Source organism: Sander vitreus, chromosome 16 (genome assembly GCF_031162955.1).
Source record: "Sander vitreus isolate 19-12246 chromosome 16, sanVit1, whole genome shotgun sequence".
NCBI classification, from domain to species: domain Eukaryota; kingdom Metazoa; phylum Chordata; class Actinopteri; order Perciformes; family Percidae; genus Sander; species Sander vitreus.
The window spans coordinates 11298951-11580730 of record NC_135870.1 but is presented as its reverse complement, the minus strand read 5'-3'; the positions used below and the strand labels follow the sequence as shown (position 1 = coordinate 11580730).

Below are 281780 nucleotides of genomic sequence, written 5' to 3'. Positions count from 1 at the left end.
TATCTATGTATAATATAGACATTCATGGTGCCCAGATGATGAATCCTAATGACTTTAGTGGTCTCCTGACATGTCCTGTAGTGCAAACATGAGGTTCACATTTGTGATTTAAAGTGAGATGTCTTTTTTTGGTAATTTGGTAGACATTCATTTTTACCTCCTACCATAGTAATAACTTGATCCCTCTACTTTTATTCAATTAAATGTTATTGTCATTGACACAATGTGCAGGCACATATGTAATGAAATGTAGGTCATAGTCTCCATACTCCAACAAACAGTGCCCATGCACAGTAGATTAAAAGACACGTTATTAACATCAACATTATTTACAGGCTCAGAATTATGAGTTATATTGTAGATGTTGGTACTTGTACAAATAGCTTAGTATATATTATGACCAAATACCAGACACTCCAAACTAAGATGGTGAACTGGTGGTTAACATTAAACATCAACATACTATGACTTTTTTCAACATCTTATACTATGACTTTTTTTATCACTTTTTTCAACATGCTAAACTGACTTTTTTCGACATACTATATCAGTTTTTTATTACTTTTTCCAACATACTACATTACGACTTTTTATCACTTTTTCAAAATACTATACTATGACTATTGTTTAAATACTATACTAAGACTTTTTATCACTTTTTTTGACATGCTATACTTGGACTTTTTTCGACATGCTATTCGACATGAAAAAACTTGTATTTATATAACATACTAGTATAGTATAACATACTATACTATGACTTTTTTATCGCTTTTTCAACATACCAAATTCTGACTATTTTTTCGTCATACAATACCGTGACTATTTATCCGTTTTTCGACATACATTATTTTTTATCAGTTTTTGCCACATAATATACCATGACTTTATCACTTTTTTTCAACGGTATACTAGACATTTTTATCACCTTTTTTGACATAGTATACTATGACTTTTCTATCACTTTTTTGACGTATAATACTATGACTTTCTCATCACTTTTTTCGACACACTATACTATGACTTCTTTATCACTTTTTTCGACTTACTATATTATGACTTTTTATCACTTTTTTCGACTTACTATATTATGACTTTTTTATCACTTTTTTTTAAACATACTATCTATAACTATCACTTTTTTGACTATACCATGAGTTTTTAATCACTTTTTTGTCGTACTATATTATGACTTTCGACATACTGTAGTATGACTTTATTTTATCACTATTTTCAATATACTACACTATTACTTTTATACATTTTTTTGACATACAATACCATGACTTTTTTATCACTTTGTCAACATACTATACAACTTTTTTAAAATCTTTTTTTACATACTAAACTATCACTTTTTAATCACTTTTTGACATTTTACTGTGACTTTTCTAATCACTTTTTTTGACATACTATACTATGACTTTTTTATGACTTTTTTTCGACTATACTATACTATGACTTTTTTCGACATACTATACTATGACTTTTTTTTATCACTTTTTTCGACATACTATACTATGACTTTATTTCGACATCTTTACTATCACTTTTTTCAACATACTATACTATGACTTTTTATCACTTTTTTAGACATACTATACCATGACTTTTTTTCACTTTTTTCAACATACTATACTTTGACTTTTTTTGGCATACTATACTATGACTTTTTTTCGACATACTATACTATGACTTTTTTTTATCACTTTCTTTTCGACATACTATACTATGACTTTTTTTTCGACATACTATACTATGACTTTTTTTTTATCACTTTTTTTTCGACATACTATACTATGACTTTTTTCGACATACTATACTATGACTTTTTTATCACTTTTTTTCGACATACTATACTATGACTTTTTTATACTTTTTTCAACATACTATACTATGACTTTTTATCACTTTTTTAGACATACTATACCATGACTTTTTTTCACTTTTTTCAACATACTATACTATGACTTTTTTATCACTTTTTTTGACATACTATACTATGACTTTTTTATCACTTTTTTTTCGACATACTATACTATGACTTTTTTTCATCACTTTTTTTGACATACTATACTATGACTTTTTTATCACTTTTTTTGACATACTATACTATGCACTTTTTTTTCAACATACTATACTATGACTTTTTTATCACTTTTTTTCAACATACTATACTATGACTTTTTTTTCGACATACTATACTATGACTTTTTTTATCACTTTTTTTCGACATACTATACTATGACTTTTTTTCGACATACTATACTATGACTTTTTTATCACTTTTTTTCGACATACTATACTATGACTTTTTTATCACTTTTTTTCGACATACTATACTATGACTTTTTTTTTATCACTTTTTTTGACATACTATACTATGACTTTTTTTCGACATACTATGACTTTTTTTTCGACATACTATACTATGACTTTTTTATCACTTTTTTTCGACATACTATACTATGACTTTTTTTTATGTACATACTATACTATGACTTCATCACTTTTTTTTCGACATACTATACTATGACTTTTTTTTCGACATACTATACTATGACTTTTTTATCACTTTTTTTCGACATACTATACTATGACTTTTTTTATCACTTTTTTTGACATACTATACTATGACTTTTTTTCGACATACTATACTATGACTTTTTTTATCACTTTTTTTTCAACATACTATACTATGACTTTTTTTTGACATACTATACTATGACTTTTTTTATCACTTTTTTTCGACATACTATACTATGACTTTTTCTATCACTTTTTTTCGACATACTATACTATGACTTTTTTATCACTTTTTTTCGACATACTATACTATGACTTTTTTATCACTTTTTTCGACATACTATACTATGACTTTTTTATCACTTTTTTTCGACATACTATACTATGACTTTTTTTATCACTTTTTTTCGACATACTATACTATGACTTTTTTTATGACTTTTTTCGACATACTATACTATGACTTTTTTTTTCACATACTATACTATGACTTTTTTTCGACATACTATACTATGACTTTTTTATCACTTTTTTCGACATACTATACTATGACTTTTTTTATCACTTTTTTTTCGACATACTATACTATGACTTTTTTTATCACTTTTTTTTCGACATACTATACTATGACTTTTTATGACTTTTTTCGACATACTATACTATGACTTTTTTATGACTTTTTTTCGACATACTATACTATGACTTTTTTATCACTTTTTTCGACATACTATACTATGACTTTTTTATCACTTTTTTCGACATACTATACTATGACTTTTTTTTACGACATACTATACTATGACTTTTTTATCACTTTTTTTTCGACATACTATACTATGACTTTTTTATACTTTTTTCGACATACTATACTATGACTTTTTTATCACTTTTTTCGACATACTATACTATGACTTTTTTATGACTTTTTTCGACATACTATACTATGACTTTTTTATGACTTTTTTCGACATACTATACTATGACTTTTTTATCACTTTTTTCGACATACTATACTATGACTTTTTTTCTGACATACTATACTATGACTTTTTTTATCACTTTTTTTCGACATACTATACTATGACTTTTTTATCACTTTTTTTCGACATACTATACTATGACTTTTTTCATGACTTTTTTATGACTATACTATGACTTTTTTTATGACTTTTTTTTCGACATACTATACTATGACTTTTATTTTTTTTCGACATACTATACTATGACATTTTAAGTATTTTCAACATACTATACTATGACTTTTTTATGATTTTTTCGACATACTATACTATGACTTTTTTATGACTTTTTTTCGACATACTATACTATGACTTTTTTATGACTTTTTTTTCGACATACTATACTATGACTTTTTTATGACTTTTTTTCGACATACTATACTATGACTTTTTTATGACTTTTTTCGACATACTATACTATGACTTTTTTATGACTTTTTTTCGACATACTATACTATGACTTTTTATGACTTTTTCGACATATTATAATATGACATTTTAAGTTTTTTCGACATACTATACTATGACTTTTTATGACTTTTTCGACATACTATACTATGACTTTAATTTTTTTCGACATACTATACTATGACTTTTTCAGTTTTTTCAACATACTATACTATGATTTTTATGACTTTTTCGACATACTATACTATGACTTTTTATCACTTTTTCACATACTATATTATGACTTTTTAACTTTTTTCGACATACTATACTATGACATTTTAAGTTTTTTCAACATACTATACTATGACTTTTTAAGTTTCAACATACTATACTATGACTTTTTAAGTTTTTTCGACATACTATACTATGACTTTTTTATGACTTTTTTCGACATACTATACTATGACTTTTTTATGACTTTTTTTCGACATACTATACTATGACTTTTTTTTCGACATACTATACTATGACTTTTTTTCGACATACTATACTATGACTTTTTTATGACTTTTTTTCGACATACTATACTATGACTTTTTTATGACTTTTTTTTCGACATACTATACTATGACTTTTTTAAGTTTTTTTCGACATACTATACTATGACTTTTTTATGACTTTTTTTTCGACATACTATACTATGACTTTTTTATGACTTTTTTTCGACATACTATACTATGACTTTTTTATGACTTTTTTCGACATACTATACTATGACTTTTTTATGACTTTTTTCGACATACTATACTATGACTTTTTTATGACTTTTTTTCGACATACTATACTATGACTTTTTTATGACTTTTTTTCGACATACTATACTATGACTTTTTTATGACTTTTTTTCGACATACTATACTATGACTTTTTTATCGACTTTTTTTCGACATACTATACTATGACTTTTTTATTTTTTTTCGACATACTATACTATGACTTTTTTTTTCTTTTTTCGACATACTATACTATGACTTTTTTATGACTTTTTTCGACATACTATACTATGACTTTTTTATGACTTTTTTTCGACATACTATACTATGACTTTTTTATCACTTTTTTTTCAACATACTATACTATGACTTTTTTATCGACATACTATACTATGACTTTTTTATGACTTTTTTCGACATACTATACTATGACTTTTTTATCACTTTTTTTCGACATACTATACTATGACTTTTTTATGACTTTTTTTCGACATACTATACTATGACTTTTTTTCGACATACTATACTATGACTTTTTTATGACTTTTTTTCGACATACTATACTATGACTTTTTATGACTTTTTTTCGACATACTATACTATGACTTTTTTTCGACATACTATACTATGACTTTTTTTATCACTTTTTTTCGACATACTATACTATGACTTTTTTTTCGACATACTATACTATGACTTTTTTATGACTTTTTTTCGACATACTATACTATGACTTTTTTATCACATTTTTGTCGACATATCATATGACTTTATGACTTTTTTTCGACATACTATACTATGACTTTTTTATGACTTTTTTCGACATACTATACTATGACTTTTTTATCACTTTTTTTCGACATACTATACTATGACTTTTTTTTCGACATACTATACTATGACTTTTTTTTAAATTTTTTCGACATACTATACTATGACTTTTTTTTCGACATACTATACTATGACTTTTTTTTCGACATACTATACTATGACTTTTTTTATCACTTTTTTTCGACATACTATACTATGACTTTTTTTCGACATACTATACTATGACTTTTTTTATCAAACTTTTTTCGACATACTATACTATGACTTTTTATGACTTTTTTTTCGACATACTATACTATGACTTTTTTATTTTCGACATACTATACTATGACCTTTTTATCACTTTTTTTCGACATACTATACTATGACTTTTTTTTATCAAATTTTTGACATACTATATTATGACTTTTTTTTGACATACTATACTATGACTTTTTTTCAAATTCGTCGACATATCATATGACTTATGACTTTTTTCGACATACTATACTATGACATTTTTCGACATACTATACTATGACTTCTGTTAAAAATTTTCGACATACTATACTATGACTTTTTTTTCAAATTTTTTCGACATACTATACTATGACTTATGACTTTTTTTCGACATACTATACTATGACTTTTTATTTTTTTCAACATACTATACTATGACTTTTTTTTTACATTTTTTCGACATACTATACTATGACTTTTTTTTTCACAATTTTTTCGACATACTATACTATGACTTTTTTTTCGACATACTATACTATGACTTTTTTATCACATTTTTCGACATACTATATGACTATGACTTTTTTTCGACATACTATACTATGACTTTTTTTTATCAAATTTTTTCGACATACTATACTATGACTTTTTTTCGACATACTATACTATGACTTTTTTTTCGACATACTATACTATGACTTTTTTATCACTTTTTTCGACATACTATACTATGACTTTTTTTTCAAATTTTTTTCGACATACTATACTATGACTTTTTTCTGACATACTATACTATGACTTTTTTTTATCACTTTTTTTCGACATACTATACTATGACTTTTTTATGACTTTTTTTTCGACATACTATACTATGACTTTTTTTCACTTTTTTTGACATACTATACTATGACTTTTTTTATCACTTTTTTTCGACATACTATACTATGACTTTTTTATTCGACATACTATACTATGACTTTTTTTAAACTTTTTTTTCGACATACTATACTATGACTTTTTTTTGACTTTTTTCGACATACTATACTATGACTTTTTTAGTCATACTATACTATGACTTCATCATTTTTTTCAACATACTATACTATGAGTTTTTTCGACATACTATACTATGACTTTTTATCACTTTTTCGACATTCTATACTATTACTTTTTTATCACATTTTTCGACATACTATACTATGACTTTTTTATCAAATTTTTTTGACATACTATACTATGACTTTTTTTTTATCAAACTTTTTTCGACATACTATACTGTGATTTTTTTATTTTTTTTCGACATACTGTACTATTACTGTTTTATAACTTTTTTGACATAGTATACCGTGACATTTTTATCACTTTTTTCAACATACTAAACTTTAACTTTTTTATCACTTTTTATGACAAACTATGACTTTTTTTATCACTTTTTTCGACATACTTTACTAAGACTTTTCGACATACTATACCATGACTTTTTTTTAACCTTTTTTCGACATACTATACTATGACTTTTTTATCACTTTTTTTGACATACTATACTATGACTTTTTTTATCACTTTTTTCGACATACTTTACTAAGACTTTTCGACATACTATACCATGACTTTTTTTTAACCTTTTTTCGACATACTATACTATGACTTTTTTTTATCACTTTTTTGTACATACTATTCTATGACTTTTTATACTTTTTTCGACATACTATACCATGACTTTTTATCACTTTTTTGATATACTATGACTTTTTTATCATTTTTTTCAACATACTATACTACGACTTTTTTCGACATATTATATACTACTTCTTTATGACATACTACACTATGACTTTTTTTTATCACTTTTTTCAACATACTTTACTAAGACTTTTTTCGACATACTATACCATGACTTTTTTTGACATACTATACTATGACTTTTTTTTTATCACTTTTTTGTACATACTATTCTATGACTTTTCGACATACTATTCAGATTAAAGCACTCTCATTCGATGAGGATGGAATTCGAACCCACGTGAGAAGAGTACAATGGATTAGCAGCCCATCACCTTAATCACTTGGCCACCTCATCTGCAGTGATGTTCCATACTATGACTTTATTATCTTTTTTTTAATGTACTATACTATGACCTTTTTCAGCATATATTATAACTTTGTTCGACATGCTATACTGACTTTTTTAGGCATACTATACTATGACTTTTTTGACTTTTTTCGACATACTATATTATGACTTTTATCACTTTTTTTGGCATACTATACCATGACTTTTTTCACTTTTTTCAACAACTTTTTTTGACGTACTATGCTATGACTTTTTTCGACATACTATACTATGACTTTTTCTCGACATGCTATAGTATTACTTTTTATCACTTTTTTTTACATACAATACGATGACTTTTTATCACCTTTTTTGACATACTTTACTAAGACTTTTTTTGACACGCTATACCATGACTTTTTTTTAACCTTTTTTCGACATACTATACTATGACTATTTTTATCATTTGTTTCGACATACTATCCATAACTGTTTTTGACATATTATACTATATCTTTTTATCACTTTTTTCGACATACTATATTATGATTTTTTCTGACATACTTTACTCTGACTTTTTTCGACTTACTATACTATCACTTTTTTATCACTTTTTTCGACATACTATACTATGACTTTTTATCACTTTTTTCGACATACTATACCATGACTGTTTTTGACATATTATACTATATATTTTTTAAACTTTTGTCGACATACTATACCATGACTTTTTTATCACTTTTTTGACATACAATACTATTACTTTTGTATCACTTTTTTTTATATATTATACTATGAATCTTTTTCGACATACTATACTATGACATTTTTATCACTATTTTCGACATACTATACTATGACTCTTTGGACATATTATACTATGACTTTTTTAATAACTTTTTTCGGCATACTATACTATGACTTTTTTATCCCTTTTTTGACATACTATATTTCGACTCTTTATAACTTTTTTTGACATACTATGCTATGACTTGTTTCAACCTACTATACTTTGTTTTTTTTACATGCTATCCTGCCTTTATTTAGACTTACCATACTATGACTTTTTTGGACATACTGTCCGAGGTTTCTCCCTAAAAGGAAGTTTTTCCTCCTTGCTCTTGGGGGAATTACTGGAATTGTTGGGTCTTTGTAAATTATAGAGTGTGGTCTTAGACCTACTCTATCGTAAAGTGTCTTGAGATAACTCTTGTTATGATTTGATACTATGAATAAAATTGAATTGAAATTGAATTGAACTATACTATGACTTTTTATCACTTTTTTGACATACTATACTATTAATTTTTTATCACTTTTTTAACATACAATATACTATGACTTTTTTATCACTTTTTTAACATACAATATACTATGACTTTTTTATCACTTTTTTCAACGTTCTATACCATGACTACTAAACCATGACTTTATTTTATCACTTTTTAAAAATAAACTATACTAGGACTTTTTTATCACTTTTTTTCAACATACTATACTATGATTTCTTTCAACCTACTATAGTAAAAAAAAAAATGCATCATGAGCATTTCTCTGGTGCAAACTGATAAGATTTCCCAAAGAGAATTGTTTGATGCAGGCAGTTATATTGTTGACAAAGAAAGGTTACAGGATAACACACTCTAGTTCGATGAGGATGGGATTCAAACACACTCTTGCAGAGCACAATAGATTAGCAGTCCATTGCCTTAACCACTCAGCCACCTCAACTGCAGTGTTGTACTCTATGACTTTTTTATCACTTCTTTCAACGTACTATACTATGACTTTTTTATCACATTTTTTGACATACTATACTAAGACTTTTTTCGACATATTATGCTATGACTTTTTTATCACTTTTTTGTCGACATACTATACCATGACTGTTTTTTTCGACATATTATACTACGACTTTTTAATAACTTTTTTCGGCAAACTATACTATGACTTTTTTATCCCTTTTTTGACATACTATATTTCGACTCTTTATAACTTTTTTTGACATACTATGCTATGACTTATTTCAACCTACTATACTTTGATTTTTTTCGACATACTGTCCGAGGTTTCTCCCTAAAAGGAAGTTTTCCTTACCAACCGAGGTTTCTCCCAAAAAGGGAGTTTTTCCTCCTTGCTCTTGGGGGAATTACTGGAATTGTTGGGTCTTTGTAAATTATAGAGTGTGGTCTAGACCTACTCTATCTGTAAAGTGTCTTGAGATAACTCTTGACTTTTTTGACATACTATACTATTACTTTTTTATCACTTTTTTAACATACAATATACTATGACTTTTTTATCACTTTTTTCAACATATTATACTATGACTTTTTTCAACATACTATACTATGACTTTTTTGGATGTACTATACTATAAACTTTTTATCACTTTTTTTCGACATACTATACTATGATTTCTTTCAACCTACTATAGTAAAAAAATTATAACATGAGCATTTCTCTGGTGCAAACTGATAAGATTTCCCAAAGAGAACTGTTTGATGGAGGCAGTTATATTGTTGACAAGTAAAGGTTACAGAATAACACACTCCAGTTCGATGAGGATGGGATTTGAACCCATGTGTGCAGAGCACAATGGATTAGCAGTCCATCACCTTAACCACTCGGCCACCTCATCTGCAGTGATGTGCTAAACATCTGACTTTATTTTCTTATTTCTTTAGACATACTATACTATTAATTTTTCATGACTTTTTTTGACCTACTACTACTTTGACTTTGTTTTTTTTTAACTTTTTTTTACTTTTTTATCACTTTTTTCGCTATACTTTACTAAGACTTTTTTCGACATACTATACCATGACTTTTTTTTAACCTTTTTTCGACATACTATACTGTGACTTTTTTAATCACTTTTTTCGACCTACTGCAATGACTTTTTTTTAAACTTTTTTTTACATATACTGTGACTTTTTTCGACATGCTATACTGACTTTTTTAGACATACCTTACTATGACTTTTTCATGACTTTTTTTGGACATACTATACTAGGACTTTTTTTGGACATACTATACTAGGACTTTTCTATCACTTTTTTGGACATACTATAGAACTTTTTTTCCCGTTTTTTTCGACATATAACTTTTTTTTAACATACTATACTATGACTTTTTTGTGACTTTTTCCGAAATACTATACTATGACTTTTTCATCACTTAAAATATTTTTTGTGTAATACATTATTGGTACTATTCAAAATTTCAATGAAATGTGTATTTAAAAACATTCCCACTTTTCCTACTTCTCCTTCTTCTTACGCAATTATGCCGGCAATCCAATTTAGCTTTAGCAATTTAGCTTTTCAGCATTCACAAGCATTTTCTGCTGGAAATGCATTTTCTAATAACAATGCCGTTGCTCACACATTTAATTACCCCTCCTCCAAAGTTAATCATATGCTTTTTGAAATATCTTCATCAAGTCTAGCTTTTGTGCAACATGTTTTCCATTTTCAGTGACATATAGGATTTCCTCTGTAGCACAGAGCCCTTGGAACAAGCAATAACAGTCCCGGCAACTTGTCCACAGGAAATAGCTTCGGACTGAGAAGGCATCTTAGTGGCCTTCACTCTGTGTTACACCCTTCCACCCCTCTGTTTCTTTCTCTCTATTCTACTCCACTCCACACCCAGCAAGAGCTCTGCTGACCAAAACCGCAAACCATGCAGTAAGTGAGTGAGTTGTGAGTGTGTGCTGTGAACGTCTTTGTGTGTCTGTGAAATGTGCATGCATGAAATGCTGCGGCTCTTGCGCCCTAAATACCACAAGCCATTGAGATCGGCAAGCTTTATACTTCACTGTTGGTCCTTTTATTTTCTCAACATCTCCCCATATCACTAAAAAACAGCACTTGGAGGAGTCTTTATATTGAAAGTCTCAATTTCACACATGCCATCTACATTTCCTATCCTGCCTATTTTAGAAGAGGCCAAGTCTTTATTTCACATGTCTAACATCATCGCTTAAAAATATCTCCAAGTCACAAGGGATTAGACTATAATCTCTGTGGCTTGCAACTTCAGAAGGGGCCCGATGGCAGACTGACGACCCCTGGAGACAGGAGCAAGAGGCACAGCCACTGTGGGGAGAGGGGAACGGAGGACACTGCTGCTGAGTGGAGCAGCATAAGGAATGCCTAATGAATGTGTGCTTGGGCCAAGGCAGGCAAGGACACTGCTTCTGTCGTAATAACTGATGACAAGAAAGAGGGGGGGGGGGGGGGGCAGGGGTGCAGCACAAAATTTTGGGCCCTGTAGAAAGGCATCCACAGCTATTCATTCTAGCATCTTTTTGGGCCCTCCTCACATGAGGGCCCTGGGGGGGGGGGGAGTTAAGTCAAGCGATAGAAGGGAAAGTCAGGATAGAAGAAGATAAGAGCAGCAGAAGAACAGGGAGAGACAGTTGAGAGGAGTGGGAGATAAACAGATTCCCACTTACAGCAATAGAAAGTGAGGGGGAGTGATATGAGAATAAGGGAGAAGTGGCCTGGGGAAGAGACCCCATTGAGCTCCAGCATATTATCTTCCGCACTTAATAGTCCTCTCAGAGTCAGAGCTGTGCAGCATGTGAGACAGAAGTCAATAAAGCCTCTGAATACTGAGTGCTGGATGGATAATATTGAAATTCCTCCATGCTTGAAGGACCTGGGATTGTTGAAACTTGTGATAACAGCATTACATGCTAAATTAATTTCAGTAAGGGAAGCAAGTTTATGTCAGTCTTTAGAGATAGCCTACATGATGAAGAAGCACCAAAAATATATTTATCTAAAGGAAAAATGAAAGAAATGTTTTTATCAGATGTAATTAAAATGTTAGCAATGTATTTGATTGAGGGTGAGTTGTTGCTCTGACTGCTTCTTCTACTGTACAGTAAGAGTGGGGTTGGGATCACATTACAAATATAGCCTGCATGAATAAAGGCTATATTTGGGGTAGGGTAAAGTAACATTATTGTTCACTATTATGTTTCTCTACTCATATTATAACTTAACCCTGTTTTGCAATGCAGTATTGTGATTAGAATAAGTGACAATAAAATGCTTTTTAGGAATTCAATTCATAAGGGGTTCTTTAGGGTGGACAGGGCTAAAGGAAACAATATATATTTCATGTTTTCATGTTATAATACTTAAATACTAAGAATTTGTAGTGTTGGAGTTATTTGTCATATTTTTTAAAGTGGAAGTGATGCAAAGAAATTATACTGCGTCTCAATCAAGCAATCAATAAACTTTCCAGTTCCAGCACTTAGTCAAATTGACTCTTGTCAAGTTAAGAGATTTAATTAATTATGTGAAATCAAAGCAATGGTGGAACGTAATTAAATACATCCATTTGAGTATTTTTTTTAAATTTTTTCTTCTTCACACCTCTAACACACTCCATGTCAGAGGCAGGTATTGCACTCTACTACATTTACAAATAAATAACATATGATCAGCTTATAAGATATTGTCAGTTGACAGGGTCCTATTAAACCACCCAGCAGTAGCCTATATACCGCAGTTCCACTGCAGTGTCAACGCTGATCAGTAGGAGCGCTGTAGCTTAAGTATCTTACATAGAAGAAGAAAGGCGAAAAGTCATGGCGGCTGACAGTTTGTAATGAGCCAACAAAAACAGACAAGATTCTTGCAAGTTGGATCTACAACGTTTAAACTAGGCCCGGTAATAAAAACTCTGACGACAAAATGCAGATAACTTTGAAAACCTTACAACAGCAGACGTTCAAAATCGACATCGATGAAGAGGAGACGGTGAGAGTTGAAACCATGCATTTGTGAAGGGGGTGGAGTGGGAGTTGGGTATGTTCTGGAACGGAGGACTTTAGTTTTTTTTACCATTTCAAATTAGACGATCGATAGATGGGTCTGCGGAGATACGACCGATATATTTTAGAAGGACTAACAATTCGGGTTAATATAGCCGCTATTTGACGCCGGGCATGAGACCAATTAGCGTCATTTTATTAAATAACGTTACTGGTCAGGAAAGTAGTTAGTATTGTCAGCATTTAGCCTTAGCCCACTTATCGTTCCAGATGGGGGGGATGACAAGGTAACGTCAGCGTTACTACCGTTGAAGTGTTTGTGAACCAATGAGTTATGATTAGCTAGCACAGTTCATTTTCTGGGGAACACATTCAAATTAGCTACACATTTGTGACCGTACGTTAGCAGTTAAGTTAATTAATAATAATAATTAAACATTTTGTTTTGGTTAGCGTTATTAATGTAATTACAGCATTAGCTACACATTATGGTACAAATCTTTTTTTATTTAATTTTTCAGTTCCTTTACACCAATGGGACACTGCAGTCAAGCCTCTCAAAATACAACAACACACACAAAAATGTCATGATTCTTTTCACAGGTGAAAACCTTAAAAGAGAGGATTGAACAGGAGAAAGGAAAGGAACATTTCTCAGTGGCTGGATTAAAGCTGATTTATGCTGGTATGTATGTTATGGCTGTATTTAACTCTTCACATAAAGCTTGTCACTGTCTTCTATTGTTTTCAGTTAATCACAATTAAAAAAAAAGTAACTGAAGTAAAAAAAACACATTCATATACCCGGTGTTTTTATTGTATGTATTTATTGTGTGCTGCAACCCATTACACTGTTTAGGGATGTCAGCAATACATTTGTGAGTCTGATAGTTTATCCAATGTTTTTGTTTTGAGAAGGATGTGTATTGTTACTTTCCAGCGTGTTCTCTTGGTGTTCACTTTGATGAGTGGATGTAGATTACACAAAGCTTTATTACAAAGCTGCCTTTGACAGTTTGTCTTCATGCTAGTGGTTTCTCCTGATTCATACTGGGATCAACGTTTATATTGACAGGATGTTGTATTCTGTGCAGTCACAGGGAGCCTAAATTTGTCATGAAAGCTAACACGGATCTTCCAAGCAAGTAGATTTGTATCACAGTGCTCTTAAAGTCTGAAGTGGGCCTACATTGAGTGCATCACAGTTTTCATTTTAAAGGTTTACTGTAATACATTGTAACATATCTTCTAGCGTTTCGTTATTTTGTATTTTTGTAATATTTTGTAAAATATCCTATACTGTTGTTTAGAAATGGGGAGGGTAGAGTCAATCTCTAACCAGTGGCAAAATAAGTTGTCAATGTTTGAAAGATTCTCTTTATAATCCAGCATGAAAGCAAATGCAATTTGTTCTATTTTTGTGTTTTAAAACAAAACGGATGTAGCCAAGCCTTAAACAGGATCGGAAAAACAAAATTAATATATTATCTATTGACTGTTGAATTTGTTTACTAGGATTAAGCCTTTAAATGGCTTTTATTAATACAGAAGTTGCCCAACTCTTTGCTTCCCTCTAAATCATGTGTCAAATTATGATAAGTTGGAATAGAACTGATGTAATTATAAGTAAGGATCTGTTTCCACATATGTTGTAGCTGGTGCATTATGTGAATGTCCACACACTAGATTGGTTCTACCTTTGCATTGAGAGGTCTAAATGTCCATGTCATTTTAGACCCTCAGTAATTATTGTACAGCTATAAAAATGCAGTGCTGTAGAGCTGGTTAACAGTGTATTTTCTGTTTAGAGGGTAAAGCAGATACATTAAGGCTACAGCAAGGGCTGTGTTTTTCAAATGGTTTTAATCTCCTGTTGCCATAGCGCAAAGCCTATAGCAAGAAACCTGCCAAAGAATGAAAATGTTAGCCAGATTACTGCAAAGGATGCAGATTGGTTAATGTGTTCCATGACATGCCCACCTTCATTTGTTTGAGCAAGCGTTGCAGTTATCTGTCTTTCAAAAGATAGATAGATAGATAGATAGATAGATAGATAAACCTTGGGGATGCTGAAAACCAGGTACTGAGTAATTAAGATTTTAGTCTGACTTAAAAATTCCACATTACACTACTGTACTTTGCGTTTTAAAACAATCAAACCTGACAAACCGCAAGGGAGGCTGAATACATTTCATAGGCACTGTGTATGTATTAGAGGATGGCTACCCAAACCGAGGCCGGGTTCGGACAGATATTTAGAAAGGATGTTCGGGTTCAGGTTGGGCTCGGTCACATCAGCGCGATAAGGCATTGAACATTTTAAATTTAAAAAAGCTTATTATGTAGGTGCACGCCTGTGTTAACGTGCGCTTGTTGCCCCGTGTGCGCTGATGCGCTCATCTGTTGACATTTCCGAATGCCTTCCTACAGTTGCTTAATAGAAGCGGGCTTTCCACACAAACAAACTTGTATAACATGTGTCATTAGGATGAGAAAAAAACCTGAGATTTTAACTGTCAGGGTCGGGTTCGGACATAAATATCTTAATGCCTGTCGGGCTCGGGTCGGGTTCAGTTACTGCTCTGTCGGACACGGGCCGGGCTCGGACAGAAAAATGCGCCCCGATCCGCACTCTAGTACGTACGTATTGTAGCATTTTGGACAGGAGTTTTGTGTGACCTATTTAAAGAAGCTTCTCAGAAATATAACACAATCGAAAACAATATAACAAAAAGACCCAGATGTGGTGACAAAAGCAGGTGATGTATCCACTCAGCAACCTTCTATTCAGTGATAAAATATGATACCATCTATTGCTGCATCACTGCATGTTGTTTCAGAGTTCATGCCATAGAATTATGTTTTTTTTTTATTTTATTTTTTTATTTCTTCACAGGTAAAGTCCTCAGCGATGACACAGCCCTCAAAGAATACAAAATCGATGAAAAGAACTTTGTGGTCGTCATGGTGACAAAGGTTTGTGAATTAGAAGTTGTTTCAGGAAATGGCAGTTTTTTTGTAGAACAGCAAACCCTTGAATGCTATTAAAATGAGCTAACACTGAACATTGATTAGGTTTTGTAACCTTCTCTTTCCACTGCCAACCACTTGTGTTATGTCTGTCTGTGGGAGCTGTTGAACAGGCTCTTATGGTGCACTAGAACAAGTAGCTCACAATGTGATCACTTCTGCTGACGTGGAGTGGGGTCAGTGTTGTCGATGCCTGGCTCTGGTTTACTCCTATATATTTCTGTACATTGCAGTTAACTTGTTCCAAAGAAAGATAAGATTATCTTCCTAGAATGACATTGCTGTATTTCATATAAGAATTTGATTGGTATTTTTCTCATGCTGGAGAAAGAGAGAAGCTGTCTTGATCCTGTTCAAATCTACCTGCTGTAACACTAACGAAAAAATATATTGCAAAAATACTAGGACAGTGTAGAAAACAATGATTCGGATATATTTTCTTCATGCAGAGCTGTCCCCATTGAAATAGTTTCACCAATTTGAATACATTGGAAAAAATAAATTGAATGGGATCTTGTATCTGTTAATGCACATTATTAAAGTCATTATTGAGCGACCCTAATCAGAAACAAACAAGTTATGTCATAGGAGTGATGACCTTTATCAGTATCATTTAAGATCACCAAGACATCGCTTAAGCAATAACACTCCAAAGTAAAATACATATTGATGACAACTTATAAGACAATCACCCTTTGGGACTCAAGTAATATCGGATATGTAACATATTTTTATATCATACAAATGGTCTCGCAGGCTAAAACGGCATCCGCCGCCCCACAGCCTTCACCTGCCACTTCAGCTTCCAGCGCTGCAGCTCCCGCAGCGACTCCTGCCTCATCGTCCAGCTCTGAAAACACATCAGGGCCTACCTCTACAGACGACAAACCAGAGGAGAGACAGTCTCCCACTGCTGAACCAGCTTCCACCCCTGTCGGGTAAAGATGGGTAGATGTTTGTCTTTAACTATCTCTCTGGTTTCAGTGCGTCTTTTTTTGAGAAGTGACGTGCAGATCATGCCTCACCCAAGCTCTGTTTTCTCTTGCAGAAGCTCTGAGGTTTCAACAAACACTAACCTGATTAATGAGGCAGTTTCAAATCTAGGTAAGGCTGCATTTGTAAACTTAATTTGTATATGTAATTATGAATCTGCTATACGAGCTTTGTCACAAATGCCACACAATTTGTTAGACAAAAATTACTTTTTTGCCTCAATGCCTTTAAGCCATATCTTGTATGTAATAAATCTGTGGGCCCACTTATGAATCGTTTATTTTGATCCACCCTATTTCTCTGGATATCCATATCATGCTGACATAGATGCATCGTAATCAATTAGCAGCTGGACACTGCAGCACGGCCAAAACATAATCCCACAGTTCCCCATGACCAATATGCTCTCAGTTTTACAAATATTGCTGTGTTAAGAGCAAATCCTGTTGGTCTTAATTATTATGACTCCTGTAGCCATTGATGTGAATTTTCAAAATTTGAAGCAGATGTTCATTTTTATGGGACACCGTAGAGAAATGGATCTAGGAGTTTGCTAACTCCTAAAATGCTCTTGCCCGCTTTTGCATTAAAGTCAAAGCTCAACTGATGCATGCAGTGAGTTTTGTTTATAATGCTGTTATATTAAATACATTTTAGTTGCGTTTTCTGTGACCTTAAAAACATCTGACCAAGATGTCTTCTGTTTGACAGCATGCTGATATTTTATGTGTCATTAAATGAAGTGCCATGTCAAATGTTTAAAGATTAGTTCATTTTCTTCAAATTAAAACACATTTATGTCTACCTTTCCGGTGGCCTTGACTGTTTGACACCGATGTTATAAAATAAATGAAAAATGCATATGTTTACGCTCAATACTAAAAGAGAACTTGACATTAATTTGTTCTGAAATGGCTTTAAATGTGGCCAATCACAGTGCTGTTGACCGCCTATTAATGTGTGTGTGTGTGTCTGTCTGTCTGTCTGTCTGTGTCTGTGTCCAGTGACGGGCCCATCATATGACGCCATGGTGAACGAGATGATGCTCATGGGCTACGAGAGGGAGCAGGTGGTAGCAGCTCTGAGAGCAAGCTTCAACAACCCAGACAGAGCTGTGGAGTACCTGCTCACAGTAAGAACAGTCTTTAGTCTGTGGCCTGAGCAAATGTGTCTGAGAGTAAATTGCTGGATTGATACGTAACCCATGATAGGTTAAACCTCTGTATGGTTAGGTTAGTATCCCTGCTCAGGTCAGGATCTTGTACATGTATCATTTACAGTGCCTCTGGAATAGGGATGTAACGGTATGAAAATTTAACCTCATCATGGTTATAGTGACCAAAATTATCACTGTTTTCCGTATTATCGCGGTATTTTTAAAAGTGTGTTCAATATGTTCAGAAAGCACTGATAGGTCTACACAAGCTGAAATAGTTTCTAAAAGTGTAACAGTGTTTATTATATTACAAAAATATAGGCAATAGGCTTGCAAAAACTATTGAAAACTGGCTACTGAAACACCGGCCCGCTGCAGGGTGTCTGACTTTGAGATCCAGGAAGATTTATTTACAACTCCAATATGAAGTTAACTATGAAGTTGTATTTGACGTTACATGTGAAGTTGGATGTGGTTCTGAAATATAAACAAATAATAATGCACATTAATAAGCATCAGACTTACTATAAACATTATTTACCAAAAACTAAATGTTATAGCCACCAGCATATAACAAGAAAGTACTGAGAATTACATTCATTTCTCTGTAATAATTAACTAAATGTAACTCAGTAACACAAACACAAACTGAGAATAAGCCACATCTATTACAGCACACATATCCATAACGGAGCAAACAGTGTAATACACCTTTAAGAGCTAAGCACGTGGCTCACAGCGCTAGTCTGTTGACTGGCGATTGCACGTTGCTAGCAAATTGCCCTAACACAACCTGAATATCAACACATTACATGTTACACGTGGCTGCACAAGTAATATAAAACAATCTGCACATCTATCAGCTATGCAATACGAAACACAGCAACAGCAATATTATCAAGGCGATAATATATCTCTCTCTCTCTCTCTCCAAATAAATGTCACGTTGTAACACAGGCTAAACCACATCGTAGCAGAACACTTATTGAAATATGAATTAACGTAGCTTTAATGTTTACACAGATAACGAGGCAGTAAAACCCATGACAGTTTAACAAGCTACAGAATAGTTTAAACTTACGTTCTGGGCTAAACACACATCACTTCAACAAGTCTGAAAACGGGAAAGGAATGATGAAGAAAAAAGTCTGTTTACAGCTGCTGTTCTGTCCCCTTCTCCTGTCTGAGCGCGAGTAATTGGCAGGAGATTGACTGACTCTCGTCACATCTCGTCACATCATCTCAGGAGAGAGAGCAAGTGTTACTATGGCCTTTTTTACAAGGCTGATAAATGTCCTGAGCGCTGTCATGTCCTCACGCCATGATTCCTACTTCAAGAAACGCACTGTAGGCTACGCAGTGCGCCTGCGCGGCAACTTCAGGAGGCTCGGATGAAGCTGGGAACACGCGGTTTCCACACCGTGGCAATCCACCGCGATAATAATGATATTTTAAATGAAAACGGTAATTGTTATCAACATTTTTACCGTGGTTTACCGTTACACCGGTAATCGCTACATCCCTACTTTGGAATGTGTTAATATATAGGTGTTAGCTTACTTGCCAATGACCTTCATTACACGGTTGCTTCCTACAGTAAATAATCAAAATCCTAAAATGTGTACATGACATAATGTGACCCACACACTTTAAACTGAAGTGGACTACAAGTACAGTAATCCTGAGTCTCACAATCAAAGTGTGGCACCCATATACTATGTTGATTATGTGTTTTTTCAAATAACTTGTATTTCCTGACTTTTCTTTCAGGGTATTCCAGGCAGAGATCCAGGCCATGCATCAGGACCTGAAGCGGTGGTGTCTCCAGTGAGTGGAGTTTCTACTGCACCCATAGGTGGTATTAGCCTTCCTGCCAACACTGGCTCTTCAAGTGCTGGAGGAGGTAAGTGTCCTATACTATTCTGCATATTCCAGCAGTCTCAATGACAACAATGTTTGTTTCTGTTTTTATCCTTCTGTGTCTGGCTTCTTGCTGCTTAAACTGACATTTCATCCTTTCAGACAACCCCTTGAGTTTCCTAAGAAATCAGCCCCAGTTCCACGTGATGCGACAGCTGATCCAGCAGAATGCTGCCCTGCTTCCTGCCCTGCTGCAGGAGATCGGCAGGGAAAACCCTGAGCTGCTGCAGGTGGGTGGGGGTGCTTGACACAGTTCTAATTAAATCACTTAAAGAGGCACACATGAAGTTCAATGTACACGGCACAAGGAGTACTACTCAGCCTTTAAAAACAGTTGTATAATGTCCTCTGTGGCACTGGAGGGAGCCAACTTTAGAAACATTTTTTTATCTCAGTTTGGACTTGGGACTTAAACGTTTTAACAAGCCTGCATTACAAACTGGAGGTGTGGGATTTTTAAGGACAAGGATTTAGGAGGCAGGGCGTCTAGTGAAAGACAGTTCTGAGTTGCATTATGGGATTGTAGGTTCTATCGTTTTTGGAGTTTTACCCATAATAGAGACTAAAAATGAGGATTTTTCTTTTAAATGTCTCTTGTGAGTCTCTGATGTGTAGGAAAAACAAATTGTATAGTAGGCAATTCTTTTTTCTAATACATTTTTGCCTCACCTTAGAGTAATAAGTGCACAGGAACAGTGTATAGTTTCTATGCCTCCACAGTCCATGCCTAAACTTCTCATTTACCACTGTAGGAGATTAGCAGCCACCAAGAGCAGTTCATCCAGATGCTGAATGAACCCAACCCAGAGGCAGTGCCGGCTGGAGGTGGAGCAGGAGGAGCAGTGGGAGCCGGAGGGGTAGCAGGTGATGCACCCGGCGGGAGTCACATGAGCTACATCCAGGTCACGCCACTGGAGAAAGAGGCCATTGAGAGGGTGAGGAGGAGCCCAACGCTGTCACTAACCCTTTACTCTCAGTCCAAAGTTCAGTACTGCTTAACTAGGCGTGCTGGAATATGATGTGTCAACTCTAATGATGTTGCCAAAATCGTGACTTTTGAACATAGTAGAGACTATTAAACATGAAGCACACATTTTCATTTGCTTATTGTTTGGCTAATTTGCAACTCTTCTCTCTCTCATTCCAGCTAAAAGCTTTAGGATTTCCAGAGGGACTCGTTATACAAGCCTACTTTGCTTGTGAGAAGAACGAGAACTTGGCTGCCAACTTCCTTTTACAACAGAACTTTGATGATGATTAAATCGTCATTTTGACTTTTTTCTTATTTCTTCCTCTACTTTTTGATTGCTAACTCTGTGTGTACAACAAGCCTTTTACATTTAAAAAGATTTATTCAGCACTTTCACATTTCTTTATAACACTGGGTCATTATCAGCCTGTGGACAAGGACAGGCTGTTTGTGATCAGTTCAAAATGGAGGAACAATTAAAGTACAATAACTTTGCATCAGAAATCACCTGTGTGCTATTGATAAAAAAAAACACTTTAGTTAATCAATATAGTTTGCAGTATGCGTCACATTGAAAGTGAGGTTTGTTCAGGAGGATAGATCCGACCGTATTCATGCACTCTTATTGTTCTGTTTTTTTAAGTTGACAAGTAATGGAGATTTGAAAAATTAAAGCTGTGCACAATAAACAAGCAACATGTATGGCACTGGTTCTTTTTCTATTTAACATCCCTCATTTGCATGTAAATCAACAGGTGTGTGGACAGGAGCTGTGTAAAGAAGTCTGAACTGCAATGCATAATATGTGAAGGCATTTTAACACGTATACAGTTGACATACATGTGGTAGGGTTTAGTGGCAATGGCTGACATTTTTACAGAAAAATCCAATTCAAAATATATGAAAGCTGCCTATTCTGCTGTGTTTACATGGAGTGTGATTGTATAAATCTGACATGCTCAAGATTATGAATTGATCCATTTAATTGGTATGTTTTTGCCTTTTTTTTCAGAGAAAATTCAGAAATTCTGTCCACCAGACCACAACCCCCCAAAAATAAATCTATCATTGCCTGATACACCACACCCCCAAATTATAGGGCAAACAAAATGTTGCAATGAACCCTAAACTGTGACCAGGATCAATTTCATAATGTATTGAAATACATAATATACTTACACAAAGTGTTACTCTATAAAGGCTGTACAGAGCATAATTCATGTTCATGTGAGCTTTATCAGTGTCATCTAAACCACTTCTTGTATTTTGCAGGTTACCTCAGGCTTAATAGTGAACTGTAAAATGTAGAATTACTTTTAAAGGCCTTAAAGGGACTTTCTAAAATGCTCCACTTAAGAATAAAAGTTGAACGACAAGAGCCTTGAGTGTGCTTAAAACTGAATGAACCTATAGGGGGCAACATAGACCACAACATGTTTCAACACTGTCAACAGTAAGCCCAGTTTGCCAGCCTGAAGAAACCACAAAATGAGTGAATATCAAGGCATGCTTTTTTTTTTCTCCTTTTACTGTGTATTAATAAGCAGTTCAAGTACATTAGTGCAATAGTTTTCCCTTGTGTACCCGGTGACTTTAAACACACTTGAAATACATATTTTAAGACCTTGTGGCCTTTTTATAAATACAAATGTTACACATTAAACATAGGCTCTTATGTTTTTAAAAAGATGTGTCACTAATTATTTTTAATTTAATTTATATTAAATTTAATTCCTTGTTTTATTCGATTATTTGTACTATTTATACATTTCAAGACATGTTTTGTGGGGGTGTAACATTCTACAGTAGAATGGTATGGGCAAAAAAAAGGAAATTATCTAAATAAATACATAACTAGCATTTGGAAATTAAGCACATGAAGTTTTTAATCAATTATGAAACTTCTAAAGTATTACTTATCAAAAGTGCTATCATATTTTTACAAAATGATTTACTATATGTTTAATGAACTGCAATCATGACATATTTACTGTAAAGAATTCTGTGGGGAAAACATTTCCCACAGTTTCCTTTCCTTTCTTTTACATTACATTTTGCGTTAACATAAACTTTATATGGGGTTCCTTTCAGTGTTGTGTAAGTAACTCAGTTGTTGAGTGGATACTAAGCATATAGCAAGGTTTCAGGAATATAATTTCATTCATTCATGATTATTTGAAGAAATAAAAATGTATGTAGCTGGATACATTACATACATGATGCATAATCATATAGCAGAAACATCTTAAGGAACTATCTCACTATAGCACCTTTGTGTTTTTTTTTGTTTTTGTTTTTTTTATTCATATGGTGCACCCGAGAGCTTCAGCTCCGGCACAGAGAGGCAGTCAGATTTGGTGTCACCCTTGAATGTCAGCCAGTAACTCGGTTATCCTCCCCATTCTTCCCACTGACAGGTGGAAAGAGAACCCCATGGAAACAGGACATTGTAGCAGTGTGTTTTTTTGGAAATCTTTTTAAACGGCAACATTGTTTTAGTTTGCCTGCGGCGATAATCGGGGGGGATATTGTGTGTGAGCTGACTGTGAGATTTTGCTGCCTTTTAAATGTGCTTCTCCATTACACTGCCAGGGAAATCTATAATGTTTTCTTGTTTTGTTTTCAATAGGGTAATGATGTAGAAAGGGTAAAAGAGTACAAAGGTCATTGTTGTTTCCTTATTTCAAATACAGTTTTATTTTATTATGGTGTAAAATACAAAACAATAACAAAGCATTTTTATTTACAAATGTACAAAATTTAAGATTATATTACATATTTTGGCTATAAACAAAAAAATCTTTGTTCAGAGTTACTCATTCAGTACAAAAATACGAATGTCTCATAAATTATTGCACTTTGCAACTGCAGTGCATTGAAGATTGCCATCACCATTTAGAAGTGAAGTGTTCACCTGATTTAAGTCAGATTGTGGAAGAAAGGTTTCCAAGAAACACACAAACAACCATATGGCACTTTTTTCATAGTTTCACCCTTTTGTATATTTTCCTTAATCTTTGGTACCTTTTCTTTTTTTTAAATCAGAAAAAAACCTTCAGAGTCACTCAGCACCATTTTGTATAAGTTAAAATTGTACCTGAAATTAATGGAATTGCAGGTGAAATGTGTATATAAATATAGATGTATTTATTAATACAGTATTTTGAACAGTGTGTAGATGATAACCGAGCCTATATTGGCATGTTGCTGGTGTAAGGCCTCTGGAGATGTTTGTTGCTCCTGGTTTCCCTGACAAAAATACATTTCCAGTTAAAAGTTGTTGGCACCTGGTCCTCCAAGTTTTGTCGGTTAAATAAGACAAATTCCAGTTTGGTCCCTTTCATAAAAGTTTACAACCCTGACTGAGAGGTCTTTTCCAAGTCACCTGCACAGTGTGCGAAGACTGGATTGAGAGAAATTCTAGGCTCTTGAGGGAGTAATGCTGTTTTTGCCGTGAACACCACAGCTTGTCTTGTTGCTTGACAACGGGTTGAAGGCAAATTATGGTTCTAAAAAGTGTAGGTCACAAGTTTGTTCAGGGTTCTTGTTAACACACGTTTTCGTTTTTTTCCCCCTGGAGCCTTCATCCATCGCCAAGTCTCATAAGTGTCTCTTCATGTGGAGAGCAAGGTGGTCTGACCTCGAGAAGGCCCGGTCACATTTCTGACACTGAAATGGCCGGTGGCCGGTGTGTTTCCTGTAGTGGCGTGTGAGCTCGTCCGAACGTGCAAACTTCCAACCGCAGCCCTCCCAGTCGCAGTGGTAAGGCTTCTCCCCTTTTGATGGTAAAACAATACACATATGGAGCAGTTAGTGCTGGCCCCGAGGTTAAACTGGCCCAACCTTCTCCACCTTGAGGAGAAAAGAGGTCCGTCCTGTCCTACAGCTGGTGTATAAAGGCCAAGCTAATCAGCCCGGGGTTTGTATTTGAGCAGGGATCAGTATCAACCGGTTTTACTGCACCTGCCAAACAAGTTACCTTCCCCATCCCCCACCCACCTAACCCCCATTCATGACTCAATAATTCACTGTGACGTGCTTGTTGTGGATAATAATTAGCTCTGAACAATGAAAATAGTATGAAACAACTGCATTAAACAGTTAAACAAAAAAAATTTCTTGATGAGAATCCAGAAAGCTACCTGTATGTGACATCATTTAATTCAAACCAGATATAAATGGCTGACAAAAAAACCACTGGAAAAAAAACCACTGGAAAGAAAATCTAACATACAGTTGCATACCTGTGTGCGTGCGGTGATGTGCTTTGAGGTGGGAGCTCTTCGTGTACGTTTTCCCACAGCCAACATAGTCACACGTGTGTGTGGCAACTCTCTTCCTGGGCCAGGAGCGCCTACCACGTTTAGGCTTTGGTTCCTCCGGCAAGCAGTCCCCACTGGAGATCATGAGGGGCTCTGTGGGGTCAAAAGATCATGGTCATCATCATGGTGCCAAATGTTTAGAGAAAATAAAAGAGAGCACACTCTATATACAGTAGAAGTTGATAGTGAATTAAAATTAGTGAAGTAGAATTTTTTCATCAATTTCAAGATGCAAAAGATAGCATCAGCCTTCTTCAAAAATGTAAAAGGCTTTGGAACAAACACCAAATGTTGTAAACAACTTCAAATTACTATATTGTAAAAGTTAATGCAAAGGGGCACAACAATGGACAATTAACACTAATACTATGAAAACAACCAAATAACGGTATATTTTGTTAAACATCTGGTAATGTCATATAGTCTTTTGGCTGGTTTAAAGACCATTGGATGCAGTTTTCAATACTTTTGAACTGCTGTTTTGGGGGTATAATTAAAGCCCTACAGGTTGTATACTATGCATTTAAACAGACTCTATGGACTTTATAATCATGTTGTATAATCCGTTGTGTTAGTCTGTTTTGAGTTTTTCCCACATTTAAGTTACTGCACTCAATAGCCACAAGAGATTACAAGAGAATAATGAGAAAAAGAAATGTGCTCTAACCTTGGTACTGCAGAGAGGATGGCTGAGGGTAGGAAGTGTAGCCCTGCGGGGAGCTATGGTGGTATCCCTGGGTAGCTAGAGGGATCTGAGAATGGGGGTGTCCCAGAACCTGGTGCTCCCGGCTCAGAGGATGGTCTGGGGAGAGGGAAGAGGATGAGGATAACCTGCCGCCTGTCATGGATCTCCCTCCAACAGGGAAGCCATGTAGCTCTAACTGGCATGGGCGCTGCTGCTGGCTCCCTCGGCCCTGGGAGTTTACCCCAGCCAGGTGTAGGTCCATGGGCTGCGAGATGGTGCAGTTACTGGGGTTCTCCTGCTTTATCCTGTGGCATGCAAAGGACGGTGAGGCACGTGAAGGAGTTGGGTCTGACACAGCAGTAACGCAAGCCTTGCTTACGTTCACGCCTAGGCTGTATTCTCCCATGTCCATTGTTGTCTTTACCACAAACTTGCCGTGGAGGCTGGTGGGGTGGAGGTATGCCGGGTCCAACTCAGGTCTCATGAGCTCTGCCACAAAGCCTCCAGAGGGCGAGACGTCACTGATATCTGGGATGGTATAGAGGAGCTCACTGGCAGTGCCCTGAGGGGAGGGGAGAGGGTAAGATGAGGAGAAGGAGCTGGGGGAAGGAGACAGGGTCTGGCCAGAGATGCATGCCATGGCCTCCTCCTGCTGCTGCTGCTGCTGCTGCTGCTGCTGCTGCAGCTGCTGCTGCAGAATGGAATTAGACAGAATGAAGTCGTAGTCCAAGTCCAGGTCAGGCTCTGTGTCTTTCTTGGACATGCTGGGGCTTGTTGTGCTTGTTGCAGTGGGATGGTCTGGGTCAGAGCAGCTGCTTCCGGTTGGCACACTGGGTTTCTTAAGATGGGACAACTCCTCCTTCCATCTCTAGAGGAAAGTTACAGAGGCATTAATAGCTTTACTTGTATAAGCTGCTTATCCTACTTAAAAAACGAGTGCTTGTTTTGAATATATAAGGACATCAGATACAAGTATAAGTCAATGCTTCAAGGAGAAAAAAAAACAGGATCAGTAATGGAGTGATTATTTTGACAGCTCAGCTACGGAGCTCAGTCTGGTGCAGCAAGTGTCCTTGGCACAGAGCACTTCCTAGAATACAGATTATTCTCACTCACAAAGAAATTGCACTGGAAAGCACTAGTGGTGGCATGGGTAAGTAACACTTAAGCTCAGACAACCATCAGAGGATTCTTGCAATCAATATGTAAACAACCCATTCTTAATAAATATAATAATAATCATAGTGGGCATCAGGATGTTTTCTTAGGAGGGGTGCAGTATCCCATGGCGCTCGCTAGTAGCCTATGTAAACTGGTGCATGCCCCAGTAGAGCATGGTGTCAAGCCCTGACTGTGTCCATAATAACATGGGAGAGACACAAAACAACTACAATGTAAATAAGCTGCATATTTTCCCTAACAGATTCGTTGATGCCTATGGCTATTTGGCTTCCCTATGTAGTAATAAGAAGTGGCCACGTACTAACATTACTTACTAAATTGGCACTTCCTATGGATTTACTCTTGACAGTGGGTCCGCTGGCGAACGTGGATATGGATGGCAGAAGCGTCCCACCTAAAGCCATCTCGACGTCATTTGGAGGTTGCCTGAAATTGAACAGATAATATGGTAAATCCTTGTGGAGTGATCCTGGAACAGCGAGCGCAGTCTGTTATAGTCCACAAGTAGATGTGCATCAGACAACATGTTATCAAAAGTTGCTCAAGGTCCACACCTCATTTATGAGAATCGGTTTGCGGAGTCCTTTCGGCTGCTCTTCGGTGTGACTGCACTGGATTCAGTATCCCGGGGAAAGTTTCTGCTCCGCGTCGCGCGCTATACTATATTCCAGTACATGCTGCCACTGATGGGCGCGCCGGGTAGAAGCAGCCAGGCAGGTTTTAATTTTTAACGTTAAAGCAATTTTGAACGGGAAGACAGAGAGGCAACGTACGGGGGAACCCCTTGCGCCTGTAGCCATGTAGGTACCGGCAGCCTGAACTGAGAAAACCGCGTGAGAGGTATCCTTAAATCACTAGAGCTGGACACGCCTTCGTTGCTAAGCAACAAGCACGGAAAAACATTAGCGCGAGGGAGGGAGCACATGGGGAAGGCTGGGACGAGCGGTGAGAGAGAGAGAGAGAGAGAGAGAGAGAGAGAGAGAGAGAGAGAGAGAGAGAGAGAGAGAGAGAGAGAGAGAGAGAGAGAGAGAGAGAGAGAGAGAGAGAGAGAGAGAGAGAGAGGTTTGTTTGTATTCATAGCAACGGCACCTATCTTTTCTGCTGTGATCCCTGAGAAATGTGGGTGAAGAAGCGCATCTTTTCAGACCGGCTGATATGGGAATAACAGCGAGTATTATTTAATCGTGCCGGGAGGGTCGCCTGCAGGCATTGGCATCCACATGGATGGCCAAAAGGGTAGTCTATTGCATTAGCTGTTTTAAAACAATTTTAAAATTAAACTCATCCTAAACAATAACATTTCGTTATTCATCTGTCTTTGCTCCACTTGTTTGTCCACAAGTGATATTCTAAATGAGTGCAATGATTTTACCAGAGCTTATAGGTAATTATGCAAAGTAGGCCTATTGTGGGCACAGGTTGGGTTTACATTGCATCACTGGATTGCAATAGAAGTCAATCCCCATGCAATTCATGCACGCACCTGAAAACAGTGGTGGAATGTAACTAAGTACACCTCCTCAAGTACTGCACTTATATACATATTTGAGCTATTGTACTGAACTTGAGTCTTTTCTTTTCATGGCACTTTCTACTTCTACTCCACTCCATTTCGGATGGAAATATTGTACTTTTTCTCCACCACATTAATCTGACAGCTTTAGTTACTTTACAATTTTTTTTTGCATTCTAAACAGTTTAGTAGTTTATTTAACAGTTTAATTTTTTTTTTTATTATAAATTAAACTACCCAACAATATAGATATATATAGATACATATAGCCTACTTGTAAGCTATATATAGCCTACAAGTAGTCCTAGAGCTGAAATAATTAGCTGATTAAACAATTAGGTAATTGACAGAACAGTTTTGATTGTTTCCAGTTTCTAAAATGTGAGGATTTTTCTGCATTGAGTACCTTTACTTTTAATACTTTGCGGACATTTCCTGATGATACTTACTTTTACTTAAGTAACATTTTCAATGCAGGAGTATTACAGTGTGGTATTAGTACTTGTACTTAAGTAAAGGATCTGAATACTTCTTCCACTATTGCTTGCAAATATTAGGGATATCATTTAGCAGGCAGCACAAGTAGCATATATGTCTACAGGTAGATGTACTGTATACAAACTGTATATGCACATATACATAGCAGACATATCAATTATGCATAGCCAAAATTCTCAAAGATAATTAGTCTTTAACACATTGTTTTCTTGAAACAAATGTCAGACATTTATAGGATGTATAGATAGGCCTTGAGCTCCTGTGTTTCTACATTTTAGTGTAATGTTTCTTAAAACAGATGTTGGGGACAACAATATTATAGCAAGCGACCCTGCAAATTGCACTCTTGCCCATTATCAAAAGCCCCATAATAAATACTTAATTTAACACTACAGTATAGTTATGAAAACTCTGTATGGGAAAAATACTTACCGTACATGGGAACATTATAATGCTGAGAACTGTTCAGTGTTGAGTTTGAATTGGGTTCAGGCAGTGTTTGCTCAGAGCTAGCAAGCTAACACAAACCTCTCTCTTCAACATAATTAGACACATTGACTCAAGAGTTCAATGCAAGAGCAAACAAAGCGCTCGCCACTGATCCTGCTGCATCAGGATCTTGTCTGTTAGGCATGTCAACAAACATGCCGTCACTTCAACAGGACACAGTTACTGTCAGCGTATGTTGTGTCTTCATTCAAACATTTTAATTGCATGAATGCATGTTTCTTTAGAAGGGCAAACCAAAGCTGGTGGAAAAAAAAAAAGTGACTACAATGGAACTTTGTAAATGAAAAGTGTATCCTGTTGGGCAACTCATTATTAACTGTTTGATATATTAACAGTAACACTTAATCTAACGAGTATCCAAACAGTAATATGTGTACTGCCCTTTATCTCCAATTGCGTGGTTAGAAGTGATGGCTTTAAACCTACAATGTTTGAACTACATGTCTTGTTTTTGAAGATCAGGTAGGAACACAATGGCAGCTGTGTCATTATAGCCATATTCTTTATGGTGGGAGATAATGGTTTTGAAAACGATCCTGAAAACAAAGGCTTGACTTTGACAACTGAGGTGCTTTGCATTGCAATAATGACAGAGATGAGGAATAGAGAAAAGAGATAAAGGAAGAGACGATGACACCATTGTGTGCTTTTCCTGACACAATGAAGTCATGGTTATTTTAGTAACTCACACCAAACCCTTGTGTGGAATATGTTAATGCAACATTTACAGTATCAACTGGATGCAGTGCTGAGAATACCTTGCCCACACTAAATAGTTTCAAGTGTTACACAGTTCCAGATATTGACATTATGCTAACGCCATTGGTGACATGACTGCAAGAATCAGATGTGGACAAATTTAGGTAATGTTGTTGGGTAACTGTTGAGTACGAACTTGATACTTTAGAGGTCACATTTTCGTACAATTTGTGGTTATAGTAATATTCAAATCGAGATCAAACACAGTTGATAATCCAATCCCACAGTTGTCAACATTGATATTATGTAAATAGAGTGTAAGTAGTCAAATAACTCAGCACAACTCTTGAGTATTTTGGTGTGCATGTGACTGACACGGTTTCCACTGGTGTCTCTCAGTAAAGTTCCCCCTCCTGGATAGCACCCAAGTGAATATGAGTACCAGCGGATCATAACTCCAGATATTGAGGTTTTCAGTGCTCTCTTCCAGATGCTGTTCAGTAATTAAAACATAGCTTTCATTCTTTCCTTAATTCATGAAAGCTGAGTCAAGCTTTTTTGGATAATCCGTGCTGCACTTCCATCCACTCCACCTCACATTAGCTCTAACGTAATTATATATATATATATATATATATATTAAAGAATTTAAGAAAGAATTTAAAGACGGCTGTTTGCAATTAAACATGTAATTTCCCCTTATGTCCATTATCTAACTCCTCATTTTGCATTTATAATTAACACCAACATCTGTTCAAAGTTCATACACTAATATTAAGATATGTTCAAATTCATAATGAATAACATGCTGTTGATCAGGTTCTTAAATCAACACAAACTTTTAGGGCTGCAATTAATTATTATTGTTTATTATCAATTAATCATTTAGTTAAATGTCCATCACCATTCCCCAGAGCTCATGGCGACAACTTCGAAGTGCTTGTTTGGTCCGACCAACAATCCAAAACCAAAAAGATATGCAATCAAAACTGTGATATAAAACAGTGAAAATCTGAAAATCATCACATTTTAGAAACTGGAAAGCCATGAGTGCTTGGCATTTTTGCTTGAAAAATGACTTATGAATATCAAAATAGTTGCAGATTCATAAATGTTTCAGCCCTACAAACTACTACATGCTCTCTATTACATGAGTTTCATACTGTATCATGTTTTGTAACTGCTGTAGTGTAAAGCTATAACTAAAAGTTAGAAACATTCAGTATATGTACAACATTCACAATACAAATGATGTGGGTTGATTAAAACATTCAGTCATTACACTGACCAGGACTGCTTGACATTTTCATTTATAATAATCTAAAACGCTCTGTGATCTAAAAACACCTGATGGATCCAGGCCAAAGAGTTCACCACACTTGTTACTGTGGTCCAGACATCCACCAGCAAGCAGAGCTTTGTATATAAATCATCACCGTGAAATAAATTAGCTCTGGTCATTTTTATGACAAAATACAAAGGTAAAATATGCTAACAGACAGGTTGACAGTTCAGCTGTGTGATGGTATGCATATGGATGAGATCTGAGTCGGTAGGGGCTGTTTGTTTGGACAATCCCAGCCAAGCCTCTATAGCTGGACAGAGCTGGGGTCAGGCTGGGATGCAACCAACCAACCCTGGGCATTCATCACGTCATATAATTTAGTGGTGGGCTTCCACAGGTGTAGGGTAATGTGGTTGAGGTATGGGGTGGTGATGTTGCAGGGCCTAAAATGGGTTTAGAAGAGGAAGCAGAGAGAGAGAGAGAGAGAGAGAGAGAGAGAGAGAGAGAGAGAGAGAGAGAGAAGTTGGCGAGAAACAGACTGGGAGCGAGGAGAGAGCTCCTGCCGGGCGGCAGGCTGTCCAGCCTTTGCCTGCCCTGGGATTCCTCGGCAACCTTAAATATGCCAGTTATTTTTAACCAGCGACGTAACAGAGCCCAGCGCCGGCCCCCTCTGTTAACAATATTTCCTTTCTGTCAGGAGGGGAAATGGAGGGGAGCCACACTTCCTGGTCATGTGATGCAGCTCTAAGAGACCGGGGAAGTGGGGAAGAGCGATTGAGGGGAGTAGAGAGAGCTTGGTTGGCTGCCTCATACCCACACCAGCCCACATATTCACTCAGCACCGCCTTTCTCCAAAGCTTAACCCCCTCAGCTGGCCAGATGAGGCAGTCCGTTTAAATCAGATCCTCAGACGTCAGAAGCCAAAAGGACCAGAGCAGAGATTGGTGTTCGTGAGCTGCGGAGGAAATGAGAGTGTGGGTACGGCACGTCGGCAGACAGAGGGTGTGGAGGGGGGGGGGGGGCTGTGACGTCAGACCATGGACCTGCCAGGATTAGAAGCCTCTAAAAAGTAAAGGCCTGGGACTTGGGCTGCCAGAGCTGAAGAAAATGTGTTTCTCTGTCTGTCTGACATGGGAGAATCAGGGACTTCCCATGAGCTCACCTTGTTGACATACAGAGAACTTGGACTAGTTCACGTCTCAATCTGCACTAACCTCACTACCAGCTAAATGAGTAGTCATGTCATAGACTGTAATGTTTGACTGATTTATATTGCTTCACTACATCCATAGTGGACACATCAGTTAAATAGAAGAGCAAGTAGAATATGTCAGCCTTAATTTAGTTTAAATACACATAAAACCATTGGATGTTTGTCTAATAAATACACGTTGGTCAACATGTGGTATGAATACGAACTCTACACTAGCTCCTTTTAAACTTAAATGTCACAATTTGTTATTGGTTGTTTATTATTGTGTATTCTTTGCAGTTTTGTACAACTCAAGATACATTTGTGGCAGTTTTAAGGTAAAAACGGTAATATAAAAAAACATCACTAACACTGTTGTTTGGTTTTCCACCCATGGGTACTGGGTTAAGTTAACTCTGTTCTTTGAGCCCTACGATGAAAATAAAGTGCAAATAAAGGCAAGTCTTGAGGGAAATAACATTTCTTAATCCATGGGATGTCAAACTGAAATATAAATATATAATTTGTAAAACTCTTACTAATAACAAATGTATTTTTGAATAACTTCAAAGTTGTGTGTTTAGGGATTAGCAATGGAAAAATAATCAAAAGATTGTGAATTCTGGTTATCTTGGATTCATTAAAATGTATGAGCTGAGCATTAAGTTACTCAACCCCTCAACCTGATTGTGCATGCTTTATACTTACCGTTTTATTTAAAATGACTCACAGCCCAAATGGCTGAGGCGTCTGCATAAATAAGGCAGAGATACTGTGTGTACTATCTATACACAAGGTGTAGATAACATAATGTAAACATGGAAAAGAACTTAAGTCTTGCGGTACTTTAATCACATTTACAAACGCTGCATGGTAAATGGGTCATCTAAGGTTGACTACCAGTCAGCAGTATCTGTACAGACCTAGCTATAGAAGAGATCTGGCTGTTTGATATGAGTTTTTAAAGTTGTGACGCAATAGGAGACACTTAACTGAGCTCCAAGGAAGCCAAGCCATCTGTGTCTGAAGTGCAGGTGCAGAATAAAGAATTTGTAATAGGAAGAATTTCAGAACTCATGATAACATGTGGTAAACACAGACGAACTGCAACGGAAAACAAGCATCGCATTCACAAGCTGAAGCTGACCAATGGGGAACAGCACATTTACAGTTCAGCTAATCAGCAGCTTAATACGACCCAAATCTGAAGCCTTTTTAACAATATAGTGCTTTATCTTAAAATGGTTCCATTATTTTGTCCACCCCTTTATCTATGGCTTCTAAAAGTATATTCTACAGGAACTTGAGCTACAGAACAACCTAATTTAACACAAACTGTTACCATCACGCTTGTACCATAAAAGCTAAGTGTATAGGCTGTCAGTAAACCAAGAACACATCTTTACAATGTTAAGATAGGTTCCTATAGAAACATGAGTATAAAAGTTTTTTTTATTTCTCTGTATGAGTCTGTATCAGACCCTGGCTGCACAGCAATTACAGCAATCACCAGCATTCTTAAACCTTTAAGAGCGCTCTGGCATTGATTCAAAGGCAGCTAGTAGGTCGTCTATGCTCTCATTGCGCTGCTGTTAAACCGTGGCTGTCACATTTTCACAACACTTGATTAAATCTTTATGTTCAAGAGGCACACTGGAATTCGAGAAGCAATGTTGATAGAGGCTTGGCGGTTTAGTTATATCGACGTGTAGTGTAGTACGTACGTGTAGTAGTTTGTGATTTACAGAGCTTTAAGCCTGCGTATCATTGCACTCTGTTATGTGAAGTTTAAGCTCTCCAACAGATTTAGTTGAAGACTAAATACTATAAATGGATAGCTTTTACCGTTAAAACTACAAAATAGCCTACACATGATCATAATAATAAACGCCAGTGAGTGGAGGTCTGCAGAAAAATGTCATTATAATATGCCAAACTTCATGTGGTAATTGTTGTCAGATTTCAGGGTAGCTGGACTCTGCGTTCCTGAGAAGGTGTGGACTCTCCTGTTTTCCCACTGGGAGTGGTTGGGAATGTGTGACCTTTTCCATGGATCGCCGTTTTTCAGGCCCTGGATTGACTCTCTGAGAACATGCCTGCAATCAGAAAGTTAAAATGACAATAATAATTCTGGATATCAGCACGTAGGCGCTGCAGGATGATGCATGGTTTGTAGGAGAGAGGAGACAGTCTTGTTGGGAAACTCCCATCGCTAAAACCAGGGAACTCCTAATAAATTCGCAGTGCAATAAGAGAGGAGAAACATAAATGTCTCCACTGTTTCTCCAAACCTCCCTGTGTTATGAACTTTAATATTCAGGCATAAATCTGTAAATTAGATGGCAAAACATACATCAATGGAATAGTTGAATAAAAGGAATGTTGTGAAGGACTAAAAGGAGAGAAAATTCATTCAGATCAGTTCAAAGTTTAAACTTGCTTTTTTCTCACTCCATACCATTAGTTTTCCTATCTATCTATCTATCGTGTTCCAAATTATTATGCAAATTATATTTTACACAGATTTTCCTAAATAGTCGATGCAAATGACAGTCAGTATAATTCAAGTCACCAACCGTTAGGGTATAAGTCAAATTTCACTGAACAAACCACCCAATGAAAACAGTATTTTTTTCAAAAATAAAAAACTCAAAATGCACTGTTCCAAATTATTATGCACAACAGAGTTTCAAAACATTTTATAGGTTGTAAAGAACTGAAAATGGCCATTTTTGTTGAATTTGCAACATTAGGAGGTCATATTTACTGAAATCTAAAGCTTGCATCCATTGAACTTGTGAGTTTATGGAGAGTTTCTGCTTGAATTTCTTTGCAGGATGTCAGAATAGTCTCCCAGAGCTACTGTTTTTCTGTTCTTTTTTGTTTAGTGATGAGTGCCGTGCAACCCTGGATGGTCCAGATGGATGGAGTAGTGGATGGTTGGTGGATGGCCACCATGTCCCAATAAGGCTGCAACGTCAGCAAGGAGGTGGCGGAGTCATGTTTTGGGCTGGAATCATGAGGAGACAGCTGGTAGGCCCCTTTAGGGTACCTGAAGGTGTGGAAATGACCTCGGCAAAGTATGAAGACTTTCTGACTGACCACTTGAAGAACTAGAAGAACCGTGCCTTCCATAGCAAAATCATCTTCATGCATGACAATGCACCATCTCATTCGGCAAAGTGTCATTGGCTGTTATAGGCATAAAAAGAAGAGAAACTCATGGTGTGGCCCCCATCCTCCCCTGACCTCAACCCTATTGAGAACCTTTGGAGCATCCTCAAGCAAAAGATCTATGAGGGTGGGAGGCAGATCATCAAAACAGCAGCTCTGGGAGGCTATTCTGACATCCTGCAAAGAAATTCAAGCAGAAACTCTCCATTAACTCACAAGTTCAATGGATGCAAGAATTGTGAAGGTGATATCAAAAAAGGGCTCCTATGTTAACATGTAACTTGCCCTGTTAAGATGTGTTTGATTGAAATAGCTTTTGATTTTGGTAAATATGACCTCCTAATTCTGCAAATTCAGCAAATGACCATTTCACTTCTTTACAACCTATAAAATGTTTTGAAACTCTGTATTTTGAGTTTTTTATTTTTGAAAAAAATAACGGTTGGTGACTTGAAAATTATACTGACTATCATTTGCATCGACTATTTAGGAAAATCTATCTATCTATCTATCTATCTATCTATCTATCTATCTATCCATCCATCTCCCCAGTAAAAGGCAAACAACTTTTATGGCAACATTTTCAAGCCAAGCGCCCAAATCAAATCAGAAATGGCACATTGTGGTAACCTTAATCAAACTACAAATCATTTCAGACTGATCGCCCCCGCTGGAATGCTGAGGAAAGAACAATACTTGACAGGCCCAATTTAAGTGATAGCTTCTCCAGTCTGACGTTTTATTGACATCATGCTGAGTCTAATTGAGGAGGGGGGTTTCAGTAACTCAAAGCAGATGGGCCACCAGCTCATGAACTAACAGCCCCCCTCTCTCCACCCTTTAACTCTCTCTCTCTCTCTCTCTCTCTTACATTTACAGTTATTTTGGCTCAATGAAATACTTAACTATGAAATGTCATAAAACTAACCTATTTGGTCAAATTTATATTCATTGTACGAATCTGATACCATGCCATTTACCATAAAGACACTTAAAGCTGGCAGTGGAAAGTAAGTGGTGAAAGCATTATCTTTGCATGTCGAACTTAATAGACATTATATTGGATATTCTTTTTGGGATAGTCTAATGAATCCCCTTGAAGGAATAGTTTGACATTTTGGGAAATATGTGTATTCACTTTCATGTCAAGATTTAGATGAGAAGATTGATACCACCCTAAATCCTAGTATGCTAAATAATTTATGTAGCTGGAGCCAGCAGCCGGTAAGCTTAGCTTAGCTTCTAACCGGGTGGAAAAGACTGCAAACAGGGGGAACAGCTAGCCTGGCTCTCTAGGTAAACAAAATCCAAATCCATCTACCAGCACCTCTTAAGTTCACAATTAAACAAAGTAATATCTTGTTAATTAAAAACCAAGGATTGTTTACGTGGCGGACTATTTAATTGCCAGGAAAGAAAGCAGAACATCTAATTAGTGAGCTTTAGAGGTGCTGGTAGGCGGGTTTATTATCTTTGGACCGAGCCAGGCTATCCGTTTCTCCCTGTTTCCAGTCTTTATGCTAAGCTAAGCTAACCGGCTGCTGGCTCCAGCTACATATATTGTGTACAAACATAAAAGTGGTATCAGCAAATAAGCTTATTTCCTAAAATGTCAAGCTATTCCTTTGAGCCAAAGCAAAGTTCCAATACAGCATAAACACGACACACACGTGCACACACAGAGACTGAGAAGGAGAGAGCTACTACACGCAGTTCATTAGACACATGGATTTAAAGAGTCTGAAAAGAAAACTGGCTGTTAGAAGTGAACTAAATTAGTAGGTTCACATGGATTTCGTTAGAGCCAAAATGGGAAATGTGCCACATCAGCAAAGCACTCTTCATTTGCAAGCATTTTTGAAAAGACATCAGAGGCTTTCTGATTTCATACCAACTGCGATCAATAGTGCACTTTAAAGGCATTAAAGTAATTTCACCAACTGTTAATGACATTCATGACGCAGCTTGTAGGCTATGGTACTGTAATCAAATAGGCTAGAGGGGCAAAAAGAAAAAGAAAAAACACTGAGAAGTTCTTATAAAATTAAATTAGGATTCCCCTGGCAAAACATTCCACATAAATACCCATAAACATGACAAAAGCATGGTAATAGTTAAAGCTTGGCCATCAGTGGAAATACATGTACGTCTGTTTTAACACTCAAAATAGTGTGTTTCTTGCCCACAGATTTTATTTATTACATTCTTTGGTGGGAAACTGGGTAAATTGTGTAAAGATGGCCTAGAAAAGAAGTAGAAACAATTTCATTCTTCTTTAATGTATTGTAAACATTGGAAAAAGTGGGGTTAGGGGCTTAGGGTTAGTGATGCAACTTGATCATGGTCACATCAGTTTTTTTTTAGCTACTTCCATAGGAAGACTAATGAATGTGCATGGTACTGGTAGAAACAAAATCACAAATATTTAACAATATTAACAAGTTTCCCTCTAGAGATGGACAAATAAATTATTAAACCACAAACTGATTTGCTGTGACTAAAGCCCCTTTTATTTCCCTGTCTGCCTTTGAATTTGCATGCAATTTTGCATCCAAGCCCAATTTACTCATTGTGATTTGAGGTTAGAGCTGGGCAATATATCGATATTATATCAATATTGTGATATGAGACTAGATATTGTCTTAGATTTTGGATATCGTAATATCGTAATATGGCATGTGTTGTCTTTTCCTGTTTTTAAAGGCTGCATTACAGTAAAGTGATGTAATTTTCTGTTGCAAGTGTTCTATTATTTGCTTTTACCCACTTAGTCATTATATCCACATTACTGATGATTATTCATCAAAATTCTCATTGTGTAAATATTTTATGAAAGCACCAATAGTCAACACTACAATATCGTTGCGATATTGAGGTATTTGGTCAAAACGGCAGTTGTCGTAGCAGGTTTTAGAGTGCCTTTGTGCCTGTTTACAGACACAAAATGGAATTAAAATGTCTGTTCAACATGAACAGGGCCCTTACGTGACAAGATGCGTTTTCAACTCAGACATTGTTTTAATTCACCTAACCCTGTCTCGATTCTGCTGGTAGCTAGTTCGCCCTGTTAGCTGCTAGCTGTTAGCTGCTAGCTGCCATCCATGATAAGTGTGTTCAGCCAAAATATCACGCAGCAGTTCCATGTGTATTTGTACCTCATCCATTTTGTGTGTGATCGATCTGGTGTTGGTGAGTAGGAGGCTTGGCAGTGTCGATTTGTGTGGTAGTTTTAGCCATGCTAGCAAGCCCGACCAGCCGGCATCCTTGCTTCTGATTTCTCCCTGCCTTTGTCGCTTCCCGCTCCCGAAAACAATCCAGTTCTGGCTATGTCCTCCAGAGGACAGGTCATGCCTTCGCCACGAAAACTTTAAGTTTATTCCCCCTCAAAAATAGGTAACTGAGCACTGTAGTGGTTATGACCATATCAGTGACTATGTAACTACATGGAAACATTAGAGAAGGCTATCTGTAGTCTCGCGCTGAAGTCCCGGTGTAGCAGGAAAAGGGAGCTAAGGGAACTACTACACCAATCACACTGCCAAGCCTCCTACTCACCAACACCAGATTGATCACACACAAAATGGATGAGGTACAAATACACAAGGAACTGCTGCGTGATATTTTGGCTGAACACACTTATCATGGACGGCAGCTAGCAGCTAACAGCTAGCAGTTAACAGGGCGAGCTAGCTACCAGCAGACTCGAGACAGGGTAGGTGAATTAAAACAATGTCTGAGTTGAAAACGCATCTTGTTGTCACGTAAGGGCCCTGTTCATGTTGCACAGACATTTTAATTGCATTTTGTGTCTGTTAAGAGGCACAAAGGCACTCTAAAACCTGCCCGACAACTGCCGTTTTAGCTCAGTGGGAGCTTGTACACGTAGCTGCAGCTAGTCCGTGTTCCCTGCACCGATTCAGGTCGGGTTTTTTTTCAAACGAAAGTACACGCATATTTATAGCGATACGTAGAACGTATAAATTGGCCGGAATTCTCCTTTAAGCAGAGTAGAGTGGATCTCCTCAAATCCAAGCACTAAATAAGGAACTGATGCCAAAAACGTTCACGAAAAGACAGGTAATCAGACACCATTGTTGAATATGTCAGTTGAGGGTCCATGGTGAGATGGAGAATGAGACAGAGTAAAAAATGTTTTGCTGGTCATTGCCTCCACAAGCTGCAGTGTTGAAAGCATAACGTGCTGTAAAGTTGCCATTTTCCCTGTGTGAACACGCCAAATTGGAACCTGAGGAGGTGCCAGTTTCGTTGGAGAAATCACTTCTTCTACAATTGTCTTTCAATGAATGCTTTGATCAGTTGACAGATTCAAAATAATTTGGATACTTATCTGAAAAACATATCAAACTCGCTTTATTATAACATGATGGCTTTGTGTGCTTTTCCAACGATAGCTCAAGCCACCAGACCTTTTAAGAGAACCCGTGTGAGTCACGCAGCGGTTGTGTTTCTAACTATGTGACCTTGTTGCCCTGCGTTGGTTTACAGACCTTACAGCCAGAGTGGATGCTGTCCAGCTTGTTGACTGTATGAGACTGTGTATGGACTTATTCCACTACCCCACAATGCCAAGCTACAGTATGTATGCCTGCTCACATACATGGCAGACGTGAGCTAGCTACATCTGTCACAGGGAAAATGTGATGCAGGATACTGTGCTGTGGTGAAATGTCGACATATTATGGAACTTTACAAAAAGCCAGTGAGACATGGGCATGCACACAATGTAGGCATATGCGCACACACACACACGTGCGCACCTGCACTATGAATGCAGAGGGAAAAATACAACTTTTTGTTTGTCTTGGCTTCAGCACCAGTGTCACCACATTCACATACAGCAAGAAAAAGCCATTTAGCTATTTAAAGCACACCCGTGTTAACAATAAAGCCCTCATTCAGCCGGCCTTGTATTTGTGTTTCTTGTTAAATAAGTAAGGGGCTCCTTCCTGCGCAGAGCAAACAAGTGCATGACTCCATGGTGAAGAGAAGAACAATCAACAGTGTGTGTCTCTGTTGTGACTGAAGTTCCGTCAGGACTAAACGGTTGTGTTATTGAGCTCACACATACCCAGGAGCTATGAGTATCCTCATTTCCACATTCTACATGTGCTTGTGTGTGTCTGAAAGAGATGGATGAATAGAGGCGCAGTGTATTGTATACCTTAGAAAATTATAGTTTAGTGTGTTAGTTTCTCTCCTCTGTCACAGACCTGGGAACCACCACAGGGAAGACATAAAGCTATTTTTGGAGCAGCTCACCTCTGTTTCCCATCTGGGTTAAAGACGGCCCCAGAGGATTTTGAACATTAAACAAAATACTAATAATGTTTACTTAGGAGGATATTTTGCAAATGTTTGTGGTTATTCAAAGAGTTAAAAGACAATTACCACACACACACACACATTTGTTATTGTCTATTTGTCTTATTTTCCCAGCTTTGGCTAACTCTATGGGTAATATTAAGATTGTACTCACCTAATCATGCTAGCGGCTCTGTGAGGCCTCTGTGAGGCTGTTTTTAGACTAAATGCTAGGGGTGTGCAAAAAAATCGATTCACATTCGTATCGCAATTCAAGCTCTACCGATTCAAAATCGATTCATAGAATTCCAAAAATCTATTTTTTAATAAAAAAATTATAATAAATTGTATGTCTACTGCAATCGCATGTGAAAAGTAACTACATTTACATACTGTGAATCGGTTTAAAAAAAAAAAAAAAATCGAGAATCGTTTTTTAATCGAAAATCGATTTTGAATCGAATCTTGAGCCTAAAAATCGATATCGAATCGTGACATTTTCTGAATCGTGCACCCCTACTAAATGCTAAGATCAGCATGCTAACATACTCACAACAGCAATGTCAATATGCTGATGTTAAGCATATACAGTAATGTTTGCCTTGTTAACAATCTTAGCATGTTAGCATGTTAACATTTTCAACTTATACGGGTTAGGTTTAGTCAACTGAACTATTGTCCATTGTAAACATAACTACCATACTTACGACACATTACCAACATTTGAAGTGTGCTGTATGTTATGCCTCCAAATAAAGTGGTTTAGATCATTTGGCTTAACTGATGGCTTGTCCACAACCTGCCTGATCTCTCCAACTGTTTCTTGCCCCATCTGAACTCATTGTAGAAATGTCAAAGTGTTCCCAGATCTCAGTGATTACTTTGGTGGGTACAATGTGAAAATAAGTGATAGAAATGATCGTCACAACTATGAAAATAATACCCCTTTAATGTAAAAGAACAAAGCAAAACCTGAGGGTGGATTAGATTAAAATATCCTCTCTTCCAAACACCATATTGTTATTTCCCCCCCCTCTTCTTTCAACTTTCTCCTCAAATCCTGCCTGTTTAATTGTTCTTTATATATACAGTGCAGTAATGTGCATGCATTCCCCCTTATCAACACATCCACCACGATTAACCCTGCGTTCCATAATAAATAATCCAGATTGTGCAACTGTCTGTCAAACCAGTTTTTTTTTCTCCTCACTATTTTAATACCTCACCACAAAGTTGCAGAGGGAGGGAGGACCCTCCCCTCCCTGTGACTCATTCTGATGCGTGCGTAAGCAGCCGCTACAGACCTGAAAGTAGTATTCCATTACTCTTACCATTATTATTGTCTTCATCATCCTCAACATCACTGTTGCTGTACTGTTAGGTCCCTGTGCCAGGCTGGTGTAAATGAATACTAAAAAAACAGCGCGCAACTCACTGTGGCAGTCAGGCTGAGATCTGAATATCTCCATGGAAATATTTAGCTGTTTAGTTTCTTTCTCTCTTACAGTGTAGCACTTTGTTTTCACTGTAAGAAAGGAGGAAGGACCCGGAAACTGAAATGATAAGACAAATAAAATAGAAAACAAACAAGAAAGGGGAAAATACAGGCAGAGATAAGATTAAAAGAATAGAGGCAGCAGAAAAGCATGAAGAGAAAAGAGAAATGTGGAAAATGAGACCGATGGAAGTGGGAAGATAAAGTTGAAAAGTGTGAAAAAAGCGGCAGAATAGCAAGCAGCAGGTGTTGGGGACGTATAGTAACACAACTGTGGGTTAAAGACAGATCATTGTTGAGGGGGTTTTCCATTGAGCTGAGGGTCTCTGTAGTATTATGTCACTCTTACAGCCCCATTTAGCCATAATGAGGGTGTTACCTAAATGATAATGTCACAGTAGACACTGCCAGCAATACTATTACACTTGGCTCCACAAACTATCAATGCTGTCACTGTATCAGCTTGTCCATTTGACAATATACAACCTAGCTCCGGTTATGTTCTGAAAATTGAATTAAACTCAACAGGAATGTGAACATTTGACCGATCAAAGTGTCGGGACACATTCAGTGAGCATGGAGGCAGAGAAAGCATGTTACATGCCATTGTGAGAGAGAAGTCAGGGCACCAGGCCAGAGAGTAAATATTCACTTGACGATAATGTGCGTGCTGATCTGGTGTACACACCCTCTGCCCACAGATAGGAGCAGCCTTTTATCTTAAACCTGTTCACACACTGGCTCAGTAACAGTGGCAGGACAAGAAAATAGCAGCACTGACCAGTGAATGCTGATGGAGCATCTTCATCGAGTATCTAGAATATCAAGAATTAATGATATGGTAAAGCAATATGTGACTTACATGATTCAAGCTCAGACTCAAATTGTATAGGATATGCTGTGCCCACATTATCCAAGCCCACTAGAAAGTCTGTGTGGCTTCTCTCATTTCAGTTTAGGTGTTGGAAGTGATTTTAATTGTTTGCTCACACATTACTGAATTCTTTTTCTGAAGGTACTTCATTTTTAGGATCCCTATAAAAACTCATTTAGGAGTATAAAAATATGGCAAATGAACTGAGCCCAAAAGTTATGAAAACTCTCCACTCACACATTAAACTTGTATACCAAGATAGATGTTAAATGGTTTGACCACTTGTCATTCCTTACCTAAATGCTGTGATAGCTTTTTCTCTATTGCCTACTGACATAATGTTTCTTATTCAGCTCCATTTCAAGAGACGCCCTTTTTCTGGGGACCATGGCCTGAGCCACAAAATTTGAGAAACACAGACAGTTTTGTTGCTGATGGGAGCAATTTGATGCTTATCACCATTTCTGTGCGCCACTTGGTCTCCACTCTATGTCGTGACCATCTACAGTACAAAATGTTGTAGTTTTTGCAATAGGAAATGTTAAAGTGGTCGACAGAATGCTAGCTTTATCTCACAGTCTCACCGCAATGACAAAATGCACCTGAGGAGCTTCTCAAAGAGACCTTTTGAGACTTTGTCCCCCCCTCACTGTCTAAACAAAACTAATAACTGTGCTCAGAGCCAGGGTCCATTTCTTAAATACACACAAGCATGTAATTATTGGCAGCTAATTGGTTAGCGTTATGGTACAAGGGCAGCGTGGTCATTTAAAAAGCATTTCCTGTTTGAGTTCACTGATTCTTTGATTGATAAGCACAAAGACACCGTTTTATATTATTAGAGGTTGCAGGCAGAGAAGTTATATGATAAAGGGTGAGTTGTGGGAAAAGCCTACAGTCATAGCCTCCTCCTGGTGGCATTACACTGCCTCAAGGACCTATCTCCAGGAACTCTCTCTCTTGTGTGTTTTTGTTATCGCAATGAATCATACAAACATGGATAATGCCGCACACTTTTAAAAAGGCAGTCCTGAAAGGCACTCCTGGGGTTGCACTCCACTGCACGTACAAAAAGTGACGGAAGTAATTATAAAACAAAACTAAGAGTCTACAGCCATGCTGGCGATGGTTCATCGCAATACTTACTTCAAGCGATACTTCACTAAAATCCCAAAATGTCAAACTCCTGGTGGCACTAGAGGAAAAGTCAGTCTGACCCAAAGAGGTGGACAAACAGACAGACAGACAGAATGACTTGATACAACAACTGACACAACGACAAATGTGTGAAAAAAAGAGCTTGAGAGAGAAGTTCAGATCCTTCAACCTTTCTTATCTTTGCACTCCTGGACAAACTGCATAAAGTGGACGTGCTTGTCGGATTGTTGGTTTCAGAAAGATGCAAAAATCAAAGGCAACAAGCACTTTGGCTAAAACATTAATACTTGAGGTTACAAACAAGTGACTTAAAGGAAAGTTGACATATTTGTAACACCACAAATGCCCAGCAAACTCTCTCTCTGCTCTAATGCAACTCAATACAATAGCTCTGCAATAAATGCTAACATTGTGACACGTCTCATTTTTCTCTTTGTTGAGAAGGTGTCAGAAGGTAAATTGAATGATATATTTGTTGCGTTGAATTATGACATAACGGCCTCAATGTAATTGTTTCCAACCATGTATGTGCGCCAGCTGTAGCAGGACATAACCTCAGACTCAGACCTACTTTCACTAGCCTACATCACAAGATGCACTCAGGAAGGGAGGAGCAGGCTGGGGCTTGAGCCTGGCTGGAGAGGAGTAGGCAGGCATAACATCGGTCACAGGGAGATGACCTCATAACATCGTGCCTTCAGCCTATAGATAACGCAACAGCCCTAACGCCACGGTGTTACCGAGGCCGGAGAAGGAAGTGCTGAGGACAGACAGCCACCCTCTCGGGGGGCCGGGTGGAGAGACAGGCCAGAGCTCAGATCTGATTTCGCAGGAAGGAAAGGCATAGGGAGGGGAGAGTCGGATAAGAGCGCTGCCGCTGCGTTATTTGATCCGTTTTCCCTCTTAACTGGGAACCAGGCCTGTGTTATGAATGCCACAGAGGTGGAGTTATTACACACACAAAGCCGAGCCAGGTCTAATCTTGTTACTATTCTGTTCAGTAACAATACAGGGCTCTTTTTTACAGGGGCCAAAAGTCAGATAAGTGTAGTTAAAGAGAAACAAAATGAAGCAAAAGTTATGTAACGTCTTGAGCGGCTACTGCCACTTGCGTGAGTTTTTTTTCTGATTGGCCTCAGGGACCAATGACATTTTAACATTCCTAAATTCCCCTCAAAGCACTTATTCCTCTTTCACTTTCCTTTGCTATCATTTAGCAAACTTCTTCTTTACTGACCAGCAGGTGATTTTGAAATGCTTGTCTGTTTGTCTTCCCTGGGTCAAAGGGCGCCTCAGTCTGTGGCTATAAAAAGACAATTACTACAACCAGAAGCTCCTGTCAGCTAGAGGGATTCACAGAAGGGACCATCTATGATTAAGGAATGTGCACACACCCATGTGCCTGTGCACACAAATACAAGCACCTTCATACATGCTGGATATCTTTCCATCTGTGTACACCCATTGATGCTTACAAACATCTCAAATTATGTTTATGATGTCACTCTCCTATCCCCTCCTTCATTCATCTGCAATGACGGGGCACTTCATCACCAGACAACACACAATCTCCACCCACCAGAGGACGTGGAGCTCTGTGCCAGAGTTTTGACACAGTGCTGGCAAAGGAAGTGAACCCACACCCTGCTGGCTAGGGATCAACCACTGCAGACCTTACTACCTGTCAGCCGCGCCTGTCAGTGTAACAGTCAGACAGTCTTCTCCCAGCCCGGCAGCATGTGTGGGTTATATGTTAAAATCCCTTTAAAGGAAAAGTTCAACATTTTTGGAAGCTAAAGCTACATTTTATTTGCCCTCTTTTGAGAGTAAGATGAGAAGATCGATAACATGTCTGCCCATTGAATATGTGAGCTAGCAACAGCCAAGATACTGTTAGCTTAGCATAAAGACAGGAAACAGGTGGAAAAAGCTATCCTGGCTCTGTCCAAAGGTAGTCTCACTTTGCCAGACCCTCCTCCAAACCACGCTGAAGGAGGGTCTGGCTACTCCACATAGCATTCGGGGACGGGAGGAAAACATGCTCTCGTTTAATGGCATTTCTTTAAACCAATCAGAATCGTCATGGGCGGCGCTAAACTCCTCAAAGAGCCGCTGCAAAATAGTTGTGCGAGAGCAAACTCAGATTGGACAGATAGGCTAGCTAGCTGTCTGAATTTACCATGCAGAGATCTGAGGAGCAGTCAACAATAGTCTAGCCTGACAAGCCAAACCCACATCAAGATGTTGGGTCTAGGAACTCACCATTGAAGGAGCTCAATCCATGGGGCGGGTAAACGGTTGTCTTTCAAATTCCCTCTGCACGCAATAGGATAGTGCTACAACCAGGCAGCACAACGAAGAAGGTAGCGAAGCTAGTTGATAGATTAAACTTTTGCCGTATCCGGTCGGCAAAACTCCAAACATCTTCCTTTTTTAAGAATGATTTCAGTGCCGTTCTTTGACCTTTTCTCAAAGGAAAGCTTAACTCCAAGTCTTCCAGAAGACCGCTGTTCCCAGCAGCAGCAGCAGCCATAAGCCCGCCTACCGACTCTATACACGATGTGATTGGCCTGACCAGAGTTTGGTTTTTCCAGCTCGCAAGCCAACGGAAAGTGCCTAGACCCCCCCTAGCTTCAAAATAAATTTGCTGCCACTAGGGTGCGTCTAGATTTCTAGGCTAACAATAGTCCTCATTAATCCACCGAATTTAAAATTCCAACACAAAGAAAGTGGAAGGAAACAGAAAATACATTTCCTGCGGCACCAGAGCAATCCCGGAAGTAAAACGTCAAGGATATAGACTAGTCCAAAGGCAACCTGCCAGCACCTCTAAAGCTCAATAATGAACAAGTTATATCTCATTTGTTTGCCAAGTTAGCCGGCTGCTGGCGGTAGCTTCATATTTAGCATATAAACACGAGACTGGTATTTATCTTTTCATCTAATTCTCTGCAAGAAAGCGAATAAGCGGATTCCCAAAAATGTCAAACTTTCAGTATCACAGATACTGTGCTTGTTTTCCAATCAAACTTGTAATATACATTTGTGATTGCATTTTTAATATCAGTTGACCAAAATGTTGCAATTTCTAATGTCCAAAACTTTCAAACTATTGGGGTTTTGGTATAATGGGCATTTGTACCAATGGGCAGTCCCCATTATTTATCTGTATTAAGCATTCTACAATGAAACTACTAGTTAAATAATACAAAATATTAGTTACAAACAAATATTTCCTCATTGTAAAACAGTACAGTACATCTAACACTAGTGATATTGTTGCAGTCTGTAAGTATTTAGACAGTTTTATCTTGATCAGATTTGAAATGAAATAAACTGAGGGGGTTTACATCCACATCAGATAAACTATTTAAATTGTAGCCTTTCTTTAATACAATCCCCCCAATTGGGTGTGTGTAAATATTCTTACAATGTTCACAGAGTATGGATGTGAACACCCTAAACACCCTTAACACTGATATTTTGCACTTTAACCCGCCAGTCATTGTTTCCTTTTATATCCAAACTGCTGGAGTAGAGTCAAAACAATGAAAGTCATCTCACTGTCCAAATACTTACAAACTGCACTGTATTAGTAAATCTGTGTGCTTACCGTCAGGTATGCGTTTAGCTGATACTGTACATCTCATTTCAAGAATAAAAACAAACATTTTTAAACTGACACACATTGAACAGCTGTGTCCATATTTCCTCATATGATCTTTTATCGTTCTGCAGTGGAGCATTGCTCAAGTTGGCCATGCAAACATTGGCAGTTATTTTTCTTGCTTCATCTTTGACTCCCAACTACTAAAGCTGGGCTTACAAAAGTAAATTACATGTCTATAAACTAACCTCCTGGGTTTGTGGGGCCATATTTGAAGTTGCGTCATAGCAGCAAAACCCTAAATTATGTAACACACAGCCGTGGTACTCTCAGCTCAGCAGCTGTAGGTATTAAGATATAAAATATATTTCAAGAAATCTCACTTGCTGGTTAATGATTCTTTTTTCCTGCTTGTTTGACAAAAGCTCCACATTCTTCTAATATACTTATTTATTTATTTATTTTTTATTTAATTGTTTATTTAGATAGGGACAGTGCATATTAATGGACATCAGTACAAGTATACAATGTAAATACGTTAGCACCATAGCTAATTTTCATCTATTGTCCCTAGGCAGATACATAAAAAGTAAAACATAAAAACAAGCATGCAACACCCTCATAGTTTGAGAGGCAAAGGCAAACACTATCAACAACAGACAAGACAACAGAACATGTAAATGTCACACATAATGAAATGGGTGAGGCAGTTAAAAGAGAGTGCAGCTTCGGTTTTCTAAAAGCATGTATCTAAAAGATACATGTGTACAGACACACAAACATACACATATGAACGTCTATAATTAAACTATAAATCCATTGCTTCAGCCTTCATCTTTTTGGTAATTTCTATAATCTGTTTTTCAAATTTACAGGCTATTTTCAGTTCTAAAAATCTCTTTTACTACTTAAATAAAAATCTATTTAATAAAAAAGGATGTGTGTGTGTGTGTGTGTGTGTGTGTGTGTGTGTGTGTGTGTGTGTGTATATATATATATATATATATATATATACACACACACACACACACACACACACACACACACACACACACACGTCAAATTATCCAGTCATCCCTATGTCTATCAAAATGGTGAAATTCATACAGACACCAAACACAGTGGGTTAGCCTCGGCTTCATTACAGCCATCCTTACCAAACAACATAGTTCTGATACTTTAACTATATAGTTAATAACTAGATAACTTTAAAAATAGTGCATAGTTTGGTAGCTAGGTTCAGCTCTGCTATTGAAAACAGGGCTACCAGTGTTGTCTGTACATCAGGTCCCAGCAGACCATTGGTAAATAAATATCTCCTGGTCAACTTGCTCTTATCTTACATCTTCTGCATTGATATCTGATTTCTAACACACACACACACACACACACACACACACACACACACACACACACACACACACACACACACACGAATACCTGTGTCTCTCATTCTCAGACTGGCCTACTTTCATCCACACGTGACTCATCTTCGACTGATATCTGATAAAGACTCATTGTCCTTTCCTCTATTTTGAGGAAACAAGTTTGTCTACTGTTACTTTTTCTACAGATCCTACCTATTTTAATAATTATATATTTGACATATTGATATGATATATACATTTTTATATGCAGTCAGTACAATATAACTTTGTGTCTCTTTCACTATTGTGACAACAGCCACAACTGCTGATATGCTCCTATCGCTTGTGGACTGCGTGGGAGGTTTGTGATGCAATTTACTGCCACAAAGAGGCCAACCGAAGTCCAAGAAATGACACCGGACTTTCCTCTCAGGAGCGGAAAAACAAGCTTTAAGGAAAACCCACTCCTCAGGTGTCCCCAATGATAGACTACAGAAGATAAGATTAAATGTGCTATCACAGGTATGTGGTGCTCTGGATTCCCTTTGAGCTGAATCGCTGACTACAACTACATGTTTCCAGTGACCTGCATACCTGCAGAAAGACTCTCTCTCAGCAGTGTTTTATTTCTATTTCTGCTTTATTTATTTAATTTTTAACCATGCTAACGGCATGGCTAATGTTGGTCGATTGATCGATTAGTTGGTTGGTCAGTCTGAAATAAATGTAGCAGGACTGTAGACTCTTGTCTTGTTTCTTCTATTTCTCAGTCTCTTTTACACTTGCCACCTTAACATCACTATCCGAGTTTTCTATCCGTTTCCTTCCTGCTTTTATTCTTTCCTCTACTTTTCCTCCTGCTTCCACCTACTCCTCCTCCTTCTACGTCTCTTCCTCAATCTTTTCCTTCTCCAGTACAAACGCAATAGTGAGTGTCCATCCAAAACTCTAACTGACTGCAGAGAGCCCCAGAGGATACTGCATATTTTCACCCTGCCCTAACATGTGCGCGCGCACACACACACACACACACACACACACACACACACACACACACACACACACACACACACACACAACCCATCTCAGCTGCCTGTCCAATCACCACACCCGATTGCATGACATCAGCCTGTGATGTCATCATGGGACCAATGCTGGCATGCTGTCCAGTGCAACTTCATCATCAGCATCATCATCTCTTGGCAGTTGCGGACAAGCCTTGGATGGGAGGCAGCTGGATTGTAACAATTCCTTCACCCTTTGCACATGTCTGTGTGTGTGTGTGTGTGTGTGTGTGTGTGTGTGTGTGTGTGTGTGTGTGTGTGTGTGTGAGCACACGCGCAGAGGGGAGGCTAAAAGACGCAATTGCTTAAACTCAAACAATCTGAGCCAGATGGAGCTTGGCTTTCCTTGGCTAATTCGTCCTGTTTATAAAGGGCTTTCTGGGCAGATTCACATCGTGTTTGTCAATATTTCAACTGTGAGGTAAATATTACAGTGACAGCACTTATTAAAGAGGAAAAAGGAGAGAGGAATGCGAAGCAGGGGAGAGGCGGAGATCAGGGGAGAAGGGAGGAAAGAAAGACACATGAGAAGAGAGGCAATAATCTGAAGTAAGGAATGAGACGGCATTGGAAGGGATTGGACAGGACAGGATGAGGTGGGATGACAGGGAAAGGCGAGGTGTGACAGAACAGGATGGGATGGGACAGGATGGTATGGGCCAGTGGGAAGAGGTAAGGCGTCACATGGTGAGAAGAGACAGACAAGTGGTGCTTAAATATGATGACAGGTGCAAAAAGGGGATTGAATAGGTACATTTAGGAAAATAGGTTTGAGAGGAAAGGTAAAGTAAGACCAAAAGAGAGGACATAAAAGAAGAGAGGATTTGAGGATCTTTGGCATTTATCTTTTTTGATATTTTCTGTGATTTTTAGAGAAGAGAACAGTGCTTTATTACAATTACATACAGTAGATGCAGTACAATTGCCAAAAGGGAGGAACACAGAAAAAACACCATGGAGAAGACTATTGTCGATTGTCTATATTTTTGTTTTTCCGCTTCTTCTACACTCACCTAAAGGATTATTAGGAACACCATACTAATACTGTGTTTGACCCCCTTTTGCCTTCAGAACTGCCTTAATTCTTCATGGCACACAAGGTGCTGGAAGCATTCTTTAGAAATGTTGGCCCATATTGATAGGATAGCATCTTGCAGTTGATGGAGATTTGTGGGATGCACATCCAAGGCATGAAGCTTCCATTCCACCACATCCCAAAGATGTTCTATTGGGTTGAGATCTGGTGACTGTGGGGGCCATTTTAGTACAGTGAACTCATTGTCATGTTCAAGAAACCAATTTAAAATGATTCGAGCTTTGTGACATGGTGCATTATCCTGCAGGAAGTAGCCATCAGAGGATGGGTACATGGTGGTCATAAAGGGATGAACAATGGTCAGAAACAATGCTCAGGTAGGCTGTGGCATTTAAACGGTGCCCAATTGGTACTAAGGGGCCTAAAGTGTGCCAAGAAAACATCCCCCACACCATTACACCACCACCACCAGCCTGCTCAGTGGTAACAAGGCATGACGGATCCATGTTCTCATTAAATGCCAAATTCTGACTCTACCATCTGAATGTCTCAACAGAAATCAAGACTCATCAGACCAGGCAACATCTTTACAGTCTTCGACTGTCCAATTTTGGTGAGCTCGTGCAAATTGTAGCTTTATTTTCCTATTTTTAGTGGAGATGAGTGGTACCCGGTGGGGTCTTCTGCTGGTGTAGCCCATCCACCTCAAGGTTGTGCGTGTTGTGGCTTCACAAATGCTTTGCTGCATACCTCGGTTGTAACGAGTGGTTATTTGAGTCGAAGTTGATCTTCTATCCGCTTGAATCCGTCGGCCCATTCTCCTCTGACCTCTAGCATCACAAGGCATTTTCGCCCACAGGACTGCTGCATACTGGATGTTTTTCCTTTTTCAGACCAATCTTTGTAATCACTAGAAATGGTTGTGCGTGAAAATCCCAGTAACTGAGCCGATTGTGAAATACTGAGACCAGCCCGTCTGGCACCAACAACCATGCCATGCTTCAAGTTGCTTAGATCACCTCTCTTTCCCATTCTGACATTCAGTTTGGAGTTCAGGAGATTGTCTTGACCAGGACCACACCCATAAATGCATTGAAGCAGCTGCCATGTGATTGGTTGATTAGATAATTTCATTAACGTGAAATTTAGGTGTTCCTAATAATCCTTTAGGTGAGTGTATATGTGAGCAGCAGACACACAATCATACAAACATACACATATGAATGTCTATAATCAAACTTATAATCATATAAATCTATTGCTTCAGCCTTCATCTTTTGGATCATTTCTATAACCTGTTTTTAACATTTACACCTCGTTTTGTGACCACAAAATAAGGCTATTTTCAGTTCTAAATATCTTTAAATCTATTTTCTACTTAAATAAAGATAAATTCTATTCAATAAAAAACTGTGCTTAGAGGGAGATCACGTGACCGACGATCGCATGGCTGCTCGAGACTGAAGCTCCTCGCCCCATCTCCGCATTTTCATTCAAAATCAGGTCTATTCTTTTTTATTCAATCATTTCATTTGTTACCACGTGACTTAGTGGAATGCCTGCAGGAGCGAAAAGACAGGCCTCGCTGCCGTTTAACCGGGCACAGAACTCTGCCAACTCTGCTAACATGGCGACGGCTAGCAAGGATTCTGATGCTAACGCGGAGCTACGCATGGAAGAGGCTATGACCAGGGTCCTGGAAAAGCAACAAAGTGGGCTTCAATCAGCAGTCCGCATCGCAACGAAGAAAATGACACCTCGCTACAACCCATCAGGACAGAGCTTGAGAGGCAGGGAATTACAATAAGAGACCTAATCCAGCGACTAGACGAGGCGCAAAAAGACTGTATTGTAACAGACAGATGAGAAACACGGTGAAAGCCTGTATTGATGACCAGAAGAAATTTGAGTTGAAGTTGGCCGAACTGGAGGACAGATCGAGAAGAAATAATGTGCGCATCATTGGACTGAAAGAGGGCAGCGAAAAAGATGACCCAGTTGGATTTTTTCAAAATCAGTTGCCAAAATGGATCCCTTCCTTACGGAACAGGGCTACCATCGAAATTGACAGGGCACACAGGATCTACGGCAAGAGTGCAACGATGCGCACGCTGATTCTCAGGTGTCTGAGATACCAGGACCGTCAGGCAATTATCCAGGGGGCGAGACAAGTACAGCAGGGAGGCCCGATTCGTGATTCCAATGCAACACTGTGCTTTAAGCCTGACTACAGCGCTTTCACCGTCCAACGGCGCCAGGAATTTATAGGAGTGCAGCGTAAGCTGCATGCTAAAGGCATCCCAAACTTTCTTATTTATCCAGCAACTCTGAGAGTAAACCACGGAGGGAGAACGCTCACATTCACTGCACCCGAGGAAGCAGACAGGCTCTGTTGGGATCTGGATATGGAGGAGGGGGATGTGGCGCCCGGGTAGGGCGCTTCGCGACCGGAATGGGAGCTGCCATCGGGCCCGGAGGGCGGCGTGGGGACCACTTGTCCGGTGCGGGAGCCTGAGCTGGCGGACCTGGCGACTGTGGATTAGCGTATCTGGAACACTGGGCAAGTTTAACTCGAGGACACTGCATGTAAGTTTTGCGACCTGACTTTAAAGGAATGTTTGATAAGGCTGAAAACATGATGGACACGGACTGATCACTTTACATAGCGTACTTCAGAAACTGGTAACTGGTTGGAACGTGGTGTGTGAGTTTGAGAGTCAAGCTGTGGAGAAATATTTGATTAGACTGAAAGAACATCATAAACACTTATCTTATAATCTATATTTACTACTCTTACATGGTTTGTTTCCCACACAGCCTATTTCAGAGCGTAATAGCTGGTCGAAACATAATGTATGAGCTTGGGAGCCGAGTTATAAGGAGCATTTGATTAGACTGTATTTCATAATCTATGTCTACTAGTCCTACATGGCTGATTTGTTTTTCATAAAGTTTATTTCAGAACTTAATAGATGGTTGGGACTTAGTTTTAAGGTTTTTTGTAACATTGTTCATGTTTAATATAGGAAAGCACTAGACCTGTTTGGGACTGATATTGAGCTCTATTCCAAAGTCTTGGCACTACGCCTAGAACATTTTATTGAGAAGATAGAAGATAGTCCACCCCGACCAATCAGGGTTCATACCAAAGCATAACACTGCAGACAATATACGCAGATTATTCCATGTAATAGAAGAAGCCAAAAACCTTCCAACAACGGCAGCAGTTTTATCACTGGACGCGGAAAAGGCTTTTGACTGCCTAGAGTGGGACTACTTGTGGCAAGTAATGGAGAGGCTTGGTTTGGGAGCCAAATTCATTGACATGGTACATACTTTATATGCAAATCCCACGGCCATAGTCTCAATCCAGTGGCCTACACTTCACAGCCATTCCCCATCGCACGGGGCTCGGTGAGACAGGGATGCCTGCTTTCTCCCATGCTATTTGGCGATCTCTCTTGAACCGTTAGCCCAAGCTCATAAGACAACATCCATCCATCTTCCATCCATCTTCATCCGCTTATCCGGGCCGGTCGCAAGGCAACATAAAATATGTGGCCAGTCCAGATTAAATCCAATAACAACTCAATATCGTTATGTAGATGATATTTTGCTGTACATCTCTTGACCTTGAGGAGTCTGTTCCAAAAATTCTTAAGATCTTTAAATCGAATTTGACTCAATCTCCGGCTATAAAATCAATTGGAATAAATCTAGTCTTCTTCTGTTGAACAACAGACAGGTGACATCAGCTATTAGTGATACAATACCAACCCAAAGCAAATATATATTTGGGCATCACCATTCATGCATCGCTACAGCGAGTTGTCCAGGACAACTATGAAACTATACTAAGTAGTGTTCAAAGGGATCTGGCCAATTAGACTGCGCTGCCGGCATCGCTACGGTCCAGGATTGCTTTCGTTAAAATTAACATAGTTCCTTGTGTGAATTTCTTAAGTACAATGATCTCCTTACCCCCACCAATACATTTCTGGAAGAAACTTGATACCATAATTCGGCAGTATATTTGGAATAATAAACAATACCCTACCCTGCAACGTGCCACAAACACGGCAGGCCTAGCCCCCCCTAACCTACCACAGAGCCTTTCAGCTACGGGCCCTCAGAGTGTGGATGGACCCCTCATCTACAGTCCCATGGAGAGAAATAGAGCAAAACCTCACTGGAAGTCTAAGACTGCAAGACCTTGCTTTTGCAGGTGTGTGCCCAAAAAGTCGTATGCTAGCCTATGGCCCTATTATCACCAACACACTGACCAACTTTAAACAGGTGGAGGAGCACCTACGATACACCAATAAGTGGCGTTTGAATACCCCAATATGGCACAATGCACACCTAATGTCTGGTAACAAACCCTTTACTTGCAACCAGTGGAGTGACAGAGGTATTTATACCTTAGACCAGCTATTCAATGATGAAGGTATGTTAAGTTGTGAAGACCTGAGAGCTAGCTTTCTTGAGGTCCCTAGGGACATCCTTCTTCCTTTATCTTCCCTTAAAGCACCCATACTATGCTCATTACTCATACTGTATTTTGCGGTTGTACCAGAATGGTTTAATTTTCAAACACTCATATTTTTGTTGTACTGCACAGCTCTCTGTCACTGCTGCAGATCCTCTTTTCACCTGGTCTCTGTTTTAGCTACAGAGTGAGACCTCTTTTCTTTCTTCTTTTCTTCTTCTGTACTCATCTTTGATTGCACTCGCACATGCGCAGTAGCTCAGATGTAGATCATGTCAGCTAGCTAGCTCCATAGACAATAAAAGAAAGGCTGCCTCATTGGGACTGATATTGAGCTCTATTCCAAAGTCTTGGCACTACGCCTAGAACATTTTATTGAGAAGATAGAAGATAGTCCACCCCGACCAATCAGGGTTCATACCAAAGCATAACACTGCAGACAATATACGCAGATTATTCCATGTAATAGAAGAAGCCAAAAACCTTCCAACAACGGCAGCAGTTTTATCACTGGACGCGGAAAAGGCTTTTGACTGCCTAGAGTGGGACTACTTGTGGCAAGTAATGGAGAGGCTTGGTTTGGGAGCCAAATTCATTGACATGGTACATACTTTATATGCAAATCCCACGGCCATAGTCTCAACCAGTGGCCTACACTCACAGCCATTCCCCATCGCACGGGGCTCGAGACAGGGATGCCTGCTTTCTCCCATGCTATTTGCGATCTCTCTTGAACCGTTAGCCCAAGCCATAAGACAACATCCATCCATCTTCCATCCATCTTCATCCGCTTATCCGGGGTCGGGTCGCGTAAGGCAACATAAAATATGTAATGTCCAGATTAAATCCAATAACAACTCAATATCGTTATTTTGTAGATGATATTTTGCTGTACATCTCTGACCTTGAGGAGTCTGTTCCAAAAATTCTTAAGATCTTTAACGAATTTGACTCAATCTCCGGCTATAAAATCAATTGGAATAAATCTAGTCTTCTTCTGTTGAACAACAGACAGGTAACATCAGCTATTAGTGATACAATACCAACCCAAAGCAAAATTATATATTTGGGCATCACCATTCATGCATCGCTACAGCGAGTTGTCCAGGACAACTATGAAACTATACTAAGTAGTGTTCAAAGGGATCTGGCCAATTAGACTGCAAGACCTTGCTTTTGCAGGTGTGTGCCCAAAAAAGTGTATGCTAGCCTATGGCCCTATTATCACCAACACACTGACCAACTTTAAACAGGTGGAGGAGCACCTACGATACACCAATAAGTGGCGTTTGAATACCCCAATATGGCACAATGCACACCTAATGTCTGGTAACAAACCCTTTACTTGTAACCAGTGGAGTGACAGAGGTATTTATACCTTAGACCAGCTATTCAATGATGAAGGTATGTTAAGTTGTGAAGACCTGAGAGCTAGCTTTGAGGTCCCTAGGACATCCTTCTTCCTTTATCTTCCCTTAAGATCAGCCCTAAAATGTTATGGAGTGCCATGGGGGAACAGTCTTGATATGCACCCAATCATTAAATGGCTTGGTGATTCTCCTGTGAGAGAATTAGTATCAAAGATTTATGCTAAACTGCGGCAAGTATCCGTAGGAGAACTCCCAATAGTAAAGAAATGGGAGAATAAAACAACATCAATAATATCTGATGTGATAGGATGTCGACTTCCTACTGACCCGATTATTTTGTTACTTAATGACGACTCTAAATTACACCTGCTTGGGAGACAGAGGAAAATTTGGCTAGCCGGCTGAACCGCAACCAAAAAAATGATAGCTCAACGCTGGCTCCCCCCCACTTGCTTTGTATAAAACAGTGGTTGGCGTACTTCCTAGACATTATACTTGAGCTCTCTACAGCAAGGATTAATAAAGCTAAGTCATCGACTATAGACCTATGGAGAAACACAGCAGCACAGGTATTGGTCCTGGTGACCTCAACACCACAAGAATTAGAAGAGAGCGACTAGGCAAGGTGTGATTTTTGTTTTCTTATATTTTGGTTTGTTTTGTTTTCCTCAAGACCGCAGAGGGTGGGGGGTGGGTGAGGGTTTTGGTTCCTGTTCGATTGTATTTGTTTGTTCTGTATGTTGTGCGTTCAAAAATATAAAAATAATAAAAAATTTATCATAAAAAAAACTGTGCTTAAAGGATATGTATCTCATATTATCTAGTCATCCCTATGTCTGTGTTTGGTGGCTGTATGAATTTCACCATTTTGTCAGTGTGTTAGCCTCAGCCTTATCTCAGCCCTCCTTACCAAACAACATAGTTCTGATACTTTAACTTCAATCTTTTCCAAGTAAAAATAAAAATCAAAAGAAAAGGAGTGCACAGTTTGGTGGCTAGTTAGAAAAAAGACAATGGAGAAGACTGACCATAATCTATATTTTTGTTAATGTCAACAAATCCCTAAAAAGACCAAAACCAACAATATGCGTTGTCTCTCGATACTTTCCAACTTCCCTAACCCTGTCTGTTGCACTCAGTCCCGAGCCCATTTCTTCCTACTGAAGGCGTGGATCTTTAAGAACTGGTCACAAATATACAGCTGGGTACTGTGGTTTTCATAAAATGTCATTCAAACAGGAGTAAAGAGTGCATTTGTTGGGAAATATTGTATCCATGGACTTGTGAGTGCTCTAGTGAGTATTTATGGCAGCAGGAATAATAAACTACAATGCTGATGTTAATTGTAAAAAAGGAACATGTGAACCAGTGCAACAGTGTGGCTCATTGGTGCGTTTTAACAACAGTGGAGCTCTATGGCAGAAAGGAATAAGCTTTATCTTGGCTAAACAGGAAATACTCGTTAATCAAATCACGCAACTGTCATTTGGTGACCAGAATTTGAATAAAAAGAGTTACAGTTCAATCGTTCACTGGCTATTCCACACAGCTGGACTCAGTCAAACTGATGAGTGCGGCATGAGTCTGACAAGGTCAACCCAAAACTGCCCTAATGAAAGTTGACAAAGATTATGACTTTGTGTCACTGTAAGTGGCTCTGGCTCATCCAAACCAACTGTTCATGAAAACTTATCTTGAGGAACCACAGCACTCTGGCGCCTGTGCGGTGAATGTATACCATGGAAACAACCACACTGTTACAACACACCTGGAGCCCATCCCAGGGACAGAGAGAAACCGAATGAGAGACAGACAGAGAGACAGAGACGGATGGATGAGCATATGACAAGGTCCCAGCTCTCACTGAAGCTCTTTTCACTCTGTACATTAAGTCTACAGCTGGATTAATAGCTTCATTCAGAGCAGCCCGTGTTACTTTTAAGGGACCCTCTCTCCATCCCGCTGGCTGTCAGGCATTAGTGCTAACATAATGCTGCATAGATCACCTCCAGATGTTGTCACGTATAGTTTACATTCACTAAAGCAAAATACTCTTTAGCCAGGCTCATGATGTGAGACATAAACTGAATTTTATTATGTTTGTTTTAAACGGTTCTGCTGTTCTTTTGTAGTCTTTTTTGCCTAACAGAAATCTGAAACAGTTGTTACTTGTGACGATGTTGCATATCTTACTGTATAACTGAAGTAGTGGGCTCTTACCTACTTAATGGTGTAGAGGACAAACGTATGTAAATTTGATGCAAATCTGATCATCTCAAATATGCAGTTTCTGTGAGAGAACCCTGTGCCTGACAAAGTAAAAAGACTGCATATACTATTCAGTGTTCAGCTGAGTTGGACAGCAGAAATGATCAGTGATGACTGTTTTACATTAGGGTAATAAAGTGGACTGGAAGAATCCACATTGGATCAATAGAGCAGGGCAGCTTGCCAAACCTTGTCATTAACCACACATTAATTCTGGCAGCAGGCCAAGCCACATTCTGATCGGGGTGGTTTCTAGAGGAGTGTTTACCAAAACAAGACTTCCAGCTCTGCTTTAGCAGTTTCACAGGGCTCTCCAATGACGTAGGAAATCTCGACATATTACTGACTTTATGTACGCATGTAGAAATGTGAGGTCATGTCAGTCTTGTATGAGTACTTTCTCACTGTTGTGGACTGATTCCCAAAGAAAATTAAAGCCTGGTCCTGCAATGGACCAAAAGCACAATTGTTAAGATAACTTTGCTCCAAACAATAATAGTGTGGAAAAGTGTTGACTACAAAACTTGTGAATGTATTAAACACAAGTCAGGCTCTTTATTAAAAACTGCAATCAAAGAGGAGATATATTTTGGAATGTGAGGCACAAACTTAAATGCACCTCAGTACCTTATGGCCTCTCTAACACCAGCAGCGTATTGAATATCCACCATACAATCTCCACCTTCCTCTGCACTGCTGATATCTCATTCTTCTCACTCCAAATATAAGACATGTGTCAAAATGTTCCTCCCCTAATTGACCCCTAATCACATTTGTTGAACACACAGACGTCTGGGGGGTCTGTCTGACTTATCTCTCCTGAGGGTGTCATGTTTGCTCTGTCCTTTCCGTCTCACTAGTGCATCATCCTGTCCATATACATTTTCTGTGAGCCTCTATTTTTGACCTCTTCACAGAAATCCAGCAAAGAGCAAACTGTTGCTTTTAGCTTTGTAGCCGTATTAGCTTTGTGTATAAAGTGTTAATGTAGGTACTGTTGGGGAAAATACACAAGGAGAGAGCATCATAGTTAAAAGGATGCATTTGGGATTAGCTAGGTAAGGAAAACAAACTTAAGGCACAAGGATAGCGCAAATTAACTTCAATGGAAGACAATTTAATGAGAAAGACTTTTGAGATTCAATCCCTCCGTCTGGAGCAATAGGCAAAAGATGGAGGTGAGAGTTCATGCTGATACTTATTATTGGCTGATTAAGATGTATGATGACCCCTGACCTCTCCAAAATCTAAACCATGTGTGGCCAAAAGACGACTCTAATAGAACTATAATGAGCTTTCATACAACCCTGTGTTTGTACAAAGGCTAATCAGTTAAAGTTGTATGAAAACCCATTTTTTCCTCTTCCTTGTTGATGCTATGATCTTGCAGTATAAGTCACCAGGCTTATAGAAGCTTCCAGCTCAAGATCCTTCTTTTCTAGATGTGAAATAGCATTACAAACAAACCATATTTAAAATACAGTATTCAAATTGAAGGAACACATAAGTGTTGTAAGTCAAAATGTCTCATCATTGCGAGTCCACAATGTAAACCCAGTACATTACATGTCATTGTTTCAAGTTGATTGATTCCAGTTGGGCTTAAAGTCTTTAAATACTAAAAGGCTAAACGTTAATTGGATTTTTATTAAGTTTCTGTTCAAAACAATGAATCTAAATGTATGAGTAGCTATGTAGATTTACACTGACTTTTAATACTCCACACTAAGTACAGCAGATTATTGAAAACAAACCATATTGTCCCATTAACTTTTTCATAGTCTAACAGGCAAAGTGAATCAATGGCTTCAACTTTCACCCCCACTGCATCTCTGACATCAGCGCTCAGTTAACCATTGAGAAGAATTTTGCAAGTCATATCTGGCTCTAATTAGGATCTTTGTCAGTGCTGTTTGGAACAGAGAGACAGAGAAAAAAGAAAAGTTGGGAAAAGGTTTAATTCTGCAATCAGAGATAGTCTTAAAGGTAAAACGTGTTTACATGCTTTAATGTTAAAAAAAACACTCAGTCTGTTTGAATTTACCACAGACTGTATAAAATATGGACGTAACACTGTGACGCCACCCATAGGTTTCTGAAGAGCCAAAATTCAGCTCAAAATGGGCGGCTCCCGGTTGCTCCATTCGCCATCTTGGCAGTAGCTGAACTCGCCTCATCCAAAAATGGGCAAATAGGTGGAGAGTGGATGGATCAGAGGCGGGCTGAATGAAGCCTACAGTCTATACTCGCCTCCTTTGATGGCAGAACATCTGTCACTCAAAGCAGAACCCCCTAATTATGCCGTCATGTTTAATTCTGCTGTAAATCTGGCCATTTTAACATGGGGGTCTTGGGATTGACACCCTTATGGAGTCAGCCTCAAGTGGCCACTCGATGAACTGCAGTTTCAGGCACTTCCAGCCGTTGGCTTCATTTTTCAGCACCAAAGGTTGCTGCTTGGAATATACCTATATTCACCTTCTGTCTGAAACGCTACATTTTATCGCCTGTCTCTTTAAGCCCCACTCCTGAAAAAGCCAAGTCTGCTCTGATTGGTCAGCGTTTCCAGGTCTTCAGCATTTCACTTTCTACAATATGGGACCTTTAAGTCATGAAGTCCGTTTTCATCATCAATAAAACTCTTGATATGTCTCCCTGCATGTAGTTTCATATGAGCCACTCATATCCATTAACGCCCTCACAAAATGTTCATGAAAAGTTCTAAAATGCAAATATATTCATGTTCATGAAAAAAGACGGTATTTTCCCACCATGTGAGGATTATGTGAAGGAACCAGCCAGTGGTTTTCACATCAAATCCACTCACTGGTGGAAAGTGAGGGTGTTGTGGTCAGGTTGGTGTATGGGTGGATTTGGCCTTAAACTCTGGTGACCTGGGTTTAATTCCCAGCTCATACAGAGGAGTTTTCTACTGTGAGAGTGAGAGGTTCACTTTTTAGGAAACACATTTCTTACTTAACCATTATCAAAACAATATCCTAACTTTAGTTTCTCAATTTTAACCATAACCTAATCCAAATTGTTTTACATGCCAAACCATAATCCCTTTCTTGAACACTTTATCTGTTTTTTGATTTATGTCAACAACATGCAATCTGAATTTATGAGTTCATTTGAATGTTGGATCATGTGCACATCATTAGTGTATCCACTGGTTAGGATACAGCGAAAAGCCACCATCACTGAATGTTTCCTAAAAAATGTATGTCCCCAGGACAAAAGAGGTTTTATATTGTCAATTTTGTATTATGCAATACCACTGAAAAAAATATATCATTATGATTCATCTTTAATCCAAACAAACACAAGTAACACATTTAACTTAAAATGCAATCCAGCTCTATCACAGAAATGCCATAATAGCAGCATAGCTCTGTGCATGTTGGTTTGTTGGTTTGAATGCAGGTTTTTCAGTCAGCCCCCACTTTGGTCCAGACTAAAATATCTCATCAACTATTGGATGGATTGCCATGAAATTTTGCAATGACATTCGTGTTCCACAGAGGATGAAACCTTGTGACTTTGGTGATCCCTTGACTTTTCATCTCGTGCCACCAGCAGGTTGACATTTGTGGTTTTGAGTGAGTTGAGTCACAAAAACTGTTGGATGGATTGCCACGTAAATTGGTCCAGACTTTCATCTTCCCCTCAGGATAAATTGTAACAATTTGGTGATCCCTTTACTTTGCATCTAGCACCTCATTGTTGTGTTGACATTAAATGCTGCTGTAATTTATAATGTGTTTTCAACAAAAACCTCACACACACACACACACACACACACACACACACAATGTTAACCTCTAATATGGATATATTACTTTGTTATTACTTTGTTATTGCTGCGTTCTCCACTTTTCTGGGATCTTTTGTTGCTATCTATCATGAAAATGCAGCGACACAAACCCAGAATGGTATTGAGTTAAAGATGATTATATGGATTCAGGCCAGGGAAGAAAAGCAATTCATCGCTTGAGTAAACACATGTTTCAGGCTCTGATAGCAGCGGCTCACAATGAGATCAAACCATTTCATCAATCTAGCACAGTTAAATATAATATAGACTATAGGCAAACACAAGACACATATACTCACGCATAAACATGTACAAATGAAGATATTATAAAAAGTTGGGGTCATCATATCTCCATTTACTTGTGTAATTTACTTTTACATTCCATTGAGTAAAACTGAACCGCAGCAGTTAGCAATAGCTGTACTGCCAGATATAGCAGTCATTTTAATAGAATTAATAATAGCAGAACTTTGTAGATTGAGCAATACTGTAGTCAGCATTATCTCAAATTATGTTTAGGATTGCTATTGTAAACACTTTTTAGGATCACTGAGTTTACCCCCAAACTCTCTGCCTAAGTGAAGTTATGATTACTATAATGATATAATGCGCTAACCACCTCCAATTTTTCCCCCTTGACACAGAAAGATTGATGGTGGCCAGTCAGACCATTCCCTGAGGAATCCTTGGAAACCCTCCGTTGATGTTGATATAAGAAAGATTCATTATGACTTTTATAAAATAAGCTGTCCAATTAGATTGTGAAAATGATTAACTGCCTTTAGAGGGGAACATTCCTAATTCCTAATAAGCTGCAATAATTTCAGAGCAATCTGCTTCATCTAAACCAGTTATTGAACACTAATGTCTCTTACTTGCTAAATCAATTAGCATTTGCAAACAATAATTTTCTCTGGGGGCTTTAACCACAGGAATTTGACAAACTCCTGCTATTAATCCTGGTTAAATACCAAACTCCAGACATCCCAAAATAATTGTAAGCCAATATAAAGTCTCAGCTGGGTTTCGCAGTTGCATTGTTTTAATGAGCAGCGTCATTTATGTTTATATTGCTCAATCCTTCATTGTCTATGTGCTTTAAGAATTGAAGATTTTGAAGTCGCAGAGTATTCGTTGCGAGTCTTTGTTTCACTGGATTTCTCAGGAGTTGTGTCAGACCAACACCAGCATTTCAACAGGAAACTGAATTCCATAAGACATCACATCTCACACTGAATACAAGATTGTTTACAGTATGCAGCAAATGCGGTGGTTTAATCCAAAAAGCTGATTAAAAGCTGAAACTGCAACAGTCAATCATCAGAGGAATCAATCATCCTATGATCATCTGCCACTGTTGCCTGATCCAAGTGTTAATCTGACTCATCACAAGCTTTTAAATCAGCCCTCAGATCGGCTAATTATTCGCTTTTACGTTTGCTGTGGTTCACTGGCCTTAAAAATGGCTCGAGTCTCTCCTGCTGAGTGAAACATGGTTTCAATAACAACACTGTAACGATTTGACAATCATCATGGTCGCCATTCGCCACATCTGAAATCAGCACATTCTTTGCTCGATACGTCACCTTGAGGCAGTTCAGAGGAACCATTCCTCTTGTGAAATGAGTGCATGCTCCTCTTATGATATTTCTCGCCAAGTTCAGAGGTTAAAAAGTCTCATCTGACAAATAATTCTTGCACTGACCCGAGGCAAAGGCTTAAGATATTGTTTTGTTGCGAGTGAAAAGGAGCTTGATTTGTCATTTGGCCAATGAAATGAGCTCATCAGTACCACATGAGGCAACATCTGGGGTGTAATGAGCAACTGCAACAGTTCTGACTGAGAAAGTCCTTTCAACACACAAACGACAAAGTATTTCTCTCCAACATTATATATTAATGACTTAATGTGCAACATTTAACTTAAAATGTGGTATTATTTATTCAGTTTTTTACACTGATTTTAATTTCATATTTGCTCCATCCTGATTGGTGCACGGAAGTACGTGATATTGTATTTTTCCTACTGAGTCCCGCCCATTTTAAACCAGAGAGGAGAGCATAGTCAAATAAGCACAGGTAGAAATCTCTCAAGTGAAATAACAAAAACAACTGTCAGAAATCTGTGTGTTCATGTAGGACCCAATCACTCATTGCTGTTTGACAGGCTTCAGGTTTTCAGGGCCTAAAAGACTGAATCCAGATTATTCAGATCTTGATTTCTGACTTGCTTTTGTCCTATGGAGACAAAAACTACATTTCCATCATGCTGAAAGGGTATGAAAGACAGATCTAGTAATTAGCAACAATGTCAAGACCAAACTACTGGTCTTGACATTATCACGCAGTAATTATTCAAATGCCTGAAGAAGGTTTTGAATGTGGACACAGTTGTGACGGACCTCAGGTCATCAGGCAGCTTGTTCCAGAGAGCAGGACCACAGTAACTGAAGGCCCCCTCACCTGACCTGGATCTTATTCTGGGTACAGCTAGAAGACCTCTGCCTGATGATGACTGAGAGGCCTGATGGGGTTGTGATCAGTGAGCAAGTCAGAGATGTACTGAGGAACTAAACCATTAAGTGCTTTATAGATGATTAGCAGAAGTTTTGAAGGCGATTCTGTATTGTACCGGGAGCCAATGAAGTGAAGTTACCACAGAAACTTAAAACACAGCAAACCATCAGTAAGATGCAAACATGAACACTGGAAGTAAAATGCAGCATCATGCTGTGTGTGTGTGTGTGTGTGTGTGTGTGTGTGTGTGTGTGTGTGTGTGTGTGTGTGTGTGTGTGTAAATGTTTTCTCTGCCTAAAAGAAAAAAGAGATGGACAAAATGATATAAAGAGGAAGCAATAGATTTTTTTTTTTTTGTGCCACGAAACAAGAACAAAAAAAACATGTGCTTACAATATGCTTTTTATTACATCCTGGTGCTAAAAATATATATATATATATATATATATATATATATATATATATATATATATATATATATATATATATATATATATATATATATATATATCTCTCAATAGGGTTTTATTACCTGGCAGGGGAATACAAAGGTGTGTGTATGTATATATAGACATACACACACCTTTGTATTCCTCTGCCAGGTAATAAAACCCTATTGATTATATATATATATATATATATATATATATATATATATATAATCTATATATCTATATATCTATATAATCTATATATCTATATATATAATCTATATATATATGTGTATGTCTATATATACACATACACACACCTTTGTATTCCCCTGCCAGGTAATAAAACCCTACTATTGATTATTGTGATACAATAAACCTTAAACTGGAGTTTAAACTCCTGCAGAGTTTGCTAAGCAAACTCAGGTTGACTATGGGGGCAATACACTGTAGGATCATGCTCAGAGAATGACCTCACATCAAACATAACACAGTGGTTGACTTTTGTGTTGCCATTCTTTTATGACCATGGATATTTTATTAACCATAGCAGTGAGATATTTTGGATTAAGAGGAACATTAGATCAAACGTGTTTTCTGTCTATATATAAACAACAATTTTACGCCTGCAGGACCTACAGAGAGATACTGTACCTCCAGGATGTGTTTGCATAGCTATGCGCAAGGACTGGAAACAGTGAGATCCATTAAAAGTGAAAAGCAACATCTCCAGCTTTGTTATTGACTCATTATCTCATATTCTCTTGTTATATCTCATTTATTTATATGGCTGTGGAGGCAGTTACAAAGTTATTAGATAATCGTTTGTGAATCCACCCAGCACCTCTGCACAGTAAACCCTTTCTCCTAAAAAACGACATTCCCATATAACTAAACTGCATTCTTAATTACGTTTCAAGGAAAACGTATTTTGTCCCAGATTACACATCCACTTACCAGCGAACGGTGTTGTGAAACAAAACTACTTGGTTAGATTCAGGAAAAGATAATGGTTTGGGTTAATGTAAGTGCATTTGTTATGTAGCTTAACTTACGTACGCAATTGAAGTCTGTTACATAAGGCAATGTTGACTATTGGTTTCAAGCGGGACACGAACAGCGGCCTACTGGGTGAAAAAAGTCCCATGTTTGTTTGACCCATCCATTCACCCCCCGACCTCCACCCTATGCAGAACTTGAATGTGGACATGGTTTCCCTCGAAAGGTAACTGAGAATCCAGCTGCAGCAGGTGTTACAGTTGCATTTCCATTTTGTACGCAAGGTAAAACTTGAAGATGTTCTTTAACAGTTAGGAAGTTCTTTGCAGCATATGACAGCTAACTTGCACAGGCCCTGATTATACAGCACATTATATTCAAACCTCTGAGCCACACGTGTTGGGTGGACTGAAATTCTAAACTATCTAAATCTCTCAGTGAAGCAAAACTGTCACTGTAAACTAAATGTCAAATCCCCCAATCAAAGCACATGGTTTTATTAAACTGATAAGCCTCAGAGACTTCCTACAGTTCAACAGTGATTAGATTCGGGCCAGAAAAAGGTGCAAACTAAGTCAAGGATATCCTCACCGCACCCTGCCTCAGCAGGCGTGCTGCCTGCTGCCTCGTGAGCAATACTATGCTCGCTATTTTCCATTGTTCGGTCTCATTCCAGCTCTAATTTCAGAAAACACATTTATTTAAAACATGCGGTCCCTCTCACATCTCTCTCTTTTTTTACCACTTTTTTTTCTCCCTCTTTCTTTCTCCTTGCCTCCACCAACATTCTTACGTTTTCACTGTTTCCTACCCCCTTGCTTTCTCCGTTTGTCCTCTCTAGCGTGTGTCCTGTCCTGTGGTCTTTCTTTAGTGTCCATATGCTGTTAGAATTAAAAGAGGGGAATGGTGGGAGAGAGAAGGTGGGCAGCGCAACCCTCCTCCTGAGGGAGCATCTGCTTCTCTCTTTCCTCTTGTGCACAATCACCTCTCTCCCTCGCACTCTTTCTCTGCGGAGTAACAAGTTGGATAGATTACAGAGGAGCAACATTATATAAAACAAAACAAAATGTAGCCAAATGACAGATCAGGTTAGGGATGTGGCCGAACTCCAGTACATCGCATAGATTTGCAGATAATTGAAATAGCTCTTCCGCTCACTTTAATCTGACAAAAACACCTTTTTATACTCTGTTTATTCACATTTAGGAAAATAAGATGCTCTTCATAACACCCTACAAAATGTTTTGAGTTCAACTATGTTATTAAAGGTGCTCTAAGCGATGTCACGCATTTTTTAGGCTACAAAATTTTTTGTCACATACAGCAAACATCTCCTCACTATCCGTAAGCTGCCTGTCTCCTGAACACACTGTAAAAAATAACGCGGTCTCTGTAGACAGCCCAGGCTCCACAAACGGCAACAAAAACAAACTGCGCCAACCTGCACCACGAAACATAAACAGTGTTCCAGCCAATAACCGACAAGAAGGATTTGGGGGTGGGGGTTGGGGGGTTAGTGCACGGAAGGGAGGGGGAGGGAACGGAATGAGGAGGAGGGAGGGGCAAGCTAGCCTCCGTTTTGTTTAACAATACTTCAAACGTCAATAAGAAGTGACGTCACCCAACATCGCTTAGAGTACCTTTAATATTATACCGTTACAGCAGAATACATAAAGGTTTCTACAGGCACAATCAAATCAACTTCTGACAAATGATTTTTGTTAGATTGTAAATTGTTTAGCAAAATATGTTTTTCACCTTTATAATAACAAGATGTATAGCTATTCAGCTGGTGTGTTTCAATGCTTTTGTTGTTGGTGACACTTTAAGGCCCACTATTTAGCATTTAAAAGCAGCATACAAACACTTAATAAATGATTAAAAATGCACTACATTTAGTTGTACACAGATATAAGAGAGTTAGGCGAGATAATTGTAAGGGTATGGGAAGAAAGAGTATTTCATTTTTCTGATAATCTTATAGCCAGAGATTAATATATTTAATACAAGTACATACATACCTACAATTTAAATTACAAAAGTACAAATGTTTTTATGAGACGTTTCCGAAACATAAGATGAACATACTTTAATACTAACGTTTATGTCATTCTTTCTCAGTATTGCATTTGGGCCAATCTCACATTGTAAAATATGAAATTATGAATTTGAATCTATAGCTGCTGACACCTTGTTAAAGTATATCTTCATCTATTTATGTCCAAGATCATTTCAGATTTGAATGCTGCCCACATCTTTACCGATTGACTCGACAGTTTCCAGCCATCCGTCAAACACTGAGAGCAGCTGAAGTGTTATGCGCTCGATATGTCCATAAATTAGCCACGAACCCAATAACACACCCTGAGAAGTAATTTTCCATGAGCGTTTCCAGAATATGATATAAAATCCCCAACCGATGCTTTGAAACATCCCATGAAATACATCAGCCTCGTGTTGCTCATGAGAGGCCGACCAGAGTAACAACACTTGCATCTAAAACACAGGCGACATGTAATGTATGTGTCAGTGGGAGCAATAAAAACTGTAAAAAAAATTATGATAGTGTTAATGTTTCCAACCACCACGAAAGAAAAGAAGTGAAGCGAGGTCGAAGCACTTATGTCAGAGACAAGGTCTTATGTTATGAGACATATAAAATCCTTTTATATATATATATATATATATATATATATATATATATATATATATATATATATTATTTTTTTTTATTTATTTGTGATATTTAAACAGGAGTATTTAATCAAATTCATTTCTGTGGTGGGCTATGTCGCCATGCTTTATATCACTGATACATAAAAATGTCCTCCTTCTGCCAAAACTATGAAACTATGGATAGTATTTCATATCACTTAATGTCTTGATTGATTTTTACCTAAATAATAATAATCCTAATAGTAAGAGCGAATAGTAAATAATCTGAAAGTGATGATTTCATAGTTCTGCTTAGCATGACAAAGCAAAGCAGATTGTTTTAATTCTTAATAATATGGAAGACTGTTTGAGTCACTTATATTATATTGCAGTACAATAGAATTGAACCCCATGCTTTACTATGATTATGTTATTACCTCTTAAATACCTTTTTACTCCCTCTTACACACTATGTCATTAAAGTTGCCTAAGCTACAGCTCAGCTCTTGCGTTTCTTGTGTATGAAATTATATCTCCAACCCCCCTTCCATGTCTGCTCTGCCCCGCTCACACAAACATGGACTAAATCTGCAGGGCACCATCCCCACTCTGCTGACTCAGGCAAGATCAAGGCGTGGGGAGTCTTCTTTTTGGCATCAGGGCAGGAGTGAGGATCTGGAATTACTGGGCATCACTCCATGCAACAATGTCAAACCTTTTTTTTTTTTTTTCTTACGTGTAAACGCATAGCAGCGCGCTTTATATCAGTTAGATTACACAAAGGGCTGTTCTCACTGCGTAGGAAAAGGGTGTGTAAAGGCAGCTTGCTTCTGTATAACTGATGATTCATGTGAGCTTTCAAAGGTTTGACTTCTTTTTCAGGTTTGCATACAAACATGTCCACACTGGACCTCCACGTGCAAGCTCAAGGTGAAGGGTTTGGTCCATCTCATAAAACCGTAAAGCTACATTGAGCTGCAAAACCGATGCAATTGCATCATCGAGGAACAGATGTTTGTGACATTTTGCATCCAAACTCTCTCTCGCTCTTGCGCTTACCTCACTTCTACTTCTCCACGTAGCCTAAAGTATGTACTTTACCCTCATTTAAACTCTTTCTTCGATGTCAGTGCACCTTCTGGGACATTTACAAGGCTTTCCCTTGAGGTTCACTGAACGCATAGGGATGATGCATTTACTTAAGCAAGATTAGATGACACAAACAAAACAGCATATCACAGCAACCAGTGTTTCAGTCTGCCATAAAGTGAGGAAAAATCGAAGGAGGGGAAAACAAGGATAAGAAATTATGACAAACTCATGCTGTGCTTTTGGCAGCAAACAGCGAGCAACACTTCAGAGGGAATCCAGGGAAACTGAGTAAGCATATTTGCTTTTCTCTCTGGAGTGTCTTCAGCATGTATTGCTGTGGGCTGAAGATGAGGCTGCTATGCATTATCAAGGTGTAAGTTTAACCTTGTGTAAGCCAAGTCATCTGTCTGTTTTAAGCTTGACATGTTCCACGCCGCTTCTACTTCTTATACAGATACAAGGTACGGTTCATTAGCAGTGTGAGTAATGCGAGCAGATTTCTCACAGCGAATGAACCACCCTGTGTTTTGTAGTGAGGACTTTACCAGATTTCTACTAATTACAGGCTAGAGGGGGGTACAAGCTGAACCAAACAGCCTCACACACATCAGCGAAAAGAATGTTTCTGCCCTTCAAAGCCTCATGAACGTATGTATCCTCAAACCACAAGCTGCTAATATACTGTAAAGAGAGCTACATTCAGTGAAATATGAGCCAAATAATGACTGTCAGTCTACTTCTACAGCATACAGGCTTCCACATGTTTACGTTTTATCTGTGTTATGCTTTGTCTGTCTTACTACAGCTATACCTGAATACCTCTGTAATAGCTAAGGAAGAGCACTGTAAATACATGAAAGGGGTTTATATAATCCCTAGAAATACAGTTTCCTCCTTTTGTTTCCTCTTTAAGAGAAGTCAGAGCCCTCTCATATCTGTTTGTTAAATATCAAGCTACAGCCAGGAGACGGTCAACTTAGCTTAGCATAACACCCTCCTTATCAAGGGCTACAGTAGCCTCATACCATCTACTGGCAAGAAAATGAAATCGCGTACAGTGTATTTCCCAAACTGGCAAACTACTCCTTTGTAAGTGTACTCCAATAATTTAGCATTGCACTCCTTTAACATTGCCAGACTCATGGACAGGATCAAAATCAATGCAACAGAATCAGAGATATCTTCTTTAGCAAACCTGCCGCCTACATTCAAACCCCTTGTAATGGCTGGCTCACCAACAGGGCGCTGCTTGTTAAGGAGCTAACAACAACAACAACGGCAGATCCAGCATAACGACGTCTTTGGTTACCTTTCAGGAAGTTAACCTTAGTCAGTGGTGTAACACTTCTGCATGCTTCTCACCCCGTACCCATATCCTGCAACATTTACCTCCCCCCATTTTCTTTTTCTTCTCTCTCTCTCCCTCTCTCTCTCACACACATACAATGTCAATGCACGCACAGGTTGGAAATCTAAGCTATTGATGGTTACCTTGGGAAAAGCCAGAGTTTGGGCAGAATAGACTGAGCCATTTTTTTCCCACACCTGCTGCTTTGTGTCACTTTATCCCAGAACATCCTCTCTGGTCACTTTATCCTGGCCTTCCAAGAGACAAGTATAGGATGACTGGCAGGATGATCGCCAAGTGCTCCAAAAAAGCAGGCAACTCATAGAAAAATGGTAATAAAGTAATAAAGTTTTTAAGTTACAACATTTCAACTTTCTTAGTCTCTATGTGCTTGCAAAATAAATTCCATGACTCTCAACAGAGTTTTACGTTACAGGTTGCTATAAATTATCCATTTTATGGAGTCATGTAGATTTTACTGTAGTATCATAATAGTACGCAGCTTTCATCCACTAGGATACACAGGTAACGACATCGGACACCGCCAAGGAAAACTGACTCTTTTCTCCAAGCCACGGGAAACACAGGACGCAATCTAGGCCTCTCACAGTCCGCACGCTATCCAGCGACACAGGCCCAAAGCTTGGGTTACCGCCTTACGCTCTTCTCTTTGTTCATCTCCCCATTCAGCAGAAAGAAAGATAACTAGGGCTGTTTTAGGCCCTGAGGTGGGATTAACGGCTTTTAGGTTTTAGGTTGTTGGGACTCTATGAATTAAACAGGAAGGACTTTTAAAACCTTTGATGACCTAAACATTTTGAAAACCCTTTATAAAGTTAGCTGGCAGTTCATTCCCACGTGATTTCCTCTGTACTCACTTAAATCAGTTTGCATGCACAAACTGTACATGTGCAGTGAGGAAGGTTGTACATGGATGTTTTCTCGGGCCTGGGAAACAAATTTGAATGATCAACTTTCTCAGAACATAAATTTCTGACATAATTAAACACTTTGCAGAACATCACCAAAGAGGGGACTGATGGCAGGAGTGTGTTTCATCTGTCCCAACCGGAACTATAATGTTTGGCCAAATAAATAGAGGGTATCAGCTTTCCCGCAAGCCCAGTAATTAAATGAAGAGGCTTTTTATAGTGCCTAGCTGCTTTGAATCATATCGGTTAGATAAGGCTACATGTTAACTTGTATCGCCTAAAGAAAATGCAGAACTCAGGCAAAACAGTTTCAAATTAAAGAAAACAAGTAAGTCTGAAATGCATGGTCTTTGAATTTTAATCAGATTTGTTTCCAGTAAAAATATTTGCCTAATCAATGGTTTCCCTTAGAGAAAAAGACAAACAATCATCACACCATGGATCATTAGGCAAAATGGGCAAACGCCTCGATATGCCGGTGCCCAGCAATCCAGCTAAGTGAAGTATTGCCCACGGTATATCAACATTAGCAGCTTCAATGGCACATAAAATTTTTTTTCTGTTTACTACCGTGGATAGAAGCTCTCATTAACAGAACATAATAACTGTAGGCACCAGAATGCAGTCTGGGAGAGGGTGGCTTCCGGCCGAGTTTATACAAAACAGTGATTGGCTTCTGATTAAAATATTGGCAAAATAAAAAGGCGTCAGTATGTCACTAAAAGTCCAGTTTCCATCCAGTAATTACAGCACTTCATTGTTAACACCACTGTCAGTAAAAATAGCAGGACTGGGAAGAGGATTTTTATGCAGAGGAAATATGGTGGAGTGAAGGAGGGCAGAGCAGCAGTGGAATGAGGGTCAGGTAGCACCTGTTTAACATCAGCAACAAACAGCAGGAATATGAATCAAACCATCTGGGTACAGCTCTGCCCATCAGATTACTGCTTGGCAAGCAGCCGCATGGCTGTGTGTGCGTGCATGCGTGCGAAAGAGAAAAAAGTAGAGAAAGAGCAAAAAATGAAAGGCAGAAATCATTTCCAAGACTACTCTGCAAGTGCTCGACAAGATCAGGAATGTCTCTCTACCAAGGCTCTAACGGTTTAATATCTCCTCCTAGTAAGTAGATTTAGAAATATTTAGTCCATATTTAGATATTTTAAGTTCAGTTCTACTTTATTCATGTATTCATCAGTGACAACACATAGTAACTTACATCAATGTAATGTAAATTAATTTTGAAATTTATATGTCTGTTGGTACATCCATTTCTTATTCGTTTCAGGTTTTATTCAAACAGTACAGTTTCAGGTAATTTGCTATGAAACAGTAGGCCCATACTTGGGCTGGTACTATAGGGTTTTCCTCCAGTTTGTGGAGGTGATAAGGCGTGGCTGGGAAAATTCTTTTTGATTAAAGTGCCTATATTATGAAAAAAACACTTTTTCTGGGATTTGGGGTGTTCTTGTGTGTCTCTGGTGCTTCCACACACATACAAACTTTGAAAAAAATCCATCCATGCTGTTTTGAGTGAGATACGGTTTCTGAATGTGTCCTGCCTTCAGTCTCTGGGTGAGCCGTTCAAAATCAGCACGGCTTGTGACGTCACAAGCCGAAACGAGCTGGCTAACCGCAACCATTAGCTCGTAGCGTTAGCTAACGCTAGTATGCTACCTCGTTCTCAATAGCAAAGCACTGCTACAACACACACAAGTTCACCATAATCTACAAAAGAACTACTTACATGTGCGCCCTCGTTTAGAAGTCTCCCAGCTAATCCTGCCTTGTAACTGACTGAAGTTGTAGAAACAGCCTCTCTTTTACTGTCTATGGAGCTAGCTAGCTGACATGATCTACATCTGAGCTACTGCGCATGTGCGAGTGCAATCAAAGATAGTACAGAAGAAGAAGACGAAGAAGAAGAAGAAGAAGAAGAAGAAAAGAGGTCTCACTCTGTAGCTAAAACAGAGACCAGGTGAAAAGAGGATCTGCAGCAGTGAGAGAGCGCTGTGCAGTACAACAAAAATATGGTGTTTTTTGAAAATTAAACCATGTAAACCTATTCTGGTACAACCTTAAAATACAATTATGAACCTGAAAATGAGCATAATATGGGTGCTTTAAGACTAGGTAAACTAGGTACTTTCAAACTTCAAACTGTCCAGTCTCCCTGAGCAGGTTCTCCAAGTCTGCTTCAGAGCTCTATCTCCAAAGACAGCAGCTCTTGCTAAGACTATCGATCTATGACATAACAAGAAGACAGCGCATGCATGGACTTCATCTCCCAGAAGAAAAAAACAAGACAAATAAACGAATAGACAAGACATATAAAAAGTACACACAAGCAGCCTGTGTGTTTATGCCAGAGGGTCAGCTAGGCATTACAGCCATCCCAAACACCAAACAATGCTTCAAGTTTCCCAATCAACCCACCCAATCAACTGTATGCTATTTTAGCTAATCCCTTCTTAGATTATCGCCCCCAGCATCCCATACGTAACACCTGTTGTTTATGTCTTAGTCATTGGGACACAAACAGCCTCGATGAAACCTTTGAATCTCGAGGAAGCCCCTCCCCACGTCCAACTCTCTCCTTTGGGTGCCACCACTGACAGCTGTGGAGTGGAGTGTGAGTTGATGACGTCCTTAGGGGTAATTGCAGTGTAAATGTGAGGTCTGAGGGGGTAAATAAAGAGCTGTAGGCCAGGACCAAAGTCACCAGAGAAAGAGACAGAGAGAGGGGGGGGTAACCTGACACCAACAACCACCTCTATTAAAAGGAGCATCACCAGCACCACATCTGCCCTATATATAGCTTGTGGGCTGCTTTCAGTTTTTCCTCTATTTCTTTGTATACGTCTCACTCATATTTTCTCCACAGCTTCCACCCTCCTTCAGCCTCCCCCCCCCACCATTTGTCAATCACAGAGTGGTGTCATAATATGTAGACCTACATTCAAGTGAATGAGCTCATAAGTCAAGGTTTCAACGCACATTGGAAATCATTGAATACATTTCTGAGAGAAATTTAAAAAGATGGTCCTTTCTCACAGAATTTCGCTGCATTTTACTTTTTTCTTTGGAAATGCATTAGTAGGTAAATGTCAGTGCAGATTAGCAGAAAAGGGCCTTTCTGCTTTACTGTACTCTGTGTTAATGGTTCATATGTCATAGGAACTATTTCAGCTCAGGATTTTGGATACTTACACTGAGCAAACACAGCAAGCTCAATTCATTAAAAAACAAATTATTGTCTTTCATGCACTTTGCTGCTCAAGCAGAAATCTCCTCCATTTACTCATCTATCATTAGAGGGGAAGAACATTAGCTACAATAGAGAGGGAAGGAGCTACCATTAGCAGGTTTTAATTATCCACAAACTACATGTTGTTATCTGAGACATCAACTGAGTGTGGTAAAATACAGTAATGGGTGAAAAGTCTCAGCAAAGCAGAGTAGTTGCACTGAACAGAAGTGTAAGATGTCAGTTGTCAGTCAGGCTAAAAAAAAACAGTAATAACATCAAAGTTTGATTGTTGTGGTTGAGAATGGATTAAGTTTTCAGGAACTAAAATTGTAATTAAAATAGCCCCACATCATCACATACCCTTCACCATACCTAGAGATTGGCATGGTTTTATTAGCCTTTGTTAGCCTAATAGCTGGTTTGATTTGCATTGAGAGATGATTTTATGGAAAGTACCCCATGCCAATCTCTAGGTATGGTGAAGGGTATGTGATGATGTGGGGCTATTTTAATTCCAAAGGCCAAGGGAACTTTATCAGGATGCATAGTATCCTGGATCCATGAAATAACTGGCCTTTAAAAATACAAATCTGCCTGCCTCTATGGGACTTTAACATAGGGGTGTACTTACTTATGCCCCCTGTATTTTAAGGAAGAACATTTATTTATTTACGATACATTATTCATTCACAAACAAAATTGGTGTCCTTAAAGGTTGGATTTTTCCTCTTTTTTTTATTAAGGCATTAAGATCAATTTCCAAAAAATGATTTTTTTATTCCTCTTTTTAGTCAACTTTAGCATGGGTGTCCTAATTTTTTCACATGACTGTATGTACCACATTTCATCATCCATTCCATAGTTTTTCAGATGTTTTTAATCCATTAAATAGTAAAACAGTTGTGGTTGTGTATATTCTTCTGTTCCTTGTTGTGTATATTTTGTTGTATATATTTCTGTTCCCTGTTGTGTATATTTCTGTTGTGTATAGTTCTGTTGGTTCCCTGTTGTGTATGGTTCTGTTGTGTATATTTCTGTTGTGGTTGTTTATATTTCGGTTTCCTGTTTTATTTTGATTTTTTTTTTTGATATTTTGTTTTTCCCCCTTGTCTTTTCTAATTTTACGTCCTGCGTTTTCCCGCGTTCTTGATTACTCTGCCCACTCCTAATGTGTTTCACCTGTTCCCCAGCTCTATTGTCACCTGTTCCTGGTTTTCTCATTTACCCTGTATATTTAGTTTCTGCGTTCCCTTTGTCTTGTGTCAGATAATTTTGTTTGTTGGTGTATGGATTCCGTGTGTCAGCCAAGTCAAGTTCTGTACTTCCTGGATTTCCTTGTGTCTCTATTTCCTGGTTTTCTGACTTCTTTTGTTTGTTAGATTCCCTGTTCTTGTTTTTCTCAAGATTCTGGAAGAAGTTTTTGCCCTCTGCACTCAGGACTCTGTGTTGGTGTGTACTTTGTTTTTTGTGAATAAATCCTTAAGATCAAACGTTACCTCGTCTGCTCTCTGCTTTTGGGTCCTCAAATTCCCCGTGTCATGACAAAAACAAGTCAAATATTTCACTCAAAACCACAAATTTCAACCTCATGGTGCCACAAAAGGAAAAGTCAGGGGATCACCAAAGTCAGTAGGATTCATCCTCTCGGGATCATGTATTTCATGGCAAATCATGCTTTTGTTTTTTTTATTTTTCAGCCTGGATATTGTGGTCGACCAAATGATCGACCAACCAACCCACCATCCTTAGAGCTGCCAGCATGGCTAAAAACATATGCCATAACAAATTAACAGCAGAACAGTATTACATACACAGAAGTACACAGTGTAAAGGGGCAGAAAAGTAAAGGGCCCAATGAATCAAAGCCCTGGTTCCCTGTTTGCCTGAGTTTCCTCCCACATTCCACAGAAATGGATCTCTGGAGACATGAACTTGCAAATACATTCCATTGGTTAAATGTTCAAGGTGCAGCCTCCTCTTCTTCTTAATATATTTATATGCTATTCATTTGCCAAATACTTTAAGGAGCAAACATAATTGCAGCATTGACTGTGGGTTAGCCCTGTGATGAATTGGCAACCTGTCCTGGCTGTTTCCCCTGCTTTGCCCATTGAAGTTTTTGTAGGCCTGAGAAACAACCGACTGCAAGCAAGGTACATTAAACACAGTAGGTATAATCTACAATGCGTAGGCCTGTGTGTTTTAAAAGTTTTATATTTTAATGTGACATTGTCTTGTCAAATCAGCTGGTAAACATCTTGGCTGCAGAGTTTCTGTTCAGTGTGTCTGATACACAGCACAGTTGTTATTTTTCTATTTCAGTGTGACGCTCGAGGAGACATGCAGACGGTCCCCGGTTCCTTGTGGTTCATCCATCAGCTCTGAATCTGAGTGGGTGGCTGAGTAACTGGTCCACTGACATTCCCCCAGAGACACAAGGAATGACAAAAACTTAGAAAAACAAAGGCACACCAAAACCCCAATTGAGTTGCACAATAAAATCCTAATTAGCTACTGGCAATAATGATAATAAAAATATAGTCTAGACATGCTGTATTGAATAAAAAGTGGGGATTTTATGAGAGCGTAATGCACAGTTTAAAAAACCCTCCACAATGTTGTCTGCAATGCCAGTGACAGCTTATATTATCTTGTTTTATGAATAATAAAAAGCTTTGCAGTTTTCTTGTTTGCTGATGTAAGGGGAAAGTATGCTGGTGGGTGTGAGTTAAGTCTGGGTCAGACTTGCACGCTGGAAACAGCTCAGTATTTCATTAGCTTGCCTACTGTTGCTTTATTGTTATTGAAGTGGCTGTTAATTTAAGCTAACTATAATGAAGAGCCAGTAGAGTTGGGCATCATGGTATACTCTTCAACAGTAATTCTTGCTGAGTGCCTGTGGGAAAGAGTGAGTGCTTGCTTGCATTATTTGTTTAAAGGCACCATTTTGTTTTTGCTTTTGCACACAGCTTGGAAGTACTATTTCATGGCTAACGTCAAACTAATTCTCAGGAAAAAATCTAATAAGTTAAAAAAACATTAAAAATGTTTACACAGTTCTTTAACAAAACTAACATGTCCCACCTGTATCTGGAAATCCCTTCTTTTACAATATTGGCTATTTAAAGTGCTCATATTATGCTTTTTGGCTTTTTCACTTTCCTTTATTGTGTTCTATATCTTTTTTGTGCACGTTATAGGTTTACAAAGTGAAAAAGCCCACCCCAAAGTGACTTACCATCTCCCACAGAAAACACTGTTCACAAACTGTTTCAAACAGCTCTATTGTAGTCCAGCCTTTACTTCCGTCACTTTGTAACACACGTTATTATGTTCGCCTAGCTGCTAGCATGGCACGCCCTCATACTCTGCTTCTTGTTGTCCTTACCTAGCTACTGCGCATGTGCGACTCCCAACAGACTGAACAGAAGTGAGATGTCTCACTCTGTAGCTAAAACAGAGAGCTCAACACACAGGGTGAAAAGAGGAGCTGCAGCAATGTGCAGTACAACAAAAATATAGTGTTTTTTGAAAATTAAACCACATAAACCTATTCTGATATAATCTCTAAATACAATTATGAACCTGAAAATGAGCATAATATGAGCACTTTAAATGAAAAATGACTCTTTTAAAGACTTTCCGCAAAGTTGTAAAGCGTTCTCGCCTTTTAAAATGGAAGAGGCAAGTTCAAAGTTAAAATCAGACGGCAGGAAATAGAAGTGACATTTTATTCTGGCTGCACAAGCTACATTAACACAGGTCCTTCCTTCTTTGGAAATGTAGTGTATCTATGTTTGTAACAATGAATGTGACCAGAACCTCTGTCAAGTAACTTACTGCCACTGGGTTTTATTGTTTTATTGTGTAGAGACAGTGTGGCGATGCTGGTTGTTGCCACAGCGGACACCCATAAACCAGTCATTCTCTAATTTTGCTTGTCATTTATTGCATGTTAAAAATGTGGCAACATCTCTTCATTCCAATATTTTTAATTGTATATCATATAGTGCACTGTGGAGGATTCATTGATGGAAATGTGCACTGAGTTTTGAGCATGGTTGAAATTTAAAAAAGCATCTATTTTTGCAGACCTCTAGTGAGGAGCTTTTCCTGCAGTGTGCGGGTTCCCTTCTCTCTTTGATCTTTTTCTGGAATCAAATGTAATGATTGTGGCTAACTTTGAAATCTGGAAACACACTTGCTGTGTCTCGTTGCAGAGCTCCTTTGCACGGCTCTCGCTGGCACATTTAAGATGCCCGTTTGCTGCCGTTTTATTCATTTTAAATACTGGATAGTTTTGATACAATACTATGAACCAATGACCAAGTTTGGTACTTGTTAAAACAATAGTCTGACATGCCACGAGTTAGATAAAAATATATCTCATATCTGTGCATATGGAGAAGGAGCTGGAAAGCGGTTAACTTTGCTAAGCATAATGACTGAAAACAGGGGAAAACAGCTAGTGTGGCTCTCTCCAAAATGCAAACATAGTGTACCAATGCCGCTAAAGTTCAAACTGTTTCCTGTTTTCAGTCTTTATGCTAAGTTAAGCTAAGCACCTCCTGGCTCTAGTTTCATAGTTACTGTAATGCTGCGTTCACATCATTTGGGAAGGATGGTAGAGGTGGGAAAGATTCCCATGTTCACAATTTGCAAGGATTCACTTCTCTCCGTTCCCTCAAAATGTCAACATTGCCAAGACAGTTTGCAAGTGGTCACGACATGAATTCTCATACCAAAGTTCCCAAAATTCAAACTCTACATGAAACCACCACGATTTTATCTTGCCTCCACGAGCAGATTTCAGTCCAAATTTTCACAATTGCTGGTGTGACTGAGCCATGGATGCATAATAATAACTGGATACCGGATCCCAAAATGGGGCCTATTCATTTCAATGGAGTTGCCCGCCAAAAGGGTTTCTTAGCTTCTGGATTTACTTCTGTGATGTGTGGCCCACTGAATATGCGCAGTAGTATTTCCCCCACTGGCCCCACACGCCAGTTCAGGCTCTAACTTTACATTGTTGTTATTAAAATCGCTTTTCTGGACTCAAAGGAAAGTTTTTCAAATATAAAAAGTCCATGGATTAAAAATTCATGATAGAAAGAGTCATAATCAACCTTGTTTGCAGTTTGAGGTGTCCCGGCATGTGTTTAACAGACGTTTGTAGACAAATGAACTTTTTGGGTCTACTAATGTTAAATTTGACTGCATTGACTTCATTGTTTTTTCCTGGTCATCAAACATTGTCATATACCAGTATGGTGAAACACTGATAAACAGAGCCTCTGTATAAAGAGGTACGCCCTGTAAAGCTGGGACTTAAGGCATGTTGGGCTATAATGGCAAATGGAATTAGAGCAGAGCATGTCTTTCATGTGGTAATAGGCCTATTTGTTGGAGTTGGGGGGCCGTGCCTTCTTGTTACTTAAATGGCGTTATGGGACTATATTTCTATATATAAGTACCATGGAGGGTTTTTTTTACATGTGAAGATATAGAGTTGTTAGTTTTTCTCTCAACCTACTACAGCATCAATTAAAAGTGAGAGGCGGAATGTAACTAAGTAACTAACTAAGAACTGTACTTAAGCACAAATTTTGTACTTGTACTTTACTTGAGTATTTCCATTTTATGCAAATTCATACTTCTACTTCACTGCATCTCAGAGGCAAATACTGTACACACATCTACATTCCCCTTAGGTTCAATTGTAATGATTTTGATGGCCCAGAGCCGCTAGCATGGCTGTAGACTTTTTGACTTAATGGTATTTATTTGTTTTTAAATTGAGTAAAGTAATTTACCAGCAGGTGCTTCCTGTCTGTGATTCACAGTGTTTAAGACAGACAAGTTATGTCAGTTCTATGTTCAGTGACATGGAAATATGTATGTCTCAACTTTGCCACCTCATGCTGTACCTAGAATCCAATTTCCCAACCTTTATTACCCAAATCAAGAACTTCAGGTTAGGAAGCATGTGTGGGCCATAAATCTGTCGCTACATGCGGTTAGACTGCCTCACTTCACCTTGTTGATGGGTAATTTGGCAATGTAATGAGTTTTGGTAAAGGATATCCTCCCTTTTTTGTAGGAGTCTATGCTCATATTTGTTAGTGTGATGAACTTAGTGTGTGACTTATTTGAGAACATGTTTTCTTTACAGAAATTCTAACTTAAGATCTTAGGTACAAACATATCATCATGACGCACAAGGCAGCAGTTGACACATGCATACAACATCCAAAATAAGAGTTTATAATTTTAGCTGAACAAAGAGTCTATTATGGCCGACTCAGGGGAAGAGAGAAGACGCTGACTGGTGATATTTTGTTTGTTTAAACATTTTACTCACAGTGAAACAACGTTAATTTTGGTTTGCGGGATGTTGGCAGTCAGGGACTGTAGAGCGGTGTGAAGAACAGATGGTCTGAGTAAGAAACCTGCTCAAAAACACAGCCAGTTGTGACAATACAGCTTTTTTCCCCCCCTTTTCTCAATTGTGAAATTCCTATTTTTTGTCACAAGTGACAGATCACTGCACTGGTGAGACAGTAGATATTTGTTTTAAGCTTTTGTTTGATTTTCTGTATTTTCAGTACAATACGGTAAACATAGAAGACAACAAGCTAAAGACACCATACTTGTTTAGCAATCAGGGAACGCAAGAGAAAAAGACAGAGCCCCATTCCCAGTCATAGCACACATATGGGAGTCTGTTCCCACTAGTGTCTTAAAATAGTCACCGAGGGCTTTCCAATTACACAGGCCACGCTGTAAGAAGGGGCCCAATCATAAAACCAGAATGTTTACCTCCTCTCTAAATCTTACTATGCTTTGATTAAGGGGGTAGAAGGCGGCTGGGAAGCTGGGGATAGAAAGGACAAGGCTGGGGGGTGTACTGTACAAAAACTGTAGGAAACACAATGAGTTGTAATTGTCATCTGTGACCTGAGGCCAGCAGGGCATCCACTATAATGTTAGCTCAGTCAGTAACACTTAACTACTAGAGGTACAGAGACAACATGAGTGGGGTCATTATAGAGGCAAAGTTAGGTCAAGTGAAGCTGCAATTTAACTCAGTCTGTTAAAAGGGCAGTCCTTTATTTTACATGTCAAAGTCAACCAACTTGTCATGGAGAGTACTAATAAGCCTGTGAAAACACTTGTGTAATGTCTTCTGTCTCTAAAAATTACTCAAGTGACATCACTGAGATGTCTCAGCTTGGTGACTACACATTTTAAACTAAAAGCGCACAAACTGGGAACTTGATGGTGGGTGTTTACCAGGCAGAGAGGGTTTCTCAAAATATGCTATCCATTTGCATTTATGGAAAGTACTCCTTTAAAGTGGAACAGTTAAGACATTTTTGGGAAATATGCTTATTCACTTTCTTGCCGAATTACATGAAGAGATCGACTCATGTCTGTGTGTTAAGTATTAGAGTTGTGAAGTGTTGTAACAGTCAATGTTACGTGACTCACAGCTGGAGCTCTTCTACAGCTTGGAAGGACATGAAACTCCAGGTTGAATCATCATATAAATCACAGAAAAATATCTGCTTCTTTAATAAAAAGTCAAAAGATAGGAACATGTGTAAAACATAAAAACTTTGGGTGGGGGAAGTGTTTAGAGTGTAGGTGTTTAGAGTCGGCCACAATGCCAAAATGATGAACTAAACATCATCTCTTAAAAAAAAAAAAAAAAATCACATAGGATTGTTACATTATCTGAGAGAGTCATGTGTTTTTATCTTAGGTAACATGAGGATATTGTTTAAAGAAAAAATTGTAATAGGAATACAGAATGGGGGAAAACACTTTGCACCTATATTGCAACTCTATTGTGCAAAAGCCAGGAGGCGATTATCTTAACTTAGCATAGAGACTGGCAGCAGGGGGAAACAGCTACTGTAGCCTGGCTCGGTCCACATTTTAAAATCCACCTACCAGCAGTGTTGGGAAGGATACTTTCAAAAGATATTCCGTTACAGAATACAGACTACATGGCCAAAATTGTAATTTGTAACGTATTCCGTTACATTACTCAATCTGTGTAACGTATACTGAATACTTGGATTACTTCTACATTGAATTGCATTTTAAAAGTGTAGGAATGCAGCCATCACATACAGCTTACTAAACAGGCCTTTTCTGGTGTGTTCTTCGGTTCCAACTGGCTGAATGTGTACCTAAACAAGCAGATAGATTGTTGTATTTGTAGTCCCAAACTGCATACTACAAAAATCTAACCACAGTCTAAGCTACCACGAGCTAATTTTAGCTAACGTTAGCTAGCATGTCAAACGGTGCTATCAGCACATACCTAAAGCTGACTAATTTGTATCTTGTTTATGTAAGACTTAGGAAGTCATTGCACCCAGCTGTTGTTTGCCAAAAAATTATTACAGTGAGAATTTAACCTGTAAAACCACAACTTTTCATTTTCACATTTCTGTTTGTGTAAAGATTATGAACATAAACAAGATAAAACATGTTAACTAGTGATCTTTAGATGTGCTGGTAGGTGTATTTTTGAACTTTGGAGAGAGCCAGGCTAGCTGTTTCTGCCTGCTTACAGCCTTAAGCTAAGCTAATCGCCCCCTGGCACCCCATACGTACTTAACGCACATTAGACATTAAAGTGGTATAAATCTTGTCATGTGGTTACTGTCATCGTTACTGTTTCACAGATATAAACATTAGAACAGGTTTGTCCTCAGAGGTGCACTACAAGATTCTCACTGTCATCATGGAAAATGAACCACCTTCTGCACACGTGCATACACACACACACACACACACTTGAAATTGCATGCGTGTTGCTTTGTTTCTTTAAAGAAACAAAGGGTGCATACAAGGGCGTCGGCGCGGTTATAGAAAATGATTTACACACGTGTTCCCAGGTTTCAATTTTACAGCACACATTGCCATTCATGTTGCACTACAGGCGAGATCATGATGTGCTGCATTTCCCCTTTAGCTATACGAGCACTAAAAACAACGTTCAGGACATTACTATCCAGGGAGCACACCGTTTACTGCTGTCATCAAGGAGCTGTTGTGGCATCAAATCTTCCTCAGTGCTTAATAAAGACTTTTCAGTTTTTATCTGCACACGTCTTCATCAGACATAGTTGTAGAAAAGCAATGTAACTAATACATCGGGTGGTATGAGTTGTTGGGTTTAAAAAAAAAGTAAAGTATGGAAAAAAGTATGGAAGAAAATGCTTAACATTTTCAGTTGTGAAATACCTACACATCTGAGACATGACATGTCCACTTAAAAATAGGGCTGTCAAAATAATGCGTTAATTTCGATTAATTAATCTGAGAACAAATAACGCGCTAAAAAAATAATGCAGATTAATCCATTCCATATTGACGTTTGACCCGGAGCCGTTCTAGCCACCATTGGACTGTAAAATGAAGGAGGGAGACGAGAATGTTCTGCCTAGATTATTACTTGGAACATTTACTTGTAAAAATCTTCTTCCTGCCAACCATGGCTACCGAAATCTGGTGATATGTCTGCGTTTCTCTCTGATGCTCTGAAACACAAACACCGCTGCACATGACGCTAGTTAACACTATACTCGACAGCAGCTAACGTTAGCCTACCGCTAGCTAGTAGCTGGATTAAACACGGTTAAAATGCTGACAGCTAACGCTAAACAGTGTAAAGTGTGACTGTGTTTTACTGTAGAGGATTCAACACCGGTATGTAACAATCTGCAGCTGCCGTCGGAGAAACAACACAGACGGTGCGTTCAATGAAACTGGTAATCTACAGCCTCATGGTGCATTTGAAGTTATTGTAAATGTCCTTTTCCTATCTGATGGTTCAACAGCAATTTACTACTGAAATTAGTTATTGTTATTCATTATTATTAAATCATTTCATTTTGACCATATGGCCTTAGCAATAAACAAGCTGTTCTTTAATGCCACCAACTGTTGTTTAGTACCCTTTTTTTTTCTTTTCTTTTTTTACTTTCTTAAAAAGTATCGGTTCAGGCACCATTAATTATGTATGCGATTAATTTCGATTAATTAATCACAGAGTATGTAATTAATTAGATTACATTTTTTAATCGATTGACAGCCCTACTTAAAAATAAATATATTAAACAAATACTGTTTTCGAAAGTAGGATTTAGGCATAAATCATTGATGCTCATTTAAGGGTACATTTGATTTTTGTTGATCTTTAATTCAGTAGGTCAACCTCAGCATAAACACCCCCATCTGATCTTTTTCTGCTGGCTGGATGCTCAGGGGATTATGTTTTTTAACGAGCTTCTCCTCATAGGAGGTAGATCATCCCTAATCAATATTTGAACGCATATATTAACATTATCCAAATTGATTAAGTGTATTTGCATCCTTAAATGTTGTTTATCAAAGGAAAGGTCACTTGATGTTGTTGGCTGTCCAACAGGATATCTTCCTGAGGACTCCATAGGAAGAAATGGTGTAATATTGATTAATGGTTTAGCTTGGCTTAGATTTATCATCACTAAGGATTCATAAATAAATGTTTATACATCTCTTTAGGGAACCAATACAGAAAACATGCGTGTTTTACAAATAAGGGACTACAATCGTAAAAACAAAAATAAATCAAGAAAGGCAGTTAAACTATCATAACTGCTGCATGCAAATCAAAGATCACATCAATAAAAAACATTTTTTTTTTTTTAAATTATGAACTGAGCTAGATGACTCACAGTTGCAAAATATCTCACCCCTGCAGCTGTGTTGATCTGCTGCTCTGTGTCGGTGCAGTGTTTGAGGTTGGTGCAGGGGTTTGGCTTTCAGTCAGTGCAACAACAAAACAAAACAAAGTTCTTTATAGAGATCCTTCAAAAGTTGATGGAGCTCACATAGACGTTACTTTAGTTTTAGTTTAATTTTTGATGCACTGATAGCAGGAATATGCTCGTTTCAACAATGAAAAAGGAACACAGCAGTTGTAGCCAAACAATAAATACGGCACTTCTTGTCCTTTTCCTCTCGAGGAAAAGACTGCAGGCTGATGCACTCACCGAGTCTGACGGACTCCAGTTGATATAACATTTGATTCAATTTGAGAACAGAGCATTAAATTATTAATACTGGCACGGGATAGCGTTTCTTAATGAACACGTAGTGGTGTATGATTCCTGTCTAATGCTCCATTTGGCACGTAGGAGGAGGTAAGATGATGTTACAGGGTGAAACACACGCATTAAAGATTTTGTTATTTTATAAGACAATGGAGAACAGAGCAGTCGTTTAAAGCTTATAAGCACACTCCTCAGTTATTCTGCCTCTATGTCAACGAGGGATCTCTGGGCAAAAAAAAAGAGACTGATTTTAGTAAAGGCAGAACCAAACTTCTCTGAGGGGTATTGTGGGAGAAATACAACTAAAAAGATTGTTTTGGGTTGAATTACATGTGCATGATTGAGCATGTTGAAGTGCAAACTGTTCTGTTGCCAATCTGAGGCGTAACAATGCTACTTTGGCTTTTTTCGTTTTGTTTTTTGTTTTTCCTCAGATCATAAATGTGACCTTGGTTCACTCGTCTGGAAATTCCTATCCTGAAATTTCTCAGCTGTAGAAGATCAAGCCGAATGAATAAGCATATGTCTGAGAATTCCACCAGCTGAAAGGGATTGCTTTCATTGCGAATAAAAACCTTTGGGTTTGTGATCTATTGAGCCAACATAGCCAACTAAGGACACCGACACTTATGATCAGGACTGACTGAAGTGCCACCAGAGCACTGACACAATCTGCACCATCTGTGCAGGTTTTGTCAGCTGGCATGTTTGAATAAAGACATTTGACATATTTTGATCCCCAGCCATGAAGCTTTTCCGTTTTCTCATCACCTTCTGTTCTTCTGTTCAGCATATAGCTCTCACTATATAGGTCTTTATCTGGCAAAATGTGTTATTTTACTGCCGTGGTACCACACAAAGCACACGGTCCATAAAGATTAAATATTGACGTTATTATACGGTGTTTGTATAGACAGGTAGAAGGTAGAAAAAAATTCAGAAACATGCAAAAAAATGTGTGCATTTTGTTGTATCGCAAAGAAGATTACATATTAAGACTGGGACGATATGCTTTTGTCCCGATTCAATTCTATCACAATACATGGGTGCCGATTCAATGTGTATTGCAATTTTAATTTATTGCGATTCTAGAAGTATTGTGATTCGAAAGTATTGAGTATTGCAATTTTCTTTTCCTTCTTTAACAAAAACAAAAGTTGAATAATACACTTCTAGAAACAATATATCATGAGACATTTCTAAAAACTAATTGTTTTCTAAGAAGAATGCACATCACATGTCAGTCAGTCAGACATTTATTTCATTTTGTAAAGAAGTAGCCTACATAACGTGTTTTCTGCATTTTCTGCTTTCGCTCTGTTTTGCTGGAAACTGATATGTCAGCAGTACCGTATAAACAGAAAATATTTAGGTGAATCATTGGTAAAAAAATAATAAAAAAAATATTTATTCTAGGGAAAAGAATCGATTTTAAAAATCGTCGCAAAAAAAATCATGACACATACGATTTTCAATTTTTCTCCCCCCCCACCCCTATTACATATAACTGTGTGAATGTCAGTGTTGGGAGTAACGGAATACATGTACCGGCGTTACGTATTCAGAATACAAATTATGAGTAACTGTATTCTGTTACAGTTACAATTTAAATAGTTGGTATTTAGAATACAGGTGTAGAATGCCTGTGCCAATTACAAAATTGTTGAAGTCAATGGATTACATGACGATACTTGTCTGTTTCGCGAGTTTATTCACTCTTGCAACTCCACGCATTTCCCAGAAGCACCAATATGAAAACAAAAAAATGAGCTATTTGCGTGATCACTGATAGAGGTAGAGATGGAGCCGGAACCGGCACAACAGAGCCAGGGCAGGAATACATTTCTATCTTGGAAATTCAAACAGCATTTCACATTAAAGAAAGAACAACGAAATATAACTGTGCAGTGCAACCTCTGCTTGCCAGCAACCAACTTCCTTTCAATGTCTCCACCTCCAACCTGAAGAAGCATCTTACAGTAAGCTTTTAATTAGCCAAGGGTAGTCGTCTGCTGTAGTTTTACTGGTCACCTTGCTATTTTATAGTTGATGTGTGACTTTACATTCTCCTACGTGCTGATTTACTAGCCCCAGAGCCGTTGAAAGACTGACTATCCCCGTTTGACATGCTAGCTAACGTTAGCTAAAATTAGCTCGTGGTAGCTTAGACAGCGGTTAGATTTTTGTAGTATGCAGTTCGGGACTACAAATACAAAAATCTATCTGCTTGTTTAGGTATACATTCAGCCAGTTGGAACAGAAGAACACACCAGAAAAGGCCTTTTTAGTAAGCTGTATGTGATGGCTGCATTCCTACACTTATAAAATGCAATTCAATGTGGAAGTAATCCAAGTATTCAGAATATGTTACTCATATTGTGTAACGTAACGGAATACGTTACAAATAAAAATGTTGGGCATGTATTCGGAATACGCTTTGAAAGTATCCTTTCCAACACTGGTGACTGTGCATGTAAGGATGCTCATGCTGCTTTTGGATACTATGTACCGTATTTTCCGCACTATAGGGCGCACTTAAAAGCCTTCAATTTTCTCAAAAAATGACAGTGCACCTTATAATCCGGAGTGTCTTATATATATGGATTAATTCTGGTTGTGCTTACTGACCTCGGAGCAATTTTGTGTGGTACACGGCGCTCTGTCAAGATACCGTAGTCAGGAGCGTCGCGGGGTAATACATAGGCCTACTGTGCTTTAGATCCCTGCGCGAGACTGTTTTCTTCATCCTGCTCCTGCTGAATTTCGGACCATTACCGCCCGCACCCGCAACGTGTGTGTTACACTGCCGCCCGCACCCACAATGTGTATGTCCAGCACCAGCAAAACTTTTTATGCCCGCACAATAATAGAAATGCATTGATTTTGTGGCTTCTCCAGTCCCGCAGGGGAAAACACGTCATTTTATAGGCTATTAATAAAAAGATTCATGGGGTTGTTTGTTTCGTTTTCCTGACAATTGAGAACTTTCTCCAAATGTCAAACTTGCCTTGCTTTTTTTTTGTGCTGTAAATACCTTCGAGTTTCCTTTCGACATCATTTGTTGACATTCTGTCGCTAGGCTACGTCCCGATCCTGCAGTGTCTTTTTTTTAGCCGCCCGCTCCCGCCCATTTCAAAGTTTTTACCGCCCACTCGCGGGACCCAATCCCAATGCAGCCCTCTACATTTGTTATGCGCCTTATAGTCCGGTGCGCTTTATATATGAAAAAAGTTCGAAAATATACCATTCATTAAGAGTGCGCCTTATAATCCAGTGCGCCCTATAGTGCGGAAAATACGTCATCTTTTTTTACTACTTTTGGTCATATCTTAAGAATGAAAATTCCATTGTACAAGTGATGACAATAAAGTTCTATTCTATATAATATCCCACTATTTGATAGCATCCTAGATGACCCTATTCTGAGATGCATTTCTTGTATGCCTAAAAAGACAGAAATTAATTTCTCTGCATCATGCACCAAATCTCCATTTAAAAAAAAAAATTAAAAAATCAGAGAATCTCCAGATCTGAAGTCATCATCAGATTCACAAAGCACCAAACAACGCTTACACCACAACAGAGAGAAAACTGTCGCAATCACATTTCTCATTCTGAAAATCCAACCCTCCCCGTCTTTCACCAACATAAACAAGCCTATGGTCTTCAGCTCATTCATGAATCTTTGGAGTTCCTGCTTGAAAGTGTAAATCTACCAGTTCAGAGTCAAAGCCAAGGCACACCCTTTTCCTCTTTTCTCTTTCTCAGTTTTGCAAGCATTCATGCCCTGTGGAGCGTATGCTCCACCCAAACAGTATCTCCATGGTGACACACATACTGTATATAGACCAACCTTTAAGGTGTGTGTCTTTTTCTTTTTTCCGTCTCTACCTAAAAGGCCTTTGAACCGTGAACGGTTGAACGACAACGTCAGCAGATAAGGGGTTTCCCTCTTCACGGCCTCCGGTCGCCCAGGCAACATTCCTGAGTCGACAAACATTGGCCCGGACTTGAGCATACCAGAGGATCTCCCAGGAAGTCCAAAAGGCTTTCCTGGCGTGTTGTTATTGTTGTTGCTATAGTAGTGGCCGCCAGCCAGCGAGTGTGTTCACGTGAGAGCAGGTACACCTACTGTACCTACCTCTACGTGTTACCTTCTATTAATACTTGAGAAGAAATAGAACACAGTCTTATATACACACACAACATACAGTATATGAACAAGGACACACCTGAAAGACGTCACAACTGATAACACTGTGGCCTTCCCAAGACACAAAAGATTACATTATGTTTGTATTGTAGATATAAACAAGGTACCAACATGGTATCTGCATTGAATTGATAGTTTATGAGCAATAGAAAGTGAAATAAATATTTCAATTTGCACGTCTCATCACATAAATCGTCCAAAGAGATTAACTCAGGTCATTTAAAAGAATCATTTGCAGCATCAAATCAGCACATAGATACGTTTCAAGAAGTTTTTTGACCCAGAAAAAGTCAGTATACGTCGGCTTGAGAGTGTGTGTGTGTGTGTGTGTGTGTGTGTGTGTGTGTGTGTGTGTGTGTGTGTGTGTGTGTGTGTGTCATGGTCACTAAGGAGGCGAGAGGCTTGCAGCCGTTCAGTGCAAACACAAACCAGGGCCATCTGCAAGCCTGGATCCCCTCCAACAGCAACACTGGCGCACACACACTTTACATGATATCATGAATTGGGTGTCAGCGGTTGTAGCACCTCATCTTTCGACGCAAATGTATACGTCTGGGGCCAAGGCAGATGTTCTGCATATTGTGAATTAAGTTTTTATATTTAAAACTTCAGAGATGTTGAACAATTAACAATGTAAATTAGATCATTACAGTTTAAATTAAATAACAGCTCCTGTAGTGTTTTTAATGGTTTTACATCACACAGATTGGGAGTTAGATATGTCTTGGTCCTGGTTTCACTGTTGCTGGGTAATGTTGAGAAAACAAGGAAAGCATGTTGTTATGAAACAGTGACTGATGCTGTGTAGCAGCAGGCCAAAGTGAAAATGCCTCTTTCACTGCCAGAGATTTGTATTGAAAACCACAGATCCATGGCATAGACCCATGTAGGCCTAGCACTACACAGATCCAATTCCACAGGAAAATGTGTGTGTGTGCATGTTTTGTTTGTGTGTGTGTGTGTGTTTATAGGCCAAACATGCCTAAAAACTAAGATTTCACTTGGTTTCACTCGTCACGCTAACTGTAACCGAGTGTCTTGTTGATTAAACGGCAAGAAATCAAGATAAACGACCTGCAACCTCTTGCCGTGGTGGTTAATGAACATCTGATGGATGCACTGTCATGTTACAATTTGTGAGTATGCCTCGTGAATCGCTTGGCAGCCAGTCAAAACTCCAAGTGGGGGTAACTCAATTGGTCAACCCAGGAAAAACGTGTTTCCCCTCACATCCCTAAAGCCGATGGAAACTTAACATGCTTTCGATTTCAGAAATTTCCAAATATTTTCTAGGACTTATACCCTAAAAGTCACTTGAACTTGATAACTCCTTCTACTATCATCATCTCTTTGTCTTCTCTCATCTTTAATGGAAATGTTTTTGAAGAAGACATCCTTAACTAATTAAATCTTCGAGGTTGTCCTTTTGATCCAAGTTGCTGGGCTTCACCAAACAAGAGCAATGGGATCCCAGCTGTATATACTGTATAGTCAACCATCCATCAAGCTGGTCCCCTTTCCCTCTGAAACTCCCTGACTTTCCTTTGAACCTATTATTGTGGAATGAGAAAAGAAAAACATTTGACAGTCGCGACAGTCAGCTGCGTCCTCTTATCGGCCATGCAGACAGCTTTTACATATGGATTATTAATCACTGAGCGTCCAGATTGTGCTGGAGCCTCTTGAGCTGTAGCACAGACTGTCATTTAGTGGAGAGCTTTGTTTACCAAAGGCTTATTTCAGACAAAGTTGTGTTCTTTTCCTTTCAATTTAAGTAAGTTAATCGCTAAAAAGGGCGGCGTTTCCTTTATGTGACACTGAACAGAATGCTTTTCTCATCCTGAAGGGTTTACCCATAAACGTTAGAATACGTTAAAATATTTAATCGAGATTAATCGCATTAATGTCATAGTTAACTCGCAATTAATCGCACATTTTTATCTATTCTAAATGTCCCTAGATTTCTTTTTGTCCAATTATTTTTTCTCATTTAAATGCTCTTATCAACATGGAAAAGTGGATCGACTTGCTTTGTGCTTTTGTTGCCTGGCTTTGACGAGGGAGCGGAGAATTGGCATCAGCTGGGTGCTTGGTCATCAAGTGGTATTTCAGACTGGACGTGCTGCGATGATAGCTCAGTTCACAACGACAAAACACACAGATCACTTTGGTATTGTCAATGGAACCATTTGGCAACTTTTTAAAAGTAAACTTTACATTCAGAATCTTACTGGCATCCATTTTGACGTCTCGCGCTCGCCATCCACTCAAAACGTAACGTTAGCCTACTACTCTTTGGCCGGCTCGCAAGCCCAAACAAGTGTGTGTGGCGTGCCTGTTGTTTTGTTTCCGGTCTAGCTAGATCCGGTGTGGTGTTGTAGTTTTTCTAACGTTACTAGTTGTTGCAACAGCATGTGAAAAAAACTACAAAGTTTGACGTTAAAATGGGTTTGCGTTAACGCCGTTAATAACGCGTTTAACTGACAGCACTAATGTATGTATATATATATATATATATACACATACACACACACACACACACACACACACACACACTATTTGATTGATTACCTCCTAAGACTGCACATATTTTGGGTATTATTTTAACTTTATTTCTTTATTATCTTTATCTTTACCAAAGTGTCTCATCATGATGGAGCTAGAGGAAAAGTCAGAGGATCACAACATTTCATTGCAATCCATCCAATAGTAGTCTTTTCATTCAGAACCGAAAATGTCAATCTGATGGTGGCGCTAGAGGAAAGTCAGGGCCCAATGAAAGTCTGTACAAAATTGCCAATCCATCTAGTAGATGTTGAGATTTTTCACTGAACAAGTGAAAACCGTCTGGTGGCGCTAGAGGAAAGGTCAGAGGATCATTTAAGTCATTAAAACTAATTATCTGGATGCCATAGATATCGGTTCCAAATTTCATGGCAATTCATCCAAGATATTTTACTAAAAGCCAAAAATGTGAACCTTGTGGTGGTGCTGTAGGAAAAGTCAGGAGATCACCAAAGTCAGTAACTTTTTAACATGATGTCTGTCATGGATGGTAATCCATCCAATAGTTTTTGAGACATTTCAGTCTGAGCCAAAGTGGTGGACGATCAACCAACCCGACAAAACTGGTATCATAAAGTACTTTGCGTTTTCATGTTCAGAGTGACAGAACACATTAGATTAGGGAGTGAAAGTTATCACTTCAATCTGAGTTTCAGCAGTCACTGTTTTTCCAGGTGGGTTTTCAGACGAGTCACCCAGAGGTTTTGCAGGTTCTTCTAGTTTTGTGTTTGGATATCAACAGATGCACTAAATTGCTACCAGTATGTACCACACATCTGATGCGACCTCTGAAAGAGTCTTATCAGATGTACTATGAAAGTCCTCACTGAGGAAGAACTAAACATAGTTACGTGGCAAAGCTTTATCATAAATCCCAATCATACTCTCACTTCTCATCAAGGAGTTACCTAGATACGAAGAGGTTTTCATGTTACCAACTATCATCTCAGTGGGCGGGATACTGCTGACGCTTTCACTAAATGTAGTGTTATGTAAGAGCTATCATTTGGAGAATTTGGGTTGCCCTCAGTGGCAAACAAGCATATTAAAGATAATCATTGAATTGAATTTTAATTTCCCAAATGTAGAGCAATTAAGACAAAACAACCCTGCAACCCCCGGATTGATCTTTGTGGTTTGGAGTGGAGTGACAAGTAATTGCCTAGTTAAGAACCTCAGTCATAAACAAGCAGATTTCCACCTTTTGTAATCTTTATTCCCGACGAGATTTTGGAGATTTCAGTGTTCATCATGTAGCTTCTTCTCTGCTGCCTTCCCTTTTTCTCTCTCTATCAAATTCATATCATCACTTCACATAATTTCTCCTTCTTAACATATCAATTATATTTGCCTTCCTCCTATGCTTGAGTTGAGGTACAGACTAATTTATCCTGCCAGCTACAGCAGACTCAATGACCATCTGCCCAGACTGCTAACAATCTCAGGGTGATTGTGAACAACAATCTGTTGTGTCAGGCCGATATCACAGCTGCACAATTCACTCTCTCCCGAGATCTCTTAAAGAAATATTAAGATTTCATTCCACCATCCCCCCACTCTTATATCTTGAATATTTTTCTTCTTTATTTGTGCTGTTTTCAAAACTTCTTTAACTAACAATTAATGGCAAATCCACAGATAAAGGACTTTTGCAGTCAGAATGTAACATTTCTGCTGTGGCATTTAGCCTACTATTAATATTTGCTCTGATTAATGTCAGTTAAATGATCAAATGTAAGTGCAAGTCAAACAATTACAAATGTGTCAAGCCAGATCCTGTTAAGTCTACATATGGCGTGACACTTCTCAGATATGTAACAATGTCTGCTGTTTTAGTATCTTTTTGCGCCCTCTAGTGACTATTTCTCTGTATTGGCAGACAGTTTGTAATACCATGATACAAGGAAAGTAATGCATCATGAATTAAATGTCAAACTTGTGTAAGACACTGACAGATTTCCATTTGACCTCAAAAGGCAAAGTGTGTCAAAGCCATGAAAATATTATCATAGGGCTATTATAGCAAACCAACTACTATATCCTGTATGACTCACAGAAAATATATTAAGAAATTACAGTCAGTTACTGCTAGTCAGTCAAGGCAAATTACAACAAAACTAAACAAAACTTGCTTTCAGGCAGTATAATTAAATAATGCAAAACTATATTGCAATGAACAGAGGGCTACAAATACAAATTAGCAAACGTCCCTTTCACGGTGATCATATTACATACTCTGCGGCGTATTCAGAGACCTTTGACTTAAACAAATAAAAACAAAAAATGGTAGAGAGGAAATACGGATAATCGCCCTTTCACCTCTTGCTGCTGCACCCACTTTCAGATCGGAACATCTACCAACGCCCAAGGAGTGACTAACTAACCGTCATCTCTCCTCCACGATCTGCAAAGTGTCTGATGATTCAAAGCAAATGCAGTGCGAATGAGAGTCTGTGAGCCATTACTGGAACGGATGGGCCACCACAAGAAAAAAACGGATCAAACTGCATCCTAGATGAGGAAAATGCACATGTAGTAGGTGTGTGTTTATGTGTAAGTGCTTTCTTAAGTTTTCAAAGTGTAAATCTGATGATACAACTGAAATTATATTGATTATTTTTGGTTCACAGCAGCATTGAATTTGCATGATGGACACCTAAGCTCTATATTTAAAGCCACAGAAAATATTTTCATGAAACACAGAGTGATACAGGAATGACAAGCATGGTCTAATTTATTTATTTCTAAATGCCTTTGGAAAGCAATGGTCTGCAATGTACTCTTAAGGCGTCCCCTACTTCTCCAAGACCATCTTAAATCTGACAATATGACTTCTAAAGCAATACAAATGCAGTCAGAGTTACATCTTTTTGTATGCGTATGGCTTTCAATAGCTCTGCTTTCCTCTCGTTCAGGTCAATGGGTTCAGACAGCTATTGCATACATCCCTCAATAGGTGGCACTACACTACATGAAATACACCTGAACATGATATACATAACAATGAAATCATGATAAAGGTAGTTTGCTGGTATATGCCTGAAATTGTGTAATTATTATTGTTATTATTCACAGCAGCAGTAGCATCATTATTCTTACTTTAATAAAATACGTTTATTATTGTTTTGTTTTTTTTATCATCAGTATAATTTCCAAATCTCAGTCTCGATTATTTTGTAACTTTAGATCTCAGTCAGTCCATCTTTAATGAGGAACAAAATGTCACTGTGAAGTTCTGTGCTTTTATTTAATCAACACCAATCTGGTTCGGATCTCCATGGACGGGCGCACACACACACACACACACACACACACACACACACACACACACACACACACACACACACAGCAGGGCAGAGCTGCACAGTCCTACTGGGGTTTTGATGTGCCTTTATCCATATAAGCCTCTTTATGCCTCGCTGGTTACTGTGCAGCACCAGACAGCGTCTTCCTCTCTTCATGCACACACTGCAATGTACTGATGGCACTGTGTTCAGTCGTAACGGAAGAAGAAGATTTCAAAAACCTAAATTTGCAAACTGTATTATTATAGACATACAAAGGATGGCAATGCCTTCTTAAACCTTCTGAATTTTAAATTTTGAGATGCAATTTTGTATGACTCATGTTATGTTACCCGTCTCGGTGGGTAACATAACAATGGTGATTCATTGAGGGTGGTCATTTAGAGAGAATGACAAAGAGGAACAACAACAAAAAATGTGTCACTTTCTGCTGTTTATGGTTATTTCTTTTGAATAAAACTAAGAGGATTTTCAATAAGTAAAACTTTCAATTGGATTTTCAAGTGATTCAAACTATGACTAGAACTAGCAGCACGTTATTATGGATTGCTCATTATTGATTGACATCGCTGATGAAAGATACTGCATTTACATGACATACTTCTCTCTGAACTGCCCACTGAATATGAGAGGCAAGCTCTGATCCACTACTTTCGTCTTTCTTCGACCACTGTCCAATGATTACAGTAACAAACCGATCATTTGTCGTCATCAAAATGATTAATGGTGTTACAGCATGTTGGAGAAAATGAGCAAACCGTAACGATCTGTAGTCCAGATGACAGGGAGATAAATGATATTGCTTTACTGGCACCCCTGCCCTACCTGACCTAAAAATGGAAAATATACCAGTATCTGTGGGAAATTAATCATCTCATTAATGCAAAACGTAGGCTAACATGAATGGACTGCAAAATGGAGGGCTTTCTTAAATAAGATGGTATGAGGTGGTAAAAGGCATCTTCATGTAGAGCTGAATAAACTAGTTCTGCCAACGACTGGCTCACTATCTGATCTGTTAGACAGTGTTTTCCTTCTTTTCTTCTTTTTTTTTTTACAGCGAGTATAGATCAGTAACATTTAAGAGTCAATGATTAATAATTACTTTAAGTGAAACCCATCCTTTAATGGATGAAATCTGAAAGTTAATATGGCAAATAAGAGCAAATATGCATGAGGTGAGCCCTGAGCCCAAATCTGACTGTCTGGCTGAATAATTTAGATAAACGATTCCCAACCAGGGATCTTTGGATGTTCACAAGGGAGTATATAAGTAAAAAAGATTGTGCAGCAGCTCAATACATTTGATCAAATTAAAATATTTTAAAAATGTCCACATAGTCAGCTATAAACACCAGAACACCTTGAGGCAACTAAGTGTGTGAAAGGCAAGCAGAGAAAAAAAGACTAATAAGTCAAAATGGTTAAAATTGTTAGCCAATCGTAAAAACGGTTTACGATTAAAACTGTTAAATCGCTAAATGATAAATGGTTTGAATCCACAGCTAAAACGGATGAATAGCTTATTGAAATACCTAAACATTGACTGTTCAATTGTATAAAAATAAATATTTGATCATCCACAACATGACAGGTGGTGTTGATGATGGAGGTTGGGAATCACCACGGATGTGAGACATTGATGTCTCTGTGTGTGTGTGTGTGTGTGTGTGTGTGTGTGTGTGTGTGTGGTCATTTTAAATATATAATCCGCAACAATGGCTTCAGTATGTCTAATTTTAAAGACATTGTCTTTATATTTGTGTCTTTCTGTCTCTCAAGTTTCCATCTCCTCTCTGTTCTTGTGTACATGCAGTATGGTCAAATTAAAAGCTGACAGACAACAGAATAACAGAATAACATTCAAATAATTAATATTTTGTCATTTCATGCTGCCACAAGAGTGAGCCCTCTCCTCGAGTACCACCAGTAACAATATAAACACAAACACACATAAATGGCCAGTATAACATGACCTGCATGTGTGATTTGAACACCCATCTAGACCATGACAGGATTACAGGATTTTAACAAGCATTAATCTGAAAAAAGGTTGATGCTACATTGCTATTAGAGTGGAATCCATCAGGTCCTCCAGGCTGTGCAGCCGCTGCATCGTACTGAGCCTGGAGCTCAGTAGCACACAGAGTAATGAGCCTGCTTGTCCCCTGTAGCTAGTGATAAATGACATGGGGCCATAATGGCTCCGTTCTCTACGAATGATTGACAGCACAGTGAAGCAGGACTCTGGGGCACTGTGATATTGTGAGCATTTGAACACATAGCATGAGAATGAGAAAATGAGAAATATTGCTTAGACAACAGTGGTGAGAAATGTATAGTTAAAGTGTTTAAACACAGGGGTTACGCAAGTTTTTTGTTTTGAGGATTTTCTCTCGGATATTGATTCAAGTTATTGTTTGGCTCAAGTTTCATTATTAAGGTGCAACGTTACAGTATAAGTTATATTTTGAATATTTTCTGTGTCTGTCAGTGTTAAATGCTAAAATATCAGCCACAATGCAACATACCAAGCTACAAACAGCAAATCAATAAATGCTCTGCATACTTAAAATAGCTCATTTGTGCCTATGTCCATTAAGCTTCTTAACACTAACATGTAGGCTGGTTGGGTGTGTCCTATGTTGTCGTGCGATAAGTAGTGTACCGCATGGGCTATGTGGAAATGTGTCATTTGTGCAATATGTGGGCTATTGGGGTTTCCTTTATGTCATGCTATTGGGGTTGTGCAATATGTTAGTTGTGCAATACGTAGGCTATTTGGGGTTGAGCATCATGTCATTGTGCAATACGTTAGGCTATTTGGGATTGTACAATAGGTTAGTTGCGCAATACGTAGGCTATTCGGTTGTGCGTTATGTTATTTGTCCAATACGTAGTCTATCGAGGTTGGGCATTGTCAGTGCATTGTGGAATTTGTGCGATATGTAGGCTACTGGGGTCGGGCAATATCGTACTGTGCAAGGGCTGTGCCGCAGTTATTGCGGAGAATACAGCCGTTGGGATTGTTTAATGAGAAGTGACAATGAAAGGAGTAGTTAATGTGCTTATTATATGTATATGGAAGCATGTTTGTGTTGCATGAGAGTATGTGCTGAGAGATATTTGTATCTGTTGTCTTCTCTGTATTTTGTGTTGTTTTTTCTGTATTTGGTGTTGTCTTTTTTGTATTCTGTGTTGTCTTTGTAACGCTGCAGAATGGACAGAGTCCAAAACAAATTTCCCTTTGGGGACAATAAAGTATATCTTATCTTATCTTATCTTATAAAGTGCATCAGTGCATTCACAAACAATGGTTATTTATTGAGTGGCTGGTAGATTTTGGAATATACCAAAAAAGTTAACTTCTAACCTTGAGTACATGTATGATCTAGTGTGGTGCTGACAATTTTCCATCATTTGACTGACCTTTTAACCATCAAATCAGCTACTTTTAAAGTCACAACATGATAAATATGTTAATCTTACTGTCTAATCCAGAACTATTTTAAATTAGGGACCATGTTGTAGGGTTAAAAATACAAAGACAGAAATTGTAACCACTGCTGCCTTTTTATAAAATAAATATATTTGACTGCATTGTTGTAGCAAAGCTAATCATGAATTACCTGTATGACATGGACTAATGCAGATCCTTTTACAGTGATAACGTTATGTATACAGGGCTTTTTCCTGCATAGAGGATTTTTTGGCGCCCCCCAAAGAGGTTTTAGCCAGCCCCAAAGGAAAATCACGAGCACCAAAATAATAAAAAATTAAGAATAAAAATAACAATTCAAATCCTCTCTGAATCCTCAACAACCTGCTGAACAGGCAGAACATAAACTTGAATATGAGAGCTAATCTCAGTTTTACCGTTCAGAGTCAGGCTGTACCAGACTCTCCCAGTGATATTAACGGTAGTAATATTAATATTTATTTTTTAACCATTTTTTTTAATTGGGGTTTCATTTACTCAAGCATAATACACACTAATGTTTATCAAATTGTCTGAAATAACAGGAAAATGCATAGATTTCTATCAAATAAGGCCTTTACTGTACACGGACCTATCATGCTTACTGTTATACATACTAACGTTACTTTGGACTGATGCAAAACCAGAAAATGATGACGCAATTTGACATTATACGCCGTTTCACATTCCCCACACAGTTTAACACAGGTGATAATCCAACTGGTTGGCACATACCTGCTCTCCTCAATTCGTTATAGCCTCCTGTTCAATTCCCCCAACTTCACCGCGTTGTCCTGCTGCTTTCATGTTTGGTAATCCCCTCGGAAAGATGCTTAGGTCCTGAAAGTCTGTTGGTTCTTAAAAAGGCAGGTACCATCCCCTCGAATTACACACACCGGAAGCAAAAAAGGGCCTTCTCTGACAAGCTAGCTAGCAGTTAACGTTAGCCTCTTTTATCCCGGAGAGCCGCTCCACATTGAAACTGCTTATTTTTACCCGAGATTTGGTTTATAACAATAGCCCGCGGTTGGTGGGCAAGGAGGTGTTTAATTTAAAGTTTTTTTTCAAAAGGCAGACTTTCATATTTGTGTTGTAGAGTAGAAGATCATCTTGCACATCGGTTAACCGCATCTACGAGCAAATGACAATAGCAGGTTATTTGGCAAACAGCCAATCAGATGGCAGTGTGGCAATCAGCACTCTGAGCATGCGTATTGTTGTTTTCCCACACTCGAGGCACTTGACATTGCGCGTGGGGCTATCCCATAGCGGCCTTTTGAGCCATGTGCATTTAAAACACCATTTTAAAAAGTAGATCCAGCCAATGGCTTTACATTGTATAATAATAATAATAACAATAATAATAATAATACTGTTTTATGTCATGCATTAATCCAGAATAATAATTTCTAAATGACTCAGTGCCACAGGTGGTGTTTTGTCGCTTTGGATCCAAAAGATAAGTGATATCTCTCAGGCAGTCAAGGTTTACTTTGTCCAAAATCTTGGCAACTACTGGTTCCATTGCCATGATATGTGCTGTGGATATATTTAAAGTACATGATGATTGACAGGCAGAAAAAATAGCAAAAGACTTTGGCAGGGACTGGGGCTCTGAGTAGAGAGAAGATACAGAACGGTAGTGGAGGGAAAGCGTTGAGGCCATCTGGTTACTCAAGACAGAGATGCCAGCTCCTGAACTGATCAGTTCAATGGGTAACATTCAGAAAGACGTTGATTGTTTTAGTGCTTTCACCGTATCGTCCATTAGGGGAGTCTATTAGGTGGACAATTATCATGCTAACTTCTCGATTTTAATAAGCACCGCCTTTTCCATTAGTTCCATGAGTGCTAGACTCTTCTCTTAATTCTCATATAATACATCCTTTTCATTCATTCCCTTGAATAAAGGCCATGTATTTGTTTCAGTGCCATTCAGCACTCAGTGGGTAGCACTTTCTGTTTATTTCATACTTGATTTCATTCATTTTCTGGAGTGCAAAACCACTTTGAGTACCCAGCCTTTTTTCAAACACACCCAATAGGCTCCACAGTATTGCTGTTTGCCCTCCCCAATGCAGCGCCTGGACATAATGGCACTATAGCAAGCCATATCAACTAACCACTTAGCATTAACCAGGGAAATGGCTGCAAACATTTTGCTGTCAAAATGTGAGGGATCGCAGACTAATGGTTAAGGCTCTCTCTCTTCCCTTGTTTCCTGTTTGCCTCTCTAATACAATCTGTTCAATAAAGGCAAACATGCTTAAACAATGGATAGGGAGAGTGAAATGCAACATTAAGTATTTGTGTCTCATCTCATTAGAGGCAACTAATTAAAAAGATTTAGTTAAATGTTAAGCTTGAACTCCTGGTGGTATAGATAAGTGGTTGTAATCTAAAAAGTTTAAGAGTCTATAACCCCACTACTGGCTCTGTAAGGCTGTTAAGTATAACAAATTGATGAATAACCAGGGGTCACCAAAGTCATTCCTCTAGGGATCATTAATGTCTGTGGAATCCTTCTATAGATATTTCAGTCTGGACCAAATAGTGGACCAGCCTACTGGCCCTAAAGCCACACTGCTTGGGTGGCCGAAAAGCTTTGCTCTGTGGCAAGAATTTGGCAAGTTGATGACAGCCATTTAAATTTTTTATGTCTATTGTATTTAGACAATTTATCTGTTGGATTAAAACCATGTTTTTTTGTAGTATTAAAAACTATATAAATGCATGAAAAATTATGAAATAAGTTGCTTCCAGAGCAACACAAATGCTGCACTTTACTCTTCAAAGCTTTGTAACTGTATACCAATGCAAGAGTGAAACTGGAGCCTCTGACACCACCCAGAATGTGCCATTCACAGATGGCAGTGGATGTAAAGAGAGTCGCTGAACAGTATGTGTTGAGGTTTCAGCACAGAATAAAGTAAACAACCAGTGCTAAAATTCAAAAAGCATAATTGAATTGGAGTTTGATGAGAAAAGGAGACTTCTGTCTCTCGCTCTAGCATCAAACTCATTGTCATTGTTGTAGCTTAATCCTTTTGTACAGTTATTGTTTTGCACATCTGTAAGTCAGTACAGGAAATCTCTAAGGTTGTGAATGATATTGTTCATGCCCAAGATAATAAGATTGTGCTGCCCTTTTAATTGACATCTCAAAGGCCTTTTATACAGTGGATCATGCTGTCCTTTTAGAGCGGCTCAACAACATTTGTTTCAATATTGCGTCATGTAGGTGGGTTGAGAATTATTTATCTGGTAGATCTCAAGCTGATGGATATCAATCAGATTTTTAAAAATCTGTGAATGGGTTCCTCATGGGTCTGTTTTGGGTCCTGTTTTATGTACTATATGTAAATAAGTAAGTTTCCAGTTATAAGTATCTGGGCATTTGGATGGATGGATAAGCTGTCTTTTAAAACACACATACCTGAATGTATAAAGAAACTAAAGCCAAAATTGGCATTCTTTGGTAGAAATAAATCTTGCCTCACCCAAAGTTGTAGGAAACAGATTGTTCAAGCTACGTTTCTATCAGTTTTAGATTACGTACATATCATTTATGCGGCTCCCTCTACATTAAAGCCACTTGATGCAGTTTATCACTCTGTCCTTAGATTTATATCTGGTGATGGATTCAGTACCCACCATTGTCTTCTTTATCAAAATGTGGACTTCCTTGGCTCTAAGAAAGGAGAAACACTACATTTTATTTAATTGCAAAGCCTTGCTTGCCTGTATATTTAACAAGCTTGCTGAATTTTAATTTGTGTCACTATGGCACTTGCAATAGGGATTTCTTGGTCCCAAATATTCCATTTGTTAGGACAGAATTTGGCAAAACTGCATTTGAGTATTATGCTCCATATAAATGGAATAACCTGTAGATTCTACTGAAATTGAACAGCCAGATTCCATTTAATCACTTTAAATGTCTTCTTCATGAGTTCATGTATTCTGAATGTACATGTGCATTTTGAGTTGTTTATCATTCTGTAATTGTTTTATGTATACTGTGTATTGCAACTGTATATTATATATTGTTTACTATGTTCAGTAATGTTATATGGCATGTAATCAGGGTGTCATTGGAAATGAGAGCTTGCTCTCAATTGGCCCTCCCTGAATAATTAAAGGTGATATAAATGTGTTGTCTGTTTTCTTTTTTCTCACATCGGTCCTCTGTTCACAATTCTTCTTCTTCAGACCTCATGTCATGTTCTAAGATTCAGAGTCACGTTTTCAGCAAGTGATCTGTTTCTGAAATTACATACATTATTATTATTTTTGTTGGGGAAAAAAAATGTATAGATTGGCTGCACAGTATGTAAGTGCATTATAGCGACTATATAAACAGAAGTAAAGTGTATCATGTGATAAGGGAAGTAGCCAGAAGAAGTAGTGAATGTTTCCAGCTTGTGTCTTTTCATAATTATTTGTGTATTTTGTGTGTATTATACAAATGAGGACAATTTGCAAAAATACTCTGTGCTGTGTTGATTGTATGTTTTTAATGCAAAGCACTTTTAATGCCATTTGCTATACAAATAAACATGCCTTGTTCCAGCACTATAGTACTGTTGATGAATTTCCATAAATCATTGCTTTATAACTTTGCAGCTGTTTACTTACACTGTAGATAGTTAGAGTTGTGTTACACACCACTGACAACCAAATGACCCTAAATAGACAGAAACTGTGAAACATGTGAAGACATTGGAAATGTGACATGGATGACCCAGAAGAAAAGGTCACAAGAAAGAAAGAGATTATTCAGAACCAGGTTGTATTTATATTTTCTTTTTGATAATAGAGAATATATAAATGTTTGTAATCCATCAATAAATGCTCATGGGTTTCTCACTTTCTAATAAGTCAGCAAGTATGCAGTTATGTTGAATAAGTCATTAATAAAGGCGTTTAATCATCAAACCTGCAGTTGTAAGTGTTAATAAGTGGATAGACTGATGCGTTAAAGGGACTTTCCACAACCTGGCAAACCAAAACATATTAATGTTTTATAACTAATCTGTAAAGCAGACTAAATAAATGATGTGCCACTAATAAACCCATTATAAAAACCCTTTATAGAAACACATGCCTTATCAAGAGTTGTTTCCACTATATGGATATTAAAAAGTGTGAATGATCATACACAGTCTGTTTACTGCAAGCTAATTCCAACATGGTCTTTACAATGCAAAAAAATCCTCTGGGACCTGCTGTGCAGCTGTTAACATCTTACTCACATGTGGGAACAGTGAATAGTTATCTCTTGCATAATTATAGGCCTACTGCCATTAATTGGTAGTTCAGCGCAGATGCATTCAGAGCATGCTACACCTACACGCTGGGCAACCCACATACAGAAAGAACTACGTAATCTGTGTGTGTGTGTGTGTGTGTGTGTGTGTGTGTGCGCGCGCGCGCGCGTGTGTGTGTTTGTGTGCGTGTGTGTGTGTGCGCGCGTGCGTGCGTGCGTGTGTGTGTGTGTGTGTGTGTGTATGTTACAGACAGACAGACAGACAGCGAGCATCTCTTCTTTTCTCTCGCATCAGCATCACGGGGCTTAATCACTCTTTCTCCATCACCGAGGCGTAGGAGGCGTCTGTCAAACCTGTGGAGCGTCTGTCCGTCTGTCTGTTCCGAAGACACTAAGCACACGTCGGCTTTTGGAGTAGTTGTAGTTTTGGAGACAATAAAACGGGGTTACTGCTCTTTGGGGGGAATCTCCGCTGTCATCCCGGAAGATTTATCACATTCTCGCCGTAAAGGAAGTTGAAGCGAACAGGTGCGTGAACCACAGCTCTTTGATTTCTTGTTCTCTTTCTCCTATATATATATATAGGCTATTTTTAAATCCTTTATATGACAACACCAGCTACTACTTTATTTTATTTTCCTATCGCATTGCAATATATATATATATATATATATATATATATATATATATATATATATATATATATATATATATATATATATATATATAGGTCCATTTCCCTTTTTCTTTATTTAGGCTCAATGAATAGTAGCCTTGCCTTAATCCATTCATGGTTTCTCAATTGGGCTGTAACCAGTTCTCCTACAGGTGGGATTTCGAGCTGCCTCAGAGCAGGGCTGCTTGTATCAACTGCTCATATAGCCTATTTCAGACGGTGATATTGGCTTGACAAACCTGTCAGAGAGAAAAGTAGGGCGGTGGCATCGTTTTTGTGTCTTGTCACACGTTGTAATACCGAGCGCTTGGAACCGGGAGTGCCTTCTCATTGCGTGTGTTTTGACATCCTCACAGCTGTGTGTACGTGTTAATTTGGGAGCCAATCAAGCAGCCATGGACGCGTTCATGAAGGGTTTCTCTAAAGCCAGAGATGGGGTCGTGGCGGCGGCGGAGAAAACCAAGCAGGGAGTGACTGGAGCAGCTGAGATGACGAAAGATGGGGTTATGTTTGTCGGTGGGTGCTGGAAATTAATTTGATTGATCATCATGTTACGAGGAAAAAAGGGACAGAAAGCTTTAAAACGTTGTTTGTTCATTATTATTATTATTATTATTATTATTATTATTATTATTATTATTATTGTTATTGTTATTATTATGATAGCCTATATCATCATCCTTAATATTACAACTACACAACTCTGACTACACAACACTCTTCTGAGCATGAATGAAGCAGGGCATTTTGATCATTTGGTTGCTACTATTATGTTCATATTTTTTGACTAATTGAGCTTCACCTGCATTTCCTTTCAGGTTCCAAAACAAAGGATGGAGTCACAACAGGTAACACCACATATCAATGCCAGCTAAAATGAATCATTACAACGTTACATTCTCATGTTGGTCTGGAGAAAAAAAAATCAATAGTGTATGAATTTACACATTTTGTATATCCAGCCCTTCTTGTTAACATTAACATTTTTCCACACAAGTAGATTTTAAAGCAAACACAGATGTAATCTCATTGGATCCTCAGATGGTCAGTAAGAGAGATAGGCTACTGTAACTCAGCAGGTGAGTAGGTGTCATATTTCACCGCTTTAACTCTCTATGGCCCAGGCCTTGCTATTTCTCATACACAACAAGCAGAGAAGCCAAGGGAGACTCTGTTATAGGCATCCAGGGAAATGGCTGTATTGTTGTATCATAGCTGCAAGTAAAGTGAGTGTTTTGGAAACTGGGATTATACAGAATGTCTTATTAAAGCCACTAAATGAGGGAGGATATCTTTTTTTCTCAGTGGGATCAAGTGGCCTACATTAGACCTATGATCTGATAATCATGCATTCAGAAGGTCCACATAGGCAGGTATGATGCATTATGGCAAAGTGCATCTTAGTTGTGATTTATTATTATGTGTAACACTCCATCGCCATACAGTGCAGAGCATGTGTTCCCAATGTGTTTGGCTTGTAGCCCCTAAAACAATTTTCTACTTCTGACCCCATGTCACTGGTTGTATGTGACCAGTTCAAAAACAGACAAATAAAAATGAACTTTATTTTGTGTAATGTTTTTCTTTCTGCTGTCCTATGCTGCTAATAAAGTTGTGTCCCCTCGAATTTAACTTGTCAACCCTTGTTAGGGCCCTTATCCTCAGGTTGGGAACCACTGGTGTAAATACAATAGCACTGAGCGACCCTGTATCGAGCAGCTTTGTCGTGAACGTAGGCTATGCACCGAGAATGTCTTTTTTGATTTACTTTTTTATCCTTAATTTAAGAATGAAGCCTCACTGAATTAAAATAACTGATTTACAATAAACCTTTTCAAAGTAGTTACACAAAAGGTTAACCTAAAAGTCACAAGAAGCACATGTAATATCAGATGCACTAATATGCAAAATCACACATTACACAGCAATGCATTGCTCAAACAGTAAAAGGTGTGCTGAAACTTGTCTATAAGGTGATGATCCAGTCTTAGATAACTCTGTAGGGCGTTCCAAGTAGAAGCACTGAAGTATTTAATAACTCTTTTACCCAACTCCGTGTAGAATTCATAATGCAGAAAGTAGCTTCCACCACATAAGAGAACGCTATTTCAAAAATAGGAAATAAGCAGGCAAAAAAAATCCAGATTTATCTTGGTGCTATACAATATCCTATATCGAGGTAAAAGTGCTATTTATAAAATGAGACTATGTAACTTTTGAAAGGAGAAGTATCACAACCTTTCTCTTACAAATGAATGTATTAAAAAAGCACATACCATGCTCAATTTGATACATGTCATGGTTTTGTGGCAACAGAAACAAGCAGTGAACACACTGCACAAATGCCCTTCTTCATCTTTCCTCACTACAGCTGTGTCTGGAGTGTCTCATGTGGGTGGAGCCATGGTTACCGGGGTTACCGCTGTGGCCCACAAAACTGTGGAGGGTGCAGGGAACATTGCCGCTGCCACTGGATTGGTCAAGAAGGATCCTACCAAACAAGTAACGTTTCATTAAAAGTTTAACTGAATTTTTAGTTTTTTTAAGGAATCAATGTATTGGTGTTTAAAAAAGTGAGTTAAAAGTGTACCAAATTTAAGATATAATTATTTTTCTGTTGATAATAACGCCCCCTGCAGCAGTGTTCTCCATCGGTTGTGAATTTTGAGCCCAACTGTAATTTGATTGGTGAAATATCTTTGTGGGCAGGTACAAATAAATAGCTCATAACATCACTTAAGTTCCATACAAGCAGCTAACCAGCTACAAGGCTTATTTTGTAAGTGGAAAGGCCCCGATCAAACAGAGCATGTTTTAACCAAAGGGGTAAGTGTCTCCTCACAACCCGAACCTCCTATGGTGCCATTTTGATGCTAATAAGCACTCATTATGGCGCCATTTTGATGCTAATAAGTTAGCATTCCATTGACTGCCATTCATTTTGACGTCACTTTGACAGCGAATAACTTTACATCTGAAGCGTTTAAAAACTCTATTTGTCTATTGTTTATTTCTAAAGAAACACGACAATGTATAAAAGGCTCCATTACCTTGTATCTCACGTTATGGCTCCGTAGCAGACGTTTTTGTAAAAATAGGCTAACGATTGTGTCATAACCACGCGACTTACTGTCGCATAGTAAAGGAATTACCGTATAGTACAGGAGAAGCTCGCAGGCAGTTTGGATTTACATTAGCTGTTTAAGTTTAATTACTAAAGTTAACTAGCATTTTAGTTAGCAATACTTAGCCTGTGTCCATGTTCTCTCCTTACATATACCTACGCTCTCCGTCTCTGCAAGATTGGGAATGATTGAGATTTCTCTTGGCACAGCTACCAGAAGACTTACAACTTTCAGACAGGTTGTTCACGTCACATTTACGTCATCTCTCTCAGTTGGAGGCTGCGCAGTAACGCTCGGCGCTCACCGGAAAAGTGCTTCTAATATCCTTCACTGGTCTCCGTCCAGAGCAACGGGATCTGTTGGTCCATTCTTATATACTGTCTATGGTTTTAACAGCCTGGGGCAACGTTTTGTAATTGTATTTCAACGAGAGAGAAAAAAACTTCAACTCAGAGCGGAAAAGCGCCAGACATCCTTTAACTTTACAGCAAAATAAAGGTTGGCTGAGGATGGGTGGTTCGGTGGATGCCTAACAAGGAAACAAGACGCAATTGGCATCGCTTTGATTGGAGCGTCTATAACAAAAAAGATAGTGCAGTGCAACCATAGACTGTATATATAATGGACGGAGAGCATAGGTATATGTAAGGAGATAACATGGGCACAGGCTAATTATTGCTAACTAAAATGTTAGTTAACTTTAGTAATTAAACTTAAACAGCTAATGTAAGTCCAAACTGCCTGCAAGCTTCTCCTGTACTATACGGTAATTCCTTTACTATGCGACAGTAAGTCCCATGGTTATGACACAATCGTTAGCCTATTTTTACAAAAACGTCTGCTACGGAGCCATAACGTGAGATACAAGGTAATGGAGCCTTTTATACATTGTTGTGTTTCTTTAGAAATAAACAATAGACAAATAAAGTCTTTTAACGCTTCAGATGTAAAGTTATTCACTGTTAAAGTGACGTCAAAATGAATGGCAGTCAATGGGATGCTAACGGGGGGGTGAGTGCTTATTAGCATCAAAATGGCGCCATAGGTGGTATGCATTGTGAGGAGAAGCTTACCCCCTTGGGTGCAACCTGCAATCACGCTCTGTCTGATCAGGGGTGGTAGCCTAGCTTTCCAACTTCCATTTTCCAAATGTTGGATGTTGTAAGGGGACAGACATATTAGATTGCTAATGGCCTGCATGGGCTCTGCTTTAATGGACTATGACATGCTATAGAGACAATCACAATGTTTGTGTACAATAACTTCTAGCAAAGCAGCACAGTACATACAATGAGCACAGCAAAAACATCAGATAGGTCGGACCACATGTTTAACTATATATCTTTAAAGGTTACAGTTACGGCTGACAATGACAACAAAAATAACTTCACAGATTTCACATATCCCCATAATTCAAACCAACTGCCAGTTTTCTACCCAGAAGTGATTGATGTTAGCGCAACGTCACAGTGATTCTGGTTAGCGCAGCACGCAAGTTTCCTGTGGGTCTCCTAGCAACACTGGCCGTAACACGTCAGTCCACTGCTGCCATTGGAGATGTCTAGCCAGAGGCAAAAAATAAATAAATAAATAAAACGGGAGAAGAATTCAAATTTCAGTTTGACTTTAATGCTTTTATTTTTTTCTGACCACACTTAGTGAATACTCACACTTCTCCACAGACTGGTGATATACAATATAACCTTTAAAGTTTGCAGCACAGCACATCCCTCCATTTCATGACAGTGGCTGCTATAATACTTCACTGTTTCAAAATGGCCTCCTGACCTTGAGTCATTTGTCATCACTTCTCATATCTGTTGTGAGTCTTTCTTCTCTGAAATGAAAGCCATTACATATTGTTAGCTTTCCTGCATTGTTCATCTTGTCAGTCTGGCCATCGTTTCTCCGATGGAGGAGGAGGAGGAGGTGAAGGCAGTTTACTGTAGCAAACAAGTCATTGCTGCGACAAATCATAATTTCTTTTAACGTTTATGTTTTGCACTCTCCTTTTCTCTAGAAAGGATTTTGATAGCTGGTCATGTAGATTTTTACGTGCAGGGTCGTAGCTACCATTCAGGACACATAGGACAGGTCATGTCTTAGGTATTTTGTTCTGGGAATTTACTAGCAATGAGTATTTCTTAGACATATTATTATAGCCCTACAAAAAAACAAACTTTTAATCAATCACAAAACAATGTGGACAACATAGATATTGGCACATATTGGGCAATACAATTGAATATTTAACTAAATAAATGAAATACAAAAAAATTAACAAAAACTTGAGGAGCATTGGAAAAAGTTAGACTCATGACTTTAGTATTTCTAAAATATTTTCACATTAACATTTAACATCCTTTGAGACTTGAGTCATTGAGTTCTTCAACCACTAGTAGCGCTATGGAGCAATGCTTCCACAAGTCGGTCCCTGTTTTGTTTGTATCTCACGCACACGCTTAAGGACACTGTACACACTTTTGACTATCATTTCGGGAACAATTCATTAACAATTGGTAGCGACAATGCACAAAAAAGCACATCAATTCAACGAAAAGAAGAATGAAAGTAAACATTGTCGTAAACAGTGCACATTTTTCAAATACTTTCAAAATTGAGTTTACAATACAAATGTTTTATGAGAAAGTTTTGTGCGAGCTCAAGGATACACGCAGTGGGTTCAGGTGAGACAAACTGGGTTAGGTTTTTTTAGGAATCAAAGATTCCCAATGTGCACAAATCCCTAACATAAATCTCGACATTTTTACTTTTACTTGACACCAGCTCATATTAGTGCAGAAACTCTTTCTTCAAACAAGAGGAACAGATGGCCCTGATGTTCATGCTCTGCTTTTGTTTTACACTGAAAAACACAGTTTGAACTGTTCTTTTGTTGTCAAAGCAGCAGTTACACTACCCCAAGATTTATATCTGGATTAATAAGGTGTTCAAATTGGATGTTATTCTGAAAGGATGACTAATTACCCTCCTCTCTCATTACATAGCTGTGAGTAGCAGGAAATGATAAGCCAATCAAATATTTCCCTGGGCAATGGCAACACTTTGTTAAATGTTTGTTGTGATGCTCGATCTCCCGTCCCTTAATTAGCGATGAAACACAACTTAGACACCAAGAGATAACAGCACACACACACATAAGCACAAACATGTCTTCAGCTCTGCTTTAATTTGGCTACAATCAGTGAAAAGTACCATTTAAAAAGATAAGAGACCAAAGAAATTATCAAGTTATTTTCCAGCCAGTGGCAACAATACTGACACCTGAACTAGCAGTTCTTTTATTGAAGCTATCAAATTCTTTTCCCCCTACTGTTTTCATCATCCATTGCTGGCATTTGATTTCATTATCAAAAGATGCTTGTGGTATTTCCCACAAACATTCAATTGAATCCTTTCATCCTTGTTAGCAGTTGTGTTATTAAGGCAGCTAGATAGATAATAGGTGCTTTCCGACCAGATAGTGCTTGTACTTTTTAGACGAAAAGTACACTTCTAAGCAGTTCTAAGAACTACTCTCCCCCAAAATCTTTTTTTCCATTTGCATTCCCACTGGCCAAGTGGCCATAGGGACTGGTAGGAGGGGTAAGGGAGTGACGCAAGCACGGCAACGGTCTTCATAGCATCGTCACTAGACCTTAGCGCCACATACAACAACAAAGCAGCATGGAGGAGGCCGTACATGGCCAGCAGTGCCTGCACCTCCGCATCAGTCCACTTTTCCGAGTTCCGCATTCCGTCCATTCTTTTAGTTATTCACATAATGTTTTGCTCAACACAGATGGGGCTTTATTACACTCGGAACAGACCCCGCCTCTGCCGGCTGCTGCGCTGTGGACGTGTGTGTGTGTGTGTGTGTGTGTGTGTGTGTGTGTGTGTGTGTGTGTGTGTGTGTGTGTGTGTGACGGCCGGCGAGCCGTAGGACACACTTGTGGAGTTTAACTCCGAAAAGACAGTTAACCACAGGTTCCCGTTAATCTTATGATGGACATGTGTTTAAACAAACGAACCGTCAACGGCGAAATAAAAGCCTCTTATTTACGAGAGCGGTCTGAGAGACCTCCAGCTCACAGCGAGGTGTCTGAGCAAGACTGGCCGAGCGACGAGCTAGAGGCCGGGGCAGGCGCCTGCTGGCTGTCGCCTCACTTCATGGAGCTTCTCAACTCCGAAACTGCCTATATTCGAAATCTAAACAGTTAATTTCTCGCCTAAAACGTTGTCAGAAGTGAATTTAATGATGAATAAGATGGTGAAAATTGTTAAAAATGTCCCGTTGTTGGTTGTTGCTCTGACTGCAAGTTCTGAGTTGGCAGTGGGCGTGACTTATAAATTCGACCAATCAAGTACACCTAGGAAAAGGGAAAAGGGAAAAGACCCTGCTCTGGAGTAGGAGCTAAAAAAGTACGCTACTGTGGCCAGAGGAACTTAAAAATCCCCAAATTTTTCCTGTCGGAACACGACGAAAAAAGTGTTCTAGGAACGTTTAGTTCTAAGAACTGCAAAAATCCCTCCGGTCGGAAAGCCCCTAATATTCACCCTGAGAGATAAAACACTGATGCAGCTCCACCTGGCTTGTGATCAGGCTCATTATGAAGAACTCTGACAAGCCAAATCTGCAGGCAGCACATACAAACAGATGGACAAACAGACACAGAGTGTACTGACTGATGGTAAAATGGTGGTCTGACTGACAGAGGAATAAACATGGATAAAAAAAACAACTAAATCCTGGTATTCTGACATGCAGACAGCAGCAGATAGTGCTCATTTAACCATCATTGCCTCAGGCGGCTCAGCCATTGAACGTCATTAATATTGATTTCATTTAAAAAATTGATGCCAGGTTGAGAGAGCGCATCAAAGATTGTCTCCTGTGTCTGACACACACACACACACACAGAGGATGGTGGGATGCTGAGTCAGATTAATCTCCTCATCGAGTTGTTTCACCAATTCATCAGCTGCTGGTGACTCATATCATTCAGGAAACAGCAAAAGGTAGAAGGAGAGGTAAATGACAATGAGATAGAGAGTGGTAGGTAGAGTGGCGAGGATCTGAGGAGGAGACTTGACAAGAAATAGAAAATGGTCTCAACAAACACGTCTTATTGCTCGGATCTTTTCTGCGACATGCAATAAAAGAGGCTGCTGTACTGCCCGTCCCCAGGAAGCTATTTCTGCTTTGAAACAATACAGACAGGAGGTGAGGAATTACTTTTGCTTTGAAAGATGGTTTACACAGATAGTTCAGGTTTGATTTGTCCTGAAAAATGAACAAATCTTTAACTTTTGGCCAAAGTTTATTCTGACCACAGTAAAGAAAAGACAAGGTGGTGTTTATTGGCAGTCCAACTATGTGTTTGTGTGTTTACATGAGCACGCATCTCTCCAGCTCTGCTGGGTTAACAGATGGAGGCTTTATGGGTGGTGTTATATGCAACAGCAGGATGAGAAGGTGCAATAAGTGGTTTAAGGTTATGTCAGGTGCCGGTGAGCGCGCCACACACACACATACACACACACACACACACACACACACACACACACACACAGAAGGTCAGTTCAATGGCACGGTGTATCACGCCACCCTGCCAGCGAGACAGGAGAGACATCACACACCCCCCACCTCTTCATTAGCCCACTTATGCCTCGTCTGTATCGCAGCAGCCCATTCACTAGAGTGACCACCAAAAATGACCATTATGAAATGAGTGAGTGCAAGAGAGGGGTGAAATCTGTGGGTTGTTTACATTCAAACTTCTTGTTGTGTTATATAATAGTATACATTATATATATAATAATATATAATTATAATCTGAGTTACGTGCATCCAGATGTTCTGATAGTCTGGAGTTACATCTGTGTCTATGTACTGCAAGTAATAATTATTTGCATTATCGATATTATTCATCTGCTGATTATTTTCTCTAATAATTGTTTAACCATTTTGTCAAAAGAAATGTCAGAAAATAGTATGTATTAATGCCTATGATAATTTCCCACAGTCCAAGGTGACATCTTCAAATGTCTTGTTTAGTCTGACCAACAGTTGAAAACCATAAATATTTAGTTTACTATCATGTATGACAAAGAAAAACATTAACATAAATTTTCTGTTGATCAACTAATGTCTTAATTGACCAATCGTTGCAGCTCTACCTGTGTCTATTTTTCTTCGTTTTTGGCCACAAAAAGTAGTGTATATAAAGGCTTCCCAAAGAGGTCAGTAATAACACAAATAAGAGAGGAGAGTGAAAGAAAAAGTGAATTAATTTAATATGCTCAATATGTGCACAAACACAGCTGGTTACAGTAATGGCACTTCTCTGCATTCAACGCCCCTCCTCCTTTATTGTTAAGATCATGCATATATCAAATTGGATCATATTGACAGTAATACAAATGTTTTCTGTTTGTCTTTTTCCAGAGCGATGAAGCCTCAGCAGTACAGGACATGGCAGAGTCACCGGTTGATACTGACCCTGCTGATGCTACAGAGGTGAGACTCCACTAGCAATAGTCAATACAATTAATATAAAGCTGAATTTCAAAGTTAAAGAAGGAACAGTTGATGGAAAGATAGACAGTCTAAATATTTTTCAGTCAGTATCAGACAGGGGTGGATTTATTGATGAGCCTTAGGTAAAAAAAACCTCTGTGATGGGCGCCCGGATAGCTCAGTTGGTAGAGCGGGCGCCCATATATAGAGGTTTAATCCTCAACGAAGTGGGCCCAGGTTCGACTCATTCCCCTTCTCTCTCCTCTTTTATGTCTTCAGCTGTCCTGTCGAATAAAAAAATAATAAAATAATAAAAAACCTCTGTGAGAGTGAACAGATTTCACCACTGCTGTATTACAGTAGAATGTGTTAATGTGATACTTGGATGCAGTCTATGGACCTTAGGACATTAAAATATATATACATACAGTAATTAGGTTCACACTATAATCTGTATACTCATGGGTAGATTTGTGGTGCTTTTTGTTCTCTCATTAGCCCATAACTAATTAACGAAATCAGATGGAAGGAATTGGGGAAGGATAGGAACATTCAACCTTAAATAACATTCAAATATTTGTATGTCATATGGGATTTGTTGGCAGCTATTATCCTTAAAGTGTACTAAATTGCATACATTTTAGTTTTGTAATTTTCTCCCCAAACTGTTTTATATTCTTCCAAACCTGAAAAACAAATCAACATTCCTAACTTGGTATGGGCAAAGACAACAACCTGACAGCAGCTAGAGTAATAAACAAACCATCTTACAAGTGTAACAATACCTCAACTGGTTTACACAGTTGTAATATCATCATGCTGTATAGTTTCATTCAAGGACAGTAAATTCACTGCCTACCTCTTGTCCCTCTTCTCTCTCAGGACGACACCGATGACAACTGATTTAGAGCGTCACAATCAAAGATCAATGATCAATGACCGAAACGTTCCATATCGCTCTGCCAAGTCCCGTTGTGCCTCGTTTTGGTCCTTTATGGAGTCTCTGCTCGTCTGTGTGTGTGTGTGTGTGTTTCTGTTTGTGTTGTTACGTACAGTATGTCTGTACAGTATATGTGTAAATGTTGTAGAGAAAGAGGGATGATGTTGTGTGAGTGTGTCTATATGTACTTTTTCTGTCAACTGTGTGACTATGTCAATAACTCAAACATGGAAATATACCACTTCAAGCACCTAAGTGTCTCTATATAAATTAACAATTTACAGTGATCAGTTTGAAATGGAACCGTAATGATATTCTCTATTTTTGTCTGTATACTGTCACTGTTTTTTGCGGTGGACTATAAAGTGCTGAGCTATTTGTGCATTCATATTGTATTTTTTATGTTATCACTGCTGTAACAAATATATGTCATATTGAATGGACTTTTGAAATCCAAGAGCATGTAAAACTACTCAGCTTAACCGCTGTGATATGAATTTATTTGGAGTTAAGTGTTAAATAAAATGTTTTAAAAAAGTGTTGATTCCAAGGTTTTGTTCATTTATTTGTATGTTTATATGACCCCTCTCATTATTATCTCATGAAAAGTAGGACAAAAAACAGCCAGCAACAATAGTGTGTGTGTGTGTGTGTGTGTGTGTGTGTGCTAGTTGCGTCCTCTGGGGGACAACATGTGCACCAATAACAGGTTGCTGTTTTAAGGATTTCAGTATGTGCTAAAAAATAAGGATTCATGATTGGATGTACTGTTTTCTTTCATCAGAGGAAAATATTTCTTTTGGCATTTGCTTTAAAGGCAGTAATAATCCTACCTGTAGCCACTGAGACTGAATCAACCAGTTTATTATTTTTTACAATAGAACATGTTGGCCTTGATTGTGAGCTGTCCAGTATCAGGCTCCATAATGTGTGTTTAAGAGAGAAAGAGGAGTTGGACATGCACTTACCAAGGTCTGTCCTTGCAACCATCTCCTCCGGCATCTTTCCTCCGACAGACAGCTCGGTTTCATTAGCGCCAAGACTGATGTTCCATTTTTATTGGCCATCTGTACTGTGGTATGTTACTCAGAACAAATCCATCTACAGCTGCAGTACATCTTTTTGTTTTACTTCTTGTACTACACTACTTCAGAGCAGGTATTTCAGGGATTGCTGAATTTGAATTTTCCCACTCTTTTTCAATAGAGTGGGTCATTTAATTCTCTACTTTTACCTTCCATTTCTTACTAATAAATCCTGCAGAGGCCTGCACTTGTACGGATCCTCATTTGTTATTCTCCACACCCGTCAACTGCGGTTTCCTGGAACATCCGTGCAGAATCCTATGACTCGATGATGTTATTGTTGGCATTGTACCTAACCACACATATCACATCAATCACGTTAATACACTGTGCTGAAACTGAGCACACCATGTGTATATTTTAAAATACATAAATGTATCTACTTTATCATAGTTTTGAGAGGTGAGTGCAAAATAGCAGCCATACATGCATTGATCACTTTAATTTGGATTAGACTTCCTGCACTCAAGTGCTTATGTAAACTTATGACACGGTGCTGTAGTTCTCATCACGAAAATATATGACTTAAAAATGATTTTACATTTTAATCATAGTCGGAATAACCCTACATCTTACTTTACTGAGCTTGACTAGAAAAACACATGCATTGTCGATGGAAAGTAAGAGAACAGTCATTTATTTTTTCTGGATGTAAGCACATTATATTGATGGATTCTGGTGGGAGAAAAGAAGAATGCAGACCAAGTATTCACTGCTGTGTTGACTAACAGTATCCGATTGTTGCATCAAATGACAACTAGGTGTGCATTTCTGACAGCTATTTGTCACAATAAAATGCGTGTTGCGACAAGGAAGTTTAATTGATCCCATCTTCGATTAAAAACAATCCATAAAGTACAAAACAGTTCCACAAATTTCAACCTTGTACAGTCTGTTATCCACATCTGGATGGCAGATGTCCATTTGACAGGGAACGGATGATGGAGAGAAGCGATGAAGACTGAGATTCTGTATTTCACTTCCTCTTCCTCCTCTTCAGGGCCTTCCACTCTCCCTCCTGAGTGGCCAAGCTGCCAAAGAGCTCCCTCACTTTCCTCTTTCTCTCTGAATCTCTGAAACACAGAACGTGTGAATAGTTGGAGGCTTTTACTAACAGAACCATTTCACAGAAACATTCTGACGAACCCTTTGCGTTATCCGTACCTGTTCATGACCTCATTCAGCTTCTCTCTGGCCAGGAATCGCGTGTCCTTCCTGATCTCCCTCAGAGCGCCCTTGAACTCCTTCTTGTATTTGTGCTGCAGTCGCTCCTTCTCTCTCTCCTCTCTGGTGCTGCCACGCTTCTTTCCATAGTCCAACCTGGCAAATATTAAAGAAGCAAATGAGATATTTAAAGCAGATGACCAACCAGCAAATGTGCATGCCAGTGTTGTAGTACTCGAGGTCTCGGTCTCGTCTCGGAATCGACCGCATGTTTACCGCATGTCTTGTCTCGATCTCGGGATTTTATTTCAAGACCACAACTGCAGGGATTTCGCTAAATTGCCTTGCATTGTCTGATTTATGCCTATGTGTTAAAACTTGCAAATGCAACCAATAACTTGAGTTATATCTAATTTGAGATTTGTTACCATAAACCCCCCTCTCCCTGCCCCCTTTACACGCACTCCCAAGAAAGTGAATGCAGGAGACAGGAGACACAAATCTGCTCTTGGTCTTGACTCAAACCCTCAAAGTCTCTGTCTCGATACAACACTGGTGCATGCCTTACCTCAGCTTCGTGACGTGGCAACTCATTTCAACAATAGTGAAAACGCATTGCTTTTGTAATTAATTGGATTATCACTTACACTTCAACAATCTTGGGTGTGAGCAGCTTCAGAGGAATTGGCTTCTTTCTCTCTAAAACCAGCCGACTGTGAGTCACAGGAGCACCGCTGATGGTCGCCAGGATCTCACTGTGAAGCTCCTGCAACAAAACAGCAACCACGATTATTAAGGAGAAACTGACAACAGGATACTTAGAGATAGAGAGAAAGAGAAAAAGATGGACCTCGTATCAAAACCTCTTTTGGGCACCAACCTGTAAAAGCTCTGGTAATGTTTGGGCTGAAAGATGTTTGGAAAGCAGCGATCTGATTGGCTGGAAGATGCATGCGAAGGATGTGAGATCTTTGTAGAGCAGGCAGCACCGCTTCACCAGGTCCAGGCAAGTAGACAGACACATCAACCTGCGGAGTGATACATAAACATGGACGATCATCTCAGTTTTACAGTTTGATATTTTTCTCATGGTTATTAGACTCCTCAATAACAGAGCCAACACACCCACAGCACCCCCTCAATCTACTCTCTGCCTTACCTCCATTGGCATGCTGGCAGGAGTGTCGTTCATTCTTCATATTTATGAATGTGCGGTATACCCTATACATGTACCATATGACCAATGTATGTGTATGTGTATCTAGAGCGTGAAACAGAGAAACACACATTTCCTGGGACAATGAACTTTTTCTATCTTTGCGTAGTCTTAGATTCCCTTTTGTCTTCAATCAAGGCTTAGGTGCAGCACCCAAGTCGTTTTGGGCACCACCTAAGCCGAACGAATGTAAAATCAACTAAATGGTATTTGCGATGAAAAATTAATAAAACATTGTTTAAAAACATTAAAAAAAACTAACTAAATGACTTTTCTCAGATCTAATGATTGTAGTTGGTCCCCAGTGGACTTCTTTAGCAAGTTTTGTTTTTAAGCTTTTTGAGTGTTATTTAAATATTATCTGCTCTAGCTTTTCCAATGTGTTAGACACAGATATAGTAATAATAATGGTCTAAAATTATGTTAAATTGCATTTATTTTTAATAAGATTTTCTTAAGGGAGGATGCCTCAACCCCCTGCCAAATACATGCACCTAAGTCTTCCACAGACCTAGGGGAAACACTGACAGCCAAGCAGGCAGCTCCGTGAGGCTGTATTTAGACACAGCAGTGCTTTGAGCTAAATGCTAACATCAGCATGCTAGCCTAGCATGCAATGACGCTGATATTAAGTAGGTGTAATGTGCAATAATGTTAGTAATGTGTAATGCTTAGTTTAGCATGTTATGTTGCTAATTGCCACTAAACAAAAAGAGTGAGAGAGAGCTGAGCCTGATGGGGATGCCATCACTTTTATAGGTATTTGGTCATAAACTAAAATATTGTAGAAAGAGAAATAAAAATCAGTGGGATACATTTCGCTGGATGCATCTTGTAGAATCCATGACAGATTCATGTTGTCCTGAAGGCCAGAAGAGGTGCGAAATACTATGCGAGAGGTGGAAATTATAGCTCCTTCTACGGTTTCTAGTTTAGTCTACATTGTAGAGTAATAGGTAGGACAGTTTGTGTAGAGTCTACAAGAACTGTTCCTCACTATTACTCCAGGAGTTGAACAGTGTGTGTCAAAACATTCATCTTTACACATTTAGACACACTGTGGCCTTCACGCAGTGTACACTCACTCTGCCCCTTCCTACCCAAATGCTGCATCCCTCTAACCACAGCTCCTAGACTCCTGACACACAGCTGCTGGTGTGGCATGAGTCACAGGGACGTCTGAAGGAATGCAGGAATCAGGATAGGACCGGCCACCCAGGGGTGAGGAGCATAAGTCACATGCAGCGCTGTGTTCATAACCGTGTGGATCAGACCTTAAGGCAAGGTATTTTAAAGATGATTTAGAGAGTAGGTATTTAGGATTGCAGCATGCCTCAGTCAGAGTTATTGGGAATTAAAATACTTCTGCTTTCCAACAGAAACACCGTATAAATGAATCCTGCTTTTGGTTAATGGTTACAGACAAAAAAAATGCTTAATGATTTTGAATTTCTAATCTTTGTAATTGATATTAGATACATATATGATTAAATGGCGTTTATTCTGTGTGAATTGCAGGTTTACTTATTTTTCTTTGACAAATATAGCCAATAAATGAAATGAATTTCTCTCCAAAATAACCGTGTTTGAGTCTGAGTGATGTATGGCATGTTGTGAGTATTATTTTAGTTGAGTACAAATAAACATGTATATTCGCACACACTGTGCACAATCATGGACTGCTGAAGTCTGTTTGCAAGTTTTGCTTGGTGCCCACACACCAGCTGCTGTGTGAAACCACGCTGGCGACTCATCAGAATCACACGAGCGAATGTATCAGCTCTGAGCCATACAGTCTAAACGCAGTTACAGGTAAACACAGTATGATTGCTTATCTTATCTATGCATTAATAAAGACCCTCAGTACACATCCATTCTTTATCAGCACTGCATGACATGCTAATCTTTTATCAAGTGGTGTAAAGCAACTGGTTAAAGAAGAGATCTGAGTGATGAGTGCATGTCTGTGTGCTTCCATTTTGTCTTTTTCTTTTGCAAAAGAACAAATAAGCTTGTCTTTTCATGACTTATATATAAAAAAAAAGAAAAAAAAAGAAAAAGAGGTAAATTAATCATTCTAACTTGATTTATTGTCGTTTTATTTTTTGGTGGTCACATTCTGGTTCAAGCTGAACATGAGAAGCTGTGTGAAGACAAAACGTTTTCTCACACTTAATCTCCCTCCCTCTCTTCCTACTGGGCCTATAATTGTCTCCAAGCAAGTGTTCACTCCTGTTATTACATGGTGTTGTTACATACTCAATTCTACATGGCCAATAAGGCATTCTGAGATCTGTGGTGTCTAAATGCCATGTCTCTGGGGGTCAGCTGTATATACAGTACAGAGGGGTATAACAGCATCTGGCTTTAATTTATAAATCATTTTGGAACAGTGATCAATGTAAACCAGGGGCAGTAATTCAATAAAGAAAACAATGCGTGTGTCCTTTAAAATCGTTCTGATAAGCCTGGATAGGTTCACATTGTTTCTCAAAACATTGCTCACATGCCCATATTGCATTGAAAGATGTTTTAGTTCCCTATAATAATTCCTCCAGTCCATACAGTTAAAAGGTGCACAGATTAAAGGAGGTTAAAGACGGTATGTAGAATGAAAGTTTGTGGATGTAGTGCTGTTAAGGGCAGATTTAGCTGCTGTTAACAGAACTGTCAGGATGAAAGAATCATAATCGGGCTGTTCTAAACTACTCAATGCACAACTGTATCACATAAAGTTATGTAACTTCATAGTCATCTCTCACCCTGCCTACTTAGCTTTCAAATCTAATCAATTTGGTACCTCATGGCCAAAAGATGGGTTCCTAGGTTACTGCTGACTAACGTGTTTTTCTATGTTGTTGCAGAAAATTGTAAAAATAGATTAGCCATTATTAGATTGTTTTGCCAACTGACTGAAATAACATCAAATGAGTGTATGGTTTAGGGGTTTGACCAGGTTCTTTCCCTCCAGGTGTACTCCCCTCCTACCTATGGTGATCTCTGCCGAGCTCATTTTTGAGTTCCAGGCGTTGGGTCGCAGACAATGGAAGGCTTTTCTTGCTCCAGCTCTGGCAGGACTCGGAGTCTGACAACACCAGCAGATCACTGCACTTGCCTGATGGCCTAAAGGGCGGCACCACAGTGTAACCTGCAACGCAATGTCAAGGTCTATCAGCTCGGTTTCACCTTACGAACGCTGGCACCAAATAAAAAGGCGTGATAGAATTGTGGAAATGTGTGTGCAGCTACCTAGAGCGGTCTTGTCCTGCACGGCCAGATGTAGCGTTCCAGCCAGGAAGTTGATGAGCTCAGGCAGGAAGCGCTTTGAAAACGAGACGTACTCCACTGCCAGACAGCACAGCGCTAAACCGGACGTCACGTCCTGTAATGATCTCACTGGACACTAAGGACGTACAAATCACAGACAACAACACACACAGGTATGATTATGGCATTAGTGCGGAAAATCAAAAATCCATTCGTTTAACAACATCTATTTTGTGCTATTTAAGGAGGAGATTCACTTCAACATAACTTCCATGTGAGTGTTTCAGCTGCAGCACTGGAAAGAAAACAACAGTGTAACTTCATACAGCTGTTTTGACCTGGAAAACTTATAATGAATAATTGAAAATGTTTGAGTTACGTATATAGGAAGCCCTTTCTTATCCAGAGAAAATCCACACCAAAAAAAAAGATGACTAATGAGAGGAAGAGGGCTGGATTCAAACAGAATGAGAGATGGCGAAATCCCACTAGAGGCAAGATGAGTCAAGGCGGTACAAAATAAAGCTCTAATGATACAGACAATAAGAAACACACTGAAGACTGTGTACCTTAGTGAGAGCCTGGCTGATGTAAAGCAGCGCTGGAGTGGTAACTGGGTGTCTGAAGTCTGAGGTAGGAAACAACAGGGCTGTCACCTTCAGGTAGATGAGCTTGAAACACAAAAACAAACATACTCTAGCTGCATTTGTCATATACAGAAGAAAGAATATTCTCATTTGATAGAAAGAGCAAGGGGCATCACTTCCACTGAGGATGGGAGGGGACAAACTGCACCTCCCTTACTTTGAATACTCTCTTAGGACACTAAAATCAAACATGAATCAAAGCTCAAGTCAGCATTTGTAGTAAGATGTACAGTAAGTACAACATATCTAACCATTTATTTTATTTACATCATTGCCCCTTGACCAAGAGGACAATATTTTAAGCAGAGGCAAGAATCGATATAGGGCAGTCAAGCAACATTTAAAACCTCTAAACCACCCTGATAAACATTCAACATGTTTACGGTATTCGCAGCAAATCCATACCATGTCCAGTGCTGGGAAAGCAACATGCCCTTTGACCTCAAGCACCTCCTCCGTGCTATGACCAGCGTCTGCGAGGATGCTCTGCATGGCTTTACACGCTGCTTCCGGAAACATCTGACACAAAGTGTACAACTCTCTACACACACACACACACACACACACACACACACACACACACACACACACAAGAGAGAAGAAACACCAGACAATGTTTCGTTTCGAGGACTAAAAATTTGAGGAGGTAAAACCAGGTGAAAGAAAGCCACTTTTTGAACTCACGGTATGAGCTTATCTATGGTGGTGAGCTCAGGCGGACTCCTGGTGGCCAGTTCTCCAATGTACTCCAACAGAAAGACAAACAGTTTCTGGGACAAACACAGATAACATTTTAAGTTCATACGGCACTGAACGCAACCTGAAACTGGCCACCGAGACCGAGGCACAACATTCATTTCCAAAAATATATAGCCTGCTATACTGTACCTGCAGTTTGAGCTTATTGCCCACAGCCAGACTAGCATGGTTGCTTTTCTGAGTCCTGGCCACAATGAGGCGCTGGTTGTCAGGCGTGTGGCCATGGAGCAAATCTTTCAGGTCGCTGTAGTTCTCTGGAGCTACGAGAGGAGGAATCACAGAATGGTGACGATCCTAATCTCAGGTTTACTCAAGATGCTCCAATGTCTCTAGTTCAGATTTCGTTTTTTTTTTTTTTTTTTTTATTAATCAGGGTCAAATTGAGGTCTGATTTTAATGACGTCGGTCCTGAGTTTCATACGTTTGTTTCGGTGCGTACTTACCAGTAAATGTGTATGGAAGCTCGGCTTTAGCTGCCTCCTGCTGGGCCTTTATCTCCTCTTTGCTCAGACTCGGTTTAGCACTGGCCTTCTCATCCTCCTGTTTTTCCTCCTCATCCTCGCTTTCTTGCTCGGACTCCAGGTCAGAGTGACCATCTTCTTCCTCACTGCTGCCCTCTTGCTCCTCTTGCTCCTCCTCCTCCCCCTCGTCTCCATCTTCATCTTCCTCCTCTGCCTCGGATTCCTCCTCCTCTCCACTCTGTCCCTCTTCTTCATCTTCACCCTTGTCTTCCTCGGACTCCTCTCCAATGTTCCACTTTCCGTCCTGGGTGCACAAAAGAAATGTGAATTAAACACATTCTGTATCGACACACGAATCAACAAAAACAGAGAGGAATATTCCAGAAACAAACCCGTTCTTTATCACACAGGCCCTTCGTATTGCGTCGCCTCTTACCTGATAAGACAGGGTCTTCTTGTCGTCCGTATCCAGGATGAAGCCATCATTGAGGTCATCAGCAGACATGTGGATCTGACTCTGAGAACTCTCCCCGACTTCGTCTCCCATCATCCTCCTCAGACGGTCAGCCTGGAGAAAGCAGAAAGACGAACTGTACTATCACACAGAGCCTTCAACTGTGTGCTGTTCACAAGAAGCTGTTGTCATTGCGATAAAAGCAAACAAACCTCTAGTTTCTGCAGCTTCTCCCTCTCCTCCCGGGCGAGCTCCTCCGGGGTTTTCAGCTTCTCCGAGGGCTGAGCCTTCATCTCGAAGCCGAGCTCTCTGACCATCATGTCATACTGTTCCAGCTGGGACGCACAGAGGCATCAGGGAGAGAACAAAACAAACGTCAGCCTCTGACACTGATGAATAAAAGGCACACAGCGGAGGAACGGAACAACATTTTGCTGACTGGCTGGTGTGACTCTACCTTGGGCTTCTCCTCCTCGACGCGTTCACCTTTGGGCGTCTTTTTCACCATCAGAGCCTGGATGCTCTTCCACTCCTGGTCCAGCTTCTCCGTCAGCTCCTGTGCCTCCTCTTTCTGCACCTGTCGTTCCCGCTGAAAACGTCAAAGAAATTCAAGAAAACCCAGAAGTTAATCATCTGGACCACAAGCAAATCTTTAAAAAAAATAAAAAACAGGTCACTCAAGAATTCCTTCATTTTTAAAATATGCTAAATGATTACCTTAAAACAGCGGGGCACTGGTGTTTTAAGCTAAAGTTCCTCAAACAGGAGTAAATGGGGCATTTGTTGGGGACTATTTTCAGCTGCGAATGTGAGACTTAGACTTAGACTTAGATTTAGACTTCTCTTTATTGATCCTTTTGGGATAACTCCCGCAAGGAAATTGGATTTCCAGCAGCAGATTTCAGCAGCTTACAAAACACTTATATAGAAAATAAAGAGATATAAAAAAAAATACAGTAAAGAAAATACAGTATAAGAATAACAATACACTTTTAGCTAAATATAGGAAGTAAATATATAGGACTGTGTATGGCATTGTTGTTATTATACAGTGAATAAATGACATTTAGCATAAATTAGCAGTTAATAGTAGTGGTGCACTAGTGAGTATTTACAGCAACAGGAAGATATATGTGGGATTAACTCAAAATGAACTACAATCGTGTTCATTGTAATGAAGCAACGGTGTGGCTCATTTAATTGTGTTTTTGGACAACAATGGAGCTCTTTGCAGAGGATCAAGCAATATCAGGCTTTAGCTACTTTAGCCACTTGTTAGTGAGATTAATTCATTGTTGGTTTAGTTTTTTTATGAGATTTGCAGTTCACTTGTGGGCATATATCTCTGTATCCATATTTACCAGAGGGAAAAAGTTCTGCGTGAAACCAAGTTAACCAAAAGGATTGTGCTACTGGCTCACCTTCTCCACCTTGGACTTCTGGATGAGCTCTTCGATCAGCTCCTGTCTGGACTTGGCCCTGTGGCTTCCTTCCCCCTCCTGCTGCTCGCCCGAGCTTTTCTTTCGGAGGAGGCCCCCTCCTCCGAAGTGAGAGGCGGTCAGCTCAGCTAGATGAGAGAGAGAAATAGTATCACTCAGGGTGCGATTTGTGAAAAAAGGGGGTGTGGTGGGGGTTTATAATAAAAGAGGGAGGGAAAAACTTAAATTAACTTTCTGTTTCATTTGGTGTTTGGACCCCAGCAAATCTCACCTGACAAAAGACCTTTCTCTTCCGATTCATCGTCGCTGTTCACAAGGTCATTGAATTTCTCCATCTCAGCCAGCGACTGGCCGTAATGAGTCAGCTCCTCTTCCTCGTTCAGGTTGTACACATCCTTCTTATCATGGTTACGCTGAATGATAAAGCACAGTTTGACTGAGAGTTTAGTATACATAGTGAGATTTGTTTGACGTTGTGAGTAACAAATGAGTCAGTTCAGAAGGCCATAGCTACATGAAGGAAGTCTAAGTAGAGGCAAACGGCTCCTTGGATAGTGGTATTACTGTACTAAATCTGTTTTCACATCTGTCTGAATGCAAGGTTTATTCAGTTTAAAAGGTAGTCTCGCATTGCCAGACCTTCCTCCACAGCGCTGCGGAGGAGGGTCTGGCTAGTCCACACAGCATTCCGGGCTGGGAGAAAAACGTGCTCTGGTTTACTGGCATTTCTTTAAACCAATCAATATCGTCATGGGCGGCGCTAGGCGCCGGACGGAGCCACGGTGCCGCTGCAAAATAGCCTCAGGAAGGAACTTATTTTGGCGGAACACGTGCGCGTTCGAAAGTTGTTTTAGTCGTGCAACAGAAAACTCAGATTGGACAGATAGTCTAGCTAGCTGTCTGGATTCACCCTGCAGAGATCTGAGGAGCAGTTAACCATAGTCCTCATAAATCCACCGGAGTTTAAAATTCCAACACAAACAAAAAGGAAGGTGACGGACATCCGGGCGAAAAGAGTGTGATCCGGTGGAATTTCCGGCAGCACCGGAGCAAACCCGGAAGTGGAACGTCGTGGATATAGACTAGTTTAAAGGTGACGTGCATGGCAAGACCTGATGTTGGGTGTGTCGTAATGCAAATCATTACAGCACTGACCTGTCTCTCCATTGCGAACCTCTTCAGGATTTTGTCTTCTGGTGCCATCTTGGTGTCATACTCTCCAAAACGCCTGTCAATGAATTTGCTGGACTTGTTCTTCTGTTTGTATTCCTTCAGGAGGGTTTCTTTTCTCTACATGTCGAAAATCAAGAATTGCAAATGATTTCTGTCCACTCCAAAACACACACACACACACACACACACACACACAACTAAAACATTGATTCTTCATAACAGAGTTACAAATGTGTTCTCTTTGTGTGCAACAAGAGTTATGTCAATGCATTACTGATCAATCTATATGATCTGATAAGCGGCTAAAACCTCACATGTATACATAAATACAAAATCATAAATTAGAAGTAATATTTAATAAAAAAGTGTGCAGATTCTACTTTTGTCCTCACTTTAACTTGTGCTTAGTTCGTGGTACTTTCTGTCCTCTCTCAGCATGATACTGTGAGCCCCAGGCTTCACAGCACAGATAGTGTTAAAGGGATGATGAGCTGTGACCCATGACTGCCAGATACAGTGCTAAAGTAGAAGAGTTTATCTTTTATTTTTCATTTCATCAGGCGGCGGAATCTTTTATGTTTTATTCAGAGTCTGCCGTCCTTTTTCTTTATTCTGTTGTTTTGCCCAGATTTGTCTAACACTGACATTTCCCACTTCTATGGTTTCTATTTGAAGCTGCAGTTCCCTGAGTGTTTGGTCAGTTTGGTCAAAGAACCAGGTGCCATTTTCACAAAACATCCTAAGGCAATAAGTATCTCCTGACTGGCCAAAATAGGGGGAATTCATAAGAATAAAGGGCCTAAAGTTGAGAACTCCTACGTTTTTGGTTGGTAAAATCAGTCAGCTGCTGTCGGTAATGCACCTCATCACTTTTGCCTTTTGTAAAATTACACCGATTATGATTACAAAAATACAATTTGATGGCAGTTGAAGTAATAAGGATCCAATTGACTGATCAAGAAATTTGTGCAATCCTCTGAGATGTTGGTTCGCACAGCATTTTTTGGCATAAGAAGATTGCACGATTATGGAATATCTCAACAGTCAGAATTATTCATCAACCCAAAAATCATCAAGTCATTAAATAATCACCATCTGTAATAAATGTATAAAAAGTAAAGTTGATTTCAAGGCATTAGCTGGACTGAACTGGTGCTATATGTAGAATTATAATTATATAGAATTATAATTATTTATAATTCTCAGGTGAAACCGTAAATTTCACAGTATCAAAATGCAGATGGTGTTTGATGCCAGAAACAATCTATTAAACAAATCAATATTTGAATATGCTTTATGTAAACATAAAAAAACATGTGTTAGTGAAAACTATCTATTTATGTAATTAAATGTGCCCCTATGTTTTGATGAATTATTTATTTCACAGACCGGTCACCTGGCAACAAATCACTGCAGACATGATGAATAAGTTCTTTCAACATCACTATATTGTCAAGAACAGTCATTTTGATTATAAAGCAAATATGTTTGTCCATTTAATGAGTTTAGAAATTGAAGGTAGCAGAAATGTTCTGGTTGTGTAATTGCTTGCAGAAAGAGAGAAGTTGCTGAAGGTGTAGGAGTAAAAACATGAGATTGAGATTTTTTTTTCTTACCTTATTAATGGCTTTGGATCGAGACACGCCAGGCAGACCTACATCATGCTTGCTTTTTCTCCCCAGAATATCAAATTTCTTCCTGTTGATTTTCACCTCAAAAGGGTTGTTTTTGATCTCAGTTGAGGTCTTGGTTTTGCGGACCTTGTCGGCCATGCTCCTCTTCTTGGGTGCCTTCCCCATCTGTAACCAGAGTAAGTTAGTGGACATATTGAGCTAACATTACTGACATTACAGACTCTGTACATCAGGCTTACCTCCATCTGAGAGAAACTCTTACTTGATACACCACATGAATTAAATGGGCACTGAAAACCATGACATTTTGAATGTGTGTGCTGCTATAACGTTAATGGTGCAAATACCCCTCCTGCATCAGTGAAGTTCCCTTCCCAGAATACTCTAAAGACTCTAATATACTCATGAAAGCAAAAGTTTAACAACATGTAATAGAAACGACCATTGTACGACAAAAGGCAAAACCTGGAGCTACTTTACAGCTAACTAGCTTCGCTATGAGCCGTCAACAGTTTGTAAACAAACTGACGTTATCACGCAGAGGCAGCGTTTACCTTTTAGTCGCGCTGAAGAGTCGAGTTATTTAAATCCAGGCGAAAGAAAACATGGGGCACTAACGCTCTGCCAACCCTGAATTTAATAAATAACACTTTAATATTTTACTATCCACGTTGTTTCACTGGGTTTCCATTTCCAGCATGCACAAGTCTGAGGTCAAAGTTTGAAACAAAGAAGCAGAAAAGAGCTACTTCCGGTGTGAGATTCCCTACAGCGCCTCTAGCGTTGACAAGCTTTTACAATAAGACAAGAGTTTTTATTTTTATTTTATTTATTTTTTATCTTTATTACACAACAGTCATACAAACATTCAAGGCACAATGTGTTTGTACATTTGTCAAAAACGTGTTTACAGCTTTGAGGTACAGACAGTATATACAACAAAAATAAGATACTAGGGGTCTTTACAATAAGACAAGAGCGTGTAGGCTGCAGGTCGCAAAGTGACGCATGCGCAACTCACATCTGCACTCGACTCACATCGGGTAGTGACACCTCCCGTCTCGAGGCTGCAGCAACCCGACTCTGATAAGAGCACGTAACACAAAAAACTGGGTAAAATATAAAGTAGACTAGTCTACAACACTCGCCAGCCCAGCACAAATACATAAGAACATATTTTAATGTATTTTTCCATAAGTAACATAACAATAATAAATAGTTTTTTATTTTAGTATCTGCAGAAACTGCATTTGCTCCACCTTGGTCTAGAGATGGATTGCTATTAAATTGTGTTCAGACGTTCATGGTCCCCAGAGGATGAATCTTACTGACTTTGGAGAACCTCAGGCTTTTCCTCCAGCGCCACCATGATGTTGACATTTGTAGTTTAGAGTTCCTCAACATCCATTAGATGATTTCCCATGAAATGTAGCCTACAACAGATTATCCAAATGTCCCTGGAGCTAATATTTCAACTGACTATTCCTCTGGTGCCACCAGCAGGTCAAAAGTTTTTACTTACCTACTTGATGGACACCAAATTTGGTACATTCATGGTTCACGGGCGATGTAGTATAATTGGGGGTCCTCAGTCTTCGTCTAGCGCCACCATGAGGTTGACATTTTTCACTTTATTGAAATATCTTTCTATCTTCTGTGGAATTTGTTACACACATTCATGGATCCCAGAGGATGAAGTGTAATAACCTTGATCTCTTGACTTTTTATCTGGCCAAAATGTCATTTTGTCCAATACTTTGGTTTATGGCCAAATACCTGCAAACATGAATGACAAAAGAAGCTCTGCAACACAAAATGAAGTCTATTTTTTCAAACATTTTCCAAATTTTTGCATTCTTATTGTTAAATATTATATTCTTTGACAATTTAAGATTACTGCTCAAATGAAAAGGGAAAATCCTTTTTTGATAGAGGTTACAACTCATACATGCAGTTTAAAAAAAAAGTTGGAAACCACTGATCTATATAAATGTGACTTTATTGAAACAAACTTAGACATATATATATATATATATATATATATATATACACACACACACACACACACACACTTATATTGTTTAATATTCCATCTAGCGAATGTGTGACGTGCACCAACAACACCAAAACAAATTCCTTGTATGTGTTAAAAACGTACTTGATTCTGATATAAAAAGAGAATTTGGAATTAAATCTTTACACTTTAGCTAAATGTAAATGGATGTGATTGAAAATCTCATTTTATTAGCCTCATGAATTATAATACCAAAATAATTTCTTATTATATTAATGTTAGAGTCGAGGGCTCCCAATTGTTACCAAGCTTTACTAAACTGATCATACATTAGCTTAGGTAACTTTATAACATCTGCTCTTAAATTTGGTTTGAATAACTAATAAAAATGTGATTTATGGAAAGTTAATCTGTTTACGTAAATGACTACAGTCACACAATACTGATTTTCAATAGTGTTTTTTATTCATGGCTGTAAAAGAGGCAGAACCATGAGAAAAGATAGGTGGAAGTATTAAGTCTGTAGATGGTATAATGATGAGACATTTAAATTGGAAGTAGTTCAGACAGAGAATACAAATCAGCATAGCTGCAAGATTAAAAAAAAATAAAAATCTATGGTTGACTCAAATGAAAACAATAACAAGGACTTTAGTCCTAAACCTAAAATAAAATATATAATTCAACTAAAAAAGGGGTAGTTACAGTCATTTAAAGGACAGTACACACTCTAAGCACTCTACACAAAGTCCTTCATGAGTTAGACATTCTCAGCTTGTATGCAATGATGTAGCTACACCATCTGTCGTGAACCAAGGTTTATTAAGCGGCTTAGATTAGGCGATGCTTCCCGTTAGTTTTGCCTTTTGGTTCATCACGAGTTAGACTGATGACTAACCTTAACTAAAACAGTTAACAATGCATGGAGATGGCCTATGTATTAATGCCCTGCAACCTTAAGCAACGCTCATTTGCAATCACGCCATTGATTACACATCAGTGACCTAAAAAGAAAATGCTTCTCCAGTGTACATTGTGTTTTTACTGCAGCTGGAAACACACAGGTATTCAATGACAAAGTCGTATTTGCTCAGAGTGGAGTTTTACACAGAAAAGTAAAGTCCAGGTTGAGGGTTCGGACATATGATTGATCATGCAGCTTTCATGTACTGTAACGATTGTATCTATGTTTATAATACAACGTGTTGTATGAGCTCCCAGACAGTGGTTTATAAAAGAGGAGGTTCACAGTGCTCTCTCACAGCAATCAATCATAGCTCAATCTACGTTGTGAGAAAAAGCAATACATAATCGAGAACAAAAATGAAATCTCACACTATGTAGCATTTCGGTCTGCCTCTGACTTTTTACAGTGACTGAGAGAAATTAAGGGGCAAATGCAAAACAAAGCTAGGCTAAAATAATGAGAATAAATGGAGAAAAATTGAGAATTTCTTTTTACACATTCCTTCATACTAAAGACTTCCAGCAAAGATATTATCAACCCTTGGAATAATCAACAAGCACAAAGCTTGTTGACGCTTCCCGGGATGACTCACACATGGTTGTGAATCACGCTCAACATCACCAGGTTCAAACATGATCATCTGCAGGTTTGCAGCACCGCGGATTCATTAAACCTGTAAGTTAAGGCCGTGTTTAATGCTTGTGTGGGTAGAAGATTGAGTTTAAAAAATAAAAAAATAAGTGTCAAACGGCCAAATGGGATTTAGCTTGTGGATGATTTAATGAAAACACTTGATTACGGAAACATTAATATTGACTTTGTATGACTGCATTTTCCATCATTAATTACCTGAAAATATCTATAACTGTTTTCCTGGCCCGCCAACATGTACTTACATGGGCGCACAGCTTCAGAGGGTAAAATTAGCACTATGCAGTTTGTAGTTCTCACTGTCCAAATTGACCACCAGTTAAATGAGAGAGTATAAGCTTCTCTTTCTGCATTCACTGTTTTTGAAAGACACTTTTGACATATTTTTGATACAATCCCAATACATTCTAGTGGTTACAACAGTTTAGTAATACTCTTTAAAAATAAATGAGGGCGATAAAACCCTAAAATCTCACCCTCAAACCCTAATTAAGTGTGGGCCTGTAGTAATAGACATGCATCAAAGGCCAGATGGAGTGGACTACACAGAATGCATCACTTACAACTAAAAAGCCTCTAATAATTAAAAACCTTTGTGCAATCAATCATTTTTACATTGTATACAAAATTGGCACACACTAACGAGGAAAAATAGGTTAATAAGCCAGCGACAAATAATATCAAAACAACAAAAAAAAGCTTAACTGTGTGTTACTGTGGCTTGCTCGCAGGGTGCATTGATAGCAGACAAGAAGCGAAAATGAAAAGAGGCAGAGGCTAGACTTGAGGACCGATCCAACATTCTCTAATTTAGGACTCTGTCTTTTTTTTGTTCTTCTTTAAGAAGGAAGGGGTGCGGAACTTCTTTTTCTTTTTGGAGGGTGATTTGCTGGGAGACTCTTCTCCCTCCTGGTCGCCAGCGTCCGCAGGCTCCTCCACCTCAGCTGCGTCTGCTGTGGCAGGGGCAGAGGGGCAGTCTTCTGCAGGAAGTGCTGGGGCATCGGAGGGGTCATCAGGTGTTAAATCTGGAAGGGTCTGTCTCAGGGTGGCGGCGTCACTCTCATCCTTATAGGTTTGTTCTTGCAGGGACTCTAATGGGGGGGAGGGGGGGGAGGAGAGTGTTATTGACCTCAGGACAAACTGATGGATCTGTGCTGCTGAGCTTACACACCACTGAGGCTACTACATATCGACCGCTGAATAAGCTGTTAAATCCACATGATTTTCTACTTTAAAAAAAAAGCATTCACTCGTTACTGCACAAGTCCACACAACTTGGCTCTTTAGTTTATCCATCTATGATGATTGATAAAATCAGTTCAAGAGGATACCGACTTTAAGCAATCGAAATTATAAAAAAAGTCTAACACTTCCAAAGGCAACATTCCCACAAACTAATAAAAATAATAGACCTGAACAGATACCTTTCCTCCGATCAAAAGCCAAACCAAGATGCACTCTCTCTCTCGTACATTACAAAACAGAAACTCATCTCTCATTGAATCACTATCCCAAGCTGCTACACAGCATTTTTCTGATTTACCTTCATTTAATGAGGGAAATCTTAATGAGTGCAGTTCCCTGGCTCATTTGCACCCTGTGTACAAACAAGCAAAAATCAATTTCTACAACACAGAAAATATTGTATTTTTTTTTTTTGTCCCCAAAGTTTTTAATAACATGACCACACAAGTGAAGTTACATAAAAAGTCAGGGGAGGGGAACAAGTTATATTACTGTAGAACTGGCACAGCCCTCAGGTGAAATAAGTTAAAATTAGGCCTTGAATAATCATTTGACTGCAATCTAATCCACTTGCTGGGAGTATGACTAACTAGAGATGTTCCCTTTGTTCTTAATAAAAGAGTACAAGAAGAGTTTGTACGTCCGTTTACATTGATCACAATGAAGTATAGTAATCTGTAAATTATTCTTGGAAGGATACATCAATTTGTTAATACTGATTTTGTTTTTTTTAAATATATAAATTAATCTAGCCTTTGTGTTTGTCCAGGTATGTTATAGTAAGCTTCTGAAGAGGGTTATGTTAACAGTCTATTAGAGTTTCCTTATCATACTATACTTTAATACTAGGGCTAAGCAGCCTTGCAACACCATGGGGCATGTTAGCTTGAGCAAAATGCACATTTAAGACTGTTTAGCAAATATTCAATATTTTCATTTGAGTCAACTTGACATTAAAAAGTCAGAAGACACGATCAAATGCACAGGGCTAATAAAAATGGCTGGCTAGCTAAACTTAAAAATAATTAGTTCATCTTAAAAATCTGCAAACATCAGTGTCCATGCACCATCACCAGATAGTTAGTAGAAAAGCCTGCGTCATCCTTATATACACAACTTAAATACTCCCAGCTAAAAAGAGTCAAGAAACAACAAGTGCTGGATCAAGAAGCTCTGCTCCAGCAGACCTTCCAGGATTAATGGCCCAAACAGCATCCAAACCACAGCTTGAAGCTCAGATACAAGCTGACACAGTGCAGCCAGGTGCAACACAACTATAGCTTTGTTTATTTTTAATAATGCTCACATGCCACAGAGAAGAGCGAGAAAACCCCCTTTGTTAAGACCTGAGAAAAACCCAACTAGTCCCCACAGCAGTCTTCATTTTACATCTCTCTATTCTGGCAGAACGGAGATGGGGCTGAACACACAGCCAGATAAAATGGAGACTAAACACCACACAGCCAAAAGCATTGGACCTCAACCATCCTTTCAAGCTAAACCAACAGAGAGTCTCAGCAAAGCCGACAGCAGTGAGTCTGGTTGGAAAGCCACTCCCAAATAAAGCACTGATGTACCTGGTAAAGGACTCGTCTGGAAGACAAACAAACATTCATCACATTTTCAAAACATTACCCGATTTCCCCGCCCGCCTGCCCCCCCCATGGAACACAAATATACAGTGTCATATAACATTGATAAAATGTGCACATGTGCAAGAGAGGTTGGTTAATTAGACAGTGACTCATTGGCAGGAGGAAAAGAGAAGTTATCCAACATAAAAAAGGTTTTGGTGAGCTATGAGATTTACTTCAGGAACATCCTCCACTTTAGTTTGGACCACTATCACTAGTTACTGGTCACTATCAGTCCAGTAAATGGGACTTTAATGCATATTACAGATCTAAGGATCACACCTGAAATAAAGATTGTAAGGGAAATGAATAAAGAACCATTTCTTGTCAGTCATTTTTCTTAAATTTTTTTTTGAAAACTGGAAACAAAACAAAAAGGGAGGAGCTCTGAAATAACCCCCATCAACCCCAAGAAAGAGATTCAGAGGAGTTTGGAGTTAAAACCGACTGAACAGTCTCAAACCCCAGAATAAGGGTTAGTTCAGACCACAGAACAGCTCTACTAGTGAAGCCATGCAAAGAAAAAAAGGGTACATGATCAAAAACAGGAATGGAGGGTGACGGGTGATTTAGGAGGGTGGTAAGGAGTTGGAACAGTACGTACTTACTATGGCAACAGGTACTCTTTTGTATTTCCATCTCCTGATTGTAATCGCAGCCACAAAGAAGAAAAAGAACAAGTAGAAACAAATGTCTATGCAGATCAAACCACAGGCACAGTGTTAAACAAAAAGAAATAAAAAAAAAAAAGTGAAATAGAGAAATAAAAAACGGCAGAAGAAAATCTTAAAAAGAATGGTTGGGAACCATTCTTAGTAGACTCCAGAAAGATGGAGAATGGAAGTGAAGGGGCAAAGGTACATTGAGACATTTGTTATATAACAACATTTCAGGTATTAGATTACACCTGCGATCAAAGCTATTCATTACCTTCCTCCCTCATGCGAACTGTAGCTCATTTAAAAAGGGAAAACTTGAGGTGTATGACTGGAATAATGCCAATTACTTTATAAATGAAGAACTCTTAGAGCCCGTTCTTGTATCATCATCATTGAGGATACTGTTCACATAGGTGTAATCCAATAGTAATAAAGACCAAGAGGGAGAAAAATAAACATAAAAAAATAATAATAATAAAAAAAAAAATAATAATAATAGAGTGTGACGTCTGCACAGGGCCATCAATAAATGCTAAATTTGACAAATAAATCTTGTCTTTTCTATTCAATATGTCACTGATATGTCGGCACCATTTTAAAAGTATCGTTTTAGCACCGGTATTGGATACCCAACCCTGCTGATGTATGTAGAATATGTCTTCTCAAACTATTTAATTGACATTACATCTGAAAGCCTGTCATTTCCCATTTCTTATAGCACACACCTGATTAAATAATCAAAACCTCTTGGCCTGTTATTACAGTAAACACAGCACAGCACCTGTAGTAGTATTATTATTAATAAAGACCACAACATGAACAGACCCCAAGACAGGCAGGCAGTTAGACGGGCAGAAGCCTCCGCTTTCCCTCTGTAGACCCTAGAAAAGCCCCAAAACCCAGCAAGAGGACTGGAGAAACCCATGCTGAACCAGGCCGCACTAGGAGTGTCAAGTATGTCAGAACAACCTACCTTCCTCTGCTCTGATGGGGGTGCTGGGTGGAGTGGTGGTGGGTTTCTGACTTTTGGGCTCTGCCTCCTCAGGCTCTTCAAGCTGCTCCTGGTCTAAATGAAGATCAGCAGAAATTAAACCGTCAGAAACTGTTCACATAATAATTTAATTTTGATTGAACATTCAAAGAATCTTAAAAAAGGTCAACACCAACAACACTGCAACACAAATAAAAGAGGACAACACAAAGAACCAAACCAAACCAAGGAGGAAGGAGAACACTGCAAACGCTTTTTAAACAATACCAGTAAAAATCAACCTTAACTTATCCCGAAGAGCTAAACCAAAACTACCGTTCATTTTGATTGGAAATCAGTCAGAGGTACAGGAGGGAGAGTAGACACCAACAGAGACATATCCAGGACATGTTAGCAGGAAGAGAAGGAGGACACAATTGTGTCCACACATGGGATGCTCTGATTGGATTACTGAGCTCAAACACAGCTTCCTCAAAAAAGGTTAGCATAACACTCCAATGCAAAAGCACTTTTAGACTTGCGAAGAGGGCGCCCTCAAAGTGAGGGGGATGGTTTCAAATTTTAGAATGAGCTTGCTTTTAGCTCCTCGCATCATCTCTACTCAGCTCCTCGTCCAATCAAACTGCAGAAAGCTATCTGATCTGCCAGAACTCTGATGCCTCTGAGGCATCAGAGAGAGGGGATGGGGTGGGGAATAATCAAGCAAAGGCTTCGAAGATTGAACTGTGGGTAGGGAGGATGCTTGGTAAAACAATGGCAGCAGACTCCAAACCCCAAGAAAAAGGAGGACACACCAGGCAGGGATATCCACACTCCTAGTGCAGCAGTGTGCGAGACGGACCAGGGCTGAGCAGGGGAGGAGGGAAGCGGAAGGCCGGATTTTAGGCACGATTCCGCATCATCTGCTGTACCTGGAGCCTGCTCTGCCTTAGCTGCCTCTACCACCGACGGCTCCTTGCTGAGGGCTCGCACCACGGCACAGTGGAACTCCTTGTGTGGGGAATCTGGAGCTGAAAAAACCTCTTCTGCTGTCGAAAAAACGTCGTCTGCAGAGTCTGTGCCGCCCTGAGCGGGCTCAGCCCCACTGGAGAGGACGATGGAGGAAGAGCCCAGCTCAGAGGCCGGTGTGGCAGTTGGAGGTGGGGCTATCTCTAAGCTGGGTGACTCAGTGGCAGACTGCAGAGGTGTAGAGACGGAGGCTCGACCCCTCGGTAGCGTTTCAGGCTCAGGGTAGGGTACGCTGGAGGCTGATCCCTCCCTACTATCGTCTCGTCCCTGCACTGTGTCATGTGTATGAGTGTGTATGGAGAAATAAAGTGATTCTGCAGGAAGGTAAATATTCTTTTATTGCATATATCCTTTAAAAATCAAATTTTATCATCAGCATGTTTTTTTAATATATATATATATATATATATATATATATATATATATATATATATATATATATATATATATATATATATATATATATATATATATATATATATATATATATATATACACACACATACATACACACACAATACCATGGTAGAGGATAGAAAGTATATATTTTTTCCTTCACATTATACTTAGATACATTTCATCATCTCCACTCGTCAGTTTTACCTTCAGGCCCTTTCTGTTTCTGCTCCACCTCCTTGCGGTACTCCTCCAGCTCCTGGTCGGTGAGTTTGGTGAAGGGGTTGGGACCCTGCTTGCTGACGATAACCTTGGGTTGGTACTCCTTCTCGATGATGGCTTTGGATGCAGTCACTAGCTCCCCCTTCAGGACATACAGAAGGAAGGTAGAAAGAGGTAACGGTCACTGCAGGTTACACAGAAGGATTTTTTTTATATATATATATATATATATATATATATATATATATATATATATATATATATATATATATATATATATATATATATATATATATATATATATATATATATATATTTTTTTTTAAAAGAAACTAGCTGTAGGGTGCAGAAATTCTCATTGAACTGGATTATCAGATCAGAGGCCGTTAACACACATAACTGTGATGCAGCGTGAGCAGTAGTATCAGCCATAAATGAAGTTACACCATTTCAAAATCCACACGTTATGATGTAAAATAACAACAGGCTACTTCTTATTATATTAGAAATAAGCAACATTTTTCCTGTTTCATTTTATACAGCAACACTGATGCATAAAAGCCAAGCACGGACAGATTTGAGAAAAAGTTCAAGCCAATACTACATCACCAGGCACACAAGAAATAGTCAAAAGGTGAAGCAGAAAAAGCATAGCTGCAGTAAACTTACAACAAAAGTGTTCTTTAAACCAAAAACTTTAGATTTATTCAAGGACTTTTTTTTAATTCCTACCTGAAGCAAACACCACCATCACTGGATATAATACCTGCCCTCTTTATTGCCCACTTCAACAATACATTTTGAAACAAGGTGAAAATCTCTCCTGCAGACAGACTCATGACAGCAAAGATACACAACCTTTCAAGAATCCTAGCTGCCACAAAAAACAAAACCTTAAATGTAACTGTATCCAAAGTTCTCAGGCTCTAGAGTTCATAAACATGTTGGAAAGACTAGGTCACCATACAAGCATAAGAGAGAAAATGGCCTCATTCTAGCACTATTATTCACTTCATCTATATAAGCCCAGATATCAAGTGTCTACCTGCAGACTCAGAGGAATGACTGGAGGATGATGTGAAGTACAGGTGAGAATATATTTGTGACTGGAGCAGTAAGTACCTTTCTAATTGATTTAGCAGGACTATAGGACCCCTCGGACACATCGAGGCCATCAATAGTGTCTGTACAGTCAGACAGAGGGGCGTCCTGCAATAGTAAACCCAGTGAGGGGAGGGAGCACAACCCAACTCTTAAACACCAGCACATTCAAATCGGCAGTCTGGCAGGCAGGCACGAATGTGCGCGCGCACACGCACACACAGGTGGAAAGTGTACTTCGGTATCTCGCTACAAGTACAAATACTAATATGAAAGTAAGGCTACTACTTTGGGTAACAGCGATCCAATTTGTCAACCTGACCATGACCATTTCAATAAGAATACACACTTAAGTCTCCCAAATGTAAAGTTTGGAGAGATTAATTACCTTTCAAAAAAGAGGCATAAAGTGAAAACATCCTCTTGGTTATAAAGCTCTGTAAGTCTGCCTTTTTAAAAAGTAGTTGCATTTTTTCTTCATTAAAAAGAAGAATGTGTGAAATCTTGGTAAAGAGTAGGGTTAATTGTTTTCTATTCCCCTTTCATTAGTTACTTTCCACCTCTGCATACACATATACCATAGAGACATTAACAAGCATTGGAAATGCAAAGCGAGATGGTTCTGGAAAGTGATGTGGGGCTGTGAAAAGCATAGCAGTGATGGCACAAATAGCCGAGATCATGCATTGTAAAGACAAACGATCCACACGGCGGGGGGGGGGGGGTGCTCTATACAGTATCTAATCTAACAAAATAACAGTACACCAAGGCCTCCTTTGGTCTTACTACGGACATGCTGGGATAAGTTTTAGGTAGCCCTAAAACTTGGTTAATGTGCACTTTAAAATAATTAGCAGCTCTGTTTCATGTCCTGCTGCTCATGGTGTTTGGGTTAAATGTCCAGGAAGTGGAAGAATTGAGCTGCCCAGCGAAGGGAGGGCAAACCATGCAAACTGAACTCGTAAGTCAAATTTTAAGCCACTTTCCATTTTCACATGTCGAAATAGGATAAAGAGTGCATGCACAGAAATAAAACTATATTGGACTGCAGTGGGGATCTAGTTGAACAATGCAAGAGTTCAAAATGACCAGTCTGAAAGTGCTGAGACAGATAACGGCCTCAACTCTGTACTACCAGAAAGAAAAGTAAAAGAATAAAATATAAAAAAGGAAATGGAGAGAAAACAAAAACAATATATGGATATGGCCACAACCTGAGCTGGGAGTTTTGGAGAGCAGAGTGAGGTTACCTCTCCCAAACACAACTCACCTGCCAGATTGACAATCTCTGTGGTCAAAGAATAATGTGACAGTTACAAAGTCACCCCATTCTCTGGGTCAAAACATGGAGGATATGTTTTGCTCTGTTATTAGCAGTGAAGTGACTCCTTCAGGAACTGAGGTCACTGTTTTTTATTAAAGCTAAGGACAACTTCACCCACACTATTCACTATTTGCAGCATTTTGGTTTAGGGGGTGACTCCAGACCTGGACAGAATATATTAGCATTATTATTTAAACTGCATAAAAGTGACCAAACTGCACAAACTCTCAAGTATATTATCAGTATGAGACACATATTCATCTCCAGGTCAGGATTGCTGTAGCAGCGAGGTTTGTATGTGCCGAGTTCAAAGACTGACCTGGGTGAAGGAGCGTTCCACCATGGTGCTGGCACACAGAACCTGAGACTGGGGCCCTGCTGTTGTTATGTCCTGCAGGTTTTGCTCCCGGATCTACAAACATTTGAAGTCATAAAAAGAATGATAAACTTATCGTGCATCCATGTGCCTCAGGAGTCTCAGATGGTCTTTGTTGCACTAAAAAGGAGACAAACGTGATACCTTATTCCTCATTTCCAGGACTTCCTTTGGGTTGGTGTTCATTGGGATGAACTGATTGGCTGCGGCAGACTGGCGGAGGCCGTCTTCCTTTGTCCACTGTAAACACCACATAAAATGTTTGTTTTTTTTAAAAAACAACTAAAACCAGATACACTGAATGACATGAAACCCAGGCACAAAAATAGATATACAAAATACTATGCAGGCTTCACAATACATGAATCATGCTGAACTGAAATGGACAAAGTTGGATGGCTGTAAAAGGGTTTAAATGTAAAAAGTGAACCAATGATGATGAGATAAATTTATACTTCTATGAATTTAGTGAAGGATTGTTTTACAACATTACCTCTCTGATGCTCACTTAACCCATATTAGATTGTATTTTCCAAGTAATGTGGTGCAGTGACTTAATGATCTAAAATGAAGAGCACTAGAGCTGTCCTGACACATGACAGATCCAAATTTGACTGAGAAACTGTTTTTACTGTCATTAAGCTTAAATGTCATAAAAAATGAAGGACTTTATCAAGTATTCTGGAATTATTCTCATTCATCCAGAAAAGTCAATGCTAACACACCAGAAACTCGCAGATGAACCTGCAAGAGGCAGCTTGAAGTGTACAATAAGAGTTGTGGTTCATGATTTTTTTTTTTAAGCTGCTGAGAAGTAAAAGCTTGACATACGACAGATTTTAGGAGCCCACACAGAGAGGAAATACAGTTTTAAAAATCCTCCCTATGGTTAGATGCCGTTTTTGGATTAATAATTCTGAAGTGAACAGTGTCGCTGATGCTCAGTCAGAAACTGATGACTGAGACCTCACGCATGGCGACAGTTAAAAATGAAATGACTAAAGCCTAACAGTGTACTTGTACTACTGAAAACCCATTTGTCATCATCATTGATGTGCTATTAGATTAAGAAAACAAACAGAAGGAGCACACTGAAGATCAACTGAAAACATCACAGAATGAGAAGAAAAGGTAAAAGGGGTCAGGGAGGGAGAAGTGAGGAGGGGGGTGGCAAGAGGGATGGATGGCTGGGTGGGTGACAGATGATGAGGCTGGCTTACGAAGCGAGAGTGGCAGTGAGGGGTGAGCTGGCATCACCATAGTCATTTCCCAGGCTGATACACAACAACAAGGACGACAGAGATAAGAGAGAAACACACCCGAGGACACTCGCACACGTTGGGACAAAAGAAAAGCCACAACGCTGCAAACTAAGACAAGAGTGTAGCGTTCCTGCAGAGCATGAAACCTTTTAGTGTCTTGACATTTTCCTTTTAAATGTGAAAAAAAAAATTAAAAACAAAAAAATACCCCACCTACTTTTCACAATGTTTTTGTAAACCTGGTAATGCTCAGCATGATTGGAGGGAAAAAAATAAAGTTTGCACCCATTTCTTGCACCAAACTGAATGAGCAGCGGGTGAATATACACATCAAATCTTCAGCTTTCATGCAAAATACTTTGTTTAACCTTTTTAAACTAGGCATGTAATTGGCGGTGGAAAGCGTAAGCTCATGACTATTCCTGTGTTTACTTTAAGCTTGGCTGGTTAGCTGCCAAACCAGGGGCTAGATGAGGGAAGGTTTCTGGATGGAAGTAGCTGGGTTGGGTTGAGTATGAGATGAACATGTAAAAGTGATATACTCACTGAGAAAGAGTCTCACAACACAACATTTCCTACTTTCCCAACAGGAGATAATTGATTCAAAAGTCAGGTCAAATTTTATGGCTTTTTTTTTTTTTCATGCAGGCCTTGAGGGGTTGAAATACAATTTTCAGAATAAAATGAAACCAGAAAAAAAAAATAAATAAATAAAATAAGGAGGAAACAGAAAACTACAACTGGGAGCACTTTAAGGTGTTTGAGGAAAAATAAAATTAGAAAAGCAGGCTGCATAACCCCTTTGGCAAAGCAAAATTTGGCTTTTTTTTTCTTATACCAATTATTTTTTCTTATCAGATGTTTATAATGTATCTGTTGTTATTCTAGTAAAAGATTATCAGAGACATGCCACCACTTCCCTCATTTATACGGGCAATGTAAATCTTATTAATACGCTCAACAATATAGCCTCAAAACTCACTGTAGTTGCATTTTCTTTGTCCTTTTTCGCTGAATCGTGTTTGAGCAACAAAGTTAACAGAGGACAACTTCAACATGCAAAGACAAAACTAAGTGTGTGTACTGCGGGGCGGTGAGCAAAAGTGTGGTTAGCAGCAACGTCACTGAGTCTTGCCACATTCACCTGCACACTTGAGGACTCATGCCACACCCCTGCTGCTCGCTCCTCTGGGAAAAACAGCAACACCAACAATGCATTTCACTACTACACATGCAGTGGGGCATGCTTTGGGCAGCTGGCCCGGCATCATGAAGCATTAGGAGACCAGAAGGGAAAACTGAGCAACAAATCTCCACAGCTATGCTACCAAGTAATTAACAGAGCAGAGTTAACTGCATTGAAAGGTGGGTTAATAGGACATCTGAAATTACAGTGAGTGAGCCTAAAAAGCCCAAAAGTAGTGAAAAGCAGGATTATACCAACTTCCATTTTCAGCCTAGCACTTACAACAGTTTCAGCTTTGAACTATACTTCTACTCCTCACTGTCCCCAGAACCTAAGGATGCCGACCACCTGCCCATTTCCACCAACAAGGTAGCTGTAAAATCTTTACTATGAACAATAAGGTAGGCACAGACCAAGCAGTTGGTTATACAGCTTGGCACGCAGACACCAGACGAGAGAGACTGCAGCAAGGGTTTGACGTGATCGTGTGTTATGTTCGTCCACACCTTAGGCTTCGACTTGGGGCTGCTGCCGTCGGGCCCATCCTCGCAGGGCTCGTCAGGCCGGCCGCCGGCATTAAGCCAGCGGGTCTTGTCACGCTGGCCGCGCTGGAAGCTCTGTTTCATTGGGGAGCGAGCACCTGAGTCACTGTCCTCCCCGTATGAGTAACCACCGTGGGTGGAGGGAGCGATCTCCACTTCACTGTGCTTTTTAGCTTTGTCTCGCAATGCTGGGCAGCGATAAGGGTAGCCCGTCCTGTAGCCCTGTGAAACAGGAAGACAAACATAAAACAGGGGTTAACAAATCATTAATACACCGTATACACTGTATATCAATGTTTAAAGTACTTTTTAAGTAGCTACTTTTAAGTAAACACTATGCAACTATGACTATGTTTTAAAAGAAGAAATAATACATTCTTCTCTTAAACAAAACATTACTTTATCGGCAATAGAACACGGCGTTGTTCAAATCAATACATTCTGGTCTGGTATGACCAGTAGCTTAGGGTGGCTAATGCTAGCTAATGTTAGCAAACTTTAGATAGATTGCTGTGTAACTGACATTACTGAGTCAGTTTTACCACTATCCAATATTGTCCATGTAGTCGGTGTATAGGAAAACCTACAGTGTTGCTTTAAAGCCTACACTCGGAGAGAGTGGAGAAGTGGGTAGTAATTCATCCAGTAGCCAGGGTTCCAGAAATAAAAAAAAAAGGGGACAGTTTATCCAAAATAAAAAAAGAAATTAAAATTAAATTTAAAAAAAAGTGTTCAAAGAATGAAGAACTACCACTCCACAGCAAACATTTCCCCCTTCTCTTTGTACTTACCAAGTTGTCGAGCATTCTCATGAGAGCCTCAAACTCCTGCTCCCCGACTAGCCACTTGGGGTGTGTAGAAGGCCCGTCGACGGCTGGCTCCGGGACCCGTGGGCGGGACTTGTATTTCGTTGGGTCCAGCAACACCAGATTATCTGGCCCTCCAGCGCTGGCCAGTGTTCGCACCTGAAAGAAATTGGGAGGGATACCGAAAGACAAACCACAGACAGATCCAGAATACAGAAGGAAAATAAAATGTGGACATGACACACACACACACACACACACACACACACACACACAAACACGCATACAGACATCAAGATGAAGAAAGATGAACACATAAAAATGTGGAGAGACAAGGGACAAAGACAATTGTTATGAAAAATGCAGACAAACATATGGTGCCAAATACAACAACCGAAATGAAAACAAAATGGTTCTATACATCATATCACAATAAAAGCAAAGTGATAATACTTTTGACATAAATAAATGTCCATGCACTACATGCAATTTCCAAGTGAGATTTCATATTTCCTTTACAGAGTTCAGCGTGCCTCCTACCTGGATCTCACAGGCAGTGACCAGATTGTGGATGTAATAGAAAGCTTCCTCCACTGTTTCACCTACAGACACCAAGCCATGGTTCCTTAGAATGAGCACCTGGGAGAGAGGAGAGAAAAAAAAAAAAAGGCAAAGAAAAGCACATTCTCATGTGTTACAGAAGTAATAAATAGATAAAATAATATAATAAATTGAATTTAGCAGGTTTTTCCCAATAAAACTATTACATTTCAAATTGACATTTGCACAGCTGCTGCGGAAGCAATATTGATCTTGTTTGTTATTTTCACATACAGACATACACTCTGCTGTTACCTTGCTGTTAGGCCCAATGTTCCTCTGTATGAGGGTACTTTCTTCCTCATCCACCAGTATGCCTTGGTAGTCATGATAGGCCACCTCACCCAGGGACAGTGCCTCAGGCGAGATGGGCAACAGGCCGCATTTCATGGCGGACACCTGCAATCAAACAGATGCAACAAATGACATCAGACTCTGTGTTTATATCGGGTATATTCATTTGTATGTGCTGTTCCTTACCGCACCACCCGCAGATGTGTGTATATGTACAATACACTTGACATCGGGCCGTGCAGCGTAGATGGCAGAGTGGAGAGTGAAGCCGGCCTGGTTGACCCCGAGATTGGTGCTTCCCCGGTCAACTATCTCACCTTGAAGGTTTATCTTCACCTGGACAGAAGGGCAGACAACAAGAGGTTACTCAAAACAATAGGTTTAAGTTGAATGACTTAAGAATCTCACTTATTACAACATATTTTAATCACAAGAGAAGTACACCAATGCTCACAGATATCACTGATAGAAAAGTAGAAAGAAACCATAAGACAAGACATGCAGTTCTAATAAGAGATCAGCACAGATTCTCACCAGACTGGAAGCGGTGACTTCACTGTACAGGAGCCCAAAAGGGATAATTAGGAAGCGCTCCTGGTCTGAGTTCACCCTGACCTAAAGGACCAGTTGACAGTCACATTAGATCATAGTGTTACTTTAATGTTCCTTTCACTTTCTCACACACACACACACACACACACACATATATTATAAACCTACAATTCAGATCATATACCCACATAGCATTGAACATGTACAATTTGGCCAATATTTGTTGAATTTGAGCCTATATTTGTTTACATTTTGGCAAAATGGCACCATTAAAAAAAAAATGCTGAATTGAAGCTCATGTATCAACAAGACTCCAGATCTAGAATGAGAAATATTCTATTTATATGCTACAGACTGTTAAACTCTCAGCACAATTCCATTGTTTTCACTCTAATAGAATTTCTAAATCAACGAGAACTAAAATCTTAATGGTTGCCACTTTAAGTCGCTATTGCAAATTTTAAGCTCTCTCTCTGCTATTTCGTGGCCCTCTGTTGGACGACGATCACAGCGGATTGCTACATTACACACGCCACTATACGAGGACTAGCGGGTTAAATCGGCCGTCCCACATAGAGTATGCCAAGCAGACACACAGCTACGACCTCGCAGGTGGATGCGGTGGAAACAGACTCGGACATACGTTCCGCCGACAGCTGCAGACTTGCGTCAGTCGCACAAGCGGTTCCACGGAAGTGGCTGCTTGTGTCCAAGACATCCATCCATGTCCACGTGGCTGCGTGACCGGTATAAGTCCAAAGCTGTCCATGGACGCGGAACGCAGGTCCGAGCTTCACAGACAGGTGAACAGAGACTCGTTGCCTGCTTGTCGTAACAGTTAATGATCGGTTAACATTGGTCAGCTATGGATCAGAATTTATTTATTTTTTTGCATCCCTACTATGAATGCACAGACAACTATCACTGGATTTTTACTTTTAACTGTGATAATTTTCAGGCAAGTTCTTTATGTGGAACAGATTAAGATTAAGGTGAATATATCTTAACTGCTGAATGACAAATTCAGTCAACATTTTCAGTTATATTATAAAGAAAGAATCCCATCTTACTGTGATGTGGTTGTAGATGAGCTCGGACCAGCCGAACAAGTCAGCGAGCCGATAAAAGGCAGCCAGCTTGCAGCGGAGCAACTTCTCATCCTTGTCATAGGAAATAGAGTCTGAGCCACGCAGATCATTCACTGGAGTCACCATACCCAAACCTGAGTGGAGAAGACAGGGTTCGCTTACATGAAAGAGGCTGACAAATGATAACAATAGTGAGGAAAAAAAAGAAACAAAAATTGGTCAAATATAGTGCTCTGTACCGAACAAAAATAACAACTGATTAAAGAATGAAGAACTACCACTCCACAGCAAATATTATTCCTGATTACTTGCTAGCGTGAAAGAAAATAATCTAATTTGCAGATAATAGCAATTAGATAGAGTCTGAATCCAACTGGACTCTTTGTCCAATAATTAACTTTGGCTTATGCTGCATTCCTTATTGTGAGCACAGACATAGCAGGGCTGAGGTCAAAAAGTCACACACACACTCATTCCCTTCTCTTCTCTGCTTACTCATGTTGAGCGCCGCCATGCCTCCCTGAGGTGCAGCGGGATACATGGAAGGCATGCTGGTGGTCATGAAGTCTGCGATCTGCTGCAGAGCCAACAGGCTAGTGGGCGTCTTCCCCTTCTTCAGCTGATCCTGGATCATTGTCTCCAGCTCATCGCAGAATGCCTGCCGGTCATCAACAAAGACACAAAAACAAAAATGTAAGGGCAAAAAAACCAAACACATAGGGGCACAATGACCAAACACAGAAGGCTTTTTCGAGATTAAGAGGCCAGACACACCATATTGGCAGAGGGGCAGGCAACCACACAAGTACACACATCAGCCAAACAACTTCCAATAGTCAAACTGCAAAAAATCCTACCTTCACAAAGGTTATGTTTTTGTTGCAACTGTTTTAAAGAGGTTTTGATTCAACTATGGTCAGATTGGAGGATGCAGTGCGTGTTGCTGTTGAATTGTACTGCATCACACTGACATAACAGAAACACCTCTCTTGTATTATGCAATACAGTTGAACAGGACTGTTGTATTAGACTGTATTAGATATAGCTAGGGAAACTAATAAATAGGCAACTGAGTGTAATTTGCATACAATTCATATTCACAGTCCATAAGGTTGAGATACAGAGAAAACACTGACCTGAGCCTAACGAAGTAAAAACCTCATATAGGCACCACTCTGGGCTCTTTTTTTCAGGACTTGGATACATCCGTGCTTCTCACACATACAATAGGCCTGTACACAGTGCTGTTCTCTGTCCTAAGTATTCAGCTGGTCACACACACACTGTTGATGGGGAATAATCTGGATCCATCATGTGCTGTTGAGAAGGCTGCTGCCTTTACACTAAAAAGAGCCTTTTCAAATGTTACCATGCTGGTAATGGCAGTGTGACCACAGTATTTTTGTCAGTTAATGTAGTGAGTGTCGAGCAAATGTAGTGTATGCTCCTGAATCTGAATACGTTTAATGTGTCTGCTCCACTGACCGGACTCTGTAGTATCATGGAGACCCTCTTCCTCTGCTCCATCATGTTGAAGTCCTGCCGCAGGTCGGGTGCCATGTTTCTCTCCCTCTGGTACTCCGGGCTGCTCTCATCCACCCGGTCGAAGTACCGCTCCTTGTGTGGGGCTGTGGTGGGAGGGGGGGCCGTCACCACGCCGGCACCTGAGTTGCCGTTCATCCTGGGCTGGCCTCCTGTAGGAGGGAGTGATAAGAGATAATGTTTGAACTGTTTTTTCAAGGCCGATACAGATACCGATTATTATTAGTTAATGAAACCGATAACTGATATTTGGAACCGATATGCATTTACATTGAAAATGGAAATCTTTAAGTCAAAATTAAGATTTTGGAATGTTACAAACTCAAAACTTTGTTTAAATGCTTTAAGCAATTATTTAATAAATTAGAAATTTTCAACATAATACACAGTAAAAGACAGTCGGTGTTGTCAGCGGGACATAAGGTCAGACTCAGCGGTGAGTGAAACCAAAGCAGATGGACAGACACAGAGCTGTAGCAGGGCCAAAGTAGCCACTTTTTAATTAACTTTATCGGTAATCAGGCAAATAAAACATCGATAGAGATAATCTGCAAACTACCCAAAAACGGCCCGATAATCGCCTAGGGACAATAATCAGTCTATCCCTAAAACATATCAATTAGGATTAAAACAGACTAATAATACCTACTAATAAATCACCTAGTGTGGGTTTTAAAAACTTTATATATAATTATAAACTTTTTTCCTTAAATGTTTGGTATAAATTAATTAAGGAAAAATCAAGTAGGAGGAAGTAAGATGCTGACGGAAGGATTGCCAGTCATTAGACCAGAAAATCAATCACACAGACCACACTCTGCCCTACTTCCTGTCACCATCATGTGAACACTCTTCCCAGCTGAGATGGCTTTTCATTGATTTCCACAATGTGTTTCCTGGAATCACAACACCACTCAACTGTCAAGGCTGGGCAAAGGAAATATAGCCAAAAGGTATCGTAGCAATCAGCTTGACAAATAATTATCACTCCGGAATTTTTTATTTTATTAAATAAATGTTGTATATATATACACATTTGTGCATACGTGTATGTATGTATGTATGTATGTATGTGTATATATATGTATGTATGTATGTATGTATGTATGTATGTATGTATATATATATATATATATATATATATATATATATATATATATATATATATATATATATATATATATATATATATATATATATATATATATATATATATATATATATATATATACATATACATACATACATAGAATCAAGAACCAACATTTATCTTAAATATTACCATGTGTCCCCTCCAACTGACAACAACAGGGAGGGGTTTAAGAGACATAAAGAGATTGGAGAGAGATTTCCTATAGATCCATGTCCATCCAGCTGGCTGGGTGTATGTGTGGATAAATAGTCACCGCCTGTCTGTCACAGAACAGACTACTCAAGCCCCGACTCTAAAGGACGCAGACCCAGTTATGAGCACAGGGAAATGTGTGTGTGTGCAAGCATGCATGGGTAATATGGGGTTGCTCTGGCAGAAACTGATGCAGCCCATTAGTCGGCTGGGCATCAATAAAAATGTTAAGCCAGAACAACCATGACGACTGCAGACCAAACCCAAAGCATCCAGTATCACACTGAGAGCTGGCAGGGCTGGCCACTTTTATTGGTGTACTGAGATTTTCCACATCAAACCCAACATTCTTTTCACACATCTTAGGTCACCTGCTCCAATCAAGGTTTTTGTGTTTTCAACCGGTTTGGCTAATTCTAGGCCAACAATGTTTGGTCCATTTTCACCTCATAAACACATTAAATGAGGGGAAATTACATAATCACAACATAACATTGTAGAGAGAAAAAAATAAAAAGGTTTAAAGCTGACTGGGTAAACTGTGTAACATGTTTTTTTAAGACTGATCATTTTACAACAACACTTAACGGACATGAACCACAGATAAGACCTAAAAGCTGCACTCTGCCTTCAGTAAAATGGAAATATGAAGTGAAAACGCAGTATTATAAAATAAAAAATGTATATATATATATATATATATATATATATATATATATATATATATATATTATTTCCAACTATACCATTTGTTAATAATTACCTTTAATACACATAATTCATTAATTCACAAGAAGAAAGTCCATGCCAACTCATTAATTCCACTAGAGTCAAAAGCTGAGATGGTAGCAACAACTACTTTGCTAGGCTAGTTACCTTTTAGCGGGCTGGTTTAACTATCTTATTTATGCTGTATATCAGTTTATAACAAAACTAAAGTACCAGGATGTTAATTCATCATCACTGGTGCCTGTTTGCTTGTTATGTTCTCTCTTTCTTCAGCACTGGAACTAAGCTACCATGCAGTACCAAAACAATTACACACAACACCGTTGCGTGGCAATAATAACGTATCTTTATTATTGATTTTATTATTAGGTTAATGACAACACTGCAGTGTCTACAGCCCTTCCAAGACTGGCCCGTGTCAGCCGGGTTTACAGGAGATGGACTAAATGCTTCTAGACTGCTAGTCTGATCTCATTCACTTTACTCTGGCGTGTTTGCTGTCTGTTGGTCATGTTGGTGTTTATTGCTAGTGGCAACGATGGTAATCAAACATGTCTGCTGACCACGGGATAACTGAAAAAAAAAAAAAATAGAGACATTTGTGCTGCTGATTTTTTGTTTAGAGAGCAGAATATACTTCATGTGTGCTAAATCTACCGTTAGCACTAAAACCAGAATTTAGGCTTGTTATCAATGCTAATCTTGCTCACAATGACCCAACTCTCTATGCACTAAAGCACTGCAGGAATTGTGTAATAGGATCCTTTGGATGGTCTCGAGGCTGCCATCGGTCCAACACTGCAGTGCATACAGCCACAAAATCTGCTAACGCCTGCAAATACATGATGAATGAACCATAAGTATCACTAAAACTGCATGACGGAGAAAGATAAAAGATGAGCAGCAGGAGCAAAGAGAATATCAGATGATATGCAGAAATCTTCTCTGTGGCTTTCATATTTCCTTGGGTTTTCTGCTCTGTGTCAGTATAATGACCTCCATGTCAGAGTAAACAAAGCAAGGAGAATAAAAAGGGAATACAGGTGTATTGTGCATTCACAAATATTAGTAATGGAGTTGAATCAGGTCGCTTTCACTGCCATCTCACGGAGCATTTCTTTGAATGAAGTAATTTCACGCTGCACTCTGCCCTCCCACAAATGTTAACTGAATCCAGCTGTGCAATAGTAGACACCATTCCAACATAAACATCTCCAGAGCATCTTTTTCTGTGGTGTAAATTATGTCCAGATCCTTAGGTTGCTCATTTCTTAGACAATGTAGCAATAACAATGGTCATAGATGCAGGAAGCTTTCACCATCTATGCACGATGTGGTCATCTCACAACCACCCCGCCTCGCCAGACCCCCCCCCCACTTCTCATCTCTCCTCAGATATGTAGGTGCAGGGGGGCTCGGCTAGCCTCCACTGCTGTTAAGAGTGCAATTGCTATGGAAACCAAAACACATTACCATGGAAACACGGGACAGCTTTTAAAAATTGCCGTTATGTAACAGCTGTATGCCAACATCATGCTGCAAGCCAGTCAGTGTCACAAGGCGCACACCTTCAAACTAATGTGCTACTCATTTTACGTTAGATTCAAAACATGTCAGGGACTCAAGAAATGTAACATACACTGACTTAATAGTATTTGTTTTAGATTAAGACTAAGTCGGGAATCAAACACTACATTTTTCTGGAGAATTGAACTAATTAATAAAATAAAATATGAGGTTTCAAGGTTACAAACAATCTCATAACCTGATTTTTACTCATATCACATGGAATGAGACTGATGTGCAGGGAGACTAAGATATTTTACAGTTCTATAAATGCACTTGTTCAGTATCAAGATATTAACTTAAAACTCAGAAGCACCCGTCATTGTGCATCAGGGAAGGGTCGAGTCCGTGTCATACCACGATGGGACAAGTCATGACAACCAGAAAGTTTTAAGAGAGGCATAATAACATAAATAAATAAATAAATGCAGGAATGGTACAAATGGAGCATCTTGTCATGGCCCATCTCCCTGAAGGCAGACTCACCCTGGCTTCCATAACCACAGCCATTAAATCTGTATTGGAAAGTACCCTGTACTCATTGAGTGGAACCATGGGTGTGTCTAAATATGTAACTCATGCACCACCCTATGCAGACAATAACTATCTGGTCCTGGCACTGTATTGTCTGGCCTGACAGCACTCTGTGCCCTGCAGGTTTGAACAAAAAAAAGGGGCATAAGAGCTTCTCCAAAAGCAGAAAAATAAAAATATTTGTTTAAAAAAACTATTTAAACAAAGTTGGTTTTGGGGTGACCATGTAAAGACAGAGTTGCATATTGCAATCACAGATTAGGCTAGGACTAATGAAGATGTAACTCTACATCGAAACGTTAGTCACTGTTTTTCACCTTAAGTAATCTGAAAGACATCTGTGTTGCACCGGCTATTTTTTGTTACTTTATACCGTTTTTGTCCTGCCTTGGTTGCACCGGATTGTTGTGGTCTGCAGAAGCGCAGAGTACTTTCCTTTTTAACAGATTAGGCTAGCTTCCTAAATTATAGGAAGTAAAAATAAGAGACACCATGACTGAGTTAACCCCAGCCTGCAGATTTTTTATTTTTAAGCTGTGGATAGAAAGACCTGCTATGGGCCAGCTCTGGCTGATGGCAAGTGCCAGACTGTCTCTTATCTCTGACTAGAGTAAGAGCAAATTTGACGCTGCTATAGAGTGCCTGCTAGGACTTTAAGATATTGACAGTTGTCGGTTTACCGAGGACCTCTGATAAACGGAAAATATAACAGCTTATGCACATCAAAAGCTGCCATTTCTGCCTACATTTCACTGTGGAAAACCCTTGGGCTGGATACATCCAAGGGTTTTCTTGTCTCCAAGCAACAGGAAAAATGTGACGATGAATCACATTCATACAGTACAATATATGCCATCTGTCTTTGAGACATTCGAGGAGACATTTGGATTTGACTTTTTTTAGACCCGCTAACACTATAAATGTAAGCAAAAGGAAAGAGCAGACTATACAAAGATGTACTATATGTGCTCATTGTGCTGCCTGCTTGGTGGCCACAGACTGCTAGTTAAATCTCTTAATTTAGACATAGTACATTTCTGGGGAATCAATTAAGAAACTGTAGATAAAGTTAACTACACTTTGATTAAATACCTGACAAATCAAGGTTTCTCAACTCACTGATGCAGAAATCATTCCTGCTAATCGATTTGCAGCATTTCCCACAAAGGCTGAATAAACTCAAAAATATTAAGAGATGTCTGATAGTTGACACATTTACACATATCATTTTACTATATGCACCATCATATCGCTCAAACGTAATAGAAAAATCTAATTCCTCAGCAAAAAGCTCCTCTTACTTCGAAACCCATAACTTATGTGCTGCTAACCACAACAGTGCACAATGGCAAAGGAAAATGAAACAAGCAACTGAATTCCATCTAGATGATTGATTAAACTGATGTTTTGAACTTGCAATGACACCACTAAATACAGATGTTTCCATTCTCCACAGAGGCTGCTAATAGCAAATGATGGGAGAGGAGAAAGGAAGAAAAGCTAGAGATAGCACATGTAGAGAAGCACCAGGCTCTCTGCTATCCCACAGTGGCTGGCTTTGTCAACTTTAATGCACTGGGTATAGGCCTACATTGTGCATATATCAATTTTATCATAATTCTTTTTTGAGAGACGGAAGCTTGCACTTAAAAACATTTTTTCAGCATGACTAAGCTCTTTGAAAAAAGAAAGCAATCTGAAGCAAAAAGATCCATTTAGTTTGTTCCAAAAGTATGCCAATCAAGCCATCGGCAGTGAAAAGATCATTATGGTGTGAAAAAAAGATGGCCTCAAAGTCTTGCTGGTCTTTCTGTAACAGTTTGTGTGTGTGTGTGTGTGTGTGTGTGTGTTTCAAGCAGTTTTCAGACGTGAGAAGCACTCGGACAAGGTTCTTTATATCTCTGAGCTGGATGCCTGACATTACTGGGGACGAAGAATCCACCAACTGCTCTTTAGTGTGTGTGTCAGGCCCTAACTACTACTAAACTGGTAGGAATGCCTTAGGTGTCATTTTACCACTGCCCCATGTATGGTTTGTGCACCAGAAAGTAACTGACGTGCACATAGAAGTCACAGCGTTATGTAAACATGAGCTAACAGCAGACAAACTAAAATACAGTACATGAGGAGGAAACAATAAATGTGTATATTACTGACCTCTTTCCTCAAACCACATCACTGAAGGAAAAAAAAAAAAAAAAAAAGTCTTGCAACATTACTTGTTATACTCTGCTTCAACTTGTGCCATTATCTTTGTCATTATAAATATACCATGCTGCATTTTTTTTTTAGAATCTCTAATGAATCATGGTATACATCTATGTGCTCTTACTAAGCTAAACAGAGTAGACAGGGAACTACTGAGATGGCAGCAGAGGAATTTTGGCCAAATTGTCTTTCCTGTCTGGGACAAAAGGAGAAATGGGGAATATGCGAGTTGTATAATTTATAGTAAAGTCGTGCACAACCAAAGCTTATTTTTCACCTAATAATCGTCTTTTTGGAGATATTTTAACATTTAAATGAATCACTGTGCCGGAGTTTGTTTCCTCTTTTAAGTCAGGTGGACTGCTAAAGGATTATAGTTCATTGTCATCCACTCACCCGCTAGATTACATTAAGTCTTTATCCATTTTCCACTATGCAATTATATCACACGGTGCAGATTCCAGGTATTTGTGCTTCCTGCAAAAGAGGAACTTTTGAACATTTAAAGCAGCTATAATTTATACTGTGATAATAGCAATCCATTAAATAACAATGTAAAAAGGGGGTCACTTGTATGGACCTAGAGAGAATTAATCCCCAGAATCTGCAGCCCACCTCAGTTTTACGGAGCTTTATTGTGACTTTCAGCTCATTGTTTAGCCGTCCGACCACATCTTTCCTGTTTTAGTTTACTCTCACCGATATCATAGCGTTGTTTTGGCTGCAGCAGGAAGCCGTTTCAGTGAAAAAGCTCTGAAAACACACTGCATTCTACCTGCTCAGCACTGAATAGCAGATAGATGAAATTAGACTAGCTGGAGAACATAGACAAACTCATAGTGGAGCTTTTAGCAGCTAAAAGAGACATATTTTCCTCTGCTTTGGTAAGTATGTCACCTTTTCCACCCCACCATTAAATGAATGATCATCAGATCGATTAGAGCCAAGCGATGCATCCAAGTTTAATTTAAGAAACAAGTAAATAGCTCAAGACAAAGCCAATGACATGATTTTTTTTTAGATGTACTGCATGTATTGGGAATATATTCATGGGAAAGGTATTATCTGCTGCGGACCACCAAGGCCATGCCAGACGCTGTGTTGTGTTAAGACTGCGAGTACAGGGGCTCGGTGTTTATCTGGCTGTCACATGTCATATGGGACAGAGTGGTGGAAGATTGCTCTCTGAAACAACACACCCCTCCCTGTACAGTTTCCTTAGGCCCCACTGTGGGATGTACTGTCATAATTTGCATCTGTGCAGCATTCTGCTGGTTAAATATTTGACCCAAACATAGACACCTATATTGACTCGATCTTTAGTGGCCTCTGTGGTGTGAATACAAGTTTAAGTGACTGTGTACGCATCTCAAACTTAAAAAAAAAAAAAAAATCCTGCTAAGTGATCACATATGGGGAGGAAGGAAGGAAAGAGTGAAATAGAGAGAATGGACTTGAAATGAGGAACACATTTTCAGCTGCACTGCAGTCAAGGGTGTGGGCGTGGGGAGTGGGAGTAAAACAAACACTCTGTATCTAAAGTGGGTGTCTATGTATATGTGTAGTAGTGTGTGTTGATGGTGGTAACATTAAGCCAGACTGACAGAGCTAAGCTTCCTCCATTGGGAATTTCACTCATTCTAACAGAATTACCAAATCCAGGGAGTTACCATCCCTTAACACTCACACATTTTATCAGGCAGTTTGGGTTTGCTAATCCTCATACAGTATGAGGGGGAAGGGACTTTACACTGGACTTTACAAAGAAGTCAGACACTGCAACAGCTTAGTGGTTATGTTCTCCAGTTTGGGGCTAAAAACAAATGGCTAACTGTCAACAAGGCACACAGAAACCTTTACAAAATCTCAGGTTATTATTGCCTGTCAAACCTCCAACTGACACTCTTACTAGAATTACAACTCATTCTTAGATAGCGCGGCAACTAACAATTATTTTCATTATTTATCAATTATATCTTCGACTACTCTATCAATCTTTAAGTGCATAAAATGCCATAAAATTGGTGAATAACAGTCATCGCAAGTTCACAAAGCCCAAGGTGACATTGTTTTGTCCGACCATCTGCCCCAAACTTGAAGCTTAAATAACAATTATATATAAAACCGAGAAATGCAGCAAATTCATGGAGGATGTTTGAAGAGGCAAACATTTGATTTTTTTCTTGTGGAGGATACATTTTGTGTTAACACACTTAAGCAAGCATAAATATCATGATATAGCCTAACTTTATTGCATTTTACACTACTAATGTACAGTGTATTACCATGCACTGTCATTGTATACTGTATATTTGGTGTTGTTACTTTTGGGTTTCTATATGTTGTGTTTAATGCATGTCACTTGGCTATTTTAACAACACAATGTCCCATTGGGATTAATAAAGTACTTTATCTGATACAATGTGGCATAGCGTTTCCTCTTGTACTGTGAAATGACAGGTGATGTGCTTTCAATCAAGACATTACTGTGCTTATTATGCATTATTATGCAGGACATGGTGCCATCTGAACAACAGGAAACTGCTCCATCACGACACAACTAGATACCCTTCGGCTCCAAAACACGCCCAGACTGGAACCAGACCTACCCAGTGCAGAGACACACACTACATTAGGAAACGCATCGACCCGAGCAGCCCATATTAAATAGCTCAAGTAACTGTGAGCATGTGAAATGCAAAATAATGCAACCACAGGCCTGCTCGGGCAGCAGGCTAACGACAAATACCAGGCACAAGTGTGTTCCCCTGGGCTGTTGTTCAACGCAGGAAACCGTCTGAGCTCAGGCGCGTTCATTTAATAACACTAAAACGCAGAAATGCTCGTTTTACGATGTGAAAACGTACACAGCCGCCTCTCTGCAGACTGCACCGAGCAACATATTAGCAAAACAGTGAGAGAGCGCCACACTGGAACACAACGAGACTGTGGAACAAACGTTAAAAAAACACACACATGGATCATGTTGTACCGGACAACCGCTGAAATGCAAACATTATCGATTGGTTCCGAGCTTACCCACTCTTTGATGAAGTGATGAAATATATAAACAGTGCTCGGCGCAATCAAGACGGTGGGTTTCACTATCTTTATCCCCTACCCTGATGATCTCAGAGTGGGTTTATATCTCTCCGCTCGTCGTCCCTGTGTCGCTCCGCCCAGCCAACATCATCCTACTTGGGTGCGGCAAACTGGTTAATCTGTGGCTCGCTATTGGACATCCGGAGGCACGTGACAGCTCCGGGGAAAGTGGTTGGAGCACGAGCATTTTGCCCGCCCCACAGAAAGGGGCTTTGGGTATAAATACATCCATGTTTTTTTTATTTTACTGCTAATGCTAAACACATGAAGCTGATAAGATATACCTGTCCTATTGGTGGTCAGTGGTCGAAAGTAACAAAGTAGGCCTACATTTACTCAAGTACTGTAGGCCTACTTAGTACAATTGTAATGTATTTGTACTTTGCTTGAGTATTCACATTGTATGCTACTCTAATTTATACTTTTACTCCACTACATTTCAGAGGGAAATATTTTACTCTTTACTGTACTAGCCTACATGTATTAGATTTTTTTTAGATTAAGATTTCACATTAAAACATGTGATCAATTAATGAAATATAACACAAGATTGCTTGCTGGTCTTTCTAGATCCCAATCTTTTTGACTCTTGCTTCAGATGTCGAACGAATCAAAGACACATTTCACCTCAAACTTCTTACATTCTTTTTTGGGCATTTTTAGGCCTTTATTGACAGGACAGCTGAAGACATGAAAGAGGAGAGAGACTGAGCTATCTGGGCGCCCACATTGTTTCATTTTAATAACTGTTTGAGGCCCAAAGGGTACATCCAATCCAATATTCAAATTTCACAAAATGATGTGAGTATCAGAACAAATTGTTTAGTTTTTCTTCTTTCCTCTCCCATTAATGACCTCAGATTTATCTAGTGACATTTTGGGAACCACTGGACCAAACAACCTAACTGCAAATGAAGAAGTTAAAATAGCTTCACCACGGGGCGACCTCTAGCTCACCCAGTAGAGCGTGCTCCCCATGTAGGCTGAGTCCTTTGCAGCGGCCCAGGATCGAATCCGACCTGTGGCCCTTCACCCCCATCTCTCTCTCTCTCCCACCTTTCCTGTCTATATAATGTCACTAACAAGTAATGGAGTATTTCTACATTGTGTGTCATTGGTTACTTAAGTAATGGATCTGAGTACTTCTTCCACCACTGTTGGTGGCAGTATACACCAATAAGTTGAAAGCTGCCATAGAAAATGAAAGAACAAAGAGTTCACAATTTATGTCTATATACTCCTAAAACCTGTATTTTATATTCAAGCTGCTGCATATAATTTAACTTTTAACCTAAATGGCATGACACTGCATTTTAGATCACAACATTTTTTCTCCATCTGCTTGTTCCTGTGCTGCAGCATATACTAACTACACTCTAAAAAATATTTCTAACCTTTAGTAACACTCACAATAATACATTACATGCTTTCATAAACAAAATAAGATCAAATGAAAGTCTAAGATTGTATTTGCTCAACTACACAGAGCCAAAACAAGCTTCATCTGTTGCTTTATGAAGTTTGAGTTGTGATGGAAATAATAGCCCATCATTGAATTGAACGGCCTGAGATTGTCAGGAGACATTTTAATGTATACATCTCCTGTATTGATGCAGCACTTAGTAATCACCTCTTTGTACCATTTTGTATAACACAAAAACAAGACCTCAGACCTCAGCTCAGCTTGGGCATGTGAGCTGGCTGGAATAGATGGCATGCTGTGCAAGGACATGCAACTGAACATATTACCTTTTGGGGGATCTCACTGATCTTGCATTGTGATCAAAGCTGTTGGCGGTTGACAAACACATTGCTGCTGATAAAGTTACACTTTTTTGGGAACTGTTTTAGAAGTCTGGTACTGTGGTAATGTTGTGGTTTCACTCCATAACTTAAAACACATGTGTCCATTCTTTGAAAGATGACACAAAATAATCAATACCATAGAGTACTTGGGCTTTGGAGATGTTGGCCTGTTTTGTACACACTACTTTCAATTTATTTTAAGCCAAATCATCTGCACAGTCAAAGAGCCAGTAGTAGCAAATAGTCCTCACCTCTAAGTGCCCGCCAGGGGGCGCAGTTAATTGATTTGTTGCAGAGATGTGAGGCGGGATTTCCGGTGAAAACATCACAAAAATAACGCCTCCATGATGTCTGATGGAACATTTTAAAAATATGTAGCTGAAGCACATATATTATTTTCATCATAACTAAAGCAACAAATAGGGACACCCGGGACACATATAGGGTATGTGCCATGGGTCTGTGCACGCGCAAGAAACAGCAATGTGAGCGCGAAGGGCAACGGTTCATGCAATATTAGGATGACGTGTGATATTTGCCACTAGATGGTGCTGCTTTTCCACACTGGTGTTAGTCAACCTGTAATGCATTATTGCAAAAATAATGACGGCATTTCTTGAAGTCAACCTGGTTATTGGTGTGGACTTATAAAATATGCCATTGCATTTACTCAAGTGAGAAAGCAAGTTGAACCAAACTTCTGCCATTTTTGCACTTGTGTATGTTTGGCCCACAGGAATTATTTTAATTTAATGGAATTTAAGATGGTTGACCATCTTAGCAGGTAAAAAAACAAAACAAAAGTAATTATTTTGCAAATTCCTTTCTTGTCTTTTTTGTGATATTACTCTTTGTTACACTTCTTCAGTGATTCAAAAAACAGGGAAGACATTGTTGTGAATATTTGATGGTTAGTCAAGTAATCACTGAGCAACATTACACCATCGTTTTGGTGTACGGCAACTGTACTGACACATTTAACCTCTGTTCATAGCTGTAAGACCTTCAGAAAGTATATCAGCATTAACAGTTGCTGCATAATAAAACTTAAGCTTTGCAGACTCTAGTATTATTAAAAGTGATATAGGGGGTAATGTTTCATTTCAAACTCCTGAGTTAACTGTATTTACCTTTGATATGAGTGGCCCTGACCTCTGACTCTTGTGGTGTCGATCCTGTCCCGTACCAGTCGACACATGCAGTCCCCTCTTGACTGATCTCAGACCAGCGCTGGCCCTTCCAGTATTGTGAATCATTGTGGTCTGCCTTGTAGCATGGATACACCAGCTAGGGACTCTAAATATATCCAACTGGTGTGTCTGTAGAGCTCAGGCATGAAGATCATATACTTACACTGGAAATCTACACCTAACTCCATTACTTTCTCATCTATTGTGTGTGTGTATGTGACTCTCTGTTCCTGCCGCATTTACATTTTGGGCGTTATCTGATTTTTTTTATCTAGAGCAGCATTAAAATAAGCTTCACTGTGTGGTGTCTTTGTGTCCCTCTTTCTTTAAAATCAAAAAAATTAAGATGGCATTCTTTTATTAAATTAACCACCAACAAGTAGAATTTGTGTTTCTGTGAAAGAGAGATGGCTTATGAAAAGGGGGGCAAACAATAAAAGAAAAACCTACATAAAGTCCATAAAAATAAACTTTAAAAATGCAGATCTATCTAAGTGGCGTCAAATCATTTGAGCACCAGTATTACGTTTGGGTTTCAGCACACATTCCTCAGTCACCTGTTTTCTCTTAGCAGCACATGTCACAGAGTGAGTGAAGATAAACCCAGCTGCTTTACGTATTCATTTCAGGCAGCACTTACTGTCCCCTTTTAACTCCAGCCAGCCTTTAACCCTGAGCTCTCAAATCACCAGGGGCTGATATGAAAATAAACAATTTGTAGTATAGCGGATGATGCCTGGGAGTTTTGGCATATTTAAGGATGCGGCGAAGAAAAAGGACATTACTCACTGGAGCTCAATTGGGCAGGTAAATTTCTTAACATTTGTTATTCAGTGAACCCACAAAGCAGCCACAGAGGTAGAGTGTGACGCTGTTCTATCATCCACAAGCAGCAATCTGTCTTTTACTCAAAGATGGTATTGTATTCAGCCTGCAGTGCCATGGAAAGCCCCTCTCCCTCCTTCTCTGCCCTGCACAATGAGACAAGGGTCAGCCTGTCTTTCCTTCACTGTGTTTTTGATTCACTTCTCCTTTATGAAAATGTTGTATAACCTTTGACCTCCAGCAGGGACCTTTTAAACCCACTGGTCCCACCTACAGATTCCCCTCAACCAAAGGTTTAAGGTATTGATTCTTCACCAGGGCTGTAGCTGGCTACCACAGAGGACATCTTGAATGAATTGATTAATTAGTTAATTAAAATAAAATGCTTAGTATTCTTCACCCAAATAACATACCTGTAAATAAAAAAAGAAACCTTTGAAAAAGTTCTGCATTCAAAATTAAAGAAAGTAAAAGTACAGAAGTTTTAAGAGCAATGCAGAATTGCCGTTTTCAGTGTGTTATATCATTATACATAATATTATCGGACTATTACTACAGATGCATTAGTCTATATCCTTGACGTTCCACTTTAACATATAAACTGTTTCAATGTTGTAGCTGGGGGAGGCAGAGCTCATTTTAACTTACTACTTATATTGTGTTTGACAGTTTTATATAGTAATGCATCATACTTTGAATTTTTTATCTGCAATGTAACCAACTCCAGCTGCCAATAAATGTAATGGAGTAAAAAAGCAAAACATTTGCCTCTGAAATGCACTACATTAATTTGATAATTAGTAGTTACTTTGCAGATTCAGATTAATAATACAAAATACAATCAACTAATATATTATGATATAGGCGAATATTATAGATCAAGATAAGACTGTATTGATTCATTCACAAGCTAACCAGGAGTAGCCTATATAAAATCATTATCCCCTTTACCAGCTGCAACATTAAAGTGATGAACATATTAATGCATCAGTAATTAAGCTAATATAGCCTACATTTTTTATGCTAACACTAACTGTTCTTTTACTTGAGTAAAATTCTGATAGCAGGACCTTTACTTGTAACGGAGTATGTTTTAGATTGCTTTACTCAGATCTGAGTAGGCCTACTTCTTTCACCACTGGGTCTCTCACCACCACCACCGCCGCCTCCCCCTGCCCCTCCCCCTGTCTGTTGATATCGCAGCCCGGAGAGGTTTGAATCCAGTCTCTGGACCCAGCCGCCATGCTGAGCTGAGAGAGAGAGAGAGAGAGAGAGAGAGAGAGAGAGAGAGAGAGAGAGCGACCAACCAACCAACCAACCAAACAAACTTTCACGCTGCTGCTGCACCGACGCTCATCTTCGTACACACAAGGACAAACAAGGAATACTTCCCCACGGTGAGCAGCACCACACATTTTTACTTGCACAGTTGAGTTAGCGCTAGCTAAGTCGTGTCGGGGCTTTCTTGTTTCAAAATTGCTAAGTTATTTCAGCCTGTGCCCCGCTGGTCGTGTTCATGCGTGCTGTCGCCGACTTCAACCTCAGCTGCACTTGTTGCACTGAAGCCGAAAAACCCCATTGAGACACAAAAAGAAGGAAAAATACAGCGTTATAATTCAAATAGTTCCACTCATTTTGACGGCACATAAAACTTTTAAAATACTTTCCCACAACGTTTTAAAGCCGAACTGCGGAAAAAAATAAGATGTTAGCGGACGACTGCGGCAAGAGTCCACGCAGTCGCTGTCACTGTCCTTGACGCGCAAAATACCTCCTGAATATAATATTACGTGTTCACCAGCCGTGCTCACACAAATCTTTTTAAAGATTAAACTCCCCTTGCACTTTCAAAGTGCCATTCTGGCACCCAGAGGTCATTCAGGGGTTTCTACTCTTGGCATACATAAATCAAGCGTTCTCTTTCACTGCAACAACAAAAGACTTTTTTTTTTTTTTATCGACAGCCTTGAAGCACATATCCACGTTACCACAGTTTATATTAAAGCTGGTTGGAGCATTAAACGAAATAAACTCCTGCAGCATGCACTTTTGTCTCTGAAGTTTATAATTCTTCAGCCTTGAAAGCATCCTGTGCCAGAAGGCCAGTGTGGCTGGGGCTCATCAGTGGATAATCCTAAACCTTTCACCTGCAAGCATGTCTAGTCTTAGTCGGTGTAGACCGGAGGGAGTAATAAGAAGTTATGGAGTAACTTTCTGTCTCACCATTTGCCCTCTGGCCTGGTTACCTGAAGCCCTGTGTCTCATGTGTGACTCTCCTGGCTCAGTGCAGTATAATTCAATCTACACCATCATCACCGTGGTCCTTCTCTTAACCTTCAGCAACCCTAAAATGAAGTTCAGGCTTTTGAGAGAGTGAAGGAGAGACAGATGCCTTCACAAGCCATAGTTCTTCGGCGTAGAGCCAAAACAATTGATTTATTAGTTGATCGACAGAAAATGAATCTAAAGCAATAATGCCAAACGGATGATTCCAGCTTCTCAAATGTGGAGATTTGCTACTTCTCCTTACTTACAAAATAGTAAACTGACAATTATGGGGTTTAGGACTGTGGGTTGGACGAAAAAGCTATTTGAAGACGTCCCCTTGGGCTCCAGCAAATTGTTATGGGTCTCTTTAAACTATTTTTTTAATGTTTTTTAGGCCAAAAATCGACAATTATTTGATACTGAAAGTAATCATTAGTTGCAGCCCTATTCCTGATAAACGGAAGGATTTGACATTTCACTACTTGTTGTCTCTACCACATGCTCTTGGAAATGCATGAATGCTCCTCACTTAACAGTAAAGAAATGCCCCTCGCATTGATTATATACAAGCTCACATTGCATAAGCACTGTGGAATTTTGTAACATGCCAGCTATTTAGTTTTCCCTTTTTCAATACAGCTGTTGTGTTTTCTTAATCTGTTTTCCACTGCTTCGTTAGTGACATTTACCACCCCTCCTCTTCTCTCAGGGCTCCCCAAAATGCATGGGCTATGGCATCCAGTCCCTCACGGCCCCAATAAGTAATTCTTCTGCCTCATCGAGTTTGATTCCACAGGTCCTTTGCTGGGTCATATCAGGCATGGGGGCAGCCAGCCGGATCTTGTCAATATGATGGGCTGGGTGGCACCCGGGAAAGCCAGAATCATGTCAGCCAGACCCTCAGGGGTGCTGGAGAACTAGCCAGAACAGGATATTGCTGTGTGATCATTCACCAGAAGCAGACAAATCATTAAACCAGTGGCTGCGTGCCGCTGAGAGGCTCAGGCATTTCAGTCTGTCACACTAACTTCAAGTTAGAGGTTGTGTTTGCGTTGTAAAGTTGTCATTGCCTCTTGCAGGTTTTGGAATTGCCTTGGGAGAGAAGGGTAAATATGGTAGATGAATTAGTTGAATATAGATAGGTTGGTGTAAGAATGGAAATCTATTTTTCCATTCCCTTTGCTGGTCATAGTCCTAGGCAGATAAAGAAACTGTAGTCTTTCTTTCTAGACTTTCAGACATTCCCTTACCTGCTTTTTATGGGAGGAAATCTTTGCATGCATGTTGTTTTCCAGGACTTCCCATTTCATGAAAGCTTATTAGTTTATTTTTAACACGTGTGACTGTTTGATTTGTTTAAATTCAATTACTGGAGGAACCAGACAGTCTTTTTCTCACATTCATTAGAAGCACAGGATTCACATGTGCTAAATGAAATTACACACAACACTATGGCTTGTGTATGATAACCACACATAAGCACGCAAGCCTGTCTGTAGATTCCTTTTTTTTTATTTAATCAATTTAAAATGGATGGGAAATGGGAACTGCGTGGCTGAAAGAGAGCTTTGTTTTAAACTTGAACTTTGTGCAGAAATGGCACTTGTTTTGGATGTCAGGGATTATTTACTTGGATGCCTTGTTTGGGTTTCTGACCAAGTCCTGGCTGTTAGTCAAATTTCTCTCTTGTAAAAAAAGTTGGGAGCATTGAAATTGGTTCTTACTGGAGCGCATCCAGGGTTGCATATAGGAGCTCACATTAAGTGTGTGTGTGTGTGTGTGTGTGTGTGTGTGTGTGTTTTCAGAGCCCAATGCAATTATTCGACCACCTCAAAGGAGACTTTTAAAAGACGCCACGTTTCTTCACATGCCTACAGCGAGTGACTGTCAGGTAATTGAATAAGCTCTTAATGGATTTGAGGGTGACCATTCATGAGCCGTCGGAGGCTTTCTTCTCGTCCCCTCTGCTGGGTTTGGTCGTAAGCCAGTCTCCTCTGGTAGAAAAGGCTGGAATACCTGTAAATGGTCTGGGCAGTAGCACTTCACCTCCTGCTGTGGAGGTCACTGTAAAAGGTGCTATGTCTGACACTGACACACACGACCCCTCATTGTTCCCTGCTGCACAAGCGCAATCTAATTATAAGGAATCTGCTGGCAGTGGAGTCAGGCTACTTCTGCACTACTGCGTTTAAGGGACAAAGACGATCTCCGTCCACACAAGAGTTTTAGCTCCAGTAGCAAAACGAATCTCCATCCATATTAACACGTCGGTCATTTCGCATGACCATTCGCATACACTGGGCATGCGTGTGCTGGTGTTACTCTGTGCTTTAAAATCATAAATGTATTGTTTAAAAATACAGAAAATACTTTAAAGAAAACACAACATTGGCGAAAAGTAAGACCAGGGATTTATTTGCTTGGACCGAGGACGAGGAGAAACTATTACTGAAAGTAATGTAAGCCAGACTGACTGACGTGCGTCTTTATTTCCAAAGGTCAAAGGTTGTGACCGTCCAGACTAAAAAGCAACCCTGGAGTGTTCAAACCTAAACGGGGTCAGCAGTGTTTTCAAATGTCTGGTCTCTGGTTTAGAGGCTCTGATACGCCGGGGTAGTGTGGACACGAGGCAGGCGTAAACATAGCAAACGATATTCGTTATTATACCAAAGCGTTGTAATGTAGATGTAGCCTCAGCAAACAAGACTCACTTTTTAAATTTAAAATCATACGCGCTCAAAACTAAAAGATGCACATGACAACGGTAGCGTCCTTTCATAAGAGCCTTTTAGGAAACAAGGTAGTCGATTTTGATGTATGTCGTTGTATGTTGTTTTGGTCCTGCAGGAGTTAAAGGGTAGAGGTCAGGGGCCAGTCTGTGGTACCCTGATGTTGAGGTGTGCTGTGCTGGGTCTATGAAACAGACATCTGGGGCAACCCCCACCTCCTTTTGAAACGCACACAAACCTCCCCTGCCACACCCTAATACCCCAACACCCTCAGGCTGGAATAATTTCCTACTGGCAAAGAGAAGCATCTGGCTCTGTATCAGCAGCAGTGGCATGTCTAGGCGCTTTATGTGTGTTACTAGCCAAGCATAATGCATTGCTGCATTCCAGAGATGTCTCATGATTGAACAGTGGTTTCAAATCAGCTATGACTGCTTTTGCTGAGAGTGCAGGAAGCCTACTGATGCATTGCTGCAGTGCTATTGACAGCTTACTTGATGTTTTGAAAAGGTTCCCAGCGTTGTGTTGTTGAGAGCAGGGAGCTAGAAAGGGAATGGAGAGGGAAGCTGGACTACATACTGTAGGCCTACATTCTGATGCTGTGGAGGTTATCACTGTGTGACTAAGCTGAATGGAGAAGGTGCTCTCTGTCTTTGTGCAATTTCAGAAGCATTTGTTTGAAGGTGGTAGTTTTTGCATTTAGAAGATGTTGCATGATGACAGAAACTTAATTTACAGTAAGCAGATTTTAATTGTGTGTGTGTGTGTGTGTGTGTGTGTGTGTGTGTGTGTGTGTGTGTGTGTGTGTGTGTGTGTGTGTGTGTGTGTGTGTGTGTGTGTGTGTGTGTGTGGCAGCTGCTGGATCTGCAGTCCCCATTCATGAAAAAAAGTTCCCCACAACAATAGATGCAACCCTGCAGATACACACTACCCTAACCTCAGCCCCCTCCCCCCGTCTTCCCTCCACTCCACCGCCACCCCAAAATCCCCCTCCCCCCTCCTCAGCAATTGTGTGCATTGACGCTTTCCAAAAGCGCGATCTCTGCACTGTCGCTCTCCACTGGCGAGCAGCATTTGACTGCTGTGACAGGGGAAAGGCGGTCTTGGGCGTTTTGTTACACACTCAGACGAAGACAGTCAGCCACTGACATGCATTAAAGTGAAACAGCCCTTTAATGCAATTACTATCGCTTCACTCTTTGTAGCCAAGTGCAAGATAGAGGGAGAGCGAAGGAGGGAGTGAGAGAGAGAAGGAGCATTACCGGGGAGGAGGTGACAGACCGCTCGTGCTGGTTGATCATATTCTATTTTCTTTTTCATCTGTCATGCAAACCATTGCTGACTTTCCCAGTAATAACAAGGGACTGAGCCCGGGTGGAAGAGCCTCTTTTAGCGTTCTTCTCTCTCAACCTGCAGGATCTTCCCACTCAGATTATGGTAAGATTCACATCGCAAACAGCTTGTGTGGATGCCCGTGAGTGTGTTGACTGCTGGCATCTCACAATGTCAACACCTTGTTCCTCTGCCATAGCAACCAGATATGTTTTTATGCTCACTATGTGCAGTGGAGCGCGTCTCCAGTACAGCGCATGCTATTTTTACCCAAATCGCATTTGGGAGGTAAATAATTCAGTGTTGTGGTGGATGGCATGTTTTCATGATGCAGTAAGTGGGACTATGTTGTACCTCATTTGAGGAAATGCCAACACATTTTACATAGATTAGCCGCTTTTTTCTTCTTGGCTGGTTTTTGTTTCACTTTTATGAGCCGAGATTTGAAAGAGAGAGATTTTTACTGTTGTCTACTGTTTTTTTTGTTTGTTTTTTTTTAAAGTAAAGCCAGGCAGACACTGTATGGATTCGGTCCAAATTGACCCCTGATTTATTTTAGAATAGGGCCGAATTTCAGCCAAATTAGCATGCAGTTGGAGGATCACAACGCCTGATTAATGATCATATGGTTTCTGGCGTATACGAAATTCTGGTTGGCTGTCTTAAGGTTTAACAGTTCCACAGTCCGATTTCCCTCATGGCTGCTGTCAGAAGATCGGTTCCAAACTGCGGATAGCTTATTTTAATATTACTAGAGTAGTATTTTACATGTAGTGGCTACAACTATAGTTTTGAGACTGCTGTGATATTAAACAAAATTTAGACCATATTGTCTGCATCTTCCAGACATCTGTGGCTTTACATTTTTCTTTTTTTCTAATCGAATTACACAAAGTAACGCTGCCTTTCTCTCTTTTGTCATCATTGAGGATGCAGCCATCTTGTTTTAATAAACTTTATTGCAATTGTCACTAGACATAACCAACCAGGGGTTCTGTGCGTACATTTGTTGTGATGAGCCAAGTCGTGGCAGGTCAATTGATCCGTACAGTGTGAGCATAAAAGTCATAGGTTCTGACTGTGCACAAAGGCAGATTGAAATGTGTAGTGTGAGTTACACCCAACGTACAAGAACAATAAAGTTGCACAGTGTCTGCCAAGCTTTAAATTTGGAAACGGTTTGTCTTCCCCTGGCTGCCTGTTGTCAGGAGATATTCCCCTCAAGAGGGGAAGGAGTGGCATTGCCCTTTCAGCTTGGCCATTTCAGTTTCATTTTTTCCTTCACCATGCCACAAATTGTTCTCTTTAACTGGGCATCGAAACACTTGATTTTAAAACAAAGATGCTTGATTTGTTTGTGAGCAGTGGACTCAGGTAGATCAAACCTATCTCATGTGTCTTTTCAAGTGCTATCACTCCACTTCAAAGAGCACTGTTCTTCTGGCTCTAAGTATATCGCTATCTCAGCCGTGCACTGGTAGAAACCATTCTATCCGTTCATGTGACTTTTTTTTTTTTTTTTTTAAACCACCAGCTGCAGATTTCTTGCAGCACAGTTTGACTGTTGTTTGTTGTTCACTGCATTCAGTATTATGTTGGAACGCCAGCATCCAGGCACTGTATCATTGTTTGTGTGAGAAGGCAACAGTTTAATTTTGGGCTTTGGGTAAGAAACTCCTGGCTTTGCAGGAAAACACCGCATACATCATCACAACAGCATGCGTGGGCGAGCATGGGGCATTTTTCATATAAAGCTCTCATACTGGGGTGGATTGCCACATTGTGCGAAAGCATAGATTCTTGCATATTTCAATAATTCAGTAATGTAAGGATATGACTGGAAATGGACTTGGTTTTTTTGGTCCATAACATTCTGGTGGAGCCTCTTTAACTCAAAGGATTAAAACATAAACGATAGAATTGGCAGATAGCCCTGCACTATTCGTTCAAATTTCACCTCAATCCTGTCAAATTCCTTCACTGGTAAATGCGATGCTGGAGTCTTTCCTACTTATAAAAATATTTCTCATAAACACAGTGGCTGAGAGACCAGAGGAAATGGGACTTAATTGATTACCGGAGATTACTTGGGTGTATACAGCTAATGCCCGTTTCTGCACTGGACAAACGTTCACTGAGCTTCTGCCATCAGACAGGCTTCAGACAGACAGACTTGACAGGCAAAGCAAAGAGCATCAGAAAAGAGAGCGGCCTTGCAGACACAACGTTCAGAGTTCAGGGATGTGGAAAAAGTAAAAGGAAAGCAGGGAAAAGGAGGCACAGCAGCATCCTGAGCCAAGATCCCCACACAGACAGACTGCTGCTGGCTGCCTCTGAGGCTAGTGGCTGTCTGTCTGGGTTTGGGGCTGATAGGATTGGGTGGGCTTTACCCTCACTCTTCTGTCTCCCTCCATTTGGAGCTGTCAGTGATAAAACCATTAAGTCCTCTTTTGTTGATCAGTGTTGGATTAATAGCCGAAATAGACATATTTCTGAGGTAAAACATGATTTAAAAGCTTTGCTTTTCTGCTTCAGGTTCATTATGTATACATCTTACCTTTATCTGCTTGTGGAACCTAAATCCCACTCTAGCAGGTCACAATCTGTGTTATGCCAGTGTTTTAACACATAACTGGATCTAAACTATGAATTTTATGTGCTGCTATCGTAATCTCTTAAAGGCAGATAAGCTGAAAAGCTAATGCCGGGTTTTGGAGGTTGCTCATCAGCCAGCAGGACAGAGGATGCGCCTAGTCTCATTGTTGCCTTATTAAAAATTTAAAATCTGAATGCTGGCAGTGAACAGCTGCTGATTTATGTGCCCTCCGGAATATGCATCATTAGCAGAGGTGTGGTTTTATAGATTTTTTTATTTATTTATTTATTTTTATTCTGGCATTTGTTACACCCTTTTGATAATTTGTATTAGCTTTTTTTATCAGTGATGATTTATGGATTATGCAAGCTTTGATGCTGGATGAGGAACCAGCTGCACCGATCCAAAACTGTCATCATTGCTCCTCAGTCACACAATGCCTTCTTCATCTGTGATTGGAGCCCGGAGGATTCCTTGGTACACTCTATTTATGCTAGCTAGCTGGCTGGTCGGCTGCTTTGGTAACTATGGTAACAGTATCCCCCAGTTGAAGAGACCAGGCCTTGCTAGGCTAATTGTGAGCAAGTGAAGCGTGTCTGCAAAGTTAGCTGTAGTCCCAGCCTGGTCGATGACCTGTTTAAGGGGGTTTCTTTTTTCGTTTTCACAGACGTGTCATGCAGTAATCATCGCAGTAGAAGTGGTTTGCTTGTTTTAAATAGTATTTGGTTCTCACCAGAGAGCATTGACTCATCTAGCTACTTGATCTACATGCATATAGCTCACCTTGATCTGTAACAGGCATTGTTCTTTATTTTCTGACACTTTGTTAGTGTAGACAAAACAATTAATTGAAAATAATTGTCAGTTGCAGCTTTTGCAGCTGTCTACTGCAGGTGTGAATGAATGATTTACGCTTGCGTTGCTTTTCCCCTCTCTTGTAGACTGGTGTTGTGACATTTGCCCTGGGCCTCTCCCTCGACCATTTCCAACTGTGTGAAGAAAAGTGAAAAGGATTTTTAATGAATCAGTATTCGCTAGCCGATGCCATGACAGACAAGTAAGTTTATCTCTTTCTCTTTCAAAGTGTTTGTATTTTGTAAAGAGCCCACTGTACTCTGTGTCCCTTTGTGTAGTGTGAAGTAAGATGATGTTGTCTCTTGTGATTACACACTCGCTCTGCACAAGATTGCCTCCTGGAAGTGTTTGTGTGAGTGTGTTTTCAGTACAGCAGTGGAGGAGAATTGGGGGGTTCTGGTAGCACAGAGAGAAGTGTGTTGTGTTGGGGGGGGTTGGTTATAAAGACCGTCTGTTTTGCCCCTGAAGACGTATGACATTTGCATTGGGGCTGATTTGCATTCTCGTTCACTGTGCTGGTATGTTGCTGCTACTGTTAGGTGGTCTTTATTTCCCTGACAAAACGCAGTCATTTAAAGGGTTTGAGCCTTTGCCGTACTACCTCTTCCTCTGCTCCTTCTGTGTTCTCCACCTTTTTTCGTGGTTCCTCCCCCCTCCCCCCCCTCTTTTCATTTTGGACCCAGTCTCTTTGCTCCCTATCTCTTTTCTCCTTTTGTCTCTTTTGTCAACTTTGCCTTTTGTCTCTCAGTCCAGTGTTTTTGGATTTGATCTATATAGAGGATGGAGAATGAGGGTGCAGTAAGGAAAATAATCTGCTGTCAGCATTCATAATAAGCGGAATAAGTGGTGCAGAACAGTCAGCTGAAAGGGATAGGTGTAGAAACACGGCGAAGGCCTAACAAGGCCGGGCCTACTATGTACTTGAGTTACAGAAAATGAAACGGGCAGTTAAAAATAAAATGAAGTTTGGCCCAGAACAAAACCAAAGAAACAGGTTGTTTTCAGAATGCTCTAATGAATTGTGGTGATAATGATGATGTATGCTTGTGCTGGACTCAGTGAAGAGGTGGAGGAGATGTATATGTATTGCATATATGCATGTAAAGTTTCCAAAGTAGTGTTGATAGATGAAATAGGGTTGATGGGAATCACTATTTGTATGCACTTAGTCAACCTCCAGCATCTCTCCACTTATTAATGCACCGTTTAAGAGAGAGAGAGAGAGAGAGAGAGAGAGAGAGAGAGAGACTCTTTCTAAGAAACAGGCCTCAGGATAGCTCCCCTGCTAACAACAGCTCTATATGTCAGTATAAAATATTGTGCATCTTAATTGGTTAGTAGAGACGGATAATACTATATTTGCCCAGAGGGGAATTTTTGTTGTAGAACTGTTGTGGTTGTACCACTTCAGCCGTTCCCTTAAGGATGCATTGCAATTTCTGCAGAGCCAGACGTTTAGTTCAAGTATTTTGGATGCAATATAAAGGCAGAAAAGAAAAAAGATGTTCTTTGAAGCTTGCAACGAGATGTAGCAATATCTTTTTTTTATTTTTTTTTAATGGCTCTGCTGAAGTTAAGTGAAGGCTGGGAGTTTCTAAGTAAGTGATGTTGTTGACAAGCTGTCCCGTTGGATGAAAGGTATCCGAGCAACCAGAAAGAAGGTGGGGGTGGTATTTTATTGTGCGCTAGACGCTAGTCCATGTTGTAGGATGATTGTTCATCGGGGAAGAATGATAAATGTTACGCCAAAAGGAAGTGAGGGGAAAAGTTGGAGGACGTGCCCCCGACGGTGACGGCGAACAAAGCCTCCCTCAACATGGCACTACTTAAAATTCATACAAAGGCAGAAGAAGACGGCTACTTATTTTCTCTCTAACACACACACACACACACACACACACACACACACACACACACACAAACCCCCCTTTTTTCACTCTAGCAAACATTTACACATAGTGGGATATTAGTGGACATTCCTGTAGATATGTGCATTCCAATTGGTATTCCCAGTTACATGCAAGCCCGCAAACGCATCTTGAACAAATTAAATATTTTGCATTCACAATTTTGTAACACTTTCCAACAAAAGAAAGGGCTGTGTTTTCCATGCAGATGTTGCTTTTGATTCAGGAGCTGATTATCCAGCTGAAAATGTGCTCTCACAACCTTAAAAAATTAACATGTTTCAATTGCAGGATTTTAAGTTCAGTCTCCTATTGTACCAGGATGCTCTGGGATGAGGAAAGTTTCTAAAGCCTGATTTGCTCTGTAGTGCTTGTAGACAGAGATTCTTTCTGTTGAAATTCAAGCCTGCGTTAATCCTCTTCAACACTGTGTGTGTGTGTGTGTGTGTGTGTGTGTGTGTGTGTGTGTGTGTTCCCGTGCACCCTCCATCCAGGATTTGAATGAACTGGAATTTCACCCTGTTTTTTTGCTTCTTTCAAAATGATCTGCAGCAGGGTTCACTGTATTGCATCGTGTATGAAAGTAGGACAGAAAAACAATGCACAAAGAGAATGTAGTCATATGGAAATATGTTACTTTACAAATAAAGTGTTTTTCTTTTTTTCTTTCTAAAACACATTTATAAATGTAAGCTGTGGACTGTACTTTCAACTGGGTGCCCCCGTTATTTGGGGGAAAAACAGAAGCAAGATGGAAAAATGTGTTGTTCCTTAAGCCTTTAATGGTTTCATTCTTGTTTTCCATGAGGAGAATCCTCCTCCTACTCTTTTCTCCTTGTTCTTCTCTTTGTCTTCTCTCTTCAACCACTGCATGAATTTGCACACTCGAATATCCTCTCTCATAGCAAACTCTGTTGTCTCTCTCTTCGTCTGTCCCTCTCATTTTCCTTCCCTCCCCCACCTGTGGTGGTGCACGCTGACAGCCCTGTCAGAGACTTGGGATGTTTATAGATAGACAGTAAAGATGTGTGTGTGTGTGGGGCGCTTTTACTGGAATAACCACACTGTCATAGAGATGAGAGGCCCTTTCCCAGTCTACTGTATATCTGTTTGCTTTGCGTATTTGTGTCAGTTAAGATGCCACATGTGTGTGTGTATTCATGTCAGTCTCAGGGGGCAAGGATCCAAAACCACCATCAGAAGCTGGTTAAGAGCATTTTAACTGTCACTTACACAAAGCTGCAACATGTTTTCTAGTTACACATCTGCTAAATGCCAAAGTGTTTTGGTCAGAAGTTGCACCCTTGAGAGTAAAAACGCTTGAAGACTGAATACATATAATACATAGGGTACTTGTAAGAGAAATTGAGTTGTGGTGGTCATAAGATATAGACGAAAGCTTGAGCTGGGATCTTTTATCAGCTCGGGGGAAATCAGGTGTCACAGTGGAGTGAGCTCAATAGCCCTTCCTGTCAGTATGTTTACCATAGGCTGAGTTTCGGAAGTAGGGCCTATTAATACATTTGTTCTGGCTTGAATAGTCTTCAAAAGACCAGCTTTGCCCAGTCCTCATTCAAGTCCACTCATTAATAAAAAAAAAGAAAAACAGACTTGTGACATCTCCATTTCCTCTCTGTGCCCTCTCCAGACCGTTGTGTCACCAAGGGCGTGGTTTGGGGGCATGGCTGGGCTCACACCCGGGCTCGACACCCACTCAGGACATTTTGAATATTGAGACGTGAAGGCACGGTGTCACTGATGTCATTGGGATTTGTGGGTGCATAGTAAAAAGTCTGTATCGGCTGTCACAGGGTTTTGTGGGGGCCGAGGGAAGCCAAGTCAAAGTGCTTCCTGAGGATGTCGAGGGGGACGCACCCTTTGGCCTACAGCTCATCAATCTTGTGCAACTGCCATCTTCTCCCAGTGGTCCATTGATGCTGTCAGAGGAGGGCGAGAGGCAGGGACTCGCTGCATCGTGTATTTTTTTCTTTGTGTGTCTTTGAGTGAGGATTGGAAGTGACAGGAGAATGGTAAAGTCTGGAGGAAGATGGAAAAACACAGGGTGATACTTAAAGGCTTAAAGTGGCAACTCACTGCAACTATCTAGCATGGCTCTTGACCTTGATCTACTTGAAGAATCATCCTCTGGCTTTGGGACACTGATAGCAACCCTGAAACTGATCTGAAATAAAATGCTATTATTTAAAGTCAGCTAAAATCTATATTGGTTGAAAGAAATGCAATACGAAATCTTAATATGGATAAATATTCTCCACCGCAACCAACTCATTACAGGATATTACAGGATAACATGCAGTTATGTCTTGCCTAAATATGATCAGTTGTAAGTGACCTGCCCTTGCTTGTAGTCTGGTGTGTATCATCTCTGTTTAACATAATCTGATTATTCTTTTATACAGTAGAGCAGCAGTAACTGCATTACAGTAGCTTACCCCACCAAGCAAATGCTAATGAGTCTGCATATTTGGGTTGATTTGGGTGACCTGAATTCAGTTGTCGGGAAGATTTGTCTCCTTGTTCTGGGACAGTATTTGTTGCTTTGTCAGCAACAGCTTTAGTCAGTCAGTTTACTGTTTATCTTTATTTATTTAAAGATACATTAATAGTTTTTATTTTTTTTAGATGTAGAGATAATTTGCCACTTCTGGTCCTGTTTAAAAAGCACCAGTGGAAAGTCCCAAACTGAACTATAGTCAAGGCAAAGTAAATATGTAAGCCCATGTTTTTCAAACAGAGTTGGATTGTAGTGGACTGTGGGAATAAAGCTTGTGTACTTGTGCGGGGAGAATGTATTCAGCCTTGTTGTAAAGGTTTTCATTTTGCTCAGGGAAGCAGTCTAAGGGACTGGAAAGTGTTGTGAATGGAGGACCAACCATCTGTCACAAAGGCAATAAGAAGATTTCTACTTTCCCTCCCTTTGACTTATGAAATCTTGTTTTCACGCACTGAAAAGAAAAGCAAAGGAATTTTTCAGCTGACTGTTCTGTTGCTGCTGATGCAGATTATTCCCTAAAGTCTTTGTTCTCATCTTGATTCATTGGTGATGCATAACTCCAGTGCTGCTGACGCTGTACAGACGTTTTTAAAGGCCCTTTGTGTGAGCGATTTCAAAGTTTAAACAATTTTAGCTGGTGGTAATCAAAAACATTAATTGAGAAAATAATTGTGCGATGCAGACCTAGGAGAAATACTTCTGTAAGCAAGTTTTCAGGTTTTTTTTTTTTGCTCTTAATGACAAGAAGTGCTCTTAATGACAAGTGGTTTGAATCCACCTGCAGTTGAAAAGAGAAAAGTATTAAAACATTTAAGCTCACTAGATGTAAGTGGGGAAAAAAAATATGTAGAAGTTTATTTTAGCCAATGCATAATGCAACATTTCTCTGCATTCCACAACCAAATTGATAATCTTTAAAAATTGTGCTGGACTGTAAAATGGTGAAAAGCCAAAGCGAACAGTCAGTCCTCTGTGTGAAAGAAAAAGAAGAGGAAATGAATATAGCAGTCATGCCTCAGGTTCCTCCTGATGGGTTTTCGCACAAGATAATGTTTATCATATGGCTGCACGCTATTCATTTATCCTTGGTTATAAAAAGTTAGCACAGTATCCTGACAGACATCATATGATATCACCGGGTTAGTTGTCAGTGGATATTTAAGTCAGTATATAATTGTTTTGTCCTAAGAATTATCTGCCTCACTTGGCGTTTGGATGGACAAATTGTTGATATTCATGTGTCTGTATTCAATGGCAGTTTTGTATGTATTTTCATTGATTAATCATTTTATCTGTCTAACCATGGTCTAGACAACCACACACACACACACACACACACACACACACACACACACACACATGCAAAAAACACACAAACTGCTTCCTCCCTCTTGTAGGCACACACTACATAACTGTCTTGTCTGATCTTTCTGTCTTCTCCCCCCCTCCCTAGCTTGAGGATTTTATAATTCTCTCCAGAGGAAGAGCGTCGCATCTTGTAAGGAGCCACAGGTCAGAAACTCTACTCCTCTCCCTCCCTCTCCCCTTTTATGCTGTGCAGACTGGCACTGAGCTGCTCACGGGCCTGCATGCTTCAACACGAATGCTGCATGCTTCCCCAACCCCTCCCCACCTTAGGGCTTTTCTCCTTTTTTTTTTTTTATTCCCCCTGCATGACCACACCGGGGCAATCCACCTATGATTTGATTCTGCTTGGCTTTGGTGCTTGTGAAGAAAAAACTTTTGCAATGATACTTTTACTTTTTACCAATCATCATTTTGTCGTTTGCTCTCACCACGTGATTTGGTTTTCCTTCCCTCTTTAAGTTGTGATCCTCTTTGTTCATATCTGCTTTGAAGCAAGCTGATGGCCTATGTCTTCTTTATATCTTATGATGTTCATAGTGACATACATGGTGTTCACATGCGCAGCTGCCTGTACTCAGTGACCTCTTAGGCAACAAGCTTTGCTCTGCAATTGACCGTTCACTAAACCACTCCCCCAAAAAGTGATTGTCCAATCATAGCTTAGCAACCGTATTTAAGCACGGCAGACCTGTTCATCTTTGAATTGCTCCAAATGCTGAAGCAGTGTAAATGGGGCTCTAAACTCAAGTGTGTGTACGTTAGTTTCTTTATCGCCTTTTACAAGAACACGTGCAGAAGTGTAAGTTATGGATTTAACAGTCTGTATGTCTACAATATTTGCATTTCTGGTTAACCTAAGGAGTGTATCTTTAACCAACTACGTTACTTATTACATTACAAAACGCCCCGCTAAGGAGCAACATGTTGACTGAATGGGAGCAAAGTTGCTGATGATAACAATAGGAGCTCCGTCCTGCTCTTTATTCGGTTTGGGGAAGTTTACACACCTGCAACTAAATAACTCGTTACCCAAGATTGCCTTATGTTTCCTAAAAAGTATATATTGCTTAATCCTCAACCTCAAAGCTTTTTCTCTTGTAAAAGAGAAATGTATCGTTTTAAAATAAAGGCAGGATTTAAATGTCTACAGTAAGCTCAAATAAATTGCATTTATAACGCTGTGCAGTTATAATGTTAGACCTAACTACAGGTGTTCGGTTTGATATCATGTATGTAGCCATCAAGTTTAAGAACCTTTTAACGTGGTTTTTATTTTAAAACGAGTCAGCTGGAAACATAAAGAAGTCAGCTGGAGATAGTTAGCAATCAACTCATAGTTGCTACACCTTATAAAATGTCATTTGAGCCAACACAATCAACCGTCGTCGGATAGAACTGAGAAGCGTGCTTGCATTTACTTCTATGTGAAATAAATGACCCACTGCTTCAAAAATCGCATTGAATTTTGAGTTGTAAACTGCATATGTGCCGTGATGCTAGAATTGACATGCGTAGCAACAGTAACTAAGGGAGGCAGGGCTAAGCGAAGGCTTAGCTGATGCCAGCACTTGTCTCCCAGTGATCAGTACTAGATGGTTTTGGTGCCAGTTGCCCAGTGTTATTATTATGCAATTGTAATAATGTTGGTTATCTCCAACACTAGGCAACCCACACCAAAACATCTAAATTGATAAATAGCACTGCAGGTAAAAGGAAAAATAGGTATTTTTGATTTTTGGGGTGAGCTGTCCCTTTTAAGTGACCTAATTTACATAAATGCCTTAAATTATTTTCATTACCACAAGGATGGAAGTGTGCCCTAAATCGGCCCTCCAGATCACATGAAAAACATTTTGATAAGTGTTTTAAAGTGTCCGGCTCGGCTTTGTTCTGTTCACCCCTCTCTGTGCTGTGCTGAAACGGTGAAATTAGTGTTTTATCTCCTGGTATGCCAAGTTCAGGAGGACACACTGTTAGTGTTGTGACAGCCTGTGTGTGATAGGGTGAGTTTTCACACAGCACTCCAGAGGAGGTTTTTGTCTCTGCTGGGCCAAAATTACCACCATGAAATCGGTGCCGCTGAGAGAAAAGCAGAAGAGAAAGGAGTCTTCCTTAAAGGCAGAAAGGAGAGGAGGAAAATATAGCAGGGTTTTTAGATGCTTACAGCCATTCAAATGTCCCCTGACTGGTGGGAAAGCTTAATAACTTCCATTTGAAACACTTTCTTTATCTCATCATACTCTTTCACCAAAGCACCAAAACATGTAAGTAAAATGATTGAAATGTGACGAAAGTCAAACATATCGGTTATATTTATATTCCACGTCATGTGACTCGAACCCCAGAACTAGAGATTTATTACACTCCGGGAGCTGAAGTCACCTGCCCTTGGCCATTGCTGTTTAAAAGCTTCTACCGATGTGATCAGCATTCTCTAACTTGGGACCGCAAGGCTTTCAGCTGGGCTTTTGCAGCTTCCTAAAAATAGTCCCACATTATACGCCCCAAGGCCTAGCTGGCATCACCGTAGCCTCAAGGAAACTACATCAAGTGAAAGGTTTATGACTTTACTGTGAGCTATGGCTTCCATGTCACCCCAGGCTATAAAATGTACCAGTATTCACCCCAAGATAAGTGTTTTCAGTGGAGCAGTGTCACCAATGTGCTCTCCTCTAGCTGAGTTTTGGAAGTTTTAGATGTCTTCCTCCTGAAAATGTTATCCATTTACTACTATGTGTGCATTATTAGTAATATTGCCAGTTTGCAACAAATACATTATTCTTTATATTGAATAATGCCTTAATGGCTTCAGGAAATGGCTTACGTGGCTGTCTGAAAAGGCTTGTATCAAGATGACGACATGAAAGGCAGCTAAGTTCCTTTTTATTGTTATTTTTGCCAATGCAAATGTCAATAGTAAAACTCGTCCACTTTTTATTTTTCTCCTTTTTTAACTAAAAAGAAAAAGCGCATGGTCATAATGTTTTTATGTTAGACTACAGAGGCACATTCAGTACTTGGAAGGGGAACACGACGCAGCAATCCATGTTCCTCTAGTTAGCTTACTTCATTACTGCCTGTATTTTATATAGGGACGTTTTTCAGATCTTTCAGCGCCACGTGACTCGAGGAAAGGGCGTGTTGTTTTTAAGAGCTTGCCATCGGCAGACTAAATATACCCTTTACTGGACCTGACCCCTCATTTGCCTTTGCTGTGGCCGCTTTAAGTCGACATGCTAGCTCAGCAGGGGCCCTACAACTAGTAATTATATAGAAGGGTTTCCATTTAACATCCCCTGTGTAGTGTTGCCTTCACACAAACTCTTTTCCTCAATAGACATTTGGGTTGTCATTGATGGTTTACCTATATTTTAATTTTACCTACTTCATTTCAGTATGTGTCCAGCCTGCACCATAAATGAGCAGCATGTGCCCCTTGTCATCATTCAGCCTTAATTGTAGATGTGAATGAATGAGTCTAGTGGATAATGCTGTTAATCCTTGATCTGGCTTTTTAAACGTTTTCCTCCCATCTGTCATCCAGTGAGCTCACCATGGATAATGTACAATGACTGCTGCATCAGCTGTCGCAGTTTTCAGATGATTTTCTCTGTATGAACAACAGTCCGCTGTGCAGTGCAAGTCTGTCAGCTGTTCACTGGCTTTCAGATGACTTTGTGTTAACATGATGTGGCTATGACACGGTGGCTTTGCACCTCACGAGTGAAGGCTGATGTCTGTCTTAAGTGAATTCCAGATGGTTTGGTCGTGGACCACAGCTGCAGGCTGAACTGTTGCATGTTGATTTATCCAGACAGCTTGAAAAATTAAGCAAATAAGACTTGAAAGTAAGAGGAACTTCCCCAATTTTTCTCATCCTAGTTGTATAAAGCCTTATGTCACTTGGTGTCGTTTGGGACTGAAGACTACAGGTTTGAAAACAAAAACAAATCTGGGGTTGTGGCGTTAATTGAGGTTACCAGACCCCTGTAGCCCGCTCTTCATCTCCGTTTGAGGCTAGCAGCTCAAGGATACATTAGCATTACTGGCATAACTGTTTGTGCTTGAGTTGCATTGTGGGTAATGTAGGCACCAAGTTTTGACAAGGAAGAAGAAAGTGTTGAATAATAAAAAGATATCATCTCTGGTTCTGCTGTATTGATTTTGATCGCCATGGTGAGTCAGACAACAGCTGTATTTAAAACTGCCTACTCCATACTACCAACGAACACAGTATGAAAACTGGTCAATCAATTTATTTTTGCAATATGTTAGGCCAGGCTTTGCTAGTTTCCGTTTTCGGAAAACGAAAGTATTGACCGGTCGTTGTGACCATTCCAGCGCTTTGCATTGTGGGACACAGTAGACGATGTAGACTGGTCTGATGCATACTGAAGATGTTTTTTAAATCAGTACGACATTTAGCTTTTATTTGCATACTACATGCTACGTTTTGGCCAAATCAGTACATACTGCTAGATGGCGGATTCCAAAACGGGGGACAGGCTGTAGCCCTGACCATCAGATGGAAGTGTAATAGTCAGCTGAAGTTGTAATACCAGTCGCTTAGCCTGTAGTGAGAGACAGTAAAGCCTCGGTTGTCAACTTGAAATGTCAAAAATATTTCATCAGCCTATGGGGAGAAACGACCCAAAACCCTGGTGCAGCAGGCAGTATTTTAAGAAGGGGTCTTGGTCCCTGTCTGGAGGGATTTCAAGCCCCCAGTTGGCATTATCGTGTACACATATGAGCGTGCTTGAGTCTCTGCCACATCTATAGCCAAACTCCATTAATCTGCAAATGACATTGGAGCAGACATCTGTCCCCATCAGTGTGTCATTCTCTGCGGTCTTAGTATTTTGTTTCAAGTGAAGGCTCTCTCGCTCACTCACTTTTTCATACAGGCCCGGCTCCAAATAACCCACAATATACCCCTGGAGTAGAGCTGTCCCAAACGATTATTTTTTAAATGATTAATCTAGCGATTATCTTTCTGATTAGTCGACTAATCTATTAATTTTTCGATTAGCGATTATTTTCCCATTGCTCAATTAACAATTTACACAAAACAAATTTCAATAAGGTTCAAATCTCTATGTATTCAAATTGTTTAACACTGCACTGTTCAAGTAAATTTAGATTAGAGCCAGATGTAGGCTATCAATCCAATCACAAAATAAAGTCACTTTCAGGAGGAATACAAAAATAAAAACTTAAAGTAAACGGAGCAAGTGCAAAAAGAGTAGCCTGAATTTGCTTTTTTTAACAGTAGGTAAAATATTGAATAAGCTCTTGTTTAACATCCAAGCTCTTCTTTGAATTTAAAGGCTGGTTAAGCAGTGTAGGGAGGAGAATTTGGACAGTTTTTTTTTGTCTCATTCCAGTGATTGGCACATCTGGGTGATGGTGTCGGATATGCTGTAGCATGTTAGATGTATTTCCACTCACATACCCAACAACTGCTGAACAACGCCGACACACAGTCCTCGTCTTATCCACCACTCTCTCGCCTGTAGCCTACTACTGTAACTGACCCGAAGACCGAAGTTTTTGAGGCGGGGAGGGCATGACACGGGAGGCTCCAGGCTGCAGCCATACAGTCTCAAAGTTTTCCCAAACTTGCGATCTTAAAGAGGCCAGCGGGTCCTCTAACTCTTGTGGGTCGCCACTACTTGCCATACTCGTCCTTTCGTGATGCTATCTCTGACTCACTAACTGGACCTAACAGGCGGGGCTACAGATTAGGTGTCCCTAGAACCCGCGTTTATTTATTATTTAAGTTTTATTTATTTATTTTATTTAGTGGCGCATCGACGTAAATTATTTGTGTCGGCGCATTTTTTTAATCGATGACGTCGACTACGTCGACAAATCCGCCCAGCCCTACCCTGGAGAATACAAGAACAAACACCACAGTAGTGCTGTTGTAGGAAGAACAAATGTGATCTGCGCTTTGATCTAGATCTTGATTAAAAATGTTCAGCAAAATCCACTGACAGTCCCGTGATCATTACATTACTACCAGTTATGATGTCAAACTATGTGACGGGTTTATTAGAAATCCTTCAGCAAAGCAACCTCATTAGCATATGTTGTCAGTGCTGTTTCATTCCCACAGCTGGGTGGGTACTGTCGTACAGATGGTCCTGTTGATTAAGTCAGCAGTCATACAACACAATGTGGTATATGCACTCAGTTTTAGGGATTCTGTTATTTAGTCTATCCTCTTTGATATAAATGACCTGCGATGGTTACAGGTTAAACAATTCCCACTCCTAAGTGCTGAATTTACAATAGTTTTAAACCTTTACATGGAGGTGTGAAGCAGCATCTTGACAACAGCAGAAGTTGTTTTCACTAGGAGGAATGTGAGCAACTTGGAGCAAAGATTAGTGCGCAGCACCACATGGAAATGTCATTCTGAACTGCCAAAAGAGACATTCTTTCCACAAAATGAACTACTTAAAGCACATTTCCCATTACACAGTTTGTTTGTGCGTGGTTAGGACCGTTAGTATTATAGCAACAGACGGAGCTGAAAAGAAAATGAGTAGCAGCCTCTTGGCGTGCTGCAGCAAAAGGAAGAAGAGCAACTCTGTGCATTGATGCTGATGAGCACATGGAAAAGAGAGCCAGTGAGGGGAAAAGGAGTGAGGGGTTGGAGTTGTTGGCAGGCACTGAATGTCCAACTCCTTCACATCACCCTCCATCACACTCTGTATCTTTACTCACAGGATGTGGAGCTTCTTTTTTGCACTCTGCATTGGAAATGAGGTGGCAAGTGGTGAAGCCGCTATCCTAACATTTCATCAGGGAACTTATCCTTGAGTCACATATGGTTGGTTTAGTTGATACAGCTTCATTCCACTTTAACTATTTCCCTATAAGCACTTTCTTTTTTACTATTTTAACAGATGGCAATCACCACCAATAAAATCAAATTACTTAATTAATTCATGTTCAGACCGACTTGAGCCCTGCATTCATTTGAATGAAGCCAGTCCGTCAACACAGCTGGGGTGCCAATTCACACTTAAGTCAGCTTTATGGTCAACACAATAGGTTAACAGGAGTTTTGATTTACTGTTCAGTGTCAGATTTCTCCCATTCATAGCAACAGTGCAACACTAAATGCATGCATCGTACAGGATTTAGGTGTGTGTGTGTGTGTGTGTGTGTGTGTGTGTCAGGAGAACTGTCAGCTTGTCCTCCATAATATTTCCAGCACCTTCTTGGAATCAAAAGTTTTAGCTTACTGCAAAATGGTCCGTATTCGTCTTCACCACAGTTCTCACTGTAGTCTGTTGACTTTCTGTGCCGCCTCAACATTTTGCTGAGCATTTTAAGTGGGTTTTTCATTAGCATTTCCCCTTTTATTACAATCCTGCAGATACATGTTGTACACCTGTTTGCTTTTAAACAAAGATTGTTGGCTGTGAAGATGCCAGTCTGTATCTTTTCATAATTTTCTTTCATTTTTTTTTTTATCATTGTTGGTCGGCCATGTTATTGTCTTGTGAAGCACTTTGTTTGAAAAAGTGCTATATAAATAAAGTTATTATTTTACAAGGCCACTGCTCTGCCTTGAGTAAGAAGTGCAAACAAACTTAAGTTATTTTCCTTTAAAACTGGCTATATTTGTTTTTGTACAGAAACTACATATTAGTTGTAGTGGGTTGCCTTGGTAATTCATTGTCATTGTGGTTATACCTAATTAGCTAACAGTGTGTACTGAAAGGAAAAACAAGTGCGTAGCTGTAATCTGTAAACTCAATTAAAATGAAATGGTTGGCAGTGGCACACCCCTAATGATTTGTGTTGCATAAAGTCAATAAATCACTTTCCAGATCAAATGTTCTCTCTTACTCTCATACTCACTAACACATTCACAGTTCTTGTGCACAGATAGGCAGAGCTCCAGTTTCCCCCCTCTCTGTGCCCTGTCCTCAGTGGGCAGCCTGCCAATGTCTGTGCCCAGTTAACAGCGCAGTGCTGGGAACCCCAAGGCCCCAAGCAGGTGTCAACCTCCCTGCTCAGCCAAAGGAGCTGAGAGAGGAACACAAAGGGCTCAAAGAGACCTGCCAGCATGGTCACCGTCTTAAATATCCCAGGCCAGTGTGGCCACTCCTCTAAATCTCTCAGCAGTATAGGTTAGCTGCCAGTTTGCTCTTTCTGCTACTGTAACACTGACTCTCAAAAGGGTTTGAAGCTTCTTTTTTTTTTAAAGCTTTGCCCTTGATGGGGCTCAGAGTGGTAAGATTGATAGAGGGATGAATCTAGTTTGAGGCTTTTATTTATGCAGCGTGCAGCTATAGGAAAGAAGCCAAAAACAGAGAGAAATTTAGTCTGTCTGGGGTTTTCATCATGGATTCAGTATTGTTATCTCCTCCATTCACACTGCCTACGTCTCTCCCTTTCTTTCTCCCTGTCTCTGTTTAACAGTTTCTCCTGCCATCATCTGACAGTTTATGGATCATCTTTTATGGGATGCTTCCAGACCTAGATCTCATGGGCTTGTGTGATCTTTGAAAACACGGGCTTGGCTCAGGGCTAAGCTGTCCTGGCATTTAGATTGGCGAGACTGTAAAAGAACTGGATGAGAGGGAGAAGTGATGCTTTTCTCTCTCTCTCGCTCTCTGTCCTCCCTCCCTTCTCTCTCTCTGTTCATTGTTACTCACTCTGCAGTGATGATGTTGATGTGATTGGGATGTGGGGGTGGAGTGGAGTAGAGGCTACCCTCATCTTCAGCAAACAATAGGTCCTTGTGTGTTTGACCCGCTCTTTAGCAGAGTGGAGTCCATGGCTTGGGCTGAAGCCGGGATGGAAACCCTCACAAAAACTCCTGGTGTTAGGAGGGTCATACCTCTGGGGTAATTTATTCTTTTTTACAACCATATCAATAATGAATTATCGTTCGCTCTCTTTTTTTTCCAGCTGTGGTGGCCCTCATTGATTGTCTGAACGTGCTGTGCTACATGATATATCTCCCCCTCGGCTGGGTAACTGATTACTAACCTATATTTGAGTAGGATGAGCCACAGTGGTGCTACTAGGTCACCAAAAAGTGGTTGACAATGATTATTTTTCTTGTAGTCGTATCGTTTGTTCTGTAATTTTGGTTAGAAAATCTTAAATGAGGACAAATGACCTAATGAAAAAAAGAAGAAGAAAAAAACACTACATTTTCCTTGTAAGATCCTTTTCTTGTATGTCATTTCTATTCACTAGGTCTTCCGTCAGCCACTTTAAATGAACACCGTTCCTTTCAGTAGCTTGAATGCTTAAATCCATATTACTGTGACATGAGAGAGAGATGAGTGAGACTGCCTGTTGGTTTCTGTGAGAGAAGTTTTGTTATCTAAATCCTCATCTTACAAGACATCCGATAACCTTTTATCCCCTTCTTTGTCTTGCCGGCCCACCCATTTGCGGAGGTGTGCTGCGGGTATTTAAGCTTCTTTTGAGCACGTTGTAGAAAACCAGAATAACCTGATCTGTGCCAGATCACTTTACTTCCTCAGAGAACTGCATGCAGCTGACTGACCAGAGCCACCTGGCCTTCAGAGTCCTCTCCGATATTATAAAAAGTAACTTCAGTTGTGTTAAACGAGAGAAAAGTCAGGGTACAAAGCTGCAGTTGTGCCGACACGTCCCATGCTGCCCCTTTCACAAGATTGGATCAAGAGACAGGAAACACTTGAGTCTTACAATTGAATGATGTGAGTTAATACCATTTCATTGTTGATAATATTGACAAAGCGAAAGAAGGTAATCGCTCTTCTGTCCATGTTAGAATGAATTTGGTTGATGGTCATGCAAATTAAAGATTATTTTTCATGTGCCCTGCATTGCAGTACATTTGGCAAACCTTGCATGTATTACAAGCAGGATTGCGAACAGATTTAGAGATTTATTTTAATATTTTACTTAATCTTTAAAGCATGAGCTTTCCCCCCCACCCCCCCAGCTTTTCTGCTGACCTGAAACAGGCAACTTGAAATGTGTTTTTCAACCAGAGAATGTCACCATTTTAGATAACAATTTGTGACAGAAAGTACCACAATATTATTAGCTATAGTGACTGAATCTTCTATATTTGAGACGCATCACTTCCAAAATAAAATGCACAGCATTTCAAGATAGTCATGTACTCGTCCTAAATTTTTATTGTGACAACTGTGACGTTGTTTTGAATTTTATAACATGTCATGATTGATAGGCTGAAACACTTCCTCAAATGGCACAGAGCAGCATAATGGAGTCCTTATCACACACATCCTGACGTGAATGTACCAGGAGAGAGCTGTTGAAAGGCAAAAAGATCACAATGCTTCACAAATTGGATAAATGGAAAACGACACCCGCTTCTGATAAGAGCCGATGGCTACCAGGAATGCTGTCGTCATCGTCATTGTCGTCCTCATCACCCGAGGCAAACGGATACACCTATTACTATGTCTCAACAATAGTGCAGCGCAGAATAATACGTTTTCAAAAAAAGTGATTTTTTTTTTCACGAGGTTGGTGAATTGTTGCATAATAACGCACATACCAACAATCAAGTGTCAAACAGTGGTCATAGAACACACCACATTAACTGCACTGTTAATAGAGCTTAAACACGTATGCCAGAGTGTGTGTGTGTGGTTTTTGTGCGTATTACAAACTAGCTGGTGTTTTTCTGCCACTGTAAGTCGTGTTCAGGCCCTCATCATGTGCTGCAGCCCTCCCTCTCTTTCCTCCTCACTGCCCCCGGTCTAATTCTTTATTCACATGGAACTTCACACCCATCTGTTTTCCTGCTTTATTTAACATTTCTGAAATGGCTCCAAGTTTCAAAAGCAACCAGTCATTTATTTGAGAGCCTTTAGGTGAACACTGTAATGAAAGGATGGAAATTGTTTCTGAAATCTAGCGAAGAGTTTACTTCCTTTTTTTGCGGTGTTAAACAAACGACTACTGATTCAAAAACATGAAGGAGACAGGACATGAGTAGCATTTGTTCCTCATTTAAATGTGGCTTTCTTAGCTGATTTAAGTGTACCCCATTTGCTTAAAAAACCCTTGCAAATAAAGCACACAAAAAAAAGAAAAGTGAAATAAAAAAGCACACTGGGTATTGTGATATTTTACAACCACATACCGAAATGTCATATCGGGCTAAAGATTTTCATTAACACCTAATCTGCAGATTATTTTCTCGATTAATTGATGAATCATTTAGTCTATAAAAAATGAAAAAATCAGTGTATGTGAAAAATGCCCATCACAATTTTTACAGTCCAAAGATATGAATTGACTGTCATATGGCGAAGAATACTTAAAACCAGCAAACGGTTGAAAAACTAACTTCTTTCCATTGACCAATTGACTATTTGCAGCTCTAGTGTCAGAATGTTCACATGAGAAACATCTGTTTTTCACAAATGAAAATATGAATTTCACACATTTCATTGTGGTTTTTTATTGCGCAGTTTCTGTCCCAAATATCTTTTTCCATTGATTTTATTCAAATGCGTGTGACGTGCTTTTCTAACCTCCTAAGCGATGCCAAAGACGATAAATCTATCCTGCCAGCTTTCAGTATGAAGGAAGTTGATTTGATGCCGGCCCCTTTTTAGTGTCTGTGCTGCATGATAAGATCAGCTTGTGAGGAACTTGTTTATTTCTACATCCTTTCAGGTTCCAGGTTTGACTATTTTGATTTTACTTTTTTGCGTTTCAGAGGAAACTTCACAGTTCCGAAGTTATCAGAGTCTAATATGGGATTTGGCGTGCTGGGAGTGTTTCTGGGGCTGCTCCTAGAGGTCTCCACCCATGGACCCCACGCTGTGCCTCGAACCTCTTGGAGACACCAAGGTAATCCTTGATGTCATTATACAGTATTTCTGGGAGATCTGTTAATTGACTGAAATATACATTGTTTAAGGTTTTGACCATTCATTAGGTAAAAATGCCAAACATTTGCTTACAATAAAGATTTTGGCTCTGGTAACACTGAATTGCTGTTTGTTATTCTTTTGCTTCTCTATTCAATCCATTATAAATGTATCAACTAATCAAATATTTAATATATTAGTTGTTATTATTAAAGGTTTGTTTGTATAGTTCTGTGTCCTTTTTACAGTAAACCCCGTCCTCAGAAATCTAAACCATTTCTGGTAAATGTTCTTTTGAAACCCCTGGGCTGATTTAAATTCATACCATGTTTGAGTCACCGAGAGTCTACAGGCGCTCAGTTTAAGGAAGTCCTACTTGTTAGTCTGACTTGGTATTTATGAGCATACACAATCTTAACACAAGAAACGGGAGCCACTAACGTAAAGTTCAGTTGCTCCACTAGCAATGCAACTGAACTGAGCCTTCATACTGTATAGATATAGATATACAGAACTCTTTCAACTGAAGTTTCATAATCGATAGTTAGGGGACACCTGTTTTCTCAGACTAACCGCAGTCTCACAGGTCTCAAGTTAGAGCGTTTAGGCGTCCGGTGGAAGTGCTGTTTGCACACTGCCATTTACATAAATAGCTCCAGTAAGTCTGTGAGAACCAGCGCAGCTCACCCCTTAACAAAGTTTTCTCTGCTCACTGTGGCACAGTCACTGTTTCAGTCAATCGTTGAGGGTATTTGCTTTCATCATTGTGGTGTTTATGTCCAGGCACCTGCAACCTGAACCTACTTGCACCTGGCACAACCAAAGCCTGCCAGACACAAGCGCTCCACTGGGTTTGCCATCAATCACAACACTCAGTATAACAAGAGACACACTCACTTGGGAGAGGCAGAAACGTGTCTCAAACATCTACGTTTGAGGATTCAGCCTCATCCAGTTGTTTCGGTGCCTTTTATTCACAGGCTACCTCTGTCACCTTTTGTTTTGTTGACATTTGTTGATATTTACTCCAGATGAACTTAAACCTGCATTAACTTTTTTAAATCCATTTTTTGGGCTCTTGGGGGCAGCAGAAACGAGCTGTAAACACAACACTGACATATTATTAGCTAATAAAGTTGTTATGAGGAACTTGTATATACACATTGAGCTGACGTGTAGCAACATTAGCATTCATTTGAAAAGCGTGTTTCAGGCCACCTGATTAATGTAAAACCAATATTATGGTTGTGGTGGAGTTTGGTGATAATTATCTGTGGGTTTATCACTCCAAGTGACCCTTTTCACATTACACGTAGTCATTTGATCTATTGTTACTATAAAAATATGTATCGTAGCAGCTTTAAATTCAATTCTCAATACCGTTGTTAAGTAAAACCTTTTACGAATGTTAAATTAATGTTTTCCAATGGTTTTGTGCTCAGATTTAGATCTGATGGAGTTTTCGGAGCCTGCGATCTTCAACTACTCCACGCTGTTGCTGAGTGAGAAAAGAGATGCGCTGTATGTGGGAGCCAGGGAGGCCATCTTTGAGCTCAGCAAGAAGAATGTGACGGTCAAACACAACAAGGTATCGAAACACGCATACGATTTGTGAAAACCAGAGAAAATTTAAATTGTAAAAATTTAATTCTGAGTCTCTTTTTTTTTTTTTTTTAACCATTTTAAGGTTCAGTGGACAGTTGCAGAAAATCACATGTTGATGTGCACTCAAAAAGGAAAATCGAGAGAGGTCTGTTCAATAATTAATGTTTATTACTACGGTGTCAGAGTCACTCGTTTTAGTGATTATAAACATTCTATTATGAAATATCAGTGTGTTCTAATTTGTTTATTGATTGTTGCTTTCCAGAGGGATTGTCTAAACTACATTCGAGTGCTCCAAGTCATAGACGACGAGCAGCTGTATGTCTGCGGCACGCACGCCTTTCAACCTCAGTGTGACCACTTGGTAGGTTCATGCTCATGGCCACAAATGAAGGTGCTTGGGCTCGCCAATCATCGCAGCAACCTCTTTAACTGAAATTTAATCCTGAACTTCCTTCAGAACCTCGCTGACTTTTCGTTGGGCGGTCGACCTGAAGATGGCCGGGGAAAGTGCTCTTTTGACCCGTCGCAAAGCTTTACTACCGTCATGGTTGGTGAGTTGGGGCCAGTTTTATGTCATTTCACAAAGCGCTCTTTTGGTTGTCAGCCCCGCTGTAAAAACGCTTAATAATCCCCAATAATCTCTTTTGTTTTTTTTTGGGAGGCAAAATGGACTTGCTGGACAATGAAGCATTTTGTTGTTGTTTTATTCCCTGTTTTTCTATCAGATGGAGAGCTGTACTCAGGGACAGCTTATAACTTCTTAGGCAGTGAACCGATTATTTCCAGATACTCTCCATCCCAGTCCCTGCTGAGGACAGAGTACTCCACATCATGGCTCAATGGTGAGTTGGGACAATATGTGACAAGTGAACATCTTGAATAAAGAAATGGATGAAAAAAGATGTTGTGCCTGGTAGAGATGCCCCGAGCCAAACCTAAGGATCAGTATAGTCGGCCGATTAAGACTCGTTTTACTGGCTCAGTATTGGCTTAAATAAAAACGGATCATAATCTGATCCTTTCTTTACTCCACCGTGTTCGTCCACCTCAGCCTGCTAGTGTTGCAGCGGTGCCCTCTTTTAAGACATCCTACTGTGCGAGCATTTCGCTCACACATGCGAGTGAAAATTACAGTGTGACAATGTGTAAAATGATTTGTTCCCACCGGTATTAGTGACTCGGAGTTCAGGCGCTGAGGTCGACTAATTACACAGATTTTGCTCTTTCTCGTTAGCAAAGAGCAGAGTACAAAACATTGAGGTAGTAGCTTCTCATTTGTATCCGGTGCTGACTGTGGTATTCACCAAATAAAATTGCAAAAGTTGCCAGCAGTAGCTTATATCAGCTGTTGCTAATTCATTTTAATTCTTTGAGGAACTTGATATCAGGCCAACATTAAATTGTTTATGAGGTAAAAGATGCTGCACTATGTATCACCACGATACAACGGCAAGTTGACTGACTGACTGATCTTCTCGCATCACGTCAATTTCAGGAGTTAAATTCTCCCGTTAAACTTTCTTTCATATCAATAATTGAAGCTCATCAACTTAATATTTTTTTAACCTTTAGACCTCCAGTAATTGGATCAAGTAGCTTGTGAAAAATAAGGTGTGTGAGAGGGAGTTATAGATCTGGTCATCCCTAGTGTCTGGTGTTTAGGGTTCAAAATAAGTTTCTAAAGCTTTCTGTTGAATTGTGTGTTGTAGCACCCTGCGCAGCAGGAACACAATGAGGCTTTCACAGTAGCAGATCAATCCTCCTAGTCTTTCTTTACCAATACCTTTCTCTCCCTCTTTCTCCTTCCTGCTTTTCTTGCAGAGCCCAGTTTTGTGTTTGCTGATGTGATTAGTGAAGGGAGAAACAGAGTAGATGGCGAGGACGATAAAATCTACTACTTCTTCACCGAGGTGTCAGTGGAGTATGAATTCTTTGGCAAGCTGCTCATCCCCCGGGTGGCACGCGTCTGTAAGGTACACGTCATGTACCATCTGCACATACCAGCAGCAACCCTCTTTAGCCCCAATCCACCTGCTGTCTGTGTGTGTGTGTCCTTCTCCCTCCTTCCATTATCTTGTATCTTTTCTCTTGATCTGACCTGAGCTCATATCCTAAAACAAATCAACTGCAGTCAGTTATGTTATTTATTGTGCCCTGTACATAACAAGTGCATCGTATGTGTGTATATATATATATATATATATGTGTATGTGTGTATGTATGTATATATATATATATATATCTATCTCTCTAATCTCTTGAATTATATAGTTGGCATTAAAACATGAACATTATTTTTTCAGCCTCACCTAAATCACAACAGAGCATTTGGTCTCTAAAACTACCTGTTTCTACAGCTAACGGTAGTGTACATAACATCATTGTGCACAAAGAGATCTTTTTCTGCTTCACATAAGGCTCTACACTGTAGTTTAGTTTTTATGAGACAATATGTTCAATTCTTAGCTTTGTACCAAACTTCAACAGACCATCTCTCCCCCTACATCAGGAACTATTTACCCTGAGCATCATAATTATCATGTCGTCTGTTTGAAAAAAAAAAAAAAGAAGAATAATGCAAAAATAAAAGATTTCACATCACTAATCCAGGGATTTTTTTATGCAAAATGTCCCAATTAAAGATCTTAAAGATGTTTTTAGTGAGCAGCTGTTCAGGCATTATTCACAAGTCTGTTATATCTGACGTTTCCATCCCATATCACCACTGATGGCCAAAGCTGTTGTGAACTCCCAGAAAGGATCTAATGGTAATAAACTGTGATACAATTTATAGTTCACGTAAAAGCCAGACTCATTTGAAACAAGACACAGCAGTTAATTTCATTATATATCAGACTAACAGCTGTTCAATCAATCATACTCATGGGTGGATGTTTGGTGAAGAAAAAACTATATTTATCAAAAGGTAAAATTGGCTAACATTTTTATAATTTAGTTTAAATGTTGTGTACAAAATAGAAATGCTATATAAACCCCTAAAGCTTGTGTTGTTATGCTTTAATCCATCTTAAAATCCTATAAATAGTTTTGATGCTGTCTGATAGATGTTTTATTTGCATCTTTACTACAAAGAGCTCTGTGCTCTACGGTCTTTTCTTTAACTAATGTTAAATTTTAGCGTCTTTTAAGGAGAATATTAACTGTAAACAATAGATATTAACCAAAAAACTATATAGACTGGGCAAAAAAGTTCTGCCAAGCACTCGTAGCACTTACTGCTTTAAGCGAATGGGCTCAGACAAAAATAAGATTTTGAAAAGTAAAGGTGACATGTTCCCCGCATCCCCCAGTGGAAAATACACCCTTGCACACATTCTTACGCCTGCCATTCCCATTCCCTCTCCCTCTTCCCACTTCTTATTTCCTCTCCCTCTCTCCCTCCACTGCCTAATGTGCTGATAAACCTCTCTCCCACAGGGTGACCTCGGGGGGCAGCGCACTCTGCAGAAGAAATGGACGTCCTTCCTGAAAGCCAAGCTGGTGTGCTCCATGCCTGAGCTCAACTTTGTATTCAACGTAGTACATGATGTCTTCATCCTGAAGGGGGCAGACTGGAGGGACACAGTCATCTACGGGGTCTTCACCTCCCAGTGGTCAGTGATTTGAAGATCTTGAGAAGAGGATCAGTAGGGATCAGAAAGGGAAAATATGTCAATGTAATGCAGGTCCTTTAAATTCACTTATCTTCCCTCCCCCACATCATTCTCTTCCCCCAGGGGTAACGTGGGCTTGTCAGCAGTGTGCGCTTACAACATGACAGCTGTGGAAGAAGTCTTTTCCAAGGGCAAGTACATGCAGAAGGCCACAGTGGAGCAGTCCCACACCAAGTGGGTCCGGTACAACGGCATCACTCCTACGCCACGTCCTGGAGCAGTAAGTACCTTTAACACAGCTCCAATAATTAAGACCTGAGCTCAGTTTTGTGTAAATGCTTGGCAAACTATCCAGGAAATGCTTTATTGTGTAATGACAATGCAGATGGGAAAGAAATCAGTTTATTCCTGTGCTTGTCTTGTGTCGTTTTTTAATAGACAGGCGGGTGCGAACAGACATTAAAATATTTAATGTCTCCTGCCTGCCTTTTTCCTCCACCAGTGTATTAACAACCTGATGCGACGGCAGAACATCAGCAGCTCTCTCCACCTGCCAGACAAGACCCTTCAGTTTGTTAAGGACCACCCCCTGCTGGAGGACCCCGTCCTGCCCATCGGCAACGGGCCTCGCCTCATCACCAAAGACGTCAACTACACTCAGATTGTTGTGGAGAGGGTCCGTGCGCTCGATGGGAACATTTATGACGTCATCTTCACTGCAACAGGTAAGAACACATTAGTTATTAATACACATTTTGAATTTAGACTGGTATAAATAAGGTTTTCCTCATAAAGTTTATTAGCCCCTGAATCTGAGTTACTGACTCATAAGTACTCTTGTGCTGATACAGTGCCCCGGTACAAAGTTCATTTTAGCCAAGCTGCTGTTGGACATTTTTCATTTTACAGTTTCAAATAATTGTTAATTTTTTAAAAGCCATGTCTCAACACAAAAGAATTGTGGTTAATGTCTGTTTACAACACCAATGAAAGCTGGCATAGACGGAGCATAATATGGTAAAATAGACAAGGGAAAGAAACCGATCAGTCTGAGTATATTTTATACCATTCAATTGATCGGCTGCGTGTACTGATAATTCAGGGTTACGCTTTACTTGAAGGTATCGACATAAGAGTGACATGACACTGTCATGAACGTGTCATAGACATTATAAACAAGTCATAAATGTTTTATGACATAACGCTTTTGTCATTAAGTGTCATTTGTTTTTTGTCATGACAGGTTAGGGTTAGGGTTCATGTGTCATAACAGTGTCATGTCACTCTTATGTAGATACCTTCAAGTAAAATGTTACCTAATTCAGTACATCCCGTATTGTCATCTTTTGTTTTTGAAAGGCTAATCTGGCTTCCTCCTTGGCTGAATGATTGACATTTTACCATTCTCATCTTTTAGATAAGGGAGTCGTGCACAAGTCAGTGGTGTATGGAGGAGAAGTGCACATTGTGGAGGAGATGCAGCTCCTGAAGAACTCTGAGTCCATCAAGAACCTGCTGCTGTCCTCTGAGGTCAGTGGCTTCACTCTTAACAGATAATAACTGTACAAAGAGACACCTGCAGCACAAGAATTGGAACATGTGTTTTGAGCTCAGCAGATATACACTGCACATAGACAGGCAGTGTGTCGATGTGTTGGTATACTGTACTCATTTGCCAGTTTAATTGATAAAATATGTAGTTTAAAAACAGTTGCAGTCTAATACAACAGTCATGCAAATGTTCAGTTTTTGTTGAAACAGTTTTAGAGGTGTTGATTCAACTGTGTGATTATTTTGGAGGGTGTCGTTTGTGGTGCTGTAAAACTGTGAGGCATTATACAGAGAGGTGTTTTTGTTAGTCGACCCTCACGCAAACTTGGAAGTGTGCGTTTGCATGTTTTTCTGATGTGCTTACTCTGCTGTGAAAAAACTCACGATAGGAATTTACCAAGGAGATAGCATGACCAGCAGTCAATCAGATGAGACTGCACGTTTTATCGTTTACCTTTTTTAAAGTGATGTGTAGACTTGTGTATGGTTAAGGACCTAGTAAAATTCCAGAGTGATCTATAAGTGTATTGCTTTTGTAATGCACGCTTTCTTTGGCATATTTACATGAACAACCTTGTGCTTCTATAGACACGATCCCTGTACGCTGGTTCAGACTCGGGTGTAGTCCAGTCACCCACAGCCTTCTGTGGCCGGTATGTGTCCTGTGAGGACTGTGTCCTGGCTCGAGACCCATACTGTGCCTGGGACCCTCACACTGCTGCCTGTGTCAATATCTTCGACGCCCCCAGCCAACGGCTTAGGTAATCTTTTTTTTTTTTTTTTTTTCTACATACCTGTACTCCGCTCATACGTTATTACACTGGTTAACGACACCAAAACCACCATCGAGATGCGTCTTTACTGATACTCCATCCAGTTTGACCTGCTATACTGCCTCTAGATTCATTGTGCGTGGGCATATTTTAGATAGCTATGAAAATAATGCTTTGTTTTTTCAGGAAGCTAATCCAGAGCCTGAATGGGGACGCAGACAGGTGTCCTTCAGGTAGGGTTCGACATGCTCACATACGACCTAATAACACGTAATTTAATGTAAAACCCCTGCATACTGATTATCCTAATAACATGACTTGAATGCTATGTTTAGTCTACATTTGAGTTGCGCTGAATGAATATAAAATATCACAATTCTAAATGTAAGATTATGATGATTGTCCTCTGCTGGATATGTGTTCTGAGCAGGATACACTAAGCCTCTCACTAGGCCCAAAAGTCATTACTTTCTCTCCGTTTTGCCTCGTAGCGTCAGGTCTGTCTCTGAAGGACTACCAGCGTGTGACCGTGAAACCAGGGAGCTCTGCTGAGCTGCCGTGCCTGGTACGCTCCAACCTAGCCCAGGTGATGTGGAAATCCAACGGCTCGGTGCTCACCGAGGCCTCACGCTTCCTCCTCATAGGCGAAAACGGCCTCCTTATTTACAGCGTTGCTCCAGAGGATCAAGGTCACTATGAGTGCTGGTCAGTGGAATGGGCCCCCGCTGCTGGGAAGAACTTTAGCCGCCTCCTGGCTGGATATGTCCTCACTCTGGACCTCCCACCCAGAGCCCCGCACCAGGCAGGCCATGTGACCACCACCCTCGGCAGCCAGGAGACGTCTAGCACACGTGCAGCTGAAGGTAATGGTAAGACAGACAGAGCCCTACTAACGTCGGCCCTTGCCCCTCCCAGCTTCACAGCCACAGTCCAATTCACCTCTCCACCCCAAACTGACTCACTAACCCCGCCGCCCAGCAGCACAATCAAGTTCCTGTCAAAGCAGCGTCTTCCCCCGAGCTCCAACGCGCCGCGCCCCGACAGCCAGGACCCAGCGGCAGAGTATTTGCAGCACAACAACAGCATCGCCCTCCTCTTCCTCTTCCTCCTGTTTTTCCTCCTCTTCCTGGCCGCGTTGGCGTACAACTGCTACAAGCAATATCTTCCAGCTCCCTGTCTGCGGCTGCGAGCTGCCCTGTTGGGCAGTCACAAGAGTGCCGATCAGCCTGAGTATCGGGACTGTGAGGAAGGTCTAATGATGGAGGCATCTGCAACTGACAAAATGAACATGAAGGAGCAGCCGACGCAGAACGGCAGCCAAACCACTCAAAACCTCCGGGCGCTCCGTGACACCGGGTATGAGACTGAGCCGGAGTGCGGCAACGGTCAAATCCCCTCTCACACTTTTGGAGACGACAGCCCGTCCCAGGAGAAACCCTTTGATGTGGAATGTGAATCTCAGCCCATCCAGTTTGCAGATGCAGATTAACCTTACTGCTAGCCAGAAGCTTTCGTTTCTCTCAGCATAGACTATTTTAGAGGGGATCAACACTCTTGCTGCATCTTCCCACAACTTACAAGTCAAAATGGTTTCCTTCTATATAAAAGTATGTTCAGTGTACAGCATCACATGAAGTTTAATCATCACAAGGCTTAAGCCAGGCGTTGCTCGTAGACATTTAACTCCTGATGTAGGGCTTATGATGATAATGCAAAAACTGTATTCACAGAAGCTGCGCTCTCTCAGCTTAGTCCAGCAAGAAAAGCTATTTCTTAAATTCCAAATTGGAAACGTTGTTTACCAAATTGGTAAGTTACCTTGGTGTTTTCCAAATTGGAGTCATGTTTTTTGTAAAGCCTGGGTGAAATATAATCTCTTGAAGCTTTTGCATCTTTTTTTTTCGAAGTAACATGTCGGTTGTTGGACTTCAGTAAATGCTTCAACATTACAGTTATTTCTCAGGGAAGATTTGCTCAGTACGTTATAGCCTAGCTTTGTTGTACAGTGTTGCTATCTGCAGCACCTGCTCTGTGGGCCTTTTTCTCACCCAGTGAGGTGGCAGTGTACGCTTTGAAGGTCAGAAAAAAAATAAATGCTGGAATAAATCAAACCGTTGTCTTTAAGTGACAATGTTGACTATCTCTGTATTTCATTTGTTTCTTTTCTGTGAAGTCGACATTCCTACATTGATACAACTCGGATGGTCCTGTGGATTAACCTCTACTAGCCATGTGATCTGATAACATAAATACGACGTGATGCTTGAAAATATCAATCATCGGTTGTTCTTTTTCTAAAACAGCCCTGGAATCTTGGAATTAAAATTAATTTTATTTTGTATTTTTAATGAAGCTTTCAGTTTTAGAACATTTTCAGATAATTATTATTTAAGATGAGTCACATCTGTGGTAATATTTTGTCTACTGTGTAAGTAGTTGTGATCTTCCTCATTGGTTTTTATTTATTGCAGAAGATTAGTTTATTAAGATTCTAGCCCATTAGTGTCCCTCTTGTCTGTTTTGCATGTCACCCCGTGTTTAGATTTCTTATTTTCCTCAATACTCTTTTCCCATCACTCCCTCCCTCACAGCCTCCTCTCCTGCCGACACTTCATCTTCCCTGTCCTCCTCTGGAAGTAGCACTCCCTCTGCCCTTCCTTCCTCCTCCTCTTCCTCCTCCTATTCTTCCACTTCTTCCTCCACCAAGCCCATCAGTGTGGAGGCCCGGGAGGCAGAGGTGAGACTGTTGCCTCCCCTGCTGAAGGACCAGGCCTGGGGGGTTCATGCCCAGGAGGCCTTCCTGCTCTTCTGCCTGGCCTTGGGTGAGTGGTGTCTGTGACATTGACTCAGCACACACCTCCAGAACTGGAAACCTATTCCTCTCACTTTCTAACCCTCCTTTTTTCATTCATTTTCTCTCCTTTCAGCATGTTGCATGTTACCATGTCCCGAACATAAACTAACCGTGTGTGTGTGTGTGTGTGTGTGTGTGTGTGTGTGTGTTTTTTTTTCTGGATTTGTTTAAAACAAGCCAGCCCTTTGCTTAGAAATGTGAATCTCCATTTTAGGTGTCTGGTAAGATAACTGTATTACGATTCAATATTAAACTGTCAACATCTCAGTGATCTGGTTGTCTCTCAATTCTACAGTACAGTTTTGTGTATAGTATTATAGTAGTGACATGAAACATGTACAATTTAAAAGTGGATCCTTTTTTATCCAGGGTGTTATTGCAGGCTCAAATGTCTTGCATCTCAATACTTTATCTGGATCTTTTTTTTGTGCCTGTAAACAAATGTAAATATATTTGTATATATGGAATTTGAAGATGTACATAAATCTAGGGGACATTTTGGGACTATTGCTCTTGGTAGGGAGGTTAAATAAATATTGTGAAATGTTTTCAACACTGGTTTGTTTTCTTACATTTTTTTACTTCAGTCATCACCTTTTTATAAGCAATGTGGACTCATTAAGGATAATGACAAAAAAGACTAAAGAAAACTACTGTATGTGGCCCAAACATTAGAATCCTGTTGCATATACTGAAAATACTTATACTTTTGCACTGCATGTACATTCAGTCACACACCTTAAACTGTTCATTGGAACTTGAACACCACACGGACCTACCAAAGGCAAGTATTTCCCGTACAGTATGTCTATGTGGCGTGTCAGTGTCTCGGCCATCAGGGGGGTCAACATGAAGTCCTATTCTGTCCCTCAGGTCCCAGTGATGTCCACATTCACTGGCTAATAAATGGGCACAGTCTGGACACCCCCATAATGGAGTACCGCCAGCCGCTGGGTCAGAGGAAGGTACTAGTGAGCAGCTGGCTCCGAGAGGGGCCGCTGATCAAGGACGCCCGTTACAACTGTGTCGCTGAGGCCAGCACGGGAAATGACGTGTCTGAGGTGGACCTCCGCCTCACTATTGGAGGTATCTGGACCTGATGCTTGTATGGCTGAGAAAAAGTGTCCAGTGTGTAGAACATTATGGTTCTGTCTTCCTTGACAATATGCGTGTTAAAACCTAGTATGTCTGAAAAATGTGAGATATATTGTGAGTAATGCATGTAGAGAGGTCATAGAGTGCTTGGGATTGGTTGTCAGCGATGCCGCTGCCATTATTTCCATTAAAGATGTTGGTATTTGACAGATGAGGAGAGCATTCCATCCAGGGATTTGAACCAATGGAGAGGTGCACTCACAGAGCATGAGCAACTGCTAAAAAGATGGGAAAAGGCCTGGGTAGGTCTATGTTTGTGCATGTGAGTGTGTTTTCTCCCAACTTCATAATAGTAATTGTTCAGTTGGATCGACTGGAATCACATGCACCAGTTTTAAACCTGCTATGCGTGTTTTGTTTTAGGCGAGTGGTTTGAACTCTCTGCCGCTAAATCTAGCGTGATATTTAGACTGAATTACCATTTTGTTCTATTATTATTTGATAACTGATACAATCTGAAATGTGAGCAGCAATTCAGAGGTCAGGAACCAGGCTAGTTTAACCTCCTTTATTAACATTTCATCCATTTTGGCATCCTCTACTTGAATAGTACAACTGTTTTTCCCTCCACAGGAAAGCTGTGATGGCCACTGAGCTCTGTGAATATGTCATGGGCTTCACTTGTGTTGGCTGTATCTGGTTGTGAACATGGTCCTCAGCCCAGGTGGACCTCACCTTTTGACACTGAAACAAACAGACGGATATACAATGTCTCAGTGCCATCTTATGTAGGAGTTTGATGGAACATGCAGCGAAGATTGAACAACTGGCTTGTGCAGGGGGCTCACCTGGCTGTGATGATGGTGTTGGGAGACTCCTTCCAAAACTGACGATGAGATGAAAGTCTGAGGACGCGCTGCCTTTCCTTCCAAATATGCATTTATTTCTGTTTTTCCTGATGCAAATGAACATCCTTGAAGCAGTGCTTGTATGGAACAATAACATTGATGGTATATGAGGAGCACTGAACTGTATTTATTGGTGCAGCCAAGGGCGTTACTTTGGGTTCAACATTAGGGGGATTGAGAGCTCCACTTTTGAGCAAGATTGAAATTTTAACGTCAAACACTTCATTTTCTGGTGACTTTTTCTGCAACAGTTTGTGCCCTTTCTGCATTCATTTATGGTGCAAATGTCTATTTATGTAAAGGAAATTATCATAGGTTTTTGGGGTGGGTTGCACTGGCCAGTTTTGATTACATCCCCCCCCCGTACATTATGTCTATGGGTGCAGCACCTGTTTATAGCTTGGCTTATTTTACAAAGAGATGTTTACACCTTCACCGTCTTCCAAAGCCCCAGTGCTGTCCTTCAAAGCTACCTTGCTGTTTGACATTTTCACTTGAGATTATATAGTGTCTTTAATTTTTATTGGGCATTTATTTATTTTCTTTCCGGAGATTCAAATATTCAGCTTATTCACAGGATTTTGATTACGGAAATGGAGCAGGTTACTGTGGGACGTAGGGTTCTTTTCAATCACAGTGTACGTCTGATTGGTGAAATTCAGATAAAACCTAGCATTCAAAATGCCATACTTGGCATGGGTTGATTTGTTAGTCTGTATCTTACTGCTGTTGTCTGCAGTTAGTTTTTCTTCACATTAAAACTGTGACTACCTATTTGCCTTTTGAAGCAGAAATAAAGTGAGTTTGTTATATCTGTTTCTTACATTGAATTAAACATCAATGCATCACGTTTTGCTATGTTTGAATGAAGCACACTTGTCAATTTTTATGTCAGATGATCGATTAAATATTCACAGACCTGATTCACCCATTTATAAACCGGTTTTTACTCCTGCAGGATCAAAACTAGAGTGGCACAGTGACAAGTCAGCCTTTTCCACAGGAACACGTTCTACCATCTGAATTATTAACCGACCGACCGCCCATTTCTCCTTGGAAGCCATTTATGACATTGTCAAATGATACAATAATATCCTTGACTGAAAAACATATTTCCTTTCTAGATGTAGGTTGCAGACCATATCTCAGACACTTATGCCTCACAGATTTATAGACAAATGGGCATTTAATATTACATATCTAGTATAACTAGGAATAATCCGAAAAAGGTTAGACCTTAAATAGTTATGTTCAGTACAAGACATTTAATGTATAACAAAAAAATGCAACTGAGGAAAATTAATGTTTATAGGCCAAGTTTCTGCAGCTCAGCATGGCACTGTGATGCTTTATATTATTAATGGCGCCATCTACCATAACTGGAGACATAGCGCCCTCATGTGACCAAGTTAAGGAGCACAGGCAGAAAAATAAAAAATAAACATGAAAATAGTTCAGAGCTCAACAGTGACCGCCTTCTATACTAACTATGGTGACCGCCCACTTTTTTTAGGCTCTGTCTCCGGAAGTGTTTTTCACCATTCAATTGTTTCATTGACGTTTCGAAAATTGCTTATATAAAAAAGTTTTAAGTCTGGAACCAAGCCAACCAGCTACGAGATGAATAGTGAGCATAACACATTTGATTCGGCGCAAAAAAACATTTTGAAAATGGCAAAAAAAAGGCAAAGGTACAAGACCGTGTACAGAAACCATCATAGACTTCAGTGGTAGAAGCTCGCTCTAGCCGTTCGCGGTTTCGCGGGTACGGTAAACGTTTCTATGGTAACAGCGAGTTGGACCAATCAGAGACGTTGCTGTTACGCTTAGGATTGTGGGTAGTGTAGTTTTTCTCCATTAAATCGCGGATAAAACATGTTTTTCTTAAAACAAGTTTGATTTCATACGGAGTTTTAGCTTCTACAGGAGCAGAAACCTTCGTTTCACAACCACGTAGCTCTGGGTCAGTCTACCTCGGATGGTTTAGACATTATGACTGATATTCTAAATCCTTATGGAGAAAATCAATGGGATTTTTACTTATTTCAACAAGTTGATCATTTTAGGCACTTTGGATGTAGTGCTGTTTGACAGCAGCAGGACCAGTAGGGTTGAATGCTGCAATAAGCAACAGACAAGATCCAAGATCTTTATACAAACGGAACTATTTGGTTGAGAAAAAAACAGATAATGCACAGCATACAATAGAAAGTATATTCACTAAATAATAAAATCACAGGAGCAGTCTTTCAGATGAGCAACAGTGGGATCATGTCAGCCCTAAAATAATAACAGTAGTATCAATTGTGACCATGCAGCTATATGCATAATACCTTCATGCAGATATGACAGTATTAATTCCATACATTGAAAATTACAGATATTGTAAGCGATGGCATCATGACTGATGGATGTTCTGTAAACGTCTCTGTATAGTCTAGAGTTAGCATTTAGTTTATTAGTTACTCGAGGCTACAGCACTACATTACAATGCTTAGGCTACAGCTACAGCTCGACGGTTAATTTTACGGGCTGTAGTAATGCCGCGTTCTATTTAAACCTAGTTTGGTGGTGGTGGTGTCGTCCCGGGATGGTTCCATTGGGAAGCGGCTATCCATCGCTCTTTAACAGAGCTAGGATGGTTAACCGGACGTGCATTTGACATACCAACAAGTTCATTTTCATCCTTGGAGGTCCAGGTAGGTCAGTGGGTCAGTGTATATTTTGGTCATTCGATTTTCATTTCATAAACAGGTATTAAAAAACCAAAAAACGAATGGTTATTTGATTTTAAATGTTTTTATTTTCATTTTCTATTTCTTATAACAAAAAATAAAATCACTCGAAAACAGAAACGAAAAAAGGCCTGTTTTTTCATATTCAGAGACCGGATGTTATTTCCAATGCAACAGCGCCAGTGTTGCTTTCAGCCCAGGCTAAAATTACTTTGGAAACCTATACTCTTGATAATGCTTGGAGGGACTTTTATTTCATAATGTCACATTTATTTATTCCCCTCTCTCCCTGCCTTCCTCTGACTCTCTGTCTCTGTCTCTACCCGCCGCAGACAACTTTGCCCGAAGAGAGTCGAACCAGCTGAAGACTTGACTTTAAGTTCACGGCTGTAACGTTACTGTTACATCAACGTTACCGTTACAGCGCCAAACTTTCTGTTGCTGCCGTTAAGCTTGCTGATCTGGCAGAAAGTCACCGGCGGTTCGGGATCAGATCATGGGGATCAGACCTCCGGTGCTGGGTCTAATGTTATAATGGTCGCTGCTGCCGCTGCAGCTAGCTAGCAGCTAGTCACCAGCCCTGTGACCTGGGTCCCCGGTTCGCTCTATGTTCGCTCCCCGGTGATGACTGACTCTGGTCCGTCTGCAGAGCTGGCGTTACCCACTCTAGCTAAGCTGGGAATCAGACGAATCTGCCGCGCTCGTGCTTGGAAATGCAAGATCCGGTCTCAGAATATGAAAAAAAATGGAATTTTTAGGGCCCGAGCACGAAAGTGCAAGGCCCCAACGGTGCCTTGCACTGAAAGTGCGAAGGAACCTATTGTTTTTCATCAGATTATTTTTCCGAGTCCTTCGTTGCATTTTTGAGGGGGTTAGAATGCACGAAAACTCACAAAAATCTGCACGTGTCACAACTGGTGAAAATTGCAACGATTCAGAATAATTACTCATATGCACCGCTCGCGTTTGGCCCTATAACTCCCAAGCCATACATCGCACATTCAAAAACCATATATCTTCGCGTTCCCTGGATCCAGCGGAATCTCCTGATATAGGCCACGCCCATTTCCGCCTAGACTTTTATGCGTGAAAAATCGCGATTTATTGAAAACCTACTTTGCCGAATTCCTCCTAGACCGTGCGACCGATCTGCACGAAACTTGGCAAAAGTTATCCAAAGAATTTTTATAGGATAAAAATTGCACATATTACACACAAACACCAACTTTGCCATATCTCGACCAAAATTATTGCTATCAACGCAAAACTTAAGATTCTTGTTTGCCATGACCCTCTGGAGATGCCCCACACATTTTACGAAAATTGGCCACTAGAGGGCGCTACAAGTACATAAAGTTTATAGCTCATGAAAGGCTCATCAGATTTTTACAAAATTTTAAGGGTACCATTTAGGGCCACTCATGAGGCCACTCCTACAGTAAGGTACTGATTGGTCAAAGTAGGCGTGGCCTATGGGACAGGTAATTGGTTTTAGCCATTGGGCGCATTTTTGACGACCTCAATATATACGAAAACTCACAAAAATTGGCGCCCACATAAACACCTGGGAGCTTTGCGAGACTGTACAGCGATTTGGCCCAAACCTGTAAGTGGGCTCCATAGCGCCCCCTAATGCCTGGAAGGCCTTAACTTCGACATAGTTGCTCCGATCTTCACCATATTTAATACCCGTATTGCTCTAATCATTGCAGACATATTTCCCATTTACCTTCATTAGCTATGCCCAACTGGAAGGCGGCCATTTTTAATTATGCATTTTTCATGTGTTTTACATTCTTTCGAACTCGTCCTAGGCCGTGATTTCAATCTTCTTGAATCTTTGCAGGTAGTATCTGTTGACCCTCATGACGAAAAGTTATCCAGAGAATTTTGATAGTTAAAGAAATGCGCAAGTTACAGCAACTTCCTGTATAAACAAGAAGTTGCGTTATTTTGGCAACAATTATACCGATTGCCCCAAAACTTGACAAGGTTGTTCGTTATGGCCGGTTTAGCATCTGTGCCAAACTTGGCGTCAATCGGCCATTAGATGGCGCTGTTTTAATTTTTTTTAATTAATCAGCAAAATATTGATATATGGGAAACCTACTCTGTCTAACTACTCCTGGGGCGTGAGTCCGATCGGCACGAAAACTGGCATATAGACTCGGAGGACCCTCGGGACAAAAAGTTATCAAAAGAATTTTAATAGCTAAAACAATACGCAAGTTACAGATGACGAACTTCCTGTAGGTGGGTGTCAAAACAGGAGCGGTTGTATCTTGCACACGGCTATTCCGATGGACACAAAACTTAAGACAGTTGTTCCTCATGTGCCAATGAGGCTGTGTACCAAATATGGCGTCAATTGGCCTTTAGATGGCGCTGTTTTAATTTTTTTTAATTAATTAGCAAATTCGCTTTGAGTGAAACCAACTTTTTCTTAACTCCTCCTACAGCGTGAGTCCCATCTGCACAAAAATGGACACGTAGACTCGGTGGACCCTCATGACAAAAAGTTATCAAAAGAATTTTGATAGCTAACACAATGCGCAAGTTACAGAGGACCAACTTCCTGTAGGGGGCTGTCAAAACAGGAAGTTGCGTATCTTACCAAGATTTATTCCGATTGACACCAAACATAAGACAGTTGTTCCGCATAGGGGCTTGAGCATCCATGCCAAATTTAGAATGAATCGGCCATTAGATGGTGCTGTTAGAATTTTATTTATTAATTAGCCACATCGCAATATATGGGAAACATACTTTGTCTAACTCCTCCTGGGAGGTAAGGAGTTATGGCATAATAAGTTATGGAGGAACAACTTCCTGTAGGTGGCTGTTAAAACATGAACGGTTGTATCTTGGCAAAAGTTATTCCGATTTACATGAAACTTAGAATGTGTGGTCTACATGTGATGTTGCGTCTGCCAGTACCCCCGACTGCAAGAAGGCGAGGGCCCGTTCATCACTTGCAGCTTGCAGCTTTAATTTCATTTCTGTTTTCCAGTGATTACATTTTTTGTTATATGAAATAGAAAATGAAAATTGAAGCATGTTTTAAATTTTCACATTCCCTTTTGACAATGAAAGGAAAAAACGCCTTGTATTTCAATTTCAAATTCATCAGGGGATAGGACCTGAACAAATCAGGTTACGTTACCTTGTGTAAGCATGGACGCCTGGCCAAAAGTATGCTATTACTATATGCTATTGAAGGGCGGGTCTTGGCGTGGTCATAGTGGGGGAAAAAAATATCGCTCCCGGGTCTGTCCATAGACATTCTCTTAATACATCCATGCAGTAAAATGAATCTGTCTGGTCTGTCTGCGGACTGCAAGAGAGCAAGTGGTGCTCACTGCAGAGCCAAATGGGCGGGGATTGACCAGATCCATCCAGCCCCTGCCAATCCCACATTCAAAAACAAACTTCGATAAGAAACGCAAAGGTGAGAGTTATGCTTCATTGGAACCATAGACTGTTAATATTAATAATATACAGTCTATGATTGGAACAAATTGAATTTTTTCTTTTTGTTTTACAAAAGAAAAGGCTTTTGGGATGAAGATTAAGATTGGATGTTTTGGCAAATGTACTGTACGTCTGGTTAACGTACAACATATTGAATAGGCTGACAGTCTACTAGCTTCCATGCGTGCAGTAAATTAACGATATTTGATATAACACCTGTAACAGTTAGTAGTCGTCAATAGACCTGTCCGATTTGTTGTAGAGTTTAAGATAAAGTATACAACAAAAGTGACAACAACTCACGTTTAGCTCATTGCTTTAATTTGCACAAAACCTTTAGGCTAATTGGATGATGTATCCCCTCATCAACTCACTGGTGAGTAATTGCTAACATAACCTCTTTTCTGTGTGTAGCTAGCTAGTTTATATAAAGTAGTGACATAAAAGTAATGCCAATCTTATGTCTCACCTGGTAAAAGACCTCCTATAAATATGTATTTTTTCCTAATTTTTTTTAATGGAGAAACAAGGTATGATATTATTGGAGGTTGTAGTTTTAGGAGCATAGGCTACTGCGTTCCAATACCTATACTCCAATACTATTTAGTATACCAGAAAAAGATCTTTTTATTTTGTTGTTTACATACATACTATGTCAAATGCAGTATGCCAAAAATACAATGATGTCCTACTGCATCTGGCCGGATTTTGCAGTAGGCTATGCCAGAATGCTTTTTTGGCTATTCAGACCCACAATCCTTTGTGCAGGGTATATGATCAAGAGGGTCAAAGTTCAAGGCGCAATGATGAAGAAGTAGTATATCCCGGCCGGTATGTCCCAACCGTATACATACTGTATGCAACAGTACAAGGGCAGCTGCAGTACATACTAAAAGTATTTGATTCTGAACTCAGTGGCAATGTAGCTTGAAACTCAAAGCATTTCCAAACTGCAACAACCACAACTCTTGTTGTTGGTGCTAAAAGGTGCAGACATTTTTATTATGCTCAGATATATTTGGCAGTAAATGACAGCTGGCCAAAATACCAAAAATGCACTAATCTCATACATTTGACAACACAAAATAGTTTATACTAAAAATATCTTGTATAAAATTATGGTTTAACTTAGTAGAGCTTACAGATGAATGTAACCTTGATTTTCAATAGGTTTAATGTGTCAATGCCTAATAAATACCTTGACCTAAAAAAAAAGATATTAAAAGAATATAAAAAAATATGGGAAATATGGGCTTGTCACTTAGTAACTTGTAATTATTAAAACATTACCAACGCAGATATAGACTACCTCACTATCGCATAAGAAAAAAGAGAGAATCAAATACCAACCAGTTTATTTATACACCTTTTGGAAATACTTCCTTTCCTAGTACCCCTTCCCATATTCCACAGGTCTTCTACTGCACTTGTACTGTGTTAATATTACAGTAGGCTATCAATAAACGCATGAGGTGTGCTGTATCCCTAAAGAAATTGAATTAAAATCACAATTATTAATTTGTTTCATTATTTGTTCTAAGCAGTATTTGGTTAGTTGATTATAGAAATGGAAGGGCTATAGGCGCACACAAACACACTCTTGTGCTTCCGCTGCTTCTGATGTTTTTTAATAAACCATTCACAGAAAGCTCAAATGATGCCCCAGACATGATAATGAAAATGAGCTCACAAGGCTACACATTGTCCACACAGGAAATTCTTACATCACTGTGGTTTCTTCAAGTAGGCTATCAATATTGTTTCCCTTGGCTATTCATTTTATTGTGTTTCATTGAGCTTTTAAGAAACACGACACACAATTGTGTAACCACAGGCAGTGATGTTATTGAAATGTGGTCACAAACAGGCTCATATTAGTCATGCATGTAGGGCAAGATAATGACACTCCGTTTCATTCAGTGTGAACATAATGGTAACCAAATGTTGTGTAACTTTAATTTATATTTTTATCAAATATAGAGGTGTCCCTGTCCCATATAATACAAATAGACTGAATATATATGGGGTTAAGTATTTGTTGCCATTATTGCCTTATAAAAGTGGTAGTGGGATGTATCCCACAGTGAAACAAGTAGATGGCTGTTAGAAAACCCCTGTGTTGGAGCATTCAAGCAAATGGGTGGCAACAAACAGATGCAATGGACATATATGTTTTTCCCCCAATATTATTTAAAGCTCCATTGTGTAATTCTTTGAGTTGATTCTTAGCAAAAAAAAAACTGTTCTTTCACAAATATGTGCTCATTCATGTGTAATTGCTTCCAGCAACTAATCAAAGTATTCTCGTAAGCGTAGAATCTGCCATTCAGAATACATAGGAGCGACTTGCTCTATTCTACCATGTTTCATCTTTAAAATACATTAGCCAAAGAGGGACATACCTCCGCGTTTTGCGCTTTTACACTCAGTGGCAGCGTGACGAATGCCAGGGAGGGGTAGACGATTACTCAGCGACTGCCGGGAGATTTGAAAGCCGGTTGAAGATGGAGCATCACGCCTATTCTCTAGGACATGTAACGGAGTCGCCAAGGAGGTTAAAAAGAGAATTAAAAACGACAACGCGACAGGCAAAGACCAAAGTTAATATTGGAGTGGCTTTTCCAAGATTGAAAGAGCTCATAAGGAGCAAGGATTTTAAAAGGGATGCCAAAGTTGCCTGCTTTCTTCTCGACAGGTAATTCTGCCTATTTGTGTAAATTCGAAGTTTTATAGTTGCTACTTGCTTGGCTAAATATAGCATGGTTGTGCATTAGGGATCGACCGATATAGATTTTTTTAGTGTCGATGCCGATTTTTTTTCATCAGCCTTAGCCAATGACCGATATGGGCTGCTGATTTTCTTGAGCCGATATTTGGAGCCGGTACTGCTTTTGCTCCCTCAATTTACATCATAGAAATGGAAACCCTGCCACACTGGATTTGTTTTCGGAATCTGCTCTGCTATTTCTTTAAAAATAATGAACAGAAACACAGATCAGTTTCACTTCTGCAATCATCTTACATTCATATCACGCAAATTATGAGTGCAATGTGCATCATATGAATGGGTGCACTGCATATGGTTAACTGTGCAAGGGTAAAAGGCTTTCATCAACATCTACAACACAGCCTTGATGATGCATTGCTTGCTGACGTATTATAAGACAGATATAATCAGGTCATCACAAAATGTCCTTTGTCAACACGTTTAAATAATTTAAGAAAACAATAAACCTGAAAAGTAGCCATTAAAATAAAGTGCTTGATTTGTAATATAAGACTGCTCAGGCTGAATTGTAGTCACTTTGGCGATATCCTGACTTTTAATCTAGGACCAGCATCAGCCGCACAGAGCCGTTAGCGTGGCTCTAGACTATTTAGTTGCTTGTATTGTTTTCTTTCATATTCCACTCAGATTGTAGCAGCTTCGTCATTTCACATAAAGTATGTTAAATCATAAATACCTTGTGAAAAACATTGTTGTGCTGCACAAGAGCCATTAAATATGTCTAAAGGTTCAGACACACGTGGTCGATAATCAGCTGTAGGACACTCTGGCGAGGTCAGTGACTCAAGTCTGTTTGGTGTGTTCCGTGCCGTCGTCCGTCCGAGGGGCCGTCGGCCTTCATTTTGGCCGATTTGACATGGATAAATCGGTGGGTCGGGCACTGCCGGCAGTCAGACTCAAATGACCCATCTGATTGGTGGAGTGCTAACCCAGAAACAGGGAGCGGAATGAGCGTGACTAGAGTTTCTCAAAATCTGACGAAAATCTTTTAAACTGACCTTTGTTGATCTGAAATGAAGACAGATTCAGCAACTGCATGTTCTATTTCTCGCTTAAAATTTTTCAGAAACACGTTTCGGTGAACTATTTTAGTAAAATACGAGATCGTATTCTGAACAAGCCGCCATGACAGTCGGTCTTTGAATTTCCGGAGAAACCAGACCCACGTGACGCGTTCGTCCAATCAGCTGCTGGTTTTCATTTTTGGGCGACAATACCAAGGAGGTAAGTGAACATCTGGAAAGCGTACGTCCTATGGCGCCATTTTGATGCTAACAAGCACTCACCCCCTGTTAGCATCCCATTGACTCCCATTCATTTTGACGTCACTTTGACAGCGAATAACTTTACATCTGAAGCGTTTAAAGACTTTATTTGTCCATTGTTTATTTCTAAAGAAACACGACAATGTATAAAAGGCTCCATTACCTTGTATCTCACGTTATGGCTCTGTAGCAGATGTTTTTGTAAAAATAGGCTAACAATTGTGTCATAACCACGCGACTTACTGTCGCATAGTAGAGGAATTACCGTATAGTACAGGAGAAGCTTGCAGGCAGTTTCGACTTACATTAGCTGTTACTAATGTTAACTAGCATTTTAGTTAGCAATAATTAGCCTGTGCCCATGTTATCTAATTACATATACCTACGCTCTCCGTCTCTGCAAGATTGGGAATGATTGAGATTTCTCTTGGCACAGCTACCAGAAGACTTATAACTTTCAGACAGGTTGCTCACGTCACATTTATGTCATCTCTCTCAGTTGGAGGCTGCGCAGTAACGCTCAGCGCTCACCGGAAAAGTGCTTCTAATATCCTTCACTGGTCTCCGTCCTGATCAACGGGATCTGTTGGTCCATTCTATATACTGTCTATGGACAATACTGATTAACGCCGCCTGCTGTTATGGAGACGTATTACGTCTCATCACTTGGTGTGTTCCGAGGCACTTTTTTGACCAACTCAGGGAGACTGATCAGTCCAACTGCCTTTTCTGCCGAGGGTCGGCCGTCTGGTCAGTGTTTCTCGACCTTTACAGTCTTTTGGATATTATTAACTCATGTGCCAGGCTGGTGTGGGGTCTCTCACAACTCCCCTTGCTGGTGCTTTGTTGGACTTTGTCACCGTACCATAGGGTCCCTTCAATGCAGCTGTGTTGCAGAAAGAAAAACTAGTTTATTTGAGGAGTTGTCTGCCTTACTAATGCCACTGAGATACCTAAACAGCTGTGAGAGAATAGTCTATCAGCTTCTAGTTAGTCTGAAAATAACACTTGCTTTTTTGAATGTTTTTGGTAACCTGGCAACTGTAGTCAAGTGGAGAAGTGTCTGCTGCTTTCCTTGCCAATGGATGCTCTTTCCTCTCCTTTCTCATTCACTCTTAATGTATGTCTGAAAAATGAGATAGAAAACTGACAATAATCTGATTATGTTTAATTGCAATTGAACTTATGTTCTTACTTACTCCATGTAGTTGTACCATGTAATTCTTACATCTATTAAATTGTATAGTTTATCATAAGGATGTTATGTTCAGGGGCAAATAGGTGGACCCAAAATGCAGAGAGCGCGAGGCAGGTGTTTAGTGCTTGAAAATGTATTATAACCAAAAGAAAACCAGGGTACATAGCACAAGGGCCCAGAACAAAAACCTCACAAAATGTGAAGAGACCAGAGAGCAGGATATCCAAAACCCGACAGAGACCACAGAGAACACTGATGGGAAACGAACAAAACTGGCAGGAACAAAACACAAAAATGATCTGACACCGGACAGGGGGAAGACAAAGCCTAAATACACAGGGTAACGAGGAAACACAAGACAGGCGACACAAGGCTGGGAAACAGGTGAAACACATAAGGGCAATCACAAGGGCGGGAAAACACAGGAAGTAAAAGACAAGACCGAAAACAAGACCGTCAAAATAAAACAGGAAACAAGGCAAAAATACAAAACAGAAAAAACAGATTACCAAAATAAGACAAAACACACCAAACCCATAACAGTACCCCCCCCAAGGGACAGATCCCAGATGTCCAAAAAAAACAACAACAACCACCACCACCAAGGAGCAAAAGACAGAGCCAGGGAGGGTGGCGGGAGACCAGAGGAGGGACAACAAAATCAACCCTGGAGGGGCAAGGGAAGGCACAAGAACCCTCTGGGGGCCGTCCGCGAGGGCGAATCCCTTCTGAAGGCCGAGCAGGTCTGCGGCAAAGGCGAAACCCCTCAGGAGAACAGGCAGACTGAGCAGGAGAAGGGGGCAGCTGGGCAGAAGACAGGCGACGAGTCAGCTGGGCTGAAGACAGGCGACGGGTGGGCTGGAGTCCGCCAAACAGGCAACGGGAACAGAGGTCAACAGGGGTGCCGACAAGGCACGAGGGGCAGGAGTGGGTCTGACCAAAAACAAAGGTAAGGTCTCTGGGGGACAGGACAAGGGCAAAGTCACTGGGGAGGTCTCTGGGGAGTTCTCTGGGGCGCCGGAGACCAAAGAAGCCTCAGGGGCAGTCTCTGGGGTGCCGGAGACCGGCATAGTCACTGGCTTGCCCGTAAGCGAACACTCTGGGAGGTCAGTCGACGTGGACTCTGGACGACTGGAGGACTCTTGAAGAGCTGTCATCGGAGACTCTGGACGGCTGGACGTCAGCCGGGGTTCTGGGCAGCCGCTAGCCAGCCGGGGTTCGGAGAGGCCGCTAGCCAGCGCTGGGACACTAGAGGGCGGCCAGCGCTGGGACACTAGTCAACTCGGAGACACTGGGCAGTGCTGGAACACTGGTCAAATCTGGAACACTTGGAACACTGGTCAGCTCTGGAAAACTCACTGACCATGTTGCAGGCTGGGTGCCAACTGGCAGCAGTGGTGGCTGACTGCTAGCAGGCTTGGAAGAAGATGGCCTGCTAGCATGTTGGGGTGATGGCTCATGGCTAGGAGTCTCCAAGAAGTCCTGAATCCACTCCGGCAGGGAGCTCCTGAGCCAGGGTTGAGTGGAAACTCCAGCGAGCAGAACGAAGAACTGCCTCCTTAGCCTCCCAACCTTGAGCAAATCTCCACTCCCCAACAGCGCAGATAAGCCTACATGTTAGGTCACAAAGTTCATCCTCGAATAACTCTGCTGGGTCTATTGTGGTCAGATCATTCTGTTATGTTCAGGGGGAAATAGGTGGACCCAAAATGCAGAGAGCAGCAGGCAGGAGTTTAGTGCTTGAAAACGTATTATAACCAAAAGAAAACCAGGGTACATATCACAAGGGCCCAGAACAAAAACTCACACAAAACGTGAAGACACCAGAGAGCAGGATATCCAAAACCCGACATAGAGACCACTGACAGGAAACAAACAACCTGGCAGGAACAAAACACAAACACAAAAATGATCTGACACCGGACAGGGGGAAGACAAAGACTAAATACACAGGGTAACGAGGAAACACAAGACAGGTGACACAAGGCTGGGAAACAGGTGAAACACATAAGGGCAATCGCAAGGGCAGGAAAACACAGGAAGTAAAACAAGACAAGACAAGACAGAAAACAAGACCGTCAAAATAAAACAGGAAACAAGGCAAAAATACAAAACAGAAAAAACTGATTACCAAAATAAGACAAAACACACCAAACCCATAACAAAGGATCCCCATTAGCTGATGCCTAGCTAGTCTTCCTGGGGTCCAAAACAACATTAAATCAAACCATATTAAAACATTTCACGACACATACAGGAAATGAAAAGAAACTTAACAAACTAACAAGTATAAAACAAAATAACAAGGAAACAACCTAAAAAACCCAAGAGAAAAAAATAAAAATATCTAAAAAACTAAATTTATGTTATTACACAACATGACACATGGGTTTAGAGTTAACATCTATGGACTAATGTTATGAACTGTGGGTGTTTATCTGGAGAACTTATATGTACATTTTGTGAAAGTTCTTAGTTAATACGCATGATTAATAATACGCATGATTTATATAATAAGCGGAAGACATATTTATGTTGTCAGTGCAGTGCACTCTTATTTTGAAAGCTTTACCTGGCATTTACTTTTGGGTTGTTAAAATGTTACAAGAATCTCATTGGAAGAGGATATTCCTGTTTATGTTTGTGTCATCTTATCCATTATTTATTAGACTTTCTGTGACCTGTCCAGAGATGGACCCCATCATACAGGAAGCTCCACGCTGTGGCTTATGCAGCCTACTGCACAGGAAACACCCCCAGTGACCAGCCATCAATGGTCATTCCAGCAGCAGCATATACTCTAGATATTCCCGCCTTTTCTTTTCCACTCAGCTCCCTTGTGTTTCTCTCCGCAGTGGCAGGGGAACAGTGGGTGGGCCTTCAGTGCCTCAGGCTCTCTGGACACCTGCTAACAGAACACTATAATTCGTGAGTAGAGCTTTTTTTCGTGTCTCTAGCTACACCTAAAAGAAAAAGAAGAATGTCTACAATGCCCAAATCTGCACCCTTCTTTATGGGTACTGTAAGCAGGCTTTTCTCATTTCCAAATTGAGACAATAGTGCAATAGTGTAGGAAAACAATGATGTTTTAGATATGTTGGATAATGTAGCGAGCCCGTCATGATTACGAATTAACTTTACTGCTGATGAGCACGGCTCTCCGACGGAAGCGAGGTCACCCCGGTGAGTGAGCTAACCATGAAGCTAACTAATGCTCTGGTTGCACTGTAGCCATTAGCGCTGTCAGCTATCCTTCTTTCCTCCACCCTCTCTCTCCCTTTGTGGTCAGCGGTATAAGATCCATATGAGCACAAATATTGATTTAAAAATGATTTTATTGATTGAAATAGCTTGCTAGAGTCTATGATCAGAACTCTGTTCATGGCACAGTGTTTCCCACGCAGACTAATTTGTGGCGGTGCGCCGCACTACCAACACCGGCCACCGCACATTGCATTTTGTTCTAAATTTTTTTTTTTACGCTATTTAAAACATACAACTTATTTGTTCAGCTGCATTTCCTTTCCTTGCTCTCCTCCGTCTCTCTGTCACTTGCATCTCGCTCACATACACACACACAGCCCCTCCCCCCGTGCACACAGCGTCTGTCTCCATGACAGGAGAAACAGGAGAAGACGGCTGGCGAAATTCACAAGTTCACGAAAGGTTGGTATCTCGTGAACACTTTACACAATCACACATTAAAAAAGTGCTATAAAAATATTTTATATTCTGAATACAATGCTGTCAGGGTGTTAATGTTGGAGTCCTGAACCGACTCTTAGTAAACAAGCGATTGCGCCTGCTTTAGAAAGTTAACTAGTCGCAAGTTTGCGGTAAAATGCAGTTGGGTTGTCGAGGTCAAAACACTATATGTAGCAGCTGTGAATCAAATAAACTTATTTTAAATAATGTTATGTCATTTTTTTACTCTTACACTGAAAAATGCACGTGTTGAGGATGAGGACCAGCCTGAACCGGAGGTATCAGTCTGAAACAGAGCTGAACAGTCCAACCAGTGTAATTAATTATGTTATTAATTTGTTTACAATATTTTCAGGCTTCAACCAGTGCTGCTCAATCATAAAGACAGGGTCAGGGAGAGAAATAGATAGATTCGTTAGGCATTGAAGAAAGAGTAAGAGAGGAGGACAGCATCCAACAGCGTGTCCTCCTCAGTTTTTGATACTTGATTGTATGAAAATAAGTATCTCATCATCAAAAAACACATCATTAGCCTGTTGCCCACAAACTTCACCACTGATATTTGGAGTAGCGGTGTTAGCCCAATGTCTCTCATCAGCTTAACGGGCATAAACATGAAGAAAGCGATATTTCAATCTGCTCTGTCTGCATGCGGTTTCTATACAGCTCTGTTTTAACAACCACAGCGCTACTCTGTAAATAGCGATTTTTTTTCTTCACAAACAGGCTAAAACAAAAGCTTTTGGTGTGTTTTAACTGTTATAGTTTGCCATAAGTCTTTAAATTTGGACAAAATCTTGTGAACTTAGCTGCTGGCGTAAACAAACCATCCTCTCCGCTGGATCAGTAAATCCACATGGCTAATTAATATGCACATGAATGACGAATTGTGTTCTTCATTCTTTCTAAACTTCACTCAGTATTTTGATATCAGGAATTTTATGATTTATTTTATTGACACTAGCCCGGGGAAATGTCGGGGCCCAGGCACTGAGCTTTGAATAGAAAAAAGGCATGGTACTGTAAATAATTGACAACCATATCCGAGAAGGCCAAAATCATCTGTGTGTCTGAAAACACCCTCGGACCCCAGAGGGATTATTAATTATTTGTATTGTTACTTGATATCGGCAAGTACCCAAATGTAAGTACTTGTACTTGTACTTGATCTTAAAAAAATCAGTGCATCCCTACTAACAAGACTAAAGGCTGTTTTATGGTTCTGCGGAGGCTCCATGCAGAGCTTTCGCCATAGCTTACGTAAGTGGCCTGATGTTTATACTTGTGCGCTGGTGTGTGCGTTGAGCCGGCATGTGTGTGTGTGTGTGGGGGAGTGTGTGGTAGAGCAAGGGAGAAGTGAGAGAGTGACGGCGATTAGCTTCGGAGCGTGTACTGACTCTAAAGTCATAGTGAGAGAAACAAAGTGTCTCCCCTGTGTTTTCTGACCAAGGTGGGAAATATTTAATAGGAACAGTTAACCCTCTCCTTGATTTCATGTTGTTTATGGAGAAGGAGAACCAGGAAATGAGTCAGGGGAAATGCAGCGCTACCAAGCCACGGACGAGCGACGTGCGTCGCTGTGACGTGTGGTTACATTTTTTGAGAGGTGCACGTCAGTCTACGGCATAAGGTCCGGCGTAGATGCAGAGGGGTCTGCAGGGGTACACCGTCGATTCTATGCAGAAGCATAAAAAGGCCTTAAGAGTCTACAGCCATTCTAGCAGCTCTGTTAGGCTAAAGGGCTAAATGCTAACATCAGCATTACAACAGTGACAATGCTAACATGCTGATGTTTAGCAGGTATAATGTTTACCATGTTCATCATTTTAGTTTAGTGTGTTAGCATGCTAATTAGCACCAAAGTAAAGCTGAGGCTTTTGATAATGTTATTAGGATTGCAAGTATTTGGTCATAAACCAAATAATTAGAATCCATTGGAATCCATCTAATTGATATATTGATATATTGAGATAGTTCAGTAAAAGAAAAAAATGTTGACCTGCTGGGGGTGATTGACGAAACGTCAGCAGAGTTCATCCTGACCTTTCCATGAGCCCTTAGTTACTGTTGCTACGTCTGTTTGTTGTCAGTGTTTCAATCTTGTGCCCTGGTATTAAAGTACAGCATGATATCAGATCATATTATTTTGTTAACATAACCATGTTCGGGTACTTACGGTAGGAAAGCATACTAGGATGAGCAGGGTTATACAGGTTTATTTAGCAGGACCACTGAAAATGATTTTACAGAGCAGTTAGTAGTTTTTTGGCAGTAGTAAAATTTAAAAAAAGGAATGCCAGCTAATTGAAATTAAATTTGATAAAAAATATTTAATTTTAATATTGCTATTCCTAAGCCTCCATACAGTACTGCAGCACTTACTTAGCAAATACACATTTCACAAAGTGTAGTCTTTCTTTATTGTGGCTAAGTAATTTTAATTTCTTTTTTTCTAGAAAGGTAAGACTAATATAAAATACAATGAGATGACAAATACCTAAAAGCTGATTTTATTTATGTGTTAATGGTCACTGTCTCAGAGGGTTATAAATCTGCAAAGGATGACATTTAGGACTTGATGATATATGATTAAAATGTCTAACAAAAATACATTAGAATGCATGATGTCATTCTAATAATCAAATCAAACAGGATGCTAATTTTGTATTTTCAAAAGACAAATGTTGTCCAAATATATGTCTAACCATATTTATAAACCCAAAATACATTTGTAGTTCTAGTACATTTGTACTATCTGCCCTCATACATAAAAACAGTAAACTGCTAATTAAATGTTAAGGTGGTAACTGTTCACATGAATGTGGGGAATGAAAATCTGATAATGGTGACAATTAAAATCACAGGGGTGGCATTTTTACTTCTAATGTCTTTTCCTGGATGTTTTTCTTGTTTCTTTTTTGTAAACAGAACACTATCTTATTAAATCATGCAAACATCTCATATCTGATGATGTACATATCATTTTTAAAAGACAGTCAAGAGAAAACAAAATGTACACCTGTGTCTGGAATGGTCTCTTCCACTATTCTGCAAGCCTCCCCTGAATGAGTCATCCAGCCGGCTCCTCATTGGATAAGACCATGCCATCCCAAGGGATTGCCTTGCAGAGGCAGAAAGGCCTTGCTTCCATTCACAGAAACATTGGTATGCCAGCCTGCTATTTCATTCACATAAAAGACTAAATATTGCATGCTTTTTGTCCTCTGCTCTTATCATCCTTTGTCTTTTTGCTTCCCCTTTTGATTTGCGAGGGTCTGCCTTTTCTTCCCTGCTTCTGTGTTTGCCTTTTTTTTCTGAGGAGAGAACGCAGACGCGCTGTCTTTTTTTTTTCTATATTTGCCAGGCAGGAAAGAGAGATGTTGGGAGGGACTGCAGTGCGAAATCTGCAGCAGAGTGAGAGCGGAAGCTGCTTATGAATGAGTGTCAGTCTTTCGGCTTTGCTAGATGCTCCTGAGGACATTTTACATGAATGGTGTCTGGCTGTTTGGTTTCCGCTACAGGGAAGACAAAGATGCTTCATTGCTGCTGGTTTTAAGGAGGCTCATGGGCTTTTTCTGTTATCCTTTTGGTTGTTTCATTGACTTATCTGCCTGAGAAACATGTCGTTCCTACTGTGTTTTTTTTGTCATTCATGTAATTGAACCTGGACTGCTTCCTTGTTGTGAACTGAAATTGTATTCCTTTGTTGCAGAATACTGACAGAGAAATACTGCTGCACATTAGATATGCTTTATTCATTTTTGCGTTAATGCCTGATTATGAATATTTTGTGCAGAAACAACAAGTAGTCATAGGTTTTTGAAAGTAAATAACAGAACCAGGTTTGATGTCTGCCCATATTCTGCGGCTATTTAAAATTAACATGGGCAATATATTAATGATGTTGCATATTTCCAGTCATGCTATAATGTTACTGTATTGTTGCTTTCAGTGATTCACTGTATACGTTGCTTCTACATCCTTTTAGGAAAATGATATCTTCATGAAAGATTTAAATAGAGGTTTTATTCTTGAATTAAAAACAACTGTATTTTTCTTAGATTTTGGCAGGATTGTAGCTGTCAATTAAATGGATACTAGTTTCATTACTTATTTCATTTATTATCATTTCTGTGATTAGTTTATTGTGTGCATCATCCGTTTATCACAACTTTTATCAGTTCATCTATTTAATAAGATGTAAATTGTGGATAACATGAATCTCAATAATTTTACGAAGTTAAATATTCAAGCAACCTCTCATTCTTAATTTCCTTTTCTCGGAAAAACAAATGGGAAGGAAATAATTACAGAGAATAAATATCAGACTGGGGAATTTAAAAATTGATTGCTTCTAGTGTGCTGTAAGTGGGAGTTTTTTTTTTTTTTTCTCTCTCTCTCCCTCCAACAGGAAGTGATTTGCAGTGTTCAGCAAGCCTTTTGTTGAGAAGGTTTTCTCAGATCAGTGAGTCATGCTTTAGCTCTGAGCCGGCAGGCAGGCAGCAGTCAGTAGAGAGTATTTGCTCTTCCCTCGCAGTATCCGTGATCATCGACAACATAGACCTTTTTCTCGTACTTTTTGGATTTTTAAGGCTAGAAATCAGCAGCAGCCTCATCACCGCTGGAAACCAAACAAGCTGCACCACAACACTGGCAGCCTTTTAGAGACCTTTTTCCTCTCCATCCTCTTCTTCCTCTGCCTCAATGCTGTGTTTCCATGGATTGTGTCTGTATATTTCCCTCTGACGGATTGGATTGCAGCTCTGGATTTGACTGAGAGCAGATTGGACTTTGGCGACAGCAGCGGCAGCAGCAGCTCAACACAACCACCACTGTAACCTCAATAGAGAAAATTACAGTCAGGTGGCCTGTGATTGCTTAAAGGCGTTTGCTGCCTGTACTGCTGCTGCTATGTTACAGGAGAGGGTAATCAGCACTGCTCAGCCACATCTGCCAGCACACTTGTGAAAGAGGCAAGCTGTGCGTGTCGGTTGGTGGAGAGAGCAAGAGAGAGAAGGGTATGCTTCACCGTACCAAATACAACCGCTTCAGGAATGAGTCAGTAACATCCGTCGATGAGCTTCTCCACGGCCTGTCCATGAACCCCAAGGTCTCGGCCACCCCCCAGTCTGCAGCCGAGACATCTTACACACCCCCAACTGAGGTCCAGCCCTCCTCCACCACCACTGCTTCCAGCACCCCCACCAGCCACGGCTCTGACCACCTGGAAGATGGAGGCACCACCCTGTGTACCCTCATCAACAAGGTGTCCAGCCTGAAATTCAGCAACTCAGGCAGCTTGCTGGGCATCAAGGGTCTGCCCTCGGCTGTCAAGGACCTGGCTGTGTCTAAGCTGCAGGGGGGTGGGGGATCGGGCTCAGGCTGCTCCAGTGGCCCGAACCCCAGTGCGCTGACAGCAGCGGCAGCAGCCTCTGGTGTGGGCAGCTCTCTGTGCAGCTCGGCCTCCCATTCAACCCTCTGCTCGCAGCTAGAGCCAGCCGTCAGCATGAGCAAGAAGAGCAGGCTGGATGAGCTCCAGCTCGGCGGAGAGGACTGGCATCCAGGTGGAGGTGGTGGACTGGTGAGCAAACCCTCCAGAGGATGGCTGCACTCAAGCGAGAAGATCTCTGGTCCAGGAGTGACATACATTGTGAAGGTTGGTGGTCTTTCTTTCTCATTTCCGTTTTTGTCCTCTCCCTCTTTTCCATTCTTTACAAATTCTCTTTTTTCAATGACTCAAGCCCAGCTACCTGCACAGGGGAGGGTGGGGGGGGATGAAGGAGAGATAATGTAGTTTCATTGGCACATCACAACATGCCCTTGAGTGGGTGTACATAGGTTGGCTACAGCAGAAGGTGAAGGAACAGCAACCAGATAATAGAACATTGAATAATTCAGGAAATAGTGAAGGTCAACATTGGGGGAAAGTATAGGAAAAACCTTTGATGGGAAAAACAAAAACAGCAATTATCAGCGTCATTTTGAGCATGCTGTTAACATTTCAATTTATATGGTCTGTCCTGTGCATGTGGAGCCACAGCGTTATGCTTTTGTAACCATGGTGATGTGTTATTTCTGTACATTGTGCATGTCTATGAGCTCTATGGCTGTTTAAGCTTGCAGATAGTGAAATGGTGGAATAGGAAGAAAAAACGACATACAGTGCATGTTTGTCTCATAGCATCCGTATATCATGTTAATGTTGCTCAGCCATCATACATCATTTAAACAGGGCACAAGTTGGCGCAGAACTATGAGAGCTGTGAATGTGATCATGCCGGCAATGAGTCACTATGAGGAGTGATCAAGCTGAGCCCTGGTTCTTCAAGGTGTAAAATGAATTAAAAAATGCAACAAACCATTTTCACTGAACCCATGTTAGCAGTAAAGTGTGCATTTGCCTGAACATCTTCCTTTTATGTAAACATAAAACAAAAAGTAAAATGTAGTTTTGTGGGCTGAATGAGCATACTGAAGGCCATTGCCAAGTGAATGTGTTATATTCCAAATTAAGTTACACAGTATGATTGCCATCATATGACACCTACAACAGCTTGCCTGAACAAAGCCTACAGTATCTGTGACCAGCGTGACATTCCATTATCTGCATTAAGGACGGGAGCGCTTATTTGTCCAGTCAATGTTGCTGAAAGCATCCACACTGTGAGAGGGAAAATGGGTCCGGTCCGTGCTCCCCCACCCTCTGCTTTTCCTGTGGTTTGAGGTCCTGTGTGTATTGAGTTCAACATGGTGTTATGCTCACAGCACTTTTAATTAACATCATGTGGTCACTCCTCGCGCATCATGCACCATTACTCTAAAGGGACATTGACTGACAGTGACACTGTTTACACTCACACTTTTAGCCCATATTCGTTTTTTGCAACAACAAAAAAAGGCCACAACAAATTGCTAAAATCAGCTACAAACCACAACAACAATGCTCCCTAGAGCTGAGGGGAACTGCAGATTTGGGTGATAATTCTCTGAGGGTTCATCCCCCCTTTCGCAAATAGTCTTGGGATTTGTTGTGAATATAAAAATATTGATTAAAGCTGCTTTAATTATAGTAATCACCATCCTTTTGTTTGTTAGTGTATTGTAATTATTTACTGCTCATGCCTGTTTATCATACTTATTTGGTGCAAGTGTTTCATGTTATTCAAATGTATTAATACTTATTTCATTACCCTACTTAATCCTGTTTATTGAACAAGTGCTTTATCCTCTTGACTTGACATATCCTGTCTAGACTTCACAGAACTGAACTGTATCATATAATGTTTCTAAAGTAACAACTGTACACAATGGAACACGTTTTGTAACATGTTTAACCTGAGTGCAAATAAGTGATATGAAAGCCACTTTTTACATTTGGAAATAAACTAAATGTTAGAATTCATGAGCACAACATCAAACCTCCAGTAAGAAACAACTGTAGCCGGTATGATATATGACTTCACGTTTCTGGTCTTTGCCTGTTTATAATGTGTGTGTGTGTGTGTGTGTGTGTGTGTGTGTGGTTTTGCATGTTAAGGAACATATGCTCACTTAGAAATGTGTTACTCACTGGGATCATTTATGGGCTCTTCAGAACTGGCATCCCATTGATTTTCATAATTATTTTAAAGCACAGTTTTACTGTGTGAACTATGTACTTGTTTGTTCTACAGCATGAGAGAAAAATGTGTTCATGTTGTGCTCAGAATACTGTAGGTCTCTACCAATTTTAGCACTGTTTGATATATTTTTGGCCCTGCTGAATTGTGCACACTGAAAATAGATAGCATTAAAATTTTGCAAACGTCATGTTGACAAAATGGTATTTGTATGCTGGTGCTTGCAAAACGCTCACTGGAGAGAAGGGGGCCTCATAATATGAAAGTTATGATTCTAATAACTTTGTTCTTTCTAAAAAGTAGTGGAAATAGAAATGTCAGTGTGTCTGGATGTCTGTTTTGATTACAGCCAGATTATGATGTGATTCTGATAACAGGATGTCGTCAGCACAAAATGTTCTCAGTCTGTGCAATATTAATTTAGAGGAGGTGTTGTAATGTGAGTAGGTGGTTGGTACTAAAGATGGTTTAATGGGATGGGAGGACAACAGTCATCTCACGTGGCATAGTAACTCACTGATGTAGTTTCTAAATCACTTCATTTTTTTTTTATTCCAAGTTTGCAACAACTCATTTCAGACTTTGGCTTTGTGAACTTCTGCCTGATGTTTCTGTTTTAATTAGAAAGTAGAAAACAATGATACAAATTTGCTGATGTAATACAGGTGTAGGTCTGCGTGCAACTCTTATATACATGTGCACAGTAAACCAGTGGGTTGAATGCATTTTCTTCCTCATAAAACATTTGCAAAGTTGATTTTATTTTAAGCATTTTTTTAAAAACCTGCATTATTTACATTCATGTTTGCTAGTATACAGCTTCTTCTTCACCACCTTTTCTTGAAACAAGTATCTTTGGTGCGTTATTGCCATCAACTGTCAATCAGTGGATTAGCCTGAAACTAATGATAGGACTGGGTGTTGCGTGTTTGTGCATGTGCAGCATATACAAACCAGTCGGGGACTTGCTCACAAAAACACTGCTGCAGTTACACTACTAGCAGTCTCGCATTGCCAGACCCTCCTCCACATCGCTGCTAAGCCCCAGTGCCGCTGCAAAATAGCCTCGGGAAGGAACTTGCTTTGGTGAAACGTGTACTTTCAAAAGTTGTTTTAGTCGTGCAACTGAAAACTCAGATTGGACAGATACTAGCTAGCTGTCTCAATTTACCCTGCAGAGATCTAAGGGGCAGTTAAAGCTCTACTTTTTGATATTAATGAATGTCCGTTACATTCAAGCCATTGCCAAATGAGTTGCTACAAAGCTAATTAAGACTATCAGCTCCACACAACTCTCTCTGTATTTCTCAGTATGGCAGTGTTCAGAAGATTGTGTCGTCCCGTGACTTTCGCACACAGAAACTCGAGTGAAGATAATTACCTCTTCTGAAGAGTCCATCATGTTTTTTTAATCGTCTGTGTACTCCTTGCATACTACCAACTGCGTGGAGTAGGGGTGGGGGTGCTGCGCGATCACGGAAGGCTTGTATCATGTGGACACACCAACAGTGTTGTTGTCATTACAATTCCTCATGGGGGCGGCAGAATCTACGCCCTATAGCTTTAACCATTATAGTCCTCATTAATCGACCGGAGTTTAAAATTCCAACGCAAAGAAAGCGTAAGGTACCGGCGGACATCAGGCCAAAACGAAGGACATACGGTGGAATTTCCAGTGGCAAAGGAGCAATCCCAGAAGTGGAAGGTCGTGGATATAGACTACGCTACTAGTGGTCAAAAAATTGATTGGTTGAGTCAAAATTTCCTTTCTGGAATTAGCCCCTTGGTTTCTTAATATTATATTTATGTTGTAGTGATTTGGTATACATTAAAGGACTAACAGTTATTTGGATTTAGTGAGTTTGCATTAGTGACGCAAACAAATCAGGCGTGTTTTTCTGTACAAGATGATATGCCAGTCATGTAACTTTTGATATGTTTGCTTTCCAGTATTTGGGCTGTATAGAAGTCCTTCGGTCGATGAGGTCCCTGGATTTCACCACAAGATCACAAATAACAAGGTACATCCACACTTGGTATTTTGACTTTTAATGATTCACTAGATGTCCTATAAAACAAATCGTTATTATTCCATCAGATCAGTATTGTTTAAACCCACAAACGACACACACATAAGACTGGTATGAGTTATTTTTTAGCAGTTTTTTTTAAAGCTTTACTGAAAAACCGTAAACATTTTAAATTAAAACTCGTCAGAAAACTTGTTTATATCAGGCCTGAAAGGTTAGATTATTGAACCAAAAACCAAATCTTAAAACCTCAAATCTACAAGATCATATTTTAGCTGATACTCATGAACTTCTAAAATTCCGAACTGATGTTATAAGATATGGTAACCGTATTTCAGTTTATTTTTTCAGTATTTTTATTTTCCATTTCTTGAATGAACTTGAAGTGTTTTTTTTTTTGGGGGGGGGGGGGGGTTTTACCATTAGCTACCATGCTAGCTTAGCTAGCTTGTTAATGATATGCTAATGTCAGTTAGCAAGAATGAATGTTATTATTGATAACTCAAAGTTACTGTGACAAATCTACGATGGATTTAAGTTTCTAGTTGGCTATTTTGTTTTACTCTACCTATGGGTTTGTGTGTGTTTATAACTTGTGTATTTCAGCAGACACACAATTATTTTAGTGAAAAAGAGATTGACAGTGATGACTCTAGAGATTGTCCAGGCAAACAAGTAGGAGCAAATTTGAAAGCAGTAAAGTGACGAGAAGGAAACTGAAAAGAACACCAGAAAACATGTAGAGCAAAGACAAAGTATCAGAATTGCATTGTAGTAAAACTTTATGAAATTAATTCTCAGTTCAAATTGACCAGTGAACATCTGATGTGACCAAAGGGTTAGTAAATAATACATTTAGTTTTGTCTATTAAAACACTTTATTTATATAAGAAAAACACTGCTCTCTGTCATGCCTTAGCAGATCAAAATTATAACTAGATAATGCATTTCCTGCAGAAAATGTGTGGGAATGCTGAATAGCTGAATTGCTGAAGCTAAACTGGATGAATAGCTTAAATCAGTAAGAAGAAGTTGAAGTAGTGAGAATAGTTGAAAAATGATGAATGGTTTCAATTAACATGAATTTCATTAAAAAGTTGAATAAAACCACTAATATAAAATAATTTATTTTCTAACTGAAATTATGATTAAGTCTGGAAGACTTACAAATGCTATGAGAAACTGATGAAAATGTGGAAATATGAAATAAATTGTTTGAAATGAATAGCTTAAATCCGTAAGAAGAAGTTGAAGTAGTGAGAGTAGTTGAAAAAGTCGAGATCGTTTTAATAAGTATGAATTTCATTAAAAAGTTAAAAGTTGACGCTAAACTGAATTGTTGGCTTTAAAAGTTGAAAAATGACAAAATATGTAGAACATTGTGAGGTCGAAGTATATTTTCTAACTGATAATGACTCACATATGCAGAAAGAGAGAGAGACAGAGACAGACAGACAGAAGTGGAACGCAATAGATAGATATAGAGACTAATGTTCATATTACTGCCTGTAGTATTCAATTCAACTGTCTGTGAAAGGGTTGTCATGGTAACGTATGACCAGTGAAAACATCCTTTGAAGTCTGTGATGAGATCTCTTTGATCTTTAATCAGGTTAACGACCGTGTCACCTGCTAAAACTGTCAGCTGTGCCACACTGGAGCAAGCTCTCAAATAAAGGCTCAGACTGCTAAAACGATAAGGGGTATCAGTGAAATGATGTAATCGTGACCACCACAAGGCCTTTGTGAACGTATTCATGTAAAATTGATGTTGATAAACTTAAAAATGTGGGCATATCAGCGATTTAAATAAGTGGTTCGCTCTGCGTTTCGCTCAGAAATGTGGAAAATGTTAAACAGGGCAGCGAATGGAGGAAGATGTGGAACTCTTGTCATTTGGAAGCTCACCGAGCCAAAAGTATAAGTCAGATCGCATAACTCAGAGCACATTGCCTGAAACTAGACAAAAATACCTATGTTTTGATGTATAAATTGTGTATGACAAGTAGATATTGTGGGCGTGAGAGCAATTTATAGAGAGGGGACAAAGATAATTTTTTTTAAGGCTCTGTGCTCTAGCGATGACATCATCCACTCTAGCTCGCCCCAATACACACTCATTATAAACTCAAAAAAATTCTGAAATGATCACTAAACTTAAACAGCTTTTTCACAAAAACTGTAAAAGATATCAAACTGAAAAGCAATAGCCCTATACCTGAAGTTTTTGTGAACATTTTAAAGTTTGTTTGGCGTCTGTAGGTGAAAGTATGGAGGGGCTGAAAATTTTGGGAGCGGAAGAAGATTTGAAGCATGCTCTCATTGACTTCAATGTTTAAAAAAAAGTTTTAAAAAGCTTAATATTTTAAAAAGTATAAATAGTAGAAAAAAAGTTAAAGAAGTCCCATCATTAGCTGAAAGAGCTGAACATTTTAAAAGTTGAATGGTTTTAATAGCTGAAAGTATGCAGAAGTTACGGAGAGCCAAAAAACGTACGGAATAAGAAAAATTAAAAAAAATGGCCGAACAGAATAACAATAGTTGGAATGCTGCTGAATCAGCATTCCCACTAATTACAAGCAGAAAATTCGTTCTCCGTATTAATAAAGTTCAATCTGTAATCCAAAAAAAAAAAAACATTTTAAAATGTGATATTTTGACATTATATTTATTTAAAGTACATTTAGGGTGCTGTTATCACACTTTATTTGCATGGATTTGTTTTGTGACTCCATGTGTATCTTTGAAATCTTTGACCAATGTGCAGTGAGGCAAAGGCCAAAAGTGAATCGGATTGTGTCATGTCCACTTTTATGCTTGACTTCCTGAAGTCAGTCCAGACTAACGTTAGTCTGCAAGGCCACCCAGTAGTAGTCTCTCGCTCACTGTGTGTTTCTGTTCCCCTCTAATAAAGAGACAGACAGAGAGAAAATGTTATGCCTCATGCTATTGCTATTATTAGACTTTGCCTTTTCTAAAAGAACCGACTGCTGTGCGTGATTTATCCACGTAGAAAGGATACAAAAATGAACGTTTCTGTTTCTTCTATCATGAAACCAATATTCACTTTGTCTCAGAGAGGAAATTGACTTTTCTGCATCAAAGCAGCTCTATCTTTAGCCCCTATTTAATCCACATATTGTTGTCTTTTACATTAAAATGACAGCACGGTGATGTCCGCTGCAGATAAAACGGTTCACTTCACATCCTTAAAGAAGGTTTTAGATTTCCCTATGTGATGTATAGTGCTGTATATCAGATACAGTTGCATGGTTTCACGAGAGACATTGCATTTGTAATATTCCCAATGGCACCATATAAAACACTGCACTGCATATTGAATCTTGACTCTGGTCTCTTGTGGCCAAGGTGATTTCATTTCATGTGTAACAACTTGTAGAGTTCAGGCATACTGTAAATACAATCTTTTTTTCTTTTGGATTAGTGTATTAATTTACTTGTTTTATGGTGTTTTTTTTGTTGTCAAATTTCATCCTCCATATATTCATAGAGACAAACCCAAAACAGATTGCAGCAACAGCAAATTAATTAAAAAATAAAACAATAATGACATAAAGGAAAACATGAAATACATGAAGTTAAAATTAGAACAACATAATAACAATTACGGTACATCTAGCCAACACTTATTTCCTTCAATGATTCCTAAATAGTCCAGTAAATCGCACATTAGACTATGCAAAGGTGTAACTGAAGAGAAATAAATACTAGCAGTAATTCATGGTAAAAAATAAAAATCCAAGGAATTTAACTATTAGAGTATCACATAACAATAGAAACCACTTAAAGAAAAAACCCACCAGCTTACACCCTAAAATAAAATCTGCTAAAATCAGCTGTGCTTTGTGATATAGTAGTAGTATTAATTAGCTAATGTTGGCATGCTCATTCAACATGGTATATTATACCTGCTAAACATCAGTATGTTAGCATTGTCATTGTTAGCATGCAAGCATGATGACATTTAGCTGAGAGTTCTGCTATGCCTTTGCACAGCATAGAGCCACTAGCATGGCTATACTTGTTCCTTTCAAGATAACAAAACACATTTCTTGGCAAAGTACGTAATCATGAGTAGAAACTGTAAATACAGTCTTAACTTAATGCCAAAATAACTGTGATTCTATGGCTGTGTCTGGTCACCATCTTGGCTTCACCGTCCTCTCGCCCTCCCTCTAGGGAAGCCATCAGCCTGGTGTGTGAGGCTGTTCCAGGGACCAAAGGAGCTCTGCGGAAGAGAAAGGTACATGGATGGACAGGGAGGGAGGGAGGGAGGAGGGAGGAGGGAGGGAGATGGAGTGGTCACGGGAGAAGTGATAGCCACACTGAGAGAGCTGAGAAAATGAATGTTAGTGAAAGGTACAGTAGCGAGAAAAAGAGGAAACAGCATTAGATATTCATTTACCCTTCCACTTTCTATATATAGCATGTAGCCTCTGTAAGTTCCTTTTCTCTCATCCTTCATGTAAAAAGAGAGGGAAAACAGAGTCGGATAGAGAGAGGAAAAAATTAAGAGAGAGAGAGAGAGAGAGGTATGGGACTGCGCGTGGGCGTAGCTCTAGCCCATGATGCATTGCACACCGCGCACAGTGCTTAGTGACTCATGTAGTGCACAATATCTGTGATCAGGAGGGTGTGTGTGTGTGTGTGTGTGTGTGTGTGTGTGTGTGTGTGTGTGTGCGCGTGCGTCTTCCATGTGTGCATGTGCTTGGTGTGTGTCCACAGTGTGCGAGGAGACTGTGTCTTAATGTGGGGTGTGAAATGAAGCATTACTCTGCTCTCTAGAGCTTGTTCAAATGTCAGGGAAGAGTATATAACACAACATCAGCACTGACTAGTTTCTCTCTCAGAATAGATGTTAAGATATACTTTTAAATTGGTAAAGAAGAGACTTGTTGCTTGTCGCTGCAATTGGCTTTATTTGTGTTTGTCTGTGTCCTCTGATCCTCTCAGCCACCATCTAAAGCTCTGTCCAGTATCCTGGGGAAGAGCAACCTGCAGTTTGCTGGCATGTCGATCAACCTAAATATCTCCACCAGTAGCCTCAACCTGATGGCCCCTGACTGCAAACAGGTCGGTGTGCAACTTTTGTAAACAATTATGGGATTATGTGAGCCACGATGCTACGTGTAAGAAAATAGCAGCACCATTGTATTAGGGAGTCGGCACAAACCCCCCAGCAACCACATAACTGTGTGTGTGTGTGTGTGTGTGTTAAGAAAACAATGAAGGCCATGGGACATGCTAGAAAGCTCATTGAGTAGCTAAGTAAGTAGACCTTGCTTTTTAAAATATTTACCACACATACAGTATGTATCCCCAAGGTCAAGAATGAATCTCCATAGTCAACTAAAAAAGATGAAAAAAGTGATCAGAGTGATCAAATTTAAGGTTTATCTAATAAAAGAACAGTTAAGAGGAAGACGAGCATGAGCATATGCCCTCTCCAGATGTTGCTAGAATAACCAGAAGATGTTTGCTGGACTTTTCCTATACACGTCACTATATATATAGCCAGTTATATGGGTAATAAAATAGTTTTCTTTGTGGATGTGGTGGTCAGTGGTCACAGTGTGCATTTGCTGTTTACCCCAGTGTCTTTCTTGACACTGCCAGCAGATGGTGCCAAATAAAAAAATAATAAATATAATTAATAATCCTACACATATGTGCATTTGTATCTATCTGTGTGTGTTTAAAGAGACGTTTGTTAACTCATATGTCATATATCATTTTGCTCTTGTCAGATCATAGCCAACCATCACATGCAGTCCATCTCCTTTGCATCAGGTGGAGACCCCGTAAGTAACTCGATGGCTTTTGTCAAATTAACTGGCATCTGTGTCTTGTGATAATTCAAACCTAAACTTCTCCAAAACAAAAAGATTTGATAACCAGAAACCAGAAAGTCAAATTTGTGGTATGAAGGTATTATGGTATTATAACAGTTTACAATGTGTATTTTTTTTGTTCTCAGGACACAACCGATTATGTTGCCTATGTAGCAAAGGACCCCGTTAACAGAAGAGGTAGGTGTTCATTCCTTTGATATAGAGGTTCTCATACCTCACATGCAACATTCTCATTAAAAAGTGTTCGTGCTCGTCAGCATGCCACATCCTGGAGTGCTCTGACGGGCTGGCCCAGGACGTCATCAGCACTATCGGCCAGGCCTTTGACCTTCGCTTCCAGCTGTACCTGCAGTGTCCCTCAAGCAAATTGTCCTCCACACATGACAGGTGAAGTGTTCATGAAACACTCACAAAAGTACATATTCATAAATACACACACCCACACAGGCAGTATTGGGTTTCATGATCAAACCATGTTTTTTCTCAGGGTATTAAACATGGAGGAGTTACCATGGACAGAAGAAGAGGAGGAGTCAGCAGAACATCCTTACTATAACAACATCCCCGGCAAGATGCCACCCCCTGGAGGCTTCATCGACACCAGGCTGACCAATCAGAATGTAGCGCCAGATGGATGCCAGGTACAACTCAATTTATGTGGATTGATCTCAGGAACTTAAGCAGATTTACTTTTTCCATGTGGATGTAATCACAATAACATAATTAATGTTGAGTCTTTTTAAAAATATGAACTCATGATCTCCTAACTGATAACTGTGTGTCTATATGTCATCAGATGGGCCCAGTTTCAGTAGATCAGACATATTACCAAGGGCGACACTGTGGAGAAAACTGGGGAGATGAAAGAAAGCCCATATTCATACAACAGGGTAAGAAAGTCCATGCTTGCCCACTTTATAAACACATAGGACATGTTCTAATTTTGCTGAATTTCATCAATTCAACACCGTGGCTATGATTGTTTCTCCAAATGTCTACTGTAGGATCATTTGATATAAACAGTCTGCCCGAGAGTAAAGGTCAGGCACCGAAAACAGGAGAGATGCCTGCTTATGTGAACACTCAGCAGATTGATGCCCAGGTGCTCGCAGCGCTCCAGGCCGAGGCGGAAAATGTGACGAAGGGCATGGCAGCTGCAGCCAAAGAGAGCCCACAGAAGGACCTGTTTGACATGAGTAAGTCTTGGCGGGTCTGTGCTGAAGTTTTACTTTCTGTTTGGTCATATGATTTGAGTAGTGGACTCATTAAGATATTTGCCTTGCTTTCAGAATAACATTGTAATGACTTCAGAGTTCTTAATTATAGAGGTTTCCTATCTTTTTGTTTCTCAGTGACGTCGGTGTGGCATTATAATAACACCATATCAGTATGGACACAATAGGAGGAGTGTACAGCTTTATTCTTTCCTCCTTTCAACTTCCACCTTAGCTTTGCTATTATTATACATGAACGGTCAGTTACATAAAGATGTGTGTAACTCTGTATGAGGAATCCATGACACTAATTACATGTGAGCATTGAACTATAACATTAAAAAATGAACTGTTCTCCTATGAACTCTGAGTGCAGATTTTATCCTCCACCTACTGTAGTTCTTTAAAGTTAACAGTCACATTTGACTTTGTTCCTTCACTAACAAAGTCCAGCACAGAAAGTCATAATTTGATCAATCTTTTTTTTAAGATTATTTTTTAGCCTTTATGGCCTTTAATAGACAGGATAGCTTGAAGACAGGAAAGGGGAGAGAGGGGTGGGCGACATGCAGCAAAGGGCCGTGGGTCGGATTCGAACCTGGGCCACTGCCAAGGACTCAGCTTACATGGGGTGCACACTCTACTCGGTGAGCTAGAGGTCGCCCTGAAAATTTTAGTTGGTTGATTTGGAAAGTTATTGAATAAGTAAATAACTGCAGTACTATATGTACTAAGTTATTATATAGTGATGAAAATGTAATTGGCCTGTACTAGTATGTGATAAAAGTGAGGATTTGCGCCATTAGCTCAGCAGACTTCTTTAATGTGATGCATATCCTGTTGAAATAAAATGTTTGTTAGTTAATCAGTTGGTATAGAAAGGCAGTTTGACTTGATAGGAAGGGCAGAGGGTCAGGATTCTTTTAGTGTTGCTCACCCAAATGCATTGTGTGCATCCTGAAGCCAATTTTTTAAACGTTTTAAAACCTGCATCGTTTACATCCATGTTTACTTACTACATTTCTGCATTTCTTGCTGTATAACCACCACCTGTCGATCAGTGGAATAGTGTGAAATAGAATAGATTATCCAATTACCATAACACTAATAATCTTGGTACAATCTTTTACCATTATGAAGAAGTTAAGACACTGTTCTTAAGTTAAAGCAATGATGATCTTGTGTTTCCAAAAGTGTTTCAGTTTTTATACAAACAATTATAGTAGGTGAAATTATGGATTAGCGTAGTTTACGAGTCTTGACAGCTGTAGCATGTCAAGTTAAACCTTGTACTACAGATATCATTCCTCTCTTGATTCATCATTTTGGCATTGCCCTCACCTACCAGAGCCCTTCGAGGATGCCATTCAGTCGCAGTCCCATCAGCCGACCCAGGGGCAAGCCCAGTCCCAGGTCTCCAGTCTTCAGAAGGAAGCATCCGTGGACAACTCGAGTCCTCTTCTTGTTCGCTCAGTGGCCTTCCGGGCACAGGAGGAGCTGGAGGGCCAGACGTGGTACCATGGCAAAATGAGCCGCCGCGACGCTGAAAAACTGCTGAAAGAAGATGGGGACTTCCTGGTTCGTAAGAGCACTACCAACCCAGGGTCCTACGTACTAACGGGCATGCACAATGGACTTGCCAAACACCTACTGCTGGTGGACCCTGAGGGCACGGTAAGATGGGGTTAAAGGACATGTAGAGTGTGTTTTAGGGGAGATAGAAATGACTGATTTGTGAGTAGGAATGCATTAAGTGGAAGAAAACTCAACTTTTGCTAAAATTAAACTTCAACAGACATTTAATATATCTTTCTCTTTTCAAAGGTACGGACAAAAGATCATATATTTGACAGCATTAGCCATCTTATTGGCCATCACCGTGACAACAATCTGCCGATTGTGTCAGCTGGGAGTGAACTGTGTCTCTTACAGCCTGTTGGAAGGAAACAGTGATGCTTGCAATGCCTGGTGGGAAATAGGAAGCTCTGAACAGTCTATCCTACCATCCTGAAACTTGAAGATGAAACATGAAGAGAAGATGCTTGAAGGCTCTATGGGCTGACAGTGTTTTTGGGGAATTGGCCCACGGTTACATTACTGGAAGCAATGGAAGAAGCAAAAAAAGAAGATTTATAGAACTGTTATAATTTTGTTCTGATGACTGAAATGCTATATTTTTGAGAAGACATAGGTGCATTTGGAGATAATATCTTGATTTGGTGTTTTAAAAGATACAAAAAGACAATTGTTCTTGTAGTTTAGATGAAGTGCAAATCAAACCTCAAAGAGGTGTTAACAAGAGTATTTTAGAATAAAAACCGGAAATTTTAGTTTTGTCTGTCAAGCACAACCACATTTCTCGTTCAGGAAGAGGTCGAGGAAACAAAAAACAGTTTAGACAACAAATGCTGTTTATAATGATTTAAAATGTCCTTTCATCTCACCTATAGCGTGACAGCTCACTCAATTAGTCACTATATGAAATCTGCTTTTATTGGGGATTAGAACTGAATGTGTTTTGCTTTGCAGTAGTCACAAAGTGTTGGGGTGCAAACAGACATCCTTCATAGTGCTGTCAATGGCTTTAAAGAAACTTTTTATGAAGTATTTTCTTGTGTCACTGCAGTCGCATGACTTAAAATCAATTGTTCTTGTGGACATTGTTCGTAGACCTTGATACCCCTTTATTTGAAAGAGGTGCTTGTGTATGATGACACTGTAAAAAGTATTTATGCTTTTCAACCAGTGATTATTTCTGAATTGGTTTTCTCTGAATTCTTCTTTTTTAGGTGTGTAGTCAATGATTAGTTTTGGGGCTTGAGTCATGCAATGGATGTTTTCACATTCTTAATTTTAGCATTTGTTTTGGGTGAACTTTTAAAAGTTATTGTTATTATTTGAATGACCACAAATAAATAGCACAATCAGAAAGTTTGATCACTTAGATCATCTGTGTCAGTTGCACCAAGATGAATTACCAAGATGTAATTTACCCTTTTTACTCAAGAGACTGAATTAGACAAACACACAGTGTGCACTCAATACAGAATGTTTAATATTAGATGTCCTTCACTTATTGATGTTCAACAAAATATTATATTTCTGTGTGGATATCTTATAGCAAGACTACTGTATTGCCACTAGATGTCATCACAGAAATACTGGTTTACCCCTGTTAGTCACACTCACCTTAATTCTCTCGTGTTATTAGTAGCAAAGGATGCAGGCTGTGTATTGCTTTACATACTACAGTACAGGGGGGGAAAGCATTGTTGCTTGACGGGTCAGAGGTCATTTGCATTTTGCAGTCCACTGTACACAATCATTCCTCAGAGCAGTTTACTGCATTTCGTGTTATACAGACTGTTGTTTGTAGAGAGGGAAACAATTGAAATGGCTAATAGAAATAGTACACAGCAGTTCTAGCTACATACTTTTAAAATGCTCTCATCTTTACTATTGTCAGTACTCTGATGAATACCAAATGATTGGGGCATTGTATTTGATATGACCACTTCAATTGAACCAAAATCAGCATGTGTTCAATGAGTTTGACAAGACAGATGCAATGTAATATAACGTGCCTGTATTTTGCTGCAAGAGGGAGTGTACAGTACATACATCTCACAACAACACATATTTTTAGCAAAGAACAGTATTGGGATCAAAATGGAAAAATATCCACCACCAGATTACTTTTGGTTTAAGCCGACTTGATTCCTTGTGTCCCTTTGAGCAGAACATACTGGCATTTTTGAGAGAATGCTGAGAAGAAAATGGCACAAAGAATAATTGATTTTTTTTTTTTTTTTTTTTACAACAATCCATCATTAACTTTTAGTCCACTTCTTTGTGACATCATTTCATCAAATCTAATATCTTGGGAGAAGGAATAATGCGCTAAATAAAAAAAAAGCAGTATTCTAATTTAAAGGATTCTTTTGTGATTAGTCTTTATTTCTGAAAAGCAAATTTGTAGAATCACTTTTGACAAATGTGCAAAGGTTTTGAACAAAGCATATACATATAAAGCAGGAACAACTCCATACTTGAAACTCTCCGATAACGTGATGATTAGCTGTGTGGCATAAAGAAATTATACAACCAAACACGCTGGGACACAGAACATGGCTTCTTTTCAGATTTCTGTTGATGAAAATGTGCCTTTTATTTGTACAAATGTATTTTTATTTCTCTTTTCTCTCTCTCTTCAAAGTGCAATAGCTGATCTTCAATGGGGCATGCCTGTTCACTAGAGGTTGTGTTTTGCCCTGCTGCGTGTTGCTGCTTGAGACTACTGTTTTCTCTATTTGTCTCTCTCCCTCCCTCCCTCTCTATTATATATTATAAATGTATCATTTCCAGATTCTAAATATAAATCTTCGTCAGAGGGAATCACACAAAAACTCACTATTTTGGAACAGGTAAAGAAAAAAAAAAGGAAATAAAAAGAGTCCAAATGATGTTTACAGATTTAATCTTTTGGTTGTATGGGTTTATCATTATTCTGTATGACTGTTGGCAATAAAACCGTGAATGTGTAGAATCTCTGTTGTATCTGCTGTAATAACCGATAACATATTTCAATGTATGGTAGATGCAGCATTTAGCGAGTGTCCTCACAGTTTCCTATAATATTTTAAAGGATTGGTTCATCCACATTATCATATAATAATATATGTTCTCACATAATTTGCATGATATCTTTCCATGCAGATAGTTTTTAAGAATGGGATTTTATTTTTGGGTACTGAGAGCATTGTAAACAATCCATTTCATTAAGTGTCCTTGTTATTCTGGATAATCCATTGAACACACTCATTTTTCATTTTTAAGTCAGTTTTAATAGGTATTTCTTTTGTACAAAAAAAAGTAGTCTCCATCAAACTGATTCATAATGAGATCTTTGGATTATCCACAGTAACAGGGAGGGAAGCTGTTTCTGGAGAGAGAAAAAAAGATGTTGCTGTTGAATATCTGAAAATGTATTTTTTCAATGTTGTGAGCAACACAAACACAAATCTATTAATTGTATTGTTGTGGCTGAAGACATCTTAGAGATGGATATCTCTAAGCCTGGACAAATAAAAATGACATGCATGGTTAGATACTACAACAAATAAGTGAGTAAATAATACATATGTGTTTGTAAATGAGTGAATCAACATTTAAGTTATTTTCTCAAAGGAATCAGGAAGACACTGCACATAACAAGGACAGAACTGCACTCTACTGGAAACATGAGGTTTGTTGTGTAAAAGCTAATATTTTGCATCATAAAAACAGCTGCATGTAGTCAAGTATTACTATTTCACATGCCTCTTCAGTTTACTGACCTCATGCTTCTAAAGATGATTGAGTTGACTGGAATAATCAGACAGACGCTCACAACAACTTAATTTTTGTACTAAAATGAGGGTTGAAAAGATTCTGAACATGCAGCATATTATGAAAATATCTAGTCAGCATTGAGGATAATAACTACCATTATTAACCAGCAGATGGAGCCCTGGTATCACTTAAAACTACGTATATTTATTAAACGACATCACACCAATTCTTTGTACGGTGATAACAGAAGCGGTTTGAACACGATGCTGCTGATATAAAGAAAACAGTAGCAGGTTTTTGCTTTTTATCTCATTTATATTGCAATTTTATAATGCAGTTTTCATTACAGTAACTGCACAGCATACTGTAGTATTACTGAGTAAATACAAAATTACAGACTAGACTGAGAATAATAAATAACTTCCATTGCCATTACACTAATCATTGCCTACAATCATTCTTCATTATTTTTGCAGAACTATAATTGCACTTAATTCATTGCAGGTGATTTTTCACTTCTTTTTTGGTCACATCTGGTTACATCTGTAACCACGGAGGTAAATGTTTTTTTTTCAAGCGTAAGAGCACCATGCATTAGCAAATCGTCATTGTCCTGCGAAAAACCCTGTACCTCCAAAATGTCCAATTTGCATTAGCTAAGAAAAACAGTTTTCAGCTTTGTGACAATGCATTTTCTTCTCTCCCGATAATCCATAATAATGGGTTTTTAGATGGTTTATCTTCTCGACCAATAAAGAGTTCATCCTTCAGTTCAACTGTAAAATGAACAAAGTTGGAGATACTGGTTCTCACTGGGCAGTGATGAAATATGACCTGTACTTCAAAAGAGATGGTATTGATTGTGTCATTGAACATATTGGCCTCATACATTAATCAGTCTAATTCCAAATGAGGACATTTTTAATATGCTTCCCAATTATGGATGGATATATCAATATCACACAGGAGAAACCACTTCCTTGCAGTCTAAGAAATCCATCATTCTGAATCAATCACAACTCAAATTCCTTTTCGTCACCAATTCTGACCACTCCACGAGCCCATGAGCTTACACATTAGGACCACCCTCACTGTCCTACTGTACACATCTTGCTCCCATTGTTCAGTCTCCTCTGTCACTCTCAATGACGGCCTGAGCAGCCCCTCCCGCCACCACTGAGACCTCACCACGGGCCGTGTCCGTCTCCTGCCCCTTTTCCAGCTCCGCCTGTCTGGAGCTCTGCTGGTTCTGGTTGGGGTTGTTCTGGCTGCTCCACGACTTGCTTCTGCTGCGGCTGGGCTCCAGAGACTGCCTGTTCCCACTGCCATTCACAGAAGCCTTCCCTCTGAAGCAAACGCCACACACCAGACCTAGGAAGGCCCGTCTCATCTCGCGGCTGGCCAGAGTGTAAATGACCGGGTTCATGGCTGAGTTGAGCACAGCCAGGCCAATGAACCAGTCAGCCTCGTAGAGGATAGGGCAGTGCTGCTCACATGCCACATCCACCAGGAGCAGGATAAAGATTGGTGTCCAGCAGGCGATGAAGACCCCAACTACAATGATGACAGTACGCAGCAGGGACATCGCATGCTCAGAGTTTCTGTGCTTGCTTACCTTTCGGCTGCTGGACTTAACCAGGATGTATATGCGGGCATAAAGGATTGACATGGCTAAGAGCAAAACCATGAAAACTGTGATACAGAAAGCTACATATTTCTTAGTGTAGAGAGGGAGGACTGTGGAGCAATCAGGGAGGTTGTCCAGGCAGTTCCAGCCAAGAATAGGCAAAGCTCCAAGAGATATAGCAATCAGCCAGCAGGTCCCTATGAGCAGAAACACTCTGTAGTTCTTGTTGGCATCATAAGGCCTCATTTTGATCATAGTCAGGTGTCGCTCGATAGCAATAGCCAGGAGACTGAAAATGGAGGCGCCAAGTGCTACAAACATGCTTCCCTCTCTGACAAACCAGAGAGCAGGTGAGAGCTGCAGGGTCTTCTCTCCTGACAGGAGCAGGTTGACCAGGTAAGCGACTCCGGCCAGCATGTCGCACAGCGCCAGGTTGCCGATGAAGAAGTACATGCGGTTGTGGAACCTTTGGTTTCTCCATATGGCCACCAGCACGGTGAGGTTCTCCAGGACGATGAAGCTGCATATGATAAGGAACACAATGGTTTTGGTGTCCACTGTGCCAGGGCTTGTGCCAAAGCTGGGCCGGTGGTCCAGCTTGCCTGTGTAGTTGTAGTGGAGGTTTATCTGAGGGTTGATCATCTTCAAAGCACCGGCTGCTGACACTGGATGTCAGACGTGAGCAAGGAGTCCAGTGTCAGCAGATCCACGTGTTCAACTGCAGTGGAAGATGTGAGGAACGTCAGTATTATTACAGAAAGCAGCCAATTTATAGTTCAAAACATTGTATTTATGCAGCAATACAGCAATTACTGGTTTTATCTGATGTATTTTAACTGAATAATCTAGTTTTCTTTATTCCTTTGGTAACAAATGGTCTTTAATAGCAAATACCTGCAGAAAACGTTTAAAAACATACAGTCTCTACACCCTAAAATACACCAAGTGCTGTTTGTTTGTTTACATAGGAATCTTGGACCATTGCCCAAACTACCAGGGGCTCATTAAAAAAATGCAAATACATTTTTACTTAGAGGCTTTTTAGACATTAAATCAGCTATATTTGTAATCACAATCATGTACTATAGACCTAATCGATTTCACATCACAGTAAATTAGCCTAGATGTAGCTTAATTAGCTTGTTTGTGCCGATTCAAGCAGTTTAGTTTTCCCAAATGACAGCCTTAACACAACTTACCCGGGGATATTCGCAGTCAGGGTTTAGTTGAAAGTGAAACGCAAACTGAAAGACATACATTTCATTCTCAGATTCCCAGATATAATGTCGAACTTTAACTCGTACTCACTCGGCTCAGTGGAAGAGAGCAGCTCCTCATCTTTTACTGATCTCTAAAGTCTAAACGCTGGAGTTGTCGACGGTTGGCTGGAAGTCACACCCCCACCTCCTCCTCCATCACTCCGTGCAGGGAGAGCAGGGACGGAGCTGGAGGTTAGTCCAATTCATGAAGCAAATCAAAGCCAGCCAGGAGGTATGTGGAAACTCTTAATGTTTTAAGAGATGTTGCAATAATATTGTCCCAGACATGTTACAAAATGATATTATAATTTTATAATTTAATAGCTAGCTAACTAGCTTAAATTAATTCAAGCTAACGTTAGCTAGCTATCTCAAATTACTTTAGCCCACTAGTTATCTGGCTAGATAGATAACATTAGATGGAAAGATATATAGAATGGATAGAAAGAATAAATTAACAGATACAGTAATTACAGTACTTTATTGATAAACGTATTTCTAATTGAAAAACAAATGAGGTTGGAAAGAAACAAAATACAAAAAAATTCCATAAAAAATATAAATAAATAAAAACAAACTTAAAGGTGCAATATGTAATACTGACAGCTAGTGTTTAAAATAGTAACTGCAGTACAAATTTAAATACTGGAGAGAGTCGTCTCCCCCCGCTCCCTTCTCCCCAGACTCGAAGTTCACGTTGGTTGCCAGGCTGAGACCGGAGCATCCACAACAATGTTGTCTCACATCACCCGACATTCACAGCACAGCGGAGTAGCTAACGTTAGATGCTGGCTATATTGACATAAATGCTCGTGCTCACGCGGAGCTCTGTACCCAACTGACAGGCACACCTCTTTGGCTTAGAATTACAGTAGGAACCGCTAAAAACACAACAACCTTGCCGTTCTCTCCACCCGACTGAACACACTTTATTGGCTTAGAATTACTGCAACAATCGCTAAACACACTGCAAACTCATAGTCATATCTTCCCGATTTACAGCCCCCCTCTCTTGGCTTAAAATAGCTCACCGTTGTCGGCTACGGCCGCTGAATAGGCAACACGTTGTAAACAGCCGTGGCCCGCTTGCCTGGTCCTCTGGTAACGTTAGCTAGCAGTTAGCAGGGTTAGCATGGCGGCGTTAGCCAGGATCAGTTGGGATCACTTTACTGGCTGTGTCTCAATTGTTTTTGTGAGTAACCAACTCAGGTACTCTAGCTATATAATTCAATGTGAGTACATAAATGTTGAAATGACATAAAATGCCCGTCCCTTGTAGCCGTGATAAATTAGCCTGAAGCTAATGCTACCTGTTCAACTTTGCGTCCTTTTGGGCTCTAAGCTGTCTCCATTTTTCAAATACATCTCCAATATTTACCAGGGGTTTGTTACGTCTCTGGTCACGCAACTGTTAGAAACATGCCAATTTTTTTATGTTGGGTAGAATCTATCTCTGTTGATCCTGTTCGTTTGTTTGCTGCTTTCATGGCTCTACTGACGTTACAGCTGTAGCACGCTGGGTTTACGTTTTTACAGGTATATCTGGCAACCCGGCCTGGCTGTCAGACTGGGTAGTTGCTAACAACACACAGGCCAAAACACAAACAGAAATTCTGTCACAGAACAAAAATTTCAAAAGGAGAAAATACTGGCATTAGCATTGTTGTCAGAAAATATAGTATTTCAATTTAGCTTAGTTTCCTTAATATCTGATGACGCATTGGGGTCATGTTTGGATTTATTACAGTAAATACAGTATATTACATATTGGACCTTTAAATATAAAATAAAAACAGAATAGAGACTTACTGAAGACTAACTAAAACTAGGAACATACCCTTTAATAACTAAGTGCACAGTAATATTATGTACAAAGCTCAGGTACATTTCAATAATGCAACAAAAGCCTTGTCTCTAGATTTTGTTACACATCATAAACATAGCTAACCTTAACAAAAGCCTATACTTCGTACAGTAGTAGCTGATTTTCCCTGCTATGTTAAAAAGAAAAAGAACAGCAATGCTGTTAGAGTTTAAGTTAAGATGACTGCATCCCATCCTTTGTTCTGGTCCTTCTGTCATGATCTCATATCCAGGAAGGATGGGCAGGGCTGGCAGCAAGGAGAGGGACTCAGAGAGTCTGGGAGGCAGAAAGACAGATGATGACTCTTTGAAATAGATGTGATGGAGTGGAATCTACACTGCACAGATTTTAGGACTTCCCAGACTAACCTAAACATAAAATGACCAAAAGGTGACTAAAACAATAAACTTGATTTTCAAACAAAATCAAGAAATTGCACCAAGATTAATTGAGTCATGAGCATTGTGCACTGGGTTTGTGAATATGACTCAAATGCTAAGAATCTTATTGCTTTACTTGGTGCCACACATTTAGCTGCTTGCAGTTTCCCCTAAACTAAGCACATATTGTACTGTCTCACAGACCAAATCATTAAATAGCAGATCTCTTCCAGTGTCTGTGGTTATTAACCCAGAGGAATGTTTGTGTGGTTGAATAAACAGCTGTGGTCTGGCATTAGTCCATTAGCATTGTTACAGTCACAATTCTCAGTCATTTCCTGCAGGTCACACTGTGCCAGCAGCAATGGGAAAATCTCAGGGAAAAAGCCAAATAGTTACTCTGGACCCGCAGCAAATCTGGTACCAATCACAGAGTGGGTCTACGTAAAGGCAGCTGGATTAACAGACCGGGAACATGGTTGGAAAAACCTTGGTTTTTTCAGCAAACTACAGTGATGTGGGGCTTGCATCTGCATTTACATAAACTTTGAGCTAAATATGAAACCATCAGCAAGTACAAACCCATAATATGTGGTTAGAGTGAGTCTATGTCTATATGTATTCATAGACTACTGAAGAAGAGCATGGGTGGAGGGTTTTCCCTTTTGCAGGACCACCCTCACTACTTTATAAGCAACCACTTCTTTGGTTTAAGTGAAGCTGAATTTTCCTGTCATCTTTGTCAGCAGGACAGTAATTAAAGCTGTCTATACTGTAGCTGCCATTAGGAGCTGAACGTCTCCCCTAAATCATCAATACACCATATGTGTGATTTCCTGCTATTATGATGCTGTATTATTTAAGTATAAACCTACAAGCCGAAACCCCTCATTTGAAAGTAGGCTGTTGTACGATAAAGCCTTCCTTCCCTCAGAGTAGTTGGCCTCACAGCTGGTAAAACCATTCCTCAGGGAAAGTTTCCACTGTTCAGCTACAGCCTGCCCTGGACCTTACAGTATACAGTTTATGTGTGACATTGTCAGTGGTTGGAAGAAGTATTCATATCTTAGTTTGCAAAGTAACCAAAATGTACAGCTATCAAGTAAATGCAGTAAAAAGTACAATATTTGCCTCAAATACTTAATTAAAGTACAAGTACCTGAACTTAAGTAACTTTACTTATGAGATATTTGACATAGAAATATATCTTTGTACTTGCTGTCTGTAGATATAGTCATAAATATAAAGCATTTAACGAACTTCCCTTGAATCAGGAGATGAGCATATCCATTTATTATTTATTATAAAGCAGTGAGCACTTGCAAATGCCTACATGTATACAGTATTCTGAGAACATTCATAATTGATTACTATGCAGTGTATGTGACTGGTAGTATAATAGCCTCTCATTTAAAGAAGTGATCTAATGGTTAAATGAGAATGGCCGGATGGAATAAAGATGAGGACCCTGTGCTTTAGTACTATAAGCACATTACAAAATCTATTTGGCCGGCATCACTGTAGCCATTACTTTGCCAGGGTTTGCCTTGTTCAAGCTCTCAACCCTTCATTAGAGTGCAAGAGCTGGGGTCAAAGCCGTGGGCAGTGGGCACATCCATGTGCAATTACATGAAAACCCTGCCTTTAATTTCATCCTCGCCATTTTGAGGCAAAAACACACCCCATGAGTCTGGGCTACAAATCTGAGGCGGACAGTCCCCTCCTGCCCTGTGGCTTTGTGGTGGCAGTATTTCTAGGCACAGCGGTCTCTTGCATGCAACTTAACAGAAAAAGGCCTCGGAGACATTACTGAGGCATAATTTCAGCTGTGGCACAGTTTAGTCTACGATCTGCCAATTTAAGAAGGCCACACAAACAGAAATAGGTCTTTAGTTCTGTCACTTCCTTTTGCTGCAGGGATATTTAGCACTCTTACCTCTAGTTCTTTCACCATTAAGTGCATAGCTTTAAATTTTCCATTTCATTTGTTTCCAGTCGAGAGATTAACCGGATGATTTTATTTCAGTTCTGCCAATGGGGCTGACTTCAATAATACTACATTGGCTCCTCAACAGACTATCTAGTGTCAAACTGGCTGACATTACCGTACGAGCATCAATTTAATGGACTGAAATCACTTAACACTGGACCTGGAAAAAACCCAGAAGCCACAGTGTTTCTGTAGTAGACTCATTTTGAAGCTTCCGTGATAATTGCATGGTTCCCAGCCAAGGTGACTGCCTGCTCTGCTGCATGTTAGCACACATAATATTTCCTTACCTCCACATACATGGCAACTAAATATCAGAAATATAGTTTAATATAGTACCATCAAAACCAACAACATTTAAGCTTGCCATGTGTTGCTTTTTACTGTGATAGCATCTTGAAATGAGTGTTTATTCTGGTACTGTCTTAAGGCACCCTATAAATGTTCATAAAGTAACTTTATTAATGCCAAATAATTAGTTATTTATGCGATAAGCTCAGTTAAGCCTTTTAAAAAAACTAATTTGGGGTTTCTGGGTTGTTGGCATGAGATTTTCCTTTCTGTTTTGTAATAATGCACCTACAGGGTAGTGGGCTATCTCATTGAATACTGTCTGATGATGAGGACGCTTTCTGAGTATGTTGTGCCGCTGTCAGCTTTCTTGGGAACTAATGGGTACATCTTACAGTTGTACTTAGACCAAAAGTAAAATTTGATATATTTTATAATTATATATATTTTGAGACTTTTCTCAGCAGTGCTACCAGTTGTAAACACAGTTCCTGGTATTTATTCTGAGACTGTCTTGAGCTTATGTTGAGACTTTTGTTGGCCCTGATAAGTTGTCAGTCAGACTAATACAACACAAATGCATTAGGTTGCAAGCAAAACCGTTTCCTTTTTGTTGAGTGCAATTGCATTGGTTAATGTGAGAGTACAGTAATAGTCCATTTACCATGCGGTCTGGCTTTTCTCTCTCATGCCCATTAGGCCTATAGTACTCAGTCCTTGTTGTATTGATGTACAGTCCAGCAGTCATTGGTCATTGCCTGACCTACTGCTGAATGGATGGCTATTAGGTCGTCGTTAACTAGAGAGGAGTCTGGAGTCTGCAGCAGAGGGCAAAGTTCATACTGACTCCAAATATCACATCTTACATGAATTATATTCATTGATCTTTCATTCAGTTGCTTTTCCCCACAACTCATCTTGTCTTTTGCCTTATTACTTTAATTAAACCAAACATAATCCAATATATAATACACATAAATAAATAAATGAGAATCATTTGAAAGTACTGTAAAGGGAAATTCCGAAACCTCCGTTTCGGTTAAATGTTCATAGTTTTGGCAATAATTCAAGCGGCTCCACTTTAGTTTCATCATCTAAATTTGTGGCAGTAGGTGGCAAACCTACACCTGCACTCCTCTGCAGTCTTTGCTGATGCATAAAAAACTCTTGTTATTTAACCCACTAAAACGCTCTGTAGGTGTCATGACCATACTGTAACCACAGGACAAACTATATGTTTCAACTAGCTTCAGTTAACATACGCAAATATTAAAACTAAGATAAAGGGTGGAAGTTTAAACAATTAAACCTTTTTTGTCTAACAAAAGCTTTTAAATCATTAACTAGTCATGAAACCAACCAAAACCAATATCTCAAGAGTTCAGCTCTTACTTTGCAGGTGAGCAAACACTGGGGAGCTAAGCTACATAGAATAGTTTAGTAATTTAATAGTAATTTTCTTAGTGCTATAACCATAAGAGCATATTCATACAATTCATTCAACCATAAATGTATAAAATATTGCTTATCTGCACAAGTCAGACAACATTAGTCTTATATAATAAGATTATCTAAAGTAGATGTTCTGTTAGATCAATGTCTGTTTCTTCACTAATGCCCACTGGACACTCAGGTGTTGCAAAAGCATGGCAGGTGTTGTTGAACGACATTATGCAATATTTTCATTTTTCTATGCCTGCAGAATAAACTCAGAATAACACATATTTTTCTTAATTCAGATCAATCATATTTTTAGTATGATTTAGGCTGACTTCTCAAGAGAGTTAAAGATTCTATGTCATCTGTTTGCTTACTGTTTGCTTTCTTCCAGTTGAATCAATAATAATTGCTCTTCAGCTAGCTAGGAAATGACTACAGTAAGATGCATAGTAAGTGTACAGGAAACCATTATAGCTGGTCTGATTACTAAATGTAGGTGTGCATTAGGCTAAACTCCTACAGGTGATGAATGCACATGCCAGATGCAGGCTTGCCAGTATGTGTACCTCACATATCTACAGATGTTAAAGTTGAACATTGATTAGTTGGCTCTGTTGTTGCTGCTGACATATAAAATAGCCTTTACAAACAAGAGAGAAACACTAAGGTCATGTGGTTTGGTTTCTCTAGCCACATTTGCTGCAGCTGATGCAGGCTGTTTCTCTAAATAACTAACTGAAGACGTGACCATACTGACTACAAGACATTGGTTACATATGGCGAGAACAGCTTTGTAAAATAATTTGTGGTATTTGTAACTAATTGACTCTAAAAGTAAGAGAGAACAATGTGCTAATCCACATAACAACACCATTTCTTTTGTTTATCTCTTCAAACTCTGATTATCAAATGTTTTTAAACACATTATAAATACTTTATTTATGGAGTTTTACACATCACACAGCTTTTAGTGAAAAAACGGATGAGTAAACAAATAAAAACAGTTTAGGGCTATGATTTAGTGATTGAGAAAAGTAAGTCCAGCTTGTATGAACTTAAATAATGTTAAACAAATATTTAAAGTGGCTATGTTTAACTTTCAGTTTGTGTTGATTCTAGCGGCCGCTTTGGACAAAAGCGGTAGTGTTTTTACCACACCTGCTGTCCTAAAGGTCTTTTCTTTATGGTGCTGTATTACAATTACAATAAGAGAATACGTTACAGATGCTTCGTTGCATTTCAAATGTTGCATTCAAACTTAGCCTACTTTGGATGTATCATGAGCTAAACCGGGTATCACTGTCACTGTGTCACAAGCCAAAGCATTAAGAGTTTGTTGTAGCAACCAACGTAATAATAATAATAACTTAGATTTATATAGCGCTTTTTATGAAACCCAAGGACACTTCACACAAGTACAGGGGGACAAAAAGAAAATAGGCCAACACAAACATGGACTGAAAGTAAAAAAACATCTGCGCTAAATGGAAGGGGGACGTAATTTAATCTAAGCTACTGGCATACAACCTCATCGCGCAATCTAAAGTTATTTTATGAATGAAATAGACATATTACATACCTGACGGACAATTTGGGGACGTTTTTGAATCATTTACAATCCCATAATTGTCTTCATCTGTTGAAAGCCCGACCGAGTGTGACTCTGATTTCGCCCGTCGTCTGTCACTTTCCCTTTTAGCTTTTAGTTGTCCTTCATTTAATTTCCTTTTTTTCTGTGATGGTCCTGCCCCAGTATCAGCCGTAACTACAGCAGATAACTTCTAAAATAAAATTGAAATACAATTAGGCCTATACAAAGAAATCTCCTGCTACCCTTTACCTGGCTGCATACAATAACACAGGCTTTTCTGGTGTTACACCGAAAACTGTGACCCGTCAGAATGTGTGCTCAGTAGCGCCGTCTACCTGCCGTAAATCATTTTGTGACCCGGGCAGAGACATTAATAAAAACTATAGAAAAATAGCTTTCTTTTCACTGTAAGTCTCGTTTCCTGTTAGAGGTCATTTATGAGCATCAGATGGAACATTACACAGTTTCAGAAACGTGTAAAAGTTACATACCTGTATAGTCACTTTAAATCACCGCACACTCTTTTACCTGACAATCAAGTGTTTCCCTGAGGTCCTCAGCTGCACTTTAGTGGTTTGTGAGTATGTATTGTTTCCAGCAAGAGGTGCACACAAGGAGGATCAAAATGTCCAATTGTATTATTTGAAAATCCAGTTTTAGCCATGCGATAACATTTGGCCTAGATCCCTGAAGGGAAACAATACCTCACACAGAATTGTCAGTTATTGTGGCTCCATCACATCATTGTTAAAAATAGATAAGAATAAACCAGAAAAGCAGAATCAGTCCTCCTAGAGACATTCACTTTATTGTGATGTTTCCTTGTAGATGTATTGTATCATATGTGCTGAGGGCTGTGTCACGATTTAGACACTTGACCTTAGGACTTGACCTTACAGGTGAAAATGCTTTGTATAGTAAAACCTTCCAGCCGTGTATCCCTTTTCCCAAATTGTATACATATTTCATTGAGACCATATGACTCTGGGCGTCTCAGAGCGCACACACACACACACACACACACACACACACACACACACACACACACACACACACACACACACACACACATACATACACTCACATACATACACTCACACACTTTACTACAGTCAGCCAATGACGACTATAGAATTGTCTCGGAGTCAGAGTGATCGACTGGTGCATACAAACAAAAGACTGAGAGGTGGCGCCTGGGTAGCTCACCTGGTAGCGCGTGCCCATATACAGCGGCTCAGTCCTCGCTGCAGCGGCCGCGGGTTCAGTTCTGACCTGCTGACCTGCAAGAGTGTATTTCATAAATTCCTGCCGACAGATGTTATTTCAGCCGATTCACTTTCCTACCAATGTTTTTAACATGTGGTAAATATGTGAAAACTGACTTAAAGCTTGTTAAAAAGTTACTATCTGCCCTTGTATTGTCTGCCTAATACAACAGTATTGAATACTCTACAGAAACAAACCCTAGGAATAGCCATTAACTTCTCTAAAAAAAAAACACTGTACACTACCTCATTTGAGGTGCATTTATGTATTTATTTTTGTTTTCAAAAAAGAAGTGAGTGAGGTGTGTCTGAGCCCTGTGTCCTTAAGGCATTTGTGACATCTTTTTATATAACCACACAATATAATTCTATACAAATAAATTCTTCAAATAATGATAACGCTGTGATGATGTCTTCGGTCAGCATTGAAAGATTTGGAGCGCTCAATAAATTTAGAGCCACTAACGTGGATATCAGTAAGCTTTGTAATTATGTCATACATATTGTTCCTTGTATTTGAGGTCTTGTCGCAGACAAACTGTTGCTTTTCCAAGGTCCTTTGTTTTGTAGGTGTTTCCTCGTCAGCACCTCCGAAACCCCGCAGAGAACATCAGACCGTGTTACCGCCAACATTCCCTCTGGTCTAACTTGTAGCTGCATTGTTGCACAGCTTCCTCAGAGGATATCCTATTAGAAAATCTTTGTGTGTGCAAGTATAACGGCCACGGAGGCTGTGTGTACCAACATGGACCTTAGAGGATCATCAGAGTGGTGAGCAGAGAGAGGACCCAAGACAGGACTGCGGGTTAATGGGTCAGGAAGTCACACCTCAGGAGGGTTGGGGTTCAGGAAGTCATGTACCTACACACGCACGCACACACACACACAGGCACAAACACACGCACGCACGCACGCACGCACGCACGCACGCACTTTGTCTTGTGGGTGTAGATTTTTCACAGTTAAGTGTCTCGTACGTGACTCACACTCAGGTTAACAAGAAGTTAAACCCCACTACGTCATAGTTTTAAACATTAACTGTGTACAACGGTCACATGATGAGGTTTAGAAGAAGATTGTGGTTTGGGTTCAAACATGACCTAGCACCGTTTGTTCCGTAAAGTAAAAAAAAACAACTTGCCATTTACTTACTTAAAAGGACACAAACTCCAGTCTCCTGGGTGACAGTCCTGTGTTTGTTTAGCACATCCACAACCCCAACCTGCCTCCTCCTTATGCAGAATTTCAAATCACAGGTGTAACTAATAAAAATAATAATAATAATAATAATAATAATAATAATACAGTTCCAGGGGTTTACAATAATCAGTATATTTCTGGTTATGGTAACTTAATTCTAAAACCTTTATTAATCAATTGCACTAGATTCCATTTTATTAACCTTATTGTATTAAAGGTAACTTGTGGTGTTTTTGATCTCTAGTAGCGCTTTTAAGCAGTTTATTTAGTCCCCATTAGGTTTGTCTAGTGCAAGAGGATACCTGATCTACAGGTGGCGGTAACACACCAAATAACACAGTAATGCTCCAACAAAGGCATTAAAGAAGAAGACTGCAAGCTACTAAACATGGATGCAAACGGGAGGATTTAAAATGTAAAATAAAAAATTGGCTTTGCAAATGAGGAAGGAAATACGTTCAACACGGTTGTTAGACTCTAAGTATACACACAGTGCATTTGGGTAAGTAACATGAATGTCAACACAACTTTTGTTTGTTTAGAAAAAAACTCCACAAGGTGCCATTAATCTAATTTAGGCTAACCTCAACAATTTACAATTAACTTTATATACACATATTTTCAATCCTGTGTTGGCATTTGACAGTTTTATACGTAGCCAAAGAGAAACAATAGAGGCATAAGTGTCCTTAAAGTTAACATGAGAGAATTAAGTCAACCTTTTCCAAAATATCTTCTGAGCATCACACACCTGAACTACAAATAATCAGTGCTTTTAAATTTGTCAATACGATTTCCTGTCTGTTTTTTATAAAGCAGTTACAGGACTATTGTGTTAGTTCATACAAGGTTAAGTGATGGAACACTAAAACCAAATTGCATACAAGTAATTTCAAATATGGTTTCAAATCCATTCAAAGCAACACTTTTTTAACAGTGGCTGACAGCCTAACAAGTCAATCACAGAATTAAATTCTACTGCGACGTTTAATTCATTTAAAAAAATACTAGAACTTTCCTTTAAGCTATTGCTTCCTGTGGCATTACATGGGTCACTGCCCACTGCATTACTGTAGGTGCACACATTTATCACAGCAACCATTCATCACACCAATAAATCCTGCACAAAGAAATAACTGAAACCATCAGGAGGCAGCTGCTGCAGACCATCTCTGCCCCACATAAAGGGATGTGGTTTGTGCTGTGTCTTAAAAAAAAACTTCCACCACAGTCTCTTTCTTTCATTTCTTCAATTTATCTTTCTATTATTTCACCAGAATTTTAAAATAAGAAAGCAACACATCTTCCACCTCAAAACATATTTTTGTGACTTATTTTGATTCTTGTGAATTATTAATTTAAAATGACTTCCAAGCCCAATGTATTTCACTGTGAGGGTCTTACCATAAGTCAAATTCATTCTTATCATTCTGTCAGAGTCAAACTTAAGTCTTTGGCGCCCTCCAGAGGGATGAAGCTATATCAGGATGGAAGGGATGTTTCAAACAGTCAGTGAGATTGTATTACTTTAATGAGCCACTGGCTGGAAAATCTTTTAAAATGGTGAAAAAGTCAGCAGCAGTAGTTTTTCATGTGCTTTTAATCTTATATTCAGATATGTATTTGTGTCACTTCAACATCAATCTAAGGCATTTAAACTATAAAACGTCACACTGTATATTCAGATGAAACATATAATGTTAGATGTAAACAGGGTCAGTTACAGTACCACTTATCTCCACTAGAGGTCTGGGCAAAGAAACAGACGAGGACTGTGTGAAGCACAGCCAATGAAATTAACACTTTAAATCACGAAAACGAGTTAACTGTTGTAACCAAATGCTGGGGCAAAAAAGCTCTTCAACTTGCTTCATGGTATTCACGCACTTAGAAGACAAATACACTCTTAGTCAATAATAAAAATGCACCACTGTGAATGATCTGACTATAAAGGTTTGATCGATACAGCGATAAAACATCAAAGCCACAAGGTCATTGTGATCAGACAGGACTAAATGAGTCTCAGCAGCGTGAGCATCAGTATTCAGTTATGTATTGATCCAATAAACCTCTTTAAACCACATTACTGTATCATTGAAATATAATGTATTTGATGCATTATTTACCCTGGTTCCAATATCCTTCAACTTGATCGTGTAATAATAATAATAATAATAATAATAAAATAATTTGTTGCAGTAATCAGCCGTACATAGCTCACATACAATATATTGTTGGCGTAATAATATGCAATTTATCAATATTCCCCAATATTACAGTAAATAATACCTACCTATTAGCCTCCAGCTGAGGAGCCGGCGCCTTCTGTGGTCTTATTTGTGTGGGTGTGAACAATATACAGCATAGTGGCAGGTAGTGTACCCAGTTTAACAAGGCTTATACACTTGAAGCTAATTTTACTCACCCTTTTATTGTAACATGGACATTTCATTTCTTGTGTAACTTAGGAAGCCAATAAGATCCCACCAGTGACATGTTGTTAAGAAACTAAATATGTTTATTTAATTTGCAAATATTAGTCCTTCATCAACACAGGAATAACCAGGCTACCAAGGTGCTCAGTGACTTGCTGGTACCTTTTTAGGGTTTCTGGCATCTATGATGAGCTATAAGGTGCCCTTTTTTGTAAATCCTCCTTTGGACAGACACCTTTGTCTGTTCAGGAGATCAACATGTGGAACCTATTTATAAGGAAGGATCATTCATGTAGTCATGAATGAATGTAGTACTGAGATTTATCGTAATTTGATTGAATGTATGTATGTATGTGTTTTGTACTATTTTGGGTTATGTATTTTAAGGACCCATCAGGGGATACACATGCTGTGGTGTGTGGCATTGGTCCAAGCTACATATATATAATTTTCCATATAACATTGAATGAATAAATATGTATTAGTGACTCTCAGATTGATGTGAGCCACGGCAGGAAATAAATGATTACCTACCAGTTAATTTACCACTAAATCATTTTGGAGAAGAAGTAGTTTTATGCAAAATGCAAAAGTTTAAGAAAAAATCTACACACCAAAAAAATCACTGTGTTAAATTTGACCCAGTTTGGCTTTAATATAGTACCAACTCTATACTCGGTTAACTTTACTCATTATGGGGAGAAAACCATTTGGTCAACTATCAGAACCAAGACAGTGTTTTTTTGACCCAGTGTGTATTTACCCAAACTAAAATATGGAATAGTTGCAAACTGTTATAATCTGTTAAAATATATAATGTTACTTAGCAGGATCCTCACTGACTCCACAGCACTGTGGAGTTAGTTCTGGCCCCTCCACACATACATTATAGGAGATGTTGGCATTTCTTTAAACCAATCACAATTGTCTTGGGTGGCGCTAAATCCGGACGCAGCGAACGGGCCTCTGCAAAAAATATTAACACACCACAGAAAATATTAAATGAGTTAAAGTTAACTGCATGTGAGCCACGGGCCGGATCAGCCTTTATCCTGAAAATGTACTTCAGTTGATCCAGACTACCTTGCTCTTAACCCTAACCATCACAACTATACCTAACACCAACCCCCTTAAAACAAAATATTCAACTCAAGCAATTTTAAAGAAGTGAAGACAAAATGTCCTCACTTTTGAAAACCTTCATCACTATCAACGTCTAAATCTCAAATTGGTCCTCACTAAAATAGTACAATACATAGGCTACATACACACACACACACACACATGCGCGCAGGCACGCACACACACACATACGCGCACACACACACACACACACACACACACACCGTGGTTATTTTCTGAAAGTAATACTACCAAAGAAGAGCAAAGTTTTACATTTAGTGTCTTTATAAAACAGATTTGCAAAATATAGCCAAGGCTCATTCATTTAAATATGCATAAATAGCAAGAAAATACTTTCCCATTTCAATTCAAATCATTTTTGAACTTCTTTATACACAAATCAAAGATAAACATATGAAAAACGAGGCTAAAACCCTCTTGTTGCAGCAGAGAAAACACAAGCATACTGTAGCTAAAGCGGCAGTTGATTAGTTAGAAATGTACATCATGTGAAGACACAATAAACATTAGAACAAAGTTGTATTCAAGTCTATATATAAGAAATATATATATATATATATATATATATATATTTCTTTTTTTATCATCAGCAACGCAACCGTAATTAACACCACCATGGCCAAAATGTTTTTTGTCTATGTACAATAGTGCAGACAAGGATCTTAAATCAGAACAAGGCAGTGAAAGGATTACAACACATTATCAAATGTCCTGATTTATCAGACTTCAAGTGGGTTCCCCTTGTTTTGGAATACCATTAAATAACCATGTTAGGATCAAACATACGTACAGGACATGTGCCAGACAACGCCCTCCTGTGATAAACCATTTTTAGTGGATTTTTTGAAAGCACTGGTCCTTTTTTAACACTTAAACACAACCATCCAAAATAAAACACACTGTAATTTGTTTGGATGAAGGTTATTTATGCATTTTATTAAATTGTATTGTAATAATTTATGTCTGCTCCACTGAAATGTTATAATAACCATTTTCTACAATAGATTTTTTGATTATTTTGTACATGTCATTTGTTTTACATTCATTATAGTCACTAATTCAACATTTTACCAACTGCAATAGGTCCTGCTCTGATTTATAGATTTATATTTCCTTGCATATGAATATTTTTCATAAAAGCCTCATCTCATCTTGCTTCAATTCAGAGGACATAGAATTAAGTAGTCTTTGAATTAATAGTATTTTAGACAACCCTGTAGATAAATAATGCAAATAATATATAGAACAGCATTCTGATATGTTTTTCTTGTTAGCAGTGTCAAACTGTTTGCCTCCTCTTAAATGCTATCAAATTATTTGTAAACAATTATTCAACATGACATCTGTGAAATTATTTAATTAGGCTGTATTTTCTAAAAGAAAGAAGAAAAAAAAAAAAAGTCTGTTTTACTACTGCCACATCAGCAGACTTCAAAAAGTTCATTGATCTCACTTTCACTTTTTAAAAAGGTGCTTTAGCTTCCTGAAGCAGAACAGACACAGAGATTAAAGAGACTTTCTTTCTTGTCTTTTTTTCTTCTACAGACCACTGTTCATTTGGCCGGCTCAGGGATGGGTGGAGCACGCTCCAGTCTCATGGTCCAGGGTTCAGAGGTCGCAGCATAAAATGGAGAGTGGGTAAGCACTTCTTCTCCAGCCAGAGCGAAGGCAAACACTCCCCTCTGCCTCCCTGCTCCTGCCTTCTCCTCCTCTGCAACATGCTTCCCCTCTGCTCGCCGTTCCTCCCTGCTCTCCCTGCCCGCGCCGTCCCCGCTCTTAAATCCCAGACCCCTGTTGCCGAGCATTCCCCCAAGTCCGTGACTCTTGATTCCCTGGTATGCAGGGCTTAACCCGTTTTCCTCAAACCGGTTGGTGGCAGCAGTGGGGGGGCACAGGAAGTTGCTGGTGGGTGTGGACCGCCAAGCAGCTGGCTTTCGTCCTCGTCGGGGGCGGGAGATGCGGCAGCTCTGCCTCTTGATGTGTCGATGTAGGTGGTCGGACCGTGTGAAACTTTTGTAGCAGTGCTCACATTGGTACGGACGGACGCCCGTGTGGATACGCAGGTGGTTTTTTAGGTCGTAGTTGTGGACAAACTTGGAGTTGCAGTGGAGGCAGATGTAGGGGCGCTCACCTGTGTGCTTCCGCATGTGGATCTTGAGTTTGTCTTGTCTGAGGAAAGAACAAAACCCCGTTTTCATACAGTGTGTTGTGGGTGGAAAGGTTGACAACATTACATTTCTTTGGCCTTTTAGATCTTGTTTAGTACAAGTGAGTTTAAAAGTCAGTAAAGATAAGATCCTGTTGGCTGCGGGTAAGCAAGCAATTACAAAGTACTGTCTTTGTTGGTATTGTGAAACACCTACACCTACTTGAACAGATGACTTATTCTATACGGCTCCAAAAAGAGCTGGGAGAGAAAAAATGGAGGAAATGGCCTGTTTACATTGCCGAAGACAGAGATATGTAATGTATATCTATATGATGTATATATGCTGCTTTGATTTTGCATAACCCATTTTTTTTGCTCTTTTCTTAGTTTTTTTTAGTCCTCTGCTGTAGGACTTCAGATGTACAATGTGAAAAAGTTGACAAATAAAAAGTAAAAAAAAAAAAAAAGTCAGTAAAGATGATGCAATTCTGCTCTAAAATACAGGTGGAAAATGTGCCAATGCATGAGGATATTGGTGAGTGAGATATCACTAATGCAAAGAAACCAGTGGAGGGGGCTTTCCACTTTAAGCTCTTTGATATTGAGATTTGGTGAAAAAATATTAACCTCAATCAAAAGAGCATGGGGTACTTTTCTGTTAACCCTGCAGTTTCTTCGTGCTTTGAAGTCAAAACGCACAGGAACAGGAAGATCTCAAGTTGATTTCTGTGTGGCTTTTTAAATACGAAACACTTTTAGTGAAGTAATAATGATGTGAGAAGAAGTGCTGTTTCACATACCTGGTGAATCGTACTTCACAGATAGTGCACATGTACGGTTTCTCCCCGGTATGTGTCCTCATGTGTCGTGGCAGTTTCCCAGCTCCTTGGATTACCTTGTTGCAGATTGGACACTGCTGCGACGCTTTGGGCTTCATCTTCCTCTCCTCCTCCAGCTGCCAGGGAGGGAACAGCCCCCCCAGGTGGGACGCGGAACTCAGGAAGCTCAGGTACGACCGGAAGTCGGCTTCATCCTTTAACGGGCCCAGAGCCTGACCTTCTGACGGCACTGACCCAGCGTTCATGGTGCTGCCTAGGCCCGAGCTGACAAACTCCTTCAGGAAGTTGCCGTGGAGCAGACTGAGCGGGATTTCCTCTTTCATCTCCTCCTTTATGATTTCTCTTTTCACAGCTAGATCGAGGGGCCTGGAGGCCTCAAGCGGTGCAGATTTGGGGAAGGCGTGGGGGAGCCTGCTTTGCTGTGAGGCTCCTGTGTGGGGACGCTGGTGGTGGCTGGGGTCCAGGAGCTGCTTGGGGAAGGCTGGGAACTCTGCGGCCCACATTGAGGGGTAGAAGCCTGGGAGGAGAGGAGAGAAGTTGGCCCTCCTGTCCAGTGTTGACATACGGGGGTAGAGACCCTCCTGCAGGAGAGACTCGATAGAGAAATCCTTCAAAGCCCGACTCTCCACACTCTCCTGCAACACAAGATGCATGAATATTTTTCATCAGCCTTTTGAACTTAGAAATAGTCATTTAAAGTCCGATTATTTATTTTTTTGCCCTGAAAATACAATATCAGTAATAGAAATAAGAAAATATCCAGTGATCTACCTGTTTTCCTCTCACGGTGTCTGGAGACTGTGACTGCGAGGACTCTCTGTGCAGGTCAAACTGCTGGTGGTAGGTGGAGGTGCTGGGAGGCGGCGAGTCCTCCGTCCCCGGAGTCGTCTGCCCCCCCCTGCTCTCCGAGGACTGCAGGGACCTCTCGCTGACATTGTCCTCCTCATCCTCCTGCTCGTCCTTCCTCGACCCCTCATCCTCCTCTTCATCCTCCTCTTCTTCCTCCTCCTCATCTTCCTCCGCATCCTCCTCTTCCTCTTCTCCCTCCTCCCCTCTCCCTCCGCCGCCTCCACCCCCGCTGTCCATGATCTCCAGGCAAACGTTGATGATGCAAGGAATCTCCAGCATCTGAGCTGCGTTCAGGATTTCTTTAACGTTGGACGCCGTCACGGTCAGAGTGGAGGTGTAGGCAAATTCCAGGATGGCTGTGAGAGAGTCCGGAGCCACAAAGTCAATTTCGTACACGGCCGCCGTTTGATGGTGATCCCCGCCGTCAGCGTTGGCCACTGTGAAGAGTTTCTTGAAGTACTGGCTGCAGGCAGCCAGAACGGAGCGGTGGGTGCGGTACTCCTGGTCACGGACGATGAGAATGACATCGCAGAGCAGCCCTTCACGGCGCTGCTCATTGAGGCTGCAGAGGACATCACTGCTGTGATTTGGGAAGGGGATCCCGATCAGGTCCTCTTCTCTGTGATGAACCATGCTCCTCTCTCTGACTCTGTTGCTTATCTAGAAAGAAGGAAATAACAGTGAACTGTGAAATAAGGTCAAACTGAAAAATACATAATTCTGTGGGAAATACGTTTTGCTCTAAAGCCTCCATTAATCCTGACTTGTATTGTTTTACTAAAGTCTTGTCTTTAGGGTTGTGCCTCTCATGTGATGTCATTAACACTTACAACAGTTTTGAAGGTATTTTGAAAATCCGTTGAGACTCTTTAGTCTGTCAGGATAAAAGAGTATTCAGTCTGTCACACACTTTTTTTTGCTTTTCCGCCTTTAATTGACATGCACGCAATTGTCACAGGTCGGATTTGAATCCTGGACCTCGCATTGAGGCATAAACCTCTAAATATATGTGTGCCTGCTCTGCCCACTGAGCCAACCTGGCCACCTAAAAAATATTTTTAACACATTTCCAGAGTTGCAACACTATTTCCTAATCCAAAAAAAGCTATTTTGTACAACACACAAAAAATATGAAAAGAATGTTCATATTGTACAATTTGTTCTCTGGTCTGTCTGAGACTTCCTGAATAAATAAAGCCCAACTAATCAACAGGTACATTTGTCAAAAGGTACCATCTCGGTTTCGATTACAATCAACTTAGCAAAGAAGTTTAAAAATAAAAGTTCTTATTGTGCAGCTGATTGAGTATTTTCTTTGTCACATGGACAGATGAGTCTTTGAGAAATCTGAAAATACCTGCAGAATGCAGTGATTCGTTTGAACATGTTCTCTTTGATTTCCTGTTGCTATTGGATGAATGCTGGTCTCAGTAATTTTCACAAAGCAAATCCACATAGTTGGTTTCTCACTCCCTCAGCGAACGAACGCCAGCATCATAAATATTTTAGTTATCACAGGGATGAAGCTGCACTTGATTTTGCAACAGGGATTCTCCTGAGAAGAACTGCCAACAGGAAGGTGATGGGGGTGTGTTAAAGCAAATAATGAAACTGTTCATTAATGTAAAACATTGATTTCAAGAGTGCATTAGGAGTGACATGTGATCCAGAGTTCGGTGTCACTGATGACAAGCAGCATTCACTAGATAAAGTATTTTCAAAAAGCGTTGATATTTGGTAGATAGAGGCTCTTAACCGAAGCCGATATTGTCAACGATGATGAGTGAGTCTCGCTTTATTAAAATATACCTTTAGGCATGCTTGTTTGTGTGCCATCTGTGCACCAAAGGCAACACGTGGTAAATACAGCATGTATCATTTTGAGCAAACATCATATTGGGTAATATTTGTCTTAAATGTGCCATCACAAATTCTCGTAGGATCGTGTTGCGACTGTGTGAGTTATGGAAACCCATCATCTTGATAAGACTTCAAACTTATTTTTTGTCTTGAAATAATATTTTCCTTGTTCTGTTTGACACTTGGTGATAAGTGTGTGAGAGTTTCTGTGATAATGTCCATCCCTCTTGTCTGGCTCTACCAGATATGAGCACGGAGCAAGCTGATACCTTCATTTGAACAATACGATATGTGACTGGGATGTGGTGAGAAAAGAAGAGAACGACAAAAGAGGTCAGATTGTACTCTAGATACTGTATCCTGTCAAAATGCTTACGTATGCAGTCTATCCTCTCTGCACTCATTTGATTTACAGCACGACTTAAGAGCTCGATATTGTTTCACACACAAATCCCTGTTCACTTTTCTTGAGTTCCTACCTGTTGATTCACTGTGCTGTTGTTTACAGTTACAGTGATAAAACTTCCTCTGGCAGGGTGCTCATTCATTCACATCTATGAATAGAGCTTAAACTTAGCCGTCCACACTTGGTGGTCACTAGAGGCATGTGTAGATAAATACTTTGAAGCGGGCCTGCTCACCACAGCTGCATTGTTGACTGGCTCTAAATGGGCCAGGGCTAAAGCCACACACACACACGCACGCACGCGCTCGCTCGCACGCACGCACGCGCGCATCGAGTGTCTTGGTTTTGTGCAGTAGGGGATTACACCAGAGGAGAAAAAAACTATTTCAGAAAATCCTTTAGTTCACCTGCAGGTATACAACTTGGACACCAATCTTACATGTAGTTTATTCTTGTCGATCTTGTTGCTAGGTAACTGTTGCTATGTTCATGCCATTGATACAGTGTGGTCATAATTAAAATGTCTATAGAGGGGGTGGTGGTATAGGATACAGGCCCACAGACCTACTACACAGAACTCAAACTACCCTGATGGGAACACTGAAACAAAAGAGCCACAGAGAAAGTTGCTGATGAAATTGTATATTTAAACCAGAAATAATCAATGGAAAAAGGGATTCTATCTGTATTGAAGTTCATACAAACCCTACAGTGTAATGTAAATCCTGTACAATAAGCTCAGGTAACTTCTTTCAATGATTTTGTTATGTGGAAAAAGGTTGCCTCTACAAAGACAGAACAATATCCCTTTTCTGTTATGTACCATGTATACAACATCCATAAAAAGTAATAGCCTGGGTAGAAGGTGAGAGAAGGGAGCCATCAGATGGCCCTTAAAGTTCCCTAACAGGTTGCACAAACACCAGCGGAGGGGCCCCTCCCTGTAACAGCCTGCCAAGGCAAACAATAGTGCAGAGCTTGGAACAACACAGAGTGGATAAAAGGGAGAGAAAAAGAGTCTGACTGGGAGGGCTTGGTGAACCCACTGTCATTCGTTTGCTCTCGATCCATCCCACCCACTCCTGGAACTATGAAACACGTGCTGCTGTTGCTGTTTGTTCGCCTGGTGCCCCAGCGAGCACCACTCCCCTCTGGTCCCACTGTTTGCCTGCCACGAGCTAACGCTAGCTCTTAGCGGCCGGCCCCTAATTACAATGTGGAAAGGATCTAAGGAGGATGTGCCACATAGACAGGGAGGGGAGGAGGGCACAGCTTTCCCACCACAAAGTCCTGGAGCGACATTTCATCAGCCAAACAGTCTTAACCCTTTACACCCCACCCCCGACCCCCTCCACCCATCAGAGCAGCCAGGGTGTGGACGCTTTGTGAAAGGGCTCTGATAATTACTGTTTAAGTCATTTGGCTCTTTATCCATCTTACTGTTCCAGTAAAGTCATGGAAGGACAACCCAACTTTTTTTCTTTATTGATAAAATTGACTCAGTAAATGATTGTCAGCCTATAACAATCTGCCATTATTAGGTGACATGATTTTTCAATAAATACGTATGGAAAATCATATTTTGTTGCAATCATCAGCTATAGCACCTATTTCTGTTCATCACACATGCATCACTGAATTAATTTACTGAACAAGCATTTCAGTTCCATGCGTAAAAACTATTCATACCGGGATCAATATCAGCTAAATTATTAAACTGACCTCTAATGGACAGTCTTGCCATTCTGTCTGTCTCTCTTTCGGCTTGCCTGTACCGGCCACGTCTCCTCTCCTGCCTCACTTAGTCACTAACACTTTCAACTCAGCACTCCCACCCCAAATTATGTGTCACCTTCATTCAGTGTCATTTTTCTCCCAGGAACTTCATCTGCTTTCTGGGCTCTGACCACCACCACCTCCTCCTCCACCTAATCAGTCTCCTCTTCCTCCTCTCCTCCTCCTCCTCCTCCTCTCTGTCCCTGTTGCAGCTGTATCATCATTATGCCCCGAGTAGAGTGGCTAACTTGTCCCCAGCCCTGACCGCTCAGGCCACAAATCAGCAGCTAATGTCCATCTCGACCCTTGTCACAGGCAGACACTCATTTGGCCTGTAAGCTACAACACCCAAAGCCTAGTTTATCCCTGTCAGGCCAGTGCATCCACCTGACCCACATGCTAAATCACCAGCAGCCAAAGTTTACCCCTGTCACCAACTGCCCATAGCAAACACCTGCTAAACAACTGTCACAGACGGACAATTGCACGGCCAATAATTTATCGTATTGACAGCCAGAATTCACCCCCTTATTAGGAGTAGACATTCATTTGACCTACTATGTAAGCTAGTCCATTATCACCAGTAAAACACAGTTTCTCCAGGAGACACTTCCTTGGTTGGAGTTTTAAATGACAATTGTCTGGAGCCTATAGGCCGCAGAGGGAGAGTTTTTAATCTTAATTGCTGTCAACTTGAGCAGGTGAACCGTATATAATGCCAGTTACACAAAATGGGCTGTTTTTATTTTTTTTATCTTTACAGTAATGATGAAATGTCAAGGCCAAATTTCAGCATTTAACTGCACAAGTTTTGCTTAAAAGTTCAGGGTCGCTTGGAACTTATTTATGGGAAGTTTACACGGAGTTGGTGCACATTTATTCCACATTTACACCGTTATAAAACAGTACAGACTGACTTATATTAAATGTTATTATCAGTTTGGTAGAAAATCAGCCTGCGAGTTCAATACATTTTGTAAAATCTAGCACCATAAACCTCACTTTAAGAGGGATTCTTGTTGAAATGTTTCAACAGGTGTACCAATGAAATTGTTCACTACAATTGCCTCAGAAGATAATCACTAATGTATGCCTTTAATTAATACTTATATTTGTTATAAGTATGATAAATATTTGAAGAAAACACTGGGTCTGGTCTTAAGAGATCTGGAGGCCAATTTAACTCGCGCGGCTCCTTAAAGAGCCCGTTAGCACTAAGTGTCATCTCTCCAGCCTTCAGGGGGGCCCACAGCTACACACCATTATCTCTCTCACTCCCAAAGTAAACAAAAGTCTATGGTTCACTGCTGAATATCGGCTCAGTGATTAAGAATGTTGCTTCTGGACTATTTTCCATCCAACGGACAGATTATTTTTTTATTCTACATATTTATATTTCTCTACATCTCTGTTTGGTCCGAGTAAAGACCCAAGTGAACAGAAAAAGTTGTATTTGAGAATGGTACAATATAAAATAACAAAATACATTTCTTGAAAGATGAATACAGTATTTTGCAATTTTATAATTAAGCCTTGATTAAAAATGTATCCATCTGTATTTTTCTGATATTTTAAAATGGCTCCATGAATTACCATGTTGAAGATTAAAAAGTTAAAAGCCTTTAGTACACTACACACTGGCAGGTGCAGGTTGAAAACTGACTGCAGCTAATGAGATATAATCAGAGTTACAATGTGTGATTAAGCAAACCTGTTATTAGTATGACATTGATCTTTAATGAATTTCCTGTCACAGTTTGTGAGCCTGTTGAGTAGGTGTTTAACTACAGGTACTCTTTTGAAGTAACTTAACAAACGTTCAAGTATCTGATAAAGCAGCGATACAATACAACACAAAGTATACCCTTATTTTACATTTGTAAATGCAGCTGATTTTCTGTATTTATTTCCCACTTACACTGAATTATATCCTGCATTTTTAACAATTGTTTTTTATTTAGTAAGTTTAGAATTTAGTGAGTACAAACTAATCTTTATACGTGAATGACAAACAACTACTGGTAAACAATTTGATGGTAATACTTCTCATGGAATTTTGTAACTACATGAGGTAATAGGACTACTATAAGCTGGCTGACAAAAAGCCTGTGGTAAACAGTAATTTACAGCTCAGCCTCAAATCCATAACATGTTTTTATTTTGTCCCAACTCACAAACATCCCATTTATCTTTATGAATTACCTGAGTATTTGTTTTGGATTTGAAGGAGAATGTCGTATAGATATGGAATATCTAAAAGTGCAATGTATAATTACTGTTGGAGACTCAACACATACTTAAGCCCACTTAAACTACTATGTTTGATATTTCCAAGACGTACTGTGAAGCTATAAACGCTCATGCTATTTCCAGAATTCTACAGCACAATATTTACGCTGTAGTGTAAATATTGTGCGTAGAATTCTGGAAATAGCATGAGTCATTAAGCGACTTTATTGACCTGTTTGCACCTTGTAAGACATTGAGGATCTACAGCAGTAGGCTACAACACTCATATACACTTCTAAACACAAAAAAGGACACAAAGCGTTGCACGTGTGCTCACTGTAACATAACGCACAAGTGCAAGCTTGTTCTCACACTCTGAAACAATGTGACAAATTATTATAGACATATACGCACAGACACACACCCATGTGCATACTTCAAAACTCTGGCTTCCACATAAATTCACACATGTCTTGATACGTTCCCCAGCATTCCACAGCTCTCAGCACCCATCACCTACCGTGCCTTCAGTTTCTTGATTCCCCTCACGTGTCACATGTATTTCCAGACTACTAAGAGGCTCTCTTGCTCCTCACTTGACCTCTCAGCATTGCCCTTTTTAATTGAAATGCAGCTGCCTCTCTCTTTGCCAGTCTGTCAATCAGTCAGTCAGCCAGGCAGTCAGTCCATTCACAAGCTCCTCACACCGGCAACGGATGCCCATTCACAAAAATACATTTAAACAAACAAAAAAGAGGAGGAATATCCAATGGAGAGGAGCAAAAGCAGCGCAACAGAGGAGAGCAGAGTGTGATTCTTGGGTCTGTCTGTGTAGCAGAGTGTGGAGTTAAGAGTCAGGCTCACTGTTGTGTGTGGCTCATAGGACGAGCGAGAGAGTGAGAGGAAGGGAGGGAGGGCAGCAGCACTGCGCTGAGGAGATGTCGCACCACTAGTTTTTATAGCAGGGTGGGTAGCTGGAAGATAATAATACCCCATCCTCCTCCACAACACAAGTTTAAGCGCACTGTGTAATAAGCCCATGGCGCAGACACCCTCTGATTTAGGTCAGACAAAATGAATTTTTAGTTGTGTTAGAGTGGATTTTTGGTATAAAGGGACCGGGGCAGAGAAACTCGAAGGGGTTGTTTGGGGAGACTGAGGCGGGGTAAAAAAAGGAAAGGAGAATGAGAGAGAAGTTGAAAAACTATTTTGTGCACCTCTGTTGGTTAGTCTCAAGCTGAGATGAAGAAATATACATGACTTAAAAGTAGTCACACAGAAGCAGAAAAACAACTGCAACTTAAAGCCAGTTAGTTTCAGTTTTGCACCTGTTTAAAATGGAGCCCTGCTATTCTCTTTCAACTCTCCCAAAACTAAATTCTGTAATCAAAACTAACATTGAAAAAGCTCTTTGAGACGTCTATGCATGTGTTCAGACAATGTAGGGTAAAATGCTGGGCAAGTGTAACCCCCATAAACACTAAACATAAACACAACAGACTAATTACTGAAAACGCATTAACACACTTTGGTGTGCGGCACCTTATATACAGAACCCTTTAAAACTGGCTGATTTAGTCAGTGGTGTTAATTTGAAAGGAAATATTACTTAAAAGTAATGATGTGACGATATCTGAGACAGAATTGAACCACAAATGCTGAAAAATACCACAAGCGACTGACTGTTAATTTCCTTTTTGTTGAAACGTTTTTTATCTTTCTTTCTTTTTTAACAAAGGTTTCAAAAACCAGGTTGAAGAGAGCAGAAGCTCTGTTTTGAGTCAGAAAGCCGTCAAAGTAGGGTAACAGTTGGTGAGCACACCACTACCTCTATCTGGAGTAGGAGGAAGTTAATGCAGAAAGGTGTAGAAATAAGCCATTCTGTATAGACTTCAGTGTAGAAGAGGAAGCCTGTTTAGCAGGTGTTTGAGGAGATATTGAACGTCAAGAAAATGTGGAGAGAGTTTGCTGTAACAAGTTGGTGGCAACAAAACTTAATGGTACAGAGCATGGCTTACAAAACTGCTTCCTCAGGTTGTGTGCGTGTGCGTGTGCGTGCGTGTGCGTGCGTGTGTGTGCGTGTGTGTGCGTGTGTGTGCGTGTGTGTGTGTGTGTGTGTGTGTGACACAGCAAAAAAACTGAAAGAGAGAGTGTTTCCTTTGCTTTCACAGACGGGCCAAATGTTGTGACTTAGCACATTCACAGTATCTAAAATAGCCATTGGGCTTTCCTGTGTGGCACTAATAATCCACGCCCTTTGTAATACTTAATTTAAATTAACGAATAATAGGAAGGTTTCAACTTCTGAGATATATATCATTTACACTTAAAGGTTACTGTTTTGTTTGACAGACCTAAAAACAAAAATGTGGTACAGACAATACATTTACATTTAATAATCTAACAAACAATTAAGAGCAGTTTTTTTCTCATTCATATAGGTAGATTATGAAGTCAGCCATTGTTATCTTAGTGGTTACGGGACCTTCAAATCTACCTAAATATTTCTAACCATCCATAAATCATAATGACTGTGAAAGCAGTCAAATTGTGTTGAGTTAACCTCTACAAACAAGTAGACATCAGAGTGTACATCAGACTGCTATGCCCACTTCCCCTTGAGGAAAACATGGACTAAAGCAAACCACAGTTCATGCCCTGGTGGTTTACACTGTTTTGTACAGGGTGAGAGCCGAGGCCAGCTCACATTGGCATCTAGTATATATAAACAGGGTTAGCCACTAACTGCTAGCAGGCCAGCCAGACGGCCAGAAAAACATTTGCCATCTTATAAGATTGGCTATCTATTCTAAACACGCCGTTGCCGTCATAGCAGCACACTGTAAGTGGTACCTGTGTGAACTACTTTGTTTCTAATTCTAAAACTGCAGGCTCTTGTACTGCAAACTGCCATATGCCATGATAGGCACAAACCAGTGGTAACGGTACAGAAGTGCAATGTGTAAAAGACACTGATTTGCTCTGCAGCTCATTTTGGGGTGTAAATTCATAAGTGATTCAGCCCAACTGCAATGTGCACACAGTACAGCATGCCTTATGGCTAATAGGGCAGATTTACATGATGATTATGCTTGCAACAGTTTTATATATTGTAACACAACCATGAAATCTATTACATTATTATCTAAGGAGCAAGAAAAATGATCTTAGTGCTTCAGTGTTTTATCATTCTGTAGTATATAATCATCAGGCGAAATATTGTTTCCTTTCCCCCCTTAGTCTGTTGTGAGTCTTAGGCTACACCAAGACGTGGTGTGTCTTGTCGCTCAGTCTGAGTGCCAACAGTCGCAAAACACGAGGACTCAAGGGGCTGAGTAAGAGTCATCTGTTTTTTCTGTCTGTCTGGCATCTCAACGTACCTGTTTACTGCCACCTGCTTCGCCCAGCAGGATACACGTTCCAGGACACCAGATTGACACTTTGGAGGGGGGGATGGGGTGTGAAGCATCATTACATGAAGTTGATGTCATGGAGACTTTGATGCTGTACAATATAACAAACACAGTAAGATTTCTCTCAGAAAAGAACTGATTAGAATATCTCAAACTGAACTGTAGCAGCAATACAGCCACATACCATAAAGCCCTATGTGTCAGTAAAACAAAAGGACGCACTCACAGGCTTGTCATATTATGAATTCAGTTCCTTGATGGTTAAGAGACCTAGTATCCCTGAATGCTGATCTCTTAATGCTGTTAATGTTATTAGAAAAAGGTTTTCCCTTCACTACCTACTCTATACTCTATAACTGTTTAAATTTCGGGGCTAATGGAGACTTTCCTCCCAAAAAGTTTCAGGAACTGCCCCAAAACAACATATGTTTATTTTTATTTATTTATTTAACAGGGACAATGGACAGTGACAAAGCCTTCTAGTGGCTGTAGTAATGATGAGTCTTGTCTGTCGGGAGCAAAGGAAGTCAGATGACTTGCTTATAAAGCGACAAAGTCTACGTATAGGTCAGTGGTTGATGGATAGGTCAATAAAACACTTAAAATACACTTTAATATGGTAGACAGCTATTTGTTTCTCGTTTTTAACCGACAGCGTCGTTTTTTTAAACCATGACCTCGATCATCCCCTAACCTTAACCACATGTTTATTAATATAACCATGACAATAAATGTCCCTTAACCTTAAAGTTGCCTACACATGATCTGCGGTAAAACCGCTCTGCGCTGGCTGTGCCATTGTTTTCCTATGGGGGGAGCGGTGGAGACAACTTGGAGGAAGCTCTACCACCCAGAATTGCGCTGCGCTCAAAGTTCAAATGATTTCAACTTTGACCTCGTTGCCGTTGACCTTTCAAAGCGCGACCAAAGCCAGAAGCAATTATGACGTATAGCTTTGCCTCTGTGCCTGTACCTAACGTACCTAAGTAGTCTTTTTTTTGTTGTTAGGGCATTTCTGCCTTCATTGGACAGGGAGAGAGATATGAAAGGGGAGAGAGAGGGGGGAAGACGGACCTGAACCCTGGACCTCCCGCGTCAAGGAACAAACCACCGCACATGTGTGCCCGCTTCACCAACTGAGCTAAATGGCCACCGAAGTAGTCATTTTAACATGATCTTTCCCTAAAGTTTTAGTGCGTAAACCTAAACAAAGCTTAACCATAGCACTTTATAAATATGATGTATTTTACAACATGGACAAATTACATATTTGGTGGTTTAATTTGATGGGATTTGTTGGGATAACTGCACACATTTTCACACAGTATCTCTTGGAAGGCTTTCGTATTCCTGCACTCGTTTGTACACATCAATAGCAGCAGAAGTAGTTGTGTCCGTAATGAAAATAAAAACTAAAGAGAGAAGTTCACAACAAGTTTCAAGTTATGTAGCAATGTGTACATAGCAAAATAACATGAAAAAATAGTTCAGGGAAGTATGTACCAGACCTTTCCTGGATTAATAACTGTAGAGACAAAAAAACACAACTAGCCCGAATTATGCCCTTTACCCTGATGTGTCGGAGGCCAGCTGTGGCCTGGTGTGGGAGAGAAGCAGGAAAGGGAGGCAATCATCCCCCCACAGTCTAGAGATAGAGCATCGCAGGAGCCTCCCAGGTCTACACCCCCTGTCTCCAGTCCAAGGACGGAGACAGACACACACACAGATGCAATGTTGCTTAAACACAAAGAGCGGGAGGCAGGCTTGTGTGCAACCTACTGTACATTCTGCCTCTCTCAATCACAAAGACACACACCTATCTGTCAGGTCATTAGAAATCACCTTGGAGCATGCCATTCGGATGAGTGAGTTGAGGGCGTTTCCTTTCTGCTGACCTGTCTGTTTTTGCTTTAACCGTCTACTGTTTTCCCTTTTTTTCCAAACATCCTAATCATTATTGGAAGCTTTGCCAGAAGGGAGGAAAAGTACACAATCTGCATATTTAGAGCTGCGAGTACTGCAGGAGTCAGAGTTACAGTGTTTCACAGGTGGCCATAACATTGCCATGTGTGAGAATATCTTGAATGTCTGTGATGATGTTTGTTGAAGACAAATAAGATTATGCTTTATGTTTAAGGCCACGTTTATTACGTTGAAATGTATTTTGAATCCGAAACTGCAAACTAAATGTAAAAGTACTCAAACCTCCCAACCACAACTTCCACGTTGCTGCTTCTGAATGAATCTCAGTATTGTGTTGTGTTCATTTGATTTGCGTGGTGTGAATATTTGTGTGTGCGTGTCTGCATGTTGTGAGGGTCGTGGGGTGAATGAGGACAACTCCTTATGGTGATAACGAGAAGGAGGCCAGCCTTGGCGGGACAGCCTCTGTCTGCCCTCAGGTAGTGTGTGTGTGTGTGTGTGTGTGTGTGTGTGTGTGTGTGTGTGTGTGTGTGTGTGTGTGTGTGTGTGTGTGTGTGTGTGTGTGTGTGTGTGTGTGTGTGTGTGTGTGTGTGCGCATGTGTATGTGTGTGTATCAGCAGGAGAGCCCTCGGGCACTCTGGCACCTCCTAATTAAAACCAGTCAGGCTGCAGGGCAGGAGAGACAGATGCCTGTCATGAGACACACACACACACACACACACACACACACACACACACACACACACACACACACACACACACACACACAAGGTGGCGGACTACATTCAACCAAATGCTTATTATACTCACAATACACAAGTGTGATGCGTAGGTCAACTATTTTTGGACTCACACCCAATCTTATCCCACCCGCTCGGGTATCACACAGGTAACTAATCTGTATCTGTGCCAAATCACAAAAGAGAAGCCATGAAATCAACACAGCAGTAACATAATTCATGTTAACAAGGCTGCTAATAATCCTAGACAAAGACCATTTTTACATACATGTATCCTTTTGCTACCTGACTGGTGTATATTTGAGTTTCATTAATGAATCCATTACTTATTTTCAGTGGTTAGGTTAAAACTAATTTGGCTAATTTGGGTTAAAAAATAAGTGAATGAACTCTCATTAGTTGTATTCTTATCTGAAACCTGCTGGAGTATTGCCAACTTGTTCACCAGCAACACATACCAAGCGTGTCTCACACTCACTCACACACACACTCTCTCACATGCAGTCGTGACCCATAGTAGCTTCCAGATTGACACATCTCTCTTTCTCCCCGGCACAGAATGAGACACAATTGTGCTGTTACCTACAGAGTCTGTCACATTTTATCTTTGTTCCCCCATGTACAGCCCAGAGCTGCAGGCGACCACATGTAGTACTTAGCAGGCTAACTGCTGTTTGTCTGGGGTGGGTGGGTGGATCAAGGCATGCTACTCTCCTTTCTCTCCCAGTGATTAGATAGCAAAAGCAGGCCAGCTAGCCTAACCCACACACTCATGTCTCTAAAACTGCCATCCAGCCCCGCTTTCTCTCTCGCTGCCTCTCACACACAGGTGGGTGGACCCACTTATTCAACCCATATCTTTCTTTTAGACATTATGAAATCGTGCTTTCTTTTTTTCCCTTTCTTCTTTGCTTCATCCAACACCCTGATGCTGAATGACATTCAACTCTGTCTCCTTTTTGCCTGATTGCAAAGCTGAGAATCATGTCTCTCTTTACTGTCACTCGTCTGAGGCTAGGTGGGTTGCCATTGGTCACAGAAGCCTATTTTCTATTATCTAGGTAACATTCATGAAACACCCACATTGTATATGTAAAATGCTTCATTGCACAATACAAATTGTGGTTGCCGCTGACATTTTAGCTGTTGAAATGTATCACAAACTGATGACTTTGACACTGTTAGCGAACACAAAAACCACTGCAAGACATATCCACTGTGATTAGTAAATATTATGCTAAATTAAGTGCTATAGTATTATAAGGAATTTATGAAATAATAGTTTAGTGAAAAAATGAAAAGTGATTTGTGAGGTAATTGGGTCTCTGTAGCTGCTGTTGCAATTAAGTAAGACTTTGTTATAAACTGATGCATTGATAATAATATACAAATGTCTAATATTACAAAAGTCAGGCTGTAGTTTGCTAAATTGCTAAAGAGTTAGTTGGGGGCAGGATGTTGCTCCCAGGTGACATACCTGTTAAAGTATGTGAATGTAATCAATCACGTTATTAAATAAAACTACTGACGCGTGATGAAAAGCAGCAGCAGGGACAGAGGGAGGAAAAAAGAGGAGAATTGAGGAAATGGAGAAATTGTAAATGGAAAGAAAGAATATAGCTTGAAAAGCAGAGAGACTGAGATCGAGCCGACCAGCGAGTGCAAGTGCGAGTGCCTGCCTCCCTGGCGGCTTTGTCGTTTGAGCAAGGCGCTGTGTTTCGTGAGGAACGCAAAAGTCCACAAATCCCACAGAAGGAGCTTTTTTGGCAGGGCTCGGGCCTCCCACCCACGGCAGCCTCTTCAAGCCTCCTCCCATCCTCTATTCATCTGTGAGGGGCGGCTTACTCACCCAGCCCAACTCCACACACACACACACACACACACACACACACACACACACACACACACACACACACACACACACACACACACACACACACACACACACACACACACACACACACATACACACACACACACACACACACACACACACACATACACACACACACACAAAACTTGGACCTCGATCCTACGGAGGAGGGCGGACACGCACACATGCACACACAAACAGCTACTCGGCCATTGTATATGTACAAACTTGCATGCGTTGCATTAACCTAAACTTAAGCAGGGCATTTGAGACTGATTTCAGAGAACTATGACAAGATGACTCTGTGTCATGGGGGGTTAAAATCAGATTGTGTATTGCTGTGTAAATGCTGTTACATGGGCATGCCCACACATTGTCAGGTGGGAAGAAGGCGGGTGGACTCATTCACTCTGTCAGTCTCATAATGAACACATTGCATCATTTTGCAATTATTAAGCTACGTCTTCATTTACTTGACACATTCAAATGTTATCAATCAAATACTTTTGCACTTTGCACATGCACATTTACACACACTATAGGATGCATTTAGAGACAGATAGAAAAGATAGTTTTCTTTATATTGAATATTGGCTTATCATATACAGTATACTATAGGTGAGATTGTACAAACATGAAGGTAATGTTTGTTGAACACACTGATGTGACCTGCAAGGAACAGGTTCAATCCTGGAGAGAGATAGAGGCAGACAGAGGGCTGTAGTCAGGAGGGTGTGTGACGAGAGTAGGTGTGGTAGTGTCTTCTACACTGTATCCCCATCTAACTGCCACTGTGACAGGAAGAGAGCTCTGTAGGTTCTGCTTGTGTGAGTGTTTTAGTCATTAATGATGAAGGCTGATAAAGGTTTCAGGGTGAAGCATGTCTGTTCTATACATGTAAAGTATTTCTAGTCCTTTTTAAAATTAAAGGAAAGTGCAGGTTTTCATTCAGTTTTGTTATAGTTTTGTTTGGTAGTTCACCTGCTGAAAAGCTGTGACTGAAATTATTTACATGAACTGAAATTAGTTTATATAAAAGTTTAAATGTGTAGTCATCGGCAGATTCTTTGAAATGAACCACTGAAGCTCCAAAACAATGTCATTCTCACTAAAAGGAAAAAGACACTTGACATATAGCTTGATAATTTTACTAACCATTCAAGTATAATATCTCAGATCTGAAGAAAGGAAACAATGCACTAGCTGGCACATGATCACCCTTTTATAATACTCTTAAAGGTTAACATTTACTCATGCTATTTGGTAGCGGGGAGGGGGCGGGGGGGGTGTCACAGACAGGAAGAGTGAAATAATGTTGAATGTCACACCTCTGCCCCCACATGTGTTGCACAGAGAAGCTGAATCTGAAGTATAAATTTGATCACTAACTGATTATGAATTTCTCATTTGAAAATAAAAGTGAATTTCAAGATAGATTCCTGGAGGACAGATGTCATCCCGTTAGTCAGATAGTTTAATACTACCATGCCAATTAAGAGATGTGACATGTACTACATTTAATCTTACAACCTCAGGCAGCTTCTTGGTGACAGAATCGTGATGATAACGAAGACAAATATAGTTTAGAGATCTAGATAATGCACAATAAATCATTAGTTATACAAGTTGTTGCTGCGATAATAAGTAAAAGTAAAAAAAAAAAAAATATATATATATATATATCTGTCTTTAAAATCTGTTCCAGCTTTCGCTTGCTGTTATGTGAAGGGGGAGGCATTCATTGCGAGCACATCTGTTGCAAGACACACACAGGAAAGTTTATGTACAGCACTGAGAATAGCTGAACATCATTTTTTTTACTCTATGTCCTATTATAAAAAGTTTGAGACGTGGAGCAATTTGCAACTTAAAATGGGAACACAGGGGAACCTGATTCTACAAAAGGTCAGCCATCCTTTAGTCTGATTCTGGCGCTCAGTGAGTAGCCGACAGCTCTTTGCTTTGAAATTTTGCCACAACACACAGAAAATATGAACCTCTCATTATGATTGAAATAGTACAACGAAGAAGAAGAAAAAACAAAAGAAAAGAAAGTAAAAAAAGACAGTAAGATGTAACTGACCTTTTAAGAAGTGAAGTTTTGATTTCAGTTCCTCTATCATTCACTCAGTCCCTGTCAGGAAACTCAACACTGTCTCAGCACTGGCAAACTTGTGAAAGTGAGAGCAGGCGAGACAGAGACTCAAATTTGCTCTGAAGGTGTGTCAGTGATTTTGAGGAGTGAAAAGGTATCGTTCCACGAAACGGTTATCTAAGAAACGCAACAAAACAAAAACTGCTACACCCACCAGCCTCAGCCAACACCCCTCCCTCCCACTAAACCAAAAGTATTTGGCAGCGTTCCCTACAAAGTCCACCTGTGCTTAGGGGAGGGGAGTGACACGCACTCACACTCACTGGGCCAAGCCTGAAAACCTGCATGCGAGCTCGGACTGGGTGGTATGGTTATGGCTGGGAATAGGCAGAGCTTAGCCTTGGTGCTGGGGCTGGAGGACAGAGGGGGTAGAGGGTTGAAAGGCTGCTGGTTGGCCTGAACAAGGCCTGAAGCTCTGAAACCAGAGATGAGGCTACAGAGCTGGGGCAAAGGCCAAGTCAGGAGCAAGAGCTGGAAACACTGAGACTGGTAATAAAACAGCCAAACTGAGGCTGATGATCAACTGCCCTGAGATTTCAAACAGGGTAGAGGGACGAGTGGGGAAGAGGTTGTTGCAGTATAATGCAGGGTTGAACCAGTGGGCGGGTCTTTACTTGTGCCAAACAGGAGCTAGAGGGGTTCATATCAGGTATCGAACAAAAGAAATATCAGGGTAGAAATGAAAAGAGTCAAAGAAAGGTTTTGTGATAGAGAGTGTATTTGGGTGTGTGCTTTACTGTACCAGCTCGTACGTGGCAAGACGTAAGAACCATTGTGCTGCTCTGAAGCCCATAATGCAGCGTAATGGGAATATAATAAGAGGGTGTAATCAGTTATGTAAATGCTGCTGAAAGTGTCATTTCAGGTGATACGAGAGCAATAGACACCATGGGGTCTAATAACTCAGAGAAAATGATGTGATTTTGTGACTTTTGGCCAGTAAAGAAAAATACATTAGCTTTATTATCTTTAGCAGTGTTAGTGTATAAAGGTTGGATGTTTTTTTTCCATTTTAAAATTGAATTATGGAAAATGAATGCTTGTAAAATCTCATTCAAAGCATCTTTGATCAATATTTTAGAACAATGCATCAAATGGCAATATGACAAAGGTAGAAAAGAAAAAGTAACCGCCGTAATTTCGTAGGATATCATACAAATTGTTGTGCATACGTATATATGAAATGTGTTGCATTTCTCAAAATGTTGAAGTTGTTTTCACAATTTCACGTATTTCTTTAGATGACAGCTGTACATTGTAAACTGAATACCCCAGTAATAATAATTTATAAAATAAGAACGTATACAGGCCTATAGGCTTCAGCACCGGAGGTTTTAATCAGTATAAAGTTCCCACAAACTCCAATCATAAATCTTTGAGATTCTCCTTAACTTCTTCTCATACTGTACCTGCTTAGAACAACATGATGCGGTGGTTCACGGTCATTAGCATAAATCCATTGGCAAGGTTTACCACCCTGTTAATTACTGGGGCTTCTCAGAAACTTAAGCAAGAGGAGACACATCAAGGGCAGTGCAGCTAAACAGAGGCAGACTTTTGTGACTTTTCTCTACGGCAAGCATTAATATTAACTCCAACACTGATTTGACTCATGGTTTTTAATTATGTTTGAGTGTGTTTGCAAACCTAGTGTTTTTTTGTTTTTTTTACATGACGCTGGGGTCCAGTGTACAAGACTATACCCCTTTTGAATAAAAGATAATAATAAAGAAAAAGGCTTACAGTACACAGAGCAACAACTCTAAGTTACACCCACATGCTTCTGTTGCATTCATCCTGCCACCTGTGGAGTGGGTGTGACCATCCAATCCACTAAATCTGTCAGATAGACCTGTTTCTGCTTGCGGGCAATGCTTTGGGTGATGGAATCTGTTTTATGAA

At 39.6% G+C, this 281780-nt stretch overlaps 10 protein-coding genes, 1 long non-coding RNA gene and 1 other non-coding gene across 40 annotated transcripts; 5 read left to right on the top strand and 7 right to left on the bottom strand.

Annotated features, from left to right (window-relative positions):
- Positions 1-10373: 10373 nt before the first annotated feature.
- On the bottom strand, positions 10374-10455 carry trnas-gcu (transfer RNA serine (anticodon GCU)). The gene has a single exon. It is a non-coding gene; the product is annotated as a tRNA-Ser (tRNA).
- A 2935-nt stretch (positions 10456-13390) lies between these two features.
- Positions 13391-22057, top strand: rad23b (RAD23 homolog B, nucleotide excision repair protein). Of its 2 annotated transcripts, none has more exons than XM_078271044.1 (10): positions 13391-13597; positions 14215-14296; positions 16508-16587; positions 17398-17579; positions 17693-17745; positions 18639-18766; positions 20561-20693; positions 20813-20940; positions 21463-21645; positions 21858-22057. In XM_078271044.1, exons 1-10 carry the CDS (start codon positions 13532-13534, stop codon positions 21969-21971), a joined length of 1149 nt encoding a protein of 382 aa, XP_078127170.1. In that variant the 5' UTR covers positions 13391-13531; the 3' UTR covers positions 21972-22057. The 2 variants fall into 2 exon arrangements, with proteins under 2 accessions (XP_078127170.1, XP_078127169.1); XM_078271043.1 differs by having other exon boundaries at positions 17690-17745.
- A 2648-nt stretch (positions 22058-24705) lies between these two features.
- klf4 (Kruppel like factor 4) lies at positions 24706-28709 on the bottom strand. Its single transcript, XM_078271042.1, has 5 exons — positions 28424-28709; positions 28184-28295; positions 26670-27555; positions 25925-26095; positions 24706-25456 (listed from the first exon to the last, which is right to left on the bottom strand). Exons 1-5 carry the CDS (start codon positions 28426-28428, stop codon positions 25281-25283), a joined length of 1350 nt encoding a protein of 449 aa, XP_078127168.1. The 5' UTR covers positions 28429-28709; the 3' UTR covers positions 24706-25280.
- A 5687-nt stretch (positions 28710-34396) lies between these two features.
- On the bottom strand, positions 34397-43818 carry LOC144531852 (uncharacterized). The gene is made up of 2 exons (XR_013503260.1): positions 43394-43818; positions 34397-35662 (listed from the first exon to the last, which is right to left on the bottom strand). It is a non-coding gene; the product is annotated as an uncharacterized LOC144531852 (long non-coding RNA).
- A 64941-nt stretch (positions 43819-108759) lies between these two features.
- On the top strand, positions 108760-118999 carry LOC144531680 (uncharacterized). Its single transcript, XM_078271939.1, has 5 exons — positions 108760-108967; positions 109270-109299; positions 110823-110953; positions 118025-118096; positions 118979-118999. Exons 1-5 carry the CDS (start codon positions 108847-108849, stop codon positions 118997-118999), a joined length of 375 nt encoding a protein of 124 aa, XP_078128065.1. The 5' UTR covers positions 108760-108846.
- A 1738-nt stretch (positions 119000-120737) lies between these two features.
- Positions 120738-133053, bottom strand: nop14 (NOP14 nucleolar protein homolog (yeast)). The gene is made up of 19 exons (XM_078271650.1): positions 132890-133053; positions 132318-132500; positions 130684-130818; positions 129800-129941; positions 129511-129656; positions 128547-128678; positions 128302-128424; positions 128072-128203; positions 127618-127939; positions 127304-127434; positions 127100-127185; positions 126821-126956; positions 126338-126439; positions 125751-125904; positions 125490-125649; positions 122166-122313; positions 121933-122051; positions 121286-121441; positions 120738-121194 (listed from the first exon to the last, which is right to left on the bottom strand). The coding sequence occupies exons 2-19, from the start codon at positions 132498-132500 to the stop codon at positions 121098-121100; spliced, it is 2604 nt and encodes an 867-aa protein (XP_078127776.1). The 5' UTR covers positions 132890-133053; the 3' UTR covers positions 120738-121097.
- Positions 133054-136072: 3019 nt separating this feature from the next.
- add1 (adducin 1 (alpha)) lies at positions 136073-162365 on the bottom strand. 20 transcript variants are annotated; one of them, XM_078270722.1, is made up of 19 exons: positions 162217-162365; positions 152739-152947; positions 151749-151911; positions 151236-151387; positions 150148-150228; positions 149800-149949; positions 149575-149718; positions 149260-149358; positions 148705-148878; positions 147785-148135; positions 145068-145163; positions 144867-144959; positions 143245-143331; positions 142108-142264; positions 141408-141818; positions 140479-140571; positions 138790-138805; positions 137511-137564; positions 136969-137058 (listed from the first exon to the last, which is right to left on the bottom strand). In XM_078270722.1, exons 2-18 carry the CDS (start codon positions 152931-152933, stop codon positions 137513-137515), a joined length of 2514 nt encoding a protein of 837 aa, XP_078126848.1. In that variant the 5' UTR covers positions 152934-152947; positions 162217-162365; the 3' UTR covers positions 136969-137058; positions 137511-137512. The 20 variants fall into 20 exon arrangements, with proteins under 20 accessions (XP_078126841.1, XP_078126843.1, XP_078126842.1 ...); XM_078270723.1 differs by lacking the exon at positions 137511-137564 and having other exon boundaries at positions 136939-137058; XM_078270725.1 differs by lacking the exons at positions 137511-137564; positions 138790-138805 and adding an exon at positions 139455-139488 and having other exon boundaries at positions 136980-137058.
- A 5040-nt stretch (positions 162366-167405) lies between these two features.
- sema4d (sema domain, immunoglobulin domain (Ig), transmembrane domain (TM) and short cytoplasmic domain, (semaphorin) 4D) lies at positions 167406-204502 on the top strand. 6 transcript variants are annotated; one of them, XM_078271173.1, is made up of 17 exons: positions 167406-167497; positions 175967-176082; positions 181756-181814; positions 193396-193529; positions 194992-195137; positions 195237-195299; positions 195420-195518; positions 195615-195708; positions 195883-195999; positions 196979-197130; positions 198596-198771; positions 198895-199051; positions 199274-199496; positions 200189-200301; positions 200911-201083; positions 201282-201328; positions 201587-204502. In XM_078271173.1, the coding sequence occupies exons 4-17, from the start codon at positions 193433-193435 to the stop codon at positions 202582-202584; spliced, it is 2655 nt and encodes an 884-aa protein (XP_078127299.1). In that variant the 5' UTR covers positions 167406-167497; positions 175967-176082; positions 181756-181814; positions 193396-193432; the 3' UTR covers positions 202585-204502. The 6 variants fall into 6 exon arrangements, with proteins under 6 accessions (XP_078127299.1, XP_078127295.1, XP_078127297.1 ...); XM_078271171.1 differs by lacking the exon at positions 181756-181814 and adding an exon at positions 170174-170259 and having other exon boundaries at positions 167481-167497; XM_078271169.1 differs by lacking the exon at positions 181756-181814.
- A 94-nt stretch (positions 204503-204596) lies between these two features.
- LOC144531185 (uncharacterized) lies at positions 204597-206802 on the top strand. Of its 2 annotated transcripts, none has more exons than XM_078271176.1 (3): positions 204597-205035; positions 205255-205346; positions 205678-206802. In XM_078271176.1, exons 1-3 carry the CDS (start codon positions 204882-204884, stop codon positions 205696-205698), a joined length of 267 nt encoding a protein of 88 aa, XP_078127302.1. In that variant the 5' UTR covers positions 204597-204881; the 3' UTR covers positions 205699-206802. The 2 variants fall into 2 exon arrangements, with proteins under 2 accessions (XP_078127302.1, XP_078127301.1); XM_078271175.1 differs by having other exon boundaries at positions 205255-205366.
- Positions 206803-225591: 18789 nt separating this feature from the next.
- Positions 225592-241441, top strand: shc3 (SHC (Src homology 2 domain containing) transforming protein 3). Its single transcript, XM_078271941.1, has 12 exons — positions 225592-226770; positions 230684-230754; positions 234964-235027; positions 235738-235857; positions 236532-236585; positions 236762-236813; positions 236894-237023; positions 237124-237277; positions 237433-237526; positions 237641-237832; positions 239199-239524; positions 239675-241441. Exons 1-12 carry the CDS (start codon positions 226135-226137, stop codon positions 239801-239803), a joined length of 2022 nt encoding a protein of 673 aa, XP_078128067.1. The 5' UTR covers positions 225592-226134; the 3' UTR covers positions 239804-241441.
- Positions 241442-241504: 63 nt separating this feature from the next.
- s1pr3b (sphingosine-1-phosphate receptor 3b) lies at positions 241505-246241 on the bottom strand. Of its 2 annotated transcripts, none has more exons than XM_078271943.1 (2): positions 246117-246241; positions 241505-245526 (listed from the first exon to the last, which is right to left on the bottom strand). In XM_078271943.1, exon 2 carries the CDS (start codon positions 245448-245450, stop codon positions 244305-244307), a length of 1146 nt encoding a protein of 381 aa, XP_078128069.1. In that variant the 5' UTR covers positions 245451-245526; positions 246117-246241; the 3' UTR covers positions 241505-244304. The 2 variants fall into 2 exon arrangements, with proteins under 2 accessions (XP_078128069.1, XP_078128068.1); XM_078271942.1 differs by having other exon boundaries at positions 246008-246240.
- Positions 246242-259912: 13671 nt separating this feature from the next.
- Positions 259913-279974, bottom strand: zbtb7c (zinc finger and BTB domain containing 7C). 2 transcript variants are annotated; one of them, XM_078271578.1, is made up of 4 exons: positions 279807-279974; positions 263426-264163; positions 262616-263289; positions 259913-261835 (listed from the first exon to the last, which is right to left on the bottom strand). In XM_078271578.1, exons 2-4 carry the CDS (start codon positions 264134-264136, stop codon positions 261220-261222), a joined length of 2001 nt encoding a protein of 666 aa, XP_078127704.1. In that variant the 5' UTR covers positions 264137-264163; positions 279807-279974; the 3' UTR covers positions 259913-261219. The 2 variants fall into 2 exon arrangements, with proteins under 2 accessions (XP_078127704.1, XP_078127703.1); XM_078271577.1 differs by lacking the exon at positions 279807-279974 and adding an exon at positions 270295-270694.
- Positions 279975-281780: the final 1806 nt, after the last annotated feature.

What these genes read in the sequence shown, in the direction of transcription:
- rad23b (XM_078271043.1), top strand. Translation starts at nt 13,532, where the DNA reads ATGCAGATAACTTTGAAAACCTTACAACAGCAGACGTTCAAAATCGAC. An exon ending in TGGTCGTCATGGTGACAAAG is followed by an intron (nt 16,588 to 17,397) that starts GTTTGTGAATTA and finishes ATGGTCTCGCAG; the next exon opens with GCTAAAACGGCATCCGCCGC. An exon ending in CCAGCTTCCACCCCTGTCGG is followed by an intron (nt 17,580 to 17,689) that starts GTAAAGATGGGT and finishes TTTCTCTTGCAG; the next exon opens with AAGCTCTGAGGTTTCAACAA.
- klf4 (XM_078271042.1), bottom strand. An exon ending in ATCCTCTCTGCAGTACCAAG is followed by an intron (nt 26,096 to 26,669) that starts GTTAGAGCACAT and finishes TTGACCCCACAG; the next exon opens with AGCCCCTCATGATCTCCAGT. An exon ending in ACATCACCGCACGCACACAG is followed by an intron (nt 25,457 to 25,924) that starts GTATGCAACTGT and finishes TACCATCAAAAG; the next exon opens with GGGAGAAGCCTTACCACTGC.
- LOC144531680 (XM_078271939.1), top strand. Translation starts at nt 108,847, where the DNA reads ATGGACGCGTTCATGAAGGGTTTCTCTAAAGCCAGAGATGGGGTCGTG. An exon ending in AGATGGGGTTATGTTTGTCG is followed by an intron (nt 108,968 to 109,269) that starts GTGGGTGCTGGA and finishes ATTTCCTTTCAG; the next exon opens with GTTCCAAAACAAAGGATGGA. An exon ending in AAAGGATGGAGTCACAACAG is followed by an intron (nt 109,300 to 110,822) that starts GTAACACCACAT and finishes TCCTCACTACAG; the next exon opens with CTGTGTCTGGAGTGTCTCAT.
- nop14 (XM_078271650.1), bottom strand. Translation starts at nt 132,500, where the DNA reads ATGGGGAAGGCACCCAAGAAGAGGAGCATGGCCGACAAGGTCCGCAAA. An exon ending in GCAGGACAAGACCGCTCTAG is followed by an intron (nt 125,650 to 125,750) that starts GTAGCTGCACAC and finishes ATTGCGTTGCAG; the next exon opens with GTTACACTGTGGTGCCGCCC. An exon ending in CTGAATGAGGTCATGAACAG is followed by an intron (nt 121,195 to 121,285) that starts GTACGGATAACG and finishes TCTGTGTTTCAG; the next exon opens with AGATTCAGAGAGAAAGAGGA.
- add1 (XM_078270715.1), bottom strand. Translation starts at nt 152,933, where the DNA reads ATGAACGGCAACTCAGGTGCCGGCGTGGTGACGGCCCCCCCTCCCACC. An exon ending in CCATGATACTACAGAGTCCG is followed by an intron (nt 151,912 to 152,738) that starts GTCAGTGGAGCA and finishes GATGACCGGCAG; the next exon opens with GCATTCTGCGATGAGCTGGA. An exon ending in CATGGCGGCGCTCAACATGA is followed by an intron (nt 151,388 to 151,748) that starts GTAAGCAGAGAA and finishes TTCTCCACTCAG; the next exon opens with GTTTGGGTATGGTGACTCCA.
- sema4d (XM_078271169.1), top strand. Translation starts at nt 176,045, where the DNA reads ATGAATCAGTATTCGCTAGCCGATGCCATGACAGACAA. An exon ending in CTCCACATCATGGCTCAATG is followed by an intron (nt 196,000 to 196,978) that starts GTGAGTTGGGAC and finishes CTTTTCTTGCAG; the next exon opens with AGCCCAGTTTTGTGTTTGCT. An exon ending in GGGTGGCACGCGTCTGTAAG is followed by an intron (nt 197,131 to 198,595) that starts GTACACGTCATG and finishes TCTCTCCCACAG; the next exon opens with GGTGACCTCGGGGGGCAGCG.
- LOC144531185 (XM_078271175.1), top strand. Translation starts at nt 204,882, where the DNA reads ATGGAGTACCGCCAGCCGCTGGGTCAGAGGAAGGTACTAGTGAGCAGC. An exon ending in CCTCCGCCTCACTATTGGAG is followed by an intron (nt 205,036 to 205,254) that starts GTATCTGGACCT and finishes GGTATTTGACAG; the next exon opens with ATGAGGAGAGCATTCCATCC. An exon ending in GTAGGTCTATGTTTGTGCAT is followed by an intron (nt 205,367 to 205,677) that starts GTGAGTGTGTTT and finishes TTCCCTCCACAG; the next exon opens with GAAAGCTGTGATGGCCACTG.
- shc3 (XM_078271941.1), top strand. Translation starts at nt 226,135, where the DNA reads ATGCTTCACCGTACCAAATACAACCGCTTCAGGAATGAGTCAGTAACA. An exon ending in ACAAGATCACAAATAACAAG is followed by an intron (nt 230,755 to 234,963) that starts GTACATCCACAC and finishes CCCTCCCTCTAG; the next exon opens with GGAAGCCATCAGCCTGGTGT. An exon ending in TAGCGCCAGATGGATGCCAG is followed by an intron (nt 237,278 to 237,432) that starts GTACAACTCAAT and finishes ATATGTCATCAG; the next exon opens with ATGGGCCCAGTTTCAGTAGA.
- s1pr3b (XM_078271943.1), bottom strand. Translation starts at nt 245,450, where the DNA reads ATGATCAACCCTCAGATAAACCTCCACTACAACTACACAGGCAAGCTG.
- zbtb7c (XM_078271578.1), bottom strand. Translation starts at nt 264,136, where the DNA reads ATGGTTCATCACAGAGAAGAGGACCTGATCGGGATCCCCTTCCCAAAT. An exon ending in ACACCGTGAGAGGAAAACAG is followed by an intron (nt 263,290 to 263,425) that starts GTAGATCACTGG and finishes CTTGTGTTGCAG; the next exon opens with GAGAGTGTGGAGAGTCGGGC. An exon ending in TGTGAAGTACGATTCACCAG is followed by an intron (nt 261,836 to 262,615) that starts GTATGTGAAACA and finishes TTCTTTCCTCAG; the next exon opens with ACAAGACAAACTCAAGATCC.